The 265,575-nt window shown below is 34.8% G+C and overlaps 3 protein-coding genes across 21 annotated transcripts; 1 reads left to right on the forward strand and 2 right to left on the reverse strand.

The window, feature by feature from the left end:
- Window positions 1-351: 351 nt before the first annotated feature.
- Window positions 352-56,201, reverse strand: LOC121372755 (mediator of RNA polymerase II transcription subunit 14-like). 3 transcript variants are annotated; one of them, XM_041499249.1, is made up of 41 exons: window positions 56,071-56,201; window positions 47,665-47,817; window positions 46,343-46,369; window positions 45,886-45,991; window positions 43,450-43,544; window positions 37,439-37,517; window positions 36,633-36,762; window positions 35,734-35,774; window positions 35,395-35,482; window positions 35,077-35,105; window positions 34,233-34,311; window positions 33,088-33,131; window positions 32,628-32,716; window positions 32,271-32,308; window positions 31,588-31,700; window positions 31,200-31,268; window positions 30,468-30,507; window positions 29,557-29,682; window positions 28,712-28,790; window positions 25,039-25,198; window positions 24,006-24,201; window positions 22,831-22,877; window positions 21,635-21,763; window positions 21,372-21,448; window positions 20,267-20,375; window positions 19,860-19,908; window positions 19,225-19,368; window positions 18,561-18,652; window positions 16,626-16,772; window positions 15,523-15,597; window positions 14,678-14,754; window positions 13,123-13,240; window positions 12,452-12,721; window positions 11,668-11,845; window positions 9,048-9,161; window positions 6,812-7,017; window positions 5,493-5,616; window positions 5,211-5,272; window positions 4,792-4,899; window positions 2,783-2,905; window positions 352-2,191 (listed from the first exon to the last, which is right to left on the reverse strand). In XM_041499249.1, the coding sequence occupies exons 2-41, from the start codon at window positions 47,790-47,792 to the stop codon at window positions 1,919-1,921; spliced, it is 4,278 nt and encodes a 1,425-aa protein (XP_041355183.1). In that variant the 5' UTR covers window positions 47,793-47,817; window positions 56,071-56,201; the 3' UTR covers window positions 352-1,918. The 3 variants fall into 3 exon arrangements, with proteins under 3 accessions (XP_041355183.1, XP_041355186.1, XP_041355182.1); XM_041499252.1 differs by having other exon boundaries at window positions 11,803-11,845; window positions 14,654-14,754; XM_041499248.1 differs by having other exon boundaries at window positions 14,654-14,754.
- A 2,353-nt stretch (window positions 56,202-58,554) lies between these two features.
- Window positions 58,555-199,939, forward strand: LOC121372756 (dynein gamma chain, flagellar outer arm-like). 16 transcript variants are annotated; one of them, XM_041499253.1, is made up of 102 exons: window positions 58,555-59,198; window positions 60,743-60,891; window positions 63,335-63,508; window positions 63,948-64,152; window positions 64,787-64,966; window positions 65,513-65,715; window positions 66,163-66,354; window positions 69,865-69,989; window positions 70,393-70,605; window positions 71,084-71,217; window positions 71,819-71,955; window positions 72,237-72,357; window positions 72,673-72,977; window positions 73,500-73,759; window positions 74,721-74,875; window positions 75,334-75,459; window positions 76,472-76,549; window positions 77,865-77,982; window positions 78,909-79,203; window positions 80,339-80,451; window positions 81,056-81,160; window positions 81,794-82,086; window positions 82,903-83,078; window positions 83,504-83,660; window positions 83,956-84,168; window positions 85,359-85,472; window positions 85,859-85,990; window positions 88,424-88,447; window positions 89,946-90,055; window positions 92,451-92,811; window positions 93,192-93,284; window positions 94,370-94,569; window positions 96,446-96,629; window positions 101,398-101,595; window positions 104,330-104,461; window positions 105,064-105,198; window positions 105,609-105,833; window positions 106,313-106,421; window positions 107,667-107,863; window positions 108,307-108,405; window positions 108,593-108,730; window positions 112,930-113,162; window positions 113,819-114,009; window positions 114,580-114,716; window positions 115,238-115,445; window positions 116,062-116,321; window positions 117,013-117,099; window positions 118,328-118,435; window positions 118,951-119,037; window positions 121,625-121,666; window positions 128,830-128,925; window positions 129,193-129,257; window positions 130,017-130,220; window positions 131,309-131,389; window positions 132,176-132,245; window positions 132,617-132,731; window positions 133,306-133,404; window positions 135,607-135,707; window positions 136,112-136,261; window positions 136,638-136,712; window positions 137,274-137,444; window positions 137,986-138,147; window positions 138,794-138,901; window positions 139,474-139,640; window positions 140,109-140,295; window positions 140,764-140,871; window positions 142,464-142,603; window positions 143,102-143,230; window positions 144,045-144,248; window positions 145,584-145,610; window positions 148,788-148,928; window positions 149,356-149,606; window positions 150,739-150,884; window positions 151,397-151,619; window positions 152,247-152,387; window positions 152,813-152,893; window positions 153,304-153,536; window positions 155,865-155,891; window positions 158,235-158,255; window positions 164,348-164,541; window positions 171,340-171,577; window positions 173,840-174,025; window positions 174,438-174,593; window positions 176,103-176,312; window positions 177,372-177,517; window positions 177,972-178,157; window positions 178,698-178,809; window positions 179,944-180,353; window positions 180,931-181,153; window positions 181,787-181,996; window positions 182,561-182,758; window positions 183,179-183,295; window positions 184,024-184,135; window positions 187,623-187,679; window positions 189,578-189,708; window positions 190,479-190,505; window positions 192,644-192,761; window positions 193,050-193,213; window positions 193,613-193,729; window positions 194,082-194,291; window positions 195,472-195,636; window positions 198,254-199,939. In XM_041499253.1, exons 1-102 carry the CDS (start codon window positions 58,674-58,676, stop codon window positions 198,578-198,580), a joined length of 16,293 nt encoding a protein of 5,430 aa, XP_041355187.1. In that variant the 5' UTR covers window positions 58,555-58,673; the 3' UTR covers window positions 198,581-199,939. The 16 variants fall into 16 exon arrangements, with proteins under 16 accessions (XP_041355187.1, XP_041355190.1, XP_041355194.1 ...); XM_041499256.1 differs by lacking the exon at window positions 190,479-190,505; XM_041499260.1 differs by lacking the exon at window positions 187,623-187,679.
- Window positions 199,940-201,813: 1,874 nt separating this feature from the next.
- Window positions 201,814-229,743, reverse strand: LOC121372757 (transmembrane protein 181-like). Of its 2 annotated transcripts, XM_041499271.1 has the most exons (15): window positions 229,699-229,743; window positions 227,172-227,275; window positions 226,118-226,185; window positions 225,684-225,774; window positions 223,243-223,382; window positions 222,345-222,464; window positions 221,807-221,887; window positions 221,050-221,149; window positions 218,874-219,001; window positions 218,022-218,171; window positions 210,632-210,734; window positions 209,733-209,957; window positions 209,220-209,286; window positions 208,646-208,682; window positions 201,814-206,548 (listed from the first exon to the last, which is right to left on the reverse strand). In XM_041499271.1, the coding sequence occupies exons 1-15, from the start codon at window positions 229,716-229,718 to the stop codon at window positions 206,543-206,545; spliced, it is 1,440 nt and encodes a 479-aa protein (XP_041355205.1). In that variant the 5' UTR covers window positions 229,719-229,743; the 3' UTR covers window positions 201,814-206,542. The 2 variants fall into 2 exon arrangements, with proteins under 2 accessions (XP_041355205.1, XP_041355204.1); XM_041499270.1 differs by lacking the exon at window positions 208,646-208,682.
- Window positions 229,744-265,575: the final 35,832 nt, after the last annotated feature.

Here is a 265,575-nt window from a genome sequence, read left to right on the forward strand (position 1 = left end):
TGGAGAAGAGCCACACACACCTACACATGTACATGTACTATGTTGAGAATTACATGGTACTTAGCAATTGGGGTGGGGTGGAGAAGAGCCACACACACCTACACATGTACATGTACTATGTTGAGAATTACATGGTACTAAGCAATTGGGGTGGGGTGGAGAAGAGCCACACACACCTACACATGTACATGTACTATGTTGAGAATTACATGGTACTAAGCAATTGGGGTGGGGTGGAGAAGAGCCACACACACCTACACATGTACATGTACTATGTTGAGAATTTCTGGAACAGATCTTGTACAAGACTAAATTTCCAAAATATTAAGCAAAGAAAACAAAACCAAAACCAACAAAGTCATGTCATTTATAAATATTTGTTTTACAATGGATTTTATATCTGAAAATAAGTCACAATGAACTTTATGATTCTGTCTGTATGATGAAAATGAAACCTGACTTGATGAAGTAAACCTTAAAGATATCCAGGACATGAATGATGTTTTACAAAACTTGCTCAAGTGGCCATCTCTGTGTCGGACACCTGTGTTAAAAGGCCATTATTCTTCCAAATCAAGTAGTGTTGCACAGAATAAGATATACAGAGAAGAAAACATTTTTAAGTCTTCAACAGTATAAGGTTATAGTGGCTTTTCACTGAAGCACAAGGATTTTCAGCTTGCAATATCTAAGAGCCACTCATTTTAATTTAATATACCACTGTTTATGTGGTTACTTGACAGGTTTCACTAGGTCTAACAAAATACAGTCAAATGTATTTATTTCACATTTCTCTATCTTGAATATCATGAACATTTTTAAGAGTCCAGTTCGTCATCCTGGACATTAAGAATTGTTTTGGTTCATCTTGAATCTTATAAATGTCGAGTTGATCCTTGAGATTGTTTGGTTGATCTTGAACATTATGAAGTGTTTGGTTGATCCTGGAGATTATGAAGTGTTCAATTGATCCTGAACATTATGAAGTGTTTGGTTGATCCTGAACATTATGAAGTGTTCGGTTGATTTTGAACATTATGAAGTGTTCGGTGGATCCTAAATATTATGAGGTGTTTGGCTGATCCTAAACATGAAGTGTATGGTTGATCCTGAACATTATGAAGTGTTTGGTTGATCCTAGAGGTTATGAATTTTTTGGTTGATCCTAGAGATTATGAAGTGTTTGGTTGATCCTGAGATTAAGAAATGTTTGGTGTGGAACTGTATTACAGACACATTTCACTTTTGTGATGTATGTTGTAATTGCTTATAAACATAAAAACTAAACCAGTTTCTGTGATGTAGGTTTCATTATGAACAGAATGGTTTAAAGCCAAGTCTTTGTTGTAGGTTTAATATAAACTCTATACTTACGGCCAAGTTAATGACATAGTCACTAGAGCAGTCTTTATGATATTGACAGTAGATAAGATTTATAATCAAAACATTAAAGTCCAATTCTGTCATGTTGGTTGTAGGTTTAATACATGAAGTACTTATGGCCTGGTCTGTGAGGTACGTTTCATTTCTTGTAAATATAAAGCAATTTCTGAGACCTACACTGTAGGTATTTCTTACAGAAACAGTCACTGAAGCAGTCTTTATGACATAGCCAGTAGGTTTATTTACAAACAAAACATTTATGGCCAACTCTGTGATGTTGGTTGAAGGTTTTAATACAATTGGTGCTTATAGCCAATTTCTTATAAAATATAATAAACTAAAGCAGTCTGTGACCTAATCTATAGGTTTTGCTTATAAACAAAACAAAACAAAATTCTGGCCAAGTTCTTTCACCTAGACTGTGTATTTCTTAGAAACAAATCTTAAATCATCATATTCCTTGCCAGGCCTGTAAAGCTGTGTTCTGCTGATTGTCACATAACTGGAATTACCATGTTTGTCGTTATGCTGGATGTCACAAGACTGGTATTACAAGGTTTGCCATGAGTTCACGCACTGCAGGGAATATTGCACACTCGGTGTGGTTCTGGTAGGTGTCCGTGAACCTCTTGAGCATCATCGTGACAGCGCTCTGCACCGGTGTCTGCATGTGCTGCTGCTGCGGTACTGGTGCCCGTGGCTCCACCTGGCTGATGTTGTTCGCCTGGATGTCGTACAGCAGGGGGATGTGGATCGACTGAGGCTCTTTGCCGGATGGAAGGTTCAGGCCAATTCGTGTGAACTGAAGCTGGTTGAAATATAAGACAGTGTCATAATTTAAGCAGTTTCAAGCAAATTATACAAAGATTTTAGCTTCAAATTTTTTATAACACAAATGCTTACTAAACATAATTTTTATTAAAATCATTTTAGATGATTTACATTTAAATGTATATGTCAATAAAGTAGATTGCACATAGCTACCAGCTTGAAGTACTAGCTAGAGTCGCTCAGAGTTTTAAATGAATTAATTTCTTTTAAAACTGATAAATATAAAAACAAGTGTGCTATCAATAAAAAAAATATATAGCAGTTAAAATGGTGTGAACATAAACAACATCTCTATCCGAAGTATTTGTTGCTTTTACAGTGTTTCATTTATCCCAACAACTGTTCTAGTTATTTTTGCCAGGGGCCTAATTCACTAAACTCTTGCAACTTTGCGATCTTACAGTGCAATGCTAAAAGACTTACAAAGAAGATGCTTTGTTGTCTAGCAGAGCCTAAGAGACCTTTGTGAATTAGGCCCCAGATGTGCAAATAAATCTGTTGCTTACCAGTTCAAGACATGTTCTTCAAAGTTTTTTTAAAAAGAAAGTAATGGAACTTTAAGACTTACCACAATGAGCATTTTATTTTTGATGACCACAGCAGGGGTGCCTGGGGGTGCTATAAAGTTGAGAACATTTGGCGGAATGGTTAGGCACCACTGAACAGACCACTTAAAATTCCTATCTGGCATCTGTAACAAACATCAATAAATTAAAAATAAAACACTCTTGAACCTCATGGTTTGCTGAAAACAATATGTGAAGGATACTCCAGCATGGATATTAAAAAAACCCAAGAGGAATGTTTAGACAAAGTCCATTGTTTTACCATGTCTACCATATTTTTTAAATGAGACTTTTGTCCTAAGTATTTATCACACTTCCAAAAGTGTATACGGCTGGGGGTAATGGTGGCTATGGGTGGAGTAGGCATCAGTCCCACTCTCAAAAATATCTGGACAAATTCTTAACCTGACTTCTAACCTCTGGCACTTTCCCCCTGGATTGGCCTGAACATATCAAATACTGTAAATCATGTAATTAATACATCATGATATTACTGCGTCCGTACATGAGTGAACAAAAATCAATATTTTTATTAATGCGTCGGGCAAAAAGTCCACATCACATAAAAACCACAGTTGTGTTGTTATTATATTGTTTGGGCTTCATCTTTCATGTTAAAAGAAGTCAGTAGTTTTCACAGCTACTACATAACCTGAACTTCAGGCTGAAGCTAATTGTATGGTGGGTCGACCAGGAAGCCCTAATTACTTAAAGTAGTGTAATTAGTATAACTACACCTTATTGTTAAGGGTATGCCTCGCACTTTTGTGTGGTGATTGCTTCAAATTAATCCACCAGCAGGAATAAACGGTAAACGGGTCGCTATTACAGGGCACAATATTTCACGCGAACGCAGACGTATTATTCTAACAAATGTTTTAGACTGATTTTATACACTTGATGTGCAGCACAGGAATAGACGTTAACAAATGCGATATATTGCAACAGTGACAACAAATTAAATGCCATGTATATAATATAGTCGAGCCAAATGGTTTGAAGAAATATGCACGGATTGTTGGTTACGGTTATATAATTTTCTACTGTTTCATTTTTAAAGGAATATATTTAGTAATAAAATCTGTTGATTATAATTTTACAAATGTTCAAAACAGTTTAAATGTATACAGTAATCCAGAAGTGTAAAATGTTTTTGAAAAATACATCGCAAAATGAGATTTTTAAAAACAAAACATTTGGAGCAGCACTGTATTATATAACCGCTATGATATTCCAGGAAATTGAAAATAGAATGGCAACATCAAAACCAAAGAAAGATTCTTGTAGTATTCACAAAAAGACCAAAAAATAATTGTATTTTGTTTCATCTTTATATTATAAAAGTTTTATTTTATTGTTATTTATTTATTTTATTTAGAAGTATTATAGTAAAATCCTGCACATTTTTTGTATTGGGAATGAGACTAAACAAAATGCGTCAAGTTATTATTGTGTCAATGTGTTCGCCGCATTTTTCGCATTAATTACTTGCTCGCATTAAGTTCATGATTTACAGTATCAACATTTTCCATTGATTCCAAAGCAACCTTTTCTGGTCACATGATACTTTTTTTTGATAGCTACTTCCTTTTTTTTCCTGGAGCACTACTGGCAGGAGAAATGGAAGTGGGGATACAAGTAGTGGGACTACTGGTGGGGGAGTGTCAGATCAGAGGTCAAGTTATGTTACAAAAGAAATAACCACTTTCATAATGAAAATCTGAGGAAACAAAATATCATCCATCAATCTCAAAACACTTGCAGGCCCGTATAATTAAATAGCATTAATATATTACATATATCTATTACTGGCCATTCAGTTTGGTACGAGTTAAGCACATTCCCCAAGTCCTTGCCATTCCACAAAATGTCAATGCTTTGTTGTTTCATGCATGCTTTCTGCAGGCAAAAAAAATCTCAAATTACTGTGATATTGTTTTTATCATGGCCCTATTACTGCAAATTAATACATTAGGGACGATTTATGCCGATTTAACACAGATTAACTTACAAGCTCTAGTCTCATGATCTGTACACAATCTCGCAATATCCTGGACGGTGCGCCCAGCAATCGACTGAATGCTGTTAAAGCATTAGCCTTGTAGGGAGGGCAAGCAGCCTAGCAGAAAGAGAAAACAAAACAATAAAGATCAAATAATCTATAGAACCATGAATACAAAGGTCAATAATATTTATTAATATATGGTTGAAATACATCTATCACAGAGTAACCACAGAAATATATATAATATTTGAAAATACAATAATCTATATTTTAATGATCAAAATAACAAAGATGGCATGGAATTTTCAATATAATACAATGTTTCATGTAACTATGCATAGTTAAAAAGTAAATCCTTCTTTTTTAAAGTAAGGCTAGGTTTTTTTTTAAAGATAGTTCAATAAAATAAATGTGCACAAAATTACCTTCATTTCAAAGAACTTCTCAATAATCTGAAGCTCTTCGGCAGCAAACACATCTTTACAATCTACAAAAGAAAATAATTTTTGTTTAACAAGTCGTGAATTGAAAAAAAAAAAAGTTTTTAAGGAAGTGTTAGAATGTTTTATATAAAAATATATTACATTTTTCTCGGAAAATTAAGTTAAATATCAGTTTGATACAAAAATTTCTATATGAATGGACCACACACTCCACCATAATATTAATATATACTGATTTAAAAAAAAGTGAATAACTGTACAAACCAGGTGACTGGAAAACCTTGAGTTGAAGTGACTGAAGTGTAGGAGGATGTAGGTTAACTTTGCACTGAAGCCCGTCGACCTTGAACATTACAACACCAGGCTCTACTGGTGGCAAGTGAGTTAACTGTAATTGACAAAAGAGAACAATAATTGATTAAAACAAAAGTAAATATATACGATTATTACCCATATGGGCTCAAACATACGGGGTAATATTTTCTCGATCTCTGCACAGTGTGCAGATTGCTTCTACAGCCACTGATTGGCTGGCTTTAAAATCACGACGTTTGGTTGGTTGCTTGCCATGGCCGGAACTTCACTTTCATTCATATAATTTTTTCATTCATGAGTCAGATTACACATACGTTATACGATCTACAAAGATTTACAAAAACAAATGGACTCATTTGTTTCGTAAACATGAAATGATATATTTTCATAAGCAGCAGCTTTAATAATATATAAAAATAATTATTTTCAAATGCAAATACAGTGGTATTATTTTGTACTGTAAACATTTGGCTGTAAAGAGAACGCCGTTATGCTATGACGTCACTTACATTACGTCATGTAATGCGCATAAGATTATATCACGTAATGGCTGATGTTGTAGACTGCAGAGGAATTTTTACATTAAAAATCACTTAAAATTGACAATGGGTAATAAAGAGAATAATCAACCCGCTACGGCTTTGGTTTACAACATTCATTCACTCTGGACAGATAATTCATAATTCCTCGTAGCTCGTTAGTTATTCTCTAATTATCAGGCCATAGTAATAGCAGGAATAGAGGATATAATAAAGGAAAGGAACATAAAGGAACTGAATATCTGTTAATACAAAACTAAAGACAAAAGACAGAAATATGGAAAACCTTACATAGTCTTACTATAAAGAGTACAGTGTTACTGTAAGCTATTCATCCAAAATATCCAAAACAACAAGGACAGGAATGTTTTTTGGTTGTACAAAAAAAAATCCCGAACAATCTGGAGTATTTTCATGTACATCAACAGCTTTACAAAATATCTAATCAGCAGTTATAAAATAAATTTTGTTACACATTCATTTATTTTTTTATCAAACTGCTAACAATATATATATTTGTTGTCCAGCATAAACACTGGAACAAATCCTAATAAATAATTTTAAAAACAAAACAAATAAAAAAGCATTAAGCTGTACTCAGTCTGCATGTTGCACTGCTAACAATTTTGTACTTATTTATTTTTTTGTCCACCATAAACATTACAACAAATTAAATAAAATAACTTTTAAGACAAAAAATACAAGTAACAAAAAAGCATTAGGACGTACTGAATCCTCGGTCTGCACGTTGCGTGACAGCTGTTTCTTCAAGAAGATGCATCCAAAGAACCTCTCCAGCGGGGAGACCATAAGAAACTGCGCCCCAGAGAGTGAGGTTGGTGTTAGCATGTTGTTGAATGCCTCGTGGGACAGCAGCAGCGGAACTGAGGCTGCCCAAGACCTCTGAGGAAGGACTCGCGATGGGTGGTTTACCACTGAAAACACAAACAGCAACAGTAAACTTTAACAACATGGGGATTGGCAGTACCTATAGTCCTTTCCACAGGGAACGTCTTTTTTCATACTATAGAATGTTTTCTAAATTGCATGCAAAACTATGGGGATTTTTTGTGTTATTTGCAACACTTTAAACTTTTCTTCTTACATCACACCAAACTAAAAGGATGTGACAGACGATAGCAATTTTATTAAGTTAAGCCATTAAAATTTTAAAGAACAGATCAGCCTGATATAATTCGTTTTAGCATACTTCTTTTAATTTACTTTTTTTTTTTTAAGATTACAAAAAAACTAATTCAGCTACCGACCTACTGAAATAGTGACTCAAATTACATGAAACCAATTTTTCTTGTTAAAGATAGTCTAATCAAAGCAGAAATTAATAATAAAAGATAAAATTTTGGACAGATATGATGAGAGACCCAGCAGAAACCAAGAGTTTGGTGTTTTCAACCAACAACAGACTTTTATGGACATTATTAGGAGTATTGATATAAGTAGGGTTTATCATAACATTATTTTCTCTTTGAATCATATACTGCTAATATTTTAGATTTGAGCAAAGCATTTGACTTGGTGGATCACCAAATCTTGCTACAAAAACTAACTGTCACCAAATACAGTTGAATGGTTTAAGTCATACTTAAGCAACAGAAAACAGTGTATACAAATTAACAATATTAGCTCCAAAGAATTGGGTATAGTATCTGGTGTGCCTCGAGGCTCTATTCTTGGGCCTATTTTATTTCTTATGTTTATAAATGATCTTCCATTATCTACCCAAAATGTCAGTGTAGATATGTATGCAGATGACACGACATTACACACATCTGGCAGACATTTGTCTGTAATAGAGACTACGTTACAAACAAACTTAGATGCTGTAAACTCTTGGTACATCAATAATAATATGTCTATAAACCCATCTAAAACTACATGTATGTTAATTGGTACACAGCAAAAATTGGGCCAAACTGGTCAGTTGTAACTAAATATCAATAATAACCCTATATCACCTGCTCATTGTCAAAAACATTTAGGACTCTGTGTTGATCAGACTCTGTGTTGATCAAAATCTTAGTTGGAACACACAAGTTGATCATATTTGTTCACAAGTTTCATCTAAACTGGCTCTTTTGCGACGAATTAGCAAATTTCTCACCCCAGAATCAAAATCTCTATTCTATAATGCATATATTCTTCCCATATTTGATTATGGGTCAGTAACATGGGGTCGCTGCAATAAAATATACGTTGACAGATTAATAAAGCTACAAAAAAGAGTGGCTAGGCTAATCCTTGATAAACCACTGCTAACTCCTTCAGCAGATCTTTTTAAGGAATTACAGTGGTTGCCTTTTGATTATAGGTGCACATACCATACGGGTACATTGGTATATAAGACGTTGAACAATCTGACACCTGCATATATAAGTGGTTATGCCATACCATCATCAAGCTCAAATAAATATAACCTGAGATCAGCAACACATAATAATCTTGTATTGCCAAGACCCAACACTGAATTGTATAGACACTCCTTCAGATATTCCGGTGTTGAAACATGGAATACAATCCCAGATTCTATTAAAAAAAAGTGTATCCTTACTTTCATTTAAAAGACAATATAAAAAAAATTCATAACAACACTGGCTCTTGGTAATGTTCAGTAAAATCTTTACTCAGGAGTCTGTACGTTTAAATTATATTTGTTTATGATTATATCAAGTTGTGATAACATTTGTTTGTATATGTAAACAAAATTGTATTAATTATGTATGCATCATGGGTATTTACCTTATAGTTTCGATGCATTTAATGAAGAATAATTATGTTGTGTTTTGTTATTACATTGTTTATTTCATTATACGTTGAGTAATAATGTTTAATACTTAATAGAGAGAAGGCCACAAGGGAGATTAGTGTACTACTATTTGTGTAACCTTCTTTAAATAAAGATTATTATTATTATTATTATTGCACACAACTGTATGCAGGACTTTACCTGGTGATGCTGGAGAAGGCCCCTGCACTGAAGGCGAGTTCGGCCAGTTTCTCGTGCCCGGAGACGGCATGGCAAGATTAGAGCCAGGGTACGGAGAACCACCTTCCACCATGCCTGGAAACAAGCAAGCCATCAATTGTAAACTCGTATAAGAAGAGAAACAAAAGAAAGGAAAGAAGCACTAGTTGGAATAATAGCAGTGGAAAGTTTAATGGATCCACTGCTAGGAACTGATCGCAATACCGCTTGTACATCAGCATATTTGTACCAGCTTATAACATTAATAATAGCAGTGGAAAGTTTAATGGATCCACTGCTAGGAACTGATCGCAATACCGCTTGTACATCAGCATATTTGTACCAGCTTATAACATTAATAATAGCAGTGGAAAGTTTAATGGATCCACTGCTAGGAACTGATCGCAATACCGCTTGTACATCAGCATATTTGTACCAGCTTATAACATTAATAATAGCAGTGGAAAGTTTAATGGATCCACTGCTAGGAACTGATCTCAATACCTCTTGTACATCAGCATATTTGTACCAGCTTATAACATTAATAAAACTGAATCTGATGCAACTGTGACAAACTAATCTAAGCACAACTTCTTTTTTCAAATAGCAATGCTTTTAATTAGAATAATAAACATTTTCTCTCACAGTTTTGTGATTTACTGGGTAAGATTATTTAATTCAATGTTCTATGTTCAAGCTAAAATTAAACATTTTCTTTTATTTATTTTTTTATACACTTGCTGTAACACTTTCGGCAATAAAAGAATGTTAACTCCATATATTTACATCAATGGATCTATTTTAAATTCTTGACGCCATGATGCAAAAGACTTCTACAATATTAGATGAATGAGCACTTGAATGGCAATATGAGTGCTTACAAAAACAAAATGTTTCATTTAACAGCACACTCAACACATTTTACGAGTGCTTACAAGTCTGTACATCAATATTCATAAGGTGTATTTTAGCACAAGGCTCTTGGTAAATAATTGTAATATTTGTGCACAAAATAATCTTTGAATTGAGTTAGTAATGCACACACCTATTTTCAGAATTGAGTGGAAGCAAAAGAAAGAGCTGCATAAACATGCCTGAACAGCTGCATATGATATACCAGCAATGAAGCATGGGTCAGAATAGTTACATAACATGAGAAATACCTCATTGATTTGACAAATACTTTGTAATGGGACTAAAATTTACATTACTGAAGTCATGATGTTAATTTTTCAGTCAAATTAAGAAGGAAAAGAACTCTGTAAAAACTACTGTTTTTGTCTTGACAATTAGCTATGGTTCAACTAAAATATTAGAAACTGTATATTCATACAATAAAAGAAATTCTGTTGGTCAAATTGAAAATCTCAGTATACTGGAATGCCAGAAAGCTTATAAAAAACCCATTATATTTTCAGATTAAATATCTTACAACAAGCTAAAGTACATTCAACATAACAACAGTATTACACAGAAAATAGTGGAAAACATTCAAATCTCTAGTTAAATGGTTACCAATTAGAGGCAACCATGCAAAATATCTGTTTTCTACAAACAAAAGAGAAAATCCTTAGCTGACACCATGCCCTTGTTAAGTAATGAGGAGAAGACGGGGTTAAGAGTAAGACTGGACACATGCAATAAGAATGGCTGCTGGCTGTACTTTATTTTAACAAAGCATTTCTTAATAATAACTGTTCATTAAAAGCTTGGCTATCGCTGTTAATGATTAACTTTTAACCAAATTTATGTGTTGTACTGCTGAGTTCACTGGTATACTATCTACATCTTTTTGGATAAAATAAGATTTTTTTTTTTTTAAGGGATGTTCAAAATATTTCTAAGACCATTTAGTCATGATGAAGATTCATAGGTACATTTGTTCTCTATCATAGGTACATTTGTTTTCCAACTAGGGTTTTACTACCAGAAAAATAAATGCCCATTTCGGAAATTCTCACTCCTATTAAAAATAACACATAAAATGTTCAGTTTAAGTAATGATTCTTGGAAAGCTTCATTACTTTCTGTACATATCAATTTTAATTTTAATGAAAGTGACTTTACATGGATTTTTTCAAAAGTGGATTTTTTGTTTACAAAATTCAAATTTAACAATGACAGAGATAAATAAAAGTCAGGGGATGGGATGAAGCCTAGTGGTAAAGTGTCCACCTGATGCGCAGTCAATCTGGGGTCAATCTTCGTCAGTGAACCCATTGGGCCATTTGTTGTTCCAACCAGTGCACCATGACTGACATATCAAAGGCTGTGGTATGTGCTATTCTGTCCGTGGCATGGTGCATATAAAAAAATCCCTTGCTACTAATAGAAAAATGTAGTGGGTTTCCTAAGGCTATGTGAAAATTACCAAATGTTTGACGTCCAATAGCCGATGATTAATAAAGCAATGTGCTCTAATGGTGTCGTTAAACAAAACAAACTTCAACATTAAAATGAGAGCCACTTTCTTTTTACACATGTACAGTCTGTTACAAAACAAAGCATTTTACCAAAACGGAAACGATGTGGAGACAACACCCAAGATATTTGATGATGACAGGCAACAAGACAACAGCTAATAAATTGAAATGACTCTTACTTGGGCTAATAAACGAGCCAACTGGAGACTGCATGTGGATGCCTAGAGACTGGGGGGAGGGGGTCGGGACAAAAGAAGAGGGGGAGGGGACATGGAGCTGAGGGTTGCCGGGTGAACCTCCTGTTAGCAATGTACCTGGAGACGGATTGCCAATCAGTGTCGATGGGGATGGATTAACCTGGAAATTAGAACACAAAAATATAAGTCAATATTTATAAATACAAAATACATCACAGATCGAGAGAGACAGATGAATATAGAGATGAGACAGATACAGCTAGCCTTCTTGCATTTTGTTTTGTTTATGGTTTAATCAGGGTTCACCCTGCCCATTGCCAAATTTGCCAATTGCTAATTTTTATACAAAGTGGCTATAACATTTAGACTTTTGCTAATAAAATATTCCTTAAATTAACCTCTTTTGAATAATTTTTAAGGAAATACTCTGCATATCTGAAAACTGGCTAAACCAAAATTGTGACAACGAATAATGAGTAAAGCTGTTCAAATTGGATTCCTATTAAATGATTATTATTGAAGTTTTAAAAATTGTATTCAAAATGGTTGAAAAAAAAAGGCCATTGTACGAAATCAGCCCCATGTTCAGCCAACAAACGTTTCGTTAACATTTGCAAACTATTTGACTGATACCCAATGTAGCCATTTGGTTTATCGTGAAGTGCATAAACCAGTCTATCAGACATTTTTTCACTCGGTCTGGCTGAACACAGCCCAAGTTCCTACAAAGAGATGAAGAAAGTAGTATTATAAAAATAGATCTTACCCCTGTCGGCATTCTAGAAGCACCAGGTGAAGCTGGGGTGTGTGGGTTGGAGGGCGGAGTCATTGGATTACTATGGAAACGAAGACCCCCAATGCCAGGATCCTGCCGCTGTCGTGATGCAGGGGACCCCATGGTGGGTGTTGTCTGAGACATGAAGATGTCCATGGAGTCCATGTCGATGGGTGATGGTGGGTTGTCGTCCTGTGTGGTCGACCGGCGCCGGCCATGGCTCTGAGTTACTTTCTCATCAACATACATCTCCAGGAATGCCTGTAAAAACACAACAAAACACAAGTCCATTCTTAGACAAATTGTGATCCAATAACAGGGTTCTAATTGACAATAAAAAATAAAAATTGTACTATTTATATTATGAGATTTAAACAACACAGTTCTATTGCTTTACTGTGTCACTGAATCAGTAGGGTATCAACATTACTGCATATTAAAATGTATATTAACCAAACTTACAAAGTTCTAAATGTATTGGTGAACAATCATTCAGAGAAATTTCAAACCATATCTCAGGACAAATATGTCAGTTAAAACTCTGTTATTTTCATAACATTATATATCACAGGTGTATATAGTTTTTAAAAATCATTCTGGTGGTAAAAGAAAAAACTGAGTGGGGAGTATTCAATTTCAGTAGAAATATAAGATGTACCTACCCTCAAACCAGATGCAGGGTTACAGCCTTCTATCACTCTACTTGTGTCAAGTAAACTGAATGCACCATCTCTTATTGATACAACCTCGCCACTTTTGAAGCGAACATCTATACAGTAACTGACAAGAAATAAAGCAAAAGTTATTATCATAAGATTCATTGATAGGCCATTTCAATTAAGGGTCTCCTTTTCATCCCATCCGGAACATTCTTTTTTACTGCAAATAATTAAAAAAATAAAACAATGATTCAAACTTGATTAATTTATTCATTACTCCTAGGCCCAGGGCTGTTTATACACAGCTTTTCATCTCTACCATCTCCAAAATTTTAAAATTAAATATTTGCAATAACCAGAGTGTCCCGGACAGGACAAACAGGAGACCCATATTTGAAATGGCCCTTATTCACAATTATAACTATTATAATATATTGAAAGAAGGAATTAGGAAATTGAATTTAGTCAATGATTTGTTATTAGTGAATTTTTTTTTAAAAATTACACAAAACATTTAATAATAAAACAAATGAAGATCCATATTTATACAACATAATGAATTAAAAGAAAGGAATATTTGATGAAACTATACAGCATACATTAAACTATGGCTGTTTAATGTCTAACATATGATTATTTTGACATTTGGTTTATAGATTAAGAGACAAAACTTGCTGCTACCACACAGGCTATTCAGTGGCATTAAAGAGAATATTTCTCAGAAAGAAGACCGCACATATTATAAAAAATAAAGCAAACACTTAAAATGTTCAAACAACGACGATCAATAGGAGCAGAAGTGGTGGGAGACTATTTTAATACTTTTTCACACCATTTCATTGGAGAAAGTGATGTATTTATTAATTTACAAAAATGTTTATCATCAGAGTCAATAAAATAGCAAAAATTTATAAAATGTAACTGGAGGTGCAACAAAATTATTTTTTTAAATTTTATATTATTTTTGAGCTAGATTTGTAAGTGGAATACATTGTTGTTGACTATTTTAAGGAAACCGGAATTGAATTTTTTACAAGTGCACAAAACGCAAACAAGTTGTAATTACAAGTTTACAACTTTGAAAAATATATTTTTTTAGTCAATGATAGTGCCCATTTAGCCTATTATGGCATCTCTGATTACATCGTGTCATAGTAAACAGGTATTTTCAGAAGTCACATCAACATTTGTTCCTAATTTGCTCTCTCTGTTATCAGAAAAAGTTAATTTTGGTGTTATGAACAAAATAACATAGATTGATGTATGTTTGTTCCGGACAATTTGTGGTCTGATCGTGTAAATGTCAAAACAACCAGAGGCAGACCCTAAGCCATAGGAGCAATCCCCACATAAATATATTTAAATGCCCTTTTTTTCTGACAATTTTTAAGTAAGGTTTCATTGAATTGTCCTTTGACGAGTTGGTCCATATGCCTTTTTTCCCTTAGCCCCCCCCCCCCCCCCCAATATTTTATGGATCTGCCTCTGGTAACAACAGCCATTGTGACGACGTCTGACTGTATAGTGTAATAACTTTGTGTATGTATTTTCAGAATACGTTGATCTGAAGACAATCCTGACGTGAGTTGCAGACTGTGGCAGAACAGTGAACGTCGACACATTTTGCTTGGCATTCTGAAACAAATAAAAAACAAATATTTAAATACACAGTCTCCTGACACCATTAATATTGAGTTAAAGGCACTAATCCTCGTTATTAAGCAGAATAAAGTATTGTTCACTGTTTTTTATATTTAAATAACAAGTATTATTATCCACATCATTCAACGTAACCGGGTTAATAATAATCATATGAAGCACACGTGTAATAACAAGTGAAATGACGTAATTTTGGGAAGCGACATCATAACACGACATTGCTTCCCCAGTCCTAGCCCAGACTGTGCATGTGAAATATGACGTCATTTTGTCTTCTCCTTCTAGTTGTGGTTGAATTATTTTGAGATGGCTCTTGGGCCTTCTTATTCATAAATTGTTTTACAATAATAATGTGGATAATAAAGAAATTATTACACTCGCATGTGTGTCATACTGATTTTATGAAACTCGTGTCAGGATTTATGTATTTCCCTCGCTCTCACTCGGGCAATACAAATCTAATGTGTTTCTACTCATCCTGGTTTTTGTCGCAGCTCAAAATGCATTTTATGTTTAACAAAGAAGGTATGTACCTCAAAAAGTAGGGTCCAGTGGCTATTAAATTAAATTTTGTGTTAAGATATAAATAATCACTCTGTCATCACAGATTTTATTGTACAAAACTGCTACCAAAATGGACCATAAACATGATACCAAATTTGTTTTGCTTGTAAGTGTATTGCATGATATAATAAAATTCTAAAATACACAAAAAGCTATCTAAAGATGTTTTGTTAATCGTACCGGAAACGCTCCAAGTACCGGTGCTGTGGGAAGTTTGGCAATCGAAGACAGAGGCTGCCAAGTGTCACTGAGGACCTAAAACGAAAAAGAAAATATTAATTAAGAAAAAGAAAGAAAATTTGAAAGGGCTCCATCAAAGTTGCATAATATCAGCATTCCGCCAGAAGTAATTATTTTTTGGTTAAATGTAATATTTATATTCATTTATATGACCATAAAACAATTACAAACAAATAATTTCATTTAGTAGTAAAATAAAATAAATGAAAATGACAGGTAAAATACATAAAGTTTTATGCATAAATATTTTGAACACAATGTCCACTCATGAATTCATAAAAAATTATAAAATCACAGTTTAGCCTCAATGGTAGTATATTATATTTTATGGTGAGTGGGGGGAAAATATATGGAAAATAATGGTGCTTCCTGTTACACGTCGTTTTGCCATCCCTCAAATGTGATCAATGTTGAACCAGCCCTAGGTCTACTCACTGAAAATATACCCTATTGCATGGCATCTTGAGTAAATACAAGCTATTATGGCCATGCTTAAAAAAAAAAAAAGATCTACTCAATTTCAACATGCCACTGGCCATCTGATATTTTGAAGTTACATTATTATAATTACATGTGTCATATTTTTGGGTTTTTTAACTTTTGTTTTTAATATTTAACTACATATTAATCAACTGCACATCTAATCTTTGCATAATTAACTCAATAATATATAAAACTTCTGGGACGTCCCTAATAAGAATAACCTGTGTATTGGTAATAACAAACATTTTATACCAGTACACAAGACTTGTGTTTCCGAGTGACATGATTCAGACATGGTGTGCTATACATTTGTTCTGAATGGCAAAAATCTCACAAGAGAACACAGACTTTATAAATACTGTATTTTGAATGACATTACAAGGTGTGCTATATATTTGTTCTGAATCACAAAAATCTTCAAAGCGTTCAGATGTTATAAATACTGTGTTCTGAATGGCATTACATTACCTAAACAAGGTGCGCTATAGACTTGTTCTGAATATCAGAAATCTTACAAGAGTGTACAGACTTTATAAATACTGTGTTCTGAATGGCATTACCTGGACAAGGTGTGCTATAGACTTGTTTGAGTTGAACTCGTGCTGCAGATGGGTCAAGACAGGGATGTGTGGGTTGGCCGTACTCGACTGACCACAAGTGCCCAGGGTCAGGTGGAACTGACCATCAGTCTTCCACTGTATCGTCACCTGTAACATAAAATGAAAATATTTCAAAACTTAACTCAAATACAAGTTATATCTTTTGCTTAGAACTGACATTAATTTTAATATTGGAACTGAGGGGTAGTCAGGAACTCAGGCTTAGCCTTAAACTGTTTTTACATGCGTATATCTTTGCCAGGTACTGGCACAGTCAGAAACTGAACTGTGTCATGTGTCATATGGATGTATCCCACAACACCACTTACAAAATCCTGCTTACTCTAGTGTTTGTTTCATACTATCAACTGAACTGTTTTGTTTCTAAAAATTAACTCTAGGGACTAAGGGTGGGAAATAACTTACAATAATTCAAACTTCCAAAACCATTAAAGAAGCAAATATATAGAGGATACTCCCCGAGTGTCGTGATATCATAATTTATCAGCATGAGTTGATATAAGTATGAAATTTGAGGCTTACTGAGGATTTTTATATTTTTTATCAACGAGTGCTGATAAATTATGATATCACAAGACATGAGGGGTGTATTGTTTTTTATCATCCATTATCATTCTTTTCATTTGCGACAATTGTAAAAAAGTGGGTTGAATGTCACTATATTTAGCAGCGGTATACTTGTTAACTAGCAAAACGACAGTGGCGTAACATCACTAATGATAGGTTTAGTGCCGAAATATACACAGTGATGTAACAAAATAATGTCTTGTGATTAAACTTTGACCAATCAAGATTATAAGAAGCGATATCTCCTAGGAGAATATTGCAGGAGATATCGTAAATTATAGTGCCATCGATATCTCCTACAAAAGCCTTTAATGGATAATAATATATTTTATACAACACAATACTTGAAACCCTAGCCTTTCATGTACCATTTGTAGAGCAGTATCTGGAATGGGAAATGATCTAATGGAAATGAATCCCATGACCCAAAACATATTTAAATAATCATATTCATGTCCTTACCTTTGTTTGACACTCAACAGCCGGTGTTTATTTTGGGCTGAGGTGGTGTTAAACATTCATTCAATCATTCATTCATTCAATCAACCATTCATTCAACCAACCAACCAACCAACCAACCAACCAACCAACCAACCAACCAACCAACCAACCAACCAACCAACCAACCAACCAACCAACCAACCATTCATTCTTTCATTCATTCTTTCATTCATTCATTCATTCATTCATTCATTCATTCATTCATTCATTCATTCATTCATTCATTCATTCATTCATTCATTCATTCATTCATCACATATTTAACTATTAAAGCTGCAATCTCAGGTATAGTAAAATTTTAAGATTATTTAGGATAATCTACATTATTATTCTTCCTGTGACTGTCTTTCTTCAATAACCCTTAGAGACAGTTGCTAAATCTAGGTTATGAAAAATGACCATAAAACCCTCAGAACAGATATGTCTTTTCCACTGTAACTTTTTAACTTATGTGTTTTAACCTGTTTGTCTCATTAAGGCAGAAGACCATACACTGACAACGAAAACACTTCACTTTATTAGAACTGTAGGTGTGTTTGTATTTTGCCTAAAGAAACAATGTTATAACAAGGGAAAATTGCAACTTTAAGCTACATACAGTTCTCGACAATCAAAGGACGACATTTATAAAGAATACATACAATGCTGGTGGAAGCAAGATTGTAACTTTAAGCTACATACAGTTCTTCACAACTAAGGGATGACATTTATAAGGAATACATACAATGCTGGTGGAAGCAAGATTGCAACTTTAAGCTACATACAGTTCTTCACAACTAAGGGATGACATTTATAAGGAATACATACAATGCTGGTGGAAGCTGGACCGTAGGCTAGAACAATTCTCCTGTAGTTATAGGATCTAATTTCAACAAGGGACTTGAAGCTGCCTTGTAAATCTAGAAAGGAAAATATAAAATAAGAGTTACACCTGCTAAAATGGGCACACTATGTAAAAATTACCTGCTCATACACAGTGCATATATTTTATCTCTACAAAAAGGTCACCCCTCTAAATTATAAGAAAAAACCAGTTACTTAGTTAGGTTCTGAAGTATAAGAAGTACAGACATTTTGGTCATCTGGGGAAAATGAAATAGCATTTATTAACAAAACATATATGGTGTATTTAGTAAAATGTGAAAATTGTACCTTTGTGTTGTATGACCCAGACATTGATCAAAAGGTGATACTATACTACTAAGAGCAGAACCTCTTGTTAGTAGTTTATCAATTATTATAAATAATAAAATTAACTTTCACCAATAAATGGACTTGGATTTTAAACTTAATTTTCTGGTCATAAACACAAAAAGATTATACACAAAATTTCCTCTGGCTTATTATAAATATATATAGTAAAAATCATATATATCAATATATTTAATTTGCTTTTTTTACACTGATGGACATTCTACAGACAACAAAAGGTGTGAAATATAATTTTAAAAGTTATTTAATTTTTTCTTACCATCACTGTTGTAGATTTCGGCAAAAGGACAGATGGCTTCGAACAGGTGTGACATGCAGTTCCATTCATCAAGCAGATCAGTCACGGTCTTCTGAACATTGTCCGCACTCATCTCCAAGTTAAAACAGATGCGCTGAACAGATCCTAAAAACACACATACAACATGTGCAATAAAAATAATAACAGGGAACATTTTGTTCTGCATCACATCGTGATTCACTAAGCACGTTCCAAAGATTGCTACACAAATCTGTAACATTAAGTACTAGTTGTTAATCAATTGTCAAACTAATAGCAAATGTTGGTATAAAATTTTTTGAAAACAAAATTTTCCCTGAATACCAGGTCAAAACTGAATAGAACATTTAGCCATTTGTACTAATGTTGAATGATGTACCAGGACTTGTCTTTAAATCTTGTTTTATTTTTTCGGTAAATTCCTGTAATTTATTTGACCTAGTATTAGTATACTAGTATTATATGAAGGTCTTTAATTTTTGCAGACTTGTACAGTACTTTAATTGGTGATTAAATATGTGAACATCAAGAACAATTACCATCTGCCTGTAAGAGATAGCTTTCTTATGTAGACTAATAGGTTAAATATGTTTTTAACATTTGAAGCACACTCTTACCCGACTCCTTGTGATTGGTTGTGAATAAAGGTGGATTCGTGAACAGAAACTGAAAGTAAAAAGAAAGAGAGAATTACAACATTTATTTTCTAATTGAAAGAGTTCTGTATTTTTTTTTTTTTAATCTAGTTGGCAAATATAAATTATATGAAACCAACTTCTTGGTTATAACTTCACTAACAATGCAGATAGATTAGGATGTTATTCTACCAGTTTCCTTATCTAAGTTATATGTGGCCTAAAATTGGAAATAAAGAAGGTAACTCATATAATTATATTACTCAATCAGTTACTGTCACTGTTGGAACACTCTATCAACAAGAATAAATAGGTACAATTCTATTATCACTGCACCAAGTTGTGCTTTTGACAGCTGTAAAAAGAAAAACAAATATGTTACTACTTACCTCGACAACCCAGAAGAGTGGTTTTGATTGAATCCTGAATTTGCAAGATAACAAATGTTTCTTCAAGTTGTTTTTAAGATCCTCAGAGCAGCCAGGCAGACTAGGAAAGCTGACAAGGAAATCATAAAAACAGTTTATCAATCATAAAAACAGTTTATCAATCATAAAAACAGTTTATCATTTTGAGAGTACTGCCTTTACTGTCCTCTACTGAGCCTAACAATTTTTCATATTTCCCAAATTCATGGGCCATAACTGTCAAAAATGGGTAAATTGCTATGGAAGTCAAACTATGTGTGTAATAGTAAACATGATAAAGCTATACACAAAGTTTTAGGTCAATACCTTGGATACTGCCAAAAAAAATAAAAAGTCTGGAAATTTTGTTTTTTGTTATCTCCTAAAAAGTTTAAAAGTTTGTTTTGTTTAACGACACCACTGGAGCATATTGATTAATTAATCATCAGCTATTGGATGTCAAACATTTGGTAATTCTGACAAGTAGTCATCAAAGAAAACTCACTACATTTTCCCTAATGCAGCAAGGGATCTTTTATATGCACCATCCCACAGACAGGATAGCACATACCACGGCCTTTGATATACCAGTCATGGAGCACTGGCTGGAACGGGAAATAGCCCAATGGGCCCACCGATGGGGATCGATCCCAAACCAACCGTGCATCAAGCAAGCGCTTTACCACTGGGCTACATCCCGCCCCTGTTATCTCCTAAGTTCAAGGGTAATAACACTGTCACAAATGAGTAAATTGCCATGAAAATCACACTAAAAACAGATTATCATAACAGGAATTTACAGACATGTTTTAATATTTATATCCATATTAACATCCATAATGGTATTTACTAAATATTTTATATCTTGCTTATTATTACCCCCACCCCCAAAATACTGATTATTTAAACACAGATTAATTGTCATTAAAGAAGTTTTACAGTTAAACACAATAAATATTCTATACTTTTTTTTAAAGCTATGCTATGTTGTAATTTTTTAACAAGCTCATCATTAATAAATTTACTAATAATTCAATAGACTGTCTATCAAAAAATAAATAATAAAGAACTGAAAGTGAAAACATACTCGAGAATGCCTAAACACAGGCAGATTCCTTCCTCCTCCACTTGAATACCTTGGTGTGCTATGCCTTGCCTGTTCAGCTATAACATAAATATTAAATAATTTTTGAGCAAGAGAATGATAGAATGAATGAAAAATTATTAACTAGTACAAATACAAAATTCTGTAGATAAAGAATATTTTTGTATCAAATGTAGTAATACAGAAATTAAATTTTTAGGGTGTTGCCACTTTTTGGTGTGGGTGGTTTTTTCATTGGCACTGACCTCATCGCCAAGGTATATAAATGGTATTCTCTCTTCACATGACGCCAGTAGGTATGTCAACTCGGGAACCATGTACGGTGAATATTTCTGTTTCTTTGCCTTTGGTTCTTCAACATCTCCCAGAAACAGCTGCAAATCAAAAATATAAATTACTTTAAATACTAATAAATGTTTCAAGCAGATATCTAAAAATATTTAAAACTTCACAGCTATTTTGTGTTTAACATAAGGTCATACAGAGTTGGAAGAAGAAGAAGGAAATGTTTTATTTAATGACATTCAACACATTTTATTTACGGTTATATGGAGTCGGACATATGGTTATGGACCACACAGATATTGAGACAGGAAACCCGCTGTCGCCATTTCATGGGCTACTCTTTTCAATTAGCAGCAAGGGATATTTTATATGCACCATCCCAGACAGGATAGTACATACCATGGCCTTTGTTACACCAGTTGTGGAGCACTGGTTGGAATGAGAAATAGCCCAATGGGTCCACCGACGGGAATCGATCCATTGCGCATCAGGCAAGCACTGTACTACTGAGCTACGTCCCGCCCCATCAGAGTTGGAGAAATCTGCTGCTGTAACATAGGTTATTTTTCCAATTACTAGAAAAGATATTTTATATGCACAGACTGTAGCTAAGCAAGGTAGTCTTAAAAAGGACAAGGTAGTAACACAAGAGAACCGTGGGATCATGTACCATTATAAGACTCCATCATATCGGTGGTGAAAATTTCGACCATGGGAACATTTTACACGAACAGAAAAATATGGTTGAACAATAACTTTTTTATTTGACCATTTTATTATAAATAAACTACATTATCGTATTTGCCGTGTTTGTTTCATGTGTTAAATAAAATTTCACACTACAAATTAACTAGATATCTTTTAAAATGAAGGCTTTAATAACAAAATATTAATTTAAAACTGTCTAATGACCTCACGTCACCATCTCACATTAATATGATGTCATATATTACCAACGACGTCATGTTAAACGCAAGCGTGTGATATCCCATGTAAGATAGAAATTTCTTACATAGCTTTTTTTCATGGGGTAGCTCTGTCCTATATACCTGAGGATGAGAGAAAAACATATCCTCGTGAAATTATTATCTTAGAAATAATGAACATATCTAAGAAGACATTACCTTAGACTTTTAATTAACACAAATGAACAAACCTTTCGTTTTCTGGTAAAACTGTCCAACTGAGATGCCATATCATCATCTAAGAGGAGACAAAAATAACACAAAATGTGAGCAACATGTTCCACTAACAGGAAACGAAATACATTTTTGTCTACTTATTCAAATGTGCTATTCCTGAAGTACAATAACATACAAAATTTAACAAAAGTTACATTCAATATTATAAAATTTTATATAATATTAAATTATAATATTTAAAAGAATGTAACAAGTGTGAGAGTAGAAAATCTCCCCTGTCCACTACTCATAAAAGGAACATCTCAACTTTGCTTTTATAACAGAAAATCGTAGTAAAGTCAAACCCCATTGCAACAATCATGTTCATTCCTGGGTCACTTTGTCTTTACAATGTATTTGTAGTTGTAGATACTTTTGTCACAAGTTATTTCCCTTGTTAATTATACCAAAAACAAGTAATAAAATATTTTTTAAAAGCAATATTAAATCTGTTAATCAACAGACCTACATTAATGTGCACACCATTTAATCTTTACATTAAAAGACTAAAGGCTTATTTTTAAAAGCAATGCATGTCTGCAGACTTAGTTAACATTGGTAACTTGGACAATCACATGACACTAGCAGCTCCCAATAAGACCAAGGATGCCTAGTGGCTACAAAGCACGTCCTGATAATTTTGGTTGTTGACAGTGCCCCAATTAACCCATTACATCTTTGACTATGTATTATAAAGACATATTTTTAGAAGTACATCTGTTTCTAATTTACTCTGTTGATGTTGGAAGGTGTGAATTTCGCTGTAATGAAATGGAAATGTTTTTATTTAACGACACACTCAACACATTTTATTTACGGTTATATGGCATCGGACAAATGGTTAAGGACCATAGAAAACCCGCTGTCGCCACTTCATGGACTGCTCTTTTTGATTAGCAGCAAGGGATCTTTTATATGCACCATCCCACAGACAGGGTAGTACATACCACAGTCATGGTGCACTGGCTGGAATGAGAAATGGCCTAACAGGCCCACCGACAGAAATCAATCCCAGACTGTCAGTGTAATGAAAACAAATAACATTGCTGTATGTTTGTTCTTAACAATTTTTGGTTGGATGATGTAAATGTGGTAGTAACGACGATCATTTTAATGAGATCTCAGTCTACAAAGTGAACTTGATTCATACCAAATATCTTTGAAAATGGCCCATGAGTAACAGAGAAGCTGTCCATGGATATGAAGCGGCCAGCACGGTAGTAAGACTTCACTCCAACATCTTCTGCGATGTCATCCTCTTTGCCATCTGCCGTGCACGGAAACGTCTCCAACAGGTAGTAGAAATAGGACACAGTTCGTGGAGTCTCTTCAACAAGATTGACAACCTGAAACAATAACATGATTACATAGTACAAGGCATAATGTTTGGAGTGAAAAATTTAAGTGCCACACGGACACACTGTTTGCATTTTTTGTTTTAATTCTTTATTGTATTTAAGGCCATAAGCCCATAAATACAAGAACTTATATATTGACATTTTGGGACCAGTTGTACACTATTAGCCAGCTGTTTGGGCAACAAAACAAAACAGAAACATTTATTATTTCATATCACATTTCCAAAAATATCCGAAAATATATATTTATACAAGCTCATGGCATTATATAGCGAGTCTGACACCAATTCAGCAAGCATGTGTTTTTCTTTGTTCACTATCTGGTCAAAAAAGTGCAGGACTTAAACATTTTTATTATGTACTAATTATTATGAAGCCTATTTTATGAAACTGTCAGACAAATTCTATAAAAATTGGAGTCGGACACTTTTTTGAAAGTATCTGGCTCCTGGGCTCACTTAAAAATTGTACTCTTATTGAACAATACAAATACCACAATGAATATAGTGATCCATTGATTCAAAGATAGCAGGGTTTGGGATAACCCATAAATCAGATATTAATGTTTTTTTTGTTCTTCTATGACTCACACTTTTAATTGTTATGGGTCACAACAGATGAGTAGTTTTCAAAACGAGATTTACTGTTTCTCTTTTCTTCGATGCAAGACAAACATAAACATAGTCACACACAATCGATTAGAGAGCCACTTCATTTTAGTCAAAAACGTACCCAGAAGGGAAAAAATGTAACCATTAGTCTTAAAGTCATTGGCATACACTACAAGTTCATTTGAAAATTGACACAAAATGCACTTATACATACCAGGAAAAAGTTTGCCTGTCTTGGAACCCTGATGAAAAGCTTGCATTTTCCAAGTTTTTCAAGAGGGTGGTCTGCGGAATTGACAACAGGAATAGTTGACAGACAGGCAGCAGGCAGAAGCTGTACAGACTTTTCACACCGCCGCAAGCACAGCTGCATCCTACAAAAGTTATTTTTAAACACATAACCATCATCCTCCCATCAAAAAACTTTAAAAAAATATGCAAACATGTTTTTGCATTGGCTAACATTGGCAAAATCACTTCTAATGCTTCTATTGTAAATGAAGCACCACCCATTATGGTTTTTTTAAAACTCCAGATGATTAACATAAGAAGAATTCAAAGTTTGGAGTTAGCAGTGAAGATATATTGATATTAATACAACTTTGCAATCGAACAAAGTTCCTGTCAAAGCGCGACCTATGACTATCGAACAGAATCTTAAAACTTTGTGTAATATACACTACATCACATGGCAACTAAATCACATTTTTCTCAAAATGACATAATGAGCGTCTTAGCTGAACAGGTGGAGATAACTCTATTCCAGATGGCGCGCGACGATCCCGACAGGGTGACCCAGAAACCTGGTTTGTCTCTGACTGGCATTTTTCTTAACCTTCACTGGATTAATTTTTAACAAAAACCAAAGCGACCAACTGAGTGACATTGAAATTATGTATCATTATTTTCGTGTTTTAACAGTAAATCGTAATATTTTAAATATCAGAATGTATGTCCATTATTTTGGTTTTTGACCAGAATTTTTTTCTAAGATTAATTGTCTATTGTAATTGGGGTAAAAGTCAAATTTATTATCAAATTAAAAGCTACATCCCTGAAAATGACCGCGACGTGCCGTTTGCAAGAAAATACTTGCCGAAAACCACTTTTTGAACTCAAAATTTGAATTGCATTTTGAAGTGTATTTCCGTTTCCAGTGTCGTGTGCAAAACGGCGGGAAATATGTTTTGTATACAGTGTACAGTCGTCACGTCACGAAATCTCGCCTGCATTCAGAAGGATGTCTATCTAATTGGGAAAAAATTATACACATTTGGGTGGCAAAGTTGAGTTTTTTATGAATTTAGTGTACCCATACCGTTTTTATACAGTGTGTTGAATTATACCTTTTACCTTTACTCCACCATATCTAAGTATATAAAATACTAGACCGCCCTGTGTAGGAACGTCCTGTATAGAGCCGTCATCACTATATATATATATATATATGTTTTAATACTACACACGCAGACGTTATACCATCGACATTCCAAACTGCGTTCATCTAACAACAAAAACACGAATACGATATTTACGGAAATATTCTTCAACATTTTTCAGCTACGATACGTGAAACAAAATAGATTTTAATCATTTAACGTAAAAAATCTACAATTTGGATGTAAAACAAATCCATTCTAGTAAACAAAAGTGAAACACCCTACAGTAAACAGGAAAAAGTGCAACATTTCTAACTGCGTTAAGGCGCATGCGTTTGCAAAAAGTATCGTAATGTGCATGTGCAGTTCATCATTTTCCATTTTTAAGACAACTACATGAAAAAAGATATGTTTCTTAATTATGCACAGTTGCTGAACACTTAATTTATTCAAATTTTTTTAAAGGTAAAATTCAATTTGTCAAGCGTTCTGGTCCGGTCCGTGTTTTATCAACACACATCGCTCACACTTGATGTCAATACTGATAGGCATTACGTCCATACCTGCGCATAGTTTGTAAAATATAAATTTTTTTTAATGAATTGATTCTAAATTAACAAAATTTAGATACTCAAAATTATTTACAACTGTTATGAATGTATTATGAATACTATTCACTACAATAGAGGCACAAAAATGTAGCATACCTTTTGCAGATCGAATATAATAATTGAAAACAAATTCTAACAACAGGGGTCCTAAAAATCATAAAAATTAAATTTTTGGGCCTTGTTGATCTGGCACGTGTGAGGTCAAGTGACACGCACTGAAAGTTAATTCGTCTTTCTCCATTTTAAGTCAATTTCTACGAGTCATGTGGATCCGATATCGGTAATTTTAAGGAACAAAAACGACTTAGTAAAATTAATGGTTTTAGGGGTTTGTAAAGTTTTGTATTTAGATACTTACTTTACTCAACTTTATTGCTTATAAAAATGTTCCTGAACTGTGAAGAAAAACCTCATAAATGAACGACATGCCGATGACAACAAATCGGATGTTGATTGCGCGAACCGTGCACGAGAAAACAAAGTGAACGGAATTTAAAGCATAACGCAGTTAGGGACGTTGACGATACATATGCACATATATATTTTATTTATTATTATCCACTGTATACATATATTTTCTTTATTATTACTGACTTCCCCCCTCATATCTCAGTACACGTGTAGACAAACGTCAACTGGTAACAACTGATAACCGTTCACTGCAGCATATATTATAGACCGTCCTGTGCAGAACCATGCTGTGTAGGAACGTCCTGTACAGAGCCGTCATCACTATATATTTTTTTAATACTCACACACGTTATATATATATATATATAAAAAAATTCAAGTATTATCCAAAATATACATATATTTTGCTTTATATACAAAATATATATTTATTCCCTTTACTTTTAATGAGTTTTCCACCATATTTAAGTATATAAAATACTAGACCGCCCTGTGTATGGAACGTCCTGTACAGAGCCGTCATCACTATATATATATTTTAATACTATTATCCACAATATACATATATTTTCTTTATTGACTTTACTGACTTCTCCCCCCTCCCCATATCTCAGTACACGTGTAGACAAATGTCAACTAGTAACGACTGGTAACCGTTCACTGCAGCGTATACTATAGACCGTCCTGTGCAGAACCGTGCTGTATAGGAACGTCATGTACAGAGCCGATATGGTTTTGGTCCGTTATGATCGTGGTATAACAAAGAATGACAAAGCAATGAAAAATACAGCTACAGTCCGAGTTTGTTGGACCCTGACGAGTGACGCGCCACCTGTTTTATTATCTCCCCTGTTCTGAGCCAAGACGCCCATTGAATAAATCACATTATGAAAATGAACTCTTCATATTCAAAATGTTCATTGTCCAGATAATTATAATAACTTTAGCATGTTCACTGTCCATCCATCCAGGCCTGGGACCTGGTCCAGTGTACTTAATTGTTTTCTTCTCTATTTTCAAATGTATTAAAACCTGTCTTAAGCAGTCACTTTAATGAGTATAAAAAGGATCTGCTGAATACAGGCCAATTTCAACTAAGCCAGACTGCTGATTTATAAAGATGGTCATTAACAGTGTCTGACTACAACTACTCAGGCCCTAATGAATACTTACATATTTAAATAATCTCAATGATAGTATTAAATATATCTCTGCATGCATCATGGCATTTTAAAAATTAATATAATAGGGGTTTTTTTTAAAACAAAACAAGATTTCTGCAGAATTCTAACAAAAACTGGAGGTGGGTGTTTTTTTTATTTGCATTGTAAAAATCTATTAATACACTTTCTTATAAAAAATAAATAAATAATAATTAAACAAACTATTTTAAAGGTTTATTATCTAAGGCATACAGTTTGTTAGAAATGAAGAACATTTTAAAATCTAAATGTATTTATATAATTTATAGGTTAAGAATACTTACTGTAACTTAATCAGCAGTTTGTCAAGGCCTCTTCGATCATCATTTAAATAGGTTTCTATTTCATGAACTGCTGAGAAATCTGTTTGGAAAAACAAGGATACCTGTTAGGACACAACATGGAATATGACATCGTATTAAGGTTGATGACAAACAATTGTCACACCATAATTTTTTCTTTGTAGTCAATAAATCTTTCTGTAATTTCTCTTCATATCAATATTTTAAATTACAATGTTTAAAGTTACAATGTTTTTATAAGTGTAGAAAAAAGTTTTAAATTTAAATTTAAAAAGATCAATGAAATGGGTTTTTTTTCATTTGTCAAATGGAAAATACCAAAAATGTACCATTTGAGAATTGTTATATTTATTGTCTACAAAGCAAAAATTATGCTGTGACCTTCATGTATGATACATTAGGAAAACTTTGAGCATTCCTCCTTTTTAGAAATATTTCTCACCTAACTGCATTTCACCCCACCCTCAAAACCCACTTGGCCCAAACGTTCCAACAGCCAATAAGGCTACTTACTACTAATGGTGTAATTTGTGTAGAATTTAAGTTATCGGATAATGTAATTCAGTGCAATTAACTCAATACCAATGGTGCAATTGGTGCTAGGTTAAATCAATTTCCAGAAACTACTATGAAGAAAACTTGAGGTCTTTTCTCTTTTATAAATATGTCACCTGTCCTGAAGGGTGCATTTTGTTTGAGGACAGGTTAAGTTGAAAAGAAATGAAGAAAACATAGGGTGTTTTCTCTTTTATGAATATTTCACCTGACCTCAAAATGCATCCTTGAGGACAGATGAAGTTGAAAAGAAAAGCTATTTCTTATCTTACCATCACAGGGCACTGAAGTCAAGTAAGAGCCCTTCTGTATGTCGATGGCAACCCGCAAGACTTCTGATGACATACAAGGATCGAGAATGGGAACATGCAATGCCACTGGCATGTCTCTCACTTCACCTGAAAATAGTAATAGGCTCAAATCTAAATGAGATCAAATCTTACTGGTCACGCCAACATGGAGAGGTCCGAGTTAGTAAAACCAACCATACCAATGTTATTCTGTGTCCATATTACCTACATCTGACCAATCAAAACACTGTTGGCATAAACCTGTCAACAGTCTGACACATTTACAGTAAGTGTTTCTCATGAAAGTTCATCTGAACATAAAATGGTGTTGGTTTTAGTCAGATCCAGTAATGCAGAGCTCCAAAGGTAAGGTATGAATTTAAATGTGATTTGAAACAAATTTTGTATTGATAATCATGGCATGAATATTTTCAATTTGATTTGAAAAGTACATTCTTGAAGTTGTGTCACATATTGCTCTTTATACAGGTACAGTGAAACCTCTTAAGACCGAACCCTCTGTAGAACAGAATTTAATCAAAACCGGACGTTTTACAGAGTCCCTTTCTAAAAACCAGGACAGAACTTAACCTCTCTAAACCGGACCCCTCTAAATACTGGACATTTGTCTTGGTTCCAAGGTGTCTGGTTTAGAGGGGTTTCACTGTATTTGTTCTAAATAACTAGAATTTAATCAATCTCACATATCTTTTCGTTATTAGCCCAAGAACAGCCACAGCTAGTAATGACATAGAGAGTGGTGGTAATTCAGCCACAAAATATAATACAATTTTCACGTTTTCCACAACTCAATACAAACCCTGTATGCACAGCAAGTATGCAACAAAAAACCCACAAAAAATTCAAACAAACAAAAAAACAAATTTACTTACATTTTTCATTAGCATACTTCTGCATATCTTTGGCAAGATCCTATAAAAAAACAACATCATCAAAATGAAAACAAAAAGAAAACAATATCCACACACTTTAACTACAAATACTTGAAAATACATTCCCCAACACTAGTATTATTGGTTTATCAAAAGGCACTGTGTGTGTGTGCGCGCGCACTGGTGTTCGTGCATGCATTTGTGTGTGTGTGTGTGCATTTGTGTGTGTGCATTTGTGTGTGTATGCTGTGTGTGTGTGTGTATGTGTATGTGTACGTATGTACTCTTTTTGTCTGTGAGAAAGTCTACGTAAATTATCTGTTTCTATCTAGTAACAGAATAGCCAATGTAGTTTTCTTTCCTTATTCCCTAAACCGAGTGTCGCAACCATAAACTACCCTTTTTTTGATTTTCACCAAGTTTTCTCTGAGTGGAATACATGTCAGAAAATAGTTAAAGTTAAAGTTTGTTTTCTTTAACGACTCCACAGATTAATGTGTGGATGTCAAACATTTGGTAATTCTGACATAGTCTTAGAGAGGAAACCTAGTATATTTTTTCATTAGTAGCAAGGGACCTTTTATACGCACCATCTCACAGACACGATAGCATATACCACAGTCATTGATATATCCTAGAAAAAGACAGAGACTCAAAAAGAGTAAACTATATAACAGAATAAATAAAAGTTCTGTCAGCAGCAGTGATATTTTATCAACATGAGAAACTTACCTTCAGTTTAATTTGTGTCCGAACCTCGATTGTCTGCATCAACAGCTTTTCAATTGACAAGTGGTCACTCTAAAAATAAAATATTAAGTAATCTTAATTAAGTTTTTAAAAATTAACTTAAAACACTTGTAATATTTTTTCCAACAGTCCAACAGAAATAAGAATATGTAAGGAAAAACTGGATACTAAGTAGAATTTCATTTGACACCAAGACACACTGATTCTATGATACTTACGCCATGTGAAATATTATAGTAGTATTAAAGAATGTGTTATTTCCTAGATAAAAGATTATCTAAAATATGTAATGATTCCATTATAAAAACTTAATTGCAAGTTTGTTTTAAAAATAATACAAAATTTTGACCTTTGTGAAATATCAACATACCTTGATAGCGAGACCGACTTTTCTGCTGTCATCGGGTGACATTGATGGTGTGTGACTGATCTGAAGTGGTTTTCCATCATCTTCTTCACAAACATGTACACTTAGCTTGTACACTGGAATTTAAAAAATTCAATTTCAAAAGGTTTTTTTGTGTGCTTATATTCAGCATTCAAGCATGTTGTTCTTGGCACACAAGTTAACTATCTAGGTTTGTGTCTAAAGAGGAATGGTAACCATTAGTTTGTGACAAAGAAGAAGTTAGTAAAGTGGGCTTATGTTTTCTCAATTATGTACACTTACTCTGGGTTGCAGCCATATTTAAATACAAAACCAACACAAGGGGTGGTAATTGGTGAATTGTAAAAAAGACGATTAAAATGCAAGGAAAACACAATGTTCCATGAGAAGAGAACCACGGATCCGAGGAGAATTCCCACCCCTGAACACCTACCAGACTAGAGAGCAATAGGTTATCACTACATGACTAATTCAAGAAATGAACAGAACTTTTGCACAGGTTTATATTTATACTTATATTTAATTAATATTTAATTAAGGAGGGTTAATTCATGACAACTTTGTAACAATGCAAAACTTGACATAAAGACAGGAAATAGGAGAAATGTGGTACTTGTAACGAAGTCCAACTCATTTCAGCATAAAGAAATAAAACTAATCCTTACCAACTGTATCTTGGGTTCGGTCTCTTTTATTCTGATCCCTGCACAAAAAAAACGATTTATTAATTACTCTTTATTTAATCCAGAAAAGAACACAAAAAAACAAATGGTTTGCAAATTAGGAAAATAACGAACCAAAAATGTAGAGGTGGACAGTGAAAAAAGTTGAAAAAAAGGATGAGTTGTCAGATCGGGAAGAAATGAGATGAAAGTCAAAGGAGAAAAAGGAAAGTGGGTTAAAAAAACAAAAATAATAATAATAACCAATCAAAACAAATGTTAGTACAAGGAAGATCACTAAACAAACCAATTATATCTCTGTATGAGAATTCGGGAAGCGTAGAACATAATTATACTTGCCTCCAATATGAAATGACCAAACTTTTGCTCAAAGTGTACTCTTCCACCCTAATACTATCTCCCAATCGGTTGTGAATCAATCGTTGAGTCTGAAAATAAATTAACTTCATTAATATTCCAGGTATGTACTATACATGAGACAATTAAATAAAATGAATATTTAGGTCAATCAACCTCAACAAGTGTTATGTTAATGTTTTACTAGAGTACTCATTAATTTTTTCATTCCTTTTTTACTGATCTTAATGAAGTGATGAAGATGCTCAAAATTGCCAGTTATCTAGAAAATATTGCAAATTAGTAACTGCCAAATCTGGATAAGAGATGGATGGATGACCAGACAAAAAAAAAAAAAAACTGGTATTCAAAATGCATAAATAGCTGTTAAAAACATTAGAGAATACTAATTGAATTTTTTTTAAACAGATCTTTTGCCCAGTGAAGCAAAAAATAACCATACCTGAGAGTGTAACACTTCAAGCTGTAATGACTGGCAGAAGGAATCTGTGTCAAGCTAAGGAACATGCATATGAATTATAAAGAGGTGGGATGTAGTTGTCGCTTAGTATTCATAGGGTAGATGGTCATCAGTGGATCCAATGCTTTGGGTTTCTTTTTTTTTTTTTTTTTAAAGAATAGCAGGCAGCTATATCCAAGTGCAGTCAATGGGATAATTGTAAGCATGACAAGTAGGCAGCAGAATCTGATGAAAATTGCAACATAATGCCTACTAATGAATCCTGCTGGAGAAAACATATACATTTATCCTGCAACCACTGTTTCTTTTGACAGAATATGATGATGGATAAAGCAAAGTAGTACGAATGGCTACATTATATAGTAGCATGAATAGCTACATTATAGTAGCATGAATAGCTACATTATAGTAGCACGAATAGCTACATTACAAAATCGCTCATTCAGGGCTTCCAGAATTTTTATAAAATCCACTAGCTATGGAATCAGTGATTTTTAAAATTTACTAGCCATGATTAAAAATTCACTAGCCCTATTATAGTAATAATCAGATATGTCACCTAAAGAGGGAGATGGAACTTAAAACACTAACATTGGGTGGTGGGGTGAGGGAAGGATAGTCATATTTACAAAACAGACTGAACTGCAACATATGACAAAAAAACAATTCACTAGCCGTCGGGCATGGCAATATTAGTTATTTACTAGCTCAACATTGAATATCAGTAGTCATGGGAGTAGGACTACCATAATCTAGAAGCCCCAAGTCATTGTACAATGTAGCTGAAATAACAGAAATAATAGCTTTTCCCTTAATTTTTATAGTCTGCAGGATAAAGATAATAACTAGTTAATAACGTCGGATATCAGCTTTATCCTGTTCAGGCCGAATAAGAAATTCCACTCGGCAGAGCCTCGCAGAATTTCCCATTCTCTCTCTGTCTCTCCACGCACCCCCCCCCCCTCTCTCTCACACACACATGTACGTACACACAATTGTAAACTATTTTTAGCTGGCATTTATTCTGAGACAAAATGTAAGAATCCTAAAATGTTTTAATATTTAGAAAGCAGCTTTCGATCAAAGAAACAAGGTCAATGTAGTTATAGTTTTTCATCAAAGGATACGTAGCATCTTGTAGAGAACATGAAGTGGCCGGTCGTTATCGAGCAGCCGATTCTGAATGAGCTGATGTATGTAGTGGACCTAGTCAATAGAAAACAAATATCATTACAACCTAAACCAATAATCATTACAAACTAAACCAATAATCATTACAAACTAAACCATTAATCATTACAAATTAAACCCAGCATCATTACAAATTAAACCCAGCATCATTACAAACAAAACCCAACAGTGTTACAAACTAATAGCCAACAATAATACAGAGTGGAGTCAAAGACTAATCATGTGGTTTTTCTAAACAGATTGTAAGATCAGTAAACTTAAGTTTTTTAAACCTTTAATGTTTCTTCTATTTTTCACATTAAAAAAAATATTTGTCAAGTCACTACCAAAATATTAGATGTTTTTATTAAACAAATATTTGGCATTAGTAGTTTTTTTTTTTAAAGTTCAACATAGTGAAATTTCTGCTGTATTTCATATATTTTTTACTAGTCTACCAATTTCCATACTAGACAATAAGTTTTATTATTATGACCTTCTAATAATTTTTTTTTTATAAGTTTTTTTTTTTTTTTTTTTTTTTGTTGTTGTTTTTGTTTTTTATTTTTTTTTTTTTTTTTGTTGGTTTTTTTTTTTTTTCTTTTTTTTTTTGTTTATTTTTTGTTTTTTGTTTTTTTTTTGTTTTTTTTTTTTTTTTTTTTTTTATTTTGTTTTTTGTTTTTTTTTTTTTTTTTTTTTTTTTTTTTTTTTTTTTTTTTTTTTTTTTTTTTTTTTTTTTTTTTTTTGATTTGTTTTTTTTTCTAATAAACCATCACATTTATTACTAAGGAAAATAATTACCTGTAAAGAGTGAACCAGAGACTTCCCATCTGAAACAGAAAAATAACAAACATACAAGTCAAATCTTTTAACTAAACAGATTCCCTAACTAAACAAATCCACCCAAAAGGTTTATAAAATGGTTTTAAATCACAATAAAAAATAATTCTTTCTTCCCATTAACATTATACAATACTGTTAACGGTAGGTTATTTTAAGTTTATTGTATTCTGATTAGAACTTCTTAGGACACTTAACTGTTAAATGTAATCCTAGTAAATGTAGGCTAAAAAACAGAATCATCATGTATAGAATTAAATATAATGTTTTAAGATATACCTCCTGTTTCATGGTCTTCGACCAGAATATCAATGTCTAGCAAACGCCATGGAATACTGGGACTGTCACCCATCAGTGTCAGAGTCACCTGTAAGTTAATATGTATTTATTATAACAACTAATAAATTTGAGCTTCAATACTGTAAATGTTTTCAGATATAATACAGAATAAACTTTTAGGGAAATCATAAATGTCACAAAAATCTAAATAACTAACAAATTGATCTTCCAGAACTGTAATAATTATTTTTTCACCAATATAATATTAAATAAACTTTTACCAGAGTTTAAATATTATATAGAAAATAATAGTTTATTACGTTTTTCAGAAATACACACCTCAAATTCATGTTCCACTGGAAATTTCACACGACCATGTTCTGAAAATAAATCAATAATGAACTGTAAGATGTGAACATGTACTAAAAGTTTGTTTTTTTAACTTCTAGGGATTAACACAAACTTTAAAACAAGTGCACCATCTACCTCGCAAAATGAATGTCAAATGACCTACATCTAACTAGTGATGTCTCATTATCCAACTGTTATTATATAGAGAATAACTAATTAATGACGTTGGATATCTGCTTTATCCTGTGAAGGTAAGAATGGGAAATTTTGCTGAGAATTTCTTATTCGGCCTGAACAGGATAAAGCAGATATCCGATGTCTTTAACTAGTTATTATCTGTATCCTGCAGACCATAAAAATTAAGGGGAAAAGCGTATTATTTCAGCCTCATTGTACAATGACCTAGAGGTCAAATGAGTGATTTTGTAATGTGAATATTTCCCAATTCACAAGTTGTGAAGAAGGTTCGCTTGGCGAAAATAACCTGCAAACACAACTTGTGAACTGAGGTAGTATTTTCTGTCACAATCTTCACAACTCGCGAAAATAAAACCCACAAATTGGATTGAATTGACAATGCAGATTGTCTATAAATCGCCTTAACACTCTTCACTTGGTGAAGTCAGGTTCACAATTTTGAACATGTGAATTCACGATATTCGCAAGCGCCAAATGAACACAACATAATGACTGATACAACTTCCTTCAAAAGACTGCAATATTATGCAATATTTATAGTTCTAAAGACATTTTTTCTTTTTATTGAAGTGAATACAATTTATTTCTGATCTGATCATTTATTCAGGTTGCTTGTTAATCACAAATACTTTTTGAAACTGGAAGAAGTTTGGGGTTTTCTCTACATAGAATTTGTTTTAATTGCTTACCTATTTTCAGTTTTCTCATCTGTGGTGGCAGTTCACTGGAAACCAGTCTGTACTGGATCACTTGGTTCAGCTTACACAGTGTCTCGTTCTTCTCTTGTGGGGTTATGGGATCCGGTGGAACAATTTTCTCCTAGACAAATAGTGCACATATAAATTATAATTAAACTAGTGTTGAAAGTGCAGTGATAGGCTTCAATCTGTGATGACACAGTCAGGGCTTTAAGTACCATTAATTTGGAAGCAACTGGGATTTCTTTTTGTCTGTTCTGAGCACAGCAAGGTCTCCTTTTAATACAATACGAGTCGTACATATTTAGAAATGTATTTCATGTTATTTTAAACTAATTAAATCTTAACATTTCAGTGGTTTTAAGAGGAAATGTTTTGATGCCAGCATGTTTGTACTTAATTTGGGCGTCATTATATTATAGCACAGGCATACATATTTGAAGCATAATGTTTATCTCCTTGACTTTAGTGTAATCTAAAGCCCTGACACAGCTGATGGTGAAGTGTAAGGCCACTACATAGACATCCCTCTTGCTAACCACCAATCTCTACACTTTACACACGACCATAACTGAGGTATGTGTCCAGTGTTGTATGATTCAACCTCAAATGGATTAAGTATGAAAACAAATAAAAATTAAATTGTTTTAAGTTTATTTCAGTGTCCTACATAATCAGCATGGCTTAAAAAGTAAAAAATAAGACTGTTGTTTAAATTTGCTAACAGTTTTTATGGATGTCCAACAATTAAACTTGTTATTATAGAACATAAAAAAAAAACAGCAATCTAAACTAACCCGAATGCATGTTGGCAAGCGAGGATATGTCCCTGTTGTCAGAACATCGATAGCCACAGGTAGTGAAAAACAAGGTAGTCTGAAAGAAAATAAAGACATTATGGTGAATTTAACATTAGTAAGTCCCAGTATTGTCGAAACCAGTTTTTATACAAAGTTTTTCAAATCAACAAGAACAGTGAAAGTAATAGTTTCTAAACTATGCCATACTTGTAAAGTAAAGCAGCTATTTACAATATATCATCTTATTTCACATCAAAGATGATATGTAAAAAGAATAACATTTCACCTTGTTGATTTGTAACAATTTAAATGTGAAATAAAACAATATTTTCTTTACTTTAACCCTTATCCTGCCGCATTCTTTTTGCTAAATTTAAAGAATTTTCACCTGTTCTACATTTCTAGTAATTTTATTAAAATCAGTTGACATTTCAGCATGAAATTACACACATATATACTAAGAATATCCACCTACGTAACGCTAACATTTTATAGTCAGTTATATTATTTATGTTACCATGGCAACACCTGCAAATTTCAATATACCATATTTTCATTAATAATTATGAAAACTTTAATTAAAAACTAATATTTTTCTTTTAATTTAAGTCTATGCGGTGATTAGTATTAACCATACTGCTTGATGTAAAGAAAAAATTAAGTTGACAACCACGTTTTTTCTGAAAGATAGAGTCAGATGCGCATTCGGCTATCAACACATTTTTGTAAATTATGAACATAATTTCCAACATTAACTATTATACATTTCTGGTAATATTATTAAAATCAGTTGACATTTCAGCATGAAATTACACACATATATACTAAGAATATCCACCTATGTAAGGCTAACATTTTATAGTCAGTTATATTATTTATGTTACCATGGCAACACCTGCAAATTTCAATATACCATATTTTCATTAATAATTATGAAAACTTTAATTAAAAATTAATATTTTGCTTTTAATTTAAGTCTATGGTGTGATCTATTAACCATACTACTCGATTTAGAAAAAGAATTAAGTAGACAGCCAATTTTATTTTTGAATAATAGGGTCAAATGCACATACTACCATCAACGCATTTTTGTAACTTGTGGACATTGTGTCCAACATTACCTAGACACTAAAAATATGTATACTATCTCTATTACTTTATATATCTTTGTCAAATGACACAAGATTTTAAAAAAGGTATATGCCCTTTCACTTCCTGTCATTTTCAAATGAACATAATTAATTCTGTTACCATGGTAACCAATGCAAAAAGAGGAACCGTTTCCCATATGAAATGTTTTAAATGAATTTATTTGAATACAAATCACTGTATAATGATGTAATAATAAGTTCCCAGCTGTTTACAAGAGATGGGTTAAAATTGTGAATTCTGTTACCACGGTAACCAATGCAAAACAGAAAATTTCTAAAAAAATATCATTTTCAAGGACTGAGAAAAAACAACAATGTATAGTGACATAATTGTACTATGCCTGTAGAAAAGATATATGAAGCTTATTAATTCTGTTACCATGGTAATCAGTTCAAAACTATGTTACCATGGTACCCAGATCGAAACTGTTACCATGGTAACCAATGCAAACTATTGGTTACCATGGTAAGGTATGTAAAACTGGAAACTATTTGCTGTGTGCATGCAACTTTTGGGTCATACGGTCAAAAGTAAAGGACACCAGTAATCAATAATTTGAGGGTACTTGAAAACTCCACATCATCTGCCGCCTTAAACTGCCGCTACTAGGTGGTTATGACGTTTGGAATCTTTTTAAATTGGACACTGTATTTCATGTACACACTTTAAGCAGCAGCTATCTTACTATAATCATTCTAAAACTTATTAAAACGTATCCATTAATTCTCAAGATTTTAGGGTACATAATTTTACCCTTCATACCCTCTGGCAGAAACCCTGGACACTGATATTAGAATAATAGAAATAGTAAAAAGGATTTTTATGCATTTCGTAAATTATTGTGACACAAGATACTTGCCATAGTGCTTCACACGGTCACAATTGTAAAAAAAAAAAAAAAAAAATTCCATTCATCTAAAAAATGTTTTAAACCCAAAGAAACAAACATCAACATGTGAGCCCTAATTAAAATTCGATATGTACCGTATACATAATGTGTATCCAGTGTTGAACACTTATGCATGATACAAAATAGATCTAAACGGTCACCTGAGTAAATTGCTGACCACAACTACCAAACACATGGAGTGCGGAGCACCCATTTTCCTAGGGGGATTAAAATGACCAAATTCATGGTTTTGGGTTTTCCATGGGTGAGAGCAACTATCAAATAAATTTGGTTGGAAATGGTCTAGTATTTCTGAAAAACATAATAGTTTAAATGCATTTGTCTATATGATAGATGGTTTAATGAATTTGTCTCCTACCTGGGGGGGGGGGGGGGGGCAGGGGACACGACATTAACGAAATTCGCAAAATTGATATTTGTATGGTATTCCTGGACACGATAATTGGCTTAATTTTCCCCTATTTGTGCCCCACCTTTAGGAGAGGGGTAGAATGACCAAATTCACAAGGAAATGGGTCACGAATATGCAATTTCTATATAACTATTGTGACCTCCATCCCCACCTAGGGGACATTCACAAGTTATATACACTGGTCATCTATTTGCCTTTATATATTATTTGAATACTATCCAGGTATAGCATTTCGGGCAAATGAGCTGGCCTAAAACCTTTTAACCGTGTATTTCCATCATTTTACTCTGACACAGTATTAGTTGTAATCCATGTAAAAATATGTAGTGATTCATTTGCAACCCTATATAGCTGTTCAGGGCTGTAACTAGGATTTAAACAATGGACCAATGAGCATGGAAGGTGCAAGACACCATTTTGCAGTCATTTCAGGAAGGTTACATACTTGAAACATCAGTATCAATAAACTATTTTTCTATTATTTTAACAACAATCCCCCCCCCCCCCCCCCCAATGCATTCTTCCCACACCAGGAGCGGGATGCAGCCCAGTGGTAAAGCGCAGTTGGTTTGGGATTGATTCCCATCGGCGGGCTCACTGGGCTATTTCTCGTTTCAGCCAGTGCTCCATGACTGGTATATCAAAGGCTGTGGTATGTACTATCCTGTCTTTGGGATGGTGTATATAAAAGATGCCTTGCTACTAATGGAAAAATGTTGGGGGTTTTCTCTCTAAGACTACTAGTATGTCAAAATTACCAAATGTTTGACATCCAATAGCCGATGATTAATAAGTGTGCTCTAGTGGTGTCGTTAAATATAAAATAAAACACACACACACACCATTGCCTGTACCCGTTAGCTAAGACCCTGCTGTTTGGCAGTAAAGCTAATATGAATAATAATTGTTATCTAGATTCAGGGATTTTCGTTCAACTCTGGCAGAAATGTGCCTGCATGCCCAACAAAAATGAGAGCCCGTACGCCTAGGCCTATGCCAATTCATATATATATATTTTTTAATTTTGGGCCCTGTCGCTTAGGCCCATGGAGAGGGAGGTCAGAATGTGTTTATGTGTGGCACACAATGTAGTTGGAACTGATTAAAAAAAAAATTGAGAAGTCAAAAACGTGAAACGCGTGACTCACAGTAGTCCGAGCGGACGTAGAAAATGTGCTCCCTACCGCAATAGGTCACTTGAGATGTCACACAAGTAAATGTTTAAAACATTATTATCGGAATCATGAATTTATATTTGTGCAATTTCTTCTGACATGTTTATTGACGGAGTGAAAGAAGAAGAAATCACTGGCAGTTGGTCCCGCAAAGTATTGTATCTGGGTCAAGGGTCGATAATATAGGTCAACTACACTTCCAATTTTTTTTTTGCGATTTTTCTTTGATATTTTTATCAACAATATAGGATCGTTTTATGATTTGTGATTATTACATCCAGAATACAACATTTTAATTGCATTAAATAATTTGTTAAAAACGATTTTTTTAGACAAAAAACAATGTTTCGGGTCGTTGCCTACACAACAGTGTCCGCCCTGCTAAAGTACGTGGAATGTTTTTCTTTTTAATTGTTATTTTAAATTTTTAGTTATTACCGTATTTTTAAAATAAAAAACGTGATTACTTACTCTGAATCTATTGCAAACCATTATCCTACTGTAATTTTCACATTTTATATAGGTCCATATAGTTACCGCACGAAATTTTTTGGGGTGTTGCGTAACACGAAAAAGGACCGTGTCAATGTTCTAAAAAACGGTCGATAACTGTTGCATGGAAAAAAATTGGACCTCGCGGTAAAGGTATGTATACCCCCGACGCATCCACACCAGTTGGTACCGTACAGGCCTGATGTACTAATCATAAGCGTACGGGATCCCGTTTTGTTTTGTAGGGGTGGGAGAGGGAGAAGGGCAGGCTAATTTGTGCCCGAATTAAACGAAAATACCACCAACTAAAAAACATTTATTAGTTTTAGCGTTACTGCTAACCAGCTATATATAATATAGGGTTTCAAATGAAGCACTACACAATTTTACATGGATTTAATTACAACTAGTATTGTGGGAGAAATGTTGGAACTACTAGTACATGATGAAAAGGTTTCAGGCCAGCTCAATTTGCCCGAATGTCTCTGTCGTATTCGCCCAAATTTTAGATTTTGGTACTAATAAATTTATAAAAATACAATAGATCCAACAGTGCAACACAACTACAGTTTACCTCATGATGATTAATTTATCTTTATAACATTTGCAGATATGTGTGCAGGGAATGGGTCGACCCCCCCCCCCCCCTTTCCGGTCCCTGCTCGAGCAGATTAAAAAAAAAAAAATTCAATACATATTCCAGCGGAGCATTACAGAAATCCCCTATAAACTTCGCTCTCCAGACACCCCTACCTAAAATCCCAGCACACATGCCTGATTTTTAAAAGATTGTCATCCACCATACAACATTATTACAAAACATTCACTGCTTATATACGCTTATTCATAAAAAGCCATGCACGGCGCACCCCCCCCCCCCCACCACACACACACACACACCCACCAAATCCTTGGATCCGCGACTGGTACAGTAATAAAAACAAAAAACTGGTGGCGCCACATAATTATGTTTGACACGCAACGAGAATGTTTTGTGATTGGTTATTGAAAATAATGTAGGTCAAGGTATTCTGCAGACTACTTCAGCAGATATTCGTAACCTATTGTTTGTAATTCATTTTTTTTAAATGAGAACAAATATATATCCACTCAGTAGTGATTAATGTGAATGTTGAAAAGGAAAAACTGGCAGAAAAACAACACACAACAAAACGACGACGAACACCGAGCACATGTGCGTATTCGATCATATAGTCGACGTAACTGTTCAAGTAAACATAGTTAGTTACAATATCGTCTGCTGTAGTATAAGTAACCACGTTGTAATTATTAATGAAAACAGTTAGCCGCACATGCAAGCAATGTGTACTACTGCTGTCAAATTATATGGCGGGAAATGTGCTGTCACATGACCTGTTGTTTATAAATAGAAACAAGGAAATGGCGCTTTTCGACGACTGTTTATGCCGTCGGATTACAATTATTTGATTGTGTTTGTACCTTTTTTAGGCATTAAAAGTGATACTTTTTCTAATTTAATGCAACTGTCATAATGTAGTTCATATATAATAGTATATTATGACAACTTTGTAGAGATAAAAGAAACCGCTACCAAAAAAACAAGAAACAATAACAAACAATAGCACGCGCCATTTGACGGGTCATTTTTGTTTTTAAAAAAAACATAAGATGTACAACAGCAATTTAGCAAATATTTGGATATGTCATTCTAAGACTATTTATTGACATTTTCTTACTTTGTTTTTGACAAAAATGTCAACAATTAATTTAGAAAACGATTTTTAAATGAAAACAATGCAAAGTGACGTCATTGTGATGACGCTTGACGTGTATACACGTCAACGGCACGATAAGGGTTAACATTGCTATTAATACTAAAACCCACCTGGCAGTCACAAGTGTTTCCCGAGCAACCTTTGCTAAGTGATCAGCAGTATCAATAAAAAACATTGACTGCTGTTCCAAAAAATTGCAAATGTCCTGTAAAAAAAAGAGAAAAATTTAATTAATTTTCAAAAAAAAAAAAATTCCGTTTTGGTAAAACTGCAAAGATTATTTTAATATAGAAAGCTATTAAGGTTAAGATATTTCACTTTAGCAAAAAAACCCCACACCATTTGTTCCTTGTAATAATTCTTTAAAAACATATTTTAAAAAAGTAAAGTTTGTTTTATTTAACGACGCCACTAGAGCACATTGATTTTGTATGTTATCATCGGCTATTGGGCATCAAACATATGGTCATTCTGACACTGTTTTTAGAGGAAACCCGCTGTCGCCACAAAGGCTACTCTTTTTTACGACAGGCAGCAAGGGATCTTTTATTTGCGCTTCCCACAGGCAGGATAGCACAAACCATGGCGTTTGTTGAACCAGTTATGGATCACTGGTCAGTGCAAGTGGTTTACACCTACCCACTGAGCCTTGCGGAGCACTCACTCAGGGATTGGAGTCAGTATCTGGATTAAAAATGCCTTGACTGGGATCCGAACCCAGTACCTACCAGCCTGTAGACCGATGGCTTAACCACAACGCCACCGAGGACGGTCATCATATTATTATTTTATTTTTATTTTATTTTTTTAAATGTACGATATATATAAATATATTTAGTATACTATATTCTAAACCAACATGGGCTATTAACATTAAATGTTAAGACATCCGGTTTAACGTTATGGTTGTGTGCAGCTACAAGTTGAGCGCCCATGTTAATCCAGAGCCATCGACGATTTAATTCACAGAAACCCTGTTACAGTAAGACCTGTCCCCAACCAGAGTGAATATAAAGGAAAGGCGGTCAACATGACCTTGATATATTACATATAACAAGTTTTCAATAAATTTTAGAGTAACAGCCTTTGAAAAAATTTACTACAAAAGGTAGAAGTCCATCTACAGTACAAAATATTGCACAATTTTATAACGAACAGTTAACAGGTTCAAGTGACAACGTAAACATCTTGGGCGAAATGGATTCGTTAAAAACTTTTGTTCAGAAAGCCATTGACAAACAGACTGAAAAATTGTTGGAATCAATGAACAAACTAAAGTCTGAAGTCAACAAGCTTAGGAAAGGAAATGTTTTATTTAACAATACACTCAACACATTTTATTTACGGTTATATGGTGTCAGACATATGGTTAAGGACCACACAGATATTGAGAGGAAACCCGCTGTCGCCACTTCATGGGCTACTCTTTTTGATTAGTAGCAAGGAATCTTTTATATGCACCATCCCATAGACAGGGTAGTACAGCCTTTGATATACCAGTCATGGTGCCCTGGCTGGAACGAGAAATAACCTAATGGGCCCACCGACAGACATCGATCCCAGACTGGCCTCGCATCGAGCGAGCGCTTTACCACTGGACTACATCCCGCACCTCAACAAGCTTAGTTGCCGTGTGACAACAGCAGAGGGAGGGGGAGGATTTCAAATAACACTAAATAATTGGCTTTAATGAAACAGAAGCTCGGAAGTTGGAGAAACGATTACTGGAAAATGAAGTACATTCTAGAAAAGTAAATCTTTTATTGTACAGCATTGTTGGTGCTGACGATAAGTAAGAATGCAAAATGAAGTCGATATTCAAAGACGTGTTAAACATTAACAGTACATATGACATTCTAATCTCAACTACACAATTGATTCAGAGAAAAAAGGACACATGCACTGCTAGACCCCAAAATTAATTGGACCCAGTCATTGTTCGTTTCGTGCGTACAATCGATCATGACTTGTATTGCGAGCGTCATGGAACAAATGGAAAGATTTGAAAGAAAAGAAGAATACCATAAGCACAGATCTGCCTGCAGAACTCAAAGAACTCAGTTCTAAAGTTGCGAAAAAGACATATGCGATCCAAACAGAACATCACATGGAAACCAGGATCATAGAGAAGGGGGCGAAAGTCAGTTTACTTTACCGCAAGTCAGTTACTCAACCCTAGAAGTGTATCCACCTCTATCAGGATCTGTGTGTGATTGTGTTTGACCCATACCATAAACTTAATTTTTTTTTTAATTTTATGTGCTGCCGATAAATTCATGTCGGATAATGCAGGACAGGAGCTACACTTGTATTCATTGTTTTAATTTTTTATATATATATATATTTGTTTTTAATTTCTGTGTACAGTAAATATCACAACCTTTTTTGTAGAACAGTGATGGACAGTACCTATCATGCATGCCAACTTTGAACAGTGCATATTATAATAATTCTCAGTTTGGGATTTATATATTTTTGTTTAAAACATTAAATGTTAAAAGATTTATTCATATAAATTAATTAAAGCGTGTTTGTATGATACTTACTGTACATTTATCCACTTTGCTGGCACTGGTAGCCCACTTAACCAAGGCCAGCAATCGGATGAACAGTTGTCGAGTGCGACTGGCAAATTGAAATATCTCAATTTTCCTAAAATGTCAAAAAATTGTCATTATGATATACATATAATGTCCATAAGAATGAATTAATAAAAAATATTTTTAAAATTTGACACATTCTATTTCAAAGAAGACTGAATAAGAAAGATAAGATCACAATTAAAAAAACTAAACAATAATCACTATGTTCTAAAGTAAGAAGAAGTAGATGGGAAAATGCTTGTATATCATATCTGAAGTGAGCTATTTAGGTGATAATATAAAAACTATTGATGATCAATGCACAATTAAGAAATTTCTACGGTTCATAAAAGGATTATTTTAAATCCCATTATTTTATGTAAATTATCACGTTTACTGTCAGCAATGTAAATGCACTAACCTTTCCATATCTGTTTTCCTCGGCAGCCTGAAATGTAAAGAAATTAAGTTTCACATATACTATTTAATAATCAATTTTGTAGCTTACTATTATCTTTCAAACTGGCATCATTATTAAAAATGGAGTACAAAGAAACCTCACACCCAATGTTGTTATATTTTACAAGACAATTACAAAATCAGGGCATAAAATTTGAATTTTTCTGACAACCAATTTATCATTCGTGTAGTTTTAGTGTTTACACGAACAATTTTCTTCAGTAGATACAAGTGAAAAGGTTAATGGGCAATGATAATGAAACAAGAATCTAAAATGAGCGTTTTTCGTATCTTTTCTCCATCAAATGTGCTGTCCTAAATATGAAAATATACTTTTTGTGTGGTAGGACTAACTTAAAAGATGCCAGGCGAAAATCAAAATTAAGTTTGTTTGTCCTAACCAGACCGATCCACCCACGAAAATTGACCAGTGTCAAAATCTTTTCTGACCTATTTTGGGGTAGAATATTTTGTTATTTTTAAAAAAATATTTAACCAATTTCAATTTAGTCTTAAACTAGTGTAATATTGGTCTGTAGATATTATTCAAACATTTTAAAACGTAGAAATAATTTAACCAAAATGTATTAATATTAACAGTCGATAGAGCACTCACCTGAGATACTTTGGTCATGAGATACATCTACCTCAGTGGTCCCATTTATATCAAAGGCCAGGGCTTCTGGATTATTCTAGATTATGGTAGCCCCACTCCAATGGCTAGTGATATTCAATGTTGGGTTAGTAAATAACTACTATTTCCTTGCCCGATGGCTAGTGAATTTTGTTTGGCCAAATGTTGCAGTTAAGTCTATTTTGTAAATATGAATATCCTGCCTCCACACCAACCCCCCAATGTTAGTATTTTTAAGCTCTATCTTACTCTTTAGCCTAGGTGACATATCTGATTATTACTATTATTTAGTAAAATTGTATTAATTTAAAGTAAAGTATGGCTAGTGAATTTTTATTTGTGGCTAGTAAAAAAAATTAAAACACTGATCCCATGGCTAGTGGATTTAAAAAAAAAGAAAAAAGATAGACATGCTGCAAAGGCTGTCCTGACCTTGCTGCTAATTTTTTTTTATGAATGTATATTAAATGTTTGATATCCCTTAGAGAGAAGGCTTTATGGAATGTGTCACCTTCTTTAAATAAAGATTACTATTATTATTATTATTATTATTAATGGGGAAAATGTAGCAGATTTTCTCTAAGGCTATCTCAGAATTATTACCTGATAGCCGATGATTAAAGACAAAAGTTGTTTTAATATATACTTACAATTCAGACAGCACTGTAAGTTCATGGTGTGTTCTTTGCAGGATATAGTCTATAATTGTAGACAGTGAGATTGTAACACCACCAATATTAGTGGCAGAAGGAACAGCCAGACTTTCTGTCGGTGGCATGGTTAGTTTTCTTCTTCAGCCAATTCTGAAAGAGAGAACCAAAATTAGATTACATATGTCAGTGGTTCAGGATTCATACATGTTAATTAACCTTCAGAGATCTATCAGAATCCAACTTTAGACTTGGGATCTGATCAGAACAATATGTAAAGCGCTCCCCTGTGAATCAGATATAGTAGTCTAAGATAGGTGTGCTTGGGTATTGTTACACATTCATTCATTCATTTTTTATACATCAGTGGGCCCATCGAAATATTTTTTGTTCCAGCCCATGCTCAACTACTGGTGAAACAACTATCTTGCTGCTAATTAAAAAAAAAAAGAAGCCCATGGAGTGGTGGCAGTGGGTTTCCTCTTCAAGCCTCGAAATTTGGTGTTAAAAGGGCAGGCTATGATAGCCTTTAAAAATCTAGAAAATGAAGGGCACCAAGGTTAACCTAAAAGACACATGGCTACTTTCATACATGTACATTGTCAAAGGGCACCAAGGTTAACCTAAAAGACACAAAGGCTACTTTCATACATGTACATTGTCAAAGGGTACAAAAGGCTAACCTAAAAGACACAAAGGCTACTTTCATACATGTACATTGTCAAAGGGCACCAAGGTTAACCTAAATGACACAAAGGCTACTTTCATACATGTACATTGTCAAAGGGCACCAAGGCTAACCCAAAAGACACAAAGGCTACTTTCATACATGCACATTGTCAAAGGGCAGCAAGGTTAACCTAAATGACACAAAGGCTACTTTCATACATGTACATTGTCAAAGGGTACCAAGGCTAACCTAAAAGACACAACGACTACTTTCATACATGTACATTGTCAAAGGGCACCAAGGCTAACCTAAAAGACACAAAGGCTACTTTCATACATGTACATTGTCAAAGGGCACCAAGGCTAACCTAAAAGACACAAGGCTACTTTCATACATGTACATTGTCAAAGGGCACCAAGGTTAACCTAAAAGACACAAGGCTACTTTCATACATGTACATTGTCAAAGGGCACCAAGGTTAACCTAAAAGACACAAAGGCTGCTTTCATACATGTACATTGTCAAAGGGCACTAAGGTTAACCTAAAAGACACAAAGGCTACTTTCATACATTTTCAAAGGGCACCAAGGCAGTTTTATTTAGGAAGTCAATTCAACCAGAAATGAACTTTTAATTGTAATTCTGTTAAGTTGGTCATTCATCAATAAATCAATGTGTTCTAGTGGTGTTGTTAAACAAAATAAATATTAACTTCTTAGTGGTGTCGTTAAACCCAATTTTGGTGGAGAGATTAAAACATAGATATCTGATCTCCAATAAACACTGCTGCTGTTCCATCTCATTACAGCAGGTAATGGATCAAAGTCCACTGGTTTCATTTCATTTCAACTTATTTTCGTGCTTATATCCAATTAATGTTCAAGCACGCTGTCCTGGGCACACACCTCAGCTATCTGGGCTGTCTGTCCAGGACAGTAGGTTATTTGTTAGTTGGTTAGTAGTTAGTGCCACTGGTTTCAGACCATCTGACCAGATTCTAATAGGATTACCCAAATGACTCAAATAATTATCAAATAAAATAAAAAAAGTGAAGGGAAATCCATTCTGTCATTGTCACCTTATCCACAAAAACGGCAACATTGTCAGAGAACGAAAATAATTGTATCGCAATCTGAAGTACAACATCAAGTCAGTGTTTTGTTTTAATTTTTCATTTCAGTATCATGTATGTTGATATCTTTGCTATCTAGAAGTGGTTCGGCAAGAGTTCCTTATTGTCCCCCATAACAATTTTAAAGAAATATTTGCTAGAATTAGTTTAAGATTAGGGTTATACAATACCTTTTAAAACAATTTGTTCTATAAAACCAACATGTTTATATTTCAGGGCTAGCCCTGGGTGGCTATTTCCCTTCGCCAAAACATTTGCCAATCTTCAATTTCTTTCGCCAGTCTAAATATGTATTCGCCAATTACATTTTGACATTTCAGTTAAAATATTTTGTTTTTAATCTTGTTCTTTATGATAATATAGTACATGCTAAAATGTACTTATTATTCAGTTTATGTCTTGTATGACATTGTTTTAGCTGTTCCCCCAAAAGATTCACCAGACTAAGATATACACTATACATATATTTTTGCATCTCAAGTGTGAAATGGTAAGTACCGGTACATAATGTTTACATATTTAATAGCGTAACAAGTTATATCATTCAGTATCTTTCGAAATATGTGTGTAAAATGCTGGAATAAATGTAGTCCAGAACAGAACCCAATGCCCTTTTGTTTTTATTACAATTTTTAAAAAATATGATGCGACATCAAAATAATTTTAAAATGACAAAAGTATATAAATGTCCTATTATGGAGACGTTCAACAATTACATAACGTAAGATCTGATCTTTTTTTTTACTCTGCCCCATTACGTTTTGTAATGATGACAATACTCATCCCTCTAAAGTTATGTAACAATTGTCTTCCACCCACTTCTATCTTTTCTTGTCACTGACATTAATTTTATCAACATTAGATTTTCTGTTCTTATTTTGGTTTTGGTTTTCGTTTCTACTTTATATAAAGATAAAACTCTAGTCCCACCAGAGACTGTGCTACCCCTCCAGATATTGTTCCAATGCCACAGGCCTATATGCATATATCTTTAATCTCTTTGGTAATAAATAGATGTATTATTGTATATATAAAATAGAAATATCATATTTTTTAGAAACAAAATGACCAGACTGGCTGTTTTATTTTATAAAAAAAAAAGATGTACATGTTGTTGGGTTTTTTAAAGTGCGTAACTCTTGATCATACCCTACCCCATGACCTCGTTTTGGAACTACCCTCCTAACTTACCTGTATGATTTATTACTGAATACTGTTCATAATTGTTTTGGTGTCCAACTCAAGAGTATTGCCAGTCACCCAAAATAAAGACAAAAGAAACATCTTTATATGTTATTGCTATCAAAACACTGGTGTGCAACTCTTTCATATCGGAGGCTGGACTCTGGGTAGGCGTGTTCGAAACCATAAAGGTATATGAGCACGTTAAAAACATATCTAAGTTCTAAGCAACTCTTTCACAAGTGGAAAAATGCTCATTCAGTTTCACGTCGGTTTTGAGAGAGTTGTATTTCTGTGCTAGGGGCAGAGGGATGTATCATTTTGGCGTTTATATTATATCAGTAGATATAGCAGAAATTAATTATAATTTCGCCATTTATATGTTTGAAATATAATCTGTAAATGTAGAAAGTTTTAACTAATAATTCATGATTGTATATAAGTGAGAAACAATATGTATTCCTCACCAATGTACCCACTTTGTGGAAATGAACTCAACCACGTGACCTAGATTTACAACATTAATCGGTATGACAAACTAATAAAATTTAAAACTTCTTGTCACCAATAATCAAACATTTAGTATCAACAATGCATAAACAGCATTTCATTTTATTTAATCGCATTTTCTAACTTTACAACAAGCAGCTGGCATATAGACTGGCCTTGCGGACATGCAAATAGTACTTATTCACACCACGAGGCGGATGAACAGAAAAAAATTGGTTGAAGGAATGCTTGGTTCTAAAAATCAAGATTGAAAAAATATTTCGTAAATTTTTTCACCAAATCGAAAATTCTTTTTTTTTGCAATTGGCGACTTTGGCGAACGACAGCGCGAGCCCTGATATTTCGTAATCCAGTATCGCTATGTTTTGCCGTTGAAAAATTATACATTTTGTCTATTCTATGTAAAACTTCCTCCACAAGGGAGCTTTTGATGGTGTTTTTGGAAGAAATATAGCACAGAAGACAGAATGAGGCATTATCATTATGGGACTAAATCTTTGTTTTATTCCGAAGACGTTCGGTTCATTTGACAAAATACACCCTATGAGTAGGTACGTGATCAACCAAGCACTGCGTCATTAGCGCAGTGGGCAGTAAAAGCTGTGACGCAAAATCGCCGCTCTGCAAAACAGTCGCTATAAATAAAGCGTTCTGGTTGGTTAATATGGGGATTATCCTGTAGTGTGATGGCTTGTTAGATAGATACTTTCATTGCCGAGTGCGGAGTTTTTGAAGAAAAAATTGTCGGCGAAAAATTACAGAAGATATCACATGTTGAACATCCTACATCATAGAAATCATCAAAGTTATCTTCTAAGATAAGCTTGGTCCTTTTTTAAAACTATATGATCATTTTGTTTATATATTAATACATATTTTTATGATGTTTGATCAATTTTGAATGTGGCGAACGTAGTCTACGAAGTCGCTGAAAAAAACTTAATTTTCCGAAATCGAGCACAAAAGTTCTGAAAATGTTCAAGGTTGAAATAATGTCACGTGCATTATAGAAATCATTTTCAAAATATATTTTAATATTGCTCAAACATTTACTATTAATGAATATGTGCCACAAAGTTGTAAAAAATGTTGCTATCTCAAGGATGTTTGCAGATTATAAAATGTCCATCTGAAAAGTGAAAGGAAGCCATTTCAGGTTGATCGAGGTCACGTGACCAGCTCAAACATTTATTATTAATGAATATGTGCCATAAAGTTGTAAAAAAATTTGTTATCTCAAGGATGTTTGCAGATTATAAAATGTCCATCTGAAAAGTGAAAGGAAGCCATTTCAGGTTGATCAAGGTCACGTGACCAGTTTCCTCAATACTCATTGGTCCATTGTTAATGTTTACAAAACAAATCCACGTGTAGTAGTGAAAATAATTTGTTCTGATTTGATTTTTGTTAGCTAGAGAAAAATAAATTGGTACAATTAGTATTATTAATAAGAATAATTATTGTTATATACTGAATTTATTTTTTAAAATAACATTTTATGCTAAATTTGCCATACATCAAATTGATTAATAAGAATAATAATGAACATTAAAATGTAATAAAAATTAATAATATATATTTTGTATTATGGGTAAATCATAATTAGCTCACACACACACGCACGCACACACACACACACACAGATACACATACAGACACACACACACACACACACAATCTAATAATATACTCTTCAAAAGAAGAAACGCAAAACCACATTGTCGTAACATTTGGAGAATTGATTTAATTATTGAATGGTGAGTCCGATAATTACCAAATGTTGCAGGATTGTTCACAATTCACTCTAGTCCATTGTGAGTAAGTGATAGGACACACCACCAAGGTCAAGGTCATCTGGAGTCAATACCGGGTGTGGCCTCCGCGTGTGTTGACAACTGCCTGGCACCGCCTGCCCATTGAAGCAACCAGAGTACGGATGACGTCCCGGGGGATGGTGGCCCACTCGGCCTGCAAGGCTGCTGCCAGCTCGGGCAGGGTCTGGGGCTGTGGTTGTCGCTGTCGGAGGCGTCGGTCCAACTCGTCCCATAGATGCTCAATTGGGTTCAAATCCGGTGATATCGATGGCCAAGGAAGGACATTAATGTTGTTGTTCTGTAGGAAAGCCGTTGTGAGACGTGCTGTGTGAGGCCTGGCGTTGTCATGTTGGAACACTGCGTTGGCGTTGGCCATAACTGGAACGATGTGTGGCCGGAGGATCTGGTCAATGTAGCCCTGTGCATTCAGGTTGCCCTGCACGTGGACCAGGTCAGTTCTGCCAGTGTGTGAGATGGCTGCCCACACCATGACACTACCCCCGCCGAATCTGTCCACTTCCTGCACGCAGTTTGCCGCATAACGTTCACCACGACGCCTATACACGCGACATCTTCCATCATGACGTCGGAGCAGAAATCGGGACTCGTCACTGAACCATACCTGTCTCCATCGCAGTTGAGGCCATTGTCGATGAATCTGGCACCACTGCAGTCGGAGTCGACGGTGTTGTGGTGTTAAGATGACACCTCGAACTGGACGTCTGGCACGAATTCCTACCTCACGTAGGCGGTTCCGTACGGTCTGGTCGGATATCCTGCGCAAACCTGGTATTGCTGCGGCTGTGGAGGTGGCAGTAGTCAATCGTTCCCGAAGGTGGCGTACCCGGATGTAGCGGTCCTGCCGGGGGTAGTGACCCGTGGTCGACCGGATCTAGGGAGGTCACGTGTTGATCCATGTTGCTGGTAACGGTCCCACAGTCTGGAGATGGTGCTTGGGGACACATGGAATGCCCTGGCAACGGCCGTTCTGGATTCGCCTGCGTCTAGTCGGCCGATGGCATTGTTTCTCTGCGGTTCACTGAGACGTGGCATGTCCTGGATTGTCAACTGTCGGCCAGATACAGAGGCCAGGCAAGCGAACACCCTGCACTTTTATACTGTCGGTGTTCATGTTGCACGTGCAGACAACGCACGTGCAGTGGTGACATGGTTTGCACGTGGCTGCGTTTTTACGAATATTCACATTTTGGAACTTTATTGTACAGTAGCTGCGTTTTATCGAATGTAACCGTGGGAATGTGTTTGGGACATGCAATGACCTTATATTCACAAAGCATGAACCGGTAGGAAACATAAAATCGGAGTTATAACCCATTTGTACCCTTTTGCGTTTCTTTTTTTGAAGAGTATATATATATATTTATTTTTATTTTTATAAACAGTATTAGGCATTTTGTCCTGGCACCCGGATGAGTAGCTACCTTTAGAACTTGATTTAGCAAAATGCTCTCATCTGGGGGTCGGGGCACCCAGCCCCTTCTTATTGTAGCTATTCATATTTTTTTTCCAAATGTACATATATTTTTATTGTTGTCCTGGCACCCAGATGAGTAGCCACCTTAGAACTTGATTTAGCAAAATGCTCTCATCTGGGGGTCGGGGCACCCGCCCACTTCTTATTGTAGCTAACTGTATGTAGTTAGGAAAACAATCTAACAATATATATATATATATATTTATTTTTATTTTTATAAACAGTATTAGGCATTTTGTCCTGGCACCCGGATGAGTAGCTACCGTTAGAACTTGATTTAGCAAAATGCTCTCATCTGGGGGTCGGGGCACCCGCCAGGTAGGTAGAGTGGTTGTGTGAATGTGTAATGTATGTATTGTCTCGACGGGTTACTGGTGTTGAGGTCATCTGGCAGTGTCTTCTTCGCCCACCCGACGTCACAGAGCAGTATGTTTTTACTATTTTAGTATTTATTCTTTCTACTACACATTATTCTAAGTTACTATGTAGATTGGAAGAGAGGAAGGTCAGGACTTTAGCCCTGACTATTGCACTTCCTAACTGTAAATATTAGTACTCTTCCACTATATTTGAACTATTTATTATATGCTTTAAATGCCCCTTTTAACGTTTCTTTTATTATTATTAAAATTACAGCTTAAACATTGTAGTGGGCAAGCCTGAACCTCTGAACCGTGATAAAGTTTGTTTTATTTCGGTAAAAAAATAATTAAAATTATTAATTAGGTAATAACTTACACTATGAATTAACAGAAAACTGCACCAAAAGGCTCTATGTTGAATGAACTACCTTCCCTGAAAGTTTCATTAGAATCTATCCAATTTTTTAAAAGTTATGACAATTTGTGTTCAAAGTGAACCGTGATAAAGTTTGTTTTATTTTGGTAAAAAAATAATTAAAATTATTAATTAGGTAATAACTTAAACTATGAATTAATCGAAAACTGCACCAAAAGGCTCTGTGTTGAATGAACTACCTTCCCTGAAAGTTTCAGTAGAATCTATCTAAAATTAAAAAAATTATGACACTTTCTGTATTAAAAGTTACCGGTAATTAATCGAAACGGTCACAACTTTTTTTCTTTTAGTAGTAAAACAAAGCCAAAAAATGGGCGTGGCACCACATCTTGAAAATTTCATACATTTTTTAATATTGAACCTAGAACAAAAATTAAAACTGCATTTTAAAGCTCTGTAGAATGATAATTGATTTATCTCTATCTTTGTAGGTTAATTTTTTTTGTCACGTACCTACTATGAGATTTATAAATATTAAAATGCAGTTTCACTTGATCCACTGTGTGTTCGAGTGGTTGGCGTACTCGACTACAGTCCCGATGGTCTGGAGTTCGAATCCAGGCCTAGAACTATGTCGTTTGTAGTGTTTAATGCAATACTCAGTTGATATGGCTAATTCAATACGCCAAATAGGGGAGAAATATGGAACTATTTCCTGTTGAAGTGCCAAAAAGGTCGCTAAAGCTGTTAACTAGTAAAGAACAGTATCGTGTTACGGCAGTCATTTCTACGATTTCCAGATTTTACAACTGGAACCTTTATTTAAATCACTCCAGTAAGAGTTAAGGCTATATAAGTTACTTACTTATGATAAAAGCATGTGTACAAAGATATAAACAAACTTCACGTTTAACATATCATTGCATGTTTTGAATTTTAGAAACATGTTTAGATAAATATTGAACATTTTCACCGCAGTCGGCCATTTTATTTTTCAGTTCTACCGAACATCTTAAACGTTACGCTTTCAAGTTTGAAAGCTGTAGGTTCCAATGTACCAAATCAATTCCTATTACCGATAATATTAACGTTGACTAATAAAACTGATATAATTTAAACTTATGTTTTAAAATGTGTCATGTTCTGTGTGTGTGTGTGTGTGTGTGTGTGTGCGTGTGCGTGTGTGTGTGTGTGTGTGTGTGTGTGTAGTTGTAGTAGTAGTAGGTGTAGCAGCATCGTTTTAAATGACAACAACATCAATGTTTCGGATCAAATTCTTACATGAGCTGATATCTTCCAGTAGGAACACTTTATACCAATACTACTACGTGGGTGTATGTGTGTGTGTGTGTGTGGGGGGGGGGGGTTGCCGGCGCGCGCGCATTGTTACTGACGTAAAGACATACCATTGGCTGCGCCTAGGTGCACGATGACCCAGTCTCGTCACATCCGGTATGACATTCAATGAAATAAGCAGGATCGATATTGATTTCTCTGGATGCATAAATTTAAGTTAACTGTAAGCGCAAATTAAATACATTTATATGTTTTTAAACATGGGTGTTTTTTTTGTGTTTTTTTTGGGGGGGGGGGTTTAAAAGTATATGTACTGTTACATATTTTGAATTTTAAAAATATGTTCATATAAAATACGGTATACTACACATCCGGAAGCATGTGCAGGCATTTATGCAAAGGGTCTAGACTGGCGAGCGAAAATTGGGGGGTGGGGGGGGGGGGAGAGTGTTGTTCTGCCAGAAAAAAATATGAACAGGTCGACCCCCGAAACTCTCCCTTTACACACGCGTCTCAATTACACAATCACGAAGACAATCAATTTATTTATCATCCATTAAAGGCTTTTGTAGGAGATATCGCTGGCACTATAATTTGCGATATCTCCTGAGATATCGCTTCTTATAATCTTGATTAGTCAAATTTTAATCACGTTTTGTTACGTCACTTTGTTTCAGCGCTAAAGCTACCATTAGTGTCGTCACGCCACTGCCGTTCTGCTAGTTAACGAGTCTACCGCTGACATTCAAGCCACATTACTGACATTGTTTACAACTGTCGCAAATGAAAAGAATGATAATGGATGATAAAAAGAATCTATGTTATTCAGATTTATGGATCCATAACACATCAGGGCCGTACCCTCCGGGGGGCAGGGGGGCAGCTGCCCCCCCCCCCCCTGAGAATCTTGTCCTTTTTTTTTTTTTATATATATCTCCAGTAATAGCATAGAAATGTTTAATCTTTATAGTATGTTAAAAATTATTTATAAAATTTAGTGCCCCCCCATGGATTTTGGTCAGGGTACGGCCCTGCACATACTAATTACATGTATTAATACGTATATCTTATTTTATCATCCATTAAAGGCTTTTGTAGGAGATATCGCTGGCACTATTATTTGCGATATTTCCTGCGATATCTCCGCAGGGTATATCGCTTCTTATAATCTTGATTGGTCAAATTTTAATCACAAGACAATGTTTTGCTTACGTCACTTTGTTTGTTTCAGCGCTAAAGCTACCATTAGTGACGTTACGCCACTACCGTTCTGCTAGTTAACGAGTCTACCGCTGACATTCAAGCCACATTACTGACATTGTTTACAACTGTCGCAAATGAAAATAATGATAATGGATGATAAAAAGAATACCCCCCTCGTATCTTGTGATATCATAATTTATCAGCACTCATTGATAAAAGTATAAAATCCTCGGCAAGGCTCGCATTTCATATTTTTATCAACTCGGGATGAGACCATGAGCGTACGACCCGGGGGGGGGGGGCAGGGGGGTCAATTGCCCCCCCCCCCCACCCAAATTCGGGCAAAACAGTGGGGAAAATTCGGGCAGTTTTTATCTGGGTAAAATTTCGGGCAAATCAACCCCTCCAGCCTCCCTAAATCAAAGAGTCCCCATACGCCCATGGATGAGAGAGGGGTATAAAAATGCTAAATTTTGCGTCATCCACTCCCCTGGGTCAAACCGCTGTCCATGCCAGGGGTAGGACCCAGGGGAGACATGCCTGAACCTCTGATGATATAAGCATGTAAAACAAAGGTTCTAAGTCACCCACTTGAACAGCCCAGCCCCTATTTGCTCTGGATTATCGATATTGTAACATTGGTGGTCTTTTTTAAAACTATTGTTCAGTTTACATAAATAAATTTTAAAAAAAATCAAAAAAATCTTTCTTTTTAAACAATTTATTTAACGGTTTCTGAATTTGTCTATAAGCAAATGAAATTTATGAAAACCGACAGGTCGAGACAGGTGTTCCCATCCGGGTTCTTGGTTGCCAACAACATTCAAAATGGCGGTGACAGCATTAGTTGTGTGGTGTTCGATCAGCGTTAACAGAGAAAATGCGAAAAAGTAAACCGAAACACCAATAATCTAAGAACTGTGAATTAAATTCATTTTCTATACATCTTGTATAAAACATTTGTTCAAAATGGATGAACGGCATTGGTGGATTGCGGGTAAAATCCAAGAAACTTTTAAAATAGGTGGAAGTGATAATCCATCCGTGCTTGAAGAGTTTATGTGTGAAGAGTCGACACTGAATAGGGTTAACAAGTTTCTCAGTGCCGACGGACCATGCAGGTTGTTTCTATACTGTGAAAAATCCGAATCCGGTTGCTTGTCAATTAACGATTTGCGTGTCACGGGGAATTTGGCATCATTAAAAGACACAGATTTGGAGACTGTGACAATTTTATATTTTTTGAGAAATATAACTGAGAAGGATGTAGATGTGACAAAAATGAATAAAGAAATATTCTGTGGGGAACTCAAACATAATGCAATTGAGACTCTGAATACATTGCTTTCGGATATTTATATTCCTCTTTTTAAAGCACAAAAGAACTGGGACCAGAGTACTAAAGAAACACAAACTGGTCTTGTCCAGAGCATGGAGAAGTTTGTAATTGCTCTAAATGAAACAGCAGCATCTATGAACACATCTACACAGTGGGTAAGATAAATAGAACTTTAATTTTAAAAAATGTATTTCGTTTCTAATTGGCAGTTAAATAAATTCCCCAAACTTTACAAAGTTTTTAAGAAAAACATTTTAAAAAAATAAATTTTATTTAAATCCACTGATAAAATTAAAAATGAGAAAAATAACCATGGATGCAATGAGGACACTTTTTTTTTCTTCTTTTTTTTTAAAATATCGAATCAATTTTAGTGATACAATTTCATACATGTTTTGCAAAAAAATGTGATGTGCAGGGCAATTTTATACTGTTCATACCTTTTTCTTTGTTACTGTTTGATTTGTTTGTGAATATTATATAATGTTTTTAAGACGGTTTGTCCTTTGGACATTTCGTCCACAGATGATTCATCCACCGTACAATTCGTCCACGTACAATTCGTCCATCCACCTCGGACAATTCGTCCACTCAATTACAACATTCAGACCAATAAATCTAAAATGTTATTTCTTAGCCATTGAAATGGTTAATTATGTTTTTTTTGTGATAAACTACTAGTATATGAAACAAACTAAATTTTTGTGGCACTATCTACTTGAAATAAGTCGATTTGTTTTAGGTGCAGACTGAATAAAATTGTGAAATTGCATTAATAGTGTTGAGCGTGTATTGTTAATTACTTCACAATAGAGGCCAGAAACAATAGGCTATACCAGACAAGTCGAAACGTGAAGATTATCTTTACTCATAACCCTTCCCGCCCCGGAATTGGCCACTGGTGAAGTCAGAGGCTAAATGCGGGGTGGGCATGCCTGAACCTTCGAGATATGGGCACGTAAATAGAGTTCCCCTCCCCTTTATTTCAATAGATACCGTATACATTATTACAATCTGCACCTAACTTCTACTCAACTGTTCTTCAACGCTTTACCTCTTTGTACAGCCATGAATCCTCTCTTAAACTTTTCAGCTATACGCCACAAACTTTATATATTTTAATTTTGAGAGCTTGTTCAAAAATAGCGTCATAAATAAATTTGTAAATACAATAATCATAAATTTACTTTAATTGTCCCATTCCCTATTATAATTATAATATAACTATTATAGACTATATCTATCAAATTGTCCCCATCATACTTGGTAAACCACCACCCCCCCCCCCCCCCCCCCCCCCCCCCGCCGCAGGCAAAGCCACTGGTGATGTCAGAGATAGAGGCATGGCAAAGCTGTTAGGTTAGGTTACAATCTGCACTTCTGTGGCAATTCTCTATGTCGATATTCCACTAAAATAAAAAGAGTCTGTACATTTATTTAGTCTGTGGACAAAATATACGATAAAGAACTAATACAAAAATATATATATATGTATATAGTGGACAAATTATCCAAGAACAATTTTTGGCAGTGGACGAATCATCTCAAGTTCAACAGTGGACAAATTTATAGTGGACGAATCGTCTGTGGACGAAACATCCAGAGGACAAATCATCTGCATCCCTATATAACATATTTATGAAGTATAGAAATAGTATATTGTCAGTTATAATCATTTTTTTACCTTTATTTTTTTCAGATGCTGAAGCAACCAGAATATGTACTCAATGACTTCAAACAGCAAAGAGCTGCAGCTTTAGACCCCCAGTTTATTCAACAGTATGAAGAACTTGTGTCAGACTGGGTGAACACCATCGATACCATTCTGGCAGACACAACGGATGAGAGGTATATTGAAGAATATGGCTCACCTTTTCAACAGCTAAATTAACCACATGGAAAGAACATTGGTTTTGCAATTTTTTTATATTTGAAACAGCACTCGTTAGAAATCCTATGAAATTTTGTGATCACTAACTTCTTACACACCCATTGGTGAGAACATCATGTGCTATCTTTGATTACACATACTTGGTAACACACATGTACATGTGTTAACAATTTCAAGACATACAACTGGCTGCTCTTAGGTGATGACATGGGCCCCGTTCCACGAAAGAATTGTAACTAAGGTTAATTGTAGTGACCTACAGTGAATTTTACAACTGGCACCGTAAACTTTACAGCCGTTCCACAAAGCAACCTTATCGTAGTCGTAAGTGCCCCTTTAATGATTAAAATATTCTTTACGAAGAAGTACGAATTAGTTAAATAATGAATTGGTTACCGACTTTTTGGAACATCTTAGATGTATTCATTGGTATCGGACATCCATGAAGTAACTTTGATAGTTTATTTGCTAAGCGATAATTGCCAAATGCATAAGGCATGAGTTATCTCCCGTATTTTCGTCTGAAAGTCGTATGGCCTAGAATGTTTTTTCATCAAACGCCGAATTTTATAAAAGGTATTTGGTATATATTAGATCCATTTTTATACCAAAAGTTAGTATCCATCTTAGAAAATGACCAAATCATCATTTAACTGCCATTTGACAGCTACGTTAGTGGCTTACAACTGCCTCATACCTATTGTATATTTTCACAGTAATTTATGACGATAGTAATCAACACTGCGTCGTGGAACAGGCTGGCGATGGTAGAACAAAGTTAAGGTGGCGATGGTAGGCATTTACGAGGATAGTAGTTCTAAGATAGCTTCGTGGAACGGGGCTCAGGTCACCAATGCCATACGTCCAATAAAAAAAAAAACACAATGGAAATCAATTACACTGTGATGTATAGTTAACCTGACAGTAATGTATCTGTGATGCGTAAGTCGGCTAAAAGTATAACGTCTGTAAATAACTTTTAGTCGAAAAAGATGTTAAAATTTGCTTAAAACCAGGTTTTTGAGGATATGTAAGAAATGGAATAATACATTCATTTCCGTTAGATACCATTTATCTTACAACTTGGTGTTTAAAAACGTATCAAATTCGCTTTTGCTCGTTAGGTACATTTTAAAACAACTCGTGAGATAAATGATATCTAATTGTCACTCATGTATTATTTTCTGTTTAATCAATGGTCAGTTAATAACCAAATATAAAAGTGCATTAGTAATTGAGTTTATCAAGCATTTCTAATTTGACCAATAAATTAAGTATATATACATTTGAGTATACTTGAGTATGATATATGCAGTTACTTCCCTTTTAGTCCTAGTTCAGTTAAATTCATGTGACCAAAAAAAATAGATCTATGTAATGGAATTATTTTTCTTACCACAGATATGATGCTGTGGTAGATACATATCAGTTTATTCAGTATGCAAGTTTCCAAGATTTCTACACAATTTTACAACATTATAAATTGTGGTAACTGTTACTGATAAAAAATTTGAATATTCTGTGAATATTTTATTTTTTGGCCTTATATTTTAAGGGATGTGTTCTAGTAGTTTTTATCTTCATTGAGCATGAAGTTTCGTCTGATGCCCAGCACTATATTTAGTAGTACTAGGGTTTCTGCTAGAGAGTATGAATGGTAAAATTACATACCCTAAAATCTTAAAAATTAATGCATACATTTTTAAATGCAGTGTTATTATGCAGTTTTCAATAAAAGAAAAACCTTGGATGGGCATTTTTCTTCAAGGCTGGCAGGGATGACAATCTAGGATATATTTTATTGTGGCGTAAACCGATATTACTGACACCTTATAAAACAACAGTTTTCCTACAAATCACATTTCAGTGGTATCACAAATATATAAGAATAAAATATATATATATGAAGGTCACCTGACTATAAAAGTCATACCGGTCTCGGTGGCGTCATGGTTAGGCCATCGGTCTACAGGCTGGTAGGTACTGGGTTCGGATCCCAGTCGAGGCATGAGAGTGAGTGCTCCGCAAGGTTCAGTGGGTAGGTGTAAACCACTTGCACCGACCAGTGATCCATAACTGGTTCAACAAAGGCCATGGTTTGTACTATCCTGCCTGTGGGAAGCACAAATAAAAAATCCCTTGCTGCCCGTTATAAAAATAATAGCCTATGTGGTGACAGCGGGTTTTGTGTAAAAAACAGTGTCAGAATGACCATATGTTTGACGTCCAATAGCTGATGATAAGATAAAAAATCAATGTGCTCTAGTGGCGTCATTAAATAAAACAAACTTTACTTTTTTATAAAAGTCATCATCATTAGTTTCCATTGTGTCTGTTACAGACAGGTTTAAATAACTAATATTACCAATCACTAAACTAGTTTTGTTTTTGTACGTATAGGTTTTTGGACCCGAATGCTGGCCCACTGTCGGAGCTGGATCGTTGGCGTCGTCGGCAGAGACTGTTGACAAGTTTGACAGAGCAGCTGAAGAGCAAGGAATGCAAAGCTGTGATTGGTGTGCTCATCACTGCAAAGTCTAGACTGTTGAAGAAATGGAAATCTGTCGATGCAAGGTACCAGAATTTGAAGTGCATTGTAATTATACACATCAGGTGTGTTCCATAATGTTTATTGAAAATCTTTAAAAGACAACAATTCTATTTTACTGAATGGTAAGTCCATGTTATATACAACATTTGTAACTTTAATAATTGGTAATGGAATGGAATGTGTTAGAAGATGTAGTTAACAAAGAACGTAAAAACATTTCTAAGATTTACTATAAATCTTTTTGGATTAATATATACATACAGGATTTATTTATTTAAGGTTTTGTGCTGTATTTTTTCTATTTGAATTGTATATTTATGTTATCATAAGTCCTGATTGAAATTGTATGTTAGTTTTAGAACTATAGAGGTGTCATTCATCTTGAAAAAAAAAATCTTTTCTTTTTTAATATTATAGCATGTTTTAAAAATAAAAATAAAATAATATTTTTTGTGTGTATAGCATCACCGATGCTATGAATGACACGAAGGACAAAGTGAAGTATCTCGAGTCACTTCGTCGTGCATTTGACCACATGTATCACGAAGCCACACCTCACTCGATCATGAACATTGCCATCCCAGGTCTGACGAACAGCATCAAACAGATGGATTCAGTGTCTCGCTACTATGGCCGGGTTGGCTTTCTTGGACTGATTTTAACAAAGGTAATTTGTTTCTTAAGAGCCAAATTTTGCTCTGATCTGTTACATCAAAAATAAACATTTAGAACACTCAATAGTTGTTTTTGTGTTACAAAATATTTTGTTTTTAATTATAACTGCTAATTTTATAGAAAATAATATTATACTCTGTTTAAACCATATTCAGGTGGGACTGATGAAATCCACCGGTATACACAGAGTACTGGATTAGATGAGTGTTGTACAGCTATTATTGCAGGATAGGTCCATGAGACTTCTGGTTTACTCAGAAATGTTAGTTTGGTCCACTGTACTTTACTAATCAGGCATATTGGCTTGCATTAAAACTAACATTTGGAAATATTGAAAACTGAAATTATTAACAAAAAAACATCTTTATAGAAGGATGGGACAGACTATAGATTATTTCAACTTTTGGGGAAAATATATTTGCTCCACCTAGTTTCCCCCAACTCCACCTCCGAATTTCTATTCGGGTTTACTCATAAAACCCTGACTCACTTTTGTTTTCATGTATAATTTAGTTTTTCTTATTTCAGTATAATACATGTATTAAAAAAATTACAATGCATACTAACAAACCACTTGTTAAAATGGTGGGCTGGGCTAATCAGAATACCAATTTGTATTTGAACAGGTGACTAATCAGATTGTCATGGCATGTAAAGATCACATCAAATCCGCGACTGTGAGTGCAATAGATGACAAGGACAGACTGTGGCAGAAGATATCTGAAGAGGTTAATGAGAAAGACATAGTGACAACAGGTGACCCACAACAGAAGGTGCCACGGGGCCAAGTTGAGGCCAAGTCTAAGGTAATATTTAACACCCTGATTAATTCCAGTCTGTCATTTGTTATAAATGTTTGGATAGGCCAAATTGATCTCCCATAACTTAAAACCCCCATTCCAGTCTGTAATCACCATTTTGTTAAGAATATTTTGATTGGCAACACTGATATTCTGTCGTTACAAAAAGTATGGCAAATCCTTGAATAGAGGCCTGCCTTGTATAAACATCTGCCTCGATTAGAGGCCAAGTCTTTGAATGACGTAAAATAAAAAAATAAAAATAGAGGCCTGCCGTGCATAAAGGCTTTGTCGGGATAATGACTTCTGTTCAATGATGTAAAAAGTATATAACCACATGACGAGAATAGGAAAGTTTGTTCATCTAATAATCTTATATCCTCAATACCACACACTCTCGAAACAAAAGAATGTGAGATAAGCGATCGACTTTGTTAAATTCTGATATGCAAGGAATGATAAAACACTGCACCACTTTTAACACATTTGAAAGATTATTATTATTTGACCAAATTGTTTAATATTGAATTTTTTTATTTATTTTTCAATTAGGTGTCACGTGGTAAAAGTAAGGATGTGAAAGAAATTGGAGTCAGTGATGACAGCCTATATGGTCGACTGCGAGCCTGTCTGACACTGCAGGGCTTTTATCGAGAAACTCTACGATCACTTCGAGACTCACTAGGAAACACTCAGAATCTGTCTCATTTCTCATCTGTTAGCAGTTTTATTCAAGTCAACAATATAGGCACACGGTATATTTTTGTTGTCAGATTTTTCACTTTCTTATCCCCATTCACAAAAAAACAAGAAACCCTCCAACATCATAACATTGGGAATATCAGCATGTCGCTTTTATAAAATGTATTATTAAAAAAATATATATACATGTACATTGTAGATTTATAAAATTTCAAAGATGAAATGAATATTCTATAATAATATCAGTGTTCTACTTAATTTATTTAGCTGATCACAAAAGATATGATTTTAGCAAAATAACTGACTTACTTTGTAAGTAATTTTGAGAAAAATGCTTCCATTTATTTTTATTTACTGCTGAACATAATAACATGCCATTTAAACATATACTTGATAAATGAGATATAGAATTATTTTAATTTTTAAAAGTGTTTAAAAAAGAAAAGAAAAAAAGCCATAGCACTTCTTCAGTGTATGATGTATTCTACATGTTGTTACAGGCCACGAGGTCCCAGTGTGAAAGGAGCCCAGAGTACATCCCCGTCACGACGAGCCACGTCCACAGTGGGAGATGGGTATGGACATGGAGTTTCTCTGGCAGATGAAGATGCCATCCTGCACCACATGGACCTGTTCTGTAACCGGATTAGACATCTGCTTGATGTCATTAACACCATTTCACAGTACACCAAGTGAGATCTCTTAACTTCATCATTATATATCAGGGGCCTGAAAAAAAACAATAACCCTACTGAATAATGGATTGTTTATTAAGTATGGGGATTGAAACTTTTATGTTTCACACCCATTACTCTGTGGATATTTGCCACCTTCAGTGAAAATGTGAGGCCCACAGGAAATATTGTTAAAATAGCAACAGATTCAATTTTGTAAATTTTAAAAATGTTTGTGCCAGACAGGAGGGTAATAAGTGTAATGAGCATCACATTGCTTTTACTTAAAAAGTCCAGTCTGTTGCTATTTTTACAATATTTGACCTATGGACCTAAAATGTTTACTGAAGGTGGCAAATATACATATAGTAATGGGTGTAAAATATTAAAGTTACAAACTCCATACCTTTTTTTAATACAATTCCATATTCAGTAGGGTTATCGGTTTTGGCACCACCAGATATAGTTTATTACCTTATACAGACCTAGCAGTCAATCTAGCACTTTAGGTTTCCTACTCTTAAATAGTTAGCCTTTGTATTTTTTGTTTTTTTATCCCCTCCTTTGTAAATTTCACAATTAACACAATGGCACACCTGATGTTTCTTCCTATGTAATGTTTCAAAGCAAGCAGTTTCAAGTGTAATTTGAAAACGTCTCAGATGTTATCGCAATGCATGTAATATGCACCCAATAACGTGTATTTTGATCACTCCCATAAAAGGTTTTGTGGAGCTATATGCCACTCCATTAAATTGTCTTAACAACAGTTATGCTTTAAGTTGTGCCATTTCATTACAACTGTTGCATAGTTAAGATGTTTTTTTAAAGGTTTGTTTTGTTAAATAATCTGTAAATTTAACGTGTGTGTGTGTGTGTGTGTGTGTGTGTGTGTGTGTGTGTGTGTGTGTGTGTGTGTGTGTGTGTGTGTGTGTGTGTGTGTGTGTGTGTGTGTGTGTGTGTTGGTGTGTCTATATATATATATACAGTAGAATCTCGTTGGTTCGATCCCGGAAGGGTCGAAGACACCGCAACGCTCGAACCAAAAACAAAGTCCCAAGTTTTTTGTTCGGTAAACCCTTATATTAACTGCTGAAGGGTCGAACACATCCAGGGTCGATTATAAGCCTTCGCTCGAACTAAATTGTCGGCCCCATCTATGTTAATAGCTATATTTCCCTCGAACTGGTGATCCATCAAATATCAATTAGGCCAAAAAAAATAAACAAAAGAGTTGGTGATCGTCCTTTTGATCACACAAATCGGTGGATGGGGGGGGGGGGGGGGGGGGGGATGAGGTTGGGTTTTGTTTTCTGTGAAAAACTTTATAAAACCCTGGAAACCAGGAGTAGCAGTCAACAGCGCATGCGCCTGGATGTTGTAGTTCCTTCACTGGCCGCCAGATGGACCTGGTGATGGTTTAACCCGTTATGGTGCTTACGAAAGTTGAATTGCTGCTACCTCGACGCATTTTTAACAGCTTTTAACAAACTAAAAAATAAAATAATTTCAGGGGCTGGCGCATTTTTCAGGTACAGACGGGGACGATCATCAACCGCCAAACAGGACTAACAGTTGCTGCGCTTGCGCAGTTGGTTATTATAACCTTTGGATTAATTATTTAGGCGGAACGAACTATAGAAAGAAAAAAAGAAATGTTTTATTTAACGACGCAGACATAGATGAATCGGGGAATCGCAACACTAGCTATGCAATCCTTTTGTCACCACACTTGTCATGTTTGTTAACGACTATCGGCACTGATCTTTCAAGTACAGCTAGTGTTACCGCAACTGTTAAATGAACCGTGATACCAATCAAACAATTAGTGCACAAACGGGCCTCAGCATAAAGCGTTACTTTGAAAACGACTACATTTCTGAAAAGTGGACAGTGCTGCGTTTTTTAATGTTGAAATATTCAAATTGTTTAGTAATAAATTCATGTAAATACAGATTAAGAATTTGCCATTTATTTATTTGAGTTCAGTGCATTTACGTGTATTGCACAATTTGTATCTAATTCAACTTTCTAACTAATGTTACGAAAATGTCCGATGTTGACCGAATGGTTCGGTCGAACTACCCGATGGGTCGAACACTTTCACGAGCACCGGCGGGGTTCGAGCCAACGGGATTTAACTGTGTGTGTATATATATATATATATATATATATATATATATATATATATATATATATATATATATATATATATATATATATATATATAGCAGGGGTGGGGGAAAATAAAATTTGTCAATCGGTCCCACGTGATGTCATCACTACCGGGGGGGAGGGGGGGGGGGAGAAGAAAGGAATAGAAATAAAAATTATAAAATCATTTAAAAGGTGATATTTGCCAAATAGTGTTTTAAAAACAAAATCATATTAGCATCTGTATATTTTTATCTTGAATCATGAACGCGAAACGATAAACATCAAAACATGAAAGAAAAACAAAATGTTTGATCACATCAGCGAAAAAAACAAATTATATATATTTTACATAATGGAATAAATAATATAAAAAAGGAATAAAAGTCATGCATCTTAACTCCCATATATGTATAAAAAGTACCAGTATTCAGTACTGTCCTGAAAATTAATAAACAATAACACCGTTGGAGCATTTGACAACTTGAGCTAGCACACGTTTAGACAAAGCAATTAATAACGCTGTTGCCGATTGGATGACATTTGACCTCTCCTGGCTCTAAAGACAGCTGGTTTAGCTATTCCAGCTCACTCCCACTTTAAAAAAAGAAGGTGTAAACCTTTTTTTTATTATTTTAAAGTCCTTTATAATTATTTGATACACTACACTGAAAAGTCAACAAGAAACACATTTATAGATTATTTCAGTATATTTTATGCTATTTCAAGCATTTTGTATTTCGCAAAAGCTTTTTGCCTCAGATTCTGACACTTGATGATGATCCGACAGAGCTCTGAACACAGGCATTGACGTGTTGATTGTGACCAGTTGCAAACTCTGGGTCCTTTGTTTTAATTGGAGTGTAATACCTTGGTAGCTTTCTCACCAAGAATGATGTTATTGTTAACGTCTGTTTTATCTCGTGACTAGCCTAGTGGCAGTAGATTGATTGTAGGTCCGACTTATGGCAGACTTTAAAATCACAGACATCTGAAACACCAGTCAGTTTGACCACTATTTATTTATTTATTATTATTTTAAATCATGCACAAGATACCAATGTCTGGGCAGGCCGATCCAATTGGCGGATAGGAATTTGTTCCTATAATAGAAATGGATAGGTGCTTCGGACCGACAAGAATGACAAAAGTGGGACTGGCAAACGCACATTTTTAAAAAATAATTTCGGTCTCAGAGATCGAGAATCGGTCCCAGACCAGGGAAAAAGGGCTTTTCCCCACCCCTGATATATAGTGGTTTTCTGTTTATGGAAAAGAAAAGAAGAAACTATACTTTTGACATGCTAGTATGTGAGTGGGAAACAGTTTATGTGTATTAATCTGCATCTAATTATTGATAATTTTATTTTAAAGAATGGTCAAGACAGCCGCTTGTATTCCACGACCAAGGAAGGAAGATCTTATGCCTGATGAGGACCAAGAACTGGATGAGAGATACAGGTTCAAGAAGGTCAAGCCTGAACCAGTGTATGTTCAAGGTAAATAACTCTTGAAATAACTCTTCATTTGATTTCAGAATCAATTCATGGCAATGTGTGTAGATGTGATAAGGGATGTGATATGGCTCAGTTGTAAGGCATCTGCCTTTTTTATATAAAAGTTTACTCATAACTTGTTTCCCCTAAGGATAGTAGTGTGGTTTGAACATATGACCAATGGGATGGCCAAAAATTCTTTTAATGCATACTGTTCATAAAATAAAAGTTTTCTTAAGTTGAGACAGAATATAGATATTCTATATTGTTTACATGCACATAATTGTTGCACAATAGATTCACCAACAGTCATTTTGTATGTGTTCCATGAAAACAGTTTATAATTGTTTGGTTTATTCTCAGTTTTATGTAAATATTATTTTAAATTGGTGTGTATGTATTCCAGATACTGATGAAACACCAACAGTTGCAGTGTCAGGCAGTACCTCATCTCCTGACCGCATTCTGGTTTCCATCACAGAGGCTGACGAAATTGTTGATGATCCGTCTGATGCAGACCTCAAAGATGAAAAGAACTCGACAAACATCAGACGGGCAGATGAGGCCTATGAAGTGGATTCAAGGGAAGGTCTTACAGAAGAGGAAATCGAAGTTCTGAGTATGGCAACATTGGCATTGCAGGAGATAATTATATGATTGAATAGTGGGCAATTACTCTGTGTTTTCATATCAAGGTTATAAATAGATGATTGGAGTTTGTATCTTAATGGTGATAATTTATTTTATCACTCGTAAAAAATTAGTGACCATAAATCTTCACAAAAATTAAATCATTGACTCATAAGGTACATGACAACTTTAAGTGTAAGTATTACTTCTATTAGTTTTTGTGCCCAGCTCTGTCAAAAACTAAGTGATAGTTCAGCCTAATTTTATACAGATTCTTGTCATGCATAAATGAATAACACTTCATTGACATTTTTTTAAATGACATATTTGCCATTAGGTGTTTTGGCAGTATGTTTTTTCTTCATCATATTGTGGAAATGTCAAGTACATATAAAATTCACATTCACATTTGGAGCCCATGTGTCAGATTGCAATACGATTTTTAAAATATTTATTTTTGGTTGTAGGAGCATATTACCCAGAGTTTGAGGAAGATGATGGACCAAGTATTTCTACCATTATTGAAATGCATGTCAACAAAATGGTTGGCTCAATGGCAGAGAATATCACGACCAAAACCATGTTGGATGTTGAGTCAAAGGTGTGTCTTGAACCTATTGTTCCAGCCACACCTCTCTTTCTTCCCTAACAGTTATCCTGATATGTTACATATAAATGCATGATATCATATAATAGAAAGCTTTTGACAATGGAAGATTCTTAGTCTGGCAGAATAAGGGTTATATCTTGAACTAGGGTGCATACAATGTTTTAGGATGGTTTTATGTCATTTAGGGTCTCCTGATTCAGAAACTGCATGGTGACACTTTGTCATCAATGAACAATTTTTTTTATGGTCATTTTACAAACACCACCCCAGGCAAAAAAAGAAGTTTTTTCAGTTAGACATGCTATAATGTTTTATCTGTTCAGTTGATTGAATAATGGTGAAAATTGTAAGGACTTTGGGGGGCCTACACTTGTGTAATTCATCTGTATACGTATTCTAAAAAGAAAAAAAACCCTCCATTATGTTTTCTTCATTTTGCCATTACTTGTTATGTTGCTGCATAAAAGTATTTCTCAAAATATTTTATCAAACGTTTATATTCTAATCCTATCATGTTGATAAAATATTTTACTGCATCACTGCCAGGTGTAGAATTTTTATCTTAACACCATCTCCGTGTATGATGTTTTAGGACAATGACAAGTTTGATGAGCACTACAAGAAATTCATTTTGGTAGTCCAAGATTTAGAGACATTTCTGTCAGCTTACCTTCATGTGATATTTCTGAGAAAGATGAAAACACAACAAGGGCTTGACATCATTACAAGGTAAGTGGCATGCTTGATGTTGCAGTGTTTCTTTAGTTAATTGCTAGTCACCTCCATGTCACACACTACATTCATCCTTAGTGTTGCTCTAATGTAAGAATGGATTTTTTTTAAATCAGTTTTTGCATATGATTTCAAACAGTGTTATGGTAGAGGGATTAAAATTGAGGTGTGAGCTTCTTAATGCATGTGATCATATTGTTTGACATGCAGAAGATATTAATAGCTTGTTTTTACCATTAACCACTTAATATTTTTTTAACAATGATTCTTGATTTCAGATTTACTCCCATTCAAAACAGACCTGGAATTCGTGGATCGTTGGCTGAAAAATTTGTCGAGATTTTCAACTGGTATGAAGGAGATCTTGATGAAGTTCAAAAAATGTATGAGCGCAACAAGGTAATGTTTATTTTTACATTGGTTGTCTTTATTTTTGTATTTGGAAGTGGGATGTAGCCCAGTGATAAAGTGCTTACCTAATGTGAGGTCGGTCTAGAATTGATCCCTGTTGGTGGGGCCATTGGACTATTTCTCATTCCAGCCAATGCTCTACAAGTAGTGTAACAAAGGCTGTGGTATGCACTGTTTTGTCTGTAGAATGCAGCAGATAAAAGATCCCTTGCTGCTATCAGAAATAGTAACCCATTGTATCTCAGATTTTTACTTGATTTTCACTTGATTGCCTATTTGATTTAAGATGTTTTGTGTTAACAGGAACATCCACAGACAGTGAGAAATGCCCCTCCAGTAGCAGGCGCCATCAGCTGGTCACGTCAGTTACTGAAGAGGATTGAAGACCCAATGAAAGTGTTCCGTGACAACAAGGCAGTCTCACAGTTGTCGGACTTCAGTCGAATTGTTCGCATTTACAATCGACTTGCAACTGTTCTAGTCACTTTTGAAAGTTTGTGGTTCACCCAATGGAAAAACCGAATTGACTTGGCCAGGGCTGGTTTGCAGGCAACTCTTTTTGTGCACCATCCGCTGACTAATGAAATTGTAGTCAATGCTGATGAGAGGTATGGTTTGTTTTTCATACATAAAAAGGAGCAGTAGTAGACTAAAGAAGCCTATCCTAGTTCTGTCCATATGATATATCTAAGTTATTGTTAATTGATATTATTGTTGAAAACTGGAAGGAATGCTTCTAGAAATCTGAACTATTGAATTCCATTGCTAAAGATGTTTTTAAAAAAAACAAAAAAACAAAGTGAGACTTCCTAGTAAAAATTATTTAAATTGCAAATAACATTCCTTTATAGTATAAATCCAGTTTAAAGACACTTAAAATAATGAGTACATTTATACAAGAGATAAAAGTCTTCTGGATGTTTCCGGAATTCTGCATTTTAAGCACCATCCAAAAACTGTTCCTGTCTTTGTAGTTGGATAAAAAGTTACAATAAAGGTTTTCTGGATGGTTTCTTCAATGTCAATTTTATCTTTGCTTAGAAAAACATTCATAAACAAAATAATTAAGATATAATAATTTTAACTTTTTACTTGACTCTCAAATACTTTGTCTGTGTTAATGATTCCAGAGTTTTAGAGTTAATCCATGAGGCCAAATGGCTGACCAGACTCGAAGTTCCGATTCCGGAATCAGCAGCAGCGATTATGCAGCAGGAAGGCCGCTTCAAGAACTACAAGAGTCACCTGGAGTTGGTGTTGACCGAGTACCGGAAAGTGTGCAAGTCCATTCCCGAGCCACTGCGCAAACTGTTCACATCACACATGGAGTTTGTAGAACAACAACTGCAGCCAGGACTAGCCACCCTGGCCTGGAACAGCATGAATATTGGTAAGTTCTGGTTGTGCATTTGTTGAGGAACCTGTTTAGATAGTTACACAGATAGGTTATTGAATGTCTATTTTCACCCAGGTTGTAGGTGGTCAGAATTGTTAAATTAACTTTAAAAAGTGGTTATGGTATTTGATAAAGCATTTTAACAATAAATTAATTTACATCTGTCTCATGGAATTTTTTATAGGCCCTTTATTAGCGTTTTATTTCTACACCTCCTTATGTTATGTTTGCAGTAAAAATGTGCACACATTATAAGAGTTTAGCTATAGTTATTAGAAAATAAGTCTCTATTTTAAATAGAGATTTTATCAAATATTTGGAAGGCCATACTAGCAAGGAGTAACACAAAACAGATATTGTACAAAATGTGCCTTTTATAAATAAATCAGTGGATTTATTTTTATTTCCGACTGAAGTGTGTTAGCCAGCTTTTGCATAGGGCTAGATAAATAAGCCAGGTATGAGCAACTGACGTCATCACTCATATTTTAAAAGGATTGATGTCATAACTTACGTTTTTAATTTTTTTTTTAATTACTTAATATTTTGTCAAGTTGTCATTTAACATTGAATGGAAGTTTAAACAATATTTTAACAAATTAATATTTTAAACTTTTTATTTATAGTGATGTTGTTACATATCTATATTGTTGTAGAATGTGAACTATATTTTGCACAGACAGTTAAATGAGTTTGTATGTGAAATCCTTACGAATGGTTCATGAATAAAAACACCTTAGTTTACAAATGTTTTTGTTTCTGTAATTAAGTGGGCTAGAAAATTAATTAGTCACCATAGTGTCGTAAAGCTCAGTCCTCAAAAAAACCCAAACAAGTATGTGGAATTGTCTTATCTATACCTCACAACAGCGATAGATTCTATTGTTATTGCAGACTGTTTTCAACCATTGTATTTGGACTAGATATTAGAACCTGAATTCTGCTTGCCTTACAGATGCCTTCCTACATCAGATTCATTCAGCAACAATGGCGTTGAAAAACCTGGGACAGAAAGTGAATGATTTGATGGAGAGCAAAGTGACCAATGTCATCAACAAGATTTCAAAATTCTCTCTCTTTGACACTGAGACTGCATTCTCAAAAACTTGGGTAAGAAGTGAATTAGCACATAATTGACCTCTGAGACCACTTTTTCAAAAATGGGTGATTAGTGAATTGGTACATAATAGACCTCTAAGAATACTTTCCTGAAGAAACTAAGTAGAAAAGATATATCTGATACATGATTTTTCATCTTATTTTTAGCTTAGGGAGAAGCTTTTCAGAAATGTTTTGTTTAATGTTTATGTAATTTATTTTAACAGTTAAAGTGAATTTTTAAGATTTTAAAGTGCTTTGTAAGTTCCTAGTTTTTATTAAGTTATTTATTATTTGTAAATCACCATCTGTTTCCTTAGGTTTTTTAATAGATATTTTTCACAATGAATCGGGGTTAAATCATTAGCTAAAAGTCTTAGATTGTGTTCAGTTTGCCTTAAAATAAATATTCTTTATCTTTTCAGTTTTTAAATATTTGTACTTTTAGTATTTAACTTGTATAATTGTAGCCTCTAGAAGAGTTTCGAACCGAGATGCTATCAAACATCAAGCTCCATTCTTCCACACTAAAACAGTATGTGGACACAGTCTTGGAAGGGCTACAGAGTGTGGCACATATTTTGACAACTAAGAAGGTAAAAAGAAATTTGATAATCAGTATGTTAATGTTCTCACAAACGTAAAATATTATGACATATTTAATAAAACCAAACCACTAACATGCTAATCCCATACTTAATATCACCATCATGTACTTTTGATATGTTGTAGACCAACATCCCTTACCCTTCCCCACCCCAATGAGCTATAGAACTGTAAGTACTCGACACCAATGAGGAGGTTCTAGACAAGAAATATTATGGTAATAATTGTTATTTTGAAATGGAATGTAGCAGGTAGAGTAATAATAAAAGTTCAGGGTTTCTGCCAGAGGATACAGAGGGTAAAATTATATACCCGAAAATCTTGGAAATTAATGGATATATTTTTATGATTTGTCAAAGCACATGAAATGCAGTGACCATTTTCAAACCATTTTACACTCGTAACCAAACCTGTCAACCTTTAGTGAAGAGAAAGCAGGAGGTGTGTGTTAAGAAAGCAGGATATTTTTTTTAATGCACACAATTTAACACAAGTTTTTAAAAAGTATTACAGTAAGATATATGAACACTACATAATGTCATGTATACTTGTCAACCTTAGATCTTGACATTTAAAAAAAAAGAAAAAAAAAAAAAGATATATATATATATATAGTAGTCGTTTTCGAGTTGAAGGACGCTATTTTATAGAGTGCTCAACCGTGTGGGAGCCAGATATATCGTTAAAAAGTGTATGTTTTTCTCTTCATGTATGGAAAAACATACATTTTTTAACGATATATATATATATATATATATATATATATATATATATATGTATATATATATGTTTAAATATTATGATTTAATGCATATTTTAAAAAAATAACTCTTTTGTCCAAAAATGTTAAGAACACTAACAAAATATTTCAACATTAATTAATACACTTACAAGTTACATCATTGTTATTTGTGGTTTGTGAAAAGTAGACCTAAGACAAATTTATATAAATCTTATAAATTAATATTCAGTTTTTACTATAAATTAGATATCAATTTTCAGCTCGCTGATTGTAAGAACCCTGTTCGTGGTGCCAACCTGCTTGTTAATGCAAGGGCACAAGGGCAGAAGAAAAACACGGTTAGGAAACTATTAATGGTTGAAGGTTCACTGCATGCTTGAACTGTTGATTACTTAAATATGCCTTTTCATATAATTACCTTTGTTTGATCATTCATTTCTTGAATATGTTTTTTCTATTGTTGTTAATATACATCAATTATAATAATTGATATCCTGAAGTTTAACTTTCACAAATACACAAATGTGCAAATCTTTTTATTTAATAAAATTAATATATATTTTGTGTTAAAAAGAGCATGAAAGATTTGATTGATATTGAAATTGTCGGATACATATACTAAATTGTTGTTCTTCTGATCTGTAATTTTTTGCACACATGTAATTCTCATGTTGTATTTTGTGTATTTAAGTTTCTGTTTTGTTTTTACCCCATTGTATGCAGTGATGTATGAATATCTTTTATCAGACAGCAAAAACAGCAACCAAAATTTAAAGTATGAATTTAAAGGCTGACATGAATTCCTGAGGCAAATACCTTTTCTGTTTTACATAAAATGCATATAGAGCTAATACACACAGTTACCAGGTCCCCGTGTTACGAAGCAATCTTAGTGCTAAGATTACCTTAAGTCCATAAGGTAGCTATGCGCTTAAGATAATCATAGAACTAAGATCACTAAGTAAAATGGGGCCCAGGACGGCTAAAAACATTGGATTTGTCAAAAATTATGATTAATGCAGTAAGTTATAGGTTTTGTGTAATTTATCTGTTAAAAAAATACCTGCAATTGCCAGATCAATACCTTTAATAGGATTTGGGTATTTCATCATTGCAGTTTTGTATAAATGACTACCTCTTTATTTACATCACTGGATACAAGTCCATATCAAGTTGTTTTATTGTTATTGATTGTTCTGAACTGTTTACTGTTGCTTTTTGTTTTAATTTCTATTTTGTGATTGCCTTATAGCTTTGTTACATGTACCAGAATTAATTATTTCTAGAGATTAAGTTAGTATATACAAATAAATCAGGATTATTTCAGCATGGTAAGCTTTATCAGATCAGAATTAAAATGAAATGTATGAAACCAGTTCTCGGCTAAGGGTATGTCAGAGGCTGTGGTATGTTTTGTTATGTGTGGGACCATACATAATTGTGAATGAACTAATGACTGAAAATGTAATTGCTAATGACTAAACAGTATGCTTGGGTATTGATTTATGTATAATATTAATTGTGATTTTTAGATACAAACTCCTGTATTTACATACTGAAGTTATTGCTACACAAGATTCTTTTGAGCTGATTTCAGAATTTTTTGTCACAACTGGCAAGAACATTATTATTTTTAAATTACTCTTTTGACAGACTGATGTTGCCAAGACGATCAAAGACAAGAAATATTCCTTGATGACTGATGGAAATGATGTGGCAAAAGATAAACTTAAAGCACAGAAGGATGAAGCACTCATGATTGAACTTATTAGTAAGTTGGTCATTTTCATATTATTCTGCAATAATTAATTTCGTTTTCCTTTGATATCTGGTTTGTCAGAGTCTGATTATAGTTATTACGAATGAAGTTCAATACTGTGAAATAGTCACGGTCTCAGTTATGCTCTTTAATGTTTCAGTAGTAGATTTCAAGTTTAAAATGACCTCAAATTGCAAAAATAATCCCACAAAAACTATTGTGAATGCCCTGTTTGGTGTAAATAGATACCTTATTAATTATTCACTCCCAGTTAGTTCAAGCGCTCCAGCATGTTCTTATTTTAAATTTGGTGAACATCAGTCATCTTGGATTTAAAAAACAAGATGACCTGAAATTGCAGAAAATAACTCAATTAAATATTGTACATCATCCTTTTTGTGCAAATACATACTTCATTTATGATTTAGCCCAAATAGTTCAAGAGTTTTGGTGTTTTTAATTATCAATATGGTAGACAATGGCCATCTTGGATTTGATTTGTCAAGATGATCTCACATTGCAAAAATAATCCCACCAGAAGATTAGACATCCTCTACATAATGGGAATAAACACCTTATTTGTGATTCTAACTTACATAATAAGTGAGATAAGGCAATTTTCGATATCCACTAGGGAGACAGCCTAGATAGTTTAAGTGTATGTATGTACTTGAAGTGTATACTCAGCAAGGACAGCATGCTTGAATCATATAATTAGACAATATATTAAAAAGAATTAATTGAAATTTGTTTGAATTTTATTTGGATATGAATATGACAATGGATTAAAATGAATTACTATCAGGACCAGGTGTTTGAATTTTATTTAGATATGAATTGAATTTTATTTGGATATGATTTGAATTTTATTTGGATATGAATATGACAATGAATTAAAATGAATTAATGATTCAATACCATACTGTCTCCATTACCAGATTACTACCGGGACCAGGTCTATGAGGCTGTACTCAGTGCAACTTGCCAGTCACTTGCCACGCTAGCTGAAGCCTCTGGGTGTGGCATTGAGATCGAAGCACGGCCCATCAGTTCTGCGTCTCAGTTCTCCCCTGAGGCCAGTCCTCCCTCCTCTCATCGTTCCAGCAGACCAACAAGTCGGGTGGTTTCAGCTACCACGGAACGAACAGCTTCAGAAATGTCTACTGTAAGCTTGTCTCATCTCTCAAACATGAGCTGGTCAGTGGTCTCCAAGCCAACTGACTTGTTTCTACAGTACGTGTTTTGTCCATTTTATTCTTCATCTTCAAGGCTAATTTTGGTCCAGAAATGTAAAAAGAATCTTTGTTTCCATAGTTGTTGATTGTATAACTTTGTGTTATTATATGATTTATTTGAGTCTGATTGGATGACTTCATTTAAAGCTGAAGGTTATCCTCTGACAAAATACAGAAAATGATGAGGTCATTAGAAAAAATGGGATGTCACCACAGAAAATAGTCATGGCAAGGATGAACGAAACTGTTTTGTGTCTAATTTTAACTTTTTGAGTTGTGCTGTTTGTAGTTATAAGAATTGCTTGCCTTTTTGGGGGTGAAGTTATTTAAGGATTGCATGTTACTTTCTTTAGGTTCATTGGGATATCAACAAAAAACCCAGCGCAAACTGTCTTCATACCCAGATGAACCTAAAAGAGATAACAAAAAATCATTATAATTATGTTTGAAACATACTTATCAATAAAAACACAAATAAAATCATATTTTGTTTTTAATTTTTATATGGTTCTAGAATAATAATGCTCTACAATACAAACTATCAATATAACATGATCTTCCTTGATGATGACATTTTTATTTCATCAATAAATGAACAAACTTGTGTTGCTATGGCTGGATCAATGGGATATCTTTAAACTGTGAGGAGTTTAACGGAAATTTTATTATTCATGTATACAACTGCTTTGCTACTCTACACATTCTTATACAATTTACTGTTATATATTATGTCGTTGAATTCACACAAAAATGACACTGAATTCATATATTACAATAACAGTTTTCACAATGCAGTACTTGTAAACTAGAATAATATCTGGTTTTTATAAATGAATTGCATAATTCTAATAATAGCTATTACATCAATTCCTCAGTGGATATTATAATTTGATTTAACCAGTATGTTGACAGTTTTAATTACTAATTAGTAATTACTAATAAAATACATTAAATGTATTATCATATTTTTCATATATTTAAACAAGATTTTTTCCGGTTATGCAAAAATGAGAAGTTTTAGATACTTTATGGCTTATTTAAAAGCCTAAAATATTAAAATACAAATGTTGGGGGTTTTTGTTTAGTTTTTTGGGTTTTTTTTTAGATGTAATTAAATTGTTGTGTTTTTTTAGGTTTGAAATTATGGTAAAATTCAGCATCCCAAACATCATCGTTGAACCCACTTTGAACGTTGTTCAGATTGCTGTGTCAGATGTTGCTAATGCCATCATAGAAGCAAACAAAGGTAAGCAAAGGCTCGGGTTCCAGATTTTATCATTCTAAAGTATTGTTATGTTGTATCAAAATAAGTATGTCTTATGAAATGGATATGGTTTTATTGTCCTTGTTTTGAAATTGCAAAGTAGGTGTTCATAAAGTTTAAATAGGTGAAATATGCATTATGGTTCCAAAAATAAGCAGATACAAACATCATGCAGATAAAATGTAGCTGACAGCTGGCATTAATTGCAGGTAACCAGCTTAAAACAAAAATCCTCTGTTTTAGAAAGGGTGAATAAATATAACAATACTTCTCTGTAATTACTGTGGTAAAATGATATTCACTGGTGACACTAAAGACAGCACATCTAAGCATTTGTGTTATATTTTTAATGCAAAATCTATCGATAAAAATACTTGGTTTTACCATCATAATACAATTAAACAACAATGATGTTACTAGTAAAAGTAATTTTTTTAATTATTTATCTTCTTTCCCAATGAGGGTGTGTGGAGGAGGATTGAGGTGCATGCTAAGTCAGTGCCTTTACTTTCAACACTTGTTTCCTAGATAGAATATTGCCAGTTAATTGTAACACTTAAGATGATAATGTTTCCACTGTTTTCAGACATGAGCTGGAAGTATACTGGATCACAGCCGTCTTTCTACGAGTACATCACTGAGAATGAAAAAGTGAAAGAAATGCAGTTGCAGCTTTCATCTGTTATTGATGGTATGTTGACAGTTATTCCAAAATAATCACATAGCAATTTTAATGGAATACTTGTAATATTATTGTAATCATTATTAATTTCTGTGTTGTATAATGTATGCTCAATATGTGCATCATGATATGAAATAAACAGCACTCCAATAAAAATGTGTGTTTATATAACACCATTGACTTTTTATGAAGATCACCACAACTTCCTCTTCTTTTTTTTATAATAGATAATTTAGTTTTGAAGTAAACAAAATATTTTAAAATGTATTCTGATAGACTCTTTTGCTAAAATTTTAAGTAAGGTTACAAATCATTTCTTTTCAACGTCACCTGTCCTCAAAACTAGTGCATATTCCCTATGGTTAGTAGACTGGTCTGAACATCCGAACCATAAGACGTGAAGGAAAAAGAAGGAAGTTACAGTCACATGACTGGAACAGGACGGGGTGCGCAGTAGAAGAATTCAGGCCATCCTATTGGCTGTTGGGATGTTCGGACCAGTCTACTAACCGTAGGTAATACACACTAGTTTTGAGGACAGGTGATGTATCTATAAAAGAGAAAACACAGTTTTCTCCAAATTTTAAAAAGCTGTAATCCCATATGTTTGTTTAGTCTATAATTGTGTTCTTGTTTTCATAGAACTGAAGCCACTTGTGCACAGACACATCTTCCACTTCAGCTACTACAATTTCTTGTGGAAGGACGACATGCATGGCAACTTCTACGAGTTCATTCAGGCTGATCCGGGAATAGTGGCCATCAAACGTGAAGTGGAGCGCTTCCTGTACATAGAAAAGAAGGTGCTTGGAATCCCCAGTGTGCTGCCCATTGGCCCCATATGTCTGATCACAGACCCAATCAAGGATGCTTTGCACGGTTTCTCCATGGCCTGGAAGACAAAATTTGCATCAGTGCTTCATGAAGAAGCTAAGGTTGGTGTTATTTTAATGTACTTCAACTTATATTAGATCCATTTTGTTTACATTTATGCATTAATTTAAACCATCTACTGATGTTATACAGAAGTCATATTGTCAGATTTAATACTATCTTTTATTGGATGTGACCCAATGGTAAGTGCTCACATGATGTGCAGTCGGTTTGGGATCGATCCCTGTCGGTGGGCCTATTGGGCTATTTCTCATTCTAACCAGTACACCATGACTGGTATATCAAATGCTGTGGTATGTGTTATCCTGTTTTTGGGATAGTGCATATAAAAGATCCCTTTCTACTGATGGAAAAATGTAGCTGGTTTCCTCTTTAAGACTATAGGTAAAAATTACCAAATGTTTGACCTCCAATAACCGGACCGGAAATATGAATTGGGGAATGCACTGTATACAGTGTACAGTATATCGACTGACGTGATGTCGGGCGAGATATCTCGCCTGCAGTAGTCAGAAGGTTAACCATATGTCTGACGCCATATAACCGTAAATAAAATGTTTTGAGTGCGTCGTTAAATAAAACATTTCTTTCTTTCCAATAGCCGATGATAATAAATCAATATGCTCTATTGGTGTTGTTAAACAAAACAACCTTTTTTTTGGCAGTATTTATTAGATCCATTTTGTTTACATTTATGCATTAGTTTAAACCATCTACTGATGTTATGTGGAAGTCATATTGTCAGAGTTAGTACCAACTTTTATTTGATTTATACAAAGGATTACTTCCATATATATACTGTCTTTCATGTTTATAACAATAATAATAATATTCATTTACTACTGTTTGACTTACAGAAAAAGCTAGATGCGGCAGTGTCCTACAGACAGAATGTGAAAACTCGTTTAGAAAACTATGTCGGGACTTTGGATCAGCTAAACAGTGCTCTGCATCTTTTGGAGGAACTCCGAGACATGGAAAACAAGATAGATGGCATCTACTTGCCCATTGAAACCATGTATTCCAAATTAAGGTAATCCATTACTTTCAGATAAAATGGACTGCTTTGCTTGTAATTTGAACCATTCAGACTTTATAGTCATACTATTTGTTCTTTGTTTTTACTCTCGGTAGCAAATGTTTGTTTTTCTGATGTGTGTTATTAAAGTTTATGTATTCATTAGTTTGTTCATTCATTCATTCATTCATTCATTCATTCACACTTGAAATCATTCATCTATCCATTCATCATTCATTTATTCATTCATTTCTATCTCCCAAAATAGCTTTTATTGTTTTAAGAGAGCAAAATACATACTACTAAAACCTCCAGTTGAATTGCATTTTAACATTTCTAGTGAAAATAGAGAGGGACAAGTCCATGGATGTGTACATACATTATTCATATGGGTTTGTGTATACTATTAAACTCATTTGTCTTTCTCCTTGACCTTTCAGAGAGTTTGAATTGCGTCTTCCCCGAAATGAGGTTGAAGAGGTTGACCAGCTTCGTGACAAGTGGGTGGAATTGATGGAACTGGCGGAGGAGGTTCGAGAAATTCTACTGAAGGACAGACGTGGAGCTTTTGAGCAGGAATTGGATAAACAAGTCAAGGTACAAAGACACACCTTATTGTGAAATCATTAAAATATTAAAGCTTAACCATATTTGAATTGGAAGTGACATTTAACACATGTCTTTCAGAGATTTGTTTATACAAGCCAAACATGTATTAATCACTACTATTTTTGTTCTACTTATGTTTAATTCTTGTTACAGTACATATGAGACTTTAATAGTGTACAAGGGTTATTTCATAGGTGTGGTCATTCTCTGTTAATACCTGTAAGTGTGGGTTACATGCTTCTCATTCTGTTTTTATGGTTTTCTCTTTCTTTTCTATTTTCAGACATTTGTAGTTGAAGTGATTCAGTTCCGTAATGCATTTGATGCACAAGGACCTGCCGTTCCTGGCATTCCGCCATCAGAAGCTGTGTCCCGGCTGCAGGACTTCCAGTCGAGGTGTACGCACTACGATGCCAAACGACGAACACTGGACTCTGTATCTAAGCTCTTTGGTATTGCCTGCAAACCATTCCCAGAACTCGATAGAACTGGAGAGGTAAGCAGTTGTTTAGAGAATAACATTTTATTTGTTCATGTCTTCACTAATTAGAAAGGCTGATCTTCCAGATTAAACAATTTTGAATATTACTGAGAACTCGTGAGTTTATATAAAGACATTATTACAGAGACTGTGCTTGTTGTATGAAATTTTATTAAAGAAATTGTCTGTTATTTTATTATCTCATCTGTGGGTGGAATGTAATGCAATCTAAATAAAATTAACTCCATTACATATGGATCTAACAGCAGCCCATTGGTGCTCATGTCCAGTTGACCATTCATTCGACCAATCAAAACCTTGCTTGCAAAGTCATGACAGTGATTTGAAAAGAATTTAAAAACATTCGGGATTATGCCGAGAGTATACAACGAAGTTTGTCGGAAACTAATTGCAATATAAAATTTTATATTTTATATTTTATATTTCAAGAACATTTTTTATATTTTATATTTTATATTTCAAGACGAAAAAATCTGTGATGGTATAGCCATAAAATCTGCTATTACTAGTATACAATCCAGAGTTTATTACTGCACTGTTTTTTCAATGTTGAAATAGACCAACAAGTTCGCCTATTGCATAAATAGTCTTGCCCAATATTTTTAGAATTTGTATCCTCCTGAATAGCGCTATAAAAGGCGAAGTGTAATTAGCCGATATTTAAATTGTTATTTATAGATGAAATGTCACCTGGATATGGGAGTCCACGCAATGCTGTTAGATCTACTGGTAGACCCAGTAGAGCTACTTTTAATCAGATTGGATGTAATGCAGTGGCAAAGCAATCTCTTGAGGTGTGATGGCTCAAGTGATTGATCACCCTTGGTGAACACAAAAGGTTTTTTCATTGCAGTCAATTCTACACAACTAATATATATAATGCCATGGTATATACTGTCCATGATGTTATGCTTTTGTGTTGGTAGCAGGTGTAGTTCTGTATATTTATATGTTAACAAAAGTGTAAAGCAAATTATAAAAATAATACATATTTTTCACCATTAGTTCTTTAAATTGACAACTGCATCAATCTGTAGGAATATCTTGTAGAAATGTCATGTCACAAAGTAGCAGAGGATATAAAATAGAATAAAATTTCAAAAGATAAAAAGTATTATGTTGATTCCTATCCCATTTCTGTTCGCTAGCTTTCAAATAATATTTGATTTTATATATGTATATAGGAGTTGGACTTGCTGAGTCAGCTGTATGGACTGTTCCAGAAGTTTATCAAGTTTGACACCAAGTTCCGAGATACACTGTGGGCAGAAGCAGACTTGGAAGGTGCCTCTGAAGAGGTTAGTTGTATATTTGCATTTAAAAATTGGTTAAAAAATATAGTTATGATTATTTTATTTATATTATAGAAATAACCCATCATTTTAAATTTTGTTGTCAGTTGGATATTTTCTTTCATTTTTCTTGTGAAATATTTGCATCTGCAAATTTTAACAAATTAATTGTTTTAAATGACAAAAACAGAGCAATTTGGCTGAGGTTCTATTAAACAAACATTCCCTTTCATAATTTGCTTCCACTGTGTGACAGTATTGATTCTAACAAGATAACCTTAATATGATTAAATAACAATGCCTCAGTAAAAAAAAAAGGAGCTAATTTTAGGAAAGATGTGTACAACTTTATATTTATTTTAATTCATATTTATACACTGAAATTTCTTTAGGTTGAAATGTACTGGGATGAATGTCTGGCTCTGCCAAGTAAACTGAAAGACTGGGATGCATACAATGATCTCAAGACCAAACTACAAACGTACCTGGAAGTGTTCCCATTGCTGCATAATCTAGCATCAAAAGTAAGTCGACTTTCATACACATTTTTGCAGTTATTTCTAAAGGTTTGGAACTTACTAGGTTTTCTTAATATTAAGGGGTTTTTTTTTGCATTTTTTTTCTGCTGATCTATTTGTTTTGAAAGTTAGATGTCATAACTAGTAAATTTCTGGGACCTTAATTTAAAAGTGTAATTGTTAAGAGTACATTATATGTATTAGGTAATAGTTTGACTTTTTAAAAATAGTTATAACGAATATATTTTGACTAATAATCCTTTTCTAAAATCTATACTAACTGTTACCTAAATAATTAATTTAATTAGAAAATGTTTTGTGGTGTGATCATTGATTAAAAGCATGATGTAACTCATTGTTAATGTATGATGTTAACAAACTACATTTAACATACAACAATTTTTCGAGGTTATTATTTATTTTTATATATGATAGTTTATGTCTAGATAATCTAGCCAGTAGCAGATATTATCTTTTTAAATAAGAAACATAATGTCTTCAAAAGAGAATGCTTGTTTAGTCCGTGAATGCCTAATTGTCATAATGACAGAAACAATGCATAAATATTACTTGGTTATTTGTTGGAAATGTGTCAAATATTAAGAATTAATGACACATTTTTGTTACAGATACTTTGATATTTTAAATGAATATGTGTACTCAGTATATTTTTGGAGAACCTTTAAAATTTACATTTTGATAATATTTAAATTGTAAAAAAATGTGTCTTTTTGATTTTGATACAAACTTATATTAAATTGGAGAATCATAAAAACACTCGAAGGGGAAATAACAAATTTTATGAGATCAAATGCATTATTAGAAAATAGTATATCTGTAAAGTGTGTTAACATTTTCGGTGATTGATAAACCATTTGCTACTTACACCTGCATGCAGTTTGGTGGTTGGAACATTGTTTTATTTGATGCACGGATCACTGTGTTTTACTCATATCCATTTCAGACCACTCGTATTGAAAATGACATCACACTTGTTATTCCAGTAAATATGAAGATCTGAAATGTTTGCTTTATCTGTAATCGTTTTTTACTCCCTAATTATTGGACAAAACTAAAATATAATAATAATGCTTTCTACATGACTACTGTACTTTAATGCAGTGCAAGATTAAGAAAAGCATTGATATATACTGATGTATGATAGGGTTATTCCACCGAAGGGTAAATAATATGTCTGTTCTTCCTTCTTATTTAAGCTAGGTTCTATACATGATCTTATCGAGCTGGCATGTTACTCATATATTGCCTACCACTCATTCAATAAGTGGGTTATTGTAACCCACTTGTCTGCAATATACCAGTACATTATTAAAAATCAGTAACATGTAGCTTGATGAAATATGCTATTCTGAATAAAATGTTTTAAACAGATATCCAAATTTAATAAGCATCTTCAATCTTAACTTTTATATATAACAGTGAAGTCTGTGCATTCTTTTGTCTTTAAGGGGTGGGATTTAGCTCAGTGGGTTGAGTGCTCGCTTAAGGTGCTTGCGTCACAGGATCAAATCACCTCGATGGATCAATGCAGCTGATTGAGTTTTTTCTCGTGGTATATGTTTCCCTGTCTTTGGGAAGGTGCATATAAAGATCCTTTGCTGCATTAGTAAAAAATGTAGCAGGTTTCCTCTAATGACTACAAGTCAGAATTACCAAATATTTGACATCCAATAGCCGATGATTAATTAATCAATGTGCTCCAGTGATGTCGTTAAACAAAACAAACTGCTTCTTCTATTGTCTTAAAATAACACTGACTATGGTATATGTTGTAATTTTTAGTGCTATAAAACATCCCATAATATAGTTACCTGGTATCTGTCATTTTATTGTATATTTGGCATGAAATTCTGTTATTTAGTTAGCATTTAACATGTATGTATTGTGATAAACAGTACCATAAAAGTGTTGTAATCCAAATAACTGTCAAATACTTTGCTTTATTTTACTTGTAAATTTTGGAATCCCTTCACTTTCAAATTGGACAATGTCACTTAACAGAAATTTGTAATGAAACTATATTTACACATTAATGATAAACCCAACACTAGAAACAGGAAAGTACAATAAAACTGATGTATCATGATTCCCGGAGGATTTTGATTACATTTTTACTAATTAATATACAAATTATTTATATTAAATTATTATTATTTAATTAACACCACAAAATCTAACTTGGCTTAATTGTTTTTTTTTCCCATTCATAATGCAAATGTTTTTCTTCTCTTTTATTTGAATTTGACAAGGCATGCAATCAATTATATTTGCTGACTGAAGTTTCTTAGACATGAATGTTTGTAGTGTGTCTGATAAAGTGTTGAATGGCTTCAGCATGTAATTATATTATTCACCAGAAAGTTTTGTTAAATGTCTATTTGGTATTTTGTACTAACCGACAGTATCAATTTACACCAGGTTGAGAATAAATTTGGTTTGACAGTGAGTATTAATATACCTTTTAACATCGCACTGCCCATTATTTAATTATCTTTTTTTTTCACTTTTATATTAAGACATAATTTGTTTTGTTAAATATTCTTGTGTCATTAGTAACATACTTTTTATGAAATAGCTTTGCTGATCTTATGCATGTTTAGCTTTTCTTATTCATGTAAGACTGCATGTCAGAATGTATATTGTATTTGTTCTTTAATTCTTTGACTCTTAGTCGATTTTTTTGTATGTCCACAAACATACAATTAGGTTATCTGTACAAAAATATTTGGTTTGATATAATATCACAGAATACACAACACAACACACTTTTTGGAAAAAGAAAGAAAATTATTGCTTTAGAAAAGAAAATGAGTATTTTTTTTGTTTTGTATTATTGGTGAGGTTATAGTATTTTTTAAAGGTTGGCCTACATATTAATATAACATTAAACATTTTTTTTTTCTTCTTTTTAGCAGAAATATCAACTTATTACTTAAAAAGTATACTAAAGCTATGAACTATTTTGTTGGAATTTGATAGTTACAAGTATATAAGAAATACCTATTAATAACATGCAAAAATCACTGTCAATTATGCTATTTAGCTACATTACTAATCCACAATCACAATTCAGTTTAACAATTTATGTTAACTTTTTAACAACATTTTTTATTATTATTTATTGCAAATATTGCTTGTTGCATGTTGTTTTATAATTGCATGTACTATTAAAAGCCAGGAATGCTTAAAGAAAATGTTTTATAAGATTTTATATTGCATAAAATTTTAATCAAATGCATATTAGTTAAAATTTTAGATGTGCACAGAATAGTATAAAAATCATATTTTATTATCAATACTTATTGGTTCATATTAAGCCATAAAATTAAAAACAAATTGTGTGTTTGTATGTATGTATGTATGTACATGAATGTCTATGAATAAAAAAAATCCCAATCTGAATTAAGTTAAAGTTAAATAATAAAGTAATGGTTAACTTAAAATTAACTGGTTGATGGTATAACAAAATAATGAAAAAGACTTTCCTTGATGCTTGTATTAGCACTTAAAAATATTGTTTTAAAACTGAAGATGTGAAGAGGATTTACTTATATTTAGATTAAAACATTGTGATGGTGTGTCATCTGTCTTTATCTTGTAAAAGTCTTGTTGCTTAAAATGTACAATTGAGAGAATTTTAAAATACTTAATGGAGACTTTAATTTCAGTTTAAACTAATATTTATTAATTCAAAATAGTATCAAACAATTGAAATGGGAGGTAGCTTTTCTTCTTTTTTTTAATGCTAAATATGTTATAAATTTAAGAAAATGTTTATAGAATTCCATAATTTTCTGCAAGTAAACCATATAATAATTATGATCATTACCAGAAACTTCATTTAATTCATCTTTTAATTCACTTTTCATATGGGAGTCAACAATGAAATGATAGTGATTTTCAGACTGATTGTGCAGTATGAACTCTTATATTGTTACAGGAAATCCGCAACCGTCACTGGCTGCAGGTGATGCAGGTTACAGGCAGTTCATTCCAGCTTGAGGGAAACATTTTCAAACTCTGTCACCTGCTGGACATTGGACTCATCAAGTAAGTAATGCATCGGATATAGATAACACATTGTCATCATCAGAAGTAGCCAATATTCTGTTCATACTGAGGTGTTGTTTAACATTTATTAGAGAGTTTTAAGATTTTTCTAAATGAGCTCTCGTGTACAGCACCGCATACAAGTGAATCTAGGTCAGATAAATCTCTTTGCACGGGTGTGTAGTTTGTGTTTTCACGCATAGAAGAAGATCCACTCGTAAGATGATACATTTGTTCCCTCAAACAATTTTCATGTAGTAAATGTACATGTAATTAACAACGAGACAATAATATTATTATGCATTATGTTAATGTTTTAAAGAACATTATAAAACCAAAGAATTATTTCATTTTTCATATATTTCTATGAAATCATTAATTCAAAGCAGGCATTTTTTAACACCATTGTAAAGTCCTAAATCTACCTCATTTTTATACATATACATATATACTCTTCAAAAGAAGAAACGCAAAACCACATTGTCGTAACATTTGGAGAATTGATTTAATTATTGAATGGTGAGTCCGATAATTACCAAATGTTGCAGGATTGTTCACAATTCACTCTAGTCCATTGTGAGTAAGTGATAGGACACACCACCAAGGTCAAGGTCATCTGGAGTCAATACCGGGTGTGGCCTCCGCGTGTGTTGACAACTGCCTGGCACCGCCTGCCCATTGAAGCAACCAGAGTACGGATGACGTCCCGGGGGATGGTGGCCCACTCGGCCTGCAAGGCTGCTGCCAGCTCGGGCAGGGTCTGGGGCTGTGGTTGTCGCTGTCGGAGGCGTCGGTCCAACTCGTCCCATAGATGCTCAATTGGGTTCAAATCCGGTGATGTCGATGGCCACGGAAGAACATTAATGTTGTTGTTCTGTAGGAAAGCCGTTGTGAGACGTGCTGTGTGAGGCCTGGCGTTGTCATGTTGGAACACTGCGTTGGCGTTGGCCATAACTGGAACGATGTGTGGCCGGAGGATCTGGTCAATGTAGCCCTGTGCATTCAGGTTGCCCTGCACGTGGACCAGGTCAGTTCTGCCAGTGTGTAAGATGGCTGCCCACACCATGACACTACCCCCGCCGAATCTGTCCACTTCCTGCACGCAGTTTGCCGCATAACGTTCACCACGACACCTATACACGCGACATCTTCCATCATGACGTCGGAGTAGAAATCGGGACTCGTCACTGAACCACACCTGTCTCCATCGCAGTTGAGGCCATTGTCGATGAATCTGGCACCACTGCAGTCGGAGTCGACGGTGTTGTGGTGTTAAGATGACACCTCGAACTGGACGTCTGGCACGAATTCCTACCTCACGTAGGCGGTTCCGTACGGTCTGGTCGGATATCCTGCGCAAACCTGGTATTGCTGCGGCTGTGGAGGTGGCAGTAGTCAATCGTTCCCGAAGGTGGCGTACCCGGATGTAGCGGTCCTGCCCGGGGGTAGTGACCCGTGGTCGACCGGATCTAGGGAGGTCACGTGTTGATCCATGTTGCTGGTAACGGTCCCACAGTCTGGAGATGGTGCTTGGGGACACATGGAATGCCCTGGCAACGGCCGTTCTGGATTCGCCTGCGTCTAGTCGGCCGATGGCATTGTTTCTCTGCGGTTCACTGAGACGTGGCATGTCCTGGATTGTCAACTGTCGGCCAGATACAGAGGCCAGGCAAGCGAACACCCTGCACTTTTATACTGTCGGTGTTCATGTTGCATGTGCAGACAACGCACGTGCAGTGGTGACATGGTTTGCACGTGGCTGCGTTTTTGCGAATATTCACATTTTGGAACTTTATTGTACAGTAGCTGCGTTTTATCGAATGTAACCGTGGGAATGTGTTTGGGACATGCAATGACCTTATATTCACAAAGCATGAACCGGTAGGAAACATACAATCGGAGTTATAACCCATTTGTACCCTTTTGCGTTTCTTTTTTTGAAGAGTATATATACATATACATATACATATATACTATTTTCTTTGAATCAATTAGTCTAATATTTCCCTGTTAACTAACAAATTAAAAGAATTTAAAAATACAGTATTTACAGATGTTTTGTGTGCATTTGTACTACCACACGTCGGCGTGAGAAAAATGAAAATATTAAACTGTTTTTTGTTAACTACATGCACAAGATGTCTATGAGACATGCCACTCTCACACATTTCACAGATGTTTTGTGTAGAGAAATCTTAAACACTCTATTAATTTAAGGATTGTCTGTTATTTATTTTATGTTCATCAAAGTATTAACAAAAATGTATCCGTAAACTGTGAATCAGTGAAGCCATTCACTAATTAATTTGTGGAAGATTTTTTTTTATTAATCAGTCAAAACAGTAAGAGATATTTACTTTTCAAGATTTCATTTTTAATTTGATTTCCAAAACAGATACAAAGGAGAGATGGAAGAGATCTGCCGAGGAGCCAGTCGTGAGTTGGAGCTTGAGATCAAGATGAGGATGACCGAGGAGGAATGGACGGAACAGGTGTTGAACTTTGAGCACTACAAAAAGCGGGGTCCCATGTTCCTTGACAAGGCATTCACCGAGCGTCTGCTCGAGCAGTTGGATGATGCCCAGGCCCTGCTGGCCAGCATGCTGACGTCACGCTACATTGGACCGCTGCGTGACGAGGCCGCCTCATGGGCAGAAAAGCTCAAGGAAGTGGCCGAAGTCCTCGAATTGTGGCTGGAGGTGCAGGATCTGTGGCAGTATCTGGAGGCGGTGTTCAGTAACAGTCTGGCTGTTAGGGTGAGGGATTTCGAGTGGAGTTTCACTCAGTTTCTTTGTACTTTTGCCCCTCATACCATATGTATTGTTCAGTCTTAATATACTGATGGAAAGAAATAAGGGAACACATAAATGGTATTAGTAAATATTATCTGCAACCAAAAACCCTCATTCACAGTATTAGGAAGTTGACTGTGTTATTGGCAGTCAATCCCTCAGTACAGACATTCAATTCTAACATACATTAACTCTGCATTTTATTGTCACCTTACTTCCATACTTTACATAGTATAGCACTTAGCTTTCGATTGGTTTGAAGTGAAATAATTCATTAAAATACTGAAAGCTTTGTTTTTTAAAAGTGAACATAGAAGATAACTTATTTTTAATATTATGATTAGGAACTGCCACAGGAAGCTAAACGATTTGCAAGAATTGACAAAGGATGGACAAAGATGATGAAAAGAGCATTTGACACCAGAAATGTTTTACAGGTAAGATTAAATAGGTTAATTATGTTGTGTTCACCATGAGTAGACAGTATTATGGTTTTGCAGTCTCAAATTCAGTTTAATTGGCAGTATCAAGTAATTTTAATAAAATGTATTTTTGTCAAATACTGTAGATCCTGAAATTAATTCATCCCTAAATTAATGAGAGTGACGGTGGGCAGACTAAAATGCGACATGAAATTAATGCGAGTAGCCTCCTTATGAAATACCACTTTCCTAATAACACACATCTGTGTACTTTTCGGTTAAATCCAAGTTACAGGTGACTTCAATGAGACCAACTCACTAACATGTCAGTGTACATATCAATTAACTCGATTAGGCTCTAGTGTTTTTGGTGAGATCAACTCAAAGCATACGTTTGCAGCAATGATTTACCTAAGTGTATAGTTGCCTAAATCTGGCTAAATATTAGCATATATGTACCATTACAAGTATATCTTACTAAGATATGTCGACAAAGTTGCAGTGAACTTCAACAGTACAAACAAAGAAATGATCAACCTCAGGATTAACGTGCTAAAACCCATTCACGCGCGATGAATCATGTCGGCTTTTGCTGGACTATTAGACCGTTAGTCTGTCTTGCCGACGATGAATTGTGCTACAGTTATTTTATATATGTATTAGAATTTTAATCTTTGTTTGTTTTAATAGCATGTGACACATAGCTTGCTGGACTATTGCTGGACAAAACAGAGAAATAAATGCATCATATTATTAATGTGAATAACACCAACTCGCATTTTTCGCATTAATATTATGATCACATTAATTTCAGGATCTACAGTATTATTCATTACTGCAACAAATAATATTCCTTTTTGTTGTGAGCAAACTCTTTTATTGCAAAATTCAATTTTTACCAAATTAAAACAATAATCATAAAATAAGTCATTTGTATGGGTTTTCATAGCAAATAAAATACTAAGCAATATAGTTTTGTTAAAAGGTTGTATTTAAGGTGAGTTAAATATTTTGATGAATTAATATGTATTATTAGGCTATGCTAATCATATTGTTCGTATAAAACCTAAACATAAGTAGCTATCTGTGTTTTTTATTAGTGTTGCTATGGTGGTGAGGTACCCAAAGCAGTAGTGCTGCGGCACATCTTTGAGGAATTGGAAATCTGTTTCAAGTCATTGGTTGGGTATCTGGATAACAAGAGAAGGGCATTTCCAAGATTCTACTTTGTCTCTGACCCCATCCTGCTGTCTGTACTCAGCCGTCCCAATGACCTGGAGTCAGTTCGTCCACATCTGAGGTCAGTATAACAATTTAAAGGTGTAATATCACAGATACATATAGCATATTTTGCTAATTTTATATTTTTTAAAATTATATTTTGTTTAACAAATAATTGTACAAATTAATCTATCTCACACATTATCTATCAACATAACAATGTGCAGCTACTGGTTATAAACAGTAGATGCCTCAAGATTCCTGTGTAAAAATAAAAAGTAATCAGCATCGCATTCTTTACCATTAAAGATTTATGAAAGCAAAACATATGTAATAACTGTGACACACACAGTTAACCTGTTAGTCACTCTCTAAAGATTTTCCAATTAGAAAAAAAAATCTCTGATAAATGAAATACATTTAAAAACAAAAATTAATACAACTATTTGGTAGACAGTCACTTTTATTGAACTTTGATCATGCCATTTTTATCTTTAATTCATTAAAGATATTGAAATATTATTTTATTGTTTTTTTTGGTCCATCTCTGTTTTGTGAAGTAATGTTTTTTCATGGACATACATTTTACATTATGAACTAACAGTTTTTGCATGCATCTGTGTAATTCTGTTTATGAACTTAAAATAGATATGTGCAGGCATTAAGTTTAAGTTCATAATGCAAAGAACAGACTCGATAATTCTCTATCTGCAGGTACAAAAAGGTTATTTGCAAATAATTAAATTTTCTTTGCGTCTATACACTTTACGGCAATATGATTGGTCCAGAGGTGTTTTTTTTCTTTCTGTTTATATCTCGATGAACCCCCAAGAATTAAGCCACACCTACTACCCCCCCCCCCCCCCCCCCCCCCCCCCCCCCCCCCCCCCCCCCCCCCCCGACTCGCACTACTTTAGTGCAACAAGCCAGGTTAATCTGGCAATCATATTTAGATATTTTAAAGAAAACACAAGTGAAAGCTACAAAAAATGTATATGATAAATTAATGGAAAATGCTATAGCAGAGTAGACATATGGATCTATACACATTGATAAAAAAAAAAAAAAAAAAAAAAAAAAACCCTCTTCACTAATCATGACATGAGACTTTGTCATTGGCCAAAGAAATCATGTAGGAAACTTAACGCCTGTAACTTACTTGTAAGCGATGTTCAACAGCTGTTGGCAAATATTAAACGGTTCCACCGACAGCATAAATGTTAGACAGGTTCCCTTCATTCACTTTCATAAAATATAAACTAAACATGAATAGGACAATTCCTTCCAATATAGGCCTAACTAAATGATCCGTAAAAATGCACAGTAGCTAGAGGAAATGACATAATTTACAAAAAATCACCTGATTCAAATAATAGTGAATGAACGTTTGCATTCTTACGCGACATAAGTATCAATGAAGTTTACACAAACAATACTACAGGTATATTTAAAGCTAAACAAAATAAATTCAGTTATGTATTGTTAAAGTATGCATATAAATTTAATTATAAGATTTGACCGCAGTTATTTTTTGGTTCATGCAAGTATGAACCAAAAAAACGATGTGCACACTTTTGTATGACCCTCTACGCAGGATCATACAGTGTGCAAATTGTTTTTTCGGTTCGTACTTGCATGAACCAAAAAATAATTGCGGTCAATTCTTAATTCAATAATACCTCTACCCCTACCCCCCTCAATTTATTGCTAGTTTTTGTCTTTTACTTCTTTTTATATAAAGTTTTAAAATTTGTTTCCACGGAAATCATCTTAAAATTAAATTTATATTAAATATTTTTAAAATTTGACATTTCATAAGTGTAAAAACTAACATCATCAGGAGAATAAACAAACTAACTAGTGGGCACACAAGCCAGTACGGTATAAAATAGAATGATAAAATAATAAATGATAAAATGTTTTTAATAATGACAGCGTTTGTATTTTCTTGATAGGTCTGTATTCAGTGAGATATTTGATGTGAAGCTAGCAAAGGCTGTGGATGATGACGATGAGGATCGTCAGAAAACTCCTCGCAGCGCCCATTCCCTTCATGAAAAAAGTCGATCGGCTAGTGTTTCTCCAATGGCGCGGCATGACACACCACCAAGAATCGACAAACGTCTCACACATGTCTATGTAAGTAATCAGATTCAGTTTTTTGGGGGGTTTTTTAATACATTGTTCAGAATATTTGCTTGTTTCAGTATCTGTTATCGGTCCCTCAGGAACTTTTTAGTTTAAGAATGTGATGATATCGGTTTATTTAAGTAATGACGAATGATTTTGGTATTGTAGCGGTTAAGTCATCAACCTTTATGCTAATAGATAAAGGTTCGAATTTCAAGAAAACCACCACACTGATTTCTTTGTCACTGACAACTAACTTTTGTCCTGGCCAGACATCTCAGATAGCGGAGTATTTGCCGTGACGTGTGCTTGAACCTTAATTGGATATATGTACAACAATATATTTAGCAAAAAGTTGAGAGGGGTAATCAGGATTTTTAATAAAACGGTTTTATAAAATGTGTAATTATTGTGTGGGAAATGTTTAAAAACAAAGTGATTTTTGTGTGCTGTGAACTCCACAATATGATTTATGTACCTTGTATTTGACTTGTATACCTTGTATATACTATGCTAATAATAATTTATGCTAATAACCGGTATAACCGATTATCCGATAGTCCCATTTCCAGATTATAACCAACGGTAAACTTTACAAATGCCATGTGGACAGTTTATCTTACTCTTAACTGCAAAACAGTGTCTGAATGCCAATACATGTATGCGTTTCATTTGTTTATAGATTTATTTTAAAATAATATTAAATAAAATAACAGTATAAACATTGTAAGATTAAATATTTTTAATATAGCATTGTTACAAATCTGCGGTTGTGTTTATTGATGCTATTTTTAGCTACTAACATTCACGTTGCAGTTCGTTGCACACAGCTTTTCTACAGTTCACACCTATTGTTCTGAGGGGTATTGAGTAGTGAAACCGTGTTACTTGGCAAAGCGCAATTTCCACGTGCAGGCGAAATAAACATAGCTTAGGTTAGCAACCAGAAACACATGTAATAACAACACTAATATTCTAAACAAGAAAATGCATTCATAGTTAACTTTAGTTGTTAAAAAGGCTCTACAGGGTTGAAACGTGTGAGATGTCAACATTGTACATCGCCTGTTTTAGTAACGGCTTTTACTTTTTTCTTCTTTTAATATTAATTTTTAATCAACATAGAACATTCTGCTTTATTCTCTGTGCAATTACAATTGTTTCTGGTAAAATATTAAAGGTTTGTGGAACATGATGATATTTTCTAGATTTTTTTGGTTTTCGTATGCAATTAACCGATGTTGGTCTTGATGAAACTATTCAAATATGCGACATAATTTGTATTGATTTAATGCTAAATGGTTCTGTGCAGCCAAATAATATGCAAATAACCGATTCATGCTATAAACCGATATGCAATAAAGTGGATTCGACTGTATATCTTCAAAACCATGTCTGTATTAGTCAGATTAAAGAGGCTGTCCTGAATTTGCTGCCTTGGCAACATATTTCTACCCTGTAGAGCCTTTTTAACAACTAAAGTTAAATATGAATGCATTTTCTTGTTTAGAATATCAATATTGTTATTACGTGTGTTTCTGGTTGTCCTAATGTGGCCTAAACTGGGTTTTACCTCCTAATAACTTCATATGGATATGAACAAAAATATATATTGGGAAATAAAATGCAGTTTGAGCTATTATATTTTTTATACATACATTAGCACATCAAGCACTAATGTTCTAAACAAGAACTTTTGTATAATATATAAATTTAGTTGGTACAAAGACTCAGTTGGTGAGAAACAACAATAGAAGAACTTTCAGGATAGTGTTTTTAATGTGTAAATTTATTGTAATCATTGTGTTAAATTTAGGCTATTTCAACAAGGCATATATATTAATGTGTAACAGGAGTTGATAAAATGGTGTATTTTTAGTATGTTTTTCAAGGAACATCTCTGAAATGAAATGTGAAGAAAAATAATCTATTGCAGTTTGTTTTGTGTCCAGCCCTGTTTTGACTAAAGTATGTTATCTTCTAAATAAAACTAATTTGATTTACAAACTAGTTAAATGGAACAGCTGAGGATAGCAGTAGTCCGACTTTTAGACATAGGTCTAGTGGAACATTAAGAAAAGTAAGTCAGAATGTCCTAATAGTGTTGTACATTGCAGCTTCACTCAGTTTTCACCAGATGTTGATGCTTCATTATGTGCTGTGAGAAATAATGCACTCACTCCAGCAAATTTGTGTCTCCTCAAAATTTTGTTTATTTGTGCTTAAACCAATTGTCTGTACACAAATGTTTTAACTTAAGTCTGTACTTCAGTACTATTCACTAGAGTTCAGACAGTTGTCTTGAGTCTTTAAAACATACTCTAAAATTTGATCAACTCTGTTTCAGACATTTGTCATTGCAGTTTATTATGTTGATCTTGTTTTGTTTGGGTTTTTTGGGAGTTTGTTTGGGTTTTTTAATGTAACTTTTTATAATGGGATTAATATTGTGATTATGTCATTAAAATGATTAGAATTAAATACTTTTAAAAGATTTGTAAAAAAACATTTAAAATTACTAATTGTTAATTAAAATAAGACAAAAAATAGCTTTTCAAAGTGTCATCTTGAATAGTTCTTGAAAGCCATGCTTTACTTTGTTTGTTATAAAACATGTGGGATGAAGTTTGGCATATTATTCTTGAACGTGAGTTACACAAATGCACAGTGCCTCATATTCTCCAATAAAATCACATAAAAGGCACATTTATTGGGGTTTTTTTTATTTTTTAAAGGCAATAGTTAGGAGAGTAGACAATTTCAATTCAGAATAAATACAAATGCTAAGTTCTGAAATGTATTGTAAAATTCTGCTAAATCATTGGGAAATTAATTATTTTATTTTATTTTATTTTAATTGAATGTACTTTGGAATAAAGGATTAACTAATACTTCATCATAAGTTCAAATTCAACAGATTAGTTCTACAAAATAAAATTATTGGCAGAAGAGTCCATGCCTAATCATTCAGAGGATGATTCACCTGCAGATTTTTTTCTGCTTTCCTTGCAAGGTTTTTCAGATGTTATGTTCAATATCCCTTTAATCAAATTAATTTTCTCATCTTTGCCTATGACTGTGTCTGGCTATGATGGTTTAACATGACCCTGTCATTCATTTTGGCATGGTAACATTGTTAACGAAGACCTCATTTAAAGATGAACGACATTATGGTATCATCAAAATATGTCAAGTGTTCATGCATCACTTTGTTTTCTGTATATTGCATTTTACATATTTATCCACATTTTGTTATTGGTATTTGACGATTACTAAGTGGTTTATAAAAAAATTTCAATAATATAATGATAATACAATATATAAATTAAAAAATGCTAATATTTTTCTTAATGTAATAACATTTGCCACATATTTGTATTTGTATTTGATGTATGTGTATTTTAATATTTTTTATGGATATATTATTTGATGGATATATTAGTTGATAGATATATTAGTTGACATAGCTGTATGTTAGACAGCAGTTTATATCATAATTGCGATATTATTGTTCAATACAGGATTATTGGAAAAAGAGTGAGGTATATTATGCTATATATATCAATCTCAGTAGAATAATAACAATGTGTAGCATGCAAATACATTAGTCAGTAGTCCATTATAACAGTCTCAATATGTCTGATATCAGACAAAATTATTTTTTGCTCTCTGTTTAATTACATGCTTCCAGTGCATGTTCATTTATATATATTTACATATTATTTCAGACTTTCATCTCTTCTTTCATTTCATATGCATGGAAAAAGTATTATTCAAGTTTTATTTCACCTGAATCTTTTAATAATTACCAATAATTTTTTTTTTTTTTTTTTTTTCTAAATTAAATTATGCCTCTGCATTTCCATGCTTGACTATACATTCATTTTGGAATCATTTTTCTAAGCATCAGCTTCTGGAATTTTTTTATTTAACTAAACATGCCATGTTACAGTAATAAGTATTCAGACAGTTAATACATGTGTACTTGATATATTTGTAATATTATTTTGCCTTTTGCTTAATTATTACATCTTTAATATAATATGCCATTGAACCTAGCAACAATCATTTGCTTTATTGCTCCTTAAGAATTGAAGATAAATTTAGTAGATTTTTAATATATAAATTTGACATAAAATCAGTTTTATAAGTGTAAATAAATACTGTGTTGAAGGAGTCTTTATTCTATTGCATTTGTTGTCTTTTTTCTTTTTTTTGTGTGGGGTGGGTAGTGGATAATCAAGTGTCAAATAATTGTGTTGGTTTACTTACAAATAAGAAAATCACACCACTTTTAGTAATGCACAGGAACTTTTTTTCACTAGTATATTTCTGATCCATCTTAAAGCCTCTTAAACTGTATCTTACATATAATATATGAAGGATTTTAGTTTGTTCATGGGATGCTGCAAGGATGCATATTATGATCACCTTTGGCATTCAACCTTTAACTGATTTATTTCAGTAGAACTATTCTGCCTATCTCTCTGTCTCTGTCATACTCTCGTTCTCTGTGTTTCTCTCTCTCTCTCTCTCTCTCTCTCTCTCTCTCTCTCTCTCTCTCTCTCTCTCTCTCTCTCTCTCTCTCTCTCTCTCTCTCTCTCTCTCTCTCTCTCTCTCTCTCAAGTTGTCATAAATTGTTTTTAACCCCATAAAAAAGTGTGTAATTTGTGAATGGTATTATATTTTTCATATCCCTTGTTTATTTATTTGCAATTTATTAAATGATCTGGCAAAAAAAATACAAAACGAAAATTTCTTACCTTTTGTAAAATAGGACGTAAGTGACAAGGAGCAACTAGCTTCACCCACAGTTCATGTTCTTTCAAAGGAATCACCCTATAATGAACTGCCATTATCCAAATCAACATTCTGTTCACCCATTCGTCAGTCATTGCCAAAAACAGAACACTCATTATGTCAACCAGAGTTTCAATTATCATCATTGGTAACAAGAATACCTAGTCATTTACATGTAAGCTGAATGCATCCCAATTTAGTTGTTGTCGAAAGTTTGTTTTCAATTCACGAATTTATTCAGTTAACTTTTATTACAAAAATTCTGTAAATCATAAACTATTAGCACTTTTTAAAGTTAGCGAGGTCTTCATATCAGTAACAAACAAAAAAAGAATAACCTGTTGTAGGATTAGCTGAAATCTTGTTATTTTTACCAAATTTGATGTTATGCAGCTTAAAGACAACTTAAATTTAGTAGAAAATTGCAGTACCATAATGTCCATGCTGTTTTGCTGTCCTTTTGGTTTAATCAATAGCATGTATTGTGTTCAGTTAAAAAAAAAAAAATCGCTCAAAAGGTTTTCACAACAGTATCTTTAAATTTAGCATCATGAAACATTAGCCTATTGTATGACCTCGCTAAATTCACTAAGCTGTTATGCTTGCTAACATTTCCTGATTTACAGTATGTTATGTCTATTATTTATTAGATTGTTTTAATTTGATTTATTATTTTGTTAATGCTTCACAGTTGTGTTCATTTAATTTTAAATTTTTCAGTTTAAGATAAATTATGTGTTGCCAAAAGTTATTGTGTTGCTGTATATTAACCAACTTCATGCATTAGCTAACATCCAGCTTTATAAACCATCCTTCAAACATTACACAAATATTGGTTCTGAGTAGCCAGCTGAATTGCATGTCCAGGCCATTGTGCTTGAACATTTGTTGGATAAGCACACAAGTACGTAGAAAATACTACATGAGTGGCTGTTCAATACCATTTATTTTACAATGGTTTTTTTTTTTTTAATTTTTATAAAGGATACATTTTTAAACAATGAGTTGTAAGATAAATTGTATGTAACAGACACAAATGTAATATTCTATTTCTAACATATCCTAAAAAACCAAACCCCACAGGTTCAAAATAAATTTAAATATCTTTTCCAACCAAAACCTATTTACAGCCCTAGCACACAGAGAAATTAGTTTCTAGTTAATTTACCTGTAATATGTAAGAGCAATCAATTTCAGTTGTGCTTTTTTTATTGGATGGTATGACAGTGGTGACCTGGTTATTACCTAGGAGAAGCCAACCATATGTCTTTAAATTGTCATCTCACATATGTGTGTGTTATTAGTATGTGTTACCAAACAATGAATAATGTTCTCACAAATGGGTGTGTAAGAAATTGTGTTATTTTTGTAAATAACAGTCAGATTTGGGTGTATGTACTTATGAAATAAGTGGGGCAGGATGTAGCCAAGTAGTAAAGCTTGATGCTTGGTCGATGTGGGATCAATTCCCTTAGGTAGGCCCATTGGGCTATTTCATATTTTGCCAGTGCTCCACAACTGGTGTAACACAGGCTATGGTATGTTTGTGAGATGCTGCATATAATAGATCCTATGCTGCTAATTGGAAAGAGTAGCCCTTTGTGTGGCAACAGTGGGTTTCCTCTCTTATTGTCTGTATGGTTCTTAACCGATACAATATATAGCCATAATTAAACATGAGTGCGTTATTAAGACGTTAAATAAAGCATTTCTTCCTTTCGAAAAAAAAGAAGTTTTGTTGATCTGCAGATTATATTAATAAATTAAAGGAAATAATCAGACGTCTTCTCTGTCAAAAGAAAAACATATCTATTGGTCACCATTGTGTTATTGCTTGTACCTCTCCTGCTAATGTATTCTAAACAGAGGTAATGAAACGTTAATAAATTCAATATTTGATTGTGACAGGTTACATCTTCTGTTTATAAGCATACAGGTACACCATTTCTGGAAAAGACTACAGTTAGGTTACAGGTGTAAAAATATTTAATGTTTCTGGAAAAGACAATTAATCTAGGTATAAAATATTCGTAAATGAATTACAGCTAAGAACCTTGTCTTCGCATAATACAACAGTATGCATAAAGACCACTAATTTAGATTAATAATGTTTATTTTAAACTTTTAATGTTGTATTCTTTTGTTTAATTTTCAGCTAACATTTTGTTTAGTGCAATGCAAGTTTCAGGGATTTAATTGCTTCACATTTATAAAATGTTAAACATTATATTTTCAAATTGATTTGATAGCAACTGTAATCAATATTTTAAAACAAAATGTTCTCTGATTTTCATTTACACCAAAGAATGTTTTAGTTTATTGATGTTCATGTATAGTGAGATTACAATGTGACAAATGTTTAGTAATTGCTTTTTGTCTGTTGTACATTTCCTGATCTAATGAATAGAGCATGATTTAATAAATAGAAGTTTTTATACATGTCATGATTAATAAATAAAACTTCTTGTACAAGTCGTGATTAATAAACTGAACTTCTTATACATGTCACAATTTAATATATATAATTTATACATTAATGTTGTAATTTAATCAATAGAACTTGTTGAATTTGTCATGATTTAATAAATAGTACTTTTTGTGCTTTAATGATTTATTACATAGGACTTCTTGAACTTGTCATGATTTGATAAATAGAACTACTTGTACATGTCCTGATTTAAGAAATATAATTTTTACATGAATGTGATGATTTAATTAAATAACTTCTTGTACATAGCATTCTTTGGTAAGTAGAACATGTACATGACCAGATTTTACAAACAGAACTTGTACAAGTCATTATTTTACAAACAATAGCATTTAGATACCTTATGGTTTCATTAATGGAATTAGTTGTTATGATTTTGTATATAAAACTTACTATGCACGTCATGTTTTCATATTTTTAGAGTATGAACCCAACCTTGTTACAGAATGTTCCAACCATGCTCCCGTCAGAAGGTCTGGTTGATGATGTCATTGTTATGGATGCTATTGCTGTTCAGAGTGCTGATGGTGAAAGTCTCACTCTCCAGGATAAGGTGAGAGTGTTTCAGAAATGATGAAAATTAATTTTAAGAGCTTGAAAAAACACATACAGGACATTCTGCTGACTTGCTATAAGCAGATTAATTAATACTTTAAATCAACCATCCATTAATCCATGTGTTTTATATTTCTTTTTAATTGTAACAGGGCTTGGCCAACATAATGTATAAAAAAAACATTAACGGGGGGGGGGGGGGGCTAAGACGGGAGGATTAAAAAAGAACCAGAACAAAGGGATATCATATAGGGTCTTCTCCCAGCTGAATAAAATAATGTTTCAGACCTAGCCATGAAAATAACTGACGATAGTGATTAATTGTTTCCCAAATTTATCATATTGAGCACACTTAGTTGTTTTTTATCTTTTAAATTCAGATGCTAAGAGGAGCTAAAAATTACTCTCCTTGAAGTAGTGTTAGGGGAGTGTGAGTGATAGCTCCCTTTAAATGGCAAAGTCTGGTACTTTTGAACTAAAAAGGGTTCTTTTTCATATTTTTATAGTCTGCCCCTCCTACCCTCCCCATTAGTTATAGCTCTGAAATGAGCAGCATTCCATGATCATTGATGCATAATTTGGTGGTTACATTCCTTTAAGGTAACCCTGGTTGATGGAGTTGAAGTTTGGCTGAGCAAATTGCGAGATTCTGTTGGCAAAACTCTTCATGATATGAATATCAGTGTCATCCAAGACTGCATAAACGGGGTTCCAATGGATGAATTTGCTGCAAAGGTATTGGGGTTTTAAAATTTCTGTTACCGTAATTCTCTTGACAGGCTTCCAGCCAAAATATAATTTGAGGGTACACAGATCATTGTGTTTCCATTAGGTGGTTATGTGTTTAATTTTTTTTTTTATAAACTGGACACTGCATTTCATGTACTGTGACAAATTTTAAACAGCAGTTCTCTTACTATAATCTTTCTAAAAATTATAGCAATGCATCCATTAATTTCCAGTATTTTAAGGTACGTAATTTTACCATTCGTACCCTCTGGCAGAAACTATATTTCATTTATTAAATTAGCTTTTATTGAGATATCATTTGTATTCCAAGCATTATTTATTTATATAAGAAATAAATCAAAATAATTTCAACTGAGCATTTTATGTGAATTTTACATTGTTTTATATTATTTTAGTATCCAGCACAAGTTTGCCGAATGGGCATGTTGTTTTTCTGGACAAGAGAGTGTGAGGTAGGGATAACAGAAGTCAAGTATGACAGAAAAGCACTGCAGATGACACTGAGGAAACACATTACAACAACTAACAAACTGTCATCAGTGCTTACCAAAGGGGCATGGAAAACTATCGATGATCCAATGCTACCAATGCACAAAAACAGACTGGAATGTATGATTACAGTGAGTATTGTTCAGAAATGTGTTTTTGTTTTTTGCTACATGACTTTAGATATAGTCATTTTGGTAAGCAAGCTGCAATAAACTACAAATAGCTGACAGTCATAATACTTGTTTCGACACAGTGGTATAATGTTGTTCTTAGATGTGAATTGCAAAGATAACAAAATAATTAAATATATTGTTTAATTTTATCATGTTTAATATGAGTGTAGTACTTTAATTAAAAATTAACTGCATGGTTTAGTGGAAGTTATACAAGTGTAATAGATACATCAGCCTCCATCATTAAAATTCAGACCAAACACCCTCTTTGTAAGAGTTTACCAACTAAGCTGATAGGAAACTTCCCACTAGTTGCTGCCAGTAGGAGTACTTTATACTACTACTATTACTATTACACAAGTACTATCGTAAGGTAACACACAATGTGAGAAGAATATACCAATTTAAATTTATTTCCGACATTTTCCTTTTTTCAGCAATCATTGTACTTGCGAGACACTCTGGACATCATAGTTACCAGGAAACTGCGAGAAGTAACCGACTTTGAGTGGAGAAGAAGCATCAGGTGTTACTTGCAACCCGTAGGTCAGTAGTTAGCTGGACAAGATTGTACAAAGTTTCATTTTGAATGTTGAATGTAAAATGGAACAGACTCTTGTGAGTCAGACTTTCATTGTTGAGGTGTGCAAGCATTATGCAGTTTGTGCACCCATGTCAGTTTAATCTGACGGGTGCATAACATTTTTTATTATCCACATAGTTCAAGATATTCAGGGAAATATAATCAGTATGACCCATGTAATTTTGTGAAGCAACATCATAACTTAATGTGGCTTCCTCATTGTAAACGCTTATAAAAAATGAGGTCATTTCGGAAAATGACATCGTTTCGTTGTCTCTTTTTAGTTACGTTTCAAACTTTTAGACATGGTCCTAGCTTGTTATTCATAAAAATTATATTTTGGATAATGTGGAAAATAAAAAATGTATTACACTTGCATGTGAGTCGTACTGATTTTACGAAACTTATGTCAGGATTCAAGTATTACCCTTGCTTTTGCCCAGGTAATACAATAATCCTGACACTTATTTCGTAAAATCAGTATGACTCACAAGCTTGTATAATAATCTCTATCTCTTTAAAGAAACTGGCCTCAGTGGTGTAGTGGTTAAGCCATCAAAGTTAAGCCTGGTAGGTACTGGGTTTGCACCCTGATTCATAATATTGAAGAAACCACACATCTCTTGGGTTTTAAAGACAAAAAAATCCAAAAAGTGGAAATCGGGTGAGAAGCACTAGAAATTCAGTATGCTACTTTAAAGTTGATTATCGAAATTTTTAGCTTGTATAATGTAGCTAGACCATGTAACATTATTGCCTAGTTTCTGCTAATTAAAGATTCATTTATGGCTGAAAATGTTTTGTAACAAAACTGATACAAGCAGCATATCAACCTACCAAGGCAGTTACACTTATTTAGATGTGGCACCATACATTAAATCTACCTGTGTATCACATAGCATTTAAAAGATTTGAAGAATGTTTTATTAGCAATATTACTTTTTCTCAAAAACAATTGCAGTTGCAGTCTTGGTTTTAACCTCAACGGTGTAAGGTAACAGTATTTGAGAAAATAAACACTATCGCATATTACTACAAATCACAGGTGCAGTTGCTTTACTCCTACAATTTTGACCATACACCTCAAATATGACATGACACCTAAATCTGTCATATAACGCAAGGAAACAGTAAACAAGTGTATTGGAATGTCGGTAAATAAATATTCCTTTCCTTTTAATACATGCTTTTACTCATCCTTCTTTCAGAGGAAGAAGTGGAGCCTTTGATCTGGATTTTGGATACTTCCTATGAATATGGCAACGAGTTCTATGGCTCCAATGTCGGTGTGGCCATCACACCTGTGTCAGAGAGATGTTTCTTGACAATGTCTCAGGCTCTTTCTCAGTGTCAAGGCACCTGCTTCATCGGGCCTACAAATGTCGGCAAGACTGAGAACATCAAGGTAAATAATGAATTGATGGCAAAATATCCATCAGGTTCTTTTGAAGATGTGGTTATAGATTTGCACTAGTTGTGATAAAGTGTTTAGGAAGGGTAAAGCATTGCTGTATATCCTTCTGGTTCATTGAATTTTTTTTATTATTTTTTTTTTTTTTTAGTTTTTCAGGACATGACGGCTGATTTACTTTTTTCATGGTAGTGAATGATGTAGTATTTAGCATTATACTTTGTTTATTTCATATCAGACATTGGTTTATCCATCAGTCCAGTATCCACAATTATTTAATTACATCTGTTTTGTCTGTTGATCTGTTCATCCGTCCTGTCCATCCCATCTATCCATCCGTCTGTCAGTCTGTCCATCCATCCATCCATCCATCCATCCAACATCCAACCATCTATCCATTAATCCATGTGTTTTATATTTCGTTTTAATTGTAACAGGGCTTGGCCAACATTCTTGGTAACTTCATCGGCATGTTCCAGTGTTCTGCATTCTTTGATCCAGTGAGCATTGGCAAGATAGTACAGGGAATGGCAATGGTACGTATATTTGATATTTGTCAGTAACAAAATCTTTTATTACATTCACATTTGCATCTCTGTACAAAACAAAGAGTCCAAAGGATGTTTTGACAAGATCATGATGGCATGTTCCCATAAATCAGTCTGGTGCCAATTGTTTCATCTATATAGAGAATAACTAGTACGGTTATGCTGTTTGTTACAGGATGGATGCTGGGGTTGCTTTGATGAGTCTCACAATCTGAACAGAGAAGCAATGGCCGTCCTCTTGGACCACGTACAGTGTATTCTGTCAGCCCTCAAGTGCAAACAAGGATTCATGTCACTGCTGGATGGACAGGAGGTAGGGGAGATTAGAGCCAACTGATTTCTTAGACTATTTGTGATAATAAAATTGCCTTTAAATAAGTTTGTTTTAGTATTAGCATATTTAGGAGCCATTCAAATTGCATCAGTGTTTTATTTTTTTTATTTAAAAAAAAAAAGAAGTTTTTATTTGAGTACATTTCCAGATATATTAGTGGATGAGTCAACTTAAATAATCTAAAATTAAAATTTACAAGAAGTGAACATAGTCATAAATGTACCTTTCATTCCTGATGGTGATTTTGCAAACGATATACACATTAACACATTGTTATAATGACCGACTATTATTATGATTGTCAACAAATTGTCAGTGGCTCTGTGTTGAAGTCACCAATCGTAAGGTGTTAGATGCTAGATTCACATCCCAGTACTAGCTCCCAACTGGTCTTGGTGCTGTCATAGTTAAGCCATCGGATATAAGGCTGGTGGGTACAGTGTTCACAGCCCGGTACCGGCTCCCACCCAGAACAAGTTTTAACGACTCAATGGGTAGGTGTTAGACCACTACACACTCTTCTCTCTCACTAACCACTAACAAATAACAACTAACCCACTGTCGAACGCGTGAAATCGGTTATTTATACAGTAATCGAGGAGTATGCTTTACTTCCCTATGATAGAAATTACCTGTTGTCTGCAGACCCACATCTTATATCCTTTATGATAAGTGACCATCTATTTCTGGAAATCCTCCTTACAAAAATAAGGGGCATGTCAATCAGTTTTAGTGCAGCTCTTAAAAAGGAAAAGGAATTAAAAAGAAAACAACTGGAAAATCGAATTAATTTTTTAATTGAGTTAGTGGATAAAAATCCTGAATCAAAGATATTTGTTGAATGGTTGGAAGAAAAGAAAAAACAGTAGGAATTAGATAGAAAAGAATATATGAAGGGTTTAATTTCGAGAAGCCGAGCTAGGTGGATAGAAGACGGAGAAAAGCCATCGAAATATTGAATATAACCCAACTTGTTTGACAGGATAGTAACATTATTATTGAACAAAATCAAATATTGGAAGAAGCCGGATCGTATTACTCGAAACTATATATGTCACAGGAAGAATATCTAATAGATATTGATTTAGATGAGGTTTTTAGAAATACAAATATTCCCAAAGTTGAAAATGTTAGCGAATATGTAGGTCAAATAACAGCAAGTGAGGCATTGTATGTATTAAAAAATATGAAAAATAATAAAACGCCGGGGCCAGATGGGTTCACAGTCGAATTTTTTTAATTCATTTGGCAGGACGTTGGAAAATATTTACTTCGAAGCATTAACTATTTGTTTAAAATTGGCGAGCTGTCAATAACTCAAAAACAAGGCATTATTACTTTGTTGCCAAAAGGAAATAAACCCCGTGATGTTCTAAAAAACTGGAGACCAATATCTTTACTAAATACCACTTATAAAATCATTCTGGCTGTATAGCCAATAGAATAAAACAATCTATAGATAAATTAATTCATGAAAATCAAAAGGGTTTCCTAGTAGGCAGGTGTGTAGCCGAAAATACCAGATTATTATATGACCTGATACATTACACTAGTGAAAATAATATTCCAGCACTCCTTTTGTTAGTAGATTTTGAGAAAGCTTTTGATTCAGTATCTTGGGGATTTATTAACAAAACCTTAATTTTTTTTAACTATGGCGAGGACATTATAAAATGGGTCAATATATTAAATAAGGACTGTATGTTAACTAATTCAAAATGGTGTTTTTACTAAAAAAAAAAAATCCAGTAGGGAGGGGATGAAGACAGGGGGATCCAATAGCACCATATCTTTTTATATTGTGCGCTGAGATCATGGGAAATTTGTTTAGAAAGGAGGAGTCAATTAAAGGAATAGTAATAGAAAAAAGAGAATATGCAGTATGCAGACGATACAGCTATAACACTTGATGGGACAGAAGCTTCACTAAGGAACACATTAAATTTAATAGATAAATTTTCTAAATTCTCAGGATTGAAACCAAATATTGAAAAAACTATTGCTATTTGGATCGGATCAAATTCAAATAATACTCATAATCTATGTAAAGATAAAATCTTAAAATGGTCACAAAAGAACTTTAACTTCTTGGGAATTAAATTTAGTGTCCAGTTAAATCAAACTGTACAATTAAATTATACTGACAAAATTGAAGAGATTTCAAAGTTACTGAATACCTGGTCTAAACGTCATCTTACTATGCTGGGTAGAATTACCATTGTCAAATCCTTGGCTCTATCTAAACTTGTTCACCTTATTTTCAGTATCCCCAAACCAGATAATGGCATAATAAAAACAATCAACAAGATGTTTTATTCATATAATTGGAAGAGTTCCATAGATAGAATTTCTTGGAATTCGCTAATGCAGGATATAGAAAATGGTGGTTTAAAAATGGTAAAGTTAGAATATTTTATGAATTCCTTAAAATTAACATGGATTAGAAGAGCAATAAATGGACATGATTCATTATGGTATCATATCCTTAGATGTTACCTCCCAAACAAAAATATTTTATTTACTAATATAGGAGATGATTACCATAAACGGTGTGGGGAAAAAATTACAAATATGTTCTGGAAACCGGTATTCAATATACTAGTATTATTCAAAAAAAAAGTGGAACTTAATGAAAATGATGTAAGTTCTGAACCACTGTGGTTTAACTCCCTAATTAAAATTGGTAACAAAACTGTTTATTACCAGAATTGGAATATAATAGGTATAACAAACATACATGATATGTTTGACCCAGATGGCAACTTAGTTAAATATGATGGATTTTGTGAATTTTATGGTTTTCATCCACCATTTACTACATTTGAAGGGCTAAAGGCTGCAATATTATATACATGGCCATTTTTATCCACCAAACCACTTTCAGCTGACTTTCTATTTTGGCCAAAGTATATAAATACCATAATACAAAACAAACCGAGGTCAAAACATATATATAACACCTATATAAAGTCGTCTTTTTCTCCACCCAAAAATATATCAAAATGGGAAAGAGAATTAAATTTTGAACAAGAATACAATTGGTGGAAAAGTATCAACAGCAATGTGTTCAGTATATCTAAGGATACCAAATTAAGATGGTTCCAATATAGAATAATCCAAAGAATTCTCCCTACAAACAAGTTTCTCTATAATATTAAAGTGATAAGCAGCCCAAATTGTAGCTTCTGTAATGTGTCTATTGAAATGTATACGCATTTATTTTTTTATTGTGTACACATCCAAAATTTAATTAAACAAATCGAGCAATGGATAAAAGAATTGGCAGACATTATAGTTAGCTTCTCTCATACCAGTTTTCTTCTTGGCCACTCAAAGAACAATATCATAATTGACATTATTGCTCTTTTGACAAAGCAATTTATATATAGTTCAAAATTTCTGAAGAAATCATTAGATATTAAAATATTAAAAATTCATATACATTCTCATTATATACTAGAAAAAAATATGTATTCCAATAAAATCAAATATAATGAATTTATAAAAAAATGGAGTGTATACCATAAGTTGTTTGAATAAATATCTCTAGGTCATCCACCACTGACAGTATCTTAAGTATTTATTACCATATATACATGTATAAAAAAAATTGAGTGTTTAGTACTGAGTGAGGTTCAATGATGTGTTGGCAAGAGGTTTGTTGTTTTATTTCATAGTATATTAATTTTGATCTGTGTATGTATGTATAAAAAAATATATATACTGTGTGAAAATGTGACCAGAAATGAAAATAAAATATTCAAATAAAAAAACAAAACAAAAAACCCCACTGTCCTGGACAGATAGCCAAGATAGCTGAGGTGTGTGCCCAGGACAGTATGCTTGAACCTTAATTGGATATAAGCATGAAAATAAGTTGAAAGGAAATGAAATTAACTAGCTCCCATCCAGTTAGTTTTAATGACTCGGTGGAGAGGTGTATGGCCACTACACGAACTTCGTTTTTGCAAACAACTGACTATAAACCCCTATCCTGGACAGACATCCTAGATAGCTGAGGTGTGTGTCTAGGACAGTATGTTTCAGTCTTAATTGGATAAAAAATATAATACTAAAGTTAATATGAATGAATGAATGAATGAATGAATGAATGAATGAATGAACGAATGAACATATCACATTTAGGTTGTACATATACTATTTCTTTGTGACGGTAGATCCCAGTTCGAAAGACAGTCGGCATATTCATGACAGCAGACTCCTTGGCTGGGCCACCATCACCATCAGCTGCAATGCCCATCAATGTGGGGGAGTCATTCAGGATGGTCACACTGATGAAGCCAGACTTCTCACAGATCCTGAAAGCCAAGTGTGCGGCACTCGGCTTCCGATCTCCTGCAGTACTTTCATCTCGGCTCAAAGTCATGACAGAACTTGTCAAAGATCAGCTGTACGTAAATATTTGGTGTGGATCGCTGACATGGATTGATCCTAAAAACTAGTGTTGAGATTTATTTTAATTTTATCACCCTATCGACCTTTTGATTACACAATCAGTTTACAATCAGAATTATATGAACCTAAGAAGGATTTTGACTATAAGGACCATGTACCATTTGTCACGTTCACCAGGATCTAGACCCTGCAAATAACCAGTTTTACCTTTAATAACTTTTATTTTTTTATATGTACACATAAAAACTCCAACTCAAACATATTTACATCAAGCCCACCATAGAAACTGGAAGATCAATTAAAGTAAAGAGATCCCACACAATCAATTATGGATTTGCATAATCGATCATCACGTCAGTAGAGCCAAATTAATCATTTTTTTTATTATAATCGATCATTGGAACATCACTACCTAAAACTTGTTACATATTAAGGATTATTAATCATGGTAATAAACTAAAATATGACAGTAAAACTTAGAGCCTTTAAATATTTATTTTAAAATGTTTTCTCTACGAACAAAGTTTGTTTTAAAAAAAAGTTTACTCATGTACGTATTAGTCAACCATATGTTTTTAGTTGATAAATGACCAGCTATTATCGGCAAGTTAGCTCTGTTGTACTATAGAAACCCATTCTTCCTTGTTTCAGACCTCAGCAGTTTCATCATCATTTTACCATTTCTGCACTCGTTGGTACCTTGAAGAGAGCCGCCCAGAAACGTAGATTAATCCGAGACGACAAAACCAGTGACCGACAGGAGAAGAAAGAGGACACTTCCCGCTCAAACAGTCAGGCTTCGGAGGCAACATCATCACGGCCAGCTGCTGCAGCTATGGCTGGTATGTCTGACATGTCGGGCAGTATCACTAGTAGTGGTCGAACTTGTACATGCATCTGTTTAACAGTCTCTAGCCAGTGCATCACGACTGGTACATCAAAGGCTGTGGTATGTGCTATCCTGTCTATGGGATGGTGCATATAAAAGATCCATTGCTGCTAATCGAAAAGAGTAGCTCATGAAGTGGCGACAGCGGGTTTCCTCCCTCAATATCTATGTGGTCCATAACCATATGTCTGACGCCATATAACCGTAAATAAAATGTGTTGAGTGCGTGGTTAACTAAACCATTTCCTTCCTTCCTGTTTAACCTTTAGACTACTGGATTCATGTTTTAAAGAAAAAATATGTTGAAGGGGAAGAAGTTACACATTTTAATCATATATTTTCACTTTAAAAGTTTATAAATACATAAAATAATGTTCACATGTAAAAGGATAAGTAATATTTATGTGGATTTTTCTAATAGTCAATATAAAGTTTGTACATTTAAAATGTTGATAATTGTGAATGGTCCCTAACAGTCCATGTGATCATCCTATATTGTTCAGTCAGAATTCATTATTTGCAGCAACATCCTCGAAGATTGGACTGTCAGCACAAAGGAAACCAGGAACTCCAAATCCCCTGTCAGCCGCAGTAAAACAGGAACATGCTCTGGTGTGCCAAACTCTGGAGGAGATTATTGGCCCCAGACTGACAGCCAAGGTGAACAAACACTCAAATACAATTTAGGGATTACGCCCTATTTGCTTTCAAATAGCTCTTCAACCTATGTGACAATAACTTATTATGAAGTCCATCTCATTTATTAAACAGTTACTTACTTACTTATTTACTAAATATTTACTTCTTTGTTTGTTGTTCGAGTAAATCATTGGTGCATAAAAAATATTTTTAACATTGAAGCTGAAGCTATGGATAATGAAATATTTTTAACAAACTTTTGAACAAAAGATTTGGTTTGTTTCACTAGTGTATATTGTTGCTAAATATCGGATCATTTTATCATTGTTCAAGAAGAATAGTTCATCAAGTACGATTTAAACTAACACAAAATCTGAAAAAGAACAGATTAGGACACACTCACACAAAAGCAGAAATTCTGAAGACTGTTTTAAATCCCGTCAATGCTGGCTCACGCTTTCATTTATATTACCTTTTGTAAGAGCCGTATACAGTTTTGATTGTATTTTGTAGCTCACAAAATTCTTTTTCATTTCATTCAGTCCATGGGTTTGTTTAAGACGATCTTGAAGGACTGTTTCAGTGGCCTTCCTGAGCCACCCTCAGTTCAGAACATCACATCAGCCAAATCACGAGGCATCGAGATGGAGACTCTTCTAGAGAACAAGGCTCAAGATGTTGGTTTGGTGCCCAGCAAGCCATTCATCAGCAAGTGTTTGCAGCTGCATAACCTCTACCAGGCTTACCATGGTAAGTCAGTTGGAAGATCTCTTTTATCACCATTGTTTTAGGCATCTCCGTTGTATATTTTTGTATAAATATGAAATGTGTGTGCTTGTTATTGGTCATGGTTCTCAGCAATTTATTGTATGTGTTATTATTTGGAAAATTACGATAGATCTAAAATTCTTTATCTGTAATAAACATAGAAATGGTGAATGTAAAAGTGATAGGGAAATTTCAAGTTGAAACATATGAATCTTGGGTGGGCTAAAATCTATTAGTAGAGCTCCAAAGTGTCTGGACTAAATCTCTAAATTAAAAAGTTTATGGGGTATTGAAGGTGTGCGACACAAATGGCCACAAGAGTCGGGCACCTGGTAGGGTTTGAGAGTTAAAAACTAAGATATGGCTTGATTAACAAACGAAGTGGAAAGCTTGGATGTGCTGTCAAAGGAAAGATCAGACATAAAGCAGATATCTTTTTGTTTTTATTTTGTGTTTTGTTTTGAGGTGGAGGTTTTTGTGTTGTTTAGATGTTGTTGGAGATGGAAGACAAAGGTGGATTTCAAAGGAGAGAAAGCCAGCAGCCAGAGAGAAAAGAATACAAATAATAATTTTAATTTTGTTTTTATTTCTGTTCTAGGAATAATAGTGGCGGGTCCCCCTGGCAGTGGTAAGACGTCTGTGATAGAGACTCTGGTGGAGTCGCTGTGTACGTCTCCACGGGGAATGTCCCGCAGCTCCATGTCCAGCAAGACCTCCACGCAGACCGAGATCATCCACAAACTGCTCAAGATCAACCCCATGGTGGTTGACGACTCCGACCTGATGTTCGGCTACATCAATCAGAACCACGACTGGGTGGATGGCATATTCACCACTGCGTGCAGGAAAGCCAATAGGGTGACTTGCTTACACTCATTATCTCTGCCATTAGTGACAGCAATAGATAGATACATTTAGTGCATGTTAACATTAGTGATGTGTCATATCGATGATATATTATGATTTGAAAGGTTTAAAAATATATATATTATGTTACACTGTACCATTTTTTGATACACTTTGTAATTTTCATTCATGTCCATTGTCAATCAGAAATGCTAATCTCTTACCTTTCAGTTGGTTCTCTAAACTTTCCTGCCTATAGTATGGCAAACTCTGGATATGATGGCATTTTTATTCATTTTTATACAAAGCTGTCTCTCTGGAACATCATTAAAATAATATAATTATAAACTTTTCGTTGTTATATGATTTACTCTATTCTGATTGGATGACGTCACTAAAAATTGAATGTTAATCTCAATAAACCTAAAAAATGTACATCATTACATCAAATGGGACAGCATTACATAAGACAGGTCATGGAATGGTCATTAGAAACTGATTTATGGGTATTTTTAACAAGATAAGTTGTGTTGTTATTAATAATAAGAATTGTTTGTAATTTTTCATGAATCTATAACTTTTATACAATTTGTGACCATTATACATAAAAACTTCACAAAACGTGTGACAAACAGTGCTTATATATATTCACATTATTTGAATATTAGCATATGTTTAATAGCCAGTGTTGTTTAATTTCCAGAATATCAGTGTCACATGGCTCTGTCTTGATGGTCCACTTAATGCTGGGTGGGCAGACAATTTTAACAGCATTCTTTCAGGAGACAAGGTGAGTTGCTTTTATTTCCAGCTAACACTTCTATATTGTCTGCATATACAATATGTCTCGGCATTCAAAAGGTATTTCTTTTCCTCTTCACCTGTCCTCAAACAAATGCATATTCCCCTACGGATAGTGTAGGAAGGTATTCCACACAATAAATTCTCAGGTAAATCAAGAGAAAAGGACAGATGGCTCAGATTAAGACAGAGCAAAAAGGAAAGATTTCTGAATCACACAAGCAAAGGAAAAAGAAGGAAGTTACAGTCACATGACCGAAACAGGAAGGAGGTTACAGTAAAAGAATTTTAGGCCATCCCATAGGCTGTTGGGATGTTTGAACCAGACTACCATCTGTCGGGAAATATGCATTTGCTTGAGGACAGGTGAAGTATCTAAAAACGAGAAAACACATTCAAGTTTTCTCCAGTTTTTATTAGAACGGAACTAGAGATATGTTACTTCTTCCAGGAATGTGTAATGCAGATATATTCCATGACATAAGGCCATGTAGAATAGATTGATCTTACATGACGTGGCTGCATGCTATCTTATCGAGGGATGACTGCCAGAAATGGTTATAGCCACCTTTGTGAAAATGATACTAGTTCACCCCCCTTTTAATGTAGCTGAGGGGGGTGGGGTGGAAGAGGACATACATGTAGTAGGAGTGATACAAAACTATATAATTTTAAAAATAAATATAAAATTAATATTTATTAATATTTTATTAAACATTAAAACTTTTATTTTGGAAAATCTTGACTTTGGACATAGCTAGTTCTGGTAATTAGCTTTTGTTATATGATGTAATTCATGACTTTGTTGTAACATGTGAAGTATTAAATGATAAAAATATTATATATTTGTGCATATTATTTTATTTTTCTACTGTATACTATTACAAGGTGTGCATTTTTAAACTAAATATTTAACTATATATGCCTTTTAAAAAGAATAAGTAACAATAATTAAATGGTTTTAAAAAATATAAGCATGAAAAATTATTATGTGTACCGTATTTTGCGGAGTATAACCAGCTACTTTTTTTTTTCAAGTCCGAGGGAGCGGTTTATATAACGGTGTGGTTTGTATACAAATTTTATTATCAGTTTCACATAATGTATAAGCTGCTTCTGTTTGTATGATATTTTATTGTGTTTAGAAAGTTGAACTATCGTAATGTTGATCAACTGTTATACATTTTTAATTGTGTTACTTTTTGTTTTTCTGTTAGACACTTCATCTGAAGAATGGCGACAAACTGTTTTTGTCAGACAACATCATCTTATTGTTTGAGACGGATAATCTGACCACTGCTTCACCAGCTACTGTTGGCAGATCGGTAGGTAATTTAATCATTAGAGTAATCTGTGGCCTGAGACCAGCTCATGCATATCATTACAGCTAAATATGAATATCACCATACTAGTGTTGATCCCTAAGGCACAGTGGAATGCTGCTGCACCCAGTCTATTTTGTGGTCTACCCTGTACCTTTTGTGACCATCCTGCACCCCCTTCAGTGTATATTTGCTCCCTCTTATGTGTACCAACTGCCTGCAATAATCTACTTCTGCCTTAATTAATTTCTTCAAAACTTAAACTGGTTCATCAATTAACAATGTGTATCTAACTGACGATTGTATATTTTTTTTTATAAAATATCAACATGTACTGATAATCTTGGGATTTTAATTTTTAGGTTCACAAAATTATTTATCTCTTGTTTTGTAGATTGTATAATTATAGACTATTTTCTTTCTTTTTTCTTGTAACATCTAAAAAATAGGTAACCTTGCTGTTTTCCTTTAACCCTAATGTTAATATATTTTTCATTTCTTTCTTTTTTTCAATCTAGGGGATCCTGTACTTGGACAAAGATGTTGTTGGATGGAAACCAATTGCAAAGGCTTGGCTAGAGAACAGAACACACCAAGAAGTGCATGTAAGTTTTTATATAATTAGTTTCCAAATCTTTGTTATTATTCTCTGTGTTTATTATTCTAATATGTACACTTTACAGCATGACCCATCGTGCCAAAATAGTTGAATAATTGCTTGCATGCCTGCATGATGGTCATATTCATTTTGTATTTAAATGACCATCTAAATTGTGAACTGTACATGTTGCTACTCAGAGCAGTTCAAAGTGCAAAAGTTGATCTTTAGGGTCAGCCCCTGCAATTAAGAAAATGTCCATGGGGAAAAAACATGCCGTTAATTTGTGTTCTAATATAGTCCACAGCAAAAAATTAAACTCTTCAAGGCGTTGCCAATTGCCATGGGCGATTGCAAGGACTGACGGTGTCATGTTGTCATTGATAGATTAGAATAATAAATACAAAGAACAATAGAATTATGTCACTGAAAATATTTATTAATGGATAACACTGTTTGAAATATAATATAGTTTTCTAATTTCACTTTTTTAATGGTAAAAGCATGCAATATACCCTGAAGCAAACTAACACTGTGACTAACTGGGTTTTTAAAAACTATCTTGATTTTATTTTATAGTGTCATGGTTAACTACTTAAATTTCTATGAATCTATCCAGATGTTACAAATGTTGGGGGGTTTTTTGGTGTTTTTTTTACCTTTGTGTAAAAAGAAAAAAAAGAAGAAAAAAAAGATTTTTTTTTTTTATTATTCTTTTATTTATGCAAAAGAAAAATCTATAATAATAACTAAAAGCTAAATATTGTCTCACCTACTCCACCTGAATGAAATTTGACAAAAAGATGACTACCTCGATCTTATTGATTCTGTGATTTAAACAAAAATTGAATTGAGAACTGCAATATTTGGACTTATTACCCATATGGGTCAAAAATGTTGGAGGTAATATTTTTTCAATAAATGCACGGTGTGCAGATTGCTTCTACAGCAACTGATTGGTTAGTTTAAAAATTACGATGTTTGGTTGGTTGTTCACTGCAGCTTGAACTTCACTGTATTCATTTAATATTTCCATTCATGAGTCATATTACGATCTACAGAGATTTACAGATAAATTTTGACTCATTTGTTTCATAAACCTGAAGTTGCATATTTTCATAACCAGCGGCACTAACAATACACAAAAATAAATATTTTCTAATAAAATCACAGTCATATTATTTTGTATTGTAAACACTTATTTTATGTCATGTAATGCACATAGTGTTATGACATGACGTAATTGATAAATTATTTGCTGTAAACAGTAGAGGGATTTATATGTTAAAAACCAGTTAAAAGTGACAATGGGTAATAAAGAGAATAGCCAACTTTCTACAAGGAGTTAGGAAATATCTTTCCCTCGCGACTGAATGTTGAAAAACACTCCCCAAAGGCTCGGGTTTACAACATTCATTCACTCAGGACAGATAACCCGTTATTCCTCTTAGCTTGTTATTTATTCTCTAATTATCTGTAGCAATGGACATATTTTCTAGTGGCATACACACAATCCATGTGGATCAGAGGTCATGGTTACAAAAATGTTGCAGTAAACTTTAAATGTTGGGTGATAAACAGTTTGGTAACTGATTAAGAATTTAATTTTTAATAATAGTTTATTGTGCCAGAAATGTCATATGGTAATGTCAGGGATGTCCCGAGTTCATTACCTTACATGTTACATATAGCAAACAGACTTTACATAATGTTAATCTGAAAATAATATAACATATTTATATCAGAATGAAATAGAGCAATTACAATAAATTACATCATATAGTCTAAATACAGATATACATGTAAGGTAAGGATAAAAGATAAATAAAGGTTATTACCAGAGTGTTTTTCAGTATTGTCAGTATCATATATTAGGAATAAAAATTGTATTATGCGAGCCTCTGGTGAGCATAATACATTATTTTTATTGTTTTCTGAACGCTGGACAGCTTTCAGTGTAAAATTGCTATTGAAATGTTTTTATTTGATGACTATAAATGCATTCTGTAGCATTCTAGAACTCTAAACCAAGGTTCCCCACATGATTACCCATATGGTTAAAAGTACCTTGGTTCATATCAAAGTGTTACGGTAGTCCCACTAAAACGTAAAGTGAGACGCAACACTTAGCCATCATAAACTTCATACAATGATGTCATATGATTGGCGCACTGCGACCTTACCAGAACATAATAAAACAAGTTTATTGTTATAAATTGAAGTCAATTATGAGTAATAAATAGGATATTATTAATAAACTCACTTCCATTTTGTACCATGTTTACATTGTATGTCCCTCGTGAAATAATTTTCGTTGTCATTCGCTAAAGCATTATATAATTAAAAATTATTTTACTTCGGACATCAACATGATATGAACTGGATGCTCATTTAATACCCTCTAAATATTTGTCTTTGTAATTTAAATAAATGTTTAACTTCTATAGACTGTTTATATAACATCTTATTTTGTTGCAAAGCATGTTTTCTTTCAACATTTTATTTGTTAAAAACCCAGAAGAATAATCATAAGTTCATCCAGTTTATTTTAACTGTCAATGAATTATATTATACTGATCCACTTCTTTGTGCAGCTGGATGGAGGACTTTCAATAACAGACAAGAGCTTATCGGGGGTAAAATACTTACTGATTATACATTATTCATACTACACACCAGACCTTCCATTCTCAGAAATGTTATCCCTTAAATCAGAAATCAGTTAATTAATGTTTTAATGATTCCTCAACATGATGCACACCATCAGCTGTCAACAACTTTGAGGAATGATTGATTCAAATAATAACTTAGTCATGGTAATCTAAAAGTGACAGACCCTAATTTTTAAACACTGTGGCATATTTTTCGGACATCGGACATTACTTACTTTTTTTTGTTTATATCATCCATTTGTGTACATCAAAAATGTATTTTTTAAAAAGCACATTCCTCTGAGAAGTAAGGTTATTGAGGAGAGCTTTTGTAGATTTTTAGGGATATTTTCCAGTTTCAATGTCAAAGATTCTTGTTTCATCTTGTAACTTTATCGATATGTGTTACAGCTTTGTCGATTAACCAAACTTAGTTTCCATTTTCACTGGTTGAAACTAGGGTCTGTAACTTTAAAGTATTACTAAATTAATTGAGTAGTGGGAATTCCCTTTTTATTTCTACTGGCATTAGCATCTTTTTATTACTGATGTCTGATTTACAAATTATGTCACATCGTATTCGAAAGATTGTTGCAGAGTACGATTCTTAATGTTAAGTAAATCCATGAAAAGAGGATTGATTAATAGATTTAAGAGAGTAGTTATGACGTTCAATTAAAAAACATTTCTGTAAAACATAAAAGATGGTATGTAATGAATACAGAACTTCACATACATTGTTTTCGCTTCCTATTTATTGCACTCATTTATTTTGCGCAAGAACATACCATTTGACCGCATAGCAGTCTCGTGGTATATATTCTTGTGCAATATAAACTTGTGCAATAAGTAGGAAGTGAAAACAACGTATGTGAAGTTCTGTATATATAGTTAACATTAATATTAATAATTTGTATCTACTGCAGTTGGAATGATATATCAGTTTTAAAGAATAATAACTATGAACTTTAAGGTATATTATATAGAATGAATCTGATACCATAGAAGTTAAAACCCAGGACAGATATGCCTGAATTAAAATAATAATAGTTTTAACTTTAGTGGACAGAGGTAGATATGAAGAATTGAAACTTTAGTGGACAGAGGTAGATATGAAGAATTGAAACTTTAGTGGACAGAGGTAGATATGAAGAATTGAAACTTTAGTGGACAGAGGTAGATATGAAGAATTGAAACCTGACATGATGAGAACATTAAAATATTTCTCACACATTTGTGAACCAGTTTCTGAGAATGAAAGGTTGTAGTGGCCACTGGAACTGCTATACTCTATATTTATAATCTAGCGTGACTAGCTGGGTCTGTTGTGAACTTGTATATTTAAAGTTAAGGAGGTGAAACTGCAGTATGAATAATAACAACACTCTACACTCTTACATTGTTAGTTACTTTTATTTTAAATGTTTCTTAATGGCTCTAGGAGGTATACCTGGAGTCAGATTTTCAGAATGGATTTCTGTTGTTTATTTATAATTTTAAATTTGATTGAATTTTGTGTTGTAGATTATGGATCCATTTTTTTTATGACTGAATTTTGTTTAGCAATGTTTTGTGGTTAGTCTGCTTAGTAAAAACAGTTAGTTGTGTATGTTGTTTTGTAGCATGATTATGTAGCATGAATGCTTGTTTGTAGTATTATGGTCGCATGATCATTATAATGCATGATTTTTGTTGATGCATATTTCATGTTTGCATGTTTTGTATGCTGAAGAATAAAGTTTATACTATTTATTATGCATAGATGTCAAAAGATGCCAGCAACTTTGAGAAGGGGGCAGTTATATATTAATTTGATATTCAGTGGGGAATGTATAATATTCAAAGTTGGAATAGGAGGGAGTGGGGACCTGGGTGTACTTTTGACAACTATGTTATGAGATATCAGTATCAGAAAAGACGCACAGTCTTCAAAATTTTAAACGGATCATTAATTGGTACCTGATAATAACAAAAGCATACTGGATTATTATTAATGAATATGGACTGTTCTTTTTATTTTATTATATGTGCTAGTTGTTTCTTTCAGTTACAGCACACACACATGCATAGGCATGCACACACACTCACGTGTTGAGACAAACACTGTTCTAAGAATTTAATGTGTTAACTATCTTAAAATATTTTGATGTAAATGATTGCTTCACAACATATTGGTAAATGTTTTCTTTAAGTTCTTTATAAACCTTTGAATACATTGATGTTAGTACATTCTTTTTACTGTATGCATACTATTACTATTAGTTTAACAGAAAAAAGTATAGCTATTATATAAAGTACCAGTAGGTATTTGTTTTATAAGTCAGAGTTAATCTACGAAATTAAATAATTGACTGAGGTTTATCTATTGTAGTGAAAGACTGATTACTGTCTTTATGTAAAGTTATTTACGTTGATATAATATTTGGACTTGTTTCGAGACTTTAAAAAAATGGAATCTAATTTGAATACATGATACATGAAGCTTGGTATAATAATAAAAGCAAAAATATGTGTAACATTACTGATACACTACAGATAAGGGTATATGATGTTGTGTCATACATTATCTTATAGTATAAATGTATATTAAATTTTACAATTTAAAAAACAAAAAAAAACCTTAGTTCAAGTAATTCAAGTACTGATTGTACTTTCAAATGACTGAGTTAAGCTTTTTTATTTAGCAACATGTTGGCAACATCTAGTGGTTAAAGGAGACCGGACACCAAACCATATATACGGCGTAATGAATTGTTTGCCGTCATAAACCACAACACGCAACAACCGCGCTCCCCTTATTGACTAAGTTAAGCGTGCCAGTCTTGGTTGGGGTTTTTTTTCGCCGATCTCCGATGTTTGCCGGAAACTGTCGACAATTGATGAGCTAGACCCGTGACGTCATCGATGAGAGGTAAAACTGAAGAAACTACCAAGCAGCATGGTAGAACTTAGCGATTCGAGTGACGAAGAATTGTGTCCAGCTTGTGCTAATGGCATCAAACCGTATAAGTTTGAACCACTTATCAGAGACTTTGTCCCTAATCCTGGAAATGTTGTCTTAGACGAAAATTTGGATGAATCAACTGCCGACGAAGACGAGGAAGCCACACGGTCATAGACTAGCATACAAGCATTTTTTTAAACATATTTTTTTATGACCTAATTAGAAGAAAACCACACAAAATGTAATAATATTTCATCATAAATCTTGTTCAGCATAGATGTAAATATGACACGTCAGTGGATATTCCAGAGGCCGATTTCGCAAATTTGCAAAAAGCGTTCCCTCCTCACTAAAGGAAGATATAATAATTTAACAAAAAACTTTGTTCTCTTAACTAGTTACCCTCCAAGTTTTAATGTGTTTGGTTAAACCGTGTATTTTTAATTATTAAGAAAATGTGTTACCAGTCTGCCGAAACTGTCCACAGCCGGGTACAGAAACACAGAAATGTTGGAAAATATACTGTTGCCACATACTGACAATCACTTTACAACTAATATGTCTTATCGACAATATTATTATGTAGTCTTTGCATTTATTAATATAAAATACAACAGGCCTGTAGGAACTGGGGAGGGGCGGGCCAAGGGGCTTGTTCTCCATCACACACTCTAGGATGAAAATGTATGTTTTAAATTTTCACTACTTTGCATCATAAATAAATATGATATAAAGATAAAAATCTAGTTTGTATCCTTCACTAGAGACTGTATTCCCCCCCCCACACACACACACACACACACACATACACACACTTAAAATATCGTTCCTACAGGTAGATGTAGATAATATGTAAAGGGTGAAGTTAGGAACCAGTTCCTTTTATCTTTAGGATTTTGTAATCATGATTTCAAACCAACTGTTTCAGGTAGTTTGCTCCACATACTGGACATAAAACACATTTGTTATATATTGAATTTTTTTTTAAAAAATTACAATATATCCAGTGTTATTTTCTTTAATCATTCATGGAGGAAGAAGGAAGTCCTGATGAAAATATATTACAGGTCAAATATATTACAGGTAAAACAAAATAATATATGGTGCTTCTTCCATGTGGTAACTATTGTTAATTTTGCTTTAAATTGCTAGATGCCCAAAGTGATTAATTATATTATTTTATGAGGTTAACAAACCAACTAGATCAAGAGACTTTAGTATGGAGTCGTTATGGGCTGTCGGTGAAAATTAATTTGGTAATTATAGGTAAATAAATGTGAAGTTTAAATATTCGTATGTGCACAAATTGCAATACCTTAATGTATATCTTAAGTACATACTTGTTTTAATTTTTACATTGTAAATGTACCATAACCTGCTGTATTTAGTTGGTGTAAAGCCCGTTCGACGACAATAATGCGTCCATGTTTTAAAACAACTTTCGTTTTTTTGGAAATCGAAACCATGATGTTGGCCGTTTCTTGGGATGCATTGCTGTTACTGTTGCAGTTAAACACTGCGCAGTTAACCATCATATAATTACGTCGAAAGTATATAATAACACTAATTATCTTGTAAATTAAATTTCCAGTAAACCTGGAGACAAAAAAAGAAAAGACGACTAAAAGGCACAACCAAAGAATCAACACGTGTACCGGTATTGCTTGGTAACTCTCGCCGATGACGTATTGCCTCGCTTTCGTTCAGATCTATGCATAATCCCGCCCACTTCTGTTTTTACCCTAAACCTAAGACGCGCAGCTGACCGGTGCCTCGCAGTGTGCCGGGCGTTAGAGTAATGCGGTCTTTGACGCTAACTTAATCCATTACACACTACATGTCTTTTGGTGTCCAGTCTCCTTTAACAGTCATGCCAAACTACACATTTTGGTCATTATTTGTCTGGCATATAGTATTGCTGCTTTAACCGGATGACTTTCAGAAACATTAAATATGTTCTGTCTACAGTATAATTAATAAACAAATAAAAATCATCCGGCTAATTTGTGACAGATTATAAACAGATTTCAAGGCCATATGTAGGATGTTCGTGCTATGGTAGAGCTATTTAAGTTCTGGCCAGGGGCTCTTCAAAGGCTGGGAATGAGCTGGATCGGTCTGGACTTTGTAAAGATATACTAGTATGCAGAGTCCTAAAAATATATGTTTTGCATAGCCTGTTTTCCTCTTCAGTCTCAATAGGTGTGCAGGAGATGGCCCAAAAGTGCTTTAAAAATGACTGAAGTGACAACTACGGTATCGTACTACCAGCTAACTTTGGATCTTTATGAAAGTATGGGTCCTCAACCCTTACACCAAAGCAGATACAGATGGTGCATATCTCCATCTACTGAAATGCTTTAGATTTATCTTGTATGATAATTTCAGCAACCTGAAAATTGTCAACAAAGCAAAGGGAAGATAATAGAAACCATTTCATTTGCACCAGGATGCCCGACTGCAGCACTCAAAACAGGTTGCCTACCAAGTTGAAATGTGGCTCACCAGTAAACACACTTGACAAAATGCACCCACTCTAAAGGGGTGGGGATGAACTTTTGACAAAGACAGGCTTTCCAATAGTGGGCTCCAATGCCTGCAGTAATTTAAGTGGGTGTCGTCCCATTACGTCTACGTCTCGATTGCAATTTGTCTAAAAGATAAGGATCTTAGTATTACCTGCGTACAATTCAGGTACAATCTTTACTTGGGAAGTTTGGCGTGCTTAATAAATGGATTTGCTTAAAATTACATGACCAAACTTCTATTTGTTTGGGTTTGTTAGTAATAATGGTATAATAGGTGAAGTGTTCAATTGTATTAACTAATATATTAAATGAGATGTCTCTAATTTGTTTTGTATTTGTTAAAAATATCTTTGACTGATTAATAATGATGTTAAGCAAGGTGTATTCCGGTACTATTTTAACTTATTATTAATATTAAACTTAGATAACATTGACACTAATCACACATTGACCTTCAAACTTTCAAACTATTCCTCAAATATTATTCACTAAAATGGTCTTTAAAATGTGATATTTTCTGACAGTTTTTAAAATGTTATTGTTATATCTTTCTTGTTATTCTGTTAATGAAATGTGGACTGGTCCAAATGGAGGTAACAGTTTCACTCATTATATTTGTACAATTTATTTTATTCGACCAAATGACATTTTAACCAAATGGAAGTGAACCGTTAAGTGTAGTTTCAAGTCTGAGGGGATGGGGCAATAGATGTGCTGCACTGGAGTGCACTGAAATGTATTTGTTACTATGAGAATTTAAATGTCAATAAAAATTCCATAAAATCAGCAAAGCATCTTCAATAATATATACCTCTACATATTGCAATTCTTAATTGTATTAATCTATACCATGACTACAATATATTATCTATTTTCAAGTAAGTTCTCGTGAATGAATTTATTTCATATCGAAAAGGGTAGCTCATGGAGTGCCGGCAGCAGGTTTTCTCTCTAATTATCTATGTGGTCCGACGCCATATTTTGTGTGTCATTAAATAAAACATTTGTTTCTTTCTTTGTACATGTTCTTCTTAAAGACTATCTAAAACACACCAATAATAAAGCGATAAGCTGGTAATGCACAATAGATGTTTATTTTCCTCAATAATACTTCTTTACACTTCATTCCTTTTATAAAAATCTAGCTAGTAATATTTATAATTATATAATTGCATTCCATGCCACTAAAAATGTTAGGTTAGACCAAAAATTGTTATCCTAGGTGGCATGGATACTGAGATATTGGTACTAACAGGTTTTTATATGGTGGCCATCTTGAAAATCCAATTTAGCCGCCATAATATAATTTTGGCAAGTGGTTCATATTAAAAGTTGAAACTTACAGCAATTGACAAATTGTGGGCAAAATTCAATGCTTTTTTCTGGAATGTCCACATCATTTTATTGGGCTGCTTGAAAAATATACTGAATACAATCTCCATTTTGATGACATCATTTGAGCATGTTCTCCCACAGAAATTCTGGGTAATTTTAACTTGTGAGATAGTCAGGACATATCCTATCAAGAAATACCAAAATTAGCTGGAAGTACGGTAGTTGCCACCCAAAATGAGCCTCAGTCTGCACGCTTACAAAAGTTGTTGTAATAGCTTGTTGTTATTGGTGTTATGTATTGGATGTCTTTTTAATACTTAGTACTCAAATTGCTATTCCAGAAAAGTCATGCGAACATTTGTGATCAACTGATTAATTCACAAATGACTGTTATGCCATACGAAAGCCGTACATATCGTTATTTGAAGAACATGCTGGTAATTATTCCTCCATTGCATGCATACAGGTCCATAAACAGCATATGCATCACTGGTTACACACTTTATTTCCTTTTTTATTATTTTATTTTATTTATTTTAGAATGCAACTCATAACAGTTTTAAAGATAACTCACAACTTATGCATGCATGTCTATATTAGATCATAGATCATATCTTAGACTTTCAGCTGTTGAAATTATGTCATTAAAAAAAAAAAAATCCAATAAATTTGGAAAATTAAACAATTGTGTTTCAAAATTGCAGGTGCTTCAAAGAGCTTTTCAGAAAACTCTGGATCCAATTTCTCAGTTTGTTCTGCATGAAGCAAGGTTTGTCACTGCTTATTTATAAAAACATTGCAATAATTTTATTTTTTGCATGTTCGTTATTGTATGATTGTTTTGATCACTGCACAGTGTTTTGAATATAGACTGTAAATAAATAAGGAAAGGGCTTTATTTAATGACTCCTATTTAGTTCAGTCAGTTGCTATTAGGCTAGCTGTCTATTATGATGGCAGAAAGTGCATGACAGATAATATGTTTTGGAATGTAATTATCAAATACTTACTAGGAAAAATACACCTGGAAAACAAAATAGAATGGAATCCTTTCAGTTTAACCAAGAATTTATTTTAAATTTTATAAACTAATGTGTTTATTCACAATTTTAGAATGTGTTATTATGTTTGGTGTTTTTATTTAGTGAAATTGTAGAATTTTCATATATATTAATATATATCATTTCCATTGTTCTGATACCCAATTATAATTGATTCTATTCATATTGAGGTATCAATATTTCATTTCATTAATTTAATCATTCAGCAAATGCTACACGCTTTATGTCTACAAAAGATTTACTGTTTAAAATACAGTAGAATCTCGTTGAGTCAGACTCGGAAGGGTTGAATATCCCACAACACTTGAACCAAAAATGAAGTCCCGAGTTACAAATACACGGTGTTGACCTAATGGCTAGGTCGAAGTATCCGATGGGTCAAACACTTTCTCGACAACCAACAGAGTCAACGGGATTCAACTGTACATGTAAAGTATTGTTTAAAAAGCTGCTTTCTTTATTTGTAGACCAAAAGTCAGTCTTTGTGAGGTTGGCATGTTTAAGACTTGCTTGTCTCTACTGTCGGCAATGCTGGCAGACAACATAGAGATCGGAGGGGAGCAGCACATTGAGCGAGTCTACCTGTTCTGTCTCATCTGGACGTTTGGCGGGTTGCTTGATGCCAACGATCGCAAGGCATTCAGTGACCTGCTCAAGACATTATCCACTGCGTATGTGCTTCACATGAATTAATCAGATATGAAAATTCTCTGGCTTCTTCTGGAATTTTGGATTTTAGAACTGCTGAAATTGAATCCTGTCTTTGTTTTATTTTTAAAATTCACAGTAACCTCTTATATTTCATGACTACAAAGTTTTTCATATTTTTTTTTATCCAGTGTTATTTTTATATGTCCATCTATGATGGGTCATATTATGGTATGGCATTGTCCGTCCGTCCGTCCATCCATTAACTTTTTCTTGTCCAGACCATATCTAGCATACAGATGCATACAGGACCATCAAACCCCACATGTAGGAACAACTTGGGATGGCGGTGTGTCGCATACTATTACTAGGTAACTGTGACCTACTTTTCACGGTCTACTGCACATAACAGTAAATCCTTGTTCAAACCATATCTTGTATACAGGACCATCAAACCACATTTAGGAATAACTTGGGATGGTGGTTAGTCAAAAACAAACTGTTCATCCATCGCATTACAAAAATTTCACATAATTAGACTTGAATAATACCCATAACATATTTATTAATATAGATATGGTTTTCCATCAAATTCACCTTGTTATCTTTATTTATCTAGATTTGTTTTACACAGTCACAAAATGTTAAGTTTCAATAAACATCTGTTGGATTTTATTCTGTCTATCAGTATTTTGTCCTTAATAATGTATTTCGTTTTTTTAATTTTCTGTACTGTCTTAAAAATGTGTATTTATAATTTATTTAGTCTTTTAGGTGGAGGTTAAAGTTACAAGTGACTTTTTTAAAATCAGTATGAAGTAGTATTACCCACAAAAATAACTACGGTATCAAAACTGTTATTATGTAAGTCTATATATAGAATGTTACAGTAAAACAAAAAAAGGCTAAATGGTATAGTCCTATCATTTTTTATAAATAAATATTTTATCAGAATTTTCAAGTTGTTGTTCAGTTAATGAATATTATAATCAGCTAATATTCTGTTTTACATATGCAAAACACACTACAGGAAAACAACAATAATGTGGGTGTCTTTTTATATAAACCTGAATTAAATTCTGGTTCCATTGTAAAGTTATTTTTAATTCAGACTACCAGATGATGATCGAGATATCTGCGTCTTTGACTACTATGTTGATGAATCTGGCGAATGGGACCCTTGGCATTCAAGGTTAGTAGTTGTATGTATATGGAATAAATAAATACTTTATTACAGATTTGTATTGATTTTGGTGCATTACATCAATTACTACATTAGCAATTTTTACAATTAAATGATCTAACTTCATTAGAAATAATTTTAATAATGTTAAAAATCCATTGTTCTCTGTCTTGTCTATGGGGTGGGACGTAGCCCAATGGTAAAGTGTTTGCTTGATGCGTGGTCGGTCTAAGATCGATCCCCCTCGGTGGCCTCACTGAGCTATTTCTCGTTCCAGCCAGTGCTCCACAACTGGTGTAATAAAGACCATGGTATGTGCTGTCCTGTCTGTGGGATGGGGCATATAAAAGATCCCTTGCTGCTAATCGGAAAGAGTAGCCCATGAAGTGGTGACAGCAGGTTTCCTCTCAATACCTGTGTGGTTCTTAACCATATGTCTGGCGCCATATAACCGTAAATAAAATGTGTTGAGCGCGTCATTAAATAAAACATTTCCTTCCTGTCTTGTCTAGAAATATGGCTTAGTGGTTGATACACGTTAAACAAGTCTTGAGAGTGGCAGTAATCTTAAAGATTTCAGTACTAAGGATAGTTCATTATGGAGAATGATTGTTCATCAATAGATCAAGCCACTGATGGTAATTCATGACAATTGATATACCTTTACAGCAACTTTTGGACTCAAGTCTTGTGCAGAGATATATACTTGAATATGCTAATGATGAGTTTCTGATTCTGTAGAAAAATAATCAATTTAACAGATATAAATTTAAAATTAATTTTTATCTGTTTCAGAGTGCCAGAAACCATGTTTGCTGATAAACAAGACATGCTGGGTGAAGTATTTGTAGACACGATGGACACAGTAAGTTTGAACAGACAATTATCAAAATCTGACATCATAATAGCAAGGTGTAATCTGTGGTTCACCAACTCACCAAATACAAATTGAAGTTGTTTTAGCAAATATATGTTTTGCAAAAAAACTCATTCAAAGATTTTTTTAGGCTATGGAAATTGAAGTTGTTTACGTTTTTAAAACAATATTTACCACCTTGCTGACAATTGATTTTTGGGTGGGTTTTTTATGCCAGCAAATACACTGAATACCTGTTCCAACTGACACAGCTTTTAACTGGTACATTTATGGTCAATATAATATTTCAAGCATTTTCATATACTTATTGTGAGTTATAAAAATATAATAGCTATAATAATATAAAAATATTATTTCAGATCCGAACTCGGATACTGATAGAGTTTGCTGCTGCTTCGGGTCAGAATGTGTTGCTTGTTGGACCACATGGTTCAGGAAAGACATCCCTCATCAATGACTTTATTGATGCTCAAGGTTAGTGCAATAATTCTCATTTTGGTATTTTTGTCTTTGTTGCCTGTATTTTTGCTCTATCCATGCTATGACAATATTGTCATCAGATACGCTTAAGAACTGAGGTATCGCCTGTGTCAAGTGATATCAGATAGACTGTTTTTATTGCCATTTAAGCACATATTTGTGGGTTTGCATTATTGTTTGCATCAGGATTCCTAACGTAAGTTCTTTAATGGATTGATATATTTTGGGATATGTTAGTGAATTAAATGTTCACATATTCATGGGATATTTAATAACACTATAACTTCTGTCTGACAATGTATGCTGACGGTGTTGGTTTTAAAATACAAGGACTCCATTGTGACAACTACTCTCCAAATGCATAGTTGCTCCCATCCTAATAATTGCTCCGTTGTGACACTCTCTCCCTAACCCAGACTTAGACCTCCACCTTTTACTGGCCTTGAACTTAATAGCAATAAATTGGAGAACAACAAAAATGCCAGTTTACTGCTCCCACATCCCATTTCACTTGAACTGAACAAAATGTTTTGAAATATATTTGTATGTTATTTTTTATTTCTGCTAGATCCTCAGCTATCTGTGTGTAAGAGACTTGTCTTCTCTGGTGCTTCCACAGCCAAACAGCTTCAGCAGTTCATCGAGTCTAACATTTACCACAGACAAGGTCAGTGAACACTACTTTTACTCATCTTATATATTACTCTTTACTAGCTAATTTATATAGACAGCGAAACCTGTTTAAACTGGATTACACTGGGGGCCCAATATTTATTTCATTTAGACAGGATCCGGTGTTTAGAGGGTGACGTTTTAGAATTTTAAAAATTTGGCACCATGAAAGTTGGCCACTTTTGACAGGTTTCTGATTTCTTCAGGGTCCGGTTTAGACAGATTACACTGTATATATAATATATACTCTTCAAAAGAAGAAACGCAAAACCACATTGTCGTAACATTTGGAGAATTGATTTCATTATTGAATGGTGAGTCCGATAATTACCAAATGTTGCAGGATTGTTCACAATTCACTCTAGTCCATTGTGAGTAAATGATAGGACACACCACCAAGGTCAAGGTCATCTGGAGTCAATACCGGGTGTGGCCTCCGCGTGTGTTGACAACTGCCTGGCACCGCCTGCCCATTGAAGCAACCAGAGTACGGATGACGTCCCGGGGGATGGTGGCCCACTCGGCCTGCAAGGCTGCTGCCAGCTCGGGCAGGGTCTGGGGCTGTGGTTGTCGCTGTCGGAAGTGTCGGTCCAACTCGTCCCATAGATGCTCAATTGGGTTCAAATCCGGTGATATCGATGGCCAAGGAAGGACATTAATGTTGTTGTTCTGTAGGAAAGCCGTTGTGAGACGTGCTGTGTGAGGCCTGGCGTTGTCATGTTGGAACACTGCGTTGGCGTTGGCCATAGCTGGAACGATGTGTGGCCGGAGGATCTGGTCAATGTAGCCCTGTGCATTCAGGTTGCCCTGCACGTGGACCAGGTCAGTTCTGCCAGTGTGTGAGATGGCTGCCCACACCATGACACTACCCCCGCCGAATCTGTCCACTTCCTGCACGCAGTTTGCCGCATAACGTTCACCACGACGCCTATACACGCGACATCTTCCATCATGACGTCGGAGCAGAAATCGGGACTCGTCACTGAACCACACCTGTCTCCATCGCAGTTGAGGCCATTGTCGATGAATCTGGCACCACTGCAGTCGGAAGTCGACGGTGTTGTGGTGTTAAGATGACACCTCGAACTGGACGTCTGGCACGAATTCTTACCTCACGTAGGCGGTTCCGTACGGTCTGGTCGGATATCCTGCGCAAACCTGGTATTGCTGCGGCTGTGGAGGTGGCAGTAGTCAATCGTTCCCGAAAGTGGCGTACCCGGATGTAGCGGTCCTGCCCGGGGGTAGTGACCCGTGGTCGACCGGATCTAGGGAGGTCACGTGTTGATCCATGTTGCTGGTAATGGTCCCACAGTCTGGAGATGGTGCTTGGGGACACATGGAATGCCCTGGCAACGGCCGTTCTGGATTCGCCTGCGTCTAGTCGGCCGATGGCATTGTTTCTCTGCGGTTCACTGAGACGTGGCATGTCCTGGATTGTCAACTGTCGGCCAGATACAGAGGCCAGGCAAGCGAACACCCTGCACTTTTATACTGTCGGTGTTCATGTTGCACGTGCAGACAACGCACGTGCAGTGGTGACATGGTTTGCACGTGGCTGCGTTTTTGCGAATATTCACATTTTGGAACTTTATTGTACAGTAGCTGCGTTTTATCGAATGTAACCGTGGGAATGTGTTTGGGACATGCAATGATCTTATATTCACAAAGCATGAACCGGTAGGAAACATAAAATCGGAGTTATAACCCATTTGTACCCTTTTGCGTTTCTTTTTTTGAAGAGTATATATATATATCTATGTGTTTGCTCTTATCTACTTGGTAACACTTTTGTAAATCAACTATGCAGTGTATCATAAAAATATTGCAGCTGCTTAATAATAGCATGACTTGCTTGAATATGTATTGTGTCTTTCACTAGTTACAAGTGTATTTTAACAAATATAGCATTCTTTAGTGATGTTCCCTATAAAACTTTTTATTGAGTTGTAATTACAACTGAAGAAATACCACAATAAGATGTGTAATTCAGTACTAATTCCTATAAGATTATAGTTGGAAAATAACTAAATAAAGAAGCCAAAGATGTAACAAACTATTGTATAATGCGACATAATAATACTGAAAAGGAGTAGTGTTCAAATTTGGTTGACATTGTAATGATTTTGTTATTAAAATAATATATTTTAGAACAAAACTTAAACTAATGTTTTAATGTGTTTTTGTTATGTTGCTTAAGGATTTGTGTATGGAGCCAAGGAGAACAAGAAGCTGAAGGTGTTTATTGATGACGTCAACTTGCCCGTGCCTGATGATTACGCAGTTCAGAGATCTAATGAGGTAAGATGTCACAAAATATTTATTTACTGATATTTATTTCAGCTAAATTGATATTTTCTATCATCAGTATTGCATTGAATTCACATACTGATCTTTGTCTTAGTGGCTTTGGAATGGTTGTATTCATCATTAAGTCATCCATTCTTTCCATTCCTCCAATAATATGTTTATTTTTATGCACGTTAAAGATGACATTTGGATTAAAGTTTATTTTATTTGTTTGAAAAGTCTTATTTTCTGTTTTATGCTTTTTAAACTTTGAACATTGAAATTTTAACAAAGTATAAACAATAGGATTTTGATGTAGCTCTATATCAGAAATGAATGTGTTCTGCAATTTTGTTGCAGTCAGACACTTTATTATTACATACTCATTCAATGATATGTGGGTTGGGTTTTTTCAGTTGCTCAGACAGTTACTGGACGATCACATCTTATGCACATTACAAAGTCCATTTGAATGGAAAACTGTTGAGGGTTTGACAGTGATATCTGCCATGGCTCTTAGTGATTACCCAGGAATGAAAAATCAACTCATATCTGAAAGACTTCTGGTAAGCCGCTAGTGGTATCACATTTCAATACTAAAGTTAATTAGTTTATTATTTTCAGACCATGATACTTTTGAAGATATGGGTATTACTTTTGTAAATGGTAAATATCATTTTAATAAAATAATCATAGGCATATGAGATGGGAGGTAGTAGCCCCTTTATGACTAGGGAATTGAAAACATTTTTATGGCAAAGATTGCTTTTTTTATTTTAAACTTTCAAAGCAGATTCCTTCTAAGCACCCAAATGAATACCATCATATGTTGCCTTTGAACATAACAATATTATATAAAATAATTTCATGTTACCTGTTTTTCACAATGCATTTCTTACTTGGTCGCTTCATTATTTAAAAAAAGGTTTTATTTCTATTTAGCGACATTTTGCTGTGTTCAGCATGCAGGCACCACAAGATGATTGTCTCAAGGGCATTGTTCATGGGATTCTTGAGGTATGTATATTACTTAATTTTAAATATTTTAAAAATAACTGATGTAACTATAGTCCATCACACAGGGAATAAATTTTTTCTAAATTGGACACAAAATATTTTTAAAAAATTGTTATTTGCAAAACAACTTTACTTTTCTTCTTACATAAGACAAAACTGAAATTATTTACAAAAAACATGTTTGTAGGAGGATGGTATGGACTATAACCTTTTTGTTTTGCTTCTTTTTCTTTTTTTTAATAGTTGCAGTATTTCAATGAGAGCTAGTGTTCATTATGCATCAATAAGAATCAATCAGATATCACCAAGTTGCACTAGGAAATGCCAAAACTTGGGAAGGGGTTACAGAACAAATATGATTGGTGAACAATGCATGCCAGTGCACAATCTTTTTGAATAGCAGTGTTCTTTGAGGGCCTTAATTTGTCTGGAAATGCTAATATATATAGAAGCATATGAAGAAAGCATCAAAGGAAAGCAAAATGTATAGACAATTAATTTACAAAACTGCCTAAATAACATATTTTATAGGTATTTAAACAGAAAAAATGTTTCTTGCAGACAAATATGACTGACCAGGATGCCCCTGGCCTTGACATTGATCTTCACAACAACATAGTTGCTGCTTCATGCAAGATACTGACAGCACTGCAGAGTGTTCTTCGACCAACACCAATGCCTGGTCGATATCACTACCTCTTCACTCTAAAAGACCTTGCAAAGTGTTTTCAGGTACACTTTGTGTTTATGCTACAGAAAAAATGTAGGGTTATATAATTATTAAAGTTTCAGTTTTAGGCCCCCTTTTCCCCTGGTGAGGTGGTGAAGGTTTTTTTGGTTGATATATAAAGAAATGCATTTAAACTGACTCCCATCCCCTTTACCTCCACCCCACCCCCACCCCCCACAATGGACTTCTTTGACCTATGGAGAAACACAGTCGTGAATTTAGTCATTCTAAGGGTAGGGCCCAAAAAGATGAAAATGAAGCCAATATTTAAAAAATCTTCCCCTTTTCCCAAAATGCTGTTACTGAATAGTCTTCATATATATATATATATATATATAGTCATTTGATGGCTTATCAAATTTGTATATTGCATTAATGTTGTGTTCCCTGGGAGGGATGAAATTTACCAGAGTTGTATAGAGAAAAGCAAACTACTAGACTCCCCTCCCCCTGAAAATGGGTGTCATGCACTGCATGAGTCTGGTAGATATGGTCAGCAATTTACAAAAGTAAATGCCTATGGGCATCTTTCTTTATTTGTAGTGTTTGAAAAGGTTGCCTGATGAGAGCAGGGCTGATGAAATGATGGTTGTGTCTCTGTGGAAACACGAAATGGTGAGGATTCTTCGAGACCGTCTCAGTCGAACGTGTGATATCAACTGGTTTGACGATCTTCTTGAAGAAACAATCAGTGAAGATAAAGAGGTGAGATGTCTGTCATATCTTTCACATTAAAAACTGTTGAACAAGATCATTGTCTACAATTTTTAGTGGTGTTTGTTTTGTTTTATGAAGTGATGTCAAATGTAGACATATATGATTTATGCCAGTACAAAAGTATTTGGTACTTCAAGCAGACTAGAGGCAGTATGTAGCACAGTAGTAGAGCACTTGCCTGATATGCTAAGGCTTTCAGGATCCGTCTTCCTTGGTGGACCCAGTTGGTTTTTCCTCATCTCAACCAGTGTGCCATGATGGGTATATCTGGTATATATAGTGAATCCTGACCAGAACACATGGAAAAACTATCCAGAGTGATGCAAAAATCTGATGTTGCATTGTAATTCCCATTGCTTGTTTGTGTGTGTTGAAATTGACCCCTAATCCAAGTTTAACATATATAAATGATGCGTACATACATACATACATAATCATATGTTCACAGCTATTGATTTGTACAAAACTGTTTTACATATATGGCTAATGCATACATAATTATGTTAACAAGCATGTTCACAGCTTAACTCAACCTTGCTTTACATATTACGGAATTTGTATTTGTCTCTTGAAGCAATTTGGATACGAAATGAAATGTACTGTTAACCCTTTTTCTTTTTTTAAATATTTTCAGACATGGCCAAAACTTGAAGGTACAATGCATGAGTATTTTGTTACTTTTCCAATTGATGCCAGGATGTATCAGAGGCCTGTCACTTCTTTGGGATCAAAGCCATTAAAGGTGATAAAATATTTATTAACTTTCATAGCATAAAGCTGAACAGGTTGGAGTATTTTCATGTGACACATTTATTATTTATTCAGAATACATGTATGCATATTTTGTACATTTCAGTCCAGACTTTACATTGTAATAACATCAATTTCTACTGAAGAACCTTCTTGCAAAGGAGATGTATGGGGTTGCTTTTCAAATCATGTATCTAAATGTCAAGCACATTATACAAAAATAGTTTCATGTATTTTAGTCAAAACTATTGATTGCATTCATATTAAAACCAAAACGATAAGACCTTCTTTCTTGCTGGACATTCATTGAAAGGTGAAAGCCAGTTATTAAAATGGAGAATTGTTTTTTGTACAGTTTAGTCTGAATAGTTTACTGCATTGATTAAAACCTCCTTCATAGGATCTTCATGCAAAGGGAATACTTTTGTTCAAAAACAAATTTATTTTTTATTTCTGAAGAGTATATATTATGTTTAAGTGCTGTAACATCTTTATGCCTTGTTTTTATTACTCCTGCTTTATGTATTTACATTATGATTCTGTTTTGTATTTGAAAATGTTCAGGTGGTTCTGCAACCCATTGAGAAACTGTCTGATATGCATAGCTGTCTCAACACCCACTTGACTCGCTACAATGAAGAGTTTGGCAACGTCCGTCTCAACATCATGCTGTCTGACTACATCATTGCCCACGTCATCAGAATGCACAGGATCATCAGCTTCCATCATGGGTTAGCACACAACTTTTAAAAACAATACCAGTAAAACACATCAAATTGAATGGAGAATGGAAGATGTGATGGTCTTAACAGTTCTGATGAACAGACCGTAACAAAAAACCCCAATATACCATTGTTTATTCATATAAATACAAAACATTCTATTTTTATATTCTTCATTTGATTTAGATTGATAACATCACTAAACGAACTACATGCTCCCCTTTGATAAACAATAAAAATGATGTCATCATGGAAAATGGATTACTATAGGGATGAAAGAAATTTATTACTGTGTATTTCAAACTATATTATTTATTTTGTAATTATGAGAATTGTTTTTGTTTTTACAAAATTTGTTGTTATATGCTATTTTAGCTGTTACAGATTCAGTATATTTTTTTTAATATATATCAATAAGCTTGGAAAAAGCAAAGCAACTTGTACTTCTGAATTTAATTTTTGGGATTTGTTTCTCAGAGGAAATCTCTTGCTGATCGGAGCTGTTGGGTCTCACCTGGCAACACTGTGCCGTCTGGCCCTTCATGTTGCTGATATACCCATACATAAAGTTGATACAGGGAAACAAAGCAACTTCTTTGACGGCATACGATCTGCTGTGAGGATGACCGGGTCGGAAGGAAAGAGCATCACTCTCATGTTTACAGTTAGTGTCTTTCTCAAGAAAATATATTGAGTGCAGCTGTTGAATTAAGCATGTTTCACTGCCTGTAAACATTTACACAGTAAATTGTAGAAAATTTGTTCTTTGAATTATCATTTGTTTCGCTGTGCCTGCTTTTCAAAACAAGACCTTTGAAATGGTAAGAAAAGTTGAAAAGTTTGAAAATGTACCAAAACAGGCTTTTGTTTACAAAATATTTGAAATAACTTCTCCAACTTTGGATAAAGATTTTATTTTTTGCTTTGTTGCATTTTCATGATTGTTCATGTTTTTATTCAAGTGATTTAAAAAAAAAACACATTTTAACTACAAACATAGATGCCATGTACAAGGAAGTTTAAGTCTTCTTTCAAGCGATGTATGTAATTAAGATCAGCTGTTTCGTCGTTTACAGTAATGCAAAATGGAATTGTCTTTTACAATTAAAATGTTTTGTTCCTGTTATTCTAGGGCCGTCACTTGGTTGATCCAGTGTACTTGGATGCTATCAACAGTCTTTTGATCAGTGGAGAATATCCACACCTGTTTTCTAACGATGAGATGGATGGACTACTACAGGTGAGTGTCTTTTATGGAATAGTTACAACTGTAAGTAAAAAGGTCATTTTTAATACAAACCTCTGATTAAGTTTAAATTTGGGCATATTATCTTAGATTTTGACATTAAAATAGATATCAAAATATTTATTAATAACTTGATCTGCTTTTTATTGAGATTAAAAGAAGTATGTTTCTTTCATGTAAGATAATGGGAGAAAATATATGATGCCAAGGGTTGTTTTTATAACATGAATTGCAATTTCACAAAATAGTAAGTTAGAATAACATTTTGTCTTACTTATTACTGCAGTTGAAAAAGAAAATTTAAAAATTGTACTGACACATGTTGTAACAAATCTACACTCTACTGATTTCTGAACTATGTAAATTGTAATGTAGTTAAAATGTACACTGGTGGCACCTAAGTCTGCGCACCTAAGCATTTGTGTTATATTTTAAAGTTAAAATATTTCTTTAAAAATATTTATTTCACTGCCACAGTACAATGGAACAATAAACGTGTTACAGCTAAAGTTATTTTAATTTTAATGTGTTTTAAACTCAAGTAATGAGCGCATTTTTAGTGGGGACCCCCTGCATTTACTGGCCTGCATGACGGCACATAAGTCTGCGCAGCAAACATTAAAACACCACTTCTGTCGCTAATGTTTACATAAAACAGCAACAAACAATGGATCTGACTTTTTATAAGTTCTAAATAACAAACACTTCCTGTTATAGTCTGTTTCAGAAACATTTAGATTGTGCAAATGAGATAAATATAAATGATGTTCCATGCTCCTTAGTTTGGACAACACAAAATGACAATATTAAAAAAAAGCCAATGTAAAAATATTTGATCATTATTCAACAAAAATTGTCTATTATTAACTGTCAATGAGCACAAATAGTGTTCGTTAGACATATAGGACAATCAATGATAATTTTGAAACAGACTATAGCTAAAATAGCCATGCTCTCAGTGCAATCTTCAAAGTCTGTGTGCAGCCATTTTGCATTGTGTCACTCGGAGGGAAATTCAAAGTATGCTTGGATGTTTACGTTAACAGATTAAATAAGACATTCATTTGATTTATGGATTCATAAATTACAATAAGGTATGTATTGAAGCTTCTATGTAAATTTATGTAAGTTGATATGCAAGGTTGAAGGTTGATCATTACAGCGTTGACAGACACGTGTTGACAGGTGATAGAAAAACACGTTGGTCGAGGCTGGCAACAGTATACTTTTAGTGCATTAATTCAGAGTTTTTTTCAATAAAAGTGTTATCGACCAGTTTTATACATATATTCACAATCAAGATGTGTTGTTTTAACAACGGTTTTGTGAATTAAATTAACGTTGTTTGTTTGTTTACAAACATACCCCGACACTTGTTTCGAGACGTAATGTAACGTCATTAACGTGCGCAGACTTTGTGCCGCGCAGACTAAGGTGACATGAGTGTACATCAGTAGGATTTAGGTCTCAAAAGTTTCTTCTTTCTGAGAATAAATTATTTTAGTTTCAAACAAGTTGCAAGCTCATCTCATGAACTTTGTACAGCACACATGATCCTATAATAATCTCCAATTGTCATGTTGCAGGCATTACATCCAGCCATGAAGCGGGATTTTCCCAACATGACCGTGGATCCGATGAAGTTGTTTGTGGCCCGAGTGAAAAGTAACCTGCACATACTCATATGTCTCCCACCAAACCATGAGCTGCTGAAAAATGCATCTCAGTGAGTTGTATATTTTGTATTTTATCTTTCTAAATGGAAAGATGATTCGTTACATATATAATGCGAATATATGGATGCTTCCATTTTTTAACCAAAAATGTGAAAACAAAAGGTATGATCTCCAGACTTAGCCAGTGGTATGTTTGTATTCTCCAACACATTCCAATGGAATATATTACCTAGTGTTCAGTACTATTATTTGTGCTGAAGTGTAATTTACATTCAACTTCCATTCATTTATTCAGTCAGTTAGTCGGTCATTGTAATAAAGTTAGTGTTTGAATTTAACACTTTTTAAATGATTTAATTTGGCAGTACTAAGATGTAACATTTTAGTTTTGATGGCATTCATTATATTCCTGTATTTATCAGGAAGTATTCATATTTAATACCATATTAAATTGTTTTATTCTGGCAGTACTAGGATATATAAAAGTATGACTATTATGTAACATTAATTGAAAATACACTCATACTTTTTAAAAATGTTTTATTCAGGCAGTACCCAGGTCTGTTGAGTGGGTGTCAGATAAATTGGATGTGTGACTGGCCACAGGAGAGTCTGCTGGGAGAAGCGACGTATTTCGTCACCAAGAACCAGCTGGCAGAGGAGTTTGAGGATCTCAGGTGGACTTTGAGGAAGAATTACTTTTACAATAACTGCTTAATAATGACATGGGATACATTATTTAGATAGTAACTATAGTCCTTCCGACAGGGAATGACTTTTTTCATACTATGGAATTTACTACAAGCTATTTATTTTATGAGCAGACTGTTTTCTAAATTGCACCTAAATGTTTTTTGGTTATTTCCAAAACACTTTTACCTTTCTTGCAATGTCAAAACAAATGGAATTTATTTACAAAAAACATTTTTGTAGGAGGATGGGACAGACTATAGTTAACAACAGGATAACTAGAGTATAATAGGTTAATTGACGGATACCGGTACTTGTATGTAGAATAACCAATGAATGATTTAGAATCAAAGATATATTGTAATTGTTTAGAAAATAACTGCTTAATAACATGGAATAGTAATATACTGATGGAAAGAAATAAAGGGAACACATTGAATTGTAGACCATATTTAATTCACTACTAGCGTAATAATGTCTGTATTTCATACCAAGTTGTAATGTGGGACTGAATGTCTGTAGTGTTGACTGTGCTGCGTATATGTTCCTAGTCAACTTCTGACAGAATAATTGATTTTTGATGCAGTCATTATTTCTTGTTGCTATCTGTGTGATCCTTTATTTCTTTCCATCAGTATATTTAGAGTATAATTGGTTAATTGTTATTTAGAGAATCTATGCAGTTATTATTTTTGAGTAGCCATGATATATGATACATGATTAGAAGTAAGTGTTGGTTTAAATCCAGTAGTCTGAAGGCTCAGCACAATTTGGACGGATGTCATCATGTTTGTATTTCAGCGAGAATGTTACCTCATGCCTGGCCAACATCCACAGTTTTGTGATGCGTGACTGTAAGCAGATGCCCTGGGCTGGGGACCTAGGTCCGGATGTCAACCTCAGTGTGGTGAAGGTTAATGAGAAGAAGAAGGACCAACTCAAAGTCCATTTCATGAAGGTTCCAAACTTTCCATACTCCAAGACCATCTTGCAGGAACGAATCAAGTAAGTTGAGAAGAACGATGATCATGTAATGACTTCTTTTTTCATATTGTGGTAAAAAAAATGTATTGGGATCAAAGATTGGGGAATGCATTTTTTAAAAAGACTAATCTCTAAGTGCATCCAGGCATGTTCAAAATGTGCACACAGCATAATCTTAGATCCAATGAATGAATGTTTTTAGGATACATCAACATCACAGTGTATGGTTGAGTGGGTGGAGTAGGTGTAAGTGTTTAAAAATTAATTTGATATTTAATTCCAACATTGAAAATAATTGTTTTAATATATGAGGACAAATTATTATAATGATTTAAGAATGAGTTCTGTTTCATTATAGAGAATTAGTGCATGTTTGTCTCACTGAAATATTTTTTATAATTAATATACTCTTTCACCTTTTGTCACTATGTAATATTCTGGTGAGGCCACGTCTATGGTGTTGTGTGTGTTGGGAATGTCTCTCTGACTTGTTAACAGGTGTCAGTCTCTTCTGCTCTAGTAAGGTTGTGGTGCAGGGCTTGTATTTGGATATTGTTTAAAAATGCATGTTACTTATAACATTAAACAGCGAATACTGAATGTTCTTTTCACTTTTTGATGATTTACCATTGACGAGATACTAAGGCATAGGTTTTATTATTATTTGTTTTTAAATACTTCAGAATTGAACAGTATTACCCCTGTGTGTTAACTTTTGACTATTTTATTTAGTCTTATAAACATAATCTAATTCAAAGATCAGATGTGGACTCAAGCTTAAATATGGTGTTCTATAAAGTGGAATCTATCTCATTAATGTTACAGACAAAATTGGTCTTTAGCCCTCTACTGTGGAATCTGATTCTTTGTTTTAATTAGTGAATTTTTCAGTTTCATATGAATGTGGTCCATTGTTTCACTTGAATTTAGTCAAGTATTCCACATGAATGTAGTCCATTATTTCACATATGTATAAATGTCCATGGCTCCATATGATTCTGGTCCATTGTTCTCTTAATACAATATTGATTTTCAGTGTAAACTCAACTCAAATGTTAGTGTAGAATTAAGTGATATGATAGAGATGTTCTGTGCAATTTACTTGTCATTTTTATATTTATTATTATATTTTTATTTATTTATTTATTTATTTAAGTTAGATTTTATTTTACATTTTAAAAAGACAGTTACATACAAGCATGTACAAATATTCATGAGAACTTCATATATTCTGGCATTGTTTGCATTTGAGTCGCCATAATATATCCAAATCCTTTAATTATTTACCAACAAGTTACGACTATTGTGAAATTTGGGAGTGACTGTCAGTTTTGTCTTCCTTTTTATCCTTTGTAGCTCATCTGACAGAAACAAGGATTCAAGGTTGTTAAAACATATACTCATCATTAATATCTGCAGATTTCCTTTGGTTTATTAATGCACTAAACTACAAAATCAGAAATGCATTAATAATATATAAGACAAGTGAAGGCTAAGCATTAATGTTTTAATGGTTTTGATATTGCATGCAACAATGTTTTATTTTCAGTGCTTTTTGTTTAAGTTTAAATTCTTTTCTCACTTTTTATCTTGTATTTTCAGTAAAGTTTTGTATATTGGTCTTTTAAACTATAATGCAAATGGATGTCCAAAACTTTTGTGATTAATAGATAATTTATCTCAGTATTTACAGTTTTTTTTATATTTTTAAATCTGTCCAGCTGACTTTTGCTCTCAGATAGTTGATTTGATTGTCTTTGTTTTAATGTTTGCTGACGTAATGACATACTAATTATTTTGTAGGAATGTCCTTATATTGAATATTTGATATAAATTTAAAGTTCATACAGTTTATAATCTGTAATTTTCTTAATTTGATAGAAAAATAATTGTGTTATTTTTTCTAATTATTCTGGATTAGTAAATCAATTATCGGAATGTCTTGTTTTTCCATATTTAACATAAATTTCAAGTTCATACAATTTATCATCTTTAAAACATTTTCTTCATTTGATTGATAACAAAATAATATTTTTTTGATAAGCGAAATGAATAATGGTTCACCCTCTGTTTTAACTTGCGGTTTCCTTGGTCATTTCACATTTAACACCCACTTCATTTGATAACCAGATAAAAATGTCTAAGGCCATTATTATGGCTGTTCATATTTCTTATGAATTGTCAGCCAGTAAGATGAAAAACAAGAAAATTAATTGCCTTATTACAGGGAGAAAAATCTCACATTTATCCAGAATTCTGGAGTTTAGTTGTACTTGAAAAGTCTCCTTGTAGTTATTTGATGAAAAGCAAGTCTGTCTATCTGCAGGTTCTTTATAGCTCCTTTCTTTTCAAGACCTTGCACATTTCCCCGGATTTTTGATCTACTAATTTCATACTACTGATAAGCTCCATGACATCATAAAAGGAACATTGTTTATAACTGAATTAAAAAAAGAAAACGAAAAAAAGGTAAACAGTTTCAAAAATGTAAAATAATGTAAAATCAATATTCAAATTTTACATAAAATGTTTTTGAAGACAAAGAACAATTTAATTGTTTCCTGTCTTTGGTGAACTTTTGACACTTTATAACTATCATATCATACTGTGGTAATCATATATTAGTAATGTAAAAAGATTAAGAATTGAAATGGTTTTGAACATTTATCAGGTGTGTAGTGTGTTAAAATGGCAGTTTATTGTTTTGACATACTATTATTTGGTTTTTGGTGTGCCAATCCTGATGTCACATACTATAGTGCACTCTTTTCAGCTATTTGATTCTGCAGCACATAAACTTATCACACATTACAAACGCGCATTTAGTTTATTAATGTATTTTTCTACTTGGAGTTTTTATGTTATCCAAATTTTACAAAACTATAGAAGTGAACATGAGGGAACATGCAGGACATAAATACCCTTTTAACATTTATATGCTCTTTTTTTCTACTTTTTTATAATGTTTTGGGTATCTCTGGACGAGCTGAGTGCCCCATTTATTTGACCTTTTAACCTACCTATATACAATTACACAAGCTCTTGTTGACTATTTAAAAGATGAAAATGTACAATTAAAATATTTTGGTGCTTGCTTATGCAATGAAATAACAAAATTTAGTGTCTGTGTGTGTTCTTGTTTCTTTTAAAAAGATTTTTGTGTGCATTAAAAGGTTAACAACTGATTTAATCTTTAACTCCACGTTATGAGCTTGGCATCCAAAGCTACAAGCCATGAGGCTCAGGCCTATTTTTTCTACATCTTATTAAATTTTTATGAATGTTTTGTTTGTAAAATGGTTATAAACGTCTTACCAATTAGGAAACACCTGTGTGACTGGAAGATTAAGTCTGTGTGTGATAGGATGAAAAAAGACAAAAATTATTACAGAAGTTGAACATATTTTTAAAAAGCCCTTTGGCAAAAAGTTCAAATTAAATGCATTCAGAATTATTTTTAGCATTAAATACATAAATGGCAACTTGGGAATTTTTCTCTGGAGTAAAGTTATAAGCCTGGGTAATCTGGGCAACACGTAAATTATAAAAATTATTAGAGGGTGATAAGCAATGTAATGAAATGGCACTTTTTAAATATTTAATATATACCAGAGTAGAAATTGAATCTTTTATGCACTTGAACAGCCAAATAAAAGAGAAACATTCTTGAAATACTAGTGCTTCGAAGGAGTCATTGCATCATGCCAGGGCTTCTAGATTATGGTAGCCCCACTCCCATGGCTAGTGATATTTAATATTGGACTAGTAAATACCTACTATTGCTATGCCCTATGGTTAGTGAATTTTTTTGGTCAAATGTTTTAGCCAAGTCCATTTTGTAAATATGAATATCCTGCCACCCACCCATCCCCCAATCTTAGTGTTTTTAAGCTCCCTCTTTATGTGACATATCTGATTATTACTATTATTTAGTAAAATTTAAACTAAAGTAGGGCTAGTGAATTTTTTATTGTAGCTAGTAAATATTTTAAATCGCTGATCCCATGGCTAGTGGATTTTATACAAATTCTAGAAGCCCTATTCAAGCACAAACTCCTTTGATATTACATACAATCAATGATAATCAAATGGTAAAAATTGTACATGTATATATATATACTGGTATATAGTAAAAACAAAAAACAAGTAAATGTTTTGGACTTGATATGGGGTGGCTTAGGTCACCCTGCCTCTCCCTTTCCCATGACCATGTTTATCAGTCTTGTATTTTTTAAGTAGGAAAATGTACTTTGCAGTTGATAGAGAAATCTATATACTTTCCATTTTTAATACAAAGGTTTGTCCAATAGCAAAATTCTAGTGTGTTAGCTTAAATCTGATACTTTAATAAACTAGGTTTGGTTTGGGGTTTTTTATTTCACTAACCGACCTTATTATATTTGTTACTTATTGCAAAAATTTAGTCTTTTTATTGAGTCTCTGATTTTGGTAAATAAATTATTTTAAATAACAATATTAAATGAAAAATCATAAATGATGTAATTTTGAAACTCAATTGTATTTACTTTGTGTAACATATTTTGTCTTTATATGTAATAGGTTAAAGCATCGAGATCCCATGCTTACTGCTAGGAATGAGATTTACGTTGGACCAACTACATACAAGAGATTCATGGATTGCTTCCACCACCTGTACAGCAAGAAGTCAAAAGAAAGAACTGAAGTTGTTGAAAAACTTAAGTGAGTACATTATGAATGTGTGTAACGGAATGACAAAATCATGTATATGTTTTCCGTATTCTCAAAGTAAAATCTATAATTCCCATTGGACTATTTCTCGTTCCAGCCAGTTGACCACGACTGGTATATCAAAGGCCGTGGTATGTGCTATCCTGTCTGTAGGATGGTGCATATAAAAGATATCTTGCTACTAATGGAAAAGTGTAGTGGATTTTCTCTTTATGTCCAAAATACCAAATGTTTGACATCCAATAGCCAATGATTAATAAATAGATGTGCTCTAGTGGTGTCATTAAACAAAACAAACTAACTTTCTAAACAGATGAATATGCATGTATTTATGTTATATTTGCTTGTTATAAATTCAGATATAAGGTACATGTACATGGCAAAATCTTAATATTTTGATGTATTTAATTTCAATTAGGAAAGTAATTGCCACTCTTGATCAGACACGAACAGATGCAAAAGCAATGAAGAAGGCCATAAAAAGTTTGACAGAAAAGTTTGAGGATTCAAAGAAAAAGACTGCCACTCTGCTATACCAGTTGTCACAGAAGGCTACTGTGCTGGAAAAGCTAAAGGCAAAGGTTGGACTGAGCACTTCACTGCATGCGTATCTTAATCTGAATGAGATGGAGACCAATGAGGAGGAAGGAGATGAGCTTCTCAAGGAAGGTATGAGGTTATACCTGTCTCATGGGCCGCAAAACAGAGAGGCCATTGCCCCTACCCTCACTCTCATTTCCTCATTATTATTTTTACCAGAACTGAGAAAATGCCATATTTGAACACCTGAAATTCAAAAATTTACTTGGGAAAGCATATCTGAACACACTCCCCCCCCCCCCCCCCCACCCACCACCACCACCCCACTTCCTCGCAGTACGTTCATGCTGTATGGATCTTGAAATGTCCGTCCCCCACTTTCAAATGTACTTGGCAAGCTCTGTGTCTTGTGAGACAATATGAATGAAGTCCAAGCTGTAGAATTTTGTTTTTGTTCATGGTGAATTTCACTGTAACTATAAATAGTTTCTCTGGGAATTCTGTTGCTAAATTATCATCAGTTTTTTGTGGGATTGTGTTATTAGTAGAAGACTTATTTATATATATATATATATATACCATTGAGCACATCACCAATAAAAAATCCCACAGTCTTCTAAAAATTGTACAAACAATTGACTGACTTTTTTATCCTTCATTCATATAAAGTTTCATGTTATGTGCAATAAAAATTTTGTTCATATATCTGAAATCTTTTTGCATAACTTAATACTCAATAATACAAATGCCAGTGTAAAATAAGTAATGTCATCAGATTTGAAATTCACTGATGATGTAATTTTTACGTTCATGCAAAAATCAATAAAAGCATGACACTACAGATGGATCAAGTAGATAATTTTAAACTAATGATTGTAACAAAAAATGTATTATTGATGTACAAGAGAACACTAAATGTGTTTCAATATTTTTATGTAGATTATAGTTTTATGACATTATTTGCCGATGCATAACTTATGCATTATTATGTAAGATTATTAATATTTTGACCTAATATTTTTTTCTGTGCTAAATAAGAACATAGTTCTATATTTTTCAAGTTTAATTAAAAAACATTCTACTGTGAGCAACATTACACTTTAAAATAAACATTGATTGATGGTGTGCTCTTTTATGTTTAATCCTATTGATTTATCTTCGTATTGAGTTGTGGGTTTTTTAATTCAGTAAATTTATATACATGTATATGAATACAAAAAAACTATTTGTTAAATTTTGATGATTGTTTTGCTAATTTCAGAGGAGTATGATGACTATGATGTGGAGTTTGATAAGATGCGCGAGGCCACTCTGAAAACCAGAGTGGTGCAGGCAAAGGACGAGCATGCACAAGCACTCGTACAGCTTGAGAAGTGTCGACAGGATCTCGAATATGGACGACAGCAGGTTGGTTTTGTTTATATTAGGGCTCTTCTAGAATTATCTCATTGTGTGTGGTGGAGTTGGAGAGCTGTGAGGCATTTCTTCATAAATCTACCACCTACAGAATAAAGTTAAATTATATGATTTTTTAAGAATTTCAGCACACTAACTAGACATGGTCTTCATTTCTGGAACAGTTCTTTGAATATTCACAAGTAATTAAAGCTGACCTTGATCACTGGTCATAAAATATTGTGTGGACTAAGTGGTTGATTATAATGGAGAAACAGGGGGCATTTGTTCCTTGCCCCAAATTTTGACTGGTTCCAAAACATTTAGTAATAAAATGTGGGGGTTTTTTTTGTACAGTTTCTCTTCTTTTTTTTTCAAAATTAAAATAGCTGGAAGGGGGTATGGTCTAAAGCCTCATGCATCTCTTCCTGACTCTTAATAAGCCAGAAAGATAAGAGAGTCTTTACGCAATTATTGGCTGCTATATATTTTACTCTGATGTATATTTTAATGCGCATTCTCAGGTTGTTCATTGGAAGAGCAAGGTGGATCGGCAGTGCATTGAACGGCTGAAGGCATTCTCAAATCCTCCTCAGCTGGTGGGTCAGGTCATGGAGATGGTGATGACCTTGATTGGTAAGCGTCTGCCATCTCAGAGAATCCAGGAAATCCACTCCCCTCACAAGGATGACTTGTCTAGCAGAATGTCTTCAAGTTCCAGCAGCGTAAAATATGTTGTTAAGAAACGTAAGATTAAAGCATTGAGATATTTTTAGACCCAATATTGAACACCATTTCCTGAGCAAGATACAGCATAAAATGATTTAGTATTCAGTGCTACTTCCTCTGTTAATAGTTTTGTTCTAGTTTTAATTTTGATGTTAAAATTCCTAATATTTTGTTTTAACTTGAAAACAAAGAAAGTTAAAAGTTTATTTATATATTTTAATTGAAGATGAAAATGTGAAAAATACTAAATGTTTCAGTCATTGTCATGATCTTAAAAATAAAATCTGATATATTTATTTTTGATACCAAGTTACTTTGCATTTTAGTTATCATAATTGTTAAACTTTTTAAAATTGCTTATATGTTTTTTTTAGACTACACTTAGTGGATTTTTTTAAAAGAAACATAATTAACTGAGTGATTGGGTTTTTTCTTTAGGTCTAATGAGCTGGAAATAGACGACCAAAATAAGGCACAACATTCCGTCCACTGTTGTAACCTAGGCATTGACTATTTCAGATTAAATATCTTGATTTTAGTGATGCTTAACATTGCCTGTTTCTTTTAATAAGCAACCTATTACTTTGAAACATACTATAAATGCTCTGTTCATGTCTTTTTAATTTTAAAGTATTTTGTTTTTAGCAAAGGGTAAAGAGGCATCAGAAAGGTTTGATAAAACACAGTGGAAGCAGATGCAGCTAACTATGTCAGATTCCACCAAGTTTGTAGACATGCTGCACAATGTGTCATGGGAAGATGGCTTACCAGAAGATGTTCTTACAGGTGATAACAAATATGTGTTGTTTTAAAACTGTACAAAGACAGATAGGATGGAATGTTTTGCAACACCTGAGAACAATTTGTATTTTGTGTCTGATATTGTAATTTGGGGTTTAAACTGAACATGTGTTTTATGTGATGGGTTTTTTTAAAAGTTTTTATTAGATATTTAAATTCTTCTTTTTTTTTGCTTTCATATGTTGAATTTAATACAATTCAGTGAACATGAGAAGTAGGCATGTAGCAGTTGCATGCATAAGTCTTTTAACATTTTATACAATGGATGAAGTATTAAATTTCCTAATTCATTAATTCATATTTAGCAGCCTATATCATTAAATGTTTAAAAAATTAAACTTTTAGAATATTTTCTATATTGTTATTGGAGTTGATAAAAAATGTAATGTTATATGCTGTTTCAATTTTAGCTGTGGAGAGTTACCTCTGTGTTGGCAAAGATGGTCAGCTTGGCGTCACAGGAGAAGGATCTCTCCTTGATAATGCTGCAGGTCTGTATTAAATTTTGTTATTACATTGTGCCTCAAATCCCTTGCTTTTTCAGTTCAAATGTCTTCTTTCTTTTTTTATTATACAATGGCTGATTTGGTTACGACAGCAAACCAATATTTCTTTGAGTTGTTGGTGAAACTGCATGTTTTCCTAACTGTGTTCATGAATGTCTGAGGACCCATTCTTGTCAAACCACCAGGTGAGGAAGTATCGGATTTGAGAACAGGGATGTTTTTCTTGAAACATTTATCAATATGTTCTCTGCAACAGAACAGAGTTTCAACTAACAGATTGGGTGTGAAAGGAATTGAGAAGCATTAAATGATCAATTAATTCTTGACCAATATCTAAGTAATCAAAGAATTTAGATACTTTAGTAACTCCAAGTTGTTTTTAATTTATTCTGCAGATAAATCTTGGAGTGCTGTGAAGCGAACACCTTCTCCGGACAATTCTAAAGGCATCTCGATCGCAGCTGCCAAATTTTCCAGTGAAGACTGTGCTGTTCTCGTACAGTATACAATTGCCATTGTTGAGTACTCCTGGCTGTGTGGACCTCTTAAAGCAGCATTGGAGCGCCTTACTGAGCTGGAGAGAGAGATTGAAGAAAATGAACGACTGCAGAGATTGCAAGAGGAAGAGGTAAACTAATATTACTATTTTGTTTCTGTAAATATTTAGACATCTTTAATTGGTAACATGGAGTCAATTTATATCTTTAATATTTTGTACCACTTACTTTTTATGCACATTCCTAATTAAAACCTAACCACACTTCCCAGAATTGGAATCTTTATATTGATGTCAATCATCCATATTGTTTTTTCATACATTTACTTCTGATAGCTGATATGTTTTTTCATACTTTGGTGTCATTAAATATGTGATGGCGTCTAGGAAAACCTGTCGGATGTTGCTGTTTGTAAATTCCCAGTATAATGCCTCAAAGGCAATTAATGACAAAATAGGTAGAAAAATTAATTTCAGGTTTTATTAAATAATGCATTCAATAGATATTTAATTTTAATATTCTGTAGTATGTTTGCTTGTAACTTCAGTATAAACTAGTTTTTAATCAATTTTATTTACCCTCAATAGCAGAAAAACAATTGAAATATGGGAAACAATGTGCCGTCTATTACAAAAAACCGGCCTCGGTGGCGTCATGGTTAGGCCATCGGTCTACATGCTGGTAGGTACTGGGTTCGGATCCCAGTCGAGGCATGGAATTTTTAATCTAGATACCAACTCCAAACCCTGAGTGAGTGCTCTGCAAGGCTCAATAGGTAGGTGTAAACCACTTGCACTGACCAGTGATCCATAACTGGTTCAACAAAGGCCATGGGAAGCACAAATAAAAGATCCCTTGCTGCCTGTCATAAAAGAGTAACCTATGTGGTGATAAGCGGGTTTCCTCTAAAAACAGTGTCAGAATGACCATATGTTTGACGTCCAATAGCCGATGATAAGATAAAAAATCAATGTGCTCTAGTAGCGTCGTTAAATAAAACAAACTTTACTTTACTATTACAAAAGACGAAAAATGTCTTCCTCTGCGGAAGCATATACATATTGCATACCACTGTAAGTGTCGTGAAGTGGCTGTATTGATGACATACACTGCGCAAAAATATGCTGTGGCATGCACATGAATTCCCAAACATGATGAAGGAAAATACAAACAGAATGCAAGGCACAGCGGACAGATTTTTACCATCAAGGACAACAAATTTGTCGCAACATGTTTCATTACATTCATGGAATTGGTTAGGACAAACTCATTAGTCTCATGAAACATTATAAAGAACATGGAGTAAAAGTTTGCATGTATGGAAATTCAAAACGACTCCCAGCAAATACACTGTTGTTGATTTTATTATAAACTTTGCCGAGACTCATACAATGACCTTGCCAGGTAGAGTGTCTGGTTATTGGCGGACAGATATAAAACTTTTGCCAACACAGTGCAGTAAAAAGAAACTTTACTGCGACTACTGTGTTGCTGTTGATCTGGCTGGCCATAGGAATATTTCCTTGCATAAGTTTCAGCGACTATGGCAGAGACTTACTCCATTTGCTGTAGTGATGAGGCAAACAACTGACTTATGCTGGTACTACCAGAAGTACATTTCACAGGTAATGAAGTCTGTAAATCTCCCAGACAATGAAAAGAAGGAGGATCTTCTCAGAGCAGAGGATCACCTGCATGTTGCAACACAGGAATGTTCACTGTACCAGAAACTTTGTAAAGATTCTGCAGAAAATGTTGGCCATGATATGACACTGGGTCCACACCAACCATGCTCTTTTGAAACGATGTTGCATTACAGTATTGATTTTGCCCAACAAGTTCACTTGCCCGGTAATCCCCTTCAGCCAGGTCCAATTTATTTTAAAACACCCCGTAAGTGTGGCATTTTCGGTGTTGTGTGTGAAGGAATAAAGAAGCGAGTTAAACTTTTTATTGGATGAAAGTGTTCAAGCTGGCAAAGGAGCCAACTGTGTCATTAGCATGCTACATTACTTTCTTGAACATTATGGTTTGCGGGAGACAGAAGCACACATTCACGCTGACAACTGTTCAGGCCAAAATAAAAACTGCTGTGATGTGGTATTTCCTGTGGTGGGTGCTGACTGGGCTGCACCAAAAAAAATTCACAATTTCATTTCTTTTAACTGGGCACACAAAGTTTGCCTGTGACTGGTGCTTCAGACTTAGAGTTAACTGTGGCAGTTGTGTTGTTGCTTGTGACTGATAATGGAAGTAATTTGCCATTCATTTTCGATTGTGCAGCTCAGCCTTAATTGCATAATCTGCACACTCTGCCTGAGGTATTTACATTTTATTGCTGGAAATTGTGCATTGTATAGCTTTAATTGTATAACTTTTTTTTTCTTTTCTTCTTTTTTTTTCTTCATTTTTTTTTTCTTTTTTTTTTTTCTTTCTTTTCTTTTTCTTTTTTTTTCTAGTGGTCGAGGACACCTTTATATCTGAATGTAAGCTGCTATATATTACAATTAGCTATGCATATACTATTAGCCCCCTACCGGTCCAACCGGAGGGGACTATAAGTTTCATTTCTGTTCTGTATGTCTGTCCATCCGTCTGTCCCACTTTTTTTTCTGGATTTCTTTTTTTCAGAAGGCTTTGAGATATTGAGCTGAAATTTTGTGTATAGCTTCATCATGTACTGTTACAGATCAATTTTGACATTTCATAACGATTTACCCATTTTTGACGGAATTATGATCCTTGAACTTAGGAGATGTGAAAAAAAAATTCCGGACTTTGTTTTTCAGAAGACCTTTAGATAGTGAGTTGAAATTTTGTTTATAGGTCTATCACATACTGCTACAGATCAAGTTTGACTTTCATGGCGATTTATCCATTTTTAACTGAGTTATGGCCCTTGAATTTAGAAGATACAAAATATTGTTGGGCCCGGTAGGGGACATGTATTGCTTTAGCTGTACTCTCAAAATGATTGTTTTAATATTGTCTCCATTAATAATTATTACTATAATAGCCCATTTTTAATTGTTCTTGTTTGCATGTATTTTGCATTTTCATTTTGGAAATCTTTAAACTCAGTTTTCTCAAAATTACTTTTTTCGAAATGTGTAACATTGTATATCTTTAAAATGTCATATATCTCACAAATATTAAGATATTTTGAAAATTAAAAAAGGTATAGAATCTGTAAAGTTGTGTCTTTAAGAAAAAAACATAAAATTTTACCATGTTGTGGGTTTTCCTGTACACCATCACATATTCATTTCACTTCCAAAAATAGAACTTCATATAACTTTTTTTTTGTTCTAAAATTTTATTTTTCATTTTACAGTAATTATTATTTTTCAGATGTACAATTATTAATATATGTTTTTCCTAGTCTTTGGTGATATGTGGTGGGGGTTTTTCCCCATTTATTATGTATTTGTTTACACATACTTTGATCATTTTGCATTGATATTCTTTTTAGTAATTTGTTATTAAATAATATTAAAGCTGCCACTATAGTCCAAATTAAAATTGGTGGCTAAAACAGTAATATATTTCCTTATTGAATATAATTTTTATTGTTCATCTGTCCAAATATAATACTAAAAAATAGAAACATATTAATAGTATGTGAATTTTGTTTTCATTATTACCAATATTTAAATTAAGATACTCATATTGAAAACTTTTTGCAATATCTCTTTGCAAAACAGAAGTTTATAAAAGATATTTTGCATGAGACTTTACCACAAATGTCTATCTATACAGGGCCGTAGCTAGTGGGGGGGGGGGGGGGGCAAGGGGGGCTTCTCTTCTTAACCTTTTAAGGAGTTTTAAACTTTTAACTACTCAGTTGCCCCCCCCCCCCCCAACAAAAAATCCTAACTACGACCCTGCTATAGCCTCTTTTAAACTAAAAAAACAACCACCAGGCTTGTGCTACACAATGGATCCAAGTACAAAGGAAACTCTCTAAAAGAGAAGGACCAGGCCATTTTTGACTCCACTTGCATCTGGATCCACCATTACAGTTAAATATAGATGTTTAATCATTGGTACATAATTACAGAGATGTGAGAGCTACGTAAATGCGCTTTTCCATTTCATCTAAAAAAAAAAAAAACATGATGATCAATACTGTTGACCACACAAGGTTCATTTGCATAATTTCACGGTTTCAAGTTTATGATGTGTGCCATATATTATAAGTTATAACCAGATTTGTTAGCATTGAATGCAATTTTTGGCAGTTCCAGGGGTTGCAAACAACAATTTTCCTTCAGGGTCCCTTGAGCGACCCCTGGACCCGTGTCGCAATAAGCATTTTTGTTCCAGCCCCTCTCACATCCTTGTAATTAGGTATATGTTTTTATGTTTATATTAGAGAAGGTATATGAGAGGATCAACTGTATTTCATTTGAATGTGATATCTTGCAATGTAAAGATTATTATTATAATTATTATTCCATTATTATTATTATGTAGATAACACAATGTAGATATTTTATCCATTTTCATTATCACTAACATTACATGTGGTATTTTCTTGTATAATATTTTTTTTAAGTTGGGATAGTTTCGGAGATAGATTACTTATGGGTCATATAGGATCAATATTACCCTCTTGTAGACATGTATGTTTTCTCGTCCCAACCAGTGCCTCACTAATGATACATCGAAGGCTCTGATGTGTGCTTTCCTGTCTATAGGAAAGTGCATGTAAAAAAAATGCCTTGCTGCTTTTCATTAGGAGTAGCCTATCTGATTAATGCAGCCATAGTTTAAAAATGTACTGAGGTTTTGTTAAAGAAATATTCATTTCCTTTCATCTTTCCTAGGCAAAGCGTGTGCACATGAAGGTAATAATAAAATGTGTACTAACAACTTGAAAGATTTTGCTTTTGTTTGTATTGATTGTTTTTCAGCTATTTCAGTTGAATTGTAATTCATGTATTTCATTTGCTATTATGTTCTCAATGCTAAATTTGATTTCTTAAATTTATTTTACCATCACAATCATCATTTAAAGTTAGTGCATACGGTAGGTGCATTATGTAATATTTTTTAACTTTCTAAATTTTATGAATAAAGCAGTGGCAAAAACTACCCTTGTACAAATGCGATCTTCCAAATATTTTTTTTTTATGTTTAATTGATGCACAAAATAGACTGGTAAAATACCCCCAAAAGTAATGTTTAGTCAGTTTTGGCCAAAATATTTTTACATGATGTATTGTTGGCTAACTAATATATACAAACTTGTTTTAAAAATTGTGTGTAAACTTCAAAATTGTAAAGAAATAATATGTGTAATATACTTACTCAGTATTAATAAAGCAGTTGATTTTTGCATGAATAATAAAGCATTTATTCAGAATAATAATGCTATGTTAATTTTATGTTACTAACTTATTATTCATGTTTGTATTGAGATAATTCAGTATTTTAATCATAATGATCTTGACATTAATGTTTTAAAGCAGTGAGGTTTTCTTCTATTATTATTTTTTTGTTCATGAAATAAAAAAAATTGTGATTTTTTAAATTATTTATTTATCATCATCATCATCAAGATTTACAGTTGAACTATGTTGCGCTCACCTTAGAAGCATTTTCTTTTATTCTTTAGATACCTGTCACTTTAAATATGTGGTTTGACAGTGATTCATGGATACATGTCATCACAGTTATATTTCTTCCAAGCTAGTTTTGATTTAGTAAGCCAGTCTGGGAGTGGCAGTTCTCTTTAAGCAGTGCAGGAAGGATGTATTATCTAGTAAAGGATTTTCTTTGGAGCGGCTGTCCTCTGTGTTGTGCAGAGATACGGTCTTTATCATGGTTACAGTTGTGTCAATCAGACCTGTGTTACAATATTGCTATATTGTATGGTAATTCCATTTGTTTTTAAATTAAAAATAGTGAAACCTATATTAAGCAGACACTTAAAAATGGACTGCTTAATACAGGTTAATTGGTATTACATTACTAATAATGTATTAATTATGTGAGACAATATTAAGGTGGTTTCTTAATTCAAAAAATGTGTAAGAATTGTAAATAATCAACATGTACAAGGGGCATATATAAATTATATAGCCTCATTATGTTCACCTAAAATAAATTACATTCTGAAGGAATTTTGATGATATATTATCTTCAGTAAGACACCTTAATAAACAGCAGTTACTGTGCAGAACTGAAAAGGCTGCGATTTGCTTTTAATAGTAAATGCCACAAAAAGCTGCAGAGAAATGTTATGATCCTGCTTGACAATGCAACAGTTCACTGTTGTACAGATATATTTTCTGTTTCTTCCTCAACTGAATGTGGCTTCAAGTTGCTGTGAATATTAACAACAAAGTGTTTTTCTAGATTGCTCTGTACAAGATGTTTTTGATGCATTACCAGTGTTCGAGATTAAAATTTTTGGGCAGTATCCCAGTTGGATACTAACATTTCAAAATCTGGTATCCCACCTGAGAATTTAGTATTATATGGTATCCCGGTGGGATACTGGGTTCTTGAAGTCTGGTATCCAAAATTAAATTCTGGTATCCCCAGGATATCGGGATACCATTAATCTCGAACACTGATTACATTAGGCTTGTATATAATATGTGGATATTTTTTTGTGTACATCCATATGTGTTTTTAATTTCTATTACAAGTATGGAATTGATGAATTAAAATGTCTATGTGGACTTTCTATGTAATCTCTTGTTTTCATATTGCATTATATATCATGATACATGTGTATAAATGTGTAGCAGAGATTTATGTGTAAACTATGAGAAATTATCTGATACAATAAAGTAATGATGGTTAATATTTAGACTGAAAAGAAAAGCTTTTGTAATTAATTAAATACTGGGGAGATGGTTAAGGACTTTCAGTCAAGGAAATGCATTTTGTATGACAAATTGAAAAGTTCAGATAATATTGTCTAAAGGATTTGTTAATATACAGGTTTTAAGTTATTTACCAGAATTTTGTAAATGAAAAGAACTACACAATTAAAAAATCATTTAAAATTTGAAGAAAAAACCCTAAAAGAACAAAATAATTTATTATTGTTTTGCAGTATTTGGAAAGAAAAGAAACAAATATTTAATGTGTTTTTACACAAAATTAGATTTGTGAGGTTTTTAAAACACTTTGACTTCTATATCCAGTACAAAGTTTTAAAATATACTTACCTTGATTTATGTATTGTATTTTATTCCACCACCCCTCCACACTCCTTACACTGTGGTTTTACATAATTATATATAAATAATATGTTCTTATACATGCTATTAAACAGTGTTCATTAAAAAATGGAAGTACAGAGACTATATTTTGTGGAAAAATCCTTGGGTTGTAAAGTAAACTAGTCAACTGAGTACTTTATTAAACTTCCACTTACTATTCACCAAAATAATCTATATGGTACAAATTAATGAGTAGGAAGAACCCAAGAGGTTGGTGTTTTTTTGTTTTGTTTTTCTGTGATGGGCAGTGGGTTAAGTGGAGTTTTTTGTGTGTTTTTTTGTATTTTATTATTTAAATTTTTAGGGGATTTATTTAATTCTACACGGTAGCTGTTTCACAGATATGACTATAATATGACTGCATGTGTATGTACAAATGTATACATACTTGACTAAATGTTTTGTAATATTTACTTTCAGCTGGCTAGACAGGTATACAAATAATTCAGACTTATTATTAACTAAACCCAGCATAATGCTTCTGTAGCTCCCTAAGATCAATACATAACATTTATTTAATAGCTATGTTTCTTGAAAATATGTTTTATACTTTCATTTTCATTCTAATCTGTACAGTAATTAACAGGATTCTTGTTTTGAAAACCGAAAGGCAGTAATTCAGTTTTAAATAATCAGTTGCAGACATCAGGCAGATAAAACCTTGCTGACAGTTGACATAATTGCCTATAAGGCTAAAACAAGAACCCTACACTAATGCAATTTTAGTTTTTATTATTATTTATTATTTGTGTATTTATTGATAAAGTTATACCAGCAACGGTGGCATCGTGGTTAGGCAATCAGTCTACAGGCTGGTAGGTACTGGGTTCGGATCCCAGTCGAGGCATGGGATTTTTAATCCAAATAACGACTCCAAACCCTGAGTGAGTGCTCCGCAAGGCTCAATGGGTAGGTGTAAACCACTTGCACCGACCAGTGATCCATAACTGGTTCAACAAAGGCCATGGTTTGTGCTATCCTGCCTGTGGGAAGCGCAAATAAAAGATCCCTTGCTGCTAATCGGAAAGAGTAGCCCATGTAGTGGCGACAGCGGGTTTCCTCTCAAAATTTGTGTGGTTCTTAACCATATGTCTGACGCCATATAACCGTAAATAAAATGTGTTGAGTGCGTCGTTAAATAAAACATTTCTTTCTTTCTTTATTGATAAAGTACAAGTGCAGAAAATGGATGCATCAGAAAATTATTTCTATCTTAATCGATAGTGGTGATTTCAAATCAGCCCTTTTTTATGCATCTGCATACTGCCTCCACACTGCATAAAAAAATGCACACATGGAAAATGGTCATTTAATATCAATGTATTGATAAATGTTTTCTATCTTCCTTGCTTTAATTATATCACCAGTGTGTATAATTTAATAAGGGGTTTATCATTGTTGTGTAGCCATGTTTAAAAATGTGGGATGTATTAATTTATTGTATTAACTGGCCATCTGCCCTTCAGTTGTTTTTGTCTTGTGAATGAATTTCCTTGTACTGAGAAGACAGTGTATTCCATAATAATTAAGACACTGTGATCAACCTTTCATTTCAAAGGAAAACTGATCAGGTCAATATCTTCCATATTGTTTAATACAGAATCATTAAACTTTATTTCATAGTACATTATGGGATGCCAAAATATAATGTAAGTTGGTGTAGTGTGTACTAGGTAGTTTTCTTTGTTTTCGGTAATTAGGGTGGGGATGTAGCTCAGTGGTAGAGCACATGCTTGAGGTGTGATGGGTTGCAGTCTCGCTCACCCTTGAGGCACACAGGGTTTTTTCTATCCCAACCAATTTCCCATGATTGGTACATCAAAATGTTTACTCATTGGTGTGTGCTGTCCTATTTATGGGAAAGTGCATATAAAGATACCTTGCTACGGTGTCATTAAACATATTTGCAGAACTTTGTAAATTATTGTCCACCAGTGCAGCCATTTAAAGTTGCTTCCCTTATTTAAGTTTGCATTGTCTTGCTTGATGACAGATACATTTAAATTTAGACTTTTAAAATTATTATTGCCATAATTAAATATAGAAATTGTAGGTTCTCCAACTTTAACTGTTCCTTGATAGTAAATTTAGCAGCTTTACCTGATTTTTGATTGGTCAAGTGGTTCCTGGTGCATTCTATTTGTCACCACTTGGCTGCTTGCTTTTAACATTGATTTATTAAATGTACAATGTTTTTCAAAGTTATTATGAATATAAAAGCTAATAAGCAATTCAGTCTGAATTTTAATTCAATAATTCTTCTTTTCTTTGCCTTTTTCAATTATCATAAATGACAATTTTGTTGTTTAAGTATAACATAGACTCTCTTATAATTTACTTTAATGCTAACAGAGAAAGCGACGTCAACAGGTGTGTACTAACAAACAGTTAACTAGAATTGCTTTTAATACCTGAGATATTTTCTTTCTTATTATCCCAACTGAAAAATTTAAATGTTTTATAGTCAAGTTTTGTTACAATTTTTGATATTTAAATATTTTAGAAAAAAACATTTTGTTGCTTGTTTTTGTACTAAAAGTTATATGTTTTAAGAAAGTTTGACCTTTTTAGTTTACATGTATTCGTCATTGAGTCTAGCTTATATGATAAAGCCATTCTGTTTTAATATAATTGGAATTAGTCATTTGAAACTTGTGTTTAATTGTTAATAATGCTTCATGTTGCGCAGACATTTTTAATATATAAGTATTTTTTAAAAGCTAACTATTGCCTACAACAGGACATTATAGCACCATCATTTGGCTTCATACACAAATAGAAATTCTTATCATAATTTAGTTTTTTTTAATGAATTTACAAATGCATTTGATATTGTTTGGTAAACAAAAGCATATGTAATTTAAAAAATTGTACCATTTACCAAATTATGGACTTAAAGTGAAATTGCTGTAAGGTAACTGTTATGTATTGTGAATAAAGCCATAATGATGGTGTTTCAGACATCATTGCCTTTTAGTAACACATGGAATTTCAATTTATAATAGGCCTACATGTAATAAAATGTATCTGATAACACATACACAAACAGAAGCTGATATTAACTTTATTATGCTGCTTCACTAAGCGCGTGTGTGTGTGTGTGTGTGTGTGTGTGCCATTCAGTATTTGTAAAAATCGGTCTTCTTGATAAAAGGATATGTAAACATTTTTTATTTTAGTTTATCATTATCCATTTTAAATCTTGATTTTAAAAACAATAACATTTGTCAAGATTGAATATTTACTTGATTAATATAGCCATTATCAGTAGAAGGCTTTCATATACAAAAGAGATTGACTGTTCAAATCAAATATTGCAGACAATTCATTTTCAGCTGGTATCCAATAGAACTGCTGTTTATTAATATTATTGTCAACTCGACCATTTGTGTTTGTCATGATTTTATGTACTTGTTAATGCAATTTAAAAAAAATAAAAATATTATATTCTCATGTTTTCATCCTTAACTAATTTTATATTTCTACACTGATCTATTATTTTATTTTATTTTTCATTTTAAATTTAGACATCAAGCAACAACATATGTACTTTATTCATCTTGAGTTTGCATGTAATAGTTGAACATTTTTCTATAAACAGCAGATGATGTTCGACCATCTTCCAGTTAGCATTTATAAATTTTTGGACACATTCAGGATTAACAAACATCTTCAAATGTTTTCTTTAACTTCTGCTGCAGCCTGAAGAGGAACACATTGCGTCAAGTCCCGAGCCCGAGGAAGACCTGTCTGAGGCCGACTTGCCAGATGTCCAGAGTGAAGTGAATGCTCTCCAGAAGCAGTTTGACCTGGCGGTGGTGGAGAAACACTCTCTGGAGATGGAGTTACGCTCTATGAACGAACGTCTCAAAGCTGCAACTGAAATTGTTGAAAGGTGTGTATGGCTTTTTCTTTTTATATAAACAGTGATGAAATTCTAGCTAGAGATTTTATAGGTTGGATGATCAATGCCCTTGCTACTACTAATTAGAAAGTAAAGACTTTTTTCGTGGCAGAAGGTTTTTTTTCTTCACCATATTTAATCTTGAGTCACAATTATGTTATGTTAAATGTGTATAGTCTTATTCAACTTACCGTACTAGCACAACAACAATGCTATACGACCCTGAGTTATAACCTCCACTGCAGAATTATCTCCCCTTGCCAGATGTATAACCTACACCCGCGCATGGGTAGACCGTATATCCTCGTTTTTTGATTCTGCAGTCCTCCATTGCAGTCGTGTTCAAGTTCTGTAGTAAAAAATTTGTCAAATTGTTAAATTGTTTATTAATTTGTAATTTTGTTTTACTCTGTCATACGAGGTCTTTTGGGTAATTGACACAGGGGGTTAATGTCTGACACGGCTTCCTCGGGCTCCAACCGGTTGGTTGTGTTGCCGAGGGGGGTTGTCTTAAACGACTGCCCCAGTTTGATCAGCATTTGTTATGTCGTTCTTGTTGTTTTGAACGCCAGTGTCATATCTGTGTAAATTGGTCCCCCTCCACGTGGGGGAAGGCTAAGAAGCTGTCAAAAGACGCCGAGCGAAAGAGGATGATTAGACGTGAGCGGGACGGGCGGAGCACAGTGGCAACCTCCGGGGTTGTGCTCCATACTGATTTGCTGGCGGTCGGCAAGTCGGTGTCCAGTTCAAAGATCTCGCGGACAAGTGGTAGGCGCAAGGGCGCCTCCTCGTCAAGGGCGCCTCCCAGTAAACCCGAAGTGCCGCTTGGCGCGGAGGGGGCGCTGTTGCTCCCTGTTTCGGCTGAAGCAGGAAAGGTTTCTTCCAGGTCGGGCTCCGTTCCACCTGGGGATTTGCTTTTGCCTCCGTCGGTGGAGGCGGCGCCGGTTACGGTTGTAACGGGGGCGTCAGTCGGAGGGAGTGCAGTCGTGACAGGAACGACCGTGTCTCTCAGTTTCGACTCCCATCTTGCTGATGGGGGCAGGGTTATCGGTCCTTCTGTGGAGGGGTCGATTAGCTCTAGAATGAAGTCCACTTCGCGGCGCCGTTTGTTTCACCAGATTTCTGGTGCAGGGTTGGTCGTGGTGTCCGAGGGTGCCGTTTCGGCCAACTCGTCTTTCGGTGATCGAGCCAGTTGGTGAAATCGCGAAGTCTCACAATGTTGTCTCGGTCACGGAGCCGGGTGGCGTTGTTTCGGGTGCGATGCCAGTGGGCGACCCTTCTGTTGTTGGGGCGCATGTACAGCGTCATCAACTTTTAGATCGTTCGCATGTGGCTACATCAACTGGGTTGGCTAATCCACACGTGGTACGTTGGGTTCAGAATTCAGCGCAGGATTCGTACGTGTACGAATTTCCTGACGGTCCGGTTCAACCGACACCACCAGTCCCGTTGTCTGCTTCGGAAGGGATCAGGGAAACTGCAGCTTTCTTGGGTGTGCCTGTGTCTACACCGATGGTCAATCCGGACCTGTCAGATTGGGTTAGAGGTTCCAGGCGAAACTTTTCGTTCAGGGTCCGATGGTTTCAGGTCGCCCTCAGGGGCGGACTCGGGGGGACTATGTTTCTCTTTTTGAGAATTTCATGGCCTGGCTAGGGGAATCGCCTCCACCAGTTCCTCCACCAGTCCCTCCACCGTCGGGGTTTCCAGCGAGACCGGGGTTGGACCAGTTTGCAGATTCGGCCGGTCCGCATTGTCCTGCCCATGCAGATTCGTTTCCGTTACGGTTAGCGCATGGCGTGTCGTTTGAAAAAATTTCTTCTTCGGAAGAGGATTTTCCCTCCGAATCAGTGTGTGGTTCGGGGGAAGGGTCGGCACCAGGTTCGGTGCTTGACTAGATTCCCAATTTGGCCGATGGTACGCCAGACGGCGATTATGATTACCAGGCGGTTCTTGGTTTTGTACGGGAACAGGTCCGACTGGTGTGCGCGGATGCAATTCCGTCGGAGGAGGCTGTTCAGTCTTACAAGGGTGTTTCGTTTGGAAACTGGCTTTTAGCGATGGACACTCCGCGGCAGGATTTCGGCTTGCCGTTAACGCACGAGGCGCATGAATCTCTTGTGGAGATTGATGCTTTGATTGCGGGTAGCGATCGTATTTTGGGGGCAGTGGTGGAAGAGTTTCCGGCAGCGTTAGCTACCGGGAAACTTGTCTGCGGCGAAGGTTTTGTCCACGTCTTCGTATAAGACATTGGGAGCTTCCTTCCTTTCACATCCAGCGGTCGTTTCCGCTAGGGTGAAGGCAGACTGCCACCCATCTCCTAATGTCAGTGTGCCACTCACGGATTTAGAGACTTTGGAGAGGTTATCTAAACTTCTTTTTCAAGTCAATAACCATTTAGGTACGTTCCTATTTGGATTAGATAAAGCAGTCACGGGTCTTCCGCCGATGGCTAAGGGTTGTTTGTTGGCGGCTTCTAAAGCATCTCATCACGTCACTCAGCTTGCTGGGCGTATTTTTGCCAACAGTCTACTTCTGCGTCGGGATCACTACCTGGCGGGACTGAGAGCGATGGGTGTGGTTAAAACCTACTTTCGTAGTCGCTCAGTAAGGGAAACCTTACTTTTTGGGACCAATTTTAACTTGGTCATGGACCAAGAAGCGGCGAAATTCGTCCCTGCTGCTCCGTCCCAAACTGCTCCGTCCCAAACTGCTCGTAAGCGCCAAGCGGCGTCTACTTTTAAGCCTCCACCTGTTAAGAAATCGACTTTTCTTGACAGTTATCAGATCCCTGTGGTGTCTGATTCGGGCGTGCAGTCTGGTAATGCCCGTGGTTCATCGAAACAGGGACGTTTTTGTGGGAAGCCGGCACGTTTTCGTGGTTCCGCTCGGGGCAAGGCGCCCAGGGGTGGGAAGCAGCCGGGATGAGGGTGCGTGGACAATCGACATCCAGGTTAGCAGATCTTCCTGTGGGGTGCAGATTGCTCCATTTTGTTCAAAGTTGGTGCGAACTGCCAGATCTGGACCCATGGGTTTTGTCGGTTGTCCGCAACGAATACAGAATTCCGTTTTCTTCACCCCCACCACTGACGTCCTCTCCCCGGTTACCTGCAGTACCGCCTGTCGACAAACGAGTACTGGTGGAGAAGATGGTTGTTGAGTATCTCGACAAGAAAGCCATCCAGGAGGTGGATTTGGGCACGCCGGGATTTTATTCCCATCTGTTCTTCGCCCAGAAGAAGAATGGCGAGTGGCGACCAATTCTAAACCTGAAGCCGCTGAATTCTTACGTCGTTATTCCATCTATAAAGATGGAGACGGTTCAGTCTGTTCGCGCTTTGCTTCAGGTGGGGGAATGGGCGGCGTCCATCGATTTGAATGACGCTTGCCTGCATGTTCCAATCCATCGGGATTTTTGGAAGTACTTGCGGTTCCTCTACGACGGAAGAGCTTATGAGTTTCAAGTTCTGCCGTTCGGATTAGCCACAAGCCCTCACGTCTTTACTCGGGTAGTAAAGGCAGTGGTGAGGCGTGTACATCTGTTGGGTATACGGATGCACAATTACCTGGACGATTGGTTAATTCCGGCGGCGGCACAGACGGCATGTCTCGTGGGCGTGGAGTTCGTGATCGACATGATTCTCTGATTGGGGTTTATTCCCAATTGGGTCAAGTCAGAATTAGTGCCAACGCAGGTTTTCACTTATCTCGGGGTGGTTTTCAACCTTGTGGAGGCGTCCGTTCTTCCGACAGATTCGCGACTTCACAATTTCAGGACGTTGGTTCAACATCCTCTGGTGGAGCAAAGTGCGTCGGTGCGCATGCTCCATGTGTTGATAGGCCATCTCGAATCGCTGGCAGCGCTGAATGTGCGGTTCAGGTAGATCAAGAGACCACTTCAATGGCATTTGTCCCGAGTGTGGGATGGTCTCAGCTGGGATTTGGTGATACCATTGGGGCCTTGGTTCATTCTTCTGATCCAAGAGTGTCTAGTGTCCTTTACACCCACTTTCTCCAGAGTTGGTCCTGTTTACCGATGCTTCCCTCGAGGGGTTTGGTGCACACCTTTTGGATCAACATCTGTCAGGGGTGTGGACATCTTCAGAGAGGAGTCGTCACATCAACCTATTGGAGATGGAAGCAGTGCGTCACGCTTGTCTCCATTTCAGGACTGTTATTCGACATCGTGGAATTTTGTTGAGGTCGGACAACACATCGGTTGTTGCATACCTCAATCGGTGGGGAGGCACCAAATCCCTGTCATTGAGTCTTGCGGCTTTGGAGATTCTGGAATGGTGCGACGATTGGGGAGTGGTGTTATCGGCCAAACACATTCCTTCGTCCGTGAACGTCTTGGCAGACGCTTTGAGTCGTCATTCCCCGGTTCAGACGGAGTGGATGTTGCACCGGATGGTGGCTTATCGAGTTCTTCAGTTATGGGGGAGTCCTCAAATCGATATGTTTGCCACTCAGAGATCAGACAGCAACCTTGTCGTGTCACACTCGTAGCCCCGAGTTGGGCACCTCAAGCCTGGTTTCCTCCACTCCTGTCACTTTTAGTACAGGAGCCGGTGCGGTTGCCGTTGATACCCGATCTGCTCAGTCAGAGACTGCGTCGGACCGAGTGGCATCCGAAGCCGGAGGTTTTCCGACTTCACGCATGGCAGTTGTCGGGGTTTCCCTCCGAAACCGAGGCTTTTCTAAACGGCTTGCTGAGCTCGTCTCCTCTTCGAAGCGCCAGTCTACAGAGAGGGTCTACCAGTGTCACTGGTGCACTTGGGTTCGTTGGGCGACTGAGAGGGACGTGGATCCCTTGTCGCCTACTGTTAATGACTTAGCTGAGTACTTTCTGGCTCTTGTCCCAGAAAGACAGCTGAAGGTTCAAACAGTGAGAAGTCACCGGTCGTCCATTTTCACTACTCTGAGGCAGTGTGGACGTCAAGATTTCTCAACGAATCTCGTGTTGCATGACTTGCTTAAGTCGTTGCAAAACACGGTTGAGAAGCCTTCCATTTTGCCTAAATGGAATGTTTTTCTGGTTCTGCATGCACTCAAAGGCAAGCCCTAAGAGCCTTTGAAATTCGCCAGTCTTCATCATTTGACGTGGAAAACTTTGTTTCTGGTCTCACTAGCGGCTTGCCGTCGTATTAGTGAGATTCATGCTTTTTTGCATGATTTGGTGGATTACAATACGGACGGGTCAGTTACATTACATACTGATCCTGTTTTCGTGGCTAAGAACCAGGTGCCAGAGGAAGAGTTTCCTCCGGCCATCATTCAGTGTTTATCTCGTACGCTTTCTGCGGATAATTCTGATAGACTTCTTTGTCCGGTGCGGGCTTTAAAATTCAATTTGGAGCGTACTAAAAATCTCCGGCAAAACACTAAGAGACTGTTTATCTCTTTCACACGCCAACCAGGAGACATTACGAAGAATGCTTTGTCGAGATGGATTGCTGCAACCATCAAACTGGCATATGAGAAGGCGGGTGATCATGTTCTGCGAAATTTCTCAGTTCGACCTCATGAGATTCGGGCGATTTCTGCTTCCTTTAATTTCCATGATTCTTTGGACATTTTCAAGGTCATGAGTGCGGGATTTTGGAAAGGTCGACACACGTTTGACCGGTTTTATTTCCGTGATATGGCTGTTGGTCCGGACGGAACTCGGCAGATTCAGCCAGTCATTGCAGGACAGCAACTCATTTCGGTGCGCAGGGCCACGAGTAGGGGGCGACCCTTATTTCGTCCGGTCGCTAGTGGCAGTCTTTCTGGGAGATAGTTCTCCACCTCCTGTTTGGAGAGTGGTGGGTGGATGGTTGACTATCTGGGGCAGTCGAGTGTCTTTTACCATTACTTGGTGTGCGGGTTTCCTCACCTTGTTAACTTGGTTTACTTTTAATTGGGGTTGTAGTTCTTCAATTTAAAAGTCACTTTGACATTTTATACCTCGTATGATGTGGGTTGCTTTTTCACTGTATCATTACTGGAGATGAACACAACTGGTTGAATGGGTAAGTCCTCCTTGTTTTCTTACCTCCTCCCTTTAATGTTAAATTCTCGTGCTTTAACGGTGTTATATCACGTCTGTTATAGCATTGTTGTTGTGCTAGTACGGTAAGTTGAATAAGACTATTAGAAAATTTGTTTCTAATTTTCATTATTATTCATACTTACCTAGTACTAGCACAACAACCGTTACCTCCCACCCGCCCCGAGGGAGGTCTTTTTTTCGGACTTTGAATCGATAACGAGGATATACGGTCTACCCATGCGCGGGTGTAGGTTATACATCCGGCAAGGGGAGATAATTCTGCAGTGGAGGTTATAACTCAGGGTCGTATAGCATTGTTGTTGTGCTAGTACTAGGTAAGTATGAATAATAATGAAAACTAGAAACAAATTTTCTAAATAACTGTTAATTATTGATACATGGAGTTTTTCAAAAACAAATGTTTTTGAAAGAAGCTACAATAATGACACTAAAATTTGATAAAGAAAAAAGTCATAGACACAAATTACATATGTTTTTCAAATACGGTGTTCTAAAATAAAATCCTTCAATATAGTCAGCAAAATCTTCTTTTAACAAAACAGTTAATCAAGATGTCCTACCATGTCATGGATTTAGTTTAAATAAGATCACTTTAGAAATTAGATTTAGATCACTTTTTTTTATTTGAGCCTTGAATATATGAAAATGGTATATACAAATATTAATACAAGTAAAAGGTAGGGATTATTTTGTGACAATGTGTATTAAATTTTAAAATATTCTTTGTTTTTTTATAGCATGAAGGACCAAGAACATGGATGGCGGCAGTATGTGAAAGACAATGATTGCAATGAGTTGTTGCTGAGCAACTGTATTGTGGCATCTGCTTTCTTAGTGTATTGTGCAGCTGTTGACATTGACACGAGGAAACGGATGGGCGAGTTCTTTATGCATGTCTGTGAACACCACAAACTACCGCTACACCCGAAACTGCTCTTCAAAAACATAGAGCTCATTGAATTCCTTTACTCACCTGTAAGTTGGTGATACGAATGTGTGTCATTTTATCCATTGCCAATAAAGACATTGTTTTTTGTTGGGTGCCAAACCATGTTGGCATCAGGGGTAATGAAAAGGCTGATTCAGCTGCCAAGTCTGCTTTTAGATTTGCCTCATGCCACGGTTGACGTATCTTATACTGATTTTAAACATAGCATTAATCAGTGTCAGGGCGACCAACCTAATGGAAATATTTTTCTGGCATTTTCATTTTTAAGCGCGTGAACGCCCTTTTCAAAAATATAAAAAATTATTTAGATAACGCCATATTTGACATATTTAAAAAATAACAATAACCAAAGAGATACATAACAGTAATAAAAAATATATATATTTATTGGAATATGTATTCAATAATAAAGTATAAATCAATCCACATAAGTGGCAGAATTTTTCTACTTCCTTTTTAAGCATAGCCCTACTTTATGGCTTGTCTAATAAAACATGCTAAATATATTCATCAGTGTAAATAAAGTTACTATTCCTAGTACAGCAGTTAACAGCATTATTACACACACGCACACACACACAGACCAAACATAAACAAATATCACACACACACCCCCCCCCACACACACACACACACACACACTTTATTAGCAAATAGTGTTGTACAGTTTCACTCCCACCTACAGATTAGTAATAAAGTGACAAACTTGGGACCAGTGTTATTTTTATGTAGGTACATTGCCACATTTGCACTATTTCATCAGTGGGGTCGAACTAATTTGCTGTTAACTGAATCGGGGACGAAACGTCTGGTACCCACATTAAGACTGGCTATCGTTCTGCATTACGCTTACATTACTATTTTCGCAGCAAAATCTAACAATGGTTTGTAAAAATTTATATTGGTTTAACTTACTTGAATAAAACAAGATCGGTAGGTATATTGATTAATTAATTAATTCACATTAATGTCATGACTGTGTCACAGATTAATGGTAGCCAAATAGTATTTAGTGAAATGTTGCACATGAAAGTATACGAAAAGAACTTAAGAAGAGAATTGTGGATTCGTTTCTTTTGTTTTCGTACGATCGCAAGTGTTCTGTTATATGTTCAGGTTTTACACACCGTGGCGAAGTTGCATGAACCGATGTCTGCCCCGTAGTAATTATATGATATTTAAAATGAATACATAAACTGTATAATAAGTAAGACAAATGTCATACATGGCTTCAGTTTACTCGAATGTCAAAAACATTTTCATTGGTCGGCTGTTGACAAATACAGCCAATAGACAAACGTCTTAGTAATAGCACGAAACAGTCGATAATACCAAGTTCAGGTTGCAATGGAGAATGCAGAATGATAAACTCTGTTTAATAAACTCGGGATTTAAAAATATAGAAAATGACAAATATATTCAGAAATAGTTGCTTCCCAAAAAAAAAAAATGATAGTGAATTTGGAAAAAATTCCGGATATTTGGCATTAATTCCGGAATTCCGGATATGGGTTAAAAATTCCGGATTTTTTCGAAAAATCCGGAAAGTTGGTCGCCCTGCAGTGTATCTTTTTAACTTGGCAAAATGAGTGGAATGGTGCAGTTGCAAACATTTTCATTCCTGCAAGCCAGTCCTGAGAGAGTGGCAGTCCTCCTACAGGAAGTGCAGGAAGGATGAAATAGTCTTGTGTTGTGCTCACTTTGGTCATACATACTTGACTCATTCATTTATTCTGAACCTTTGTTGAAATTTCTTTGTGATACTAAATTTTATTCTAAATTTTAATGTTACCTACATTTGTATCTGTGATATTTGTCTTTTTTACCCAGCTCTTTACAGTGTTTTAATATAACTATTGAATTTTTATATTGATGTAGATCATCACTTCATCACTAAACTCTAAAGTTATATCAGCTGGGAACATGGTATGCTTACCATACTAAACTTCAAAAAATTACATAATTACATTAAATGGGACATCATTATATCAAATGGGATGTCATTACATAAAACAGATCATTATACAATTTTATACAATTTATTACTATTATTGGCTTCATACAGAAAATTGGCTACATAAAATTTTAATAAAATATTCAAAATATTTTCTATAATATTGGATAATTTAATCAATATGATGTAAGTAAATGTGTAATTTAATGGTTAAAAAGCTGTAATACCTGAAAATAACTTACATGGCTCAATAACTAGAACCATGCCTTGAAAATAACTAAAACATTTTTTAATTTAAAAAAGCAGCTTTATCTTGATATTTTCCCCTTTCCAGCTTGATGTCATGCGTCTAGACATTCAGAATCTGCCCACGACTCAGCTGATGTTGGAGAACGCAGTGTTTCTCATGCAGGAGGAGAGTATAACAGCCTGGCCAATGATCTGTGACCCGACGTCTCGCGTTCTCAACTGGCTGCACTGCTACTTCAAAAACACAGAGATGGTCGAGACAAAGTATCATGTGAGTTGAGCATTTTACAGTATGACAGACCAGTAACTTTATTTTGGTTCATAGTTCTCTTAAAGTGGTAGAAAGCTGGAGGCATTAAATTTTGATGCATTGTTTACCACATGCATTATAGCTTGACAAAATTGGCAGGTATAACCATTTTTTAGCAAATTAGAACTGAAAAATCCAAACAAATATTGCCTAGACTATTTTTGTAGTTGATTAAACCAGTATGCTGGGGTTTTTTTTCTTATTCTTGAAGTGGAATAAAACAAACCTATTTAACTGTGTATTTCATTATATTATTTTCTGATTACCACATTTATCATCAAAACAAACACTTTTTTGGTCCATTATATATGATATCTAATAGACTTGACTTCTTTGCAGTGCTTCTTATATTGTGTATTGGTTTAATATTTAGGAAATGAGATCACAGCTTGAAAACTGCTTGGCTGATGGTACTCCACTCCTTGTAACAGACTGTGATATCACCGAATTGGTGAACGACAGACGATTCCGAGACACCATTCGTTCCAGCTACAGGTTTATTGGTGGCAAGTCTCGCTTCAAAGTCATTGTGAGTATCATGCAACTCTGTTTTTACACAGTCTCCTGTTTTTGACTAGGTTAATTTGTTATTAGTTTTATTTAGGATGTTAATCATTTTCAGTTTCTACGAATTTTGTATTATTTTGTCAATTTATTATCCTCTAAAATGTGTACAGGGATAATGTACTACACAGCTCTTTTGTTTAGTGCTTTCAGAATTAGTTTTTTCATACATTTAAAAGACGAGAAAATAGACCATTGTAGTTGTGCTACAGCTGGTAAGAATGAATAATGATGAAAGTTAGAATATAAGACTCTATCATACGTGGGATAGAAAAAGTACACCCAAGGTGGTCAAACTTTCTATCACCAAGGGTGTACTTTTTCTATCCCACATGACTGTATATGATGGAGTCTTTTTCTCTCATTCATTCAGTAAATAAACTATTATTTTAAAAGAACAGACAAAGATGGCTGAAAAAGTTAATTTTTTATTTTACTATTTTATCGTAAATAAACTACATTGTCATATTTGCTGTGTTTGTTTTATGTGTTAAATAGAGAATAATACATGAGTGGCCATTAGATACCATTTATCTCACAACAAGTTGTTTTAAAATATATCTTAACGAGTGAAAGCAAGTTTGATACATTTTTAAACAACGAGTTGTGAGATAAATGGTATCTAACGAACACAAATGTATTATTCTATTTCTTACATATCCTCAAAAAACAGGTTTTAAGCAAATTTTAACATCTTTTTCGACTAAAAGATATTTACAACCCTTTGCACTTGTAGCTGACTTATGCATCACAGACACATGATTGTCAGGTTAACTATACGTCATAGTGCAATCGATTTCCATTGTGTTGTTTTTCATTGGATATATGGCATTGGTGAGCTTTATTATTATTAAATTATTAAATGTTTTATTTAACCACGTACTCGACACATTTTATTTACGGTTATATGGCGTGTGACCTGGTCATCACCTAGGAGCAGCCTATTGTATGTCGTGAAATTGTTAACACGCGTACATGTGTAAACAACTATGTGTTACCATAAATAACTCATGGTGTTCTCACCGACCAGTGTGTAAGAAATAAAATTTAACACTACAAATTAATAAGATAAGTTATATAATGAAGAATTTAATGACAAAATATTGATTTAAAATTGTTGGCTGATGACCTCACATCACCATCTTTCATTAATATGTCATATTACCAATGATGTCATGTTTAGCACAAGCACATGATATCCCATGTGCGAGAGAAATTTCTTAAATAGCTTTCTTTCATGCTCTGTCCTATATACCTGAGGATGAGAGAAATTATTTTCAAACTGTGTTGCTACAATCTAGGTTGAGGATTATGGGTGACCTGAACTTATGTCTGTACTTGCACACAACTTTTTGTTTTCTGCGTCAGATATATGATAGAGAAAATATAGCATTGCAGTTGAGCTACAGCTGGTTCATATGAATAATTTGGAAATTAGAAATGATTTTGCAAATTGTGTTTGTACAATCTGTAGGTTGAGGACCATGAGGTGGAGTGTGACCCGAACTTCCGTCTGTACCTGCACACAACCATCGAGCCGCACCAGCTACACCAGCATCTGGCCGCCTACACGACCGTCATGTTCTTCCAGCAGAGTCGCAGGGACATGGAGGAAGAACTGCTCAACGCATTCATGTCGCAGGAGAAATCTCGACTGGAAAACGAGAGAACCACTCTCAGACTGGTCAGTCAACTGTTAATGTTGAAGAATAATGTTTTCATAAATACAGTATCTTGGTGCTAGTCACTTTGTACATAGTTCTTACCTTTTGTGACACCCAATAGCCGATGTGTATTTTTGTGCTGGTGTGTCGTTAAACATTTGTTCATTCAATTGTACATGGTTCTCAATAAGCAGTCGAAGAATATTAGTTTATCTTTTTAATGTAATTGAAGAATTGTGAACATTATACGAGTGTAACAACATGTTGCTAATCACTTTGAACATGGTTCTCAATTTAAGCAGATTCAAAGAATATTTGTTCATCTTTTTAATGTATTTGAAAAATCCTGAAAATTTTATAAGAGTGTAACAGCATTTAGGATGTTGTTATTTAGAACAGACATCACAAGAGCTGGTGATTTCAAAGAGCCATACTTTAATCATAAGACTTGACAAACATAGTGAGTGATGTGATACCGTAAAGTCTAAGTTAACTGATAAGTGTTAAAAGAGTGTAAAAATAATTTCATAAAGCTGACCATAAAAACTATTGTTTCCTGACTCACTGTTTTTGTTTCTGTTTTTAATTATGACTTATTTCATTGTAATATTAAAAAAATTAAATGCTTCCTAATTAGGTTAAGAATGTTTTAATGACCATGTCATTACCGTCTTTGAGATATAAATTGCCGTAGGTAGAGAGCATCACCGATGACACTTTTGTGCCGCCGGTAAAGAAGCTCAACAATGGCGAAATGTATACACCTGGTGTACATTATCTGGCAATATTTAACATTTGCACATTTAAAAGATGTCTGCATATAACAAGATAGCCTTTCAGTCAGGTTTATTTTCTACAGATGTCTTTTTAAAAAAAACATTGCCATAGGCAGGCTCAAAATTGCTGTGGTGGACTGTTTTACCCTTTACAGTTCTTTAAAAAATTGCTGTGGGAAACAAATTCTTAAGTTCGAGCTCTGAATCATTACATATATCATGTTATCTGTTTTACCCATCACTTCTGGCACCCTTGATTTGTAGTGCATTTGGGTTTTTTTTTATAAAATGATTTTTGTTCAGGAAAAACTGGAGAACATGGAACAGTTGCATCAGCTGGATCAGCAGATGAGAAACCAGCTGTCGAGTGATGTCCGACTCATGAATGACCTTCAGGCCACAAAGAGGTTGGCTGACCTCATGAAGCAGTATGATGAAACACTGGAGAGGTAAACACCCACACTCATTCAGGTCTTTTTAAAGAATTAATTTTTCATTTATTTGTTTACAGAATTAATTATAATTAATTTACAAATTTTAGACCAGTCGTAGCATGACCCTTCTGAGGGAAAATTATTTTGTCATGATTTATTTGATATCCATTGTAAATTTCTTTTCAAAACACAGACATGTCACAATTGTCATATGCTTGCTATTTATTTGTTGCCAATTAAACATTAAATTCTTTCTTTTACTTGTACATTGTACATTAAAGCTTTTTTAATATTAATTCATATTGTCTTTGTTTAAATGGAAACAAAAAACCTTTTTCTGGAATTCCAGATTTTAGTGCTACTCTAGAACTGTTTCTGTCTTTGAAGACCCTGCAAAGTTTTTTTTTGCTCAAGATAATTTTCAACTCTTTTTAAAAATAACGTACCTATATTGTGTTTCTACTGACAGTGAAAGTCGCGTGGAGGCGAATGAGAGTTCCATTATGAAAGCCCGTGAGATGTACCGATCGCTGGCCCAGCGAGCTGCAGTATGTTTTGACACAGCTCAGTACATGAGAGAACTGAACCCCATCTACCAGAGCTCCTTCAGCAAGTTCCAAGCTCTCTTCCTGTCCGCGGTCAGTCACTCAGAAAGGTTAGTCGTGTTTGTCTCACCTGATAAATAAAAGATAGATGTAAATATTACTTCATTTTAACTTGATTTATGTGCTCATATTCATTTCAAGTTCAAACATTTTGTCCTGGGAATACATTTCAGCTATTTGGTTTATCTGTCCATGACAGTGTGTTAATGGTTAGTATTTAGTGATTAATGAAAGAGAAGTCAGGTTAAAGACCATACATCCTAGTACGAACCCAGTACCTACCAGTCTTAAGTCAGATGATGTAACTAATACATTACTGAGGTCAGCTATGGGTATTTCTTCTTTGACAGCAACTACAGGTGTTCTTTTTCTGTCAGCAATGTTAGCTTATTGTGTTTAGTTATATAAGTTTTTATCATTTAACTTTGTTTCCCATCAACTACTGAACATTCACACACTGGTAGTGGATCAAAGAAAAACACAGTTTTAAAAACTGATCAAACCTCAAGAGTGTTCAGCATTAAATGGAGAAAAATGTTATATGTGGGACTCAGTGTGAATGTTAACATTAATGAAGAAACTGTTTTCAGGTCTGCCGTGAAAGCTGTGATAGAGAAACTCACTTACAGTGCCTACACAACATTTGCAAGGTCTCTACTTGAAAGAGATAGACTTATTTATGCCTTGCTGCTTGCTATAGAGGTGAGTTGTGTTAACTGTCCTTTCTTCTTTTTTGTTGTTAAGAAAAACATTGATGATGAGTGTAACATTGAATAAATGTTTAGCAACACCTTGGCAAATCTGTATATTGACTCTTAGTGACTCCTGAAACTTTTTGTTTGATACCAAATAATGAATACAGAAACAAATTGTCAAAAAAACTTGTTTGATACAAATAATGAATAAGGTGAACTTGTCAAAATTAATTTTGTTGGCTGTATAGTCCTGTGCGAGAAGGGTCTTACCTCCCTTGAGTGAGTTATGCCCCTTGCCTACATTACACTTCTGGAGAGCAAATCTATTCAATGTGGCTAAACCGTGGCTGCTGAGAACGGCAGCTGGTCAGGTGATTTGTGACTAATCACTACAGTGGAATATGTTTTAGTGGATTAAAGACTGATATTATTATGACAAGTTATACAATAAATATATGTCAAAAAAAAACAACTTATTGTGATATTCAGGTTTTGATTTAGCCGCTACACAAGCCGTACAGAACGGTTGTCACACAGGACGTTTCACAGGAATATGTTTGACAGGATTAAAAACTGATATACACTGTATTAGTACAGCCTTTTTAATGATAAATAAATATATAAAAATAATGAAAAGTGTATGTCTGCCACCCACGACGTATTGTGATATCCTGGTATTGATACACACGCTACACAGACCATATTCATAAAATGGTCGTCATATGATACTAGTACAAAAATAATAAAAGGTGTATCACAATCGATAGCATCTATAATATATATAAATACACGCATGGTTGCATACACACACACACACAGGCCTATATGAAAGATATCTGGAGTAGGGTCACAGTCTCTATAGTAGAGGGAACCACAAGCCATACTTTTACCTTTATTAATGCTGAGTTGGACAAAAGAAACCATACACTTTTGTCTTCGAGTGTGGGGTTCCTACGAGCCTATTAATATATATATATATATACACACAGTGTCAGAAAAAACCCCTCTTATTTCTCCGGCAAGATTAGGGCCTGCCTATTCTATTTGGGTAATAAACTCTAGCTATGCCTGTTTAATTTGCAGCAATCTATGTATTTTATGATTTTAAACACATATTCAGCAACTTTTCTGTTATTTTCAGGTTGAGGAATCTCAAAACCGTGTTGGTCCTGGTGAGAGGGAATTTTTGATCTCACCAAACTACAGCTCGGTCGTGATGTCTTCACTGGGTTTTACCCAGTCTCCAGACAGCCGCATCGTGCAGGCCAAGAAACCATTTGACTGGATGACTGATGACCAGTTCCACAATCTGCAGGTGCTGGCCACACATCTGGAGTGGTTCCAGGAGATGTTTGACCGCATGCCAAAAGATGGCCGCGAAACGCAGTGGCGGAACCTCTGTGAGTGCGATCAGCCTGAAAACATGCCACTGCCAGACAAGATGGACGATGTGTACAAACCTTTACAGAGACTGTGTGTCATCAGAGCAGTGAGAAGTGATCGGATCATTCAGGCTTCAACAACATTTATTGTCCAGGTCCTTGGAAAACAGTAAGCCAATGTCAATTAAAGTATACTGTCATAATAGCTTATTAAGAACATTATTTATGTGGTAATTCTATTAATTAGTGAATGTCTTCCCTATTTTAAGGATCCATAGCAGTTATAATAAATTATGTTATATATGTACAATACAAAATGCTGATAGGCTTGAGTTACAAGACTGACTTCCATTCCTGAATTTTTCCACCATTCTATAGAAGTAATGTCCTGCCAACTTGTTACCTTTAAATCTCACACTCAGACCTTATTTTAATTACCATTTATTAGATACCTCGTGGCTCCTGAGTTAATATTCCATAACTTTTAATGTACAAGCCATGATTGTTTTGACATCGTTCGTTATTAATTAACAATGTCAGTGTTTTGTCTTTAATGAGGGTTTCCCATGTACCAGTCTCCATTAGAAGGCATCAGACTGATTTTTTGCAGCTACTACTTCTGCATTGCTGCCTGATTTTTATGCTTATAACATACATCACCTACTGTTCTCAAACAGCGTCCATAAAAATTATGCATACCCATTTCAGTGACAATAACCTATTAAAGGTAATATTGGTACTTGTAGATACATTGGTGATGTAGCCATCGACCTTGCCACCATGGTAAAACAGAGCAGTCCGACGATGCCGATCATGTTGCTGTTTTCTCATGAGTCTCAGATGTCTGCCAAACTGTTTACTGACTTCGCCAACAAAAAGCAGATGAAGATGAGCATGATCAACCTGACAGACAGCAATGCCACCACTGAGAGAGCAGTCAGAAGACACATACTGAAGGGAATGACCGAGGTAATTACCATCTACTTATTAACCAGCATTTGTCTTTTAGTAAGTAGGTAGGTAAGTAGCTTTATGTGCTCATATACCACTAGGGTTTGGAACATGTCCATCCCAAGTCTGACCTCCGATAAAATTGGGGGCCTGACTCGGGACTGTCTTTTAGTGACAATTACTTGAAATACAGTGCAGTTTACTTGTAAGGTTAGAAGTTAATGTGGGTTTAAAGGGAATGTGGAGTATTAATGATTATGTGGATGTGTTTTAGTCACACCTCCTACAGCTGCTACCTTTATTAAGCAGGCATCCATCTAAAGAATTCAATTTACTCTTCAATCAAATAATTTAATGTAGTGCAAATTGACCTGTTTTAAGGTGGTCACTTGCCTTACTTATTATTATCTTAATTATATTATTATGTAACAAATTTTTATCAGATACATAGTGAATACAATAATTTTTACTGTTTGTTAGTAAAATTAATTATAGCTTGTGGCAAATCAATTATCACAATGGCATTAGTGTTATGCCAAATTTATGATTTATATTATTGTATATTGCAGTTCTTCAATTCTTTCCATAAATTTCACTATACTCATGTTCATGTAATATCTATATATGTTTGCGTTTCATTTTATTTTCCAGGGTAGCTGGGTGCTTCTTCACAATGCTCATAATGCTACCAGTCTGCTGAGCTCGATTGAATCCTTGCTGGCCGAGAACCCAGAACAAACAGATCCTCAGTTCCGACTGTGGCTGTCATCTCAAGTTCCTTCCACGTCCAAGTCAGGTGACATTAACATCCCTGTCAGGCTGCTGCAGAATTCAGTTCGAGCCATCATTGACTCGCCTAAGGTGAAAATGCTGAGAGTTTTGTAATAATAGTTATTCTTGTTATCTTATATTTTGTTAGTTTTTTGTCTTGCTTTTCTTAATTGGTCTCTGATATTTCTGGGAGGTAATGGTGTCAACTTTTATATGGACTCTTTGTTAAGTTTTCACATTTAGCTCTGACCCATGCAATTGAGAAATTGGCAACAGAAAATGCTGTATTTTAAATGCTTATACTATGATGCCTGTGTGTTGGCATAAATGTTGGCAGCTGAATGTTGATGTGAATTCCAGTGATTGTAGCTCCATTTTATTGCCACAAAATAATTCAAAATAATTAAAATTAAATAATAATTGCACCTGTAATGTTTTGGTGGGGTTTTTTAATTTAAATTAATTTTGGTATAGGTGTTATTTTCTCTCCAATGTTTGCATGTACCTTTGCATTGATCTTAAGAGCTGCAGACTCATTAGTTTTGGAAGGTAGGTGGTTGGCCCACAGCATTGAAAACATTTGAAAAATATTCTTCTAGGCCGTGTCTAACTTTAACAACCACAATTTCTAAACCTTCTTTTCCCTTGCTGCAGGTGATGAAGGACAGCCTGGTCCGCTCGTTCAGCTGGATGGAGCCGGACATCTTCAAACAGTCCAGTCGGTCTGAATGGCCTGTGATGTTACACAATCTGTGTTACTTGCACGCTGCCATATCACTGAGGTCCAGGTTTGGACTAGGAGGCTGGAACACTCCAACCGATTTCCATCAGATTGGCTACAGTGAGCTCTTGGTAGGTAAAACAAGGACTGGGTTCATTATTAGGATGGAGAGAGGGCTGGAGAGTCATTTTGCTTGGTGCTGCAAGCTGAATGTTAAATAATTGTTAACATCTTTTTTATTTGTTGTTGCTAAGTGTCTTATATAAATGGTGGTGATCTAATGGAAAATATTTATCAGTTCAAATGATCATATATTAGACATGAATGGACAGAGGAGGTGGGCCACTGCCCCAATAATGCTTGACTTTTGTACTTTTTATGGCATATTTTTAAATATTCCAAGATATATATACTTATAAATATTATCTGTTTTATCACTTATGTTCATATGTTCAATCAGATTGTGCTTTATAGACAATGTTATTCAAAGCTAACAGTGGTGATCCCAATGTTATGTACTGTAATGCTGACTTGTCAGATGTTTATTTCAGGAATCGATCAACTACACAGTGGGTGAATTCAAGGAGCCTCTCTTCATGGTTGGTCCAGATGGAGGACATGTTTCCAGGTCAATCTCTTGGACCGGCATAAGATTTATTTTATCAGAGGTAAAAATATATTAATAAAAGTTGTATTGTGTCAGAGGTCAAGAAATATATTGTGTGAGGTTGGAAGATGTATGGTGTCAGAATTCAGTAGATTTTTGTCAGAGATTAGTAGATGTATCAAGAGGTCATCAAATGTATTGTCAGAGGTTACTATAGTTTGTCCCATCATTCTGTAAAACTGTTTTTTGTAGATAATTTCAGTCTGGTTTGAATTACATGTAAGAAGACAATTAAAGGCGTTTTGGGAATAATAAAAAATTATATTTCTATGTGCAACTTACAAATCATTCGGCACAGAAATAAATAATTTGTAGTAAATTCCATAGCATGAAAAAAGTATTTTTGTGTGGGACGGACTATAGATGTATTGAAGATCAGCAAATGTATTGTGAGAGGTTAGTAGATGTACTTTGTTGGAGCTCAGTAGATGTTTTGTCAGATGTTAGTAGATGTCTTGTCAGATGCCAGTAGACTTATTAAGTAGAGGTCCTTACCTCTTAGACCAGAGATAAGTAGATGCATATATATTGTTTCAGAAGTTAGTAGTTATACATGTAGGATATTAAACGAGCTTCCATTTCATATCAAGTGAAATTATTTTCAAGGGACCATATGGGTAATAAATAATGTTACAGAGGAGTAAAGAGAAAACAAAAACTTAAGAACATGATTGATGGTCAGTAAATATAAATGTTGATGACAATTAACTGTTTACTTTATAATTACAGCTGGTTTATGGCAGATACGTAACTGACAGCTTTGATAGGCAGTGTCTTAGTGCCTTAGTCGACTACTGGATATCCCCAACAGCTATCAAGAAAGATTTTGAGGTTGCTAGATGTAAGTTGGTTTCATCTGTCTAGTTTTTCTCCTTTTAATGTTTTTTTTATGTATAATAGAGAAATTTGTGCACTGTCTGCACTGATGAGTGTGCTTTGAACTTAGTACTAAAATATCACAATCAATTGAACAAACAATGTAGGATTTTGTACTTGAAATACTGATTTATTATTAACCTGATTCAATTTCAAAAATACAAACTGAATATGAACTAAATTAACAAAAAAACTACAGTTGATAGTTATTGTAATTGTGATAAATGTTATTAAACAGTACTAAATGCCTGGACTTTTTCCATAGTGCAAAAGCAGTAGTAACTAAGGTTGATTGTAGTCACTTATGGTCAGTGTCAAGGTTAGTATAGTTACGGGTATATGTGCCTACAAAAATATATAAAACAAACTATACGCAGATCCCCTTTTACTTTTTGATGGACCGTTCAAAATTTCGCCCAACTTCCTTCACATAGCACCATACCACCCTCCGCCTGTTACCGGCCCCGGTCGGACTGTTAGTGCTCCCTTGCACCTGCCAGTGCAGGTGGTCCCCCCTCAAACCCAACCCACCCCTTTCCTGTCCTGGACAGAGGAACCAGCCGAGGCCAGCACCTGTACCCATGACAGCCATGCGCTACAACAGCTTGTTCTTAATGTGCACGTTAAACACTGACCTGACAAAAATATTTTGCCCATATAAGGTTCTAGACTCGATAAATGAACAAATGTTTATCTGACTTAATTTTGTATCTGCATACAAGAACTCTGGTTCTATTGTAAATTTAACAATGCAATTTAATAGTAAGCTGAAGTTGTCATGAAACCTGGCTACCATTCACAGAAAAAAGTTATGCTTTTATAGTAGATATTTCTAACAGTTGTTATAATAATGTTTTTAAAATGAGGTTAAAGGCTGCAGTCCACGAAAGAATTGTAGTTAATGTTAATTGTACTGACTTTATAGTAGGTGATTTTTACGGCTGGTACATGTAAGCTTTACAACTGATCCACAAAGCAACCTTATGGTAGTTGGAAGTTCCCTGCTGTTAGTTACCAACTATTTAGAACATATTGCATTTATCAGGGCGACCAACCTAATGGAAATATTTTTCCAGAATTTTCTGGCATTTTCATTTTTAAGCGCGCGAACGCCCTTTTCAAAACAATAGTTTAAAGCACGCGAAAACGCCATTTTCAAAAATGTTAAAAATTATTTAGATAACGCCATATTTGACATATTTAAAAAAATAACAACAACCAAAGAGATACATAACAATAATAAAAAAATATTATTTATTGGAATATGTATTCAATAATAAAGTATAAATCAATCCACATAAGTGGCAGAATTTTTCTACTTCCTTTTTAAGCATAGCCCTACTTTATGGCTTGTCTACTAAAACATGCTAAATATATTCATCAGTGTAAATAAAGTTACTATTCCTAGTACAGCAATTAACAGCATTATCACACACACGCACACAAACACACAGACCAAACAAAAAAAATATCTCCTCCCCACCCCCACCCCCACCCCACACACACACACACACACACTTTATTAGCAAATAGTGTTGTACAGTTTCACTCCCACCTACAGATTAGTAATAAAGTGACAAACTTGGGACCAATGTTATTTTTATGTAGGTACACATGTACATCGCCACATTTGCACTATTTCATCAGCGGGGTCGAACTAATTTGCTGTTAACTGAATCGGGGACGAAACGTCTGGTACCCACATTAAGACTGGCTATCGTTCTGCATTATGCTTACATTACTATTTTCGCAGCAAAATCTAACGATGGTTTGTAAAAATTTACATTGGTTTAACTTACTTGAATAAAACAAGATCATTAGGTATATTAATTAATTAATTAATTAACATTAATGTCATGAATGTGTCACAGATTAATGGTAGCCAAATAGTATTTAGTGAAATGTTGCACATGAAAGCATACGAAAAGAACTTAAGAAGAGAATTGTGGATTCGTTTCTTTTGTTTTTGTACGATCGCAAGTGTTCTGTTATATGTTCAGGTTTTACACACCGTGGTGAAGTTGCATGAACCGATGTCTGCCCCGTAGTAATTATATGATATTTAAAATGAATACATAAACTATATAATAAGTAAGACAAATGTCATACATGGCTTCAGTTTACTCGAATGTCAAAAACATTTTCATTGGTCGGCTGTTGACAAATACAGCCAATAGACAAACGTCTTAGTAATAGCACGAAACAGTCGATAATACTAAGTTCAGGTTGCAATGGAGAATGCAGAATGATAAACTCTGTTTAATAAACTCGGGATTTAAAAATATAGAAAATGACAAATATATTCAGAAATGTTGCTTCCAAAAAAAAAAAAATGATAGTGAATTTGGAAAAAATTCCAGATATTTGGCATTAATTCCAGAATTCCGGATATGGGTTAAAAATTCAGGATTTTTCGGGAAAATCCGGAAAGTTGGTCGCCCTGATTTATTCATTGGTACCACACATCCATGAAGTAACTTAGCCAGTTTCTTTACAAGGCAGTAATTGCCAAACGCAAAAGATATGATTTTCTGTGAATGATAGCCATTATCTTTTGCCTTAGTGACCTGAGCCTCATTCCATGTGTTGTCGTAAATACATGTACCTACCATAGCAACTGCAATTTTTTTTCTACAATCATCAGCTTGTTCCACGATGCATAGTAGCTTATTATTGTCATAAATTACAGTGAAAATTTACAGTTGAAAGCCACTAATGTAGATGTAAAATGGCAGTTAGACAATGATTTTACGATTTTCGTAGAACGTTATAAACTCATTGGTGTTAAAATTTATCTAATATACATAAATACAAATTTATCAAACTCGATGTTCATTGAAAAAAACATTATATGCTGTGTGATCTGCACATGAAAATATGGGAGATGACTCACATAATGATTTTATAGTAGATATTTATGACAATAGTAGTGTTATGATCATTTTTTTAAAATGGGGTCCAGGTCCCATATTTCCAAAGCTTTCTTAGCACTACAAAAGCTTAAAACCATTAGAAGCTATGATGTCACTGGTATGTGCTAGAGTGACATCATAGCCTACAATGGTTTTACTGTTTTGCAGCGCTAAGCTTCGAAAATCCCTAGCCTAATTGTTAAGACAAAGGAAAATGACTACCACTCACAGAAAAAAGTAATTATTTTTAGTAGGCATTTATGACAATAATAGTGTTGTGATAATGTTTTTGAAACAGGGTCCAGGGCCCTGTTCCACGAAGCAATCTTAGCCCTAAGATCACCTTAAATGCATAGCTATTAGCTACCTTATGCACTAAGGTGATTTTAGAGCTAAGATCGCATCGTAGAACGGGGCCCAAGTCATTAGGACAAAGAATAATTGTTCAGTCCATTAAAACTGCTACATTGAATTGTACATGTACATCAGAGACGAGTGTCTTCGTAGTACTTTATTCATATTCTTAAATGTCATTTGTAGCTGTTAGAAGAGAATACAAGCCAAACAAGATCACTTTTATTTTTGTCGAACCTAAAGGTATAAATCAAAGTGCATAGAGCTTTTTTTTGTTTATTACTTTCTTGGATTTTTGGTTTTTTCATTCTTATTTTTGTGTGTTACTTTTTAATATTGTTATAAATTAATATAATTGCATTTTCTTATATTAGGAAATTAAAATTAAAAACTGTTGACATCATAGAATATAGCATCTTAGAAAAAAGTTTAGTTTTTGAATGTTATAATGCATAAAACTAGTTTGCTTAGATTGATAGTGCATAATTTTTAGTATTTACATACTAAACCTTAGAAATATATATTATTTTCCATTTCTTCTAATTGGATTGAAGGATAAATAAAATAATTAGTTACTGCCTATAGCATTTTATCTCTTTTGTGGCTAAAATCCGATATTCGATAAAATTCCTCATGGTTTATTTTTGTTAAAACCTTAATTTTGAAGTCAAATTTCCTACTTAAAATTTTAACATTTTTATCTATCTTTAATTTTTTTTAAATGAATCAACATTTTAAGGCAGTAAACAGTTATTTTCTATAAATCGGGTATCTTTTCACCAATGTTACATTTTTATCTGGGTTTTTCTTCTTTTTGTTGAATTTTCTTGTTATGATTTTCTTTTAAATAAATACTGTAGATCCAGAAATTAATGCGATCATAATATTAAAGCGAAAAATGTGATTTTGTGTTATTTGCATTAATAATATGATGCATTTATTTCTATGTTTTGTCCAACAATAGTCCAACAGGCTATGTGCCACATACTATTAAAACAAACAAAGATTAAAGTTATAATACATTTATAAAATAACTGGAGCACAATTCATCATAGGCAAGACAGACTACATGTAATTGTCTAATAGTCCAGCAAAAACTGACAAGATTCATCGCGCATGAATGGGTTTTAGCATGCTAATCCTGAGGTCGACCCCTTCTTTGGTTTTTACTGTTCATGTTCGCTGCAACTTTGTCAACATATCTTAGGAAGATATAGTTGTAATGGTACATGTATGCTAATATTTAGCCAGATTTATGTAACTACACATGATATGTAAATCATTACTTTGAGTTGATCTCACCAAAAACACTAGTGCCTAATCAGGTTAATTGATATGTAGACTGACAGGTTAGTGAGTTGATCTCATTGAAAACAGCTATAACTTGGATTTAACTGAAAAAAGTACACTGACGTGTTATTAGGAAAGAATATTTCATAGGGAGGCTACTCGCATTAATTTCATGTCACATTTTAGTCTGCCCACCATCACCCGCATTAATTTAGGGACACATTAATTTCAGGATTTACAGTATGTAGTATTTTTCTCTTAACTATTTATTGTATTTAGAAAAAAAATTTGTTCGGGGGAAAGGAAGTTAAATAATATTTATTTGTTTGAATCACTGGAATAGGATTTATCAACAGTGATCAGCAGTGTCTATATTAAGATGTTATAAAACAAAGCTAGAAGACTGTAATATAGCCTTCAATATTAATAAAGGAGAGGGGGAGGGTGTTGAAAGAGACAGAAAAAGATAGTCTGAGACAAGACAGAACGAGAGAGAGAGAGAGAAAGAAGGAGAGAGAGAGAGAGAGAGAGAGAGAGTTTTGACGGAGAAAGATAGTGTAAGACAGAGAGAAAGAGAGGGAGAGGAAGGAAAGAAAAGTTTTATTTAACGACACACTGAGACAAAAGGTTGAAGGACGCAGAGAAAGATAGTGTGAGAAATAGTGAAGGCGATGATATCTTTATTAAATTTTAATAGTTTGAATCATTTATTAGCAATAATACAATTTTGAGTACATTTGTTTTATTGCTTCATTCTGAGTAAATTTTTTCAAGTAAAACGAAATGTATTGCTTCATAATGAAATGATTGATGTTCAAAATGTATGAACCGTAACATTTTTTTATTTGCAGTAAAGTACCGCCCCCCGCCAGTGTTCTTCAGCTCCAATGTACGGCTGAACACAGTGATTCAGGCACTGGAGAATCTCAACTACCACTTCCTCGACACAGCAGAAGGTTGCCATCTACATCCCAGTGTAGAGGTAAAAAAACCCACCTAGCTGTCAATAAAAGTAGCAAATAAAAGTTTGTACATGATGTTACATAATACTGGGTAACTGTAATATTATGTTAATATTAATATTAGCTATATGTTGTGTTATTAAAGATTATCTATTCAATGTCAAAATTATATTCTGGGAGCAAAGCCAGTAATTTCATATTTGATCAGCCTAGCTCCCTAGTAAATTAGATGTAAAGCATAAAAATATATTACATAGGTGGGACTGCTATTCCACATGAGGAACAAATGACTGACTACAACCAGTCCATCACTTCATCTATGTGTCATATAAAAATGTCTCTTTCATTTTTAATGTATTAACCTTTTCATATCTTTGCTGAAATGACATCATGGACTAAGACTTATCATGAAGTCATACAAATTATTCATCCATGTGTCATTAAAAATGTCTCTTTAATTTTTACTATGTAATGTATTAAGCTTTTCATGTCTGTGCTGGAATGACGTCATGGACTGAGACTTTTCATGAAGTCCAGTGCTGTAATGTCCACAACATAATTAAATTGATGGCGTTCAGCAAGTAGTCACACTACATCTATTTGTTAAGCAACATAAACAATATACAAAAACTATACTTTTTATAAATAGATGATTGTTACTTACTAATAATCAAGGTGGTTACAAAGGATGTTGGAATGTTGTCTTAATATTTGATGTTTATAAATTAATCACAGTAATGATCCTGTTTGCTGCTAGTTATCTTATTTAATTTTTGTTTTGTTTCTTTAGTCACCAACAAATGATGAAACAAACTTGGTGGGTTTGTTTATTAGTTGAAATTTATTTCATTTTTATTAAGCAATCTTAGTTTAGTATGATAGTACATGTACAGAAAATGTTATGGTGGACTAATTAATAAGAATAATTATTTAAATGCTTCAGTATTATCAGTGTAATGTATTACAAATAAACCTTTGGTAAGCATGAGGTATAATTTGTTATTCATAATGTATAATATTGATGATACAAAAATATATACGGTAATTTTTGGAATTCAATGTCTTTCGTTAAGGCATTGCCTCATCTTTATAGAATTTTTTAATGGGTGTAAAAGCTGAACACAACTACAGCTTTATTAAACTTTTCATGTTAAAAAATAGATATTTCTGACTGCAATTATCCTATTACATTTTTTAAATCTGTAGTTTGATTTTTAAAATACTTTGCAAAAACATTACATGTTTCTTTTAAAAAAACAACAACATATGTCCACCCTACAAGATTAGCAAAATGTGGGGATGGGGGTTATTCCACTTTCTTAGTTTGTTCAGTTAGTTTTATTTAATTATTTTGTCTTTATTCTAAATGCTTTAAGATGCAATAAAAACCGTCTGTAATATGAATTGTTTTTTACATTTTGCTTTTTAGCTTCAATTTTAATTTAATTTAATTTAATCTAATTTTAAAGTAAACTGATTTTTATATTATAATAATTCATGTCAAACGCTGAAAGAAACAGATATTGTTCAATAGGCAACATAGTCATAAATAAAAACATTCTTTGCTAGCTTGATTTACATATATATCATGATGAAGGAGTTGAATGTCCTTATCATAATCAGCGTAATGCTGAGTAATACAAACTTGTTACCAGTATTTCCAAAGACGAGGGGCAAAAAAACTGAGGGGATGTATATTTTTCCTAAGGGGAATGTGAACTTCTTATTTACTTCGTTGGGATATTTATTTCATTGCTTCAAATTGTAGTAAACATACATTTTCTCTACATTATTTTTGCTTAATTAAGTAAAATAATAATAGTTGGGATGTTTATTTCATTGCTTCAAACAGTAGTAAACATACATTATGTATAACTTGAGTGATAGGTATATTTTCTCTATATTATTTTTGATTAATTAAGTATTTTGCTATAGTAATAATAGACATTTGTTTTAACCTGAATACTAGCATATGGGCACTAGTGGGGGAAAAGTATTACCTTTGATTTTATATATCATGCACATCTATTACCACACACAACTATTAGATATTTTTTATTATGCAATTTTTAAACATTAGCTTCATAGTGCTTATAACTGTCATGTGCTAAATAGTATGGGTAGATTTTATTACAATTGTCCCATTGTTTTAAATCACTGTCATTCTAGATTAATATGCATAGATCTGGTTATCATCAAATATGCCAGAATTATTACAATATTAACATAGAATGTGACTCCATAGATATCCTGTGTTATTTTATATTATATGATACATCTTTTAATTAAATACTCTGAATCATGTACTAGAATAGTTATGATTCCTTTTAACATGGGTAAATGTTTTAAATAAAATATAAATACTATGTCACTTAAAATTGTTTTAAGAGGTCATATAATGATATCTCATTAACTCATAATATTGGCTAGAACTCTACATTTATAACACATTCAACAGTTTCGTTGTAAATCTCAATTTCATACTTTGAATTAATCTTTTCCTGGATGGAGATTTGTGGCGCTGGTGGAGTTTGTGTTCTGGACAAATGTTTTTTTGTGTTTTTTTTTTTTTTTGGGGGGGGGATATGAGCATATTTAAGTGTTGCTAGACAATAGGCTGAGAGAGGACTAAGTCTACTGTTCTGTGGTAAGGTAGGTAAGTAGGTAACTAATTTAATGTGCTCATATACCACTTGGGTTTTGAACACGCCCATCCCAAGTCCGACCTCTGATATGATCAGGTGCCTGTTCTGTGGTAAAGTGCATATAAAATGTCCCTTACTGTTGACCTGTAATAAAGATTAGCCATGTTGTAGCATTACATAGGGTTTTTCTGTAATAATGTTGAAAAATGTCCAATAATCCTTGCAAAGTTGCAGTGTCATTTAAATGTACATTTTTATTTTGTTGTTGATGACTCTGTGTGATATGTATTTTAAACACTTTTTCTTGCAGACTCTGCTAGGAGATGACCAGTATGTGTTTACAAGACTAAACAAAGTTTTCGATGTGATGCCATCTTCACCCAGCCTCAGCCACAAACTCTTCCCCAGACCACCAAGTCCATTTATTGGTTAGTATTAATTTTCACATTCTCCCATGTTCGCATTTGATTTGTGCTGCAGAATGGCATGTGTTTTTATCCAGTGATTCTCCTTCCTCTTCAGGTTCAGGCTTGTCATAATTCTAGTCAGAAAATATATCAGAGATCATGTCCATTTTTTAAGAATTGTGGATTTTAGTGTTCTCAAAAAGTGTTCCGGTCTTTGATGAAAAGTGCACATGAACCTCCTACTTTTGAAGACCATTCAAAGTTTTGTGGACCATCTGTTTAATTATGTGTTTTTGCTTCATCTTACAGGTCCTGCCCTGGCCGGCGTCAGCACACAAAGTAACAACCCCGCTGTTGTCGGGATGGGCACATTCTCTACAGCCAGCTATGCCACCTTTAAGATGAGGAAAGATGTAGAATTGTGGGAAATCTGCCATTCCATGCTGTCTAAAGTACCAAAGGCTTACAACAAAGTGAGTGGATACATATTTTGATTTGGCATTATTTTTATCACCAAAAGAGAGACAAAAATGTCAAAGTTTGTAATGAATATAGTGGGATTTAATATTATATATGATACTAATGGTATATTGTGAATATTTTCTAGAATATAGACGAGAAAAAATTTAATGTCAGTAATTTGTTCTGTTATTTTTGTTTTGCTTGTTGGAATTACCAGTGTTTAAATATCCAATATTCACCGATTAAACCATTTGTTGGAGGTATTATTAACATATATATATATTATTTCTTTCTTTCTTTATATAACGTTTATCCATATGAACACATCACTAACAAAAATGAGTAAATATTGGAAATAATGTCAAATAAATATTGAAGTTATTGCAATGCATTTAATGTTTCTGTTACAGGATTTTATAACAGAAAGAGTGAAGCAGAAAGGAGGCTTCACGATGTTCAACAACTTTATCATGCGTGAGTTGGAGTTGATGTACAAACTTGTCACAGAAATAAAAACCACACTCCAGGTAATTAGTGGTGCTTATGTCTTATTACCTAAATTTCTTATATCAAGATGTTTTTTATAATGACACCAACCGCTTAAGGAAAAAAGGATCATAACATTTTCATTCTATTAGCATTTGCCAATATTTGTTTTTCTTCATAGTCACTTACTGGCAATGTAATTTCCGAAATAGATCCAAGTCTTGTTTATGCATTCATTATACCTCGATCAGAACTAATTTGTGTCCCACAATAAACAGTATACAGTAATTAACAAGGTGACCCAGTTTTTGACCACTTTTTAACTGATATATAATTTTGAAGTTTATTTTATAGTTAAAAGAAAATTAATCTGTGTTCTGCTTGTTTAACCAGGCAATCAAGGTTGCGACTGAAGCCGACGTTCTCGGAGACCAGCTGTCGTCGGACCTCCTGTCAGCAGCAGATGACCTGTATCACCTGCGTATACCTCAGACTTGGTGTCAGCTAGCAGGGTATTCAGCACCCCCTCTCACCTGGGGTCTTGGCCAGTGGTTGATCGAGCTGCACAATAGATGCCACCATTTTGAGAAGATTCTGTCATTGGTGATTATATTGTGTTTTATTATATACATAGCAATGAAATATATAGATATACAGAAACCGTGAAAGTGATATTTTGTGAAAAGTCATATTTTCTCTGTATTTTAGTTGCAGTGAAAATATGGAAATCATATTTATATTTTTGTGAACATTAATGAATCAGTTATCTCCCTTGTAAATTATTACGAGTTTAAGTTTGATGATTACCAATGCATCTAGTTGTATTTGAAAAAAAAAAAAGAAGTAATTTAAACACTTGTACCCTATAAAAAATGGACATGAAGTGCAATTATGATAAAATATCTAAAACTGATTGAATATAAAGCTAAATAACGATGACACAATGTCCAATCAATGAGTGTAAGTTTTTAAACTTGCCGTTCGATTCGTTTTGAGTTTGTGGGGGTTTTTGGAGAATAATTTTGTCAGGTATGTTTGCACAGCAGTATTAAGTAATTGTTAATTTAATAATTAAATAAAGGTACCTTTTATTCATAAATCTTTTTAAAATTCCATTGTCAAGTAAATTTTCAACAAAACATCAACCAGAAGAAGTATATTGTGTTTTCGATAGGATCAGTGAAAGACATTAACAAAAAAAGCTAAAAAATATTGTTAAAAACTAGAAAAGATGTATATAATAAATAGACCATTTCATGGTGTATTTTTTAATACAATTTTTATGTCAACTTGTGATGTGTGAAAACCATATTTTCACGCATTGCTTCGCAGTACTTGAAAATATGGTTTTTACACATCATATATTGACATAAAAATCATATTAGAAAAACCCCATGAAATAGCCTCTATATATTTGTAAAATACTTTTAAAATATTCACAAGAGCCAGTTAGCAAAATTGATTCAAATATTTAAATTTCATAATTTAGAGAAATTGGTAAAATGCCCTATTTATGTTGGATATATAATTATATTTTAAAATACATTATTTAAATATAAGGGAAAAAATGTGTATGCCTATAGAGAAATAAAGGACATTTTCCCAATATATTTATATACATAAATTCAATACTAAAGTTAAAAGAAAGTGCAGGCCCTGATTTCAAAGGTATCCTAGTGCTACGATATCGTAAAACCATAGGGTTGAGAAAAATCTTTGTGTAAGCTGATTTAAAAAGAAGAAAAGAATGTTGTTAAATATTTAATTAAATATGTAATTATAGGGTCGAGAGAAAATGCCTGCTTACTGGCTAGGAGCATTCTTTAATCCAAGAGGTCTACTGGCTCTTCTAAAACTGGAGACTATGCGAAGCTGCTCAAGTGATCGATCGTGGACGTTTGAGCCATTTGTTTTTCAAACAGAAGTCACATCGAGAGACAAAGATCATGTAAGTTACTTTTGTTAGCAATGTCTACTGATTTTGTTTTTGTAGTGTGTGTGGCTTTTTCATCAACTGCTTTCTCTGTGCGTTTTATTTTTGTAGGATTGTTTTCCTTTCTTGACATGAGGCAGCATTTATTGCTGCTCATAGGTTGTTTACACTATCAATCAAAATTAACACTACACCCTCTTCTCTGGGTTGTTTTTGGGGGGACATTTCATGGTGTATTTTCTTTAAAATATGTTTCAAGATAAAACATTCACTGTTACTTAGCAAAATGTGATCATTGTCATAATTGTTTCAACCCACAGTTGTTGTAGGAATCTGTCAGCAAAAAGGTAACAAGAATAAAAATAATTGATGCAAAATATAGATGATTATGTTCAGAATAATTGTCCACATCAAAGACAATGAAATATTTGATTTGGCACATTGCCTAAATTAAAACAAAAATATTTTTACTGGCACTCTTAACATGTATTTTTCCATACATTAACCAAATTATTGCAGTGTATCTTGTGTCTCTTATCTGATTCTGTACTCTCTTCTACACTCTGAACTAAATCAATTGGATTTGCCCACAGCAAGCAAGCTTGAACTGGTTAAACATGAGGTCTCTTCTAGTATTTATCACATGGGGCCAAAATGTTTTTTTATACATAGGGGCATATTATTTTATTATATTTTGACTGTAATGGGTATCTAAAGACGTTAACCCAAGCAAGTTAAATTTATTATATTTTGACTGTAATGGGTATCTAAAGACGTTAACCCAAGCAAGTTAAATTTATTTTATTTTGACTGTAATGGGTATCTAAAGACGTTAACCCAAGCAAGTTAAATTTATTTTATTTTGACTGTAATGGGTATCTAAAGACGTTAACCCAAGCAAGTTAAATTTATTATATTTGTGAATGTATGATGCCATTGACTTTACAAATCTACAAATAAAATTGTTGAAAGAAGTCAGATTTGTTTATATTGTATGACTTAAATTAAGCTAAGGTACACAGCATGCTATTTCTGTTCCAGTTGCACCATGAGGTATGTAGAACAACCTCACAGTAAAGTCCTGACTCTAGAACCTGTTTTATGATTTTAGACAAATACAGTTAAACAATGTTTTGTCAAAATCATCCAGACAATTGTCACTGTATTTTTGACTGAAGAAAGTTTGACAAAAATATGTTTAACTGTCTTTTTCATTTTAAATTATTAGATTTTATGTAGGATGTACACATAATGTATATAGTACTTGCATTTAACCAAATATGCTTTAGTACAATTTTAAAAACAGTTAAACTAACAGAACTGGAGACAGAATAATAACTAGGTTAGTATAACTGTAGTATTTCACTTAGAATTACTGAAAAATAAAAAAGTCTTGATACATTTGTGTCTATCTAAAGCGAATACATGAGAGGCCTCTATACTGAAGCTCTATACATGGCACATTAATAATATTTGTAGCTGGTAGCTACTGTTTCATATCCAAGTATAAGATCCAGCCATGAGTGAACTGCCAGGCTTGATGAAAACGTCCAAGCCATAATTATACATTAAAAATCTCACCATGACTATTATATCAAAGGACATGGTATGTGCTGTTCTGTCCTTGAAAGTGCATAAAAAGGTGTATTGCTGTTTTTAATAGCTGTAGCCCATCTGATGGCAGCTTATATTCTAATACTAACCCATTAGCCTCTATCTTGAAATGAGTAGCATGCCCAGGGGCATGCTGTGTAAGCTTTAATTGGATATAAACATGTTGAGACAGGTATCAGAATTATTTTTTTTTCTGGTTTTAAACAAAATGAACAGAAACACCAATAATATTGTTGAACAGTAAATATTTTCATTTTATAATATCAAAGTAGTTGGCATCACTGTACACAAATTCTTTTTAGCAAAATATTACAATGTTTAGCAATGTTTATATAAAACATTTTTTAGAAAATTGTAGAAATAAAAATAATTTACTATTGCTTGGATAGTTCATATACAATTATTAGCTATTAGCAGCAGACAAATATATTTTTTGTTTGGCATAGTCTTTTTTTTTAATGAAAATATTATTTTTAAAATGTCAGAATTAAAATAGTTTTATGTTTGAAACTGTTAAAATTATGCATTCCCTATTCCTGGTTTAAGTTAGGTAATGTTGGTAGATATTAGTCATGTCTGTGTCATTTTAGATGAAGTAAATGTGTACATAACACTTGATTATAGTTGATCCACTCAGATCCAATTTTAAATCTTTGGTTATTAAATCCATGTGTTACTCATCCTGAGAGGGTCTTCTCAGTCCACTTGTTTTTTTAATCAGCTAGGGGAAATAACTCAAGGGTGGTGGGAGACAAATATAGGTAGAATTGTGTCCTCATTATGTTAATACGTGGTCTTTGGATAAAAATATATAATATTTTTGGTTATTAGGATTGTGTCTTATTGTTAAATTTAGTTATCTTCAATATCGTAATTTAATTCATACAAATAAATGAAAACCGTAATAAAGGTAATCCATTATTGGTATGCTGGAGGACAGGGAGCTGAGAAAGTTTCTAAAACACTGGTCTACATCACTGCTGTTGATTTTTAAACTTTTTTTACTTCTATTTTTTAGTTGCGTGACCCTCCACAAGAAGGGATGTTTGTGTTTGGTATTTACATGTGGGGCTGTGCGTGGGAGAAGACGACCGGGGAGCTACTGGATGGTCCTCCACGCACCTCCTGTGCCTCGCTTCCCGTCGTACACGTCACCTGTCATCCACTCAGTGACAAGCCCTCACTTCAGGAGCCCAACAGAGCAGCTGAAACGTTCTCCTGTCCAGTGTACCACTCCCGCATAGCACCCCGTGATTCGGTGTTCGAGATGGATGTCCGGCGAGAGGGAATTCCCTCCACGAGATGGGCACTAAGAGGTCTGTCGGCAACCATCAGACCGTACTAAGTCATCAGCCAGTTTATTGTTAAACGTTATTCTCGGATCAATCCAGTCTTTTATAACATCAGGAGCATACTGAGCCAGGTTTCCTGTTGCTCAAACCATTCTGATTTGGTCAGAAGAAGTGAAAAGTAGTTTACTTCTTTCACGAGACAGCTGTAATGTAGATTCATTTCTGAACTACTTTCTGTCAACTTGGTATTGTTGATAACATGATTTAATTAATATTGAATCAAGTGGTCAGAAACATTTTTACAATGCTAAATAAATTAGGTGTACCATATTTATTTTATGTATCTGGAAAGACTTGCTGATGTTACTGCTGCTGAAAAAAATGTGATATGATAAATTAAGTAGTTAATTTTGTGTGTGTGCATTTTATCTGTATATTCCATCCATATATGTATAACCAAAGTACATTTTATTATGGTATTATTGCATTCATATTTAACCAAAGTATATGTTTATACCCAAACATAAATATTTACATTATTATGCATTATAAAAGGTTTTTTTAGATAACGACAAAATAGATTATAAGAAAACTTGTTACATTCCAAAAATATGTTATTATTGGAGTAGCATTTGAAAAATATACTGTAATAAAATTACATGTATAAATATTCCAAAAATTATGGTGATATTTGAAAAACAATGAAAAAATACTTATTTCTGTTGTGTGAATCCTTTATACATATTTAATACATATTCCGTCCATGATATAGTATTATTATATAAGCGTTTTGTTTGACTTTGTGTTAATGTGGACACTGATATGACGGCCAAAACCAATTTTATGTACCGAGTATGTATTTTGGGTTTGGGTTCATTTTGATTATTTGCCAAAATGTTTAATTTATATTAAACCAGTTTGTATTGCTCATATTTCGTCTGAACATTTCCAATTATATTTACCATTTCAATGGTTCTAAGAACTTTTGTATGGTTCAACTGCTTTAAACAGTTAATATATATTTAAAATTGTGCACCATTTTGTGCATTTGAACTAATATAAAATAGAGCATTATAGTAACTAAGTAAGTTTTAAAAGTACTTAAAACTTTTCAGACATTGACAGATTATTTTGATACCATGGTGACCAGTATAATGATTATTATAATTTATTATTTATATTGTGTGGATTTTGCTGCTGAAATCATCTTCCATTGTTTAACATTTACATTTGTTTATAAAAAAAACCAAGTACATACTGCAATTATTGTTTGACGGTTTGTTTTATGTCAGTATTATGAATGGGTGGGCGTTCTGGGGTTTTTGTGCTATTTAAAATGTTTATCGACATAAATTTACTTAATTTGTGATAATATTCTTGTAAAGCATTCCAAAATAAAGAATTTTATTTGACAGTTTGTGTTCTTTTATGTTTTTATTTGGTTATAAAGTTAACAAAATACCACCTAAATTGGTTTCTATTCATAATAGAAATAGAGACATGAATTTTTTTTAAATAAGTGTCATCAAATTCCATTAAATTAAGCTGGTAACTCATGCCAGGAAACCAATACCAGTTTGGTAGTCATGATACCAGATAACGGTCACATCAGGTAACCAATATCAGTTTGGTAGTCATGATACAAGATAACGGTCACATCAGGTAACCAATACCAGTTTGGTAGTCATGATACCAGATAACGATCACAATGTGCTCTAGTGGCGTCGTTAAATAAAACAAACTTTACTTTAGATAACGATCACATCAGGTAACCAATACCAGTTTGGTAGTCCCAATACCAGGTAACAAACACAAGTTTGTTAATCGTGAAACTTGGTAACTGTGATACCAGGAAACAAGACTTGATATGTTGTCTCGATGTTTAAAAAAGACAAAAAAACAAACTGTTTTTGGGATACTTCTGATTAGCACTAAATAAATTTTTATAGGCATATTTTAACAAGACAGCACAGCATATGCCACTATCTATTGATACCAGTCATAACCAACTTTTGGAATTGGAATTAACTGGTTCAAGTAAGGACAAACAATTTGTATAACTGGTTCAAGTAAGGACAAACAATTTTAATAACAATGTTGTCTTTTTATTATCATAGTTTTATTATTTACAAAATACTATAATATATATTATGTACTATTTGAATACATTAGTTTGGAATGAATAAAATCTTATGTACAGATTATATTATGTCCACTGTATTTTGGCCAAGTAAATCTTGTAGAATATTAGTTTGTGAAAACACAAACAACAAAAGATGAAAAATAAAGTATAAAAAATATATATTACAAAAAACAGAGATAGAGACATTCCGACACATAATTAGTGGAATGAAAACAAAACAGAGAATGCCAAGTAAACAATAAAATGTGGATTTTTAATTTGTTTTTACCCCAACTGTTACAGACATGTCATAAGATGCACATGTTTGAACAAATACCTCTTACCATCACAAACTTGTCACTCAGTGGCATAACGAGGGTTGCTGGCAGCAGAAGCAAAAAAATAAATAAAAATGATTTGGTGTTCCTAACACCAAAACAAAATGCCAACTCAACCAACCTTTCACATGCACTTGACAATCCTTCTATACTGTCATATTTATCTACTGTTTGACAGTTAACTGCTGTTCAAATAAGTCAACTGCTCAAGTTGGTTACAGAACCCAGCACCCACTCCTTAAAACGTTTAGTAACTGACCTATCACCTCCTACGTGTATTAACCAACAAACAAACCTGGAAGGGATGCAGCAAAGTTGTTCTTTCTGCCATTATTTTTGCAATCAAATGATTTACTCATACAATTCAATACCTTAACCAACAAAAATAAACTGTGTACGAGTGAAAGATAATTGCCATTAAAGGTGTTTTCTCAAGTTGTAACTATTAGTACCTACATGTATAGTAACTATTAGTACCTACATGTATAGAATATTATTCTATCACATACCGAAATCCTTTCAGCTGTTAAACTAGTAATTTCCAAAACAATGGCACATACATTTATAGCAATAACGGCTGTAGTTAAACATAAAAGACTGTGGCAATTAATAAAAGTACATTTTTCTATTAATACATTTTTGTGCAAATATTTCAAATACATATTTTGAGATAATTTAAAAAAACCTTTTCATCTTTTCAGATGCGATTTTTTTAACAATTATGTAATGTAATATAGTTAATAAATAATGAGTAAAGTTATGATCTCAAGTCTTATTATCAGTTTTCATAACAATTTGTTTTTAAATTAACAATAAATTAGCAAAATTTACATTGGGATGAATGTATGATTTCAGCCACCTGCTGCATCATAAATGTGCAGGTTGAAGAACGTAACATGTTTTATTTATTCTCAATTTACTAATATCTGTGAACAAGGCAAGCTTTCTGACAGACTAGGTTCATGTTCTGAATAACTGACTGTTTTGTTGAAATATGATTGTCATGGCTGGCTTCACCATCAATAAAGACCAAACAATTTTTTTTATAAAATACATAACAAAAAGTAACATAATATTAAATAATGTAACAAAGGTGATACATGTATATGCAAGTAAGCAATTAATGAGACTTATATGTGTTTTAAGAATCATCAACCAAAATCTTTGAAGATGTTTTTGTCCAGTGCAACCATGATCCATACTTTAATGCAATAAGGATCACAAAAAATTAAGGAATACAGGACTTGCCTGACAAGCTGCAGGTTCAGTTTAATGACCTTTCAAAACAGTTTTGTTTTTATTTTGTTTTCGTTTTTTGTTTCCACCATCCTAAGTTTAAAATGTATGTTCAGCTTTAGGAAACAAATATTTTTATGTCTAGTTTATTCTTTTAAATTCTTTGTAAAGTTGTGTTTATTACAATTTAAAAAATATATATATATATTAATAAATAGTCTGTATATTGAACAGAAGTATGCTTAACAGACACCTTAAAATTATATTTTTGTTTTGTTTGTTTTAATGTACCATGATGTGACATTGAAATATAAATATGGATTAACCCTTTAATCTTTCGGTGGGCTATAATGAGATGGGGTTATTTTATTACCATACAAGTCCTCTCACAGGATTTACTAATAAACAGAATTTTTTGGTAAACCTATTCTTCTGAAATAACAGCGTTTGAGTCTTAAATTAAATCCCTTACACTTACTATATATATATTACATGACAGCATGCTTGGAAGTCTTACCACAACTCTTGAAGAAAATGAAAAATAGCATGAAACCAATTTATACAAGTACCTTCAGCTTTTAACCAAAATATTTTGATCAACCCATAGAACTTAATCATTTCTACTGTAACCAACTAATTCCAGTCATATTCAATAAACCCCTATATTAAAAACAAGGATTAAATAAGGACTTTTTTCTCTACCGTAGGAATGATTGAATGAATGTTTAACAACACCCCAGCACAAAAACACACATCGGCTATAGGGTGTCAAACCCTACCATAGGAAAACAGGGACTACAAACACAAACATGACAGTCAGTCAATCACTTTGATACAAAAGATAATTCAAAAAGTAAATAATACAACAACTAAAATGAAGTACTTTAAAGTGGTGAACAGTAATAACTAAAAAATTAAAAAAATTTGCGAAGAGGGATGGAGTAGTGTGTACATGTACACCATCTACAAGATGTGACACACCGTATTTCCTCTAAGAAACACCCAAGTGCGTATTCATTTCAAAAATGGTCGCAGACCCGACACTTATTGGAGACCCGGCCTTTATTTTTTCAAACAAATTTTAGAAATTACAGCTAAAAACTACAAACTCACAATTTTATTTATTTTTTAAACTTTTAATTTCGAACTGTAACAAAACTTTAAACTTAACAAAACAATGAACAAATTAATATTATTTGTCCACGTAAAGTGTCTAAATTATGCCAGGGAGTAATTAGTTTTCGGCTGTCTTACCCAGCATTTACGCTTATTAGAGGCCCAGCATTTTTTTTTTTTGCAAAGTGTTACAGACCCGGCACTTATTGGCAGGCCCACACTTAGTTGAGACCCAGCACTTATTAGAGGAAATACGGTATGTACAGTAGTGGAACACAGATGGGAGATACCAAGCAGAATTAAGATCATATACAAACATTAAAGGGATTATCCCGAGTTTGCTGCTATTGTAACATGGGTCTTTCTCAATCAGTAGAGCCTTTTTAAAGAACTAGTATTACACAATTAGTTTCTTGTCTTGTGTTTCGGTGTCTGTATATTCAATGTATTTCTGGTTGTCCAAATGTTTGTTGTAGTCGAAAACAGTATTTTTTTTCTCCCAATAACTTTGTACAAACAAAACAATATATTTTAAGAAATAAAACGAAGTTTAAGCTACTACATTAGGACGATCAGAAACACAAGTGGATATAGAGACACTGATGTTCCAAACCGAGAAATGTCTTTAAAGTGTAATTTTAGTCATTAAAAAGGCTCTTAGTCTGAAAGATCATATAATGGCAGCAAACTGAGGACTGTCTTGTTAAAAGACATCAGAAATAATGTTTACCGACATTAAACAAAAAGTATAGTTTAATGAAAATGCATTACCTCTTACTTCAAAGTTTTAAATATGTATTCAGCATACAAAGTGGGATTTACTTGGGGACTATATTCCTTGAAAGTATTATTCTATAAACTTGCTTTACTTTCTACTAAAAAGCCCATAATCACATTTTTAAAATTAAACAAAAATAAATTGTGAGTTAATTTCCAATTGTAAGCTTATTGCCTCAGTACTCACTACAAAACTACAATAATACTTTACTAAAAAATACACATATTAATAAATAAAGAAATAAACATACCAAGTATTAGTAAAAAAAGAAATTTACATAACTAGTATTAATAAATAAAATAAAGAAATGTATGTACCCAGTATTAATAAACAAACAAGTTGTAAAATTCTACTGATTATATTTTTTCAATGATTACCCACAAGTTACATAATACATGTTCACCCAATAAAATTTTCCCTAACAGGATAAACTGTTTAAACTAAAAAAATATTTATATGTTATGCATGTTAAATTACATATTGGAATTATGCCTTCAATATTTGTTTTAAATAGTTATATATAGACTGATGTCTTGATGAAGCAAGGTAATTAATATGTAGCACTATGAATCATTAAGAACAGAAATAGCAGTTGAAATTCTACTATTCCTGCCATGTGATATAATTTGGTTAATACAAAAGCCTAAGAAAGGCAATTCCATTAGTTTTTGTTATATCATTGCATTATACAACCTGCTAATGTTAACCAATCAAGAACAAGCTTTCAAAGGCATATGACAGACCTATCAACATGTAAACAAATCAACATCCAATTGCGAAGAATTTATTCTTTGAAATTTAATATTTTATGAACATTTACTAAATGGGAAGTGATTTTTCACAACCTGTGGTTTATTGATGACTTCCCTGTAGTAGATTTTTTTTTTTTTTTTTTTTTTTAATTAAGATCCTCATATGTTTTTCTGGGGGAAAAACTCAGTTTCATTACAACTATTAGACAAAACAAATTAAATGGCAACTTTACATATTATGCTTATAAAATGAACACATGGTTACTACAAAAAAGAAAAAGACAAAGATTTATAAACAAAAAGAAACAACCTTTGTTGTGGTTTAGAAAAGTCCAACTAGCAATACCCATTATTCGAATTAGTAAATATTCTAAGTCATGCTGAAGCTAGCATGACATGTCTCATAATATAAAATGGTTAGAACTGGGGAAAAAAACTGAAAAAAATTAAAACTACTTTTGTCCATATCAGAATTGATATTGCAAAAACACCCAAAAGAACTGCTACTAAAACTGGCCTTTAATAATAGATTACCTGTTCATAGAGGTAAAACACATCTGATTACAGATCATACTATAAAGTTTTCTTCAGATGGAAATATGTCCCTTGTAATCAGTTCAACCATATTTTCCTCAAATATAACGTTTTAAACATACATTGATCTACCGGGTATTAATGAACAACCTTCAAAATTTATATTTATTTCAAAGACACCCGAAAATAAATGAAAAAAAAAGAAAATGTTTTTAAACAGAAATTACAAAGGGAATCTAATCATTTTAATTTCTCTCTCAGAAACAAATATTTACAATGAACCTGCATATTACGTAATAAATAATCATAGTAAACTATTTCTCTCAATAATTCAACAAATGAAAATGACACTGCAATAGTTCTTACTGATCCCCCTTCCAAACATACCATCGAAAAATTCTATAATAAATGCAAAAACAATTGTTTTTTGTTTTGTTTTGTTTGGGGGGTTTTAGCTAAAAAGGACAATCCTATTTTCAATGGATGTACTTGTTATATTTAAACCTTAATTTTTAACTATTTCTTGAAAGATTAGATAGAAATTACAAATTTTCTTGTGTTTTTAATCCCCATGCATTAACTTTGTATCAAATCATTAAAAGCATGACCTCACATGCATAATCTTCATATCAAATGAAACATTACATTTGCTAGTCTTGGAACTGCAATCTTCTGTCAGTACATGTATAATTATGTCAAATTAGGTACATGTAATTTAATATCACATTGGTGAGACTTTCTCAAAAACTCACAAACCACCAAAATTGCACAAATAGATGCTTAAGAGCATGTATCACACAGTTTGTACATCAAATTTCCCCAAAGCAAAGCAGATCCATTACAGAAAATTTCTTGTGTTTAAATGTATTTTTTCTGCATCTTCAAAAAATATCCCAAATTTCTTTCACTTCTTTCAAATTACCACAATTCACATGTAGTATTATCTAACATTCACAACTTGTGGTTTAAGATTTTTTGTTTTGTCTTTTACAAAAAGGTCCATAATTAGAGGCTTTTAAAAGAAAGCACACATTTTCTTTATTTGTAGCTGGGCAGTATCTTCTTGGAGAATTTCCTATCTGAAGTCGTCATCACTGTCATATTTAGTGAAATTTCGTGTCGTCATTGTGGCCTCCTCATCAGATCTGTTCACAAAGAGAAAAACAAAATGAATGAACGAACGAACGAAACGAATGAACGAATGGAATGAATGGAATGAATGGAATGAATGAATGAAATGTATGAATGAATGAATGTACCAATCAATCGATACATGAATGAATGGAATATTTCATGATGCCTCAGGAAACAAAAAGAAAAGAAAAAGACTATCAATAAAACCCTAACACATTGTTTAATTTGCCATCAAACCGAATGTAAGAAATAATACCTGTTGATACCATACAGGTTTACTGATTAGCAGAAAAGGTGACTTTTATACAACAATCCTTAAACAAGACAGAATATCAGTTAATCCTGTTATGATTTTAGGATTGATTCCCATTGGTGGTCAACTCAATTATTTCCCATTCCACCCAGTGCTTCATAACTGGTCCATTCCACCCAGTGCTTCATAACTGGTTAGAATGGGGAATAATTCAACTGACCACCAATGGGGATTTATCCTAAGATTATAACACTTCAACTCAAGCAAGTATTTTACCACTGAGCTATGTCTCGCTGTACACAAAAACCCTAAAATAAAAAGGGATGTCAGGGCTTGTAGAATTTTTATAAAATCCACTAGACATGGGCAGTGTTCGAAATAAGCATTTGTCCATTTGTCCTGAGAAGTAAAAATCTGCTCGGACAAACAAAATATACCTTGGTGGTTGTCCAGTGAACTAGTAATTTTTTTTAATGAAGTTTCATTTTGAGTAATGAAAAATATCATCCTTGTACTTGAATAAAACAAAACATTTATTTGGACAAGTGAAAATATTGCTCGATAAGTAGATTTCTTGATGTACTTGTCCGTTGGACAAATGAAATTTTTTGCTTTTATCTATTGCTGATGGGATCAGTGATTTAAAAATATTTACTAGCCAGAGTTAAATATTCACTATCCCTACTTTAAGTTACAGTAATATAGTTTTACTAATAGTAATAATCAGATATGTTACCTAAAGAGGGAGATAGAGATTAAAAAGTCTAAGATTGGGGTGTGTGAATGGGGGCAGGATATTCATATTCATAAAATAGACTTAAATGCAGCATTTGACAACTTGGGTGTTTTCACTAGCCATCGGGCATGGCAATAGTAGTTATTTACTAACCCAACATTGAATATCACTGGCCATGAGAGTGGGGCTACCATAATCTAAAAGCCCTGAGGTTGTAAAGTCATCATTAAAGGCAACAGTGTAATTTGAATTCCCACTAACACCAACATATAAACCACAATATAAAAACCAATACCCTGCATCTCATATCATTTACTTTCAGTCTCTTAATCATAATCTCTGATGTTAAAACTTAAAGATTTTCTTGCTCAGAGTTCTGTAGGTTCTTGTAACAAGTATCTGTTATAACATATCATAATGTATTTGAGACACCAATGGTTGGTTTGCTGAAACTGACTGCATAATGCAGCAAGCAAAACAGAAAGGACATGAAATAGTTTAACCAAATATGAATTTAATAGCAATTTAATAGCTTAACAGAACCTTTACATCATGGTTCTCACCTGTATGTACGAGTCTATTATAAAACAAAGAACTGCACAAAATCATTGCAAGCAGGTTTGTTCATGCTTTCCTAAGTAAAAAGAACAATGTTTTGCAGTTCCTATGATACAACACAAAAATATTTGTCAAGAATTATGTACTGCTGTTTTTAGGTTAAAAAGAAATCATTGAAATAAAAATGTAATAAACAGTATCATTTGGATTAATATAAAAAATAAAACAAATTATAAACAATTTAATTTACAAATGATTTCAAAAAAAAAAAAAAAAAAAAGCATGAAAACTATTGCTAGAGCTGTTCCAGAAATGTTGTTGTGGGTGTGGTACTGATTAAAAATTTAAAAATTTGTGTTTTTTATGGCTGGTGTGTATGATGAATTGTTTTAACACAGATTAAATTTTATTCTACAAAAGATGAATGTTGGAATAACACTCTCACCCAACAACTTCTGAACAACCATGTCATTTTATTTCTTGAACAGCCCTTAGTTTGAAAATAATCAATAATACAAAAACAAACTGCAATGTATTAACTCCTTTAACACAACAGACTACCTCAAACTGGCTCTTCTTTTCTCTTTGTATTACATGTCTTTGTATAGAGAAAAAACAAGAGGGCAAAATGTATTCTTAATGTGTTTTTATTTTTTAATTCAGATTTAACAAATAAAATGGAACAAAATTTACATACTTAACAGGATTATACCTAATCTATAATAATTAGGAGGGGATCAGTAAAGAAACCAAATCAAAACAATCAGGGCACAACAATATAAAGGGGGTTTCTCGGTAAACAAAAAAAGAAGAGTACTTCTAAACTAGAAGGGCATTTTTTAGTATTGGAAGGGGGTTATGGCCAATCTCACAGATTTAATGTGTTTTTATTTTGAAAGGTATCGCAACAACAAATTATTATAACTAAAGAATGAGGCAAAGTCTGTATTTCTTTATGCTTGCATTTATATGTGAGCAGGTGTCATCTAAAATACCTTTGCATGTTAGTATGTTTCATTTCCAACGTTTAAGCCCACTGTCCTGGACACAGAACTCAGCTATCTGGGTTGTTTGTCCAGGATGCGAACCCAATACCTAACAGCTTTATAGAAATATGCTGTTACAAACTATTTACCCATAATGCACTTCTTCATCCGAGTCGTTGAGCATTGAGAGGGCTGGATTGTCTTTGAAATGAGTTTCTGCAAAGAAATAATTTGTTTTTATTATTATTATTTTTTAACTTTTAACACAACTTTTTAAATTTTTAAGACAATTATAGTAAACACAACAGTAAGATTTAATTTACAGCAATAACAATAACTTATTAACTATAATTAAATTGTGATTAAAAACTATGACCTACGGACCTATTTGTAATATCACAGGATGGAAGGATGGATGAAAAGATGAGTTTCCCCCCAAAACCGTTTATATTTGCCTGTGTCTCCCCCTCCCTCCTCCCCAAATTAAAAATCCTCACTAAACCGATGAACGCATGGATGAAAGCAAGACATCATACAAATGGCTGGATTGGATAACACATAAAAGACTGATCAGATACAAAAGCTAAACATTTTGAGGTGGTATAAAATTTAACTCATCCAGATCAATACCGTAATTAGAACAAACAATAAAGGTTACTTACCGTACATGGCATTTTTGGATGGCGAGTAAACAAATGCCATGGTGTACATGTAGAAGTTGAGAAGTCCGTAGAATGAGACAAATTCGGCCGAGTTTTCGTAATTTGTTGACATTTCAGCTACAAAGTTGTCATGCAGAACCCCACTTCCGAACCGGAGGATGGTTATCGCAATACTGATAGACAGGACTATCAACATCAGAGCAGTCATAAACTTCAATCTTAAATCTGTAAGTATAATAAAGAATTAATAAAACAAACTTTTCAGGCCAATTTAAAGTTTTTAACCTTCTGACTACTGCAGACAAGATAGCTCCCTCAATGTTACGCAAGTTGACGTGCTGTATACCATAAGCAGTGCATTCACTCATTCACATTTCCTGCTGTTTTGCACATGTGACTGGTCAGAAATAATAAAACAACAAAACATAGTGAAAATATGTGAGTAAAAGTTATAAACGTGTTTTTTGTAAAAAATTAATCCATTAGTCAGTTTGAAAAGCACAGGTCTAGTTAGACGTTATCACATTACTTTATTACAAAGTCTAACATGCAATATTATAGATCATCTTGGAAACAATAACATAGGTTTTTTTTGCATACAAATATGCTTGTACTTTTATAAAAACATAACTTGCAAATAAATGTAAGTTTTTTTCTGTCTAATGGTAGTTTTGTTTTGTTTAACGACACCACTAGAGCATATTGTTTCTGTCTAATGGATGATCTATATATTAAAAGGTAATATAATAAACTGAATTTTAACTATTTTCTTTTAACTTATTTTAATGTTTTTATCATTATTTTTATTTTTAAAGCCATAACTCATTTTATCACAATTTATATTTACAAGTAACTAAGTCATGACATAACAGTAATCTTTGCACTGACTAAAAACTTACCAAAATATGGCATGGATCGGAGTTCAGCATATGCCCGTATCAACAAGTAAGCCAAATATAACAAGTACAGACCACCAACAATGAAGAAAAATATTTTTAGTCCCTGAAAAATATAAAATCATAGTTTTATTTATGCAGAGTTACCGTATATCAAATCTATGAATATAAATTCTATAAATACAATTTAAGTAACAACAAATTATATCGGAGTTCAAGTAATATTAACAAATATCATGTTCCAGACACAGTAATCCATTAACTTGTTAATTCTTCATGATAATCTCTTTATCAAGGTCATCAATAACCAATAATACATGCTAGGAAATGACCCTCAAATGGATAAAATTCATGTACAAGTACCCTCTATAAAAGGAACTTGATGGGGTAAGATAAACACTACCAAAACTGGAGAAAACTTGAGTGTTTTCTCTTTTATAGATACATTACCTGTCCTCAAACAAGTGCACCTCCCCCCCACGCAAGTGGTCTGGTCCGAACATCCCAACAGCCAATGGGATGGCCTAAATTCTTCTACTGCATACTGCTCTCTAGTTCCGGTCACATGACTAACTTCCTTCTTTTTCCCTGAGCGCATCGCACGGAGAACAGGAAGCGGGGAGGCCCGGGCGGGATGAATCTTGAGGACAGGTAATGTATCTATAAAAGAGAAAACACTCAAGTTTTCTCCATTTCTATAGACATTACCTGTCCTCAAACAAGTGCAGCATTCAACAGATGGTGGTGGGTGCCGAGATCCGTAGATGCTTGTGATAACTCCCCAACCGGAAAGAGGCTGACTAGTGGAAGAATAAGGCCAACCTTGGTAAGCCCTCATCCTAGGGATGCCCGTCACAGACCAATGCAGGTGATGTTAGTAACAACAACCAGAATGGTGGCATCCGTCAGCAGTGGCAGGTACGGCTCCTAGAACACATGGACCAGGAGGCGGAAGCCACATCTCATGCTGGTTCTGACAGGGTGGGAAGACGTAGCCACCAGGGATGCAGGTGTTAGGTAACCCTCACGTATTGAAGTGTTATAGTTTTTCAATAACAAGCGACAACCTAATGAGGTGCATCCGTCAGAACATTGACAAAACAAGACCCCCGAGTGTTTTCTGTCTAGTACACCAAAGATCTGTTAGTTCAATAACGACAACCAATAACCACATGCAGTGCAGGGTAAAGGTTATCGAGACAAAAGTTCCGGCACCAGTACGTGAACTGTGCAAAAGAACAAAAGTCTAAGCAATCCTCATCTGTCTATTCGATGGACATCTCGGTATGCAGCCCAGAATCAGACAGACATCAACGGCGACGAGGACGGCTTGTATTCAACAGAGTCTGTGCAGCAACAACCGGACCCAGATGATGGAACCCCTCAACGTCTTCTGTGGTGACATCCCTCAGATAATAGTTGGCGAAGATGGAGTCCGTAGCCCAGAACCAACCAGTGATAATGTGCTGAATGGGTGTGTTGCAGTGCAGGGACATCGTGGCAGCCAAGGCACGGAGTTCATGCGGATTAGAAGCAGACGGAGCAGGTAAACCCTCCTTCTGATAGGCGGTCAGGATAGAAGACCGGATCCAGGTGGCCACCGTGTTCTTGGTAAGGTCCCTCAACCGACTCTGGTTACAGGAAAGGAAAAGTCTTTTGCGATGTTGTCGAAAAGATCTGGTCCTCTCGATGTACTGGTGCAGGGCTCTGACAGGGCACAACGCCAAGTCCTCAACGTCCGCCGGACCAACGATAGAGGAGAGGGCCTGCACAACATACGAACGAGGCGCTTGGTCTGGTAACTGATTCTTTGCAACAAAGTTCATGAGTAACCCCAAGTTGACTGCACGCCGATCTTGGTGAAAACATACCAAGTCTACATCAAGAGCATGGAGTTCTGAGACACGGGCAGCCGTGGCAAAACCGAGTAAAAACACCGTCTTCCGCATCAAGTCTTGCAGGGAAGAGGATTCGATCGGCTCATAAGGTGCGGTCGATAACGCTCGTAACACCAGATTCAGGTCCCATCTTGGTGGCCGAAACCGGTGTACTTGATCATCAAGGCGAAACCCTTTGATCATCTTATGGATCTCAGGAATACCCGATAACTTCGTTCCAGTAGCGACATCACGAACAGTAGCGATGACCGAAACGTACCCAGCGATGGTAGACCCCTTTAATCGTAAAGTGGTCCGCAGATACAGCCAAAAAACCCAGCAAGACGAAGTATCTGGATCGTCTGAGGTTTGAGTTTTGCCGGAAACACCCTCGGTGAAAGCAAAGCCATCTGACGTTAGTAGTAGATGATCTGTGCGCTTTCAAAATGGCCGCCGTAGACTGTGAAGAAAAACCTTTCTTTCTCAAACTCTTGGCGATAAAGTCCACGCGTGCAGTTGGAACAACTGCGGACGTGGATGGTATAGTCTTGACGTGGGATGCAGCAACAGATGATCCCAGTCTGGCAGCGGTAAAGGATGTGGATCGGCAAGACGTATTAGATCTGGATACCACATCCTGGATGGCCACATTGGAGCAATGAGTAACAGGCGACAATGGTACAGCTGAAACCTTTGAAGCACCCTTGGAAGGAGGATTCGTGGAGGAAAAGCGTACGCGTCCATCTGTTCCCAGCTGATGGCCAAGGCGTCGAGATCCAGAGCTTCGGGATCCAGCACCGGAGACACGTAAACCCTCAGCTGATGGTTGAATCGTGTGGCGAAGAGATCGATGTTTGGTGTCCAAAGTCTGTCGCACACCCATCGAAACGCTTCGGGATGGAGACAGTGTGTCGACTAGTACATTGGAAACCCCTGGAATATGGCGAGCCCGAAGTTGCAACGGAATCTCGTCAACCAGCTTGTAGAGACGATAAGTCAACTGCAGCAGACTGCTGGAGTGGGTTCCGCCCTGACGGTTGATATAAGCCACCGCGGTAGTACTGTCTGTGGCTACCATGAGAGAGGCGCCTGACAGCATCTCTCGCCAATGAAAGATGACGTAACTGACAACATCTCCAACAGGTTGATGTGTAGATCGGCTTCATCTGGAAACCACAGCCACCAACAGGGACTGGACTGCAAGGCGACTGGTAACCGGATCAGCAAATCTGCGTTATTGTACTGAATGCATGGATTCAGAAACAAACTGGATACCGCGACCTCTAAGCATAAAATGTTGCGCCGACGTCAAAATTACTCTTGCAATGATACTTCATGAAACAGTAATAGAGTGATTCAGGAATCAAGACATCGGAAACAGCGACCCCGTGATACAGGCAAGAGCCAAGACAGCGTAGCAACTCGCTACGCTACATGCCCGATATACCTGGAAGTGAAGCAACGCAAAACAGCAACCGGCTAAAATCCACGGCCGTCACACCACCCGGTGCGAAACAGCAGCAGAGACCATCTAGACAGCATCGGTCACGAACTCTGGCGGTAACAACAGTAAACGTCAGTGAGTTGATAAGCCGCAATGAACCATAGGAAAACGGTGACGGTAAAAACCCCCGTACCACGTGATGGCAACTGGATAACTTCCGGAACCAGCGGAAGTAGCGACTGTCTTGCATCGCCACCGGATATAGAGAACGATCTGCCGAATGTCGCTGAACCTTCCTCGAACAAGAGAATATCGGTGCACGGGATCTCAACACAAGTGACCGGACCAGTAGACTTTCTTCGTCACCAACCCGGAACGCTTGTAACGTCGACCCCTTCACGGCAAAGAGCCGTATGTAGACCACAGGTCTGCCAAGATTACCGGCTTGTGCTGAAAGTCAAGAATGGATCACTTCAGGCAAGTCGGTTGACGATAGTGTGCAATCGTAGTGCACATCGACGTCACGGAAGATATAAGTTAGACCAACATCAAAGTCGACGGCTAGAACAAGGCATATCCTCTGGCATCCTGCACATGAGGAGTTATGGTCGCCATGTACAACATGTACGCTGAACTGAAGCCATCGACAGGACGTGCCAATCTGTAAGTTCTAGGAAGACGTCTGGTCCCGCCGGAAACAGCGTCATCCAAGGCCGGCGTCACACCGTTGAAGGATAGGTTGAAGACGGGATACGTTCGTTGTGACGAATGGGGAACGGCACAAACGAAGTCTACTCAAGTAAACCGACATCGGATCAGTCCTCAAACGGAAACCTTCTAGAATGGTGCGAGTGGACTGTGAAGTGACGAAAGCATATACACCGCAGCGAGACAAACAGTCACAGCCATGTGGGTCACTGCGTCCGGATCTTCTATAACGGAAGGTGCCGACGCATCATCTGGAAAATCGGTCAGTAACCTGGCACAGGCACTTCGATCCAATGTACTGGCTGCATCGGAAACACGGACCGTGGACGGTCCCGTCAGGAGCCGGTGTAACCCTGAACGCCGAATCAGCTGCCGACTGGTGTGGACGGTACGATGTACACGGACCGGCAGGAGCCGGTGGAACCCTGGACACTGCACCACTTCGATCGATCACGGGACGACGGTACCGAACGGTGAGCCGATGACGCAATTTTCCAATTCGTTACAGGGCTCCGTCTGCTTGCTGGAACAACGATACGCACGGGCCAGTTACTGGTAGCCGTGTAAACCGACGGGGGCCTGTGGCAGCCAACGATCGAATGCCGATATCTGCCGGTGGAACCTCCGTGGCGATCATCGAACCCGGACCCTTCTTGGCTGAAACCGGTGGATGGGCCAGCGGCGGTAGCATATCAGATATGACAGCCAGACAATCCCTCAGTGACAAGTGGTCCGCCGCATCCAGATCTTCCAGCACCGCATGAACCGATACATCATCAGAAAGTCACGTAGCACCCGTGAACAGGCCAGTCGCTCTGGTCATGGCCCGATGGAGATACCGGAGAACCGGACCGTGGGCGGTCCCGTGTGGATACCAAGGAACGGATGACCACATCGTCGTTGGATGTGGCAAGGACGGCAACATGTCGTAGACAGCCGCCAAGCAATCCCTCATAGTCATATGGTCCGTAGAGTCGGGCTCTTCAATGACAGATGCCGCAGGCGCTTCATCACCAAGTCTCTCGTAGAACTCGAGCACAGGCCAATCGATGTACCGTAATGGAAGCCGCTGGTTAAACCGGACCGTGGATGGTCCCGTCTAGCCCTCGGAGGCCTTGGAAGCCACATCAACTGAAGGTTGGCGCTGACGATCTATGGAACCCGTAGGGAGCCATACAGGTCATGTGGAACGGCTACGGTCCCGGCTCCGATGCGCCGAAGGGGACTTCCCCGCCGAAGATCGGTGAGCCTTGGAATCCGTGGAGCGTCTATCTGAATGAGCCGGCTTCTTAGAGGGCTGCGTAGAGACCGCAGGCCTGTCATCCGAAGTCTTAAGTAACGGTGGAGCTGAAGAAGCCGCACCCCCTGAAGAGGGGACTGGAACCGGACCTGACCCCGAACTCGCCGATTTAGGTAAGGTCGCCATTGACGCCATTGTTTCTTCCAGCATGGTCGGTAGAATTGAACGTAACTCTTCCGCCACGGAGTCAGCAATCGAAGGCGAAGATTCCACCTTCTTGGTCCTCGAAGATTCCACCTTCTTGGTCCTCGCTGACACCACCTTCAGGTAAGCCGCGAACTCGACATCAGACAAGCCCGCACAAAGGTCGCATCTAGAAGTGAGGCCACACGAACACGACAACCTGGGTCGCCGCCGGCTAACTTCTTCCAGCGTAACACGCTCGAACTAGTCGCCTGAACATTATCAGATATGATAATAGTAATTTTTCAATCTGTGAAAAGAAAGAAAAACCAACCATAACACAAATACAAAGCCGGTAAATAAAGACGCCATTTTGCAAATGGCGTCCGACACGACAACCGGCGATATAACAACATTTCATGTAATTAACACTTGGCAAGTCAAGCGAAATACGCGAAAGACATATGAAAGCTAACGAAAGCTAACGAAAATTAAGGTGAAAAACATTTCACCCAAACACAAAGCCAGTCAACACAGACGCCATTTTGCAAATGGCGTCCGACACGACAACCGGCAATATAAACAACATTTCATGTAATTAAACGCTTGGAAGTCAAGTGAAATACGCGAAAAGAACATACGAAAGCTAATGAAAACAAAGGTGAAAAACATTTCACCCAAACACTAATACAAAACCAAAGGTCTTATAAAAGTTGACTCCAAACAGAGCCAAGCAAAAGGACGTCCAGACCCTTTAGCGAAGAGAAAAAGAAGGAAGTTAGTCATGTGACCGGAACTAGAGAGCAGTATGCAGTAGAAGAATTTAGGCCATCCCATTGGCTGTTGGGATGTTCGGACCAGACCACTTGCGTGGGGGGGAGGTGCACTTGTTTGAGGACAGGTAATGTCTATAGAAATGGGCTGAATATGAAGTTACTCCTTGTTAGAGAGTGTTCTAAAAACTAGTTGGAAATCATTGGCCATATTGCATTTTAAGTGGGAGAAAAAAAAAGACCCACCGCCCCCAAACAATAAACTGGCACACTAGGAACCTTACCAGCTAATACTGAAAATAATATGAAAGTGCAAACAGCATGGTACTTAAGATATCAGACTTTTGTATTAAGCCAGGTATTGTAATTTGTAACTCCATAGAACTCATTAGTTGATTAAAAAATCAGAATAAAACCTTCAAATATCAATATCTGTCAATGTCTTACAAGAACAATAGATACCAATTCCTGAATGAAAATGCCTGTGCACCGTTATTACCATGATGGAATGCATAGAAAAACCAATGCCACTTCTCATCAGTTTGATGGAGTCTGACCTGTGAGTCTGCACTTTTAACAGATGGCCAACAGACCATCAAAAGCAGACGGCAACTCAAATCTAGCATAAACCACTGGCAAAACTTTTAACTTAATCAACTAAGTGCAGCTAAACCACCAGTCTCAATGATGTATTGGGTGAACCATCAGGTAGGTAAATTAGTTTAATATCCACTAAAATATATGTGTATACCACTAGTGGCAATGAATAAAGTTAGAGCTTGTTTTGTTTAACAATACACTAGAGCACATTGGCTATTGGATGATAAATATTTGGTAATTTTGACAGTCTTCAGAGGAAACCCACTATATTTTTACATTAACAGCAAGGGATCTTTTAGATGCACTTTCCCATGGTATAGAAGGGTATTGGTTGGGATGGTGGAAAAACCAATCAGAGAATAGATCCACCAATGCTTTCAGTCCTCTGTACTAAGCACCTCAAGCAAGCATACCACTAAATATCTAGATCCCACCTTGACACAACATATGTAGTTTGTGACAAACAGAGGTAAAACAAAAACTAATATAGGTTTAAACACAAAAGTTAACACTTTCAACCCGCCAAAACAGTAAAATCTCTCTTTGAAAGCTGAAACCATGTACTAACCAAGAAGTTGTTTGTATCCAGTCTGTAGTAATAGGTTGGGTCTTGCAGTTCATTATATTCCTGCCAGGAGGCCAGCGTCACTGCGGCAATCCACATCAAACCCACGATGAGAAGCTTTGGTAGGTAAAACCGCAAAAAACGACGATCAGTCTGTTATTGAAAACAAATTAAATAAATAAATCAGAAACATCAGATATACTATAAATAATCTCAATAAATTAATGATCAGGCAAATGGTACTCAGTAATCATACAATCTAGTATATTAAATTTTACACAGACAGAACATGTATTACAGCCTTAATATACCAGTCATAGATTACTGGTTAGGGGCGGGATTTAGCTGTCGGTTGAGCATGAGATGCTTGTGTCACAGAATAAAACCACCTCAGTGGATCCATTCAACTGACTGGGTTTATTCTCGTTCCAACCAGTGCAATGTCTGTGGAATGGTGCATATAAAAGATATCTTGTTGCTAATGGAAAAATGTAGCGAGTTTCCTCTGATAATGTGTCAGAATTACCAAATGTTTGAAATCCAATAGCCGGTTATCAGAATTACCAAATGTTTGACATCCATTAGCCGATGATTAATTAATCAATGTGCTCTAGTGATGTTGTTAAACAAAACACATTTTAACTTTAGATTACTGGTTGGAATGGGAAAACCTGAGATAGGTCTATAGAATGGATCCTATGGCACACAGTAGTTCAGGCAAGCACTTTAACAGTGTGTCACATTACACCACATAAAGTTATTGTCAACTTGGTGAACTACAGTAACAGTGACCTAAATGAATTCTTTTCAACTTAACAACAATTCTTTTTATAATATACTACTGCAACAACTCACCTGTCTGACCCCATGGTATATACACAACCAGAACAGCAACAAGGCACAGAGGAAGGATGCTTGGAAAACACCATCAAACATGCCTGGAACCCAGCTGTTGACGAGGAACGTCAGTGGGAAAATAGGATCTGCAAGAAAATATTCAGTTGTACATAACAAAAGTAAAAATCACTAAAGTGTTTATATGTGATAGCCCATGAAAATCAGAGATACAATAATGGTATTCCTCAATTACCGTAAATAAAATACTAGTGATTCATTGGTTCAAGTTTCAATGAGGTGAATTTCCACATTTGGGTGTGCAATTATATGGAACTACTGAAGAAATATACTTTATCTGGTTGCTTTTATAATAAAATATACTCTGTAAAAAAAGAAATGCATAGGTGATAAGGAAAGAAGAAAAGTGTTGATTTTACAAAATATTGGGTTTTTTTTTACAATGTTGCTGAATCAACATATTTGTTAATGTTCCTGGAATGGGACAATTTGCCCAAATGCCCCCTAAAACAAATTTAACACATGTTGTGCAAAAATTGCAGGAAATTGGCATGAAATGGTGAGATTTTGGTGAATGCTTGCAATGATGCCTCATTTCCATTTCGACATAGACGAGTTACAAGATGCCAAGACTAAGCCTGCCGAATCGAAACATTGCAATAAGCCTGCTCCAGTTAGGTGAATCGTAGTCAGCAGTCACACGCCACATGAACATCCATCAGAGCACCATTTCACGTCTCTGGGACAGGTACTGAAGACTGGCCCAGAAGTTGAAGACCTCGCATAACAACTGCAGCACAAGATCACTACATCCAGGTTCACCACTTGCGTCACCAAACTGCCACAGCAACGAACACTGCTGGACGCATACCTGGTTTGAGAAGGGTGTCTGCACAAATCATTCGGAACCGACTTTGAAAAGCTGGTTTACAGGCTAGGAGACAGTATGTTGGCACCGTCCTGTGACGTCAGCATTGACATTTACATGTTCATTGGTGCACGAATGTACAGGGGTGGAACTTGGGAAACTGGCGGCGAGTATGGTTCAGCGACGAGTCACGTTTCCTTCTACAGCGACATGATGGACGACGTGTTTACAGATGCCACAATGAACGTTTTGCCAACAACTGCGTCGCCCAAGTTGACAGATTCAGTCGAGGGAGTGTCATGATGTGGGGAGCCATCTCATACACTGGCAGAAGTGAACTTGTGTTCGTACAAGGCAACCTGACAGCTGTACGCTACCGGGATGAAATTCTTTGCCATCACATGGGTCCCATTTTGGATCAACAGAGAGAACTCTTTCAGCAGGACAATGCCAGGCTGCATACAGCACGTGTAACAATGGATTTACTACAGAATGAGAACATTAATGTGCTGCCATGGCCATCAAGATCGCCAGATCTCAACCTCATTGAATATCTATGGGACGAACTGGACAGACGTGTACGCCAGCTTGACCTGGAGCCTCAGACGCTTCCGCAACTGTCACATGCACGTGCCCAGATTCAGACTCATTCAGTCTATGCCAGGGAGATGCCACGCAGTGATTGCTGCTGCTGGTGGCCACACAAGGTACTGACTTCAGCACCCTCGTGAATAACATTGTCACAAGTGATACGATCATAAATAACAAAATTATGCCACTTTGTATTAAAGAGATAATTCCATGAATATTTTGCCTACACATTTCTTTTTTGACAGAGTATACTTTAACCACTACAATGAATTTCATGGGTGTGACTGGACAAAACTTTGAATCTGAAAGACAGAGACTGAGGTAATCATATTCAGAAAAAAATGGTGACACTGACAAACCAACCAGAAATGGTGCATCAGGTGGATGCTTCATGGTAAATACACGTTCAAAATGGTGATTAATAGGAACTGATCAGGTTTAAAAAAAAAATATATATGTACTCAATTTGTGAATCTAGAAATTCCACAAAAAGCAAATCGCACCCATGGGATATGAACCCTTAACTAGACAAGAGCTTTGTCATTAAAAAGGTGAAAGTACTCAAGCTTATCAGTGAAAGTAGAGTTATTCATTAAAACATTACCTAAAGCAGCAATGACCGAAAATTACCTAACAAACGTACTAAATAATTATAAATAATTGTTATTAAACTCAAGTTGATTATTTCTCTTTTACATTTGGAATGCATTAACTCACCATCGTACATTAACAGCAAGGGAAGCAAAATGGACATCCATTTCTGTTCTATAGACCAGTCTCGCATAGAGAATTTTCTTAAAGAGTGAGCAAACATACACTGAAAAACAAAATGCATTGAATAACTAGACAAAACTATTAAAGTTAAAAAACAACAACAGTAGTATTAAATCAGCATCTTGGGGTCAACCTTCCAATTCTGGAAAATAGGATAGGATACCATATTAACAAACTGCTTATATCCAATTTAGGTTCAGGCATGGCTCTCCAGGGCACAATATCTGACTTCACCAGTGACTGGGTTCGGGATGGGGATGGGGGGGGGATGGGTTTAGGGGGGGTCGTCAGTTGGAAATGGACAGTTAACAAGCAAAAAATAAACAGGCATTGACTGTTAGACCAAATATTTATCTAATTTGAAGCATTTTAGAAGGACAGTCCAAACATAAATGGAAACTAAGGTTTGATGTTTTTATATAGAGTGGACCGTCTTAAACAAGTACATTGTATCTGTGTGATTAGGATTACTGTGTAAATGGGCACTCAGTCTCAACTTCCTAATCAATAGACGATTTAGTCACTCAAACCCAAGCCCAATTTACAAAGGAAAGGATGTTTAATGCCACCTCAGTACATTTTAAATTACAGCTATTTGGGGGTTTTCCAACACGTCTAGACAGCAAGAGAAAAAATTCAATGCTGCAACTAGTACGAAATAGCAATATGGGAGCTTTTGTCTAAAGAACAAGAAACTTACAGTAGCAAGAAATGTTAGCACCAGGAACACAAAGCGTATCCAGATCTCAATCTGTGTAAACGATGGGTTGTAACTCTTGAACTGAAATAACAAGATAATAAGAATAATAATTAAATATGGATTGGAGCTCTTTAACCAATATAACAAACACTATAATAATTAGTTAAACACTCTCATGGATGTGATAATGCATGGCTGTACTTTAAGTAAACATATTGATTTTCTGGTTATTAATATTATTGTTTTTATATTTTATTTATTGTATCACATCATGATCGCCAACCTAATGTATATATTCAAATTTAGACATACTTTTCCTATAAAGTACATGCTTGTTTGCTGAAATTGTTATTTTATGCATAATAAGATAAATGGTGCCCACAAAACATTCAACTTTGATCTCATTTAGGTAGGTTGGCAGATTAAAATCTCTTTGCTCCTCAAATTCCTTCCAATTTAAACATACTTTGTTTCCAGAAACAAACGAAAAGTAACTGAATCATGTTTGATTTTTGACACTTCTCATGAAATAGCTTACCGTGAACTGTATAGTCTTTATGTTGAACTTGCTGTTATCCAGTCCGTAGAAGTAAACATTGATGAGGTAGTTAGCATAGTCAAGGAAGCCAAGGTGAAGGACAATTAAATCTTCACAAACCTGAAATCAGCAAATACTTTAATATACAGTAAAGTATTCTTATAACGAACCGGAAGGGACCATGATAGTTAGTTCATTATAGTAGTAGTTCGTTGTACACATATGCATAAGTTGGTTATTAATGTATAGGGAGATAAAACGGACCTTTATGATCAGTTTGTTCTATGCAGTAGTTCGTTCTACGCATGTACTTTTTCATACATAACTGCAACAGTTGATCTAAAGAATCATTGCAGCTATGTATATCTACTCTTTATTTTCAGTTAACTGCTAGGGGTTTTTTATATGCATTTTCCTCCACCACACATATACCATATAATGTCATAGTATATTGAGTTCATTTGAAAATATGTTCTGCTGCACATCATATCCAAGAATATGAGTTGCTCCAGAATGTTTATTTTGAACCTAAAACTAACTTCATCCTCAAATCATTTTGAACCTGATTATGGCAATTTGTTTTTAAAGCGACATTTGCAGCAAATAAACATAACTGAAAAGTTAATTTGCTGTATGTAGACATATTTCAAATGCTCAAATGTTAAATACTGGCATATAATGTACACCAGGTGTCATTTTGTCATTGTTGAGGAGCTTTACCAACTGCAATTTATATCTCAACAAGGGCAATTGTCATTGGTGCCGTCATTATGTTCAAGCCCTGTAACTCATGCCACAGCCATACCACAGGGGATTGACCTTGCGTCCCAATACACTTCAGACAAGTGCTCTACTACTGAGCTACATGCTGCTCCAATGGTGACATTTTGTAAATTACCGTACGACATCGAAGAAGTCTGGATCTATTGTGTAGGTCACCATTCAGCTCTGGACTGTCCGAGTCAACCACACTCTGAATGTCCCCATTGATGCCTTGTATTCTGATACCCATCAGAAACGGTTGTTCAAATCGGCCACCTGAAACAATACAATGACAAGGTTTGTAAAGTTGGTTGACAATGTGAATGTTTAAGATCTATCTCATTCTTTTCATAATGAAATAAAATAAGGATATACAGTCGACCTTTGATAACTCAAACTTCGATCTTTCAAAAACGTCGATTTCTCGAAATGAAACGGTGGTCCGGCCGAACTGCTATACAAACTAGTAATAACAGACTTCGAACACTCAAACTTCGAACATTCAAAAAAGTAAGGGATATTGCACTTCCAAAACTCGAAGTTTGTGGAATGACTGAGCCTTTTAAATGTACCGGTAATACTTTAAAGAAAAATTAATTGTCACCCAAGCCAAGCGTGAGTGCCCCGACTGGTCTCGGCTATCGATGATACACACAGTAATTACAGAATAATAGATCGCTGACTATGCAGAACGAAATGATCCTACATGCCTGCATTTGGTTGTCGGTGTTTGTACACGGCAGCGGGCCTCATTACACAAAGTACGGATAGTCTTGTAATCTTCAAAGAACTGTTGTAATAACAATTAACGCTGTTTGTTTTTTCTCTTAAACGAGTGAATCATGTCAAATTTGTTATTTGCTATTTAAGTGTGAATTCAAAATGATTCATTACTAGTCATTTAGTTATGTTAGAAACTGATACATCAGAGATCAAGCAATCTGGGGAAGGACCCGGCAACGGGGGGATAGCCAGATCGGTTAATAGTCACGCTTTCTTGTCATCCAAGCAATCTGAGACGATTTTTTAAGCAAGTGTGCCAAACAATCTTTAATTACAAAAAATTTCTGATAGTTCTTCTCCTTGTACTTTGTGATTTGAGAGCTATAAATTATTTTGTACTATTGTGAATGTTTTATATGTAAAAAAAAGTACATAACCTAGTGCTATTTGGCATACAGTGTTTTGATTTGTTACGTTATGTCCCGCTATGTTAGTGAGGGTTTTTTAAAATGATTTTTGTGATTTACAATAATTTTGCTATTTATATTGTGTATTTTGTATTTGGTAAACAAACATACTTAGTGCTAATTGACATCCAGTATTTTAATTTATTAATAAATACAATAAAAGTACATAGAGATGTACGTCAAATTGATAGGATTTATCTCGTTTCTGTTAATTTTTACTTAGTTTTATCATATACACAGAAGGAATGTGCTAACATCTGTGTGTTGGGGACAGGGATGGAGCAGCAAACGTGTCTTCCGATATCAACGAAGTGATAATACTACAATGCAGTTTCACTTTGGGGTCTGCTGTATGAATTTCGAAAACTCGAACTCCCTGAAACTCGAACTATTTCGTCGTCCCCTTCAACTTCAAGTTAACGAAGTTCGACTGTATATATAAGTATTGAATCCATGTGAATTACATACAATTTTTTTCTTTCTTTTAAACCTTAACAGAAATCATAAAAGGTTTTGTCAACAGGGCTCATGTTCATAAAATATTTAAATCAAACTCAAGGCTAATACAATCTTGGAATGCCTTCATTATATATTCATGATTTCAGTTATTTCACAAGCAGGGAGTACTGAACAAAGGTAATTTTCATGCATTGACCAGATATTACTAGAGTCAACATGACAAAACTGTTAGCATATTAAGAGTGGTATCTCTGTTCAAGACAAGTCTAAAACATATATCTATATAAAGAGTTGACATGACAAATGTATTTCATAATACTAATTTAAGAATTAGCATATTTATAAATCTTTACATGGTAATATTTTTTGCTGCTAAGACAAACTGAATTTGCCTTCAAATTTTCACACAAAATACGCCACATTGCTAAAAATATTGCTGCTTCAGCTTACATCCAAAAATTAAATATATTCTGATCATCATGTTTTGTCAACATATTTTGCCATACATAGGGGGCAGCATCTAGCTTAGTTGGTAGAGCACTCACTTGTGGTGCTAAGTCAAAGGATCTAATCCCCTTGGAGGATCCATTCTCTAATTGGGTTGGTTTATTTTGTTCCAACCAGTACCCCACAATTGGTACATCACAGGCTGTGGAACATGCTATTCTGTGGGCAGGAAAGTGCATATAACAAATCTTTATTGCAGGTTTTTTCTGATACTATATTATGTCAGAATTATCAAGTGTTTGACATCCAATAGCCAATTATTAATAAGTCAATGTGCTCTTATGGTGTCATTTAAGAAAATAAACTTTAAACAAGCTTTTTGTTACACATAAAATGGCAATATCCAGTTTTTAACTGGATAAAAGTAAAGCACCAGTTCCTGCAGACACTTGCCAATCAATAACCCAGTCAGTAAACGTACCTCCTGTGCTGTCAGTAATTATGTTAGCTGTCAGCCACAGCTGCTGGTGAAATGTCGACATTGGCGGCGACTTTAGGTGAAATGGCCCAGTCTGTAAAAACAAACGTTGATGAAATCAGCTAGTATATAAAAAAATTATCAACAAATACACACAATTAAAGGAACATTCCTAACTTCATAGTTAATGTTTCCAGATAACAGAAACTGTTATAATTAATAAAATGACAAACCCTACTTTTTTAATACTACTATTTTGCAAGAAAATGTCATTGATATGTAATTTTAATTGTTAGGAAGGCTATTAGTCAAGGCACACTACAATCCCAGGGTGCATGTTTACTTTTAACTGAGTAAGCACATAAAAGGGAGATAATCAATTCAGTTTAAAATACTCAGAAATAATCAAATGTATTTATAGAAAAGCTAATTCTTACATTTAAATTGTCAGGCTTTGGTATCAAAGTAGAGCCATTTTTTACCACTGTTTCCACAATATGAGGACCTGAAAAACAAAACCAATACAAATATACCATCAATATTCCAAACTGCGTTCAATTAATGACAAAAACATAATACATTACTTACAGTAACAATATTCAATATTTTTCAGTTACGGTACATGAAATAAAACATATTCCAATCAGTTAACGAAAAATATCAACAAATCAATTCTAGTAAACAAAAGTGTAATACCATCCAGTAAAAAAGTTGAGTCTGAACTTTATTGGTGATGAAAATGTTCCCCCAACTCTAAAGAAAAACTTCACAAATGAACGACAAGCAGACGACAACAAATTGGATGTTGACTGCGTCAGTTGTGCATAAGAAAACAAACTGAACAGAGTTTGAAGCATAATGTAGTTAGGGACATCGACGATAACAGCATATTGCTAATATGTATTAACTGATTACAAATGATATACATGTTTATACATGGCAGTGTTTTTCCACCTGTTTTTCTATTCAGTGCAGTAAAACTTAGTATAAAATACTTATTCTTAACATATCTGGATCCAGAAATCTTTTTAAAAATATAGAAACAGTGATAGTACAGTTTGGGGAATTTACTCAGTTTGTCACTTTAACAGTAGCCCCAATATTAGCAGGATTCTTCTTTCGATAGCTGAAATCTGGGTCAATTGGTTCAGAAATTAGTTAGTTTAAATAGTGGTTAACAGAAATGTTTAAATCTAAGGACTGAATCAATACAATTTGAAGATATAATGATGAAACTTGACCAAAGGTCATATACACATAATCAAAACTAAAGTTTATTTTGTATTTGTGCAATAATAATTAAAAGGAAACTATAAGACTAAATCAGGCTTAATTTAACTACGCTTTGAGCAACCAGGTCCAGGTGATCAGCAGGTGACAGAATGCAGGAAAAGGCAGTTACAGAAATACTAGCCTCCAGCTTCTTATTCTACCATTCTAAAAGATCTACATGAATACATGTAATGTGTAGATGGCTCTTCTCTAACTTACCAGCAACACCAACAAGGACACTTATGCCAAAGCACATGAAAAACACGATGAACACGAGAACAAACTGTCGTTTATTCAGTGCGTAGAGACGCATCTGCACAGATCTGTAAGAAACAAATTCAAAAACAGAACTTTAACGATATTCGAATGAAAATTACATCACCATGACCAGGTGTTAAGTTCTAAGATTACTACCCATCTGACACCATCAGACAACCAAAGAGACCAAGTGAAAACTGATTTTATTTCTAACTACAGCAATATATAAAACAAGCAAAGAAAACAATATGCAAATTAAGGTGTTCTGACCAGGTCAACATAAAGACTTTCTTATCTCAGCACTGAGACAGACATGTTTGTTAATTACACAAAGTCGGACCAGTATCTCCCCTCCTAAGTAGAAACTATTTTATATGGCTTAACTACAAATTTAAAGTTAACCCCATTTATTATAACAATGATTAAACCCATATATCCTAACATCAGGTATGACCAAAGAGTTTAAAAAAATTTTATTTGTTTATGGTACATACGTATAAATATACATGACCAATACATTGCACTTTTTAATGCAATATATATGCTACATATGAGTTATAACTTTAGAAAATTAAAAGTAGTAATTAAAACATATTTTAACAAAAGCATGTTGTTAGGGAGGTTGGGGGGTGGGGCAGATAAGAAACATTTTATGATATTTTACGTATATCTAGCTCAACAGTCTTCTAGCCCTGTCCTGTTTACATCTTCAGGCTGAATTTAGCTCAGTTGGTTAAGTGATCACTTGTGGTGCTTGTGTTTACAGGATCAAACCACCTCGGTGGATCCATGCAACTGATTGAATTTTCACTCATTCCAAACAGTGTACCACAATTGGTCAATGAATAATTTCATCAGTATATTTTAAAACTGCTTTGCAATTGCATTATAATTACTAGATGAACAAACATTTGAATTGTTACTAGACCCAACAATCAAAAGTGCAAACATGTTTACAATCGGCTCCCTGAACTAAGAAACATAACTCTACTGATTCATGTTATTCAGTTATTTTCATGTATAGAAACACAAAATATCATAAGCACCAATTATATAGCTGAAATGTACCTCTTGAAGCAATCAATAAAAATTAAAATAGAAGTGTTCTAACAATTATTTTTAATGATTTAGTAAGCACCAAATACTTGAAGGGTGTTTTAACTATTGCCTGTGTTTTTTAAATAGATTTGGTGATTTTGTTTTTGTTGTAATACATATTGTAGTAATATAGTCATACTTTTAATGTAAAACTCAATACTGATCTACATTCTAATTCTATGTTCCTCTCTTTTTTATGGCCCTCATTTGCATCCATAGCACAATGGTTAGAGTGTGACCTCACAGTCACACTTTTACTGACATTACTCTTTAGCAAGTAAATATAAACACGCACATGCACACAACACTGTGTTATATATTTTGTGCTTGGTTGCCATAAATTAAGAAAACTAAAAAAAAATTGCCCTATTTTGGTATGTGTAGGAAAATGAATTTTGAAAGTAGCATTTAAAAAAAATTGGCTGCTTGACTGTCTTCACTTCTAATGTGAGACTGGGTAGGTTGAAAAAATGGGGGGTGGGGGGGGAGGGGGGTACTTTAAATGGCAGGACTTAATTGAGTCCCCCACTTATGAGGGTGCAAGTATACTTTGTGACTCAGAGTAATTTGAAATTTCAGAATCAACAGAGCTTTTTAAACACAAAGCACACTTTCGTCCTGATCCAACATATCACCAGGACAGGGCTAGAGGATTATAACAGTGATAGCATGTCTCAAACTACAAGGTACACAGGCAAGTTAGGGTCAAGAGGGTAGAGAATACTTGGATAACTATTGGGGTCAATAAAAATGGAAGGAAGGAAGGTACGAAACTTTTATTTAACGAGATACACTCAACACATTTTATTAATGGTTATATATTGTCAGACATATGGTTAAGGACCACACAGATATTGAGAGAGGAAACCTGCTGTCGACACTTCATAGGCTACTCTTTTCGATTAGCAGCAAGGGATCTTTTATATTCACCATCCCACAGACAGGATAGCACATACCACAGCCTTTGTGGTGCACTCGCTTGAGTGAGAAATAGCCAAATGATCCCAGACCGACTGCGCATCAAGCAAACACTTTACCCCTGGGCTACATCTCCCCCCCCCCCCAAAAATGGTTGCACCATGTAACAGGCACTTTACATTCATCTCAGCATGCCTTACATTAACTATACTAATTAGCAAGGTGCCGTAAAGTCCTAATGAGTACTACACAATGCTTGTAACCATAGGAAGCTACACTTTCACACTTCAGTGCACTTGTCAACAGCAGACTTTATCAGTTTATGTTCGTATAATTTCGTGATATAAAATCCGTTTGTTCTTCTCCCCAAGTATTATAATATACAAAACCTATCAGCCCAAAATGCACTTTCTAATTGTTTAATGTTAATCTTTGTTCACATATAGAGGTAAAAACTATTATTGTAACTCACGATTCGATTTCTCTTGCCATGTTGGCAAATCGAACCCTTGTTTTGGTGGCGTTCAATTAACCAATACGCGCATGAGCGGAAGTCAAGCAATTGATCTGTGCGTGATTTTGTTGGGGACATCTCAAAAGTCGGGAAAATATCATGTATTTATTGTTTGTCTGTTTGTCAAACAAATAAACATACAGACAGGCAGACAGGCAGGCAGGCAGGCAGGCAGACTGTTTATTTGTTTATTTTTTATTTTTATTTCTTTTAGGGGTCTAAATTTATTTATTTGTGTATTGTAAAAAAATAATAAGTTTCAGTCAGATTTATACAGATCACAACGGAATAACTCGAGCCATAAATTTTCTTTAAATTATGTATTGCACGCATGCACACACACACACACACACATACATACATACATACATAGGCTACATACATAGGCCTACATACACTAATGTATGCAGTAGTTATCTTATTAATGGTAAGCCTACATTTGAGACTAAATGTTTTTATTGTGTAGAATTCAATCAATATTTCATGAAATCCACGTACACAGCATCAACTATGTCTTTTGTCCCGTGTACAAGGAATCTGTTTTTAGAGTCTGCAGCCTCCCAATAATAAGAAAAACGAACAAAGAAATACTGACGCATGATTGAATAGTAACTGATTTGCTCAAACATGAGCTGTGAGCATAACAGACCCTATTGATGACAAGCAGTTGACATCGCGCATCATCAAACGTTCTTTACGTGTGATCATCAATACAAAGAACAGGTGTGAAAAGGCATTAGCTAGCTTGTTCGTAAGATCAATTCGGTATAGGAACGAAATATATGTTTAATGAAACATCAGCATTTTTTAAATTTTATTTTATTTGTTTTAAATATTGAAAAATGAAAAATGTTTTAATACTGAGATTAACTGGATATATCACCCAGTCATGTTTAATAGCCTGCTGTTATAACATAAATCGGCGTCTGATCAATTAACCAACTTTAGTCCGTTTGAGTCAAAAAGGGAACCAATGAACTGCAATGTAACTCTATATAATAAATAAAACAATTTATTATTTATTAAGATTTAAACTTAAATTTTAAAAATGTGAGGAAAATGTTTATGATGGGGCCTAAAAAAAATTAACTTTTTTATAACAAATTACCATCAAATCATGTAGATTAAATCTCGGTTTAATAGAGGGGTGAAGACAAAATGCTAGAACAGCCAAGGAAAGCAGCTTCACATACACGTTAAGACAATGATAATGCAGTTAGCGGAGACTACAACTTTGGCTATTCCATCAATTACCTTCATATCTATATCAATTCAGAAGATTTAACCTAGGCAGTTTGATGGTAATGAGTAAATAAACTTTTTCTTTTATTATTTATATTGATTTTTTAAAATTTAAATGTTATTTGAGTTGGTATAGGTTTGAAACTTTATAATATGTTTTTATATTAATTTATTAATTATAAACGTTTTTGTTTTGCGTAAAAATGCATTTTCAGCCACAACACATCTGAACAACCACACACACACACACACACACACACACACACACACACGCACACACATTGGATTTGTGTGAACAATAGAATATATTTAACACTTCTTAATAACTGAGGTCAGAGCATGTAATATGTAAGCTATATGTCAAATAGTATTCTATTTCTAAGAGCAGCAAAATTATTCTAATTTGATCTGAACATGGCGAAGGTTGAAAGCTAATATGCGCCTTTTCGCCACTAAAATACATTCAAACGAAATGGTGCCTAAATTTATGATTACAAATGAATTTTGAAAATATTACTATTCGCAAAACAGATCATTTATTAAGCACAATCGGCATGATTAAAGGTACTTCGACCACCCTCAAAACAATTCGATCAATATTTCTGTAAATTCCTTATAATTCATAGCTTGGAATATGTTTTATGCTCATCCGTATGCGCCTACAGACATCCATTAAGCTTGTTTATGGAAGAATTAAGTTTTTTGGCGCCTGTACTAGCGAAATGCATTAAAGTGGCAGTCTTCCAACAGACGGAGATCTAAAGTTTATTTTAACAACACCACTAGAGCATATTGATTTATTAATCACAGGCACGGCGGAAGCAAGTAGACATTGAGGGGACTGACTGAGATCGAGGGCGCAAAACAAAGTTTCTAGATAGGGGTTCGAGAATATGCTTTCCCATAAACAAATTAAAACTAGATGTCTTGAAATGCAATTTTCTGCATTCTACAAATTTGTTTTTTAAATCTCTGCCTTAAGATTTACTACCAAGAATATTTTTGATTCAGAACTATTGGGGGGGGGGGGCGCCCCCGCCACACCCTCCTGCTCCGCCAAGCCTGAATCATCGGCTATTGGATGTCAAACATTTGGTATTTCTGACATAGTCTTAGAAGGGAAACACGCTACATTTTTCCATTAGTAGCAAGGGCTCTTTTATATGTAGGCTACCATCCCACAGACATGATAGCACTTACCACGGCCTTTGATATATTACCACTCGTGGTGCACTGATTGGAACAAGACATAGACCAATGGGAGAAGGACTTTGTAGCCATATATCGTGGTTTTTATCACGTAACCTCTATAGTTTAAATACCTGACAGTGAGTCGTGGTTGCATATCCACTCGACTCTATGACTTATTTTGAAATCAGTCTTGTGCAGATACACAGTATAGAATATGTTAATGACAGATTCATAATCGTCATATAGGCCTATAATACTATATGTTACGGCTTCTTTTATACCGGTTTTTTTGTAGTACTATATTAACGCAGATTGTCATCAATTTTTTCATAAAAAAGAACATTTCTTTTGAGGGCGAAATGCCATTAATGTCATGACTGTCCGACGGGTTTACGAAATTTAGTTACATGCTATACCGATGGACAATGAAGATTTGACGAAACGAATACATGAGTTGGTATAACAGTATATTAATACACACAGATTAAAATAATCATGAACTATCTAGTATCACTGTTTATGACAATAAAATAAATTGGTTAAACCAAGACACAAGAGACCACATTATATAACCTTATATAATATATGTTTATATATTTTTTTTTTTTACAATCCTATATATTATATACCCGGTATGTCAAATGCCAATCACGTACATGTATCTATACTCTATAAATTTCCATGTCACATTTATCGAATAAATGGACATTATTCTGACAAGCATTAATTCCCTATGGGCCTGCCTGCGGATATCTATTTATAAATTATATTACGTACAATTGATTCTATTAAGTAAACTGGATATGGACACTAATTATTTTCGTTTGTTACGTGTAACAACTGGCCTCGCTGGCGTTGTGATTAAGCCATCGGACACAAGGCTGGTAGGAACAGGGTTCGCAGTCCAATACCGGTTCCCACACAGAGCGAGTTTTAACGACTTAATGAGTAGGTGTAAGACCACTACACCCTCTTCTTTTTCACTAACCACTAACCACTTACCCACTGTCCTGGACAGACATCCCAGATAGCTGAGGTGTGTGTCCAGGACAGCGTGCTTGAACTTTAATTGGATATAAACACGAAAATAAATTCAAATGAAATAAATTTTACGTGTAACTATGTCTTCTTTGTCCACTGAATAATATTGGGTGGTTAGATGCGTTTGCTTCCGTATAATGCAGATAGGCTACGATTCAGAATTTAGAAAGAGAAAATGAAGGTATACCAAATTTAAATCTAAACGGGGTGATCAAGGGACCACCATCTTACACTTTTGAAAAACAAAAAATACCCATGTTATGTTCTACAAAATAAAATGACACTTTTATAGTTATATAGCGTCTAAATACTTGTTTTATATGAGTTGATGGCCAGGTGAATTGTATGCTTACACATCGTTTGTTTTCATATTTATTGAACAGTGACGTCACCCATGAAATTTGATTCCACTGACATAGTACGCGAGACAATAATAGACTAAAGGAATATTAATACATGATCACCAACACTAACGTGACAATACAAGAACACACAGCCTTTCACCATACTTGCCTTTCACATCTGTCATGGTGGTACGTTGGAGCAAGATGTTTGGCGAACGCGCTGAAATAGTCAGAGAACTGAGACAGGAAGGCTCTCACTTTGTTTGGCCATCCTGGGGTGGAGAAAGAAAACGAATAGTTATCCATTTCTGATAGTACCGTACGTCCGTTACAAACTGGAATGTGATGCCGTAATTCCAGATTCTGTTCGTCCGCTGTGCGCCATTTTGCTTTCTATGGTTCCTGCATACATTAGTTACCGATGACAGATTCTGTATCGATAACCACGACTCCAAGACTGGCAAGATTTCTGTATATCGATCTGTGTGTGATGTGTGTTAATAATTGTCTTGCTGCGTTCGATTGGCTAACTCTTTCACAGAGCTTGGGAAAGCGAAGCATATGTCATAACCAGCCATAAATTGAGTGCTGTCATCCGTTGAGATAATCAGTTAGACTCCAACACTGCATCTACATAATTATATAATGCACACTGAATAGCAGATAATTAATTTCATGGCTGTTACAACTGACACTGGCTGTTCTATAATCAAGACAAGGATCTACCGTAGCGAAGTAGGCTTACGATATATTATAGTGATCTAAGAAAGCAAGCAAGGTTTTTTGCTTTGTTTTGTTTAGCGGCATCTTGGCACATTGTTTAATTAGTGACAGGAAAGAAATTCAATTTGTTTAACAATACCCCAGCACATGTTATAACCAGCAGCTATTAGACGTCAAATATACATAGCATTCAAACTAACAACTAACCCACTGTCCTGGACAGATAGCCCAGATAGCTGATGTGTGTGCCCAGGACAGCGTGCTTGAACCTTAATTGGATATAAGCACGAAAATAAGTTTAAAAAAATGAAATGCATAGTATTTGACCTACTAGTCATATATAAACTACAAAATAAAACTCGTCTCCGTAATATATGACTATTCATACTATTTATTAGAAGCAAAGCTCCGCAGACAAGATAATAGATTCCATATCGTTTGATATATCTGTCATAGAGCACTAACTGGAAGGGGAAAACACAATAGGTTTGCTACGGCGGAGGGATCGATCGCTATTCAAGGACTGAAGCCATTCACGCTCTAATAATATTCAATTCTCCTCCAAAATTTGACTTGTGACTACCTGGACGATATATAGCTAGCTGGGGAGAAGAGGGTAGGGTGAGTCAGTTGCGCAATAGATTTTTTTTAAAATAGAAAATAAGTTTAAATTTTCATTTTTTTTTCAAACTCAAAGAAAGCACTTTGTTGCGCTTTTCTCCTATTCTATCCATCCATTTTAAAACCATGACCCCCCCCCCCCCCCTCCGTAATAAGCATAACGTAATATATTAATGTGGCTACTGCTGCTATTCTGCCCCATCTCTTTATAATACTGATAACATAACCGATTATTGGAATAATCCTTCTGTGGCTGCTGATAAACTGGTCCCATCACTTTATTATATTGGCAGTATATAACTTGAGATCGTTATATGTAGCTGCTTGTGCATCGTCCAATTAGTTATAACCTGATCGGTGGAATCCAATATGGTCATTATGTGACTGTTTATAGCCGTCATGACATTTTATTATATCGACAGGACAATGAAACTCTACTAGAGCCGCCTTGTCGCTTTATTTTGTCGAATGGACAATGAAATACTGGCTCCAAGAGGCTACGTATATGTTGTTCCTTCACTTTATTACTATTCGGTACTCTGATATCATATCATTTTAGATGAAGTAACAGCTGTGGTGGCAGGACTCTTGACGGGTGCCACCAGTGTGGTAGGATATGCACACATTTCGCAAAAATCTGATATCATCACTGTTTTGAAAGTGATTCATCAGTGCATGTCATCATAGCTGTATGTATTCCAATGAACTCTGTCCTGAGATGATTTAGTAAACATGTCTGGAAGTGGCAGTCGTCTTTGTGGTGAAAATGGACAGAATTTTTAATTTAGCAAGAAATTAGTAGGATTCAAAAAAAATGTCACAAGCCAAAAATAAAATGAATTGACTGCTCGGCCGAATATTTATATAATTTGGAGCATTTTAGAAGGACAGTCCAAAAATAAATAAGAGAAAGAAGAGAGGATCGAACTATTTAATAATATTATAAAAAAAAGAAGTAATTTTGACATAAAATTTTGAACGGAGGTCTAAAAGTTTAAAGTCCGATCTATATGGTCCGGGCCAGGGGGGAGGGTAAGTTGAAGGTGGGCGGAATTTGGAATACGAATTTTGTAGTTAGGTCAAAGATCGAAAACCAAAATGAGCTACAAACATTTAAGTCCAAACAATAAAATTAGAGTGCTCGATCGAAAAGGTTTTAATGTGATTTGAGCAAGTTAGACGGGCTGCCAAAATAAACTGCGTTGGACTGTTCACTAAAAACTAAACATAAACATTTTGAACTGCGGCCAAAAAGTTTAAGTCCAACGAAGGGAGGTTGCTGTCCTGGTTGCGCAGCGGGACTCATGGCGAGTTGATGGGCTGTTCGAAGTTGAAGTTCGGGAGGTCTTTTTGTAGATTCCAGTAGCAGGACTTCATAACTTCCTGGTAATCTCCTTGTAAGACCATTTTGAGAACGCAGTGTAGTGATGCGTTGTCCATGATCGGATTAAGAAGTTCCTGTCGGAACAGCCCGTCCCGCTCCGCCGTCACATACAACTTGGCCGAGTGCTTGGCTCCTTGGATCTGGTACTTCCTGTGGCGAGATGGAAGATGGCGCCACGATGAATCGCTCCACGGCCCGTTGATCTGTGACTTCTCGGTAAAATCGCCCTGGATAGCTCCACGGTATTTCGCCGGCAGCTTGTCACACACGATCGTCCAAGAGGAATGCTCGGTGGCCGTAGACACTTTCCTCCTCTTGTGTTCACGTTGGACATCTGCCGTGTCAACAGCAATAACTGAAGGAGCTGGTGGACTGGCTGGTGGATCAATAATGATCATATGGCCAGTCTCCATCGGCGTGGGTGCTGGAACAGAAGGGACCGCCACTGTCAGTTTTGGTTCCCCCTGGGCCGCTCCTGGCGTAGGCTCCTGTCGAGTCGCTGATTGGGGAGACGACGCAGAAGAGACCGACCCCGGTGGTTTAGCCCCTGTCGGTCTCGCCTTCTTCTTGGGAGCAGGTGGGACCGCCCCTGGCGGTTGAGACGCTGGGGTTGGTCCCCGCAAGGCTCAATGGGTAGGTGTAAACCACTTGCACCGACCAGTGATCCATAACTGGTTCAACAAAGGCCATGATTTGTGCTATACTAATAAAAGATCCCATGCTGCCTGTCGTAAAAGAGTAGCCTATGTGGCGACAGCGGGTTTCCTCTGTAAAAAAAAACAGTGTCAGAATGACCATATGTTTGACGTCCAATAGCCAATGTTAAGATAAAAAATCAATGTGCTCTAGAGGCGTCGTTAAATAAAACAAACTTTACTTTCACCCCACAGACACATCTACTTCAGAAATATTTCTATGTTTGGAATATAATGTAAACATACTAAGAGTAAACCACTTAAATATAATTAACTTTATTTATCAACTGAAGTCAGAACCCGCATGCATATACACGTACGGACGCACAAACAAACGCGAGGGAGAAGAAGCACTCAAACGCACAAGCACGCACAAAATTTCTGATTAGGATATCAAAGGCCGTTGCGATACGTGGTATGCGTTTTTTTTGTGTGTGTGGGGAATGCATTTAATGTTAATGGAAACATGTAGCGGATTTCCAGTGAAGACTATATGAATTACCGAATTAATTATTAATAAATCAATGTGCTCTAGTTAGTTGTGTCAAAAAACTAAACATCTCACCATAAAGCAAAATATCTATATAAGACTGAGTCTATGTTTTACAAACCGCTTTTCTCAATTATAATTATTTTTACAAGCGTATAGTTTGTATGTTTGCGTGCGTGCGTGTGTGTGTGGGGTGGGGGGGTGTTACTAGGGACCTCTCTCCTACTGAAAGCATACACCAAAATTTTGTTTTGCGAGGATTTTAATGATTTGAATGATATGTCGTATCAGGTAACATTATTTAGTTTCACTTTAAGTATTTTTAAACTCGGTATTTATATGGCAAATATAACAATATACATTCAGTTTTCAACCGGTGATATAGGCTCACACCATTTATGACCCTTGATAAAATGTCGGACAATGAATATTAATTATACCATTTGAAACATAAATCTGCATTTGTTTAGCATATCTCCTAAGATTATAATCATAGCACCACTCGAAGCCAAAACCTATATAAATCCTAGTCTGTCTTGTGCCTACATCGGTTTTACAGTATCACAATAAATAAACAAACACATAGGCGTACGGGCTCCCATTTTTGTACGGGGTGGGTGGATGGGTGGAGTGGGGGACAGGCCTATTTTTGCCCGATTTAAATGAAAATGCCCAAATCTTAATACCAACACTTATGCATATAGCTTTACTGCGCCAAACAGCTATATAGGGTTGCAAACGAATCACGAAAAAAAAATCATGGACTACAACTAATATTTAGGTAAAATGATGGAAATACATGGTGAACAGTCTTCAGACCAGCTCATTTTGCTCGAATATCTGTAGTTTTTGCCCGAATTTGAGTATTTGCTCCAGTACGGGAGGGGGAATGGGAGGTGCCCCCACTGCCCTCTATCTCGTACCCCAGATAGCACACCATGGTTGGCCCAACGTTGGTCAAACATATACCATACCGTTGGCCCAACGTAGATTGCCGACGTTGGCACATGGTCATTGTGTGCGTTGGTCCAACGTTGGCTCAATGATGGTAATTCCATGTTGCACCAACAGTGTACCAACGTTGTGCCAACATTTTCATACCGCGTTATATAGTTGGCCCAACGTTGGGCCAATGTAATTAAAAATAACAAAAGCACAGTTGTAACATTTATTATCGAACTACTGCTGCAATGACAAATGCAGAAGATAACGAAATTATTTAAAATTAAAATTAAAGTACGCTTATTGGTAAACTCTATATCTGAAGTCAAGGCAAGGATCAGCAAGGCTTTTGTGGCACTGAAGAACATCTGGAAGACCAACAAGATCAGCCAAAGAACCAAGATTCGACTGTTTAACAGCAACGTCCTGAGTGTGCTGCTGTATGCAGCGGAATCGTGGAAGGTCACCAAAGGCATTCCATCAGATGCTGGAAGTTTTTCAGAACAAGTGCCTCAGAAGGATTCTGCGCATCTACTGGCCAAACAAAATCACCAACAAGGAACTCCAAGAAAGGACAGGCATGCAGCCCATCTCTCTCGAGGTTAAAGGCCGCAGATGGAAATGGATTGGACACGTTTGCAGAATGCCACTGACATCCATCCCAAGAGTGGCTATGCGCTGGACCCCTGGTGGCAAGAGAATGAGGGGGGAGACCCAAGGAGACCTGGAGAAAGATCGGTGGAGCGGGAGATGAAGACTCTTGGGTAGAGTTGGGCCCAGGTGACGAAGAGGTGACGGAGCTTGCAACGGACACACAGCATTGGCGTTCTTTGGTGTCGGCCTTATGTGTGACCGCACACGGAGAGGATTAAGTAAATAAGTATTTAAACAATATTTAAAATAAAATTCGTATAGCTCGATAGTATAGCATTCGTCTTAGATGTGATCGACACTTCTCAATGGGAAGATCCATATGCATTTTCTCATGAAACCCCCTCCCCTACCGAAAAAGAAAAAAAAAAAGAGAGAGAGAGAGAGAGAAAAAAAACCCTACAAAAGCCCCAAAACAAAACAAATATATTTAAAAAAGAAAAGAAAAAAAAGAGAAAAAAAAAGACGAAGAAGAAAGAAAACCCATGCAATTTACTGTCTGCGAGATTATGTAAAAATCCTTCGGGCTGGGCGGGACGGAAAGGGTCGATTCCAAAGTTAGAGCACATTGATTTATTAACCATCGGTTAATGGATGTCAAACATTTGGCAATTCTGACTCATAGTCATCAGAGGAAACCTGCTAAATGTTTCCATTAATAGTAAGTGATCTTTTATATGCACCATCCCACAAACAGGATAACATGGTGCACTGGCTGGAACAAGAAACAGCTCAAGGGGCCCACCGACGGGAATCGATCCTAGACCTACCACGCATCAAGCAAGCTCTTTACCACTGGGCTGCGTCCCGCCCCGATGCGATTCTAACAACAGACGCGTAATGAAACACACACACACACACACACACACACACACACACACACACATAAATATATATATATATATATATATATATATATATATACAAACTTGTATTTTATGTCCCCAAAGAGTTGATCTGTTCGAACAGCTCATAATAGTCAGAGATGGAAGCTGAACGGTTCGGGTTTTATTCCCGTCCAAATCATTACCCCACGATTGTCCTATCAAAAAAAATATGGTACGTACTGTACTGTTTATCGAAAGGTGCTGATTTATTGGTAGTATAATAGGCCTATGTGGCAGCTATTTCTCTAGCTCTCTACTTCGACCAATACAAATGTCAAAATAACCAGATGATTTCCACAGCATGGTAATTTGAAGTTTTTTTTGGCGGGGTGACACCCTCGCCCTGTATCCGCATCTGTGCTAGACACCAAATAGGCGGCGGGACATAGCCCAGTGGTAAGGCACTCGATTGATGTGCGGTCTGTTTGGGATCAATTCCAGCCAGTGCACCTCGACTGGTATATCACAAGCCGTAGTATGTGCTATCCTATCTGTGGGATGGTGCATATAAAAGATTCTTTGCTACTAATGGAAAAATGTAGCGAGTTTCCTCTCCTAGACTAACCACAGAATATCCACATGTTTGACATACAATAGCCGATGATTAGTAAATCAACGTGCTCTAGTGTTGTCGTTAAATAAAACAAACTTCTTTTTTTTTATGACACAAGATAGCCGCGGTTTCTTTCTTTCCCCGTGACCTGCTCGAAGACGCCGTCATCTCTCCAAATTAATCGTATACGTCTCTTACTATCATTAGCGCACATGTTCAGATTGAAAAATCTCGCCGAGTTAATTGGATCGTGAATATTGCCATGACGACGTTTTACCATTTATTTTGTAATCTGATGCCAGTTTTGAACCCGGCGCGAGATACCGATACTCCGTGACCCGTTACCCACTAACAAGAACTAAGCAGTCTTCCTGTTTTTATCTCCCCGTTACTCGCGCCACAGGTGAAGAATACATGATCGACGGGAGTCGGCATTTTCCCGTGAGGTTTGTGGACATTGTGTCTGCTACAGTATAGAACACACACCGCATGTAGGCTACGGTGGAGACATCTTCCGCAGTACTTCCACGGAATTCTGTTCTCGTGCGACAAGTGGTATTGGTGCAAGAAGATGTTTGCGAAACAAAGAACAATTGCTTAACTGTAAGTCATGATGATATATTATTTTCTTTCTCTCGTTCATTTTCTCTTTATGACAAACACGCACATAGCTTGGCTTGCATAATTACATCAACATAGCTTAGTTATGGTATCATGTTTGCGTCTCTATTTGGCTTCGATTATTCCCCCTCAGGGGTATTCTTTGACTTCGCGAACATTGCGAGCGTTGTTTTATGCCTCTCTGGAAGGCATTACTAATATCAGCCGTTATGTATTATCATTGTTGTTATTATAGATTTATTTATTTTTGTAAGCAGTTTGCAGGTACATTTATTAATCCATAAAAATTATGTAGCTTGACGGATGTTTCATATATTGCTGACAGAACTATTTAATAGATGATTAACTGCAAAAAAAAAAAGCATGTTGGTCTACTTATTGCTTATTATTAATATTGGTGGTGAAGATATATGATGTATTTGCACAAGATTATACTTAAAAGATATATTTACAAACTACTGAAGAGTGCAATTAACAAACTGCAAAAAGAAAAAATGCAAAAAAAGAAAAAAAGAAAAAAGGAAACTAAAAAGAATCAAACATAAAACATAACTGTATACAAAACCAATATATTGAAATGTCCTCCTATCCACAATCACCAACACCTAACACAAAACCTTATTTTTTAATTTTTTTTTACCGAAACCCAAAAACTATAAAACAAAACAAAAAACTTTTTTTTAAATTCATTTGTCACCTAATAACTGATATCTTTTTGTTAATGCTGGGTTGCCCAATCAATCAATCAATCAATCAATCAATCAATCAATTATCCATCCATCCATCCATCCATCCATCCATAAAAACACTCACTCATTTGAATGCTGGTCAACTCTCCCCAAAACCAACTTGCCCCCTACCAACTCACCCCAGTGTTTGGACAACTCATCCCAAACTTTACTGTCTGTAAATAATTGTGACAAAATTAAAAATGGACATCTACAACTCTTGTGTCATTTTATGTATTAATATTACAGTGAAAAGCTGCTATTATGATCACTTATTAAAATGGTTTTATATTGGGGAGATCCAATAATGAATTACAATTAACTGTCAAGCCTATTTTAACGACATTTGTGAGTTTGTCCCTTATATCCTTAAAGGAATGATCAGGCAAGGCTTTTGGACTCCCGACTGGTGTGCATATTCAACAATATTTAATGCACATTATGGCTTAAAATATTAGTATATTTAATTAATAAAAGGGTAATGATATGAGTTCACTAAACAGTGTGAGGCAAGTTGACCAACCACTGGGACGAGTTGGTACGGGGCGACTGAGTTTTGGGGCGAGTTGACCTGCTCCCACTCATTTATGTAGTGGTAGAAACATTTGTTATGTTTTTGTGTGGTTATGTTTAATTCCTTTTATGTTCAGTTATTTAGGAATGTTTTGTTGGGAATATGAGGGTTGGGTCACCCCATCAAGATTACAGATTCCATCATGTGTTGCTGCCTTGCCACCCATTTGTGAAGGCAGTCATTTTATTTAAGACACCCAGTAAACTCACTGGATTATTTCTGCATGCCAACAAATGCTTTACAACTGTTATATACAGGCGTTGTGCATTCAGGTTGGGAAATGAATATAAGACTCCTTGTTGCCAATCTAAATGAGTTTTTGTGTAGTCTTTATTACATTTTTAATGTTTCACAGATTCACACAGTTTGCAGATGTTTTATTTTTTCATACCCCGATGTACGTAAACGAAGTAACAGACATTTATATGGAAGTGTAAACAGTGCTGGAGTTTCATTAAACTGTAAGCCTTCCTTTCTGTTTTATTTTAGCACTATCTGAGATCCATTTTGAAGATGACACTGAAGATACTAGGATGTCCCCAGGTGTTGCTCTTGGTGATTCTTTGCCTTCACAAATATTCCACTACTGCTGAAACAGTCAACTTGACAAATTCATCAGATGGTAAGTCACTAATTACTAATGATGTCAGGGCTTGCTCTGGCAGTCGCCAAATTCGCCAATTGCGAATTTCAAAATCAACTGGCAAATTTTACTTTAATTTGGCGAAATAATTTCATGAAATAATTGATATTTTGTCAGAAAAATAACTGGATTTTCAGCAATTTTTGAAGTTTAGTAGATAATTTGGCGAAATGTTTTTCTGACCTAGAGCCAGCCCTGGATGCGTGAGTCTCGTAAGTGGGTGGTTGGTTACATCTAAGATGTTGGGTTCTGCCCTCCCCCTGAAGATGACGGATTCTGGTGTTTTCTAATCACACATTTTGCTTAAAATTACCAAAATAGGTTATTCCTTTTCAACTTTATGTGTAAGCAAAGAATATGTATATCTTATGTACATGCTGGAATAGTTTAGACTATCATAAGGTAAAATCTGCACTTGGTTAGACTCCAAAATATAGAATAAACAGTGTACGGTTCATCAATTTCTTAAAACTACATTATTTATTATTACCTTTATCACAGTAAAACAAATAGTCTAAGCTTCATAAAATTTCTTAAAACTGCATTTTCTAATTATTCTCTCAAAGTACATATGTACATGTGTGTATATACAGTGATAAACTCTTTTAAGCATTTAATGTTGCTGCCAGGTCATAAATGTGTCATATTCCTCATGAATTGCTCGGTTTTAATGGTATGTGTAGGTCTTCCCAATTAACTGTAAAACACTTGGCAGAGACGAGATAATGGTCTAGGAGAGATGATCTACGGCAGATACATGCTGGGCCGCACTGGGAGGTGTATTTCATTTACAGAAGTTGTGTTGGGACCACTTTTGTGATGGCATTTCCAGGTTAAACACATAGCAACAAATGTTTTACATAAATCACAGATTACAATGTATCCAGGGATCAAATGTTTATTTTGTGGGACCACGGCAAGTATTGTGTTCATATAATTTTTTTTTAGGGCACTTGTATTCCAACTTTCGACGGCTCAACCCCATCCCCACCTCCCCCCCCAAAAAAACAACAAAAAAACCCCAAAACAACCAATCTTTTATATGTATATTTTTCAACTTTTTACAATAACTGTACAGTTGGCATACATTACATGTACAGATATAACCTTGGATGTCGTGTGAATGTGTGAGTGAAAGTTGAGTTTAAATACATGTTAAAAAAATCACTTTTTTCTTTTCTTTTTTTCAATGTTAAAAACAATTCTTGGGTTATATTGACTACCTGCCCTTGTTTCCCCTGGATGGGGGTAGGCACAGTGTAACAGGGAATCTGTGATTAAAAAAAATAATAATAAAAAAATAAAAAATTAGGGCACCAAGGCAAGTTGAAGGGCACTAATATTTTAAAACTGGATAAACATTTTTTTAAAAATAAAATCGTGATTATTTTTTGCAAGTAAGGATACATATACAACATGGAATGTATGAGAAGGACACGGTGGAAAACCAGGTAAGGCACCACTGCATTTTTCTTGCCGTCGACAATGTTTGTATACCTACATTTATCAAAATTAATGCAAAAAAGTTAAAGTTTGTTTTGTTTAATTAATCATTGGCTATTGGATGTCAAACATTTTGTAATTCTGACTCGTAGTCATTCGAGAAAACCCGCTACATTTTTCTAATGCAGAATGGGATCTTTTATATGCACTTTCCGACAGACAGGAAAGCACATACCATGGCCTTTGGCCAGTTGTGGTGCACTGGTTGGAACGAGAAAAAACACAATTAGCTGAATGGATCCACTGAGGTGGTTCAATCCTGTGATGCAAGCACCTCAAGCGAGCACTCAACCGACTCAGCTAAATCCCGCCCCTGGCTATTGGATGTCAAACATTTGATAATTCTGACTCGTAGTCATTAGAGGAAACCCCTTACATTTTTTCTAATGCAACATGGGATCTTTTATATGCACTTTCCCACAGACAGGAAAGCACATACCACAGCTTTTGTCCAGTTGTTGGAACGAAAAAAGTTGAATAGATCCACCGAGATGGTTCTATCCTGCGACGCAAGCACCTCAAGAGAGCGCTCAACCGACTGAGCTAAATCTCGCCCCCAACATTAATAAAAATAACATTGTGTAATTAGAAAGAAATGTTTTATTTAACGACGCACTCAACACATTTTATTTACGGTTATATGGTGTCAGACATATGGTTAAGGACCACATAGATTTTGAGAGGAAACCCGCTGTCGCCACTACATGGGCTACTCTTTCCGATTAGCAGCAAGGGATCTTTTATTTGCGATTCCCACAGGCAGGATAGCACAAACCATGGCCTTTGTTGAACCAGTTATGGATCTCTGGTCGGTGCAAGTGGTTTACACCTACTCACTGAGCCTTGTGGAGCACTCACTCAGGGTTTGGAGTCGGTATCTGGATTAAAAATCCCATGCCTCGACTGGGATCCGAACCCAGTACCTACCATCCTGTAGACCGATGGCCTAACCACGACACCACTGAGGCCGGTTTGTGTAATTAATGTGCACATGTATGTAAGTGCCACTGAAGACATTTAGGAGAGGTTATGCTCCCAGGTCTCTTACTTTGTACTACAGGCCTCAAATTTGGCAAATTACAGGGCAAAGCCATTTGACTTATTGTGTTCCAGTCTGATGACCAATTAGTAAAATGCTAAATAATTTTCAGAGCTTTGGGGCATTTGACTAGGGCACTGCAACAATTTACTGCATGGCCACCATCAACTTCGAGCCCTGGCACTATTGTAGGTCTTTTAATCAAATACTGTGGTGCACTTCTGGACAGTTGAAATTAGTTTTTTAAAAACGAATCTTAAAATAACAGTAGAAAAAATTGGAGTGCCATGCTCAATCCCTCCTGGAATCCAACAGCCCTGGTATAGTAGTTTTTTTGAACAGCAAAAAGTAATTTCACACTGAATGCTGCTTCCATGATTTGCATCAGTGTGTATGTGTTTGGAATAAAGATGATCTGAAAAATTTATTCATGGCTCTTGATGTGCTTTAGTTGAACTCCATTAGCCTCTTGTCAAATCCTGACAGGGAATGAATGAATGTTTAATGAGCTCCCTGCAGAAATAAAAACAGCAAATATCTAGTTGATTACAAAGTGCAGAAATGAAGAACACAAAGCAGTACAAGAAAACTCTATTCAGAACAAGAGCAGGATTATCCCCAAGGTTTTCCAAGAATATTTTCCAAGAATGTTTTCCAAGAAGGCATATCAGTTGGTGGTTGCTTTGGTTTAAAGGTGTTTGTTTTGTTTTTGTTTGTGTGTTTTTTTGTGTGGGTGTTTTGGGTGTGGGTGAAAGGGAATGGACTTTGATAGGACTGGTACAATTTTGACCTAATATTCAAGTTTTTTTTAAATTAATATTTTAGCACAAGAGTGCAAACATGTTCCCTTGTACCTCTAGTAATCTATGGTGTGGATGTAGTTCAGTGGTAGAGTGCTTGCTATAGGCTTCTTGGATTGCAGGATAGACTGCCATCTGTGGACCTAACATTTCATTTCAACTTATTTTTGTGCTTATATCCAATTAAGGTTCAAGCATGCTGTCCAGGGCACACCTCAGCTATCTGGGCTGTCTGTCAGAGGGTTAGTGGTTAGTGGATGATGAGAGAGAAGAAAGTGTAGTGGTCTTACACCTACCCATTGAGTCATTAAAACTTGTTCTGGGTGGGAGCTGGTACTGAGCTGTGAACCCTGTACCTACCAGCCTTATGTCCGATGGCCTAACCATGACACCACCGAGGCCAGTGTTGACCGAGGCCAGTGTTGACCGTAACAAGTGTTTTTCCAATCAACAAGTGTCCCATGACATATCTCAAGTGTTTTTTTTTTTAAATCACTTGCTGCTGTTTGGTAGGTGTAACCTTTGTGGTGGTAGCTTTTAGACCAAATGTCAAGTAACATTACATTTGATAGAGATTAGCAGTTTCCAAATACTGTAACTAGTTTAATAACACCTCCACACATTGTTTTATTTGTGGAGATAGATGTTATTATGGAAATTGAAGAACTTGATCTTGAAAAAAATTGCACACTAAAGTTAAAATCTGTCACATGAAATATTGATACACAGATAAAACTATAAAAACTCAAATAATTATCACTCAAATTATAAACTGAATTTAAATCACAATTTCCCAGCTGATGCAGGTTTTTTGTACCCAAGTAATTTTGTCACTTTTTTTGCCTCCATACAGTATGCCTCGGTCAAGGTCAGGTTAAGTTAATTTATAATCACATTTAAGACATCATTTTGCTACATTTTAAATTTTATGATGAATTTCTATTTAAAGGTTGGGTTAAAGTTTGTTAAAGTTTCCTGAATTGCCTTTAACTCTTGAATAGTTTAATGGATAAAGTTAACATTTTGTATGGATATTCATCCCCATGGCCAAGTTAGGGTAATTTAGAATTTGGTTAACATTTGGCTAATATTTTGTTAATATTTTGTTTAAGTTTTCTTGATTGTGTTCAACCCTTGAATCCTTCAGTGTTATGGCTTTCATATTGGTTATAGATGTTCATCTGAATATGACCCTGGGGAAAGGTCAATGTCATTTAGAACTGTTCACCAAGTAATAGTGCACAGCCCAAGCCTAGTTAAATTGACCCCAGAACAAAGTCATGGTCTTTTTTTCATGCTGTTTAAAATGTGTTATCACAGATCTGTACTAGACACATGCTGCAGAGATGAAATGTTGAAAGAAGTTGGTTTGTTTTTGGTATAGGTATTTAACAATATACAGGTGAAGATTAAAGGTGATGATTTGTTTTTGAAACAAACAGAGCTTCCTTTCAGCTGTGTTGAAGGTTCTGATTGGGTTAGAGATATAGAGACCAGTTGTTTATTTTCGTAATAGTGTAAAGTTTTTAATGGAATCTTTGTACAAGGAGATGACACCTGTTTATTTTTACAGTTCCTTATCAAGGAAGTGTAAGTAACTGAGTTAATTATACTTTAGCATTATGCTTGACGTTTATTGGGAGTTCATACTGTTCTATACACTTACACATTATATAGCTGTTGAGAGAGAAAAGCAATTCTGATTTTAATGTTTTTCTTTTTAAAAAGGTGATGTAATGGTCCAAAAGATATAATAGCTGAAAATATTTGACATTGCCTGATAATTATATTTGATGGCATAATAGAATAGTAAGGTGGCCTTTTAACACAGGTGGTTGCTAAATAGTTTTACTAAATCTCATAGCTCCTAGTGTGATCAAAATATCTGTATGTGTCTGTCTCTTTCTTTCTCTGTCTGTCTGTTTCAGTCTCCATCTCTTATATGTCTCTGTGTGTCTGTCTCTGACCCTTTCTCTGCCCCCCCCCCTCTCTCTCCCTCTCTTTCTGTCTCTCTCTCTCTCCATAGCTGCTGGAAAACATCATTCACACAGTTTTAAACTTAGTTGCCTCGGGTAATGAAACTACAGAAGTAGCCCCAGGATGCCCAGTTTTGTCTGTCAACTATTGACTGATTTGATTTTAAATTACCATTTCTTGCTGATAGCCTTTGTCAGAATTATGTCCGTTTTTAGCTCAGCTTTGTTTCCATTGTGCATTTTTGCATCATTCTATAAACAGTATACTCAGGTTTAAATTAAATATGTATATTATTAAACAACAAATAGTAGTTTTAAAAAGATTGAAAAACTAAATTGCTTATTTCATATTTTAAAACTACCTATGTTATTTATATTTTTGCACCGGCCTCGGTGGCATTGTGGCAGGCCATCGGTCTACAGGCTGGTAGGTACTGGGTTCGGATCCCAGTCGAGGCATGGGATTTTTAATCCAGATACCGACTCCAAACCCTGAGTGAGGGTAGGTGTAAACCACTTGCACCGACCAGTGATCCATAACAGGTTCAACAAAGGCCATGGTTTGTGCTATCCTGCCTATGGGAAGCGCAAATAAAAGATCCCTTGCTGCTAATCGGAAGAGTAGCCCATGTAGTGGCGACAGCGGGTTTCCTCTCAAAATCTGTGTGGTCCTTAACCATATGTCTGACACCATATAACAGTAAATAAAATGTGTTGAGTGCGTCATTAAATAAAACATTTCTTTATTTTTATTTTTGCATAGCTCTTTATTCTGTGTTTAATTTAATTTTATAATTTTTATATGCACATGTTTTGATCATCAATATCAGTAGTCAATGAATTTATTTTGTAGGTGTCATTAATTATTACCCATATGGTTAAAAATATCTTGGTACATATCAAAGTGATACCTCCCACCAGAACGCCAAGTGGGACGTAACACATCGTCATCACATGATGATGTCATTCTTCTAAAGCCAAAATCAGGGGATTGACTTTTTTATTATCTCAGTCTTGTTTATTTAGAGGCCTGTAATAAGTACTGGTAAGTACATACATATATATATATATATATATATATATATATATATATATATATATATATATATATATATATATATGCAACCCTGAGAAGGCCCTGTCTGTTGATTTCTCTTGGTCCTGTACTAAAAAGTGAAGATTGACAACCCAGTGCCATGTGTGTGTGATAACACATGGTTTTCATCAAGTCTCCTATTAGCAGTTGCAGGATTTGTACACACTGCTTTCATTTCCTCAAACACTTAAAGCCTCATTATCTCCATGGAAAACAGACGCTAGGAAGCTATACTGTCTGTGTTTATAACATGCATAGAAAGAGTGTAGGAATATTGATATAGATCACTGTTTGTCACGAGATGTCTTCTTTTTTTCTTTTTTTTTGCTTTTTTCCTTCTTTCATTTTTCCTTGTTTTTTTCTTTTTCTCAATTTTTTCTTTCTTTAATTCTTTCTTTCATTTTGTTTTTGGTTTCTTCCTGGATTCTTTGTTTCTTTTTTTTTTTGCTGCTAGTTTCTATATTTCTATATTTCTTTCTTTTGTTCATTCCTTCCTTTCTTCATTCTTTAAGTTTTTGTCTCTTTTGCATGTTTAATTTTTCTTTGATTTTCTTGCATGGAGTCACATGGGATATATGTAGTTAACCTGCTTAAATCTGAAGTGTGATTATTCATAGGATAACTTCATTATTGGTGGCAGCAGCTGGTTTCCTTTCTCTTTATGTAGATCATGTGTTGCAATAATGTATTGTATACCAGTGTGTGTGTGTGTGTGTGTGTGTGTGTTCGAGTGCGTGCGTGTGTGTTCGTGTGCGTGCACGTGTTTGTGTGTATATGTGAGTGATTGTGTGTGTGTGTGTGTGTGTGTGTATGTATGTATGTGTGTGTGTCTGTATATGTTTGTCTATATGTATGTGTGTGAGTGTTTGTGTGTGTGTGTGTCTGTATGTGTTTATGTGTGTGTGTCTCTGTGTGTGTGTGTGTGTGTGTGTGTGTGTGTGTGTGTGTGTGTGTGTATGAGTGTATGAGTGTATGAGTGTATGAGTGTGTGTTTTCAAGTGACCATCGTGTAAAATGTGGTTAGGAGTGGGACATTTCCTTTCTTTTTATTCCTTTCATTTCGTTTTCTTGTTCACTTATTTTTCTTGCTCTTTCTTTCTCTTCTCCCTTCTTTGTTATTAATTAATTAATTAATTAATTTATTTATTTGTTTATTTGCTCTTTCTTTTTAAAACTCTATTTTTCTAAATTCATTTTACCACATTATACTGAAGTGCCAAGTTGAACTATACATGCATTCATCTTGACTTCATTTCCCACCTATATGTACGTACTAACATAATTAAATGAAGGTAAATGAGAGCTCTTCAATGTTTCCCACTTGAACACCTCTTAACCACCCATCGTGAAATGCTAGACAACTTGTAAAGGTTTACAGAAGCGCCCAAGATTGTAATTTAAAAGGTAACAGTTAGTGCTTTAAAAGACAGACCTTTGATCCTCTTTACAGATAGCTACTTTGCTGGCCCATCCATCAGACATCACAACAAGCATAAAACCACTGAGATACAGGAATTTATTGCCAACAGCACACACTAATATTGCACTTAACATCTCTTAGGGCTGCTTATACATGTATCTGTCTGCTGGCAATAAAAACAAAAATGGCTGACATTTCCTAACTAGACCAATTACCCTGTGAATAAAGTATGAATGAAAGGAACTAGTGTCAAAATGAACATTTAATACTGATGAATGTTGCTTTGATAAGCTTTAGGGGTGGGATGTAGCCTACTGGTAAAGCGCTTGCTTGATACATGGTCAGTTTGGGGTCGATTCCCATCGGTGGGTCCATTGGGTTTTTCTCGTTCCAGCCAGTGCACCACGACTGGTATATCAAAGGCTGTGGTATGTGCAGTCCTGTCTGGGATTGTGCATATAAAAGATCCCTAGCTACTAATGGAAAAATCTAGTGGGTTTCCGTTCTAAGACTATGTCAAAATTACCAAATGTTTGACATCCAGTAAATCATTGTACTCTAGTGGGGTCATTAAACAAAACGAACTTTAACTTTAACTTTGATAAGCTTTGAGGAGAAATTAAAACTCAGTCTTTGTATGTAATTTGTAAAAGTGACTTGCTCTGGGTTTTTTACTAGTGCAGCCGGAGCCTGAAACTATAGAATCAATTGTCTCCATTTGTCATAGGTGTACGGGCTCCCAATTTTGTGGGGTGCAGGCTGGCTTTTGCCCAAATTAAAAGAAAATGCCAGAATCGGGATAACAACATCTATTCATATTAACATTACTACCAAACAGCTATATAGGGTTACAAATGAATCACTATGCATTTTTACATGGATTATAACTAATTTTGAAATTCCAAATGTTTGACATCCAATAGCCGATGATTAATTAACAATGTGCTCTAGTGGTGTTGTTAAACACAACAAACTTCAATTTTGAAGCTAGAATGATGGAAATACATGGTAAAAAGGCCTCAGATTAGCACATTTTGGCCAAATATATCCATCATTTTTGTCTGAATTTAAGCATTTGCTCCAGTGGTACAGTGCTCGTTTGATGTGCATTCGGTCTGGGATCGATCCTGTTGGTGGGCCCATTAGGCTATTCCTCGTTCCAGCAAGTGCTCCATGACTGGTATATCAAAGGCCATGGTATGTGTTATCTTGTCTGTGGGATGGAGCGTATAAAAGATCCCTTGCTGCTAATCAAAAAGATAAGCCCATGAAGTGGCGACAGCGGGTTTCCTCTCTCGATATCTGTGGGATTTTAACCATATGTCCGACGCCATATAACCGTAAATAAAATGTGTTGAATGTGTCATAAAATAAACCATTTCATTCCATATCTAGGGTTCCATTGATTACAAAATGTGCTGGCAAATCATTAAATATGTATCCCCTCATTTACATTTACATTTTCATTGCATATAGTTGTCACTTTGTTGTGAAAAGAGTGTGAAATAAAATACCATGCGTTATAGTTTACTGGGCTGATAAAACTGCATTTTATGACCATACCCCTGTCACATATCTCACCAGTACATACCACATTAGTGACAGGTGCAGCTGTATTAAATACTCTACATAATGTCTGGGTCACTTTGAACTTTGACCCCAGTGCCAAGATGCTATTTGCTAGACAACAATCTAGGCGTTTTGGGTTAGAGATAGCAGTTTTGATATTTGACTTGATGGCCATAGCTCTCACTTTGCAAAATTAACATCATATCTTATTAACTTTGACATTTTTAAAAGTAGACTACATGTTAAAAATAATAATCGGCAAATGATTTCAAAATTAATTTCGAGCATGGTGAATTCTTGTAACAATAATTAATGAATAGATATTCTTGTAAATACTAAACTAGGTAAATATCAAACTACTTGATAATTTGATCAGTAGAAACAGATCCCTGCTGATTGTATACAACTACATGATGTTACAAATTATGCTTTGTATAACAATACAATTGGAATTTTTTTATATGCACTTCCCAACAGACAAAAGGGCATAAACCAAGATTTTGTATATACAGTCAAACTTGGTCTAACGGTCACCTGTACATAACGGTCACCTGCCTATAACGGCCACTATAAATCCCCCCAATGCATTTCCTTCCTTATTTGACCTGTACATAACGATCACCTGTCCATAACGGCCAGCGGTCACTATTTTTCACCCAAAATCACAGGTTGAACCTGCTATAACAGTCACAAGATAATCGTCGTTAAGATGTTTTTTGGTTTATTTTTTGTCCCTGGTTATGTCTTTACTTTTTCAATCATCTTACAAATTATAAATTAAATGTGTTTATATGGCCAGGTCTGTAGCTTTGGGTTTATGTTCCGTCAAAGTAAAGTTCCATTGTAATTCTCTGATCGTAATTGAAAAACAAATGGGCACTCAATAACTTCCATGACACGCAGTTACTGGTGGTGTAATTTGATTGGTTCTCAGCATCCTCACTGAACAGTAGACGACTTCCCATTGGCTGTACATAATGTCATCTGTATGTATGGTCACTCTATTGAGTCCAGAGAAACAAAAAAAATGAGGTGTTATGTTAAGTGTCTGATTGTTTCTAGTCAGACATGATTGGTAAATAAACATGAACTGCTGCAGGCGGTGGTCATTAAAGATTCCCTGTGTTAGGATTATTTAATGACTCATGATCTTATTCACCTGTGACATGAAACAAACAAATGAGTTAAACATGCCACATGTCAATGTTTGCGAAATGTATTAACGAATACGTTTGCATGCAAAATACCACCGAAAAATCGTACTGCTTTAACGTTAGCACAGAGAATTGACGTTATTAACAACTCTGAGAAAGGCAATTTAAGTGTATGAAAGATCGCCGATGTTTTGGTATAGGACGTTCTCAGATTAATTCTATTTTAAAAAGGAAAGCTGATATTCTGGCCGATTTTGACAATTATGTTCAGCCGGAAAAAAAAAGGCAGAAGAAAGCAACAGGCAATGATGACATAAACAAGCTAGTGTGGGAATGGTTTAAAAATGTGTGATATGTTTTAATATATGGGTTCTAATTTTGAACCTGTATATAAGGGTCACTTGTCTATAATGGCCACTTTTGTCATGTCCCTTGGGCGGCTGTTATATACAGGTTTAACTATATATATATATACTGTAAATCATGAAATTAATGCGTCATGATATTATTGCGTCCCTTCATGGGTGCACATAAATGCGTATTTTTATTAATGAGTTGGGCATAGGTGTTAAATTGTTTTTTTTTAAACCTACTTCACATCAAATAAAAAAAACCTCTCATTTGTAGTAATCCTATTGCTAGTATTTTAGTTCACCTTTCATGTGGAAAGAGAAGTGATTTGTTTTCATAGCAGCCACGCAAGAGGAAACCACTCATGCGTAATCGGCTGATCAAGAAGTTCTAATTAGTATACTTATATGAAAACCTGTAGGTGAAGATTAGAGCTTTCTCTTATGAAACCACTGCATGCCAGATGGATTGTTAGTGTGTTTGACAAACTTAAAGTGAAAACGGACATGATTCGAAGTGGGTGGAAAATAGCTGGACTTACAGATGCCATCGCTAGTGCGCATGCTCAGTTCCAGTGAGATTCGGGTTGAACAATATCTACTTAAACACTGTATGTTTTATTTATTACATGAATTTATTGACATAAACTATTCGTTTTAAAATAGTCAATTATTTTGTTGTTATTATTTTTTTTTAAATACTATACTAGTATTCATAATTATTACCTTTATTGGAAAAAAATAAAATGTGTCAAGTAATTATTGCGTCGATGTGATCAACGCATTTTTCGCATTAATTTCTTGCTTGCATTAATTTCATGATTTACAGTATATATATACAGTCGAACCTGGTCTAACGGTCACCTGTACTTAACGGTCACCTGCCTATAATGGCCACTATAAATCCCCCCAATGCATTTCCTTCCTTATTTGACCTGTACATAACGGTCACCTGTCCATAACGGCCAGCGGTCACTATTTTTCACCCAAAATCACAGGTTGAACCTGCTATAACGGTCACAAGATAATCGTCATAAAGACGTTTTTTGGTTTATTTTTTTACCCTGGTTATGTCTTTACTTTTTCAATCATCTTAAAAATTATAAATTAAATGTGTTTATATGGCCATGTCTATAGCTTTAGGTTTATTTTCTGTCAAAAATAAAGTTCCATTGTAATTCTCTGATCGTAATTGAAAAACAAACGAACACTGAATAACTTCTGTGACACGCAGTTACTGGTGGTGTAATTCGATTGGTTCTCAGCATCCTCACTGAATAGTAGACGACTTCCCATTGGCTGTACATAATGTAATCTGTATGCATGGTCACTCTATTGAGTCTCAAGAAACCAAACAAATGAGGTATTATGTTAGGCGTTTCCTTGTTTCTAACCAGACATGATTGGTAAATAAACATGAATAGCTGAAGGCGGCGGTCATTGCAGATGTCCTGTGTTTGGATTTTTTAAGTGACTCCTGATCTTGTTCAGCTGTAATCAACGGTCATACTCCACTGAAGGATTAGCGGTGACATGAAACAAACAAATGAGTCAAACATGCCACATGGGTAATAACCTTAAAATACACAAAATATCTTCTGCAAGTCAATTTTAGCATTTGCAAAATATATTAACGAATGCATTTGTATGCAAAATGCCACCGAAAAATAGTACTGCTTTAATGTTAGAACAGAGAATTGACGTTATTAACAAATCTGAGAAAGGCAATTTAAGTGCGCGAAAGATCGCCGATCATTTTGGTGTAGGACGTTTTCAGATTAATTCTATTTTAAAAAGGAAAGCTGATGTTCTGGCCGATTTTGACAATAATGTTTCAGCCAAAAGAAAAAGGCAGAAGAAAGTAACAGGCAATGATGACATAAACAAGCTAGTGTGGGAATGCTTTAAAAATGCGACATCTTTTTTTTTATGACAGTTGTGATATTCTTTAATATATAGGTTCTAATTTTGAACTTGTATATAAGGGTCACCTCTCATTAACGGCCACTTTTGTCAGGTCCCTTGGGTGGCCGTTATATACAGGTTTGACTATATATATATATATATAGTCATGGCGTACTGGTTGCAAATGGGAAAAAGCCAGTGGGTCCATCTCTGGGGTACACCTAAGCACCTCAGGCCTTTATTGACTGATCTAATGCAAATCCCATATATGTTCATATATAATTAATGTGGGTTTTTTTAAATGGAAATTTATACATTCATCTGAAAAATTTGGTAAATTTTGACTTTAAAAATTAAAAATAACACAATCTTTGCAGTATGGTACCAAATATCAAAGTCTACCAACATAGGTCATAAAACAATGTTTATAGGCATACACAATCCCATTTTTGTAGGAGTGCAAACTGATTTTTGCCCGAATTAAACAAAAATGCCCAAATCTGAATAACTTTTATTCATATTTGCATTACTATCAAACATCTATAAATGAATCACTGCACATTTTTACATGGATTACGATACTATTGTGAGTAGAATGATGGGAAAATACATGGTGAAGAGTTTTCAGGCAAGTTCACTTTGTCTGAACATTTCCATCCTGTTTGCCCAAGTGTGAACATTTGTTTAAATAGTCTCTTTTTTTTCTTTTTCAGAATTGGACCTTTTGAAAACCATATCACCCACTGCAGCTGGAGTGAAGAAAATTTCACATCATCTGTTACAGTTCACTGACAAATTCCATGGCATTCAAATACCTTCTAAAGATACTGACAAATTTTTGAAAAAGTTTTATGGAGAACTTTCTTTACATTTTAGAGTGACTCTTCTCTCGGTGGGACAAGTGCCTGTCTTAGGCATTCATTTAAAACATCGGAAATTACCACTTCTAGAGATACTGCTAGACACCAAAAGTCGCTGCCTCATTTTAAGGTATCAAGGAAGAACATCTTTTCAGCGTGTCACGCTTCGTGATGTTTTACCAGAATACGAGTGGAATTCTTTAGTTATCAGAATAAACAGAACTAGACTAAGTGTTCAAGTCGACTGTGGTTCAAATAAATGGGCTACATTGAGGCAGCCATTGGCCATACCATCAGAAGAAGAAGAAGGTTCTATTTGGCTTGGACAACAAGTGGATAAATACTCCAGATTTGAGGTTACTATGTGCCCTGTGCTTATAAAATGTTAAAAACTAGACTCAATGCTAATAAAGTTTTGCCAATACAAATAGCTTGTTGACTAGAATTGAGTCTGTATTTTAAAGTTTTATAAGTGAGGACTGTGGTAGTTGCTGTATTGTCATTTGATTGTCAAGTCATCAGTATTAGGTATGGTTGGAACTGGGTTTATCTCAGTAATGATGCCAACCCAGAGTACTTTATGGTGAAGCATTAGGATACAAAACCAATATTTCTTGCACTAACCACTAACTTCTGTCCTGGACAGAAAACCGAGGAGCTGATAATGTGCTTGAACTTAATTCGATTTAAACCATGGACAATAATACATTTATATGGAATTAATGAATTTGATTGTCTTGTTGTTTGTTGTGAAATGCAACACTTTGATATCTCCAGTGACTAAGGGCCATATTAAATAAAAAATTCTACTATTAATAACAAGTATTTTGGTGACGGTAGTGTCTGCAAAAAAGTCCACCACATTAAATAGGTTTTTTTACTATTGATCAGTAACTTACAGAATGTGTTTATAGCAGTGGTGTGTCACAATAATTATGATGAAAAAGGTTTTGAAGTAAAATTTGAAGGTGCATTCCCTATTAATCCTTCTATATGTATATTTTAAATTGTTTTTACATCCAGGGTATTTTATTTGAAGCCAGACTTTACCCAGTCTATACCAACGATACAGGATGTGACCACCGCCCTCAAGGTATGTTCTTTTATATTGTTTATATTGTTATTTACACAAGGATGAGATTCTTCTCTAGATATGCAGATTTGTTTTTTTTTTCACTCATAGTTGAGCTTGGGATTCATCTAAACTAGATGAAAAATCATTTAGGGTTGGGGGGATAAAAATGCTCAAATTTTGACACTGATGAGTTTATTAGAAGTAGTACATAGTAATAATTTGACGATTGGAACATCTGAAAGTTCCATAGTACCTGGTTCTCAATCCAAATGTTAAACCTTGATATTTCACTTCTCTTAGAGTTTAAAACATGCTATATTGATCAGAGCTTCTAGATTATGGTAGCCCCACTCCCATGGCTAGTGATATTCAATTTTGGGCTAATGAATAACTACTAATGCCATGCCTGATGGCTAGTGAATTTTTATTTGTCAAATATTGCAGTTAAGTCTTATTTTGTAAATATGAATATCCTGCCACCCACCCATCCCCCAATCTTAGTGTTTTTAAGCTCCCTCTTTATGTGACATATCTGATTATTACTATTATTTAGTAAAATTGTATTAACTTAAATTAAAGTAGGGCTAGTGAATTTTTAATTGTAGCTAGTAAAACATTTTAAATCACTGATCCCATGGCTAGTGAATTTTATAAAAATTCTAGAAGCCCTGTTGATTGAAGTGTTAATAGCCAAAAGTCTGCTTGGGTTGAGCACTTTGCCTCTGAACAACATAATACGGGTATTACCTGTGAAGGCAATGTGGTATATCTAATCAATCTTGTTGTTCCATTGATAAATATGTTCAGGTGATGCTCCCCAGTTAGAGGAGGGAAAGCGCCAGAAGTCGACCAGTGGTGATCGACTCCGTCAGATGGAACAGCGCATCTCCCAGCTTGCTTTGATGGTGGATATGCTTAAGACACAGGTAATCTGAACAACACACATTTTCAAAATCATAGCTCTGCACAAGGCAAAATCAAAATGATGATTTGACAATACAGTAAAGTACACTTACAATGAACTTGCAATATACTATGACATTATATGGTATGTGTGTGTTGGAGGAAAGTGCATATAAAAGACCCCCTGCTGTTAACTGAAAATAAAGAGTAGATACACATAGATGCAATGATTCTTTATATCAACTGTTGCAGTTATGTGTGAAAAAATACATGTAAAGTACACTTATAACGAACATGCTTAGAATGAAGTACTGCATAGAACGAAATGATCGTAAAGTCCCGTTTTATCACTATATACATTAATAACTAACTTGTCCAAATGTGTACAACAAACTACTGCTACAACGAACTAACCATCATGGTCCCTTCTGGTTTGTTATAAGAGTACTTTACTGTATCATGACTACTGTCATAAATCACTGTCAGGTGTTTTGTCATTATGAGGACTGCCACTTACTGTAATGTGATGAATTTCTACCTGTTTAACTTAATGTAGCCACAGGTCTGCGAAAAGCAATGAAAAACTAATTTTTAAGGTCAAAGGGAAGTTCAGAAATTCATAAAGGAACAGGAAAATGGAATGTTCTGAAATAACTGAATGACTCTAGAGGTAACGTGAGGCTTAGTAAATATTGAGTACTTTATTGTATTTAGTCAAAATGTTTTTAGAACAAGTTACAAAAACTCATGACTGACATTTATCATTTTTAAATTTCTCCTCGAAGATTTATGAATTATTTCACCTGACTGATGTGCGATGATGGTAACAGAGTACTTATTTTGAAATCAAAATCACAAGTAACTTGACATCTCAAGAACTTTCAATAAATTTTGGATTAAAAAATTTGTTTTCAGATGATATTGATTTTTTTTTTTCTTCTCAGAATAATGAGCTGACATCACGAGTGACAGAACTGGAGAAATGCGAGTGTATATCTCGCTGTTCTCACAATGGTGTTACATACGGCGAGGGTGAGAGTTGGGTACCAGACTTCTGTACAGTCTGTCAGTGCTTGGTATGTGTTGTTTCCATGGTTTATTATCCATAGGGTTCGAAATAAATGATGATGCAATAATCACTGACACATGCTATGATGATTGCATGCACGGCTCAGGCACATCACAACTCTAGGGTCCATTATGCCAGATCAAATCCCATAGACTTGATATTACAAAACCTTCCCTTCAAAAGTAATCAAAGAAAATGGAACATTACTTTGCTCATTTTGGATAGAACAAGGAGCATCCTCCATAACATCCAGCCAGTGCACCATGACTGGTACATTGAAGGCTGTGGTATGTGCTATCCTGTCTATGGGATGGTGCATATAAAAGATCCCTTGCTGCTAATCGATAGAGTAGCCCATGGAGTGGCTACAGCGGTTTCCTCCCTCAATATCTGTGTGGTCTGACGCCATATAACCATAAATAAAATGTGTTGAGTGTGTCGTTAAACCATTTCCTTTCCTCCATAACATACCTAGTTCTGCACAAACATTGTCATAAGATTAGTGGCATCCTGCATACTTGAAGCACCATGCTATCTGGTATACTGATACTAGTTCAAATCAATTTACAGTACATTTAATAATACTTCATAACAGCTACTCTGACACATACCTCTACAATGGCAAGACATAGCAGGATTTAGTACACTATAAAATTGTTGGTATTTTGAACTTTTATCATGATAGATGCTTTTTGGTGTAAGCCATTTGTATGGATGTTGTGATAAAATAACAACATTGGTGTGTTTGAAGTTATTAAAAAAAAAGTATTTCATAAGTTATTTGATTAATTTTTTTTCATTTATATACCATTCTTTGACACCAAGTGGGTGATGTTTTTTGTTATTCATTAAAAAAGTTTTTTTAATTAAACATTACTTTTTTGGTCTTAACTAGAGGAATAATGGAATGCTGTTGTAAAACTTTATATCTGTTGTATTTTTGGTGAAAAAAGAATAAAAAAAAGAATATTTCTCCTGCATCTAGTACAAATTTTTATGACCTTTAATCTAAACTAATGTCCAAAAGAAAGTATACACTGTGTTTGGAAAACCATGGAATGAAAACAAAAGCATGTAGAAAATCAATGTGTATATATTTCATTAGATGAGACTTGCCATCTAGTGTGAACAATGTCAGATCATTCAAACATGGAAATAGCGCCTGACTGAGACCCACAAACACGGAGGAGTCAGGTTGTGAAAATGCACAGTACGATAATTGTTCAACAAGTCTTCATAATCTGTAAAATGTCATTCAATTTCAGCAAAATGTCATCAAATGTCGAATTAATAGTGTGTATGCCCACCATGCGCATTAATACACGCCATAACACATCGACGCACTGATGACGTAAGGCGATGAATGATGTTAGGCGTGATGCGTTGCCATTCCTGAAGGAGACATTGTTCCAGCTGTTGAGTGGTGATTGGTGCCACTGGCCGTCCTCTAACTTGCCAATCCAGGTAGTCCCATAAGTGCTCAATGGGATTCATGTCTGGAGAACATGATGGCCACGGTAAAACATTGATGTTGGCTTTATTAAGAAAGTCGATGGTGAGCCTTGCCGTATGAGGTCTCGCATTGTCGTGGTTGTTGCTGCATAAATAGCTGCACAACGGGTCGCAAAATTTCATCCCGATATCTTTGAGCATTCAGGTTGCCGTGAATAATAAAGAGCCTCGTTTTCAGATCACCGCAGATCCCTCCCCAAACCATGACACTACCGCCTCCAAATGGGTGGACTTGTTGAACACAATTTGGCGCCACACATTCACCTAATCGTCTGTATACTCGTGCCCTACCATCATTCCTGAACAGGCAGAACCTACTCTCATCCATGAACATCACGCATCGCCAGTTACACACTTGCCAACGTCGATATCGCCTGGCCCATATCAGTCGGTTACGTCGGTTTTGAGGTGTCATGTGAACTCCGCGGTAGGGTCGACGTGCTCGAATACCGAAGTTTCTTAATCGGCGATACACTGTCTGTCGACAGATCCGATGTCCCAGTGCCGTCGCTGCCGTTAACGTCGCTGTCATGAAGCGGTCCCTCAGATGAATTGTCCGGATGTGACGATCCTCACCTGGCGTGGTGACTCGTGGTCTACCGCTCCTAGGCCTGTCTGCTGTGTGGCCGGTTTGTCATAGACGTTGCATCAGTCTGCTGAACGTGACGCGGGTGCAGCCGAGCGTTCTTGCAATGGCGGTGTTTGTGGCTCCTTGCTGGGCCATTCCAATAGCTCTCTCCTTCTCAATACTGCTTAATCGTGGCATAATTTTGGTGGGCTTTTGATTGCTGTGCTCGTGACCTGTCGGAAAGCTGTTTTATACCAGTAATCTACACATGGATTTCGTGCTATATCATCCAAAGTCGTTTTTCCATTTAATGCGGTATTTGCGTACGTTATCAATTTGTTTCGCGTTTTGTTCCCGGAAATGTTGTGTTTGTACATGCTACATGTTTAAGTTTTGTTTTATAAAAATTTTGTCATTTCGATGAAACTTATTAATATTTTTAGTGTATATACTTTCTTTTGGACACTAGTTTATTATTCAGTGTAACAAATTTTCCAACAGTGGGTCAATATAGTACTTAAATGAACAGACCCTAGTTTTTAAACACTAAGGCATATTTTTCATCCAAACCCTAGTTCAACCCGTTAAAATAAACACTAAGTTTGGTTAATTTACAAACCTGTAACAAGAGTGAAACATGAGTCTGTGACATGGAAATATCCTTACAAATAGACTAAAATGTGACTTCATAGCCATTCCTTCTCAGACGCATGTGCGTTTTTAAAAAATATGAAAAATGTATTTTGTGGTATTAGAAACACCAGGATGACCAGAAACGCTTCGGTTGTAAGGAAATGGATAATCTAAAAAATAAAATACAAGTAATGTTTGATTTCAGTGATTATAAACGGCTCGAACAGTGAAAAATATGTTTTAGTGTTTAAAAACTAGGGTCTGTCCATTTAAATGATGGGTAAACAATTTCCTTTAGCTATTCATTTTTTTTTAAATTTCCAGGGAGGTATTCCAGCTTGTGGGGTGAGAGTGGATGTTCCGAGCTGCCAAAGTGAGTGGTGTGTTTCAAATTGTTTTTTCTTCGCTTTAGGATTATGTAGTTTTAAGTAGATTTAGAAGTTGTGCAAAATAATTGTTCATGCATTTGAAATTTATCATAAAAATGTAAAGCTAAAAAAAACAACAAAAACTGTCTTACTCAGTGGATTATCTGACCATAGATACCCAGTGATTATTAAAGGCCTAATCATGATTGTCAAAAATCTACTTGTGCTTGTCAAAGAACTATAATTATCTGACCAAAAATACGAAATGAAATCACCTATGATTATCTGACCAAAGATACCCAGTGATTGTTAAACTTAAAAGCCTACTTGTGATTATCAAAAATCTACTTCTGCTTGTCAAAGGCCTATAATTATTTGACCAAAAATACCCAGTAATTTTTTTTATATACCTACTCATGATTGTCGAAAAAATCTATTTGTGATTGTCAAAGGCCTTTGATGATCTTTCCACCAACAACTACAGTGAAACCAGTCTTAAACCAGACCATGATGAAACCGGAATCCTGTCAAAATCGGCCAAGTTTCATTGTCCATAATTTTCTAAATTCTAAAACCAGATCCTCTAAACACTGAATCCTATCTATATTGAGATATTGACTTCAATATCGAGATATTGACTTCAATATTGAGATAATGACTTCAATATCGAGATAATGATATTTGACTATAATTGATTTAGAGAGTAAATACTTGATTATCCTGTTACTATTTCTTTATTTGGTATTTTCCAGCACCTTGTTTAACCAGTCCATGCTCCCCACAGGGATCATGTGTTGACTCTGACCTGGCTGTTGGCAGTTTTCAGTGTCAGTGTCTGCCGCCCTTCGGAGGACCGACGTGCCAAGACCGGCTCAATCCATGTGTGTGGCCGGTCGACCCGGGAAACTGTAACCAGTCAGTGCCGAGGTTTTACTATGACAGAAATCAACAAGTCTGCCAGGAGTTCAATTATTCAGGTACCAGTCGTCAACGGTGGTGTAGTGGTTAAGTGGTTAAGTGATTGGATTTACTGCTGATAGGTACTGGGTTCACAAATCAATACCGGCTTCATGAAATAATCCGTTCAAAGTAAACAATGTGGTTAGGGTTTATGCTGTTATTCGCCAAATCACCAAATATAAATTAAAGTTGGTTTGGCTTATATATTTAATAATCAATTTACCAAAATGTTAAAATTGACAATTAGCATGTTTAATTAACCTTTATTTTATTTTTATTTTTATTTGCCTTGGCTATACAATGTTAGAGATAAGAAATATAATAACAGTGTGTGTTCATATCAGCTTACTTCCCACTCCTCAATGAAACACCAACATTAACCAAGAATTAAAATATTTCCTTTATAAAAGCATAAAAACCTATTATTACAATTTGCTATGTTCAATATTAACACAATTCAATATTCAGCTTTCTTCATTATTTTATATTAACACTTAATAAAATAATATTATATGCTATTTAGGTTGTGGTGGGAACATCAACAACTATGAGACAGAAGGCCAGTGTGTGGACACAAGCATGCAGGGGGCGTGTTGCTATCGGACGTATTCCACGGCCCTGGATAACATCATACAGGTAGATCAGCAGCTGGAAGGAAGGTGTCAGGTAAATATCTCAGTACTACATGTGGAGAGACTGGCCTCGGTGGTGTAGTGGTTAATCCATCAGTCTTAAGCCGGTTGGGTGCTGGGTTCACATCCCGGTACTGGCTTCCACAGTAAGATAGGTGTAAAATGTGAAAAGTTAAAAACAGATGGGTGTAAAATATGAAAAGTTAAAAACAGTGAGATGGATGTAAAATGTAAAAAGTTAAAAACAGTGAGATGTAAAAAGTAAAAAACAGTGAGATGTGTAAAGTTAAAAACAGTGACATGGGTGTAATATTTGAAAAGTTAAAAACAATGAGATGGGTGTAAAATGTGAAAAGTTAACAACAGTGAGATAGGTGTAACATGTGAAAAGTTAAAAACAGTAAGATAGGTGCCATTGAAATGTTAAAAACAGTGAGAGGGGTGTATAATGGGAAAAAAACCCAGTGAGATGGGTTTAAAATAGGAAAAGTTAAAAACTAAGATAGGTGGAAAAAAGAAGAAATGGTGTAATATGTGAGCGATTACAAAAACACTTGAGATGAGTGTTAAATATGAGAGTTTATAATAATGGTGAGATGAGTGAAAATAGTGAGAGGTTATCAAAGGAGTGAAATAAATGGGTGTAAAATGCAAGAGGTTAATTACAGTGAGATGGGTGTAAAATGTGAGGTTAAAAAACTAGAGACAGTTGTAAAATTTGAGGTTACAAAAATAGTGAGATGGATGCAAAATGTGTATGTTTAAAAAAGCAATGAAATGGGTGTAAAATGTAAGAGGTTAAGAACAGTGGGATGGATGTAAAATGTAAGAGGTTAAGAACACAGTGGAATGGGTGTAAAATGTAAGAGGTTAAGAACAGTGGGATGGGTGTAAAATGTAAGAGGTTAAGAACAGTGGGATGGATGTAAAATGTAAGAGGTTAAGAACACAGTGGAATGGATGTAAAATGTAAGAGGTTAAGAACACAGTGGGATGGGTGTAAAATGTAAGAGGTTAAGAACACTGGGATGGGTGTAAAATGTAAGAGGTTAAGAACACTGGGATGGGTGTAAAATGTAAGAGGTTAAGAACACTGGGATGGGTGTAAAATGT

The sequence above is a fragment of the Gigantopelta aegis genome, chromosome 4, assembly GCF_016097555.1.
Source record: "Gigantopelta aegis isolate Gae_Host chromosome 4, Gae_host_genome, whole genome shotgun sequence".
In the NCBI taxonomy this organism is placed as follows: domain Eukaryota; kingdom Metazoa; phylum Mollusca; class Gastropoda; order Neomphalida; family Peltospiridae; genus Gigantopelta; species Gigantopelta aegis.

Coding starts and splice junctions, on each gene's coding strand:
- LOC121372757 (XM_041499270.1), bottom strand. CDS start 229,718: ATGGCAAGAGAAATCGAATC. Junction 221,150..221,806: donor TGCTAACATTTCTTGCTACT/GTAAGTTTCTTG, acceptor TTTGTTTTTCAG/TGTATGTTTGCTCACTCTTT. Junction 210,735..218,021: donor TGGATACAAACAACTTCTTG/GTTAGTACATGG, acceptor TATATTTTTCAG/GGACTAAAAATATTTTTCTT.
- LOC121372756 (XM_041499253.1), top strand. CDS start 58,674: ATGGATGAACGGCATTGGTGGATTGCGGGTAAAATCCAAGAAACTTTT. Junction 96,630..101,397: donor AACGTCTCACACATGTCTAT/GTAAGTAATCAG, acceptor TTTGTAAAATAG/GACGTAAGTGACAAGGAGCA. Junction 133,405..135,606: donor TAACATTTACCACAGACAAG/GTCAGTGAACAC, acceptor ATGTTGCTTAAG/GATTTGTGTATGGAGCCAAG.
- LOC121372755 (XM_041499248.1), bottom strand. CDS start 47,792: ATGCCACCGACAGAAAGTCTGGCTGTTCCTTCTGCCACTAATATTGGT. Junction 36,763..37,438: donor GCTTGCCAACATGCATTCGG/GTTAGTTTAGAT, acceptor CTATTTGTCTAG/GAGAAAATTGTTCCACCGGA. Junction 19,369..19,859: donor AACCAATCACAAGGAGTCGG/GTAAGAGTGTGC, acceptor GTGTGTTTTTAG/GATCTGTTCAGCGCATCTGT.